The following is a 288,358-nucleotide window of genomic DNA, read 5'->3' as shown; positions in this document are numbered from 1 at the left end:
AGAAAGGAATTAATGGCACAACCATCAGATTTGCAGATGACAAAAAGCTGGGGAGAACAGCTAACATACTGAATGGCTGAGTCCATAAACATTTATCAAGCACCCACTATGTCCCAGGCACTGGACTAAGTATTAAGGTACAAAGAAAGGCAAAAGACAATCTCTGCTCTCAATGAATACTGGAGGAGACAACAAATATGCAAAAAAAAAGTACCCAAAAAACCCTTCCAAGCTATCTACAAGATAAATTGGAGCTAACTAATAAAAAGATGACAGTAGGGTAACGGGGACCAGGGAAGACTTCTCATAGAGGATGGATTTTAGCTGGGACTTGACGGAAGCCAGGAAGCAGAAATAGGGAGGAGAACATTCCAGCCAAGCATGGGGACTGTAAAAGAACCCAGAGTTATATCAGATTGCTTGCTGTCTTGGGGAAGAAGGAAGTAAGGAAGGGAGGGAGAAAAATTTAGAACACAAAGTCTTACAAAAATGAATGTTGAAAATTATCTTTACATATATTTGAAAGATAAAATACTATTATAAAGAAAGCACCAAAGTCTGAAGATGGAGTGGATTGTGTGAAGAACAGCAAGGAGGATATTGTAGTAATTGGAGTGGGGGAAAGGTGGTCATCTGTAAAAAGACAGGACTCTGAATGCCAAGTAGATGATTTTATATTTGATCCTGGAGGTATTGAGGAACCACTGAAGTTTATTGAATAGGGGAGTAATGTGCGCAAACTGTGCAGAGTCAGAAGTCAAAAGATTCTGACTGACTAGCACTAGGGACTGATTTTAAAACAATGAAATTTATAGAATCATAGCATTAGAACAAGAAGAGATCATCAAAATTGCTGGCACAGGGGCTAGACTTTTATAAAATAAATATATGAAATTATATTTATTTTTGAAACTGTATAAAATATGTACATACATAATATAAATAAAACAAGATATTTAATATTTCATAAAATAAAGTTCCATTATCGTTCTATAAAAAATGATCAGCAGGATGATTTCAAAGAGGCCTGGAGTGACTTACATGAACCGATGTTAAGTGGCGTGAATAGAACCAGGAGATCATTGTACACAGCAACAGCAAGATTATACAATGATCAATTCTGATAGATATAGCTCTTTTCAACAACGAGATGATTCAGGCCAATTCCAATGGGCTTGTGATGGAAAGAACCATCTGCACCCAGAGAGAGAACTGTGGGGACTGAGTATGGATGACAACATAGTATTTTCACTCTTTTTGTTGTTGTTTGCTTGCATTTTGTTTTTCTCATTTTTTTTCCTTTTTGATCTGATTTTTCTTGTGCAACATGATAATTATGGAAATATGTATAGAAAGAATTGCATATTTAACCTATATTGGATTACTTGCCATCTAGGAGAGGGGCACAGAGAAGGAAAAAAAATTGGAACACAAAGTTTTGCAAGGGTGAATGTTGAAAATTATCGATGTATAAGTTTTTAAAATAAAAAGCTTTAATAATAAAATAAAATAAAATTCCACAAAGCCCCCAAACAGTGCAGCTAGGAGGTCATGTACTTCAATTTATGTGTAAGGGGGAAAAGAGTTTTGGCTCAAAATTGTCACGTATCATGCTGCATTTTTTGTGGATGACCTCTTTTAATGAATAATAAAACTTCCAATGAACATTTACACGCACATACATATGCCTATGATTCAGGGTGTCCCAAAAGTGTTAATGCAGGCTAAAACTTCCATAGCAATAAAACTTCACTAAGACTTTTAGTCCACCCTGATTATCTAGACAGAAAGCTATTATGATTCATATTCTAGAGTAGAGAGAAATTTGCAAACTTAAGAGGGAGGAAAGAAAACAATAGCCTATTTATTCCAATCATGGAAGAAAAATAATTCATTTTTACAGCTAAGAACTTTATTTTGGAGAAGTTTGAAAGGATTGGAAATCACAAAAGTTTAACTGTTTTAAGTTTAATTGGATCACAGATCAAGCAAAAATTTTAAATGTGCATTTTTTGCAGCAACAAAAGGGTCTTTCTCACTAAGACACAAGTTGGCAATATCAATGGAAAGATGCAAGCCTTGTGTGCAACATAGGTTTAACCATACTTAGTTACTGGCACACTTTGAAAGTGACTATTCAAATAGTCATTAATTAGCAGTATAGAAAAGAAGCAGCATCTAGAATAATTTCCATCTACCATGGTTTCCAATTAAGAACACAACTTTCCTGTGGTTATAGACATATCTATCTGTGGTTTGGCCTTTTCCATTTATGTTTTTATTTTTACTTATAGAGCTGCAAGTAAAATGAGGAGAATGGGGCTTTGTCTGAGGGCACTGAATTTAGAGGGTATTGACAAGACTTGAGCATCCTTCAGCTCTATAGAAATAACAAAGCTTTTCCACTAGTTGTCAAGAAAAACAAGCAAAATAGGAAACTCCTATAACTTTAACCTCAGGTAATCTTTTCCCCCTCCCACATGACACCCCTAACAGTAACCACTGTCCCAAGTCTCTGTATCTGTCTGCCCTACAAGTGAGTGTTCGTCATATGAAAAGTTCCTATTTACAGTTTTGTCTACTTAAACATGGGAGATGATTGTAGGAGGTCTCTAAAATCTACAGGTATTGTTCACCAATAAAACAAATCTGCATTAAAGCATATGTGTATGCTTTAAAATGCTTCCCTTGTGGCAAAGTGTGTGATCCATTTACTGGGGCAAAGTCGAATAAAGATGTATAAGTATTCTCTTTTGCATTAGGCATCTGTTTCCAGAAATGCCAGAGTAAACTGAAAGCTAATAAGGTGATTTTGTACATTTGATTATAATAGTCAATTGCATGGAAAATATGTGTCTTATGTACCATGGAAAGATCTGACTGCACAAAATGGGAAAATAACTAATCAGAATTTCTCCCTGCCATATCCTCAGTTTACAATAAAACAGAATATGCTGAACATTTATGCTTCTTTTCCACATAAGCTATTTATTTAACTGAAAATTATTCACAGCTGTTCTTTCCAGATGAGCTTGCAACCAATGCTATTAGAGCCATTTTTACAGGTGATGAAGACCTCAAACAATAAAGTTTAATAGGACTTATATAAAATGCATCATCCTACTTCCAAGAGAACTTAGCATTTTTAGTATCCTCGAGAAAAAGTTTTACGTTTTCTGACTTTTCACTTGAGGGATATTTTTCAAAAGGAATTCATTTGAAGTAAAGGCCCTCTTCTCCACCACAAATAAATTGATATATAAAACAAAGATTAAAACAAGTGGCATCATTTTTTAGTCTTTTTAGAAGGCTTCTTCCTTCATATATTCTTGAACTGAAAATAACTGAGGACCAATAAGTTATAAAAAAGAAACTCTCTTGGAGATTTGAGACTTAGGAGAAATGACAAATCTTCTCATTAGAACATTCCTTTTTTATATTTAGACAGCGCACAGGTGTGAATTGAATAAGAAGGGATAATATCTTTTTTTAATGATGAAATTAAGAGGTAAGGGAAGAATATATTGAGAGAAAGGGAAAGAGAGAAATGGGATGGTGTAGTTCTCAAACTTTTGTTTTCAGTATCTTTATCCTATTAAAAATTATTGAGGATCTCTCCAAAGAGTTTTTGTTTATCTTGATTATATTTATAGACATTTACCATATTGGAAATAAAAACTATTTTTGAATTTGTAGACCCTCTAAAAGGGTTTCAGAGATCCCCAGAATTCTCTAGACCATACTTTGAGAATCATATGCTATTAAAAAGAAAAGAAAAGAAAAAGTTTTTTTATAATGGAGGAGAAGAGAGAGAGGAGAGGGGGGAAGTGAGTGAACCTTACTCTCATCGGATTGTCTCAAAGAGGAAATAATATACATACTCCTTAGGGGTACAGAAATCTATCTTACCCTGAAGGAAAATAGGAAGGGAATAAGATATGGGAAGGGAGGGAAGATGATAAAAGAGAAGGCATATTGGGAAAAGGAGTAGTCAATAGCAAAACATTTTTTGAAGAGGGACAAGGTGAAAGGAGAGAGAGAAATATGTGTGTGTGTGGGGGGGGGGATACAATTAGCAATAGTGATTGTTAAAAAAAAATTTCAAAATAAGCTTCTCTAATAAATCCTCATTTCTCAAACATGGAGTAAACTGAGTCAAACTTAAAAAAAAATATTAAGCCCCAATTGATAAATGATCAAATGATATTATCTGTGCCCAAATAGCTCTAAATTCATGTATATCATTTAATTTAACACTACTACTACTAAGTGTGAATACCAAAAGAGATTCAGAAACCCTCCCCCCCAAAGGGGAAAAAAACCTATGTGTACAAAAAAATATTCATAGCAGCTCTCTTTTCAGAGAAAAAAAATAGAAATTGAGGGGATGGTTCAATAAACTCATTCTCTGAGAAATGATGAGCAGGATGCTTTCAGGACAAAATAAAATACTTGAAAAGTCTTCTGTGAACAAGGTGAAATGTATTGTATACAAAATAATAGCAGTGTTTTGGGATGGCCAGCAGTAAATGACTTTGCTATTCTTAGTAATACAATCATCCAGGACTACTCTGAAGAACTTAAGAAAAATCCTGTTTATATCCAGAAAAGAAACTGAATGTGTCTGAAGAGAGATTGAAACATTCTCTCTTTCGTTCTCTCTATTTTTAACTTAATTTTTCTTGAGAATTTTTATTTTCATTAGGGTGGGAGATCTATGTTTCTTTTACAATTTGACTTCCATGGAAATGTTTTGCATAACTTCACATGTTTCTTAATCCCTTAATTAAGAGATAAGGGAGAGAACCTAGAACAAATACAAAAATTATTTTGAATATAACAGGGGGGGGAAAGGGGGGAGGAGAAGGGGAGAAATATTAAACAAAATAAAAAAGAAATGTTTTAAAAAAGAACGTTCCCTTTTATAAGACATTGGTGTTTTTATCCTTATATTGCATTGTTCTGGATTTCATCGTTTCTTTTCTTTTCTCTACCTCTACTTTAAAGAGAAACTTAATGTTTATGACCCATTAAGTAGAGATAATTGGGAAAAATGTGTAATGCTTTCACTGATCATAAGCTACTCCCTGACATAAAAATCAATTTAATTCCAATGTTCTCCTGATGATAGCCATATCTGATGAGTTTAGGTAAGGCAAACCTTTGACTTTAGGCATGTGTCATCAATTAAAAATGAATTGGTTGACTTTACATTGGCTTGTAAAAATAAAAAGAGGGTCACTTGAACTGTTGAGTTTCTGGAGAATTTTGTAATTCAACCTTTTAGAAAGAAAAGAAAGAGTTTCTGGGAAGCCTAGCCTTCAGGATTTCATTTAAAGGTTTGAGTATTCATTCTTCTAAAAAGATAAGAGGGAGTTCTTGGTTAACATGCCCTTCTTATAAAGGAAAGGATCATTTAAATGGCCCCTTCAACTAAAAGATGGGCAAAGGACTGAAGTCCAATAAAGGAGAGCAGAAGACATGGAATCTATTCTTTGTTCTTTCCAGAAATCTAATAAGAAGTGAGGTTGCTTTTTTAGTAATCCCAAGTTTGTACTAATTCCAGGAAAGCCCAAGTCCTCATGATAGTACATCAAGCCAGATGCTTATATGAGGTGAAAATGGGATTCCTTGCAAAGTTAGGGGCCTCCAGCAGTTATGAGTATGATTCTCAGTTGAGGGATTTTAAGCCTTTAGAGGTAATATTATAAGTATAGAGGTCTACATATAATTTTGGAGTGAAAAGTGAATTCATCAGAATGTCAGGTAGCTGCTTCTCTAGCAACCTCAAATTTATTTTCCTTTTTAAAAGAATCCAAACCACAAGATGGCATTATGAATCTGGGGGAATGGATTAGACCCTGGACAAAACAAACAAAAAACTCACTGGGGAGAGAGAATTGTATTATTTATGAACCACTCATTGTTGGTCACATAAGAAGATAAGACTCATTGGAAAAGGTCTTGAAAAGGAGACAGCAGAGGGGGAGATGGATAAATAGTATCATATAAACAATAAACATGAGCTTGAATAGACTTTGAGAGATAATAGAGGATAGAAGCGTCTGGCATGATATGGTCCATGGGATCACCAAGAATCAGACATATCTGAATGACTGAACAAGTGAATATTTTATGTACAGTATTTATACCAGATCTAAGGATTATATTGCCTACATCTGTGGATACCTAGATATGAATTATATTCTGATATATTTCCAGAAGGGCTCTGGTTAAATAAGCCAATGAGAATGTAATTTGGGGGACCACAAGTTTTTGTAATACTGGTGACTGGAAGGGTAAACCATGGACTTCAAAAACTTTTCCTAAAAGCCAAAATTGTAAGTGATTAAAGAACAAAGGAAATAATAGAAACTATAGAAAGTTCAACAATGACTTGTGCATAAAAAGTGCTTTGTAAGGTATCACCTACGACATTTATTGGAGGAGGCAGTAGACCAAACATACAGTAAAAAGTAAGAGACTGTTATTTCTAGCAATAGATAATAATAGATGTTCTGAAAGCTACCTTTTATCTATGGAGCATTATAAGATGTAGAGGAATATCTCTACATGTGAGGGAGATTCCCTATAGAGGACTGATAGAGGATGTGGATAAAGATCCTACAGGATGAGATGTGGACGGGTTATAATCTGCACCATTGGAGGGATTTCTTCATTGATGATATGACTGAATGGTCCATTAATATATCGACTCTGAGACCATTATTAATAGACCTAATTATTTGGATAAAATTTCTTCTTTATTTTGACCCATAATTTTTCTCTTATATTTCTACCAATCTATCCCAATTCTGTCTTTGAGAGAAAAGCTGAACATATCTAATACCTCTTATTTGTGGCAACTTTTAAAATATTTTGAAGACAATTATCACACCCCCACCTACTTTTTCCCTCCTTTTAGAGGCTAACAATAATTAAAATAAAAATAATAAGACCATTTCTATATGTTGTTAAGTTTGCACAGCATTTTCCCCATATCTCACTTTATTCTCACTGCTAAATCAGTATTAGTATTCTCCCACTTCTAGATGAGAAAAACTGAGAAAGGCAAAGATTAAGTAATTCCACAAGGTCACAGAACTAGTAAGTATCCAAGATAGTATTTGAACTCAGGTTTTATTGACTCCAAGTCCAGAGTCACCCAGATTTAAACAAACCTAGGATCTTCAACTAATCATTAAAAATGCTTGTTTTATATCCTCACTATCCTAGTTCTTCTCGTTTGAGCATATTCCAAATTATCATTGTCTCTCTTAAAACATAACATTTTAGGATATAATGTGATGTAAGACATATAAGTTATTGTTGCCAAAACAGCAACAGCAACAATAAAAATAAGAAACAAAAAGAAAATGGAAAAGTATCAGTTTGAATTCTTGCATTCTTACAAATTATGGTCTAAGTTTAAGCCTAGTCCTCTCATAGATGTTGTGTATATTTTTGAGAAGGACTGAACCAAGTTTTTAATTCTCTTAAAAATAATATGTTTTGAATAAACTATCTTTACCTCATGTTATCTATGGGTAGTAGTAGCTATCCTCTAGGGATCCAACCTAACAATTCAAGCAGAAACTGAGGAATGCTGATGTTGTTCATTATCATTAGTATCATCTCCTCCTCCTCCTCCTCCTCTACCTCCACCTTCTCCTCCTCTTCCTCCTTTTCTTCCTTTCTCCTTCTTTTCCTTTTTTCTCTTCCTCCTTCACTTTCTTCTTCTCTTTCTCTTCTCTTCTCCTTCTCCTCTTCCCTCCTCCTTTTTCATTTTTCTCTCACCACATATGGTTCCTCTCTCTACTTGGGGCCCCATATCCTTACATGTGAATGCTCTGCTATAGGAATTTAATCTTTGATCATTTATATTTGCTAAGATATTTGGGGGTTGGAGGCTAGGTTTTCTCTTTAATTTATTTATTTATTTCTCAAAAAGCTGGGACAATTTACTTTTTGTGCTGCAGTTTTCATATGTGACTTCTTGAAATATCTCTGAAAAAAGCCTTCAAAACTGTTTTGTGTTTCAAACGAAGCTACTTGATTAAACCCGGATCACTCTGGCTTTCATTGGACGGCCAATAATAGTCACCAGAGCAAACTTCTGTGACTCATTTTTTAAGTTTTGATGGCTTAGTACAGGTACAAATAACAATTGTTTTCTGATCTAGTCAGAAACTCTGAGAGTCTTCTCCTCCCAGATCAATACTTTTGTGATGATAAGCTGGGCCTTCTTTTGCCTCAATTCTTACCTAGCCCTTATTCATTTATTAGGTGTTTCCTCAAACAAATGAATCTTGGGAAAGACCTCCATTTAGAAATATCTAGGTGATCCACTGCATCCTGGGCCATCATTAGTAGTCTTGCCACTGGACTCTGATATCTCGGGAAGAGAGGCTGATGACTGATGACAGCTCTTAAATACAATTCATTTGAAAGTCAAGGCATAAATCTCATGATGTCATTGGTCCTCTTTCAGAATGAAGAGTAAACAGCAATAACAATAACAATGACATGTTCATAAAATGGTATGAGAATGTCAGAATGCAGGGGATAAACCACCTCCTTTGTTCTGGATATAATATTTCTACTATTTGCCTTCCAGGGGAGTTGTGAATAAAGCTTAAATCACCATATATTATTAATAATTTAATTATTAACTTGAACATTTATATTTGCTCCTTTTGACTGTCCTATGAGAACTGCTAACTTATAGGGAGCCTGAAATTCACTAAAAACAAGATGATTTCCTACTTTCCTCAAAGTGAATTGTTATTATTGTTGTTTGTCCTTCATTTTTGAAGAGGACCAATGACATCATGGTTGATGTCTTGACTCAGGTGAACTGGATTTAAATGAGGCAGATTTGCACAAAGTTCTCAGTCTCTCTCTCTCTTCCAGAATCACTGAAATTCAGTAGCAAGACAATGACAACTAGTGATGGCCCAGTATGCTGTGCATTAGCAGATAAGGAAAAAAAAAAGAGTTTATTTGTAATTGCTCAAAATTTTAGCTTAGCCACAGACATCATCTGGTTGTAAATTTGGGAAACCTGGATTCAAATTACTTCTCTCAAACTTGATACCTGGTAGATCAGTTTCCTTATCCACAAAATGAGAAGGTTAGAGGAGAAGGCCTTCTAGGTCTAGGTCTAAGGCCTTAAGATGTCCTGATTGGGAGGAATTTACCAGTCATCAATGATGTTTAACTTAACTCTTTACTTTTTAATCTTCTTATAAAAAGGTAGCAGAAAAATATTAGGAATAGATTTAGAAATAGAAGGGGCCTTAGAAGTCAACTCATTCAATCCTTTTGATTTTATAAATGAGGAAACTGAGGTCCACAGAGGTTCAACGACTAAGGTAATAAATACCCAAAATAGGATTCAAACCTGGGTCCTGTGACTCCAAATTCAGAAGCCTTCCCATTCAGTTGTCATTCTACCTTGGAAAAGATACACCAGACCTTATAAAATCCTTATAAAACTCTTGATGGTATTCTCCTATTTGCATCTTTCTTGGAACAGTTTTAAGCAATACACACCACCATAGTCTGGTAAGTTCTCCTCTCCTATTCCTTTGTACTCTGAAGTCCACAGTTGGGTTAAATTCCCCCTAAATTTCAGGATAAGGGTAATGAGCAAAGAAGGGGATAAATACATTGAAATTAATTCTTTCCTAACTTGGAAATATCAAAATTTAATTCATTCTTCATTTTTAGGACAGATGTTATGGTGTTCACTTCAACTTTTATAAGTCATAAGTCAAACATATGTTCATCCCCAGTTGACTGCTATGAGGAACAAAAATGACTTCATTATTTTATTATCTCACAAATAATAATAAAGAAGGAATTTCTTAAAGCTATTTTAATTTTTATACATACATACATACATACACACATATATGTATTTATGTATCTTAACGTCTAATGCTGAGAAATTTACAGTGTTTTGATCAGTTCTCCAAGTATTGTCCAAGCCACAAATTAATCTTCAGTTCAAAGACCAGACATGGGAAGTGCATCTCATAGACTAGTTAGAGAGACCTGAGTTCACATCTTGATTCATACAGTTATTATCTAGGAATGTCATTTAGACTCCTTGAATCTCAGTTTTCCCATCTGAAAATAAGAATAAGAATAATAGCACCTATTTCCCAAGGGAACACTTGTGTTCCCAAGGACATGAGATATTATGTCTAAAATACTTTGCAAATTGAAAGCTGTTATTATTATTCATCAATAAAGACAAATAATTGACTCTGAGCCTTAGCAGCCCCTCTCTGTTTCATTGATGGAGGTAATCGAGTAGTCAGAAATAGGGAAAGATGTATAAGAATTTCACGGTTTTCTAGACCTTTCCTCATTAACAATAACATAGTTGTTGGTATTCAAAAATGAGAGATCTTTGTCCAATGACCCAAATCATCATACTATTGGAAGAAATGAACCATATTATCATTTACATTCTTAAAGTAAATCAAACCAGAAGACAGAAGGAAACTGTGGTTAAATAGGATGGTTCACAGCGTTTTCCTTAGAGATTCAAACAAAAGAGTTGGCAAGGTTGCACTTGGGTAATTACAGCATGGCTTTTAAAAACCCCAAGCTGCTCCCTAACACGCATGCGCATCTTTTCAATGCCATTGTTTTCTTGTTGATGGTATGTAGGCATAATCCTTTGAATACCACAGTCTCCAAAAAATCAAAGACATGTCACCAAGCTCTAATTTGTAAAAAATAAATTTCCCCATAAACAAGTTACAGTATGCTGACAGACAGTATTGAGTTATAAGACGGGTGAGCATAGGACAACTGTAGGAATCCTGGATTCAAGTCCTAGATATGTCCATCTATCTATGCCAAGATATGTAACTTGGGCAAGACACTTTCCTAACTAAAACCTCAGATTTCCCATCTGTAGAATGAAAGACTTGGGCTAGATTACCCTCATCACCTGTAACTAGATTATTGCAGTAGTCTCCAAATTATTCTACTCTCAAAGCCCTTCCCATTTCAGTCCATTCTCCACACAGCTGCCAAAGTGATCTTCAGAAAGTACAAATATGGCCATGCCATTTCCCTACTCAATAAATTCTAGTGGTTCCCTAGTACCTCCAAGATCAAAAATAAATTCTTCTGTTTGACCTTTAAAGCCCTTCATGAACAGGCCCTAATCTACCTTTCCATCTTTATTGCCTATTATTATCCCTGATATTCCCTATAGTCCAGCCAAAATGGCCTTTTTGCAGTTCTTCATATATAGCACTCCATCTGCTTTTGAGTTAGCTGTCTCCCACGCCTAGAATATATTCCTTCCTCACCTCTGTTCTTTGGGAATTTCTAATTTCTGTCAAGGTTTAGCTCATGAGTTACTTTCTATAAAGCCTTCCCTGCTAATGCCTTCTCCAAATTTCTTTGTATCTAAGTACATACACCCATGCACATATACATATATATATTGCATATGCATATGTATATATGTCACATATATGTGTGTGTGTATTCTTCTCCCCCACCCCCTCCATGCTATCTACTACTTGAGGGAAAAAACCATTTTTCGCTTGTATATTTTTGCCTCAGAGTCTGGCACATTTCAAGCAATTAATAAATCCTTGTAGATTGATTGATAACCTTGAAAGTCTCTAATATACATGATGATCTTTCATATTTGTAAAGGACTTCATTGCCTGAAACTAGACATGTTACACATCACCCCCTCTCCCAGGGTTCTTGGGTATCCTTAAGGGGGTAACTAACTAAGCTCTCTGTCTAGCCTCTACCCATGTTGTTACTGCTTAATGATAAGAACATGATCCGAGAGAGATAGGCTGAACACTTCCATAGTGTCCTCAATAGACCATCATCAATCAATGTTGAAGCTATTGATTGTTTACCTGAAGTTGAAATCACTCATTCCCTAGCTAAAGTTCCAACTGAAGAAGAGGTTCTGAGTGTCATTAGGCAAATGGTGAAGTTTTGAAAGCTGTGGATAAGTTCTCTTACTTTGGTATTATACTTTCCAGGAATGTTCACATTGATAATGAGACTGACACACACATAGCCAGAGTTAATTCTGGGAGGATCCAAAGGAAAGTGTGGGAGAGGAAAGGTATTAGGCTGATTATTACCAAACTGAAGAATCCACAGAGCTGTTGTACTGACCTCATAATTGTACACCTGTAAAACCCAGCTCTATGCCAGAAAACGGAATCACTTCTATTTGAATTATATTAGGAAAATTCTGAAGATTACCTGTCAGGATAAGATACCAGACACTGAGATCCTTTCTCGAACTCAGCTGTCAAGCATTCCAACTCAACTTAGAGAGCACAATTCCACTAGACTGGATACATTATTCAAATGCCAAATGTACGTTTGTCACAAAGATTATTTTAGGGAGAACTCACACAGAGCAGTTGCTCACAATGTGGTCAGAAAAGGTGATACTCTCTCTCTCTTTAGAACTTTAGAATCAATTGGACCGCCCAGCACGGTGTGCCTTCATCAGAGAAGATACTGGGCTCTATGAGCAAAGCACGATTGAATTATCTCAGAAGAAACAATGAGATGTCCAAAGTCAGAAAATTCACCCCAAATGTTGATAGGGCTGTTTGTGTCTGACCTGTGGTAGAGTATTCTGAGTTCTTATTGATCTGATCAGCCACAGTTGGACATACTATAACTTGACTCTAATATAGTGATATCATTTTGGTCCTCTTTGAGAACAAAGGACAACAACCAACCAATTTATGTTGTTGCCTCAGTTATAGTTGCACTCCAGTTTCATTCAACTACTTAACAGCTAGGTTAGCTTTTTACAAAGAAATATTTACTTCAAAGTTACAATAACAAATATATAGATACTAGGTAAGTTTCTATATAGCACTATCCCAAATTCCAAGTCCAGAGCCTATGTTAGGTTGGAGGCTCAGTGCTTGGTTCAAATTCCGAATCTAGTGCAGATTACCACCTGTACCTAGAAACCAAGGACAATGAACCAGAACAAGACTAACACCCCAGGACTATTTCTTGGATCCATGAGGTAAAAAGAGAGGGCAGAAAGGTATCACTCTTTCCTACTCACCAGATTAGTTCGTGGTGCCTGAATTGAACTGTAATTTTTACCCTCTTAACACAATAGGAAAGGACAGGCAGGAAAAAGATTGATACTGACCCAGCCTGGCAGTTTTAAGAATGCAGCCTTTTCCAGGAATGCAAACTAATAACAAGGCTGTTACTTCATTCACATGGTAGGACAATATGAAGAAGCAGTTTGCCTCTGTTAGCTCATTTGGGCATGCTCCTTAACACAATCAACAGGTATTTATTGATATCTACAAGATGCCTATCAATTTATAGGTATCCTGAGTATAAATATGCTAAATAATAATAAAAATTAAATAAAGCATGCTACATTTGATGTCAAGAAAGATATCTGGCTTTATTTCCTGTCTCTGACATTCACTGGCTATTTGACTGTGGGCATATCCTTCAGCCTGAAACTCAGCTTCCTTACCTGTAAATGTGAGACTTTACACTCATCCCTATTGGATTTCTCTCATAAGATTCAGCCCAAATAAGGATAATAATGTGTCTCTCACAAATATTACAAAGATCAAGCCACAGAATGACAGGATTTAAGAGCTGGAAAGAATCTCCATAGACAATTAATTTAATTCATATTCAAAAAAATTAATTCCTTCTATAACATACCCAACAAATAGATGTCTAGCTTTTGCTTGAAAATTTCCAAGGAAGGGGAATCTAACACTTTCAAAGAAATCTATTCCACTTTGAGATAGCTCTTTAGGAAATTATTAGGAATGTTTAATTGATAATTAAGTCAAAATTAGCCTCTTTGTAACTTTTACTATTTTCCTGGTTCTGTCCAGTGGCACTAAACAGAATGATGCTCTGAATACTGTTGTTGTTCAGTCATTTTTTCAGCCATCTGACTCTCTTTGATTCCATTTGAGGTTTTCTTGGCAAAGGTTTTGGAGAAGTTTGTCATCCCTATCTCAACTCATTATACAGATAAGGAAACTGAAGCAAACAGGATTAAATGATACGCCAGAGTCACACAGCTGGTAAATGTCTGACACTGGATTTGAACTCAGGAAGATGAATCTTCTTGACTCAAACCCAGTGCTCTATCCACTGTGCCATCTAATGGCTTCATTACAACCAGACTACAACTCTTCAAATACTTGAAAACAGCTATCAAGTCCCCCATGCTTTTTCTTCTCCAGCTTAAATGTGCCCAGTTCTTTTTATCAATATTCATATGACATGAACTCAGAGACTTTCATAATCCTGGTTGCTCTCCTCTGATCACTCTATAATTTGTCAACATCTATCTCAAACAGTTGTATCCAGATGAAACAAAACTTTAGATGAGATCTGACAAAGGCAGAGCATAGTGTAACTATTATCTCCCTGTTTCAAAGAGCTGTGTCCCTTTTAATTCAGACTTAGATTAATAATAATAGCTAGCATTTATAGAGTGCTTTAAGGTTTTATTCTCAATTTTTTTGAAAATTGTCATTTTATTCTCAAATCAACCTTGGTAAATGGGTTGTGGTATTAGGCCCATTTAACAGATGAGGAAACTGAAACAGAGTTTAAATGATTTATTCAGGATCATAGAGTTGGAAAGTGTCTGAAGCTTGATTTGGAGTTGGACTTTCTTAATCTCAGATTCAACTCTTTTATTCCCTATGCCACCTCATTTCCTATATTATAATAGCTTTTTCAGCTTCTCCACCAATGTTTCTGTTCCACAAAACCCTCAGCTCTTTTCCACAACTGGTATCTCTTTATACTCCTCTACCTTATAATATTGAAACTGACTTTTTGTATCCTAATGTAAGATTTTATATCCATCCTTATTAATTTCTCTTATAAGATTTAGCCCCAAAGGCTAGCCTATAAAATCCTTTTGAATCCTGTCTATATCATTCAATGTTTTAACTATCCTGCTTCACGTCATCGGGAAATTTGAGTAGCATACCGTCTATGCCTTTATCCACAGCATTGATAAAAATGTTTAGCAGCCCTGAGCTAAACACAGATCCCTGAGAGGTTTTATGCAGTATGCTTTGTATTAGCTATTATTATCCTCTCATCTGGCCTTTTTACTTTCAACTTGAATAAAACAGTTGTGTCTATGAAAATGGGCCTGAAACAGGATCTCTATATCTTTCTTTCAATGTGCCTTGTCTTAAATTTCTCTAGTATCCCCTATGCTGCCTATAATTGCCCTGCCTGTGCACTTAGTAGGCACTCAGTCCTTGACCTATCAGTGTCCTCAATCTCAATTGCATTCTTCACTTTATTTATCAATACCAGTTCATTCTTGGCATTGTTTAGAAACTATTTCTTGAAAAGTTATTAAAAGGCTGCTTCCAAGATGGATTTCAAGGGCAGAATCTCCCAGGGCTTCTAGCGAAGTTCTGTAAGCCAGCTGGTGAATAGCAGTCTGGGGATGCTTCTGGTTGCCATAAGGCTGCTGCTTTACTTCCTAACCAAATTAGCCCTGTGAATACACAGATTACCCCCATCCCCCACCCCAATGTCCTAAAAAAAAGAACTGAGAGGCTACCAAGTCATTTGAGAAATGATGCAGAGTTTAGTAAAAAGGAAATATTGATAGCATTAATCAGTTGACTTTCAATAGAATTAATCTTGGATCTTTTCCTTCAGTGAGATATGTTTTTTGGTCTGGACCAAACATGGGCATTGCTATCACAACCTCTTATTTTCTTCCTAAGTAGCAAAAGAACATCCATGATTCCATTTTACCTACAGAATTCTGGACTTTTAAAACTTTGCTGTCTTTCCCTATCTAGCACACACATCTTTTTTTGCCCTCTAGGTGGTACTCATTTTTAGTTTTATAGAGGATGGACTCTTCTATGACTTAGAGCCATTTGACAAATGGACTAAAGGATATTATTTAAAAAGTATTTAAGTGAGGAGGAGGGGGAGAATGAGTCAGTCACATAGCAAGAGATAGGAATAATGAGCAAGCAACCCATGTACTCTACTGATATACTTATAATGCCAAGAAAAAGGAAAAGGAAGGGCTCTAGTGTATTAGGTGCACTCTTTGTGCAGATCTTATAAGAGGATATGGACCAGGGTAATACAGGATAGGTAGACATGGGTGACTTGAAATCTCCATCTTTAGAAAACTCATCCACATAGACGAGATACAGAGATATCTATCTGAATATCTGAAAGGAAGCAGAGCCTTAAAGTATATACCAAGCAAAAGTATCCAAATCCAAACCATTTGTGTATCAATTCAAGGGATAGCTACTATTTGATTTAAAAATGGAGAGAACACATTTATACTTCAACATAGTAACTATTAGCCCTCAGTACTGAGGACATCATAATAATCCCAGATCAAACAAAGGAGATCTAGGATGATAGAATATCAGTGAATTGTTTGGAGGGGAGTATTTAAATAAATATTTTATCCAAAATCAGCTAGGCTATCAGAAGTAGGTGTGGGATACCTGAAAACAGAACTAACTTCACCTTGTTTTGGTAAAAAACAAATGTTTATTGAGAGGATTTAAAACTAAATCAATGTGATGGCAAAGAATTAGAAACTAAAGGGATGCCTCTCAATTAGATTAGCTGAATGAATTATGAAGACGAATATATATATATATATATATATATATATATATATATATATATATACTACTGTGCTATAAGAAATGATGAAAGGGAAATTGCAGAGACCTGAGAAGACTTGCACTAGCTGATATAGAATAAGTAGATGTGATATGAGTAGAATCATATCTAAATGATCTAAACAATAAAATAATATTAAAAATATTGAACTCTTATAAATGTAATGACTAATTACAATTTTATAGGATTCTAAATGAAACATGCTATCCACACCTGAGAGAAAGAGAGAATGAAGGTTGCAGAATCTGACATATTTTGGTGACACAACCAAGGAAGGAATTTGTTCTGAACAACGGTGTATTTTCTACAAGAGTTTTGTTTTTCTTTTTATAATAGGGGAGGAGGAAAAAGAAAGAAATTAGACATTTTGTAAATTAAAAAAATAAATTAAAATTTGAAAATTAAAGTGATAGTGATTTGTAAACCACAAAATCCACTAAGTGTGATGTGTTTAAAGAAAACTAAGCCAATCACATTTTGGGAAGCCAATATAAAGATCACCAAGTCCAAATTACTGATTGATGAGGCGGCACGTTTAAGATATTTGGTCAATGTAGAATGTCAATTCCTAAAATACAATATTGTGGATCTCATAGCCAGTCTAAAAGAATGGTTCAAACTCATGTTATAAAAGCAAAGAACTTGAGTTTTATCAGATCAAAACAGAAAAAAAATCACATGGATATAAAATCCTAGAAAAGAAAGCCTGCTTGTCTCAACTTTTTATCCTGACTCCCTTCAAGTTGAATTCTGAAAGGGTTTAAGAATGATGAGTTACTGCATCTGGTCATTTGACATTTGTTGTCCTTGGATCATTTGACTCTTCTTTTCTCTTCCACAGAAGGAAAAGAGATCCTTCATTTAGAGGCTTCCTGGTACAATGGCATGAGATAAAAGAGCTGAATTCAAGTCTCTGTTCTACCTCTTACAATAAAACAAACATTTGCTAAATTTAAGTACTATGATAGGCCCTAGGAGACACAAAATACCCTCAAAGAGTTTACAAAAAGAATGTGACAATGTATGTAGGGGATAGAATTGGAAGTGTGCTGTTAATGATGGTAAGGGCAAGAATAAATTCAATATACATTTATTAATTGCCAACTATATTCAAGGGACTGGGGTTTCCAAGCTAAAACCGAAAAAAGTGCATGCCTTCAAATCTTGCATTGCATAACTTAAAAAAAAAACTTGAGAAGATCAATTATTTTCATCTGAAGTGCTCTGAGTTGGTTGGTTTCTTTGAGTATTATAAAATCATAATTTCTAGTCCAACTTCTTCATTGTACAGATAAGAAAACAGACTCAGGGAGTTTTAGTGACTTGCCTGAAGTCACACTGAGAAAAAACAGAAGAACAGGGATTGGTTGGTTGGTTTGTTTTTTAGTTTTAACCCTGGTCTAGGGATTCCAAATTCAGCCCTCCCCCTGTAGTACCTGCAGGACACCACTCACAGACACTTCAGCTAGGCCTTGAAGAAAGAAAAAGAGCCAGCTATGCAAAATTTTTCACAGTTACTTCATGTGTAAGATGGGGGTAGTTATTGTAATATTTACATACACAGAAAATATATATCCAGAGTTCTTGGGAGGAAAGCTTTTTTTAAAAAATGAAAGCATTAAATCCAAGGTCAACATGAAAAAAGAAAACTGGTTTAAAAAAATTTTAACAGCAATTTTCTCTGATAAAGGCCTTATTTCTCAAATATATAGGCATCTAAATCAAATTTACAAAAATAAGAGGCAGTCACCAATTGATAAATGGTCAAAGGATATGAACAGGCAATTTTCAGAAGAAGAAATAAAAGCTGTGTGTAATCATATTTTTTAAAAAATCTCCGAGATACTACTTCACAGCCATTATATTGGTTACTGTGACAGAAAAGGAAAATGACAGATGTTGGAGAAGATATAGGAAAATTGAGACACTGATGCTTTGTTGGTGGAGTTGTAAACTTATCCTACTATTCTGCAGAGAAGTTTGGAACTACGTCCAAAGGGCTATAAAACTGTGACTACTTTATTTTTTTATTTTTTTTATTTTTTTTTTATTTAATAGCCATTTATTTACAGGTTATATGCATGGGTAACTTTACAGCGCCAACAATTGCCAAACCTCTTGTTCCAATTTTTCACCTCTTACCCCCTCACCCCCTCCCCTAGATGGCAGGATGACCAGTAGATGTTAAATACATTAAAATATAAATTAGATACACAATAAGTATACCTGACCAAAACGTTATTTTGCTGTACAAAAAGAATCAGACTTTGAAATATTGTACAATTAGCTTGTGAAGGAAATAAAAAATGCAGGTGGGCATAAATATAGGGATTGGGAATTCAATGTAATGGTTTTTAGTCATCTCCCAGAGTTCTTTCTCTGGGCGTAGCTGGTTCAGTTCATTACTGCTCCATTGGAAATGATTTAGTTGATCTCGTTGCTGAGGATGGCCAGCTCCATCAGAACTGGTCATCATATAATATTGTTGTTGAAGTATATAATGATCTCCTGGTTCTGCTCATTTCACTCAGCATCAAACTGACTACTTTAACCTAGAAGTACTAAAACTAAGTACATATCCCAAAGAGATCAAAAAAGGGAAAAGAACCTATATGTACAAAAATGTTTATTGTACCTTTTTTTGGTGATAAAGAATTGGAAATAGAAGGGATGCTGGTCAACTGGGGAATGGCTGAATAAGCTATGATATATATGATTATGATGAAACACTTTGTGCTATAAGAAATGGTGAGGGGATTAGTTTCAGAAAAGGAGGAGACAGATGAATTTGTGTAAAGTGAAGTAAGCAAAAGCAAAAGATCATTGTACACAATTGACTGGCATATTTTAAGGATGATCAAGGGTGAAAGACTTAGCTACTCTGATCAATACAATGATCCAAGATCATTCCAAAAGACTCATGATGAAAAATCCTATCCACTTCTAAAGAGAGTACTGATGAACTCTGAGTATGTATCAAAGCATATTTTTTTCACTTTATTTTTCCTGGGGGTTTTGCAACATGGCTAATATGAAAATATATTTTGCATGATTTCACATGTATAATTGATATCATATTGCTTGACTTTTCAATGAATGGAAGAAGGGCTGGAGAGAGAATTGAGAACACAAAATAAATTTTTAAATGAATGTTAAAAATTTAAACAGCACAAATTTATTAAAGGGGGAAAATAAGTTAAGTGTGGAGATCCCTAGTGCCCAGAAAAGTTTTTTTTAATAAAAGTATTATGAAATTTTATTAATTCATGTGGATCCCCCCATCCTCTATAGACTAGAGATGCCTTTTAAAGACTTTAAAATTCTAGAATGAGCAACATTTGTATGAATGAAAGGTAACTGTCAAATTGACAATTGTAAAAGAAAAATTAAACAAGTATAACATAGACAAGACTTAGCATTCCACACAAGACAGGGGCTAAAGCGAAAGAAGCAGTGGAGTCTTCTGTTTACACAGGATTTAGACAGGGCTGGAGAAAGCATTATCTCTCTTGTGATGGGTACAGGAAGGATGTGTGTTTCCAGGCAAAGAGTGCATTTTAGGAGAAAGGTCAAAGTTGGGAGCAAGAGAATTCCTGTTAAACTTGTTAAACACACAGTTATATCTTGTTTACCTTTCACTTTTGGGTTGTCAGTCAAGGGTGTTTTCCATGGGATTCCTATATCCCTGTCTAGATTCTACATTTCTTCGAAAAGGCCCTTGAGGATAGGAGATAGTGTTGGAATTGCAATGAGGAAGACCTATTTGTGTTTGAACCCTGCCTCACATACTTACTAGCTTTGTGACTCTGGACAAATCATTTCACTTCTATTTGCTTCAGTTTCCTCATCTGTAAAATGGGGATAACCATAGCACCCACCATCCTCTCAGAGTTGTTATGAGGATCAAATGAGATACCATATGTAAAGTGCTTTGTAAATCTCAGAATGCTATCTAAATATTAGTGATTCTTATTGTCAGGGATGTATGTGTGCATGGACACGTGTGTGTGCAAAGACAGCCTTATGTTGTTGTGCATGTATATATGAGGAAGATTGCCTTCTGTTGTGTGTGTGCAAGTGAATATGTATGCACATATGCGTGCAGACTGCCTAATATTCTTCTGTGTATACATGTTGTGCAGAAGCTGCCTTATGTTCTTGCATGTGTATGTGCAGACTGCTTTTTTCTTTTAGTGTGCAAACTGCCTAATATTCTTGTGTATATGTGTGTGCAGAGACTATGTCCTTGTATGTGTGCAGGTGTGTGTGTGTGCAGATAGCCTATTATCTTATGTGTGTGCAGAGACTGTATTATGTTCTTGTATGTATGTGTGAAAGTGTGTGTGTGCAGACTGTCTAATGTTCTCGTGTGTGCATGTTTGTGCAAAGATTGCATTATGGTCTTGTGTGTGCATGGGTTTGTGGAGAGACTGTTTTATGTTCCTCTGTGTGTGTGAAAGTATGTGTAAGCAGACTGCCGAATATTCTTGTGTATGCACATGTTTGTGCAGAGATTCTCATGTTCTTTGTGCATGTGTGTGCACAAGTGTGTGTGTGCAGACTGCCTAATATTTGTGTGTGTGCAGATTGCTTTATGTTCTTGTACATGTGTGTGTGTGCAGACTGTGTTATGTTCTTGTGTGTGTGCATGTGTGTGTGAAGAGACTGCTTTATGTTCTTGTGTATGTGTACACATGTATGTGTGCAGACTGCATGCAAGTGTGTATGTGTGTGCAGATTGCCTAATATTCTTATGTGTGTACAAGTTTATGTGTGCAGACTGCCTAATATTCTTGTGTGTTTGTGCATGCATGTGTTTGTGCAAACTGCTTTATGCTCTTGTGTATATGCCAGTGTGTGTGTGTGTGTAGACTTTCTAATATTCTTGTGTGTGCATGAGTCTGTGCTGAGTGCGTTGTGTCTGTGTGTGCAGAGACTGCCTAATATTTGTATGTGTGTGTGCTGAGAGTGTATTATGTTCTTCTGTGTGTTTGTGCAGAGACCACTTTATGTTCTTTGTGTGCATGCAAGTGTGTGTACAGATTACCTAATATGCTTGTATGTGTGCGTGAGTTTGTCCTGAGAGTGCATTATGTTCTTGTGTGTGTGCAGAGACTGCCTTATGCTCTTAAGTATATGTGTGTACGTGAAGAGACCTCCACATTCAGTTACACAACCCCATATTGTGATCCACAGTTTGAGAAGGTTTGACCTAGACTACTAAAATCCTACAGTCAGTCTGTATCAGAGATGGCATTTGAATCCAGATCTTCCATCTCTCTATCTATATTGTAATAACTCTAAATTTATATGTACCCCTTAAATTTTAATTCTGATACTTGATTTTCAATAACTAACTTCACCACTTCAAGATAAAGGAAGAGTAAGTAGCTAGATAACTATTTATCTGAGAATTTAGTAGGCAATAAGCTCAACAGAATTCAACAATGTGAGAAGGCAGCCAAAAAGCTTGGATTAGCTTTCATTAAAGATTAGGCTTCATTAAAAGGGACAGAATGTTCAGAACTAGGAAAATAAGAATCCCACTAAATTGTGTCTTTGTCAGTCACATCTGGAGTGTTTCTTGGTGTCGTATTTTAGTAAGAACACTTTAATTGTACAGGGCAGGGCAACTGGTATGGTGAATGGCTTAGAGATTACATCACTTGAATACATCCAGTCATTCTGGAGAGCAATTTGGAACTATGCTCAAAAAGTTATCAAACTGTGCATACCCTTTGATCCAGCAGTGTTTCTCCTGGGCTTATACCCCAAAGAGATACTAAAGAAGGGAAAGGACCCTGTATGTGCCAAAACAGGGCAGCCCTGTTTGTAATGGCTAGAAAGTGGAAAATGAATGGATGCTCATCAATTGGAGAATGGCTGGGTAAATTGTGGCATATGAATGTTATGTAATATTATTGTTCTGCAAGAAATGACCAGCAGGATGATTTCAGAAAGGCCTGGAGAGACTTACTCGAACTGATGCTGAGTGAAATGAGCAGAACCAGGAGATCATTATATAATACTGTATGAGGATGTATTCTGATGGAAGTGGATCTCTTCGACAAAGAGAAGATCTAACTCAATTTCAATTGATCAATGATGGACAGAATCAGCTACACCCAGAGAAGGAACACTGGGAAATAAATGTGGACTACTTGCATTTTTGTTTTTCTTCCCAGGTTATTTTTACCTTCTGAATCCAATTCTTCCTGTGCAACAAGAGAACTGTTCGGTTCTGCACACATATATTCTATCTAGGATACACTGTGACATATTTAACATGTATAGGACTGCTTGCCATCTGAGGGAGGGGGTAAAGGGAGGAAGGGGAAAAGTCGGAACAGAAGTGAGTGCAAGGGATAATGTTGTGAAAAAAAAATCACCCAGACATGGGCTCTGTCAATAAAAAGTTATAATAAAAAAATTTTTAAAAAAAAGAAATTACATCACTTGAGAGAACCATAAGACCTCTTATTTGGTCCATTATAAGCTGAACTGCATTTGCCATACCTAAACCCTCACTGCTCCTCAATGAGAAGGTATGCTCAATCTGGAAAAGAGAAGACTTTGAAGGACATGATAGTTAAATTTAAATATATGAAGGACTACCATATGGAAAAGTTCATCTGCTTTGCCTCAAAGAACAGGACACAGAACAACATCTGGAAGGTTCCAAGAAGTAAACTTAAATTTGGCACAAGGAAGCTGACATAAGGAGCTATTCTAATGGAATGAGCCACTTTGGGAGAGACCAGTTTCCTCTTCACTAAAGATCTTCAAATGAAGGCTAGATGATCCAATTAACAAGTCATGCTAACAAGGATTTTTTTAAGTACCTTCTATCTATCAGATAGTGTACTAAGAACTGAGGACTCAAAGAAAAGTAATTGTTGGGCATGTTATAAACCAGATCCTTGTACAGATTAAACTAGCTGGCCTCTGAGATACCTTCCAGCTCTGAAATTGTGATTTTGTGGTTATCTTCCTCACCATCCATTTTTTCCTCACTGCCTCTTAATTTAGCTTTTATCCCTATCATTCTCCTGGAATTGCTCTCTCAAAAATGACTAACTGGTTTTCAATAGTCATGTACAGTGGTCTCTTTTCAGTTCTCATCTGACTTTATCCCAGAATTTTATGCTACCTACCACTTCTTCTTTCCAGATCAGAGGTTCTATCTAGAATCCTTGGGATATATTATAATTATAATATAGTATTTTATGCATATATACATATATAGCATTATAACAATAATCTCGTACATTTTGTTTTATGCATTTAAAATGCATAAGAAATTCACTGGATTTTCAAAGACCTCCATATAACATAAAAAATAGCTAAGAATCCTTGCTTGAGCTAGTACTTAATGCTGTCCTTCTGGTTTAGATTGTGGACTGGGGAAATAACTAAATGAGATAGAGGAACATCATCTGTGCCTTGTAAATATTCCTGAAAAAATGCAATACTAATGAATTCAGACAGTCAGTTGAAAAGCCCAGAAAACCAAGTCCAGGTGATGTCTTGACTTGTGCACGAATTGGATTTAAGTGAGGCAGAAGAAAGAATATGGGATCATATATTATACAAATGAGAAAACTGAGGCATACAGAGTTTAAATGTCTTGTCCACGACTGCACAATTAGTAAGTAACTAAGGGGTTTTTGAACAAAGGTATTTCTGATTGCAAACCCAGCGTTCTATACACTGAACCACATTACCTCTTTTTTAAAAAAACATACTGAAGATTCAACAAAATATTAGAAGAGTATTTGCTTTAAGTAAGTTGTTTCCTCTTGCTTTGGTTTTTTGGTTTTGTTTTGTTTTGCTTTAAAGTCTTAAGATACTTCTGTTTATAAACAGTTGTATAAATTCAGCATCTCATCTTAGCAGCAGATCTCCTGGGATACAGAGCTCAGAGGCCTTCCATATTTTGTCACTGGAAATTCAACTAGAAAAACAAATCCCTCACAGCTTTTTTTTCTTTTTGTGGTGGCTGTCTCATTCTTTGGCTGTCTCTGGTTCTGATTATAACTATCACCAGTTTCAAAAGAGGTACTTCTAGGTGCTAAAACATCCCCAAAGCTGCTGCTGGTGGCACTTTCATAGGCTACCCGACACCAATTTTTCCTCCTCAAAACAAGAATACCCTTCTCCTTCTACCTATTAATTGACCAGTGGAGAATGAAGACTTAGGTTAATTAGTATGGAATTGTTTCCATTAAAAGCTTAACGGAATTACTACCAGCTAAATTAACAGTAGAGGGAAACAGCCACAGTTAAATTGCATTCCACTGTTTCCAATTAAATAGGAAGTCATGGGTGCGGCCAGCCCCAGCATTACAAATTAGGAATCCTTGCCAAAGCTGAACGCCTTTGTTTCTAAGTTATCAACAATTCTATGTAGTATTTGTACATTGAAATATGGTTTTTAATAGAGCTAAAGTTCTTGCAAAACACAAGTGAGGTGAAAGAAGGCAAAGCTAAATGGCCAGAGAGAACAATTTCTTTCCTCTATAGTTTGCATTTCTATGCATTAAGAATTTTTCTCCATCAGGTTTTCTCCTCCCATCCACCCCACAATGAGAAAATTGGTCAACCACACTAGACTACGGCTCCTTAGTCAATCAACAAAGATGTATGCAATTTGTAGATGGAGGCTAGACAGGAAGTGTGAAGTTCAGAGAAGATATTTTTGTGTCCTCATAAAACTAATCACTGATCGTAGTTTGCAAATTACTGTGGTTTGGGAACAACCTAAGATACCAATATTTTCTGTGATTTATTGGAAAGTGTAAGAAGAGTGAGGGAGTCTAATTTTGAGATCTGACCTAAATATGTAGTACTTACTTGATTAGTTATGTCTCTGAGACTTGGTTCTACATACCTGTAAAATAGAGATTATAACACATTCATTAAAAGACAGACCTAATTTTCAATCCTTCCTCTGAAACATATTGGCTGTGTGATTTTGGAGAAGTCATTTTATCTCTTGGTGTAACTCTCTCACACAACTCTTAAAAAAATAATCTGCAAACTAGTTACCAATAATATAGTTGCATATAATAAAAAATAGTTGCAGTAATATAAGAAATTTCCTATACCAATGAAATCATAGGTATAATTTGTTTTTTAAGTCTAAATACTTGCATTGCCTTACTCCAAGGGATTGTTGTTAGTCCTTTGTTACTGAAGATAAATGAAGATATCAGGAAGGTGGTGACTTGTGTGTGAATTGGATTTGTGAGGCAGGACTGTGCAAAATCTGCCTCAATCTCTTCTCTAGAGTCACTAGAAGCCAATGACAAGACAGATCATAATGACTGGAGATGGCCTACTTTAAGGGATGCTGTAAGGCTCAAGAAGAATATATGAGAAAAGCTTTGTGAATTGTAATGTGCCTACAGAAATGTGATATTTTACAAGAAGTGGTTCATAAAATTATTACCATCTACCCCCTTTCTCTTTTTCTAAGTTCACTTTGCAGGGCTCACAAATTCACAGTCAAGTTTTAAGCTTTAAATAATAGAGTTTGAATCCTAATCCTAGCGTGTCCAGAACTGTGCTGGGCATCAGGCAAAGGCAATCATGAAATGGTCCTTACCCTGAAGGATGACAGCAACACATCTGCTATGGAAGGCAAAGGAACAAGAAATTCTACGAAGAATTTGAGAAGAGCCTCCAAAGCAAATCAATATAGATCACGAGAGATGCTCATTTCAAAACAAAATGGGAACAGGGCTGAAAGGGGAAAAAATATGTTTGAGATGAAAAAATAAAATGAGCTAAAGACCATAATCAAGTAACCCAGATGATTCAGACCTCATGAATGTATTCTTTTAGAAGTGTCAGAAAGTGTTAGATGTGTAAACCACAGACGTCGCCCAAACCAGAAAAATGATTAAATTGTAACAGAAAAAGAATGATTGGAGGACCAACTTGGGAACTGTTCCTGCATCATCTGTCATACAATCATATCGCCCATGAGGATTAAAATCATAACCAATTAGAAGAAAAGTTAAATAAGAAAACACTATATGCAAATATAGCCATTTTAACTCAGTCTGTTACTTGAGCTGTTGACTCCAGAAAATGACAAATGAAGAAAGGTAAAGTCATCCTTGAGGCACTGACTTCATTCTGCCACCAAAGTGATATTCCTAAAGCATAGTCCTGACTAGGTCACTCCTCTGCTCAATAACCTCCAGTAATTCCTTATTACTTCTAGGATGAAATGTTTTGATATTTTTTGTTCTGACTTTTAAAGCCTTTCACAGTCTGGCTCTAATCTTTCTCTGACACAACATTTCTTCTTCCTTCATCATGGAAGTTGCACAAGCTGCTTCCCATATCAAATATGTACTTTCTCCTTAGAATCTGCCTTTTTCCTTCAAAATTCAGTTTATATATTCCCTTCAAAGAGACCTTTAATCATCCTGCTATTTATAATAGCATGTATTTTTTTTAAACAGGGGCAGTTAGGTTCATAGAGGATAAAGTGCTGGGTTCATCTTCTTGAATTCAAATTTGACCTCAGACAAGCTAGCTGTGTAATCTTGGGTTAAATGACCCAATTTGTCTCAACTCCTCATCTATAAAATGAACTGGAGAAGGAAATGGCAAACCACTCGGGTATCTTTGCCAAGCAAACCCCAAATGAAATCATGAAGAGGCGACACAACAGAAATGACTGGGCAATAACAATATTTTAAACATATACATATTCACATGTGTAAATATTGTCTTATGGTATAAAATATAGGTCTTTGAGAGCAAAATCAGCTTCCATATTTATCTTTGTATTTGTTCCACCTGGCACACAGTAGGTACTTTAATAATTGATTAACCAACATAATTACTTAAAATACTTAAGCACTGCAATGTAGTCACCACAAAGAAGAGACAGATTTATGAAACTGCATCAGCAAGAAAAACATTTGGCCCTACAAGATAGACAAGCACAAGGCTAATTCAAAATACAAATTCATTTTCAAAATATTATGGAGAAGAGTGATATGGAGAAGTAATATTGCTTCACAGCATAAAAAGAGAAAGTGAAAAATAAAAAGCAGCAAAAAAAAAAAAAAAAAAAAAAAAGAGCTTTAAAGAGCTTGGCCTGAAGCCTAGTTAAGCCAGATCATCCCTAATGCATTTTTAGATGAAAATGGAAGGAGTATAACAAATAGACCTGAAAGGGAACAGATCTGCCAGTATTTAGGGTCAATTACAGTAGAACAACAGAACCTGGATTCTAGAACACCTGTACCTGACATATAATGTGAAAAAATGGCAAAGACATTAAAAAAATTTAAGAGTACAACTCAAACTGACCAAATACATACTTAAGAAATTTATACTAATGTACACAATGCAATTTTTAAAAAATAAAATTTTATTGATATTTTGGTTTTATGTGAAAAAATCACTGCCCCTCTCCCTTCAAGACAGCCATCTCTTATATAAAGAATAAAAAAGAGGAGGAAAAAAACAGTTCAGCAAAACCAACTGACATAAACAGAAAGTCTGATAAATTTAGTGTTCTACATTTATAGTCCTCTCACCATCTCATAGAAGTAGAGGAAGTTCCCTTCATAGTCTCTTCTTTAAAGCCACATTTGGTCATTATAATTTTGCACAATTCACTTTTTATTGTTTTATATTGTTTTTGTTGTTCTTTTCATTTTTGTAGTGATTATGTATATTTCATATACTATATATTAATTTGAAATGATTTTTCATTGTTGTAATAATTGCATATATTATTTGCCACGTCTGTATATTATTTTCCAGTTGCATATGTTAATCCACTTTACATCAGGTCATGTTAGTCTTTCTGTACTAACGTATACATTATTTTCATTATTTCTTATAGGACAACAATATATTCCATCACATTCCTATATCATAACTTACCTAATTATTCCCCAGTCCATGAGCACCCATACTGGACTGCTACAAAGAGTGCTTATGTAAATATTTTGAAGATATTTAAATTCTTATTACTAACTTCCTTGAGGTATATGCTCAGCAACAATCTCCGGGCCAAAGGGTATTTTAGTCAATTTCTTTGCAAAATTTAAAATTGTTTTACAGATTGATTACAGTAATTCATAATTCTAAGGTGATGAGATTTTTAAGGCATTTAAAGATTAATTTTAAAGAAAGAGTAAAGATCCCTCTTCTCTCCATGAAAAAAAATCAAGGCTATTTAAAAAAAAATTTTTAAGTTGATCAAGAAAAATATCAGTAACTTCTACCTTTTGTACCTATGGAATAATTAAAATTTTATTAAACAAAACATCATGTTATCTGTTAGGCATATTAATAGGAAGGTAAAATAGTCTCTTCTCTCAAAAAGTTCACATTGCTTGTGGAAGGTTTCAGCCAAATCAGATGAAAAGGCCCAATGGTGATGCAGCAGCAAAGTGGATGACAAAGCATATTCTTTAACATCATTTTCATTGATAGAATTTCATCTCTGATGTTATAACAAATACATTGGTGATGAGAACTTCTTTATTGGCTCTTCAGTTGCTTGGTTGTTGTCCTTTGTTCTCAAAAAGGACAAAAATGATATAACTCTGTTGGGATCAAGGTACAGTGTGTCTTACTGTGGCTGACCAGATCAATATTAGCTTGGAAAGCTGTACCATAGGTTGGGTACAAATAGTCTGTATAAACATTTAGAGTGGAGATGTCTCTAAATTTGTGCATCTCACATTTCTTTTGGGCTACTGCAATTCTGTTTTGCTCACAGAAGATAGCTCATTCTTTGATACAAGCAATACATACTGGATGATCCTGTCCCAGTGTCTCCCCTGTCTCAGTTAATTCCAAAGTTCTTCAGTGAGATCTTGAGAGTGGTCTCCTATCACTTCTTCTGACCTCCATGTGAATGCTTGCCTTGTGTAAGTTCTCTACAAAATGGTCTTTTAGGCAAATGTACTTTTGACTTTCAAAGAATGTGGCCAGCCTTTTGAAGTTGTGAATTCTGCAGAAGAATCTGAAAGCTCAGCAGTTCACCTCCAGAAAGGAAGTGGGGATAGTAGCACCTGCAGGAACATTTGAGAGGTTGCATCTCCACAATGGTTGTTCCCCGGACAATGGCTGTTGGACCCAGGCCAATAGCATGGTTGATGCTGTGGGTAGGACTGCTATTTCCTTGCCTGTCTTATGATGGGCTTATCTACCTGATGATAGCAGGAAATAAGCAAACTTTTATGACTCATTTCCTACCATAGATTACCTCCTCACAGGACTACAATTGACTGAAAGTTATAGAAGAGGCAACTGGGTAGTACAGTGGAAAGCATACTGGCCTTGCAGTTAGAAGAACCAGTATCAGCCACTTGATAGTTACTAGTTGTGTGACCCTGGACAAGTCACTTAATCTTGATTACCTTGCCAAAAGGAAAAAAAAAGAAAAAAGTTGTAGCAAACTTAAGATCGTACTTGTCAATGCTTATTATATACATTAAAAAGCATTTGATTCAGTAGAGCAAAAAGCAACCTTAATCATACCAGATTGGTAATGAATACAGGAATTGAAAAGACTTTGTTCAATGATCCACTCAGCACCAGCATCAAATGAAGCATAAAATAAGATATGCTCACTGACAGCATTCATCAGGGAGAAATTCATGCACAAAATCTAAGTAGATAAAATTGGTTTAAATTAAATTAGAAATCAATTTTAAAACATATTAAGATGACTAAAAATAGAAAAAATCAAAGATATAGCATTAAAAGTTGACCTTATGCCTATTTAAATGGATGAATAAATAAGTGGGAAAAACATTTAAATGCTTATTATGTGCAAGTAGAAAAGTTCTATAGATGCTGCTGGTTTTTAAGAAATTGTACTAATTACATCAAATCTCAGAGTGCTGCAGGGTCATTGACTTTAGGAGTAAATTAACTTAAAAGTAATTTGTTTAGCAATTCACTAGGGAAAATGAACAATAGATCAAAGAGCTTGATTTCAGCTCCTGGGGGATTCAAGAATAGATCATTAAAGAGATGACTAGAGAGCATTTTTTTAAAATAAAAGGAGGAGAGATCACAAAGAAACAGTTACATCAGGAAAAGGTCATATTAAACTAACTTTATTTCCTTTGTTGACAGGATTATTAAATGATAGATTAAATAAATTATAGATATACATATATATAACATTTATATAATTAAATTAAATATATATATATATAACAGACTTTAGCAAAGCCCTTGATAAAGTATTTCATACTTTTTTATACTTATGGAAAAGATGGGAAGATGCACGTAGTTGGATTCATAAGAACATCACTCTAGAAACCAAGGAATTTAAGAATTCATCCAGTCCTATTTTGTCATTTTATTTACTTATTCTTCCCACCTTATTTCCAAAATTGAAACACTGTGTTAGGACCAAGCTTTGTGAGCTTCTGGAGGGAATGCCTGGTCCTATTTTGTATTCTTTGGTATCCTTCTGTATCCTTTGTATCCTGTTGCTGCTTTCTATGGGTACTATTATGTTCTTCAAGGATCTCAGGAGCCGTGTGCAATTGTTCAGTACCCCAAATGATCTGATTTAGGGTGAAGTCTGATTATTGCCCTCCTTCTCTGAGTTTTGCAAATTCCTGGCTTAGGTGTGGGTCAACACAAAACAATTGTGAACTTACCTCCTGGTTGAAGATCCAATAGACTATTACAGAGCTAGAAGGCTTTGCAAGTTCAGTTTTATAACTGCAGGTTCCTCCTTGATCTGAGCTCCCTCCTTTGGTTACTCAGATGCAAGCTTCAGACTGGACTATGGCTGAATCTGTGACATTTATGCTGCTTGCTTCTGTTTCTCTTCCTTGGCCGGTATACCACTTCAGGTCTAGAAATGCTACTTAATCCTGCTCTACTACCCCTGGTCACTAGTCCCCTTATCAGACCCCAGTTCTGATATCAGAGACACCTGTTCCTGTTCTCCACACCATTGTTAGGTCCCTCTCTGGTGTATCCTAGAGCTTTTGTCACCATCGGGGGTCCATGGAGGCATCCTCTTGCCTAGACTCTGACCTCAGTATCCATATTCTATTTATCTTTCTGGGGGTGAAAGACAGAACTGGGATATATTGCTCCCTCTAACTCTACCATCTTAACTGTCATTTTACAAATGAAGAAATTGAGGTGCAGAAAAATCAAGACACAAATATTAAATTATAGAGCAAGAATCAAGTAATTTGACGACAAGCCCACTACTCTTTCCACTATACAATGCTGCTTCTTGAATGCTGAAGATTCAGAGACTAGTCATTACTAATTCATTATCATTGTGGCAAGAGGTTTTCGGTGGAGGATCCTGAGGGAGCGAGATGTATACTTGGCCCTCTGTTATTTAACACTTTTTTTTATAAATGATCTGAACAAAAGCATGCTCTTAAAATTTTAAGATGACATAAAGATTCGAGGAATAAGTAATACAGTAGATGACAGAGTCAAGATCTAAAAACATCTTAGAATTAAACAGGAGATAATCAGGCTGAATTACATTTGGATAATTCTGCTGCACTGTCAATAATCTCAATATGTTCACTTCTACAAAGCCCATCTTTTTCATTGTAATAGATATTTAGTTACAAATTATGGAATATAAGGATTACAATTTAAGGTAATTCAAAAGACTATAAAAAGTTACATCATGGGTTAGAGTTAGGCTACAACACAAGAGCAAATAGGTGACAGTATCAAGCGTGAAGTCAGGAAGACTCAGCTTCTGGCCTCAGATATTAACTTGCTATATTACCTCAGTCAATTCATGTAACCCTGTTTGCCTCAATTTCCTCATCTTTAAAATGATCTGGAGAAAGAAATGGCAGACCACTGTCGTATTTCTACCAAGAAAACCCCAGTTGGAGTCACAAAAAGCCAGACATGACAGAAAAACAAAAACAACAGCATCATGATAGCAATGATGGTGACGTGTTCTTAAGAAGTGACATTAAAGACATCATCAAAGACATATTGGCTGTCAAAGAAAATGAACTGATCATACAGTGAAAATGAGGAATCACCTGATAACAAATAGGCAGCCACAAAGGAAAGCCAGTAGCGCCTTGGATAGATCTTCTGAAGGTTCTGCAGACAAATATGGACAAGAAAAACTCAGGGATAGATGAACTGGATTTGCGATCTATACTGTTAGAGAAAAATCTATGATATCATGATCTTACAGAATTATTAAGGAAAGATGGTTGGAATCACCCTCCACCCAAATGGAAAACTTGTCCTGAGTTTTAGAGCAAGTCTTGCTTGAGAAGCAGAAAGACTGGGAAGAAAGTTTGAGAACAGTAAGTGCCTGGAGGACTGGAAAGAAGGCACCAATTCTTGGGGGGAAGGGGCTGATGGAAGAAGGCATTGAACAGAGAAGCTGAGAATTCTGGAAATAACTTTGCTTCCTGCTTTTGTCTAATGGGGAGTCTGTTTGAACAGATACATCCACTTCCATTTGTCAAGTATGATAAGATCTTTACCATTTTCTAAACATTTGTTAAGTCATTTCACAAAAGAAAGAGGAAAAATTAGTAAGGGAATTAAATTATGCAGTAAAACCTTTAAATTTAATATTATTCTTTCACAACACTTATATAGAGGAACAGCGAGGTAATATACTGGGTAGAGTATCAACCCTGGAGCTAAAAGGACCTGAGATCAAATGTTGTTTCAGACAGTTGTGTGACTCTGGGAAAGTCACTTAATCTTGTTTGCCTCAGCTCCATCATCTGTAAAGTGAGCTGGAGAAGGAAATAGCAAATCATTCTAGTATCCTTGTAAGAAAATCCCAAATGAGGTCACAAAGAGTCGAACATGACTAATAAAACCACATTCAGCATAATGAGAACAGATTCAGAGAAGTCCTATGGGACAAATTACCCCTCTTCACGATGTGTTACCTGGATTCATTCCATGGTGATACTTCAATTGTGGAAATTCTGTGATAAATTGAATTCTACTTTGTACTTACTCTTTGGATTTAGTGTTTGAATTAGTTAATCTAATAAGACTTTTGATTGGTTATTCTTCCTGGTCCCTATTTGACCCATGTCATAAAGCAAATACAAAATAATTCATTGGAAAGAAATGCCTACAATGTGGCGAGGATCAGGAAAGGTGTTTTATAGGAGATGCTGTTTAAGCTGTCTTGAAGGAAGCTCAAGATTCCAAGAAGTAATACTTTCTAGGTACATGGGACAACTTGGGCAAAGGCACAGAGATTGCAGAGAGCAAGTAGCCCAATTTAGTTGGAACATAGGGTAAAGAAGGAATAATCTGAAGAAAGTCTGAAAAGATGGACTGAGTCAAGCTGTGGAGAACTTGAAATATCATAAGATATTTAACTATTTGGAACTATGCCCAAAGGGTTATAAAACTGTTCAAACTCTTTGATCCAGCAAAATCCAAAGAGATTTTTTTAAAGGGAAAAGGACCTGTATGCACAAAAACATTTATAGCAATACTTTTTTTGAAGTAGCAAAGAATTGGAAATAGAAGGAATCCCCATCAATTGGAGAATGACTGAAAAATATTATGTTATATGATGTGGTAGAATATTAATGTGCTATAAGAAGTAATGAGCAAGATGCTTTCAGAAAAAAACTTGGGAAGCTTTATATGAACTGATGCAAAGTAAGGTGAGCAGAGCTAAGAGAATACTACATACAGTAATAGTAATATCACACAATGATCAACTATGAATGACTTAGCTATTCTCAGCAGTTCAATCATCCAAAATAATTTTCAAAGGATTTACAATGAAAAAATGCTATGCATCTCCAGAGAAAGAACTGATAAGAGTCTGAATGCAGACCAAAGCATACTTTTATTCTCCTGTGTTTTCTTTCACAAGATGGCTAATATTGAAATATGTTTTGCATCACTGTGCATATATAATCTATACCAAATTGCTTTAACTCTCAAGGAAATGAGAATAGAAAAAGGAAAAAAACTTTTGTATTATTAAGAAGCTCTTCCTGACAGCAGCTCTAAATTAGTCTTTCTTTTGTAACTATTATCCATTGAATCATGGGTTGGTATCATAACAAGTTAGAAATACAGAGTCAGTACTCTGAAGTTAGGGAACTTTAGAGGCTCCCTCCTCATTTTACATATGAGTAAATTGAGACTTAGAGAAGTTAAATGACATCCAGGGTTACACAAGGCTGGTGAATGATATAGGCAAGATTTAAACCGAGACTTCTTGATTGCAAAACAGACAAAAGAGAAGGATCATCTTCAGTCATTCTGATCCATATCTTGCCACTGGATCCAGATGACTCTGGAAGAGAAAGTGATGTTGGTGACAGCCCTCTTTCACTTGAATCCAATAGACTTGCATGTCATGACATCATTTACCTGATGCCATGGGCATCTTTGAGAACAAAGGAAAAACAAAACTACACAGACAAGATTAGTTCTCCTTCCACATTAAAGAGAGTGAGAGTGAGAAGAAAGGATGTTGAGGTATCAATTATAGATGGCCTTTTTAAACCATGAAAAAGGGGAGGGATATAGGGCAATAGTTAGCAGGGATGGACAGATCAAGGGAGATATTTGGATATCAAAGGAAACATAGACATGTATGTAGACATTAGGAAAGCAGCCAGTGGACAAGAAAAGATTAAGTATAAGGGAGAGTAGGGATGATAGAGGGAGCAATCTGTTGGATGAAATGGTCATGGTAACTAACATCAACTCACTTCCATGAGCATATATCCAAGGACCTACTTTGTCAATTCAAATCAAGTCAGTAAGTGTTTATTAAGTGCCTGTTATATGCCAGGAAGCACTGAAGGATACAAAGAAAAGCAAAAATTATTCCTGCTCCCAAGGTTCTTGCAGTTTAATAGGGAAAATAATGTGTGAACAGTTACATACAAACAAGATATATACAGGGTAAGTCAGAGATAATTTCACAGAAAATGTACTAGTATTAAGGCTTCTAGTTGAATGATGATTTTAGCTGGAATTCAAAGAAAGTCAAAGTTGAGAATGGAGAGAATTATAAGGAAGACCAGCAAAAATGTCCAGAGTGCAGAATGGTCAGACAGGTAGGAGAAGACGCAGAAGAAATCAGTGTCATAAGAACAGAGAAGAGTGCAAAAAATATGATAATGATTGATAGTGTCATTGGTTTCAAGGAGGTCAAGAAGGGTGAGGATTGAAAAAAAGCCATTAGATTTGGCCATTAAGAGATCATTTTAACTTTAGAGAGAGCAGATTCAGTTGAATGATAAAGTAGAAAGTCAGTCTGTATAGGATATAGAAAGGGAGAGAAAAGGAAGTGAAGGTATTGATTATAATAGATTGCCTTTTCATAGACTTTGGCCAGGGAAAAGATATGTGGAGGGAAAGCTAGTGAGGATGGAGGGATTAAGTGAAAGGTTTTTTTTTAGTATGTTGGAAAACAGGATATTTTTTGGACACTAAGTATGTTGTCAGTAGGCATATAGAGATTGAAGATAAATGAGAGTGTAGGGATTATAAATGGGGTAATGTACTGGAGAAGACAGGATGGAATGAGATCACTTGTGCATACAGAATGGTTTGCCTTGGCAAGAGAAATTCTTTGTTTTATATGATGAAGGGAGAGAGGAAACTGCAGTGAGAACAAGATTGTGGTAGATATAAATGTGTATAGATGGGGGGGGGAGAGTTCCTAATATGAAGGCAGGTGTTAGGGAAGAAATAAAAGCAATGAGCCAGGCACTGACCTCATTGAGAAAAGAAGAGAAGTATATCGGAAGTCAGTAGATAAGAGTTACTAGAATTTGGATTAGGCCATAGATGTGAATAGCATGAACTTCAAAGGAAGAGAAGCTACTGAATGATAATGGTAAAGGAAGAACGTGGAAATGGCAAAGAGATCCTGGAAGTATTCCCACTCTTTTACCTCAGCCAGTGAGTCAGGGGTTTGAATGAAAGTGAAACAAATACTGGAATGAAACAAATACTGGAAATGTTGGCCTAGGAGGCAGTAAGAACAAAAAAATGGAAGGGGTTAGAAAGGAAAATACTGAATCCAAAAGCAAATATATTATCTTAGAAGCAGGCATTACAGGAATACAGTGGAAAAGATGACTAGATCTGCAGTGTGATATATTGGATTAAGAAGGATGGAAATAAGGAAATGGGCAGATGAGACAGAAAAATGGTGTTTGAATAATGACAACCAGGCGTTCAAAATCCCTGGAATGAGAATATCAGGAGATGAGTAAATCATCAAGGAATGAGTTCAGGCAGGTTGTCAACATCCCTAGGAGTTCTACCTCAGGTGGAAGTCCACTAAAAACAAAGTGCTGTGCAAGGTGCTGGAGATAAAAAGAAAAAGTGAAAAACAAAATCATTCCTAGCAAGAAGAAGATGCAATCCTCTAGATTTCTTCATCATGCTCCGGGAACCCCTTCATTCTACAAGATCACTTCAGCCCTACAAGTCCCACTTTGTCATTGGCTTCTGCCCCTGAGCTCTCCCTCTATTATATACTCAGAGAGCTCCTCCCATAAGCTCCACTTAAGGAGGGCACTCAAGGTAGCCATCCAGATTCCTCCACCATATTCCTATATCATATCTTCCTTCCATCCCAACTCCTGTTTCTATTTCTTTGCTTCCTTTTGTCTTTTGTCTTCCCCCTTAGATTATAAGCTTCTTGAGGGCAGAGCAGAACTATCTTTTGCCTCTCTTTGTATCTCCAGGATTAGCACAGTACCTGACATTAAGCAGAACTTTAATAAATATTTATTGTTTGACTAAGATGAATACAAATAGTTCTTACCAAGGTGGTTTATTCCCCAACAATTGCTTAGATGGAGAGGAATCTAAAGCTCCCTTAAGTAAAGACCAGAAATTTCACACAAATCTTCTCCCCCATAGGAAACACAAATAAATAGCAGAAAATCATTTATTCTTTGCCAACCAGCTCAGACACAACATAAGGAGAAAAAGTTATTAGTGAAAGTTGAAGGAAAATTGGCACCAAATCATACCCTGAGGAATCTTTGTTCCTAAGGTGAATTGTACAACAAAGCTGCCCATGCTCTCTGGAATGATCCCTTCCTCTTTCCTGTACACACAGAAAACACTATAATCTTGATGTCTATTTCTTCACCAGACTTCAGTCACAGAATCATTCAATGAATAGAATTTTAAGGAGACATATGCCTCTCTTTTCAAGCAATGAAAGTTTAAACCAAAGTAGTTAATTGCTTTTTAAAACCTCTGAGCTTACAGATTCCAATCTCTCCCTCAAGCTTTAATAAGCTTTATGATTCTTGGTTGTGCCTAATCAAATTCCTCTCTAAGGAGAATGAGAACAACAGAATTGAGTCCTAAATTGAATAAACATTTGTTAAGCACTTACTATGTATCATTTTTTCCTTCTCAAAAGCTTCTTCAACCCTTCTTCCCTCTCTTTCCCCTTTCTCTCTCTTTCTCCTTTCTCCTCTTGTGAATACACAGAAGTATATACACAAAAAAGTGTGAATCAATGAAAGAGCCAGAAACCCATAGAATATTTGGGACCCAAAAGCAAATCAAAATGATCTGCCTGTAATTACCTTAAATTATCCTGAGTGAAAACAATCACACACATAAATAAGCTAATACAACAAAACAATAAATAACAAAGAAATTTTGACAGAATATTAATAACTGGAGAAGTGAAGAGATGTCTAACATAAAAGGTGGCAATTGTTCTGAGTCTGAAGGAGGAACTAAAGGTCTCAAAAGACAGAGAGAAGGAGAGAAGGAATTCCAGAAATATGGGGCAGCTTGTGCAAATGAAGAGAGAAAAACAAGGAGGTCCTTTTGGCTAGAATGGAGAGTATGTGGAAGTGAGTAATGTATAATCAACCTAGAAAGATAGTTTGGAATTAAATTTAAAAGGACTTTAAATATCATAGAAGACTGTATTTTATCCTAGAGGCAACAGAAAGTTACTAAAGCTTCCTGAGCAGAATGACACAATTCAGACCTGTACTTTGAGAGTATCAGTTTGGCAGTTACTTTTATGAAATCATACCCTAGCTTTAAAATTTTTCCTCAGGCTAAACAACCTCAAAATTCTTAATCTTTCCCACAAATCCCAATTATCCATCCTTTTAAACATTTGTGTTACTCTTCTATGGACTTATATTACAACTACTTCACAAAATGTGAGGACAAAAATGACACTATATTTTAGTAAGGGCTTGACTAATGCCAAGGATAGTTGAAGGATTATTTCCTGACTCTTGTATGTCATACTGTGAATACACATAGTATCATATTTATTTTTAAAATAACATCGTATACTTCTCTATTTGCTCAGTTTTCCTGACTCATGTCACATGTGTTCATTGCTCCTCAGAATGACCTCAAGAGACAAATGCCATGATAGAAAGTACTCACAAAAGGCAAGAAAGGTGGGAAAAGGAGGGGGCACCCAATCCCTTGCACTGCTTTTGCTCCCATTTGTGGTTCAGTGCATTTTGACCCTTTGTCCACACCCCTTCCTCTAGGCAGATTTTGAATCTTTCATTTCTCTGACCTACCCTCCCAGAAATTCTTGATATTTTAAGGACCACTCTGAAAGATACTCAATAAGCCAGTTCCAAATGATGATTCTCTTGACAGCAAAAAATTGGAAACTGAGGGAATGCCCATCAGTAGGGGGATAGGGGGATGGCTGAAAAAAAGGTGTGGTATATGAATATAATGGAATACTATTGTGCTAGAAGAAATGATAAGCAAGTGGATTTCAGAAAAACTTGGAAAGATTTACATGAAGTGATCCTGACTGAAGTGAACAGAACCAGAATACCATTGTACATAGTAACAGAAACATTGTGAGATGACCAAGATCGACTTTCTCAGTAAAATAGTAATCCAAGATAATTGCAAAAGGCTTGCAATGGAAAATGCCATCCATATTCAGAGAAAGGACTATGGAATTTGAATATAGTATTAGACTATAGGAATAGAAGAATGTATTTTCATTTTTTAAATTTGCTTTTTTTTCTTTCTTATATTTTTTGGTTTTATTTCCTCTTTCACAAGATGACTAATATGGAAATAAGATTAATGAGATTGTATACATATAGCCTATATTGGATTGCTTCCTGTCTTGAAGAGAGAGTGTGGGAGAAAAATTTGGAACTCAAAATCTTACAAAAATGAAAGTTGTAAACTGTCTTTATCTGTAATTGAAAAGAAAATACTATTAATTGCAAAAAAAACAAAAAAACAAAAACAAAAACAACTCCTTGAAAAAAAGAGGCCTTTTTCAGAAGCTCTGAAGCACTGAACTAAAATTTCCCTTGACATCAGGTTGGTGAAGGAGGAAAGTTTATACTGTATTTTCAGAACTGCAGGTCCACATGAGACACCCTCCCTTTCCTCCACTCCCACTTTTCTCCACCCATAGTGAAGAAGAGAGCCACAGCTGTCATAGAGCTAAAGATGGTATATTCAGCAGGGAAGGATGGGAATAGTCTCTAGTTTAAACAACAAACCTGACAATTATAGGACCTAACTAGATAAATATAGTTGCTGAATAATTTCTTTCCTCCCCTTTTGTTTATTTGAATCAACATATTACATTTTAGGTTAAAGGAGCCTATAGAACAAGTAGTATTTTCAACGTTGAATTTCAAAGTATTTCATAATCTTAATTAAAAAAAACTATTTGGATGCAAATGGAACACTGTATTATTATTTAAGATATTTATTGGGACACTGCCCCAAAAGAAGTCTAATAACAAAGAGATGGAAAATTTTCCTGTTTTAGGAAACAGACTTACCATGAATTCTCTGCGACACATCTGATTTCCCACTTAGTTCACTGATCCAAATAGTCACTAGGTAAGGATGGATGTGACACAGGCCTAGCTGTGTTCCAGTAGCACAAAAGGAAGTGTGAGCTACACAATACTGGGAATTGGAAATCCTGTCTTCATTACTCAATCAAAGGCTCTACTACAGCAGCAGCCAAGCTCTAGGACACCAACCATCATTTATATGAGCCTTCCATGTTTGGAAACACTTGCCTTTAGAAAATTTTCCACATTAAAATAAAAACAACCTTGAGTCTTAAATATCCACAGCTTTCCATTCTATAAAAGACTTAATTTATATCACAAAATGGGGCACTGAAATCTTCATGGAAGAGTTAGGGGACAAGTAGACCAAGTCAGCTATGGTTCAAATTCTAGCAGATAAATCACAGTCAAAAACCTAAAAGCAGCCTAACCTATCCCTCTGAATAGGCTTTTCCCTGTACCTTGTTGGAGGTATAGACTACTTTTCCCAATCCCATGCTTAATGCAAGAGAGATTCAGAGAGAAGTTTTACCTAAAAATTTCTTAGGTCAATATGATAGACTTGGCTAATGGCATGTAATTAATTTTCCTTTCTCCTATAAATCTCATTTTCTTTTTTTTTCTGAGGCAATTGGGGTTAAGTGAGTTGCCTAGAGTCACACAGCTGGGAAGTGTCTCATGTCTGAGGCTAGATTTGAATTCAGGTACTCCTGACTTCAGGGCTGGTGCTTTACCCACTGTGCCACCCAGCTATCCCTAAGTCTCGTCTTCTAACAAAAGATGAGACTCACTGTTACTTTGGCTACCTTGAGGTTATCCCCTTTTTCAAAAAATAGGTTACCCCTTTTTCAAAAAATAAATTTTTAGAGGTTTTTGAGTTTTTATCAACTCCTTGTCCCAGAAGGTTAAAAAATAGTTTAGTAAAACTTTAAAAATTTGACATTATTTGCAGAGTTCTTCACCCACAGTCCCCTATGTCAACAAAGACCTGGTATGGAAAGGTAGCCATGGTAGTACCTTTTCATAGGGATGACTCCTACTAGAAAAATATTCATTTTATGGATATCTTTGCCTTTTTATTGTTTTTATTTCCCAATCTTCTCCCAAATTATCCATACCTTGCAGCAAAGCTTTTAAAAACAAGAGTAAAACCAGTTTAGCAAAGCTAACCATATACTGAATAGTTTATATAATCTTCCACACTCATAGTCCCCCAGCTCTACATTGAGAGGAGGAAGATGCATTTTTCCTACTTCTTATCCTAGACCAAGCTCCTGTGATTCCTTTTCAGAAATGTAATGAGTAATCTGTGTGCTCAGTAGATAATAAGGATTTTTGCTACAGATTTAACGGCACATTTCCATTTGGAGTTAAAATCTTTTTATTTTAATTCATGCCAATTAAATTCTTCTTGCCACATAATCCAGAAATGAAATTTGTGGGCAGGGACTTTGCAGAAGTGGAAGACTATACCTAAAGTTGTATGATATTTTGGCTGGTAAATGTGTTTTTTTCCCCCTTTCCTTCAGCTTCTTATAAATAGTTTTCTCTCCACTAAAGTAGTTTTCTTCTTTCTTCAAGATTTTGTCTTAATTTTCTAGAATACTTCATTAAAAGATTCTTTATGATTCAATGGTTCCCTAAAGGAACACTCCCAAAGAAGTAATAACAATGTTCTATCCCTCCAGTACTGGGAAAGGGATATATGGAATAGGGAAGGTTTAAGTCCTTTATCAGAGAAACTTGCTGTAAAAATTTCCTCCCAATTTTCTATTTGTAATAGGAAGATCTTTGATACAGTAGATACAGAAAAAAATCTGCCTCTGTCACCTTCTATCTGTATGAGCTTAGTTAACTTATTAGCCTATTTTTGCTCTAGTCTTCATCTTTAAAATAAAGGGACTGGATTAGATGTACTTTGAGGTCCCTTCCAGTTCTTGATTCTTGATCCTGAGTAGATGTACTTAGGACTATATCAAGAAAGGAAAGTCTGGCACTGTGAATGAAACATATGTTGTCAAGGTCTTAGTGAAGTCTTAAGTTATAAGAGATAGGCTTCTTTATTATCTCTGTTTCTAGGGTGCTTACTGGTAAACAGTGGATATACATGTTTTTGTGCATTCAGAAGAAGTATTTGGGAGCCAAACTCTGAGGGAAGGCATAATTCAAAGGTGGGATCATCTATTTCTCACGGAGACTCTCAGGGGGATATTTAGTCCTGAACAAACAAATGAATCTGCAACCTTGGTTAGTGTTATCTTGTCTTGGCAGTCTCTGTCTTCATAAAAAAATCTTTTAATGTGAAAGTTTTATAGCTGAAAGGAACTATAAAATAGGTAGTATGGTACAATGGATAGGGACATGGCCTTAAAATCAGGGAAATTAGGGTTTAAGGCTTCTCTGTAATAACATGCTAGTTGTGAGAACCTTCACCTCTCAGAGCAGGGAGAAGTTCTCAAAGACTATAAAATTCTTTTTTTTTTTAATTTATTTAATAGCCTTTTATTTACAGGTTATATGCATGGGTAACTTTACAGCGTTAACAATTGCCAAACCTCTTGTTCCAATTTTTCACCTCTTACCCCCCACCCCCTCCCCTAGATGGCAGGATGACCAGTAGATGTTAAATACATTAAAATATAAATTAGATACACAATAAGTATACATGACCAAAACGTTATTTTGCTGTATAAAAAGAATCAGACTCTGAAATATTGTACAATTAGCTTGTGAAGGAAATCAAAAATGCAGGTGGGCATAAATATAGGGATTGGGAATTCAATGTAATGGTTTTTAGTCATCTCCCAGAGTTCTTTCTCTGGGCGTAGCTGGTTCAGTTCATTACTGCTCCATTGGAAATGATTTGGTTGATCTCGTTGCTGAGGATGGCCTGATCCATCAGAACTGGTCATCATCTAGTATTGTTGTTGAAGTATATAATGATCTCCTGGTCCTGCTCATTTCACTCAGCATCAGTTCGTGTAAGTCTCTCCAGGCCTTTCTGAAATCATCCTGTTGGTCATTTCTTACAGAACAGTAATATTCCATAATATTCATATACCACAATTTATTCAGCCATTCTCCAACTGATGGACATCCATTCAGTTTCCAGTTTCTAGCCACTACAAAAAGGGCTGCCACAAACATTCATGCACATACAGGTCCCTTTCCCTTCTTTATAATCTCTTTGGGATATAAGCCCAGTAGTAATACTGCTGGATCAAAGGGTATGCACAGTTTGATAACTTTTTGAGCATAATTCCAAACTACTCTCCAAAATGGTTGGATTCGTTCACAACTCCACCAACAATGCATCAATGTCCCAGTTTTCCGCATCCCCTCAACAATCATCATTATTTTTTCCTGTCATCTTAGCCAATCTGACAGGTGTGTAGTAGTATCTTAGAGTTGTCTTAATTTGCATTTCTCTGATTAATAATGACTTGGAGCATCTTTTCATATGACTAGAAATAGTTTCAATTTCTTCATCTGAGAATTGAAAGACTATAAAATTCAAAGTAATTGCCTAATCTATGTTGGTAAAGAGAAATTTCTCATTAGGAGCTCCCTACATTCATGAAACTTTAGGCCTAGTCTAAAAACAATGAAAAAATGGGCTAACTCCTAAATCGGGTCTTAATTCTATAGATTATGAGTCAGGAGACAACAGAGAAAAATAAATTTCATGCTTGCTGTTATATTTTGGCATTGTACAATAGAGATGAGTGTACTGGAAAAAACACAGGATTTGGAATTGGAGGATCCAAGTTTAAATTCTTGCTCAGTTGCAGGTAAGTCATCTCCCCCTTATGGGCCTAGCCTCCTCCTCTTCATGAATGAAAGGGCTGAACTTTCTAAGATTATTTCAAATTCTAAATATACCATCCTATGATCTACTTGTATGTTCAGTGAATGCTAAATGATAAAAACATCTCCCACCTGAGTATAAGCCCGTCATGGATGTTGTGGATAATGTGCAAAGTCTCTCAAACATCTGACATATTGGAAAATCCTCACCATCTCAAGTCCTTTCCCCATGATGTTTTCATGATGCATCTGGCCTTCTACTTAGGTTATCTCTTCTGACTATCAGAAGGTAGACATAGAGAGTGTTCTGTGGCATGAGTAACATAAGCAAAACATGTTCTAAGAAGTACTGGGAATTATTCCATTTCTCGCTCTGAAGCCAGATACAATTGCAGCCAAGATATGTTGACACTGGACATTTTGCTGCTCTTTCTCTATTTTGGAGCCACTTTGTTTTCTGCTGGGAATTTTCCATTCTAACATAAATCTCTTAATTTCATTGTATTAAAGAATATATTCATTTCCACATCAATTAAAATGAAAGACACATTTGGATGTTTCCATGGGTCTTGGCCAAGGTCTTGACTAATGAGAAGGAAGAGTCCTAGACTCTCTTCCTGCTATGCCAGCTAAGGACATCACTTTTTTGGCCCTCCTCATTCCTTGCAAAAGGACAAAAATTAATTTCTACTGTATCAAAGATCTTCCTATTACAAGTAGAAAATTGGGAGGAAATTTTTACAGCAAGTTTCTCTGATAAAGGACTTTTTCTCAAATAGAAAACAATAAAAGATTTAAGATTAAAAATTTATATGAAAGAATAGGCAGTTTTCAGGGGAAAAAAACTAGGTGGTACAGTGGATAGAGCACTAGGATTAGCATCAAGAAGACTTTTTCATGAGTTCAAATTTGGCTTCAGACACTAGCTGTGTGATACCAAACAAGTTGCTCAACTATATTCACCTGAGTTTTCTCATCTGTAAAATGAGCTAGAAAAGGAAATGGCAAATCACTTCAGTATCTCTGTCAAGAGAATCTCAAATGGATGATAAAGAGTGACTGAAATGACCCAGCAATACACCATTAGGTCCATATCCCAGAGAGATTTTTTTTAAAAAGGAAAAGGATCTATGTGAACAAAAATATTTCTAGTAGCTCTTTTTGTAGTAGCAAAGAATTGGAAATTGAGGAGATGCCCATCAATTGGGGAATGGCTGAACAAGTTGTAGTATATGAATGTAATGGAATATCATTGTGCTATGAGAAATTATGAGCAGGATGCTTTCAGAAAAATTTGGAAAAATTTATATGAACTGATGTAAAATGAAGTGAGCAGAATCAGGATACCATTATACACAATAATAGCAGTATTGTACAAAGATCAACTATGAATCAACTATTCCAATGATCCAAGATAATTCTGAATTTATTCATAATGAAAAATGCTATCTACTTTCAGAAAAAGAACTGAAGGAGTCTGAAGGCAGATTGAAGCATATTTTTCCCATATTTTCCCACTCTTTTATTTTTGTGGTTGGTTTGTGGGTTTGTTTGTTGTTATTATTTTTTGGTTTATATTTTTATTTACAATATGACTAATATAGAATACATTTTGCATGGCTATAGATGGATAATCTATACTAGGTTGCTTGTCTTCTCAAAGTTAAAGGGCGGGAGAGAATTTGGAATTGAAAATTATGAAAAATAAATATTAAAAATTGCTTTTACATGTAACTGGAAAGAAAATAAAATATAAAAATTAAATACATTTTTTAAAAAAGTCTTTCTTACTATTGTGCTGTAAGAAACGATGAGCAGGATGCTTTCAGAAAAACCTGGAAAGACTTACCTGAACTGAAATTTGAGTGAAGTGAGAACCAGGAAAGCATTATACACAGTAACAATAACAATGTGGGATGATCAATTATAATAAATTTAGCTCTTCTCAGCAATGCAATGACCCAAGAAAATTCCTTTAGGCAGAAAGGTAGATTTGGAGGTAGTCTTCACTCAGTAATAGCTTGACTACTAGGTAGTAGTTACCTAATAAAGGTTTTTGATTGATTACAGAAGTAGGGTTTTCCTGACATTCCCCTGCTAGTCAATCCCATGAAATTTACTTCATCTCTATACTTTTCCTTGAGCTACAATGATGTTTACTTCTATTATCTATCTTGGTTCTATTCTATGTCCAAAAATAGAATAACTTCAGTGCCAAGTAGGCCTATTTCCACTCAATCACACTTCTCTGAATCACTATTTTCCTGTGATTGTACGTAACATTAAAGGTCTTGAAATCCTGTCTCACCTTCCCTTCTTCCTCACACTAGTTTCCATGGAAGATTTAAAAGAATACAGAATGGATAAGGGTAATTCTAAATAGGACAAAATGTAAATAAAGTGAGTAAAAAACTTGGAGATAGGAAGAAAAAGAATAGAAAAAGAATTAAAAGAAGTGGGAACATAAACACCAAAAGAAATTCCTGACAGGTAAATGTCCTAGAAATACCAAGAGTAATTTTGGTGGGGTGGAGTGGTTTAAGAGAATTAGGATACATTGTGCATATTGATCTAAGGAGTTTTTTCATAAAACAAAAAAGTCAGTATCTTATTCTTCCCACTGAGTACTCACTCAATCTACTCTTCTACTCTTCCCCAGCCCCGTATGCCAAACTAAACTACCAACTTTCTTCTCTTCTTCAAGTATAACCAGAAGAAATAAAGAGAAGAGTGCTCCAGGATGGGACCAAAAATCTCCCAACCCACCTATAACAAAGAGAGCATACTTTGATTTTAAAAATTATAAGGTCAGAAAGGACATTTTTAGTCCAACTTTTAACCTTAGGTATAAAGCTCCTGTACAGACTCCCTAACAAGTGGTCATCTAGTCTTTTTAAGAAAACATCCAGTAATTAGAACTCACTGCATTTTGCAAGGTAGTCTATTCTACTGTTGACCAACTCTAACTGCTAGAAAGTTCTTTTGTTGTATTAAGTCAAAAATCTGTTTCCTAGAAACTTCTCTATTTCCTAGGGTAGTTGATATATGTCCTTGGCATCCTTATTCCATTGTCCACTACAAATGTGTCAGATCTCCAGAGCTTAACTATCTTTATCTCAAGGGTACCCTTAAGGAGGGGAGTGGGCAAGTAAAGGATTTTAGTTTGTTCATTCTGCCATGATTTATTAAATTATTATTACTCTACACTAGAACAAGATTCCCTAATGCCATCAGCTCAAGCTCCTATCAGTATTCTCCATTCTCCTCCCTTTCCCCGAGATTGATCAATAAAGAATCAATCTAATCAACTAAAATGGTAAAGTAAGAACAGCTGGTACAAAACAGCCTTCCTGAATGTGGCATAAGCACATACAGAGACCAGGGAGAAGTGGGCTCAAACTTAGAGATCACGTATGGCCAAAAAAAAAAAAAAAAGGTAACTAATAGATTCTGGTTGTTGTCTCTCTCTTTTTTTTTTATTTGTGAGACTCTTTGAAGTTTACAAAGTCCTCCTCTTGTCAAGAAGATGGGAAGAGGAAGAAATTGAACTGAAGTTTCTTATTCTCTCTTCAAGGATGTACTTGAAGGTTTAAAAAAATTCTAAATTTTGAAATTGTTTCTGAATTCTTCTTCAGATCACTAGGTAATTTCCAAATGATCTTTGGGGAATGATCAAGTTTCCTTGCCATAAGATACCTGTATACTGCCAAAGGTTTAGGGAATTTGTTTTTGTTATTAGCACTTAGTTGAATTCCAGTGACTGATTGGTTGAGATATCATCTCACCTAGTTAAGGTGTAAAAGCTAAAATGAGATGAGATAGTTTCAACCCTGCCTTTATACTCTATCCCTAGTTTTAATTTTTACTAGCATCAGTAAATCTATTGATTTATGCTTGATAAAAATCAAATCCTGACTAGCTCTTTAGTGACTTTGGAAGGCTATTTTCATTTTTGAATGCATTTTTCAGTGCCTTGTACTAAAAAGTCTTGGGGAAATCTATGTGGCTTAGTTCACCATCAAAAATGACAATTTACATTCTTCCATACTTTCAAATATGACGTGGTATAACTTAACAAACTTGATTTGGACAAAGTCCTAATATAGATTACCACCTGTTTTGTGGCAAAAAATGGTCTTCACCAAACCCCTCCCCCCAAAACAATCAAGAAAGAAAAAAAATCAAAACTTCTCAGTGGAAAAGTCTAGTGCCTTACAGAATTTTCTGAGAACTGTGGGGCCCCATGGACTATCCCATCTACTTAAAAAGAACAAATCTTGATTAACCAATCAATACAAATGTAGAGTAATTTGGATTGGAGTTTGTTAGACTTGGTTCAAATCCTGCCTTAACTCTTAGTAAGTCGCTTAACTTCTCAGGGTCTTATTTTTCTCATCTGTATAATGAAGGGGTTAGACTTGATGACCTCTGAGTCCCTTCCAAATCTAGATTTATGATCCTTTGCTCCCTCCATAGGAAACCATCACCCCCTACTATGTGAGGCTAAAACAGGATTCCTTAGATTTACAGGATGACTGGCACAAAGGAGGAGCTTAATAAATCCTCATTGACTGATTGTTAGTGTTTATAAATCTTCCTTCTTACTCTGCGGAACATGGAATACTGATTTGTTCAATCTGATTATATTTAATAAACATTTATTTTAGTGCCTGTAATATGCATGTGAAGAGGCAGTATGGATGGCAGATGTGGAGCCAGACTCAGAGTCAGCTAGGCTTGACTTCTGGTCTTGCATCTGACTTATCCTTATGCAATTAGGTGACAAAGTGGATAGAGCACTGAGCTATAGAAGTCAAGAAGACCCGAGTTTTCATCTCGATTTAGGTACTCCCTAGCTATGTGACCTTGAACAACTCAATCTCTCTCTGTATCAATTTTATCAATTGTAAATGGGGATAATAATATCTACTTCCCAGAGTAGTTGTGAGGATCAAATGTGAAAATATTTATAAGGCACTTAGAAAAGTTCCTGACATATAGAAAATGCTGCTACTATTGTTGCTACTATTGCTGCTCCTGCTACTACTACTACTATTACTTCAACTACTACTATTGGCACTAGCAGTAGTTAGTCAATAAACATTTAGTAAAAATCTACTATGTGCCAGACTCTAGGCTAATTAACTGTATTGATATTATGTAACCTAGAAAAATCACTTAACTTCTGAGAAACACAGCAGAAAACAGCTGCTGACCAAGTAGAGTGCTTTGTATGTTAATACATCAAACACATGTGGTTCCATCAGTTGACACAGGTCACAACCCATCTATCACTTTCTAAGTCCAAGACAGCTGACTCCCATCAAAGAAGTTAAATAATAATGTACATAATAAGTTTCTGTGATGAGTTTTGACTCCAGATCTTGATTCCAAGTCCAACCACACTTCTTTTTAATGTAGTCTTTTTTCTCAGACAAAGGAAAAGTCCTTAATCTAAAAAAGGTCAAGGTCACCCACTGCCTCCTGGGCCATCTCCAGTCATGTCACTGGACTCCAGTGCCTATGGAAGAGACAGTAAGGCTGGTAACTTTGAAAAGCTCATTTAAATTCAGTTCATGAAGAAATCAAGATATCATTCTCCTGATATCATTTGTCTTCTTTAGGAATGAAAAACAAACAACAACAATAATGTTGAGTTTATATACTAGGTGTTAAGTATATTGATGAAATAAGAGGTTGGAACCAAAATGTAACAATAATTATAACAATAACCATGATCATATTCAGGTACTAATTGTTTTAAAATTCTATAATTCAATCTCTATAGAAAGTACCTCATACATTTTATTTATCTCCAGTGGCTCCATGTTTTCTCTTTTCCTTCTTTTCAATATGGCATTTTTCTACTCACTAAAATCTTAAGACTGGTTTTAATTCTATCCCAACACCCCCAAAATGATCTTTTTTCCCTTACTTTTTTATTATTTTTTTCTGGCCTGAGTAGGAATCCTTCACCCCCAACAATAAGCAAAAGCAGAAAGATGCATTCTTAAACCTTTCACCTTCTCTTCAGCTAGCATTTATGGCACACATAATTTATAAGTGCCTCAGGCAGGAAGAAAAACATAGCACATACTCTGAGAGTCATTGGAATCATTCCTTCAGTTTCCATACCTCCCGGCTCTGAAATGGAACTAATGAGTAAGTTCTTGCCACTTTCTTTTGCTGCTTATTTTTTAAAGAGAAGCAAAATAGCCAGAGGCATTGAAATGTGCTATGCTGAGACCCCATAACACTTACATTTTACCTTTATTAAAGATAAAATTTCTTGAAAGGTATTTGCATTAGCTTCTTGTGTTTTTGTATCTTCCCTAGAGTCTAGCACAGAGCAAAAGGAGTCCAATAAATAGTGGCTGAATGAACTAAAGTTTTGTGTAGCTCCTTATGATAGTAGTCCCTGTAAACTACTTCCTATTTAAGTAGCACAGTGCTTGTTACATAGTAGGTGCTTAATAAATATTTGTTGACTGTCTGACTCTTCTAACCAGAACTTTTACTAGTGTAACTGTAGCCTACTTCCCATTTGACAGATCTATTTACTGCTAAGCTCCTAGTTACATGAAAGAATACCAATATTGAGCTTCTATTTCTTTACTTTTTTTCCTGAGGCAATTGGGGTTAAGTGACTTGCCCAGGGGCACACAGCTAGGAAGTGTTAAGTGTCTAAGACCAAATTTGAACTCAGGTCCTCCTGACTTCAGGGCTGTACTCTATCCACTGCGCCATCCAGCTGCCCCCTCTATTTCTTTTCAATAATTTATTCAACATGCAGTAAGAATTCACTGAATTCTTGTGGTTCAGTGTTTAGACTTGGCATCAAAATCTGAGATAAAAACTCACTACAGAAACTTATCTTTTTATGTGCATTATTTAACTTTTCTGACTGAAAGCAGCTCTTTTGAACTTAGAAAGTGATAAGTAGATAACCTGTGTCAGTGAAGAACTGTTGTAACCACAGATACTTCATGTATTAAGATAAAAAGCACTATCCTAGGTCCTGAAGGATATATACAGATAAATAAAATCTGGTCCCAGCTCTCAGGTGATTATCCTGGGTCACTCTCTTTGATGGAACCCCAGAAAGTCATGTATTTTGAGAGTTAAAATCTTCTTCAAAACATCATTCAAACCCCATCTATCACTCCCATTAATATGTTTAATTTTATTTGTCAGACAGAGGGCACACTGCACAAAAAAATAACATTTAATCAATAAAATTACAATAGACCATCCCCTCAAAAATAAAAATCATCCTCATGAGTTCAGATTTAATCTCAGACATATTTATTAGTTTTGTGACCCTGGGTAAGTCACTTAACTCTGCCTCAATTTCCTCATATGTAAAATGATATGAAAGAGGACATGGCAACTAACAAGTATCTTTGCCAGGAAAATTCCAAATGGGAACAAGAAAAATAACAGAAATTTGATGACTATTTCTTTCTGACTATCCTCATACCTACCTTTCTAACTATTCCTTGTTAGTCTTTTTTCTGCTGGAACTTCATTAAAGTCATGCCTAGGAAAAGTGCGTATCTTAACAAGTCTCTTTCTGGGACCACTTCTTCCTCTCTATTATTTCACTTTCCATAGATTCAATGATCATTTCTGTGCTGATGACTTTGCAATCTATTTGCACAACTTTAACCTCTTGGCTGGTCTCCATTCTAATATCTCTAACTATTGGACATAGCAAACTGGATATTCTGTAAACATTTTAAACTCACTGTGTCCAAAACAGAAATGATTCATTATCTTTCTCCCCAAACCTTCTCCTCTTCCAATATTTCTATTTCTATTACAGGCACTACTAATCTCACAGTCACACAGGCTTGTAACCTAAATACCATCCTTGACTTCTTTCTATCTCTCATTCCCTATATAAAATTTGTTGTCAAAGTCTTATCTTTGTAATATAACTTGTTTATGCCTCCTTCTTCCTCCTGATACTGCAACCACCTTACTTCAGGTCTTAAACTCCTCATGCCTGACCTATTGCAATAACCACTTTCCAAAAGTCTCTCCCTATTCCAGTCTATCCTCCACTCAGCTGTTAAAGTGGTCTTCCTAAAGTACAAATCTGACCATATCTCACCTCTGTAATCAGTTACTCCAGTGATCCCCATCACTTCCAAGATTAAATACAAAATCTCTGTTTAGTGTTCAAAGTTCCTTCCTACCTTTCCAATCTTCTTATACCTTATCCCACACGTGCTCCTTCCATGTATTCGCGCACTGGCTTCTTCCTGTTCCTCCAATAATGGTCTACCTTCGGATTCTGGGTATTTCTACTGGCTGCCCCCTATGCCTGAAATGGTCTCTCTCTTTCTCTATCTGTATATCCCTGGCACTTTAACAGAGTGCCTGGTATATAGTAGGTACTTAACTAATATTAATTGAATAACTAGCTGATCATTATCACCATTATGTTCCTTTGGTTTATGCAAATCACAAAGGATGGACTTGTTGGAGAAATTGGAAAAGATTGGCAAACTTTGGCCTCTATACCACCAGTAACAAATTACATCTTATTCTTTCTTTGTTTTTTATGCTTATAAAGTAGCAGAAGATTTAACACATGTGTATAAATAACCACAGTTCAAAGCAGAATATGATAAATGCATGAATAAGATATAATCAAAGTGTTCTGAGAGTTCCAGGGCATGAAAGTCATTTCTGAGCTTAGGAAGTAGTAAATTCTTTACATAAGAAGAGGCATTTGATCTGAATCAAAGAATAAGAAGGAAGTCAACAGACAGATAGAAGTCATTTGCTGATTAGTTAGGTGTAAATTCAGCCTCTTTAATAGTCACCAAAACAGAACCCTGAACTAAAATATTAGGAAACCTCTCACTCACCTCTTTCTCCCTCTTCTTGCTGATATTGTTTGCTGATAGACTTTTGGTGGATTTAAGGGATAATACCATTGAAAAGTTTCGAAAGAGAAACACCAATGTAATTTTTTATTCACTGTGGATTAGTTAAGACTATTCTTGTTATATTTTAATGCAGGTACCATATAATTAAAAAGAAAATCTGTGTTATCTAAATAGAAAACATAGTGTTTTCCATTGACCTATAAGCAGTCATAAATTGAGTAAAGTAACCAAGCTCTGTCCCTGGACTTTGATATTAGAGGGTGTAAAAATGATCCAGCAATAAAGACATTTTATTAACCAATTTCTGCTCTTACTCAACTGAATTTATCTTAACTATTTTTGTATTATTTTCACATCATGAATTACAAACTTGAAGGCAAACTTCTCTAGAGTATTCCATTCTGCTTACTTTTGTTAACTGGGAGAATGAACCCCAAAACCTGAAATAATTTTTGAAAGAAATATATTTGATCATTTAGTAGAGATCCAGAAGGTGTGGTTCCCTACTGAGTCTTTATGATATTTACATTAAATTAATTCAGACAAGGGATAAAGATTTGTCTGATTGGTCACACATAGCAAGTAGTCTCTAGAGAAGAATTATTAGATTTAAATCTATCTAATTTGGGGAATCCAAAACACAAGTTTTGTCTAGACTCAAAATAAAATCTGAGTGGATCCAAAACAAGCACTGGGTGGAATCTAAACATTCTTTATAGCCACCTGGTTTCCCTGGAGGTCTCTGGATTTATAGTAAGCTTTTGGGTTACACAAAACTTCATCACACAAAGTTAGGTTCAAACAATAATATAATCACAAGTATTTTTTCATACCCCCTGATGCCAAAATAGCTATTTACAACTCTTCTTAGAGGCAATTAAGAGTAGATCTCCAAGGTAGAGTAGGAGAAAAATAGTTTGAGGTCCAACCAAGAAGCAAAGATGTTAAGAATGGTCCTCTGGCATTGGAAGTGTGATCTGCCCTTATCTTTGTGCTAGTCATGTGTATGCCCTTCCATGTGATTCCTGTGTGTCCATCCTTCCCTTTAATGGTATGAATAGTTGTGGTATACTATGCCCTAGGTTTGTGGGAGGGAATATTCTACTGCTATTTAAAAAAAAAACTATACTATTTCATTATTTACCTTAAATTAATTGCAATTTCTGGTTAACGAGTAAAAAATAAACATACTGGAGAGGGTTTGGAGCTAAAGTTTTGAGTGAATAGAGGTCCACAAAATACCTTGAACCTGAGTTACCTTTTCTGGTACTGAGGTTCATGTGTGAGAGTTGGTGCCCTAGAAAATATAAATAAATGAATGAATAAAGAAACAGAGGGTCAGAGAATTTAAATGATCGCACAGCTAGCAAGTGTTAGAGGGAGAATCTGAACTCAGGTTATTTTGATCCTGAATTCTGCAGTCTTAAACACGATGTCATGCTGAACCACCAACTGAAAATTTTTTTGATATAATAGTGCAACCCTAAGAAGCTGTGTTCTCTTGATAGTTTTCCTTGGGCTGAGAGTCACTGTATCTGTCCCTCTGTGCTGTGCCTTTATGGGTCATGGGCACCTTTTGTAGGTTGGCAAATCCCACAGACCTCTTCTCAGAAAAAATTTTAAATGCATAAAATAAAATACGTAAGATCACAAAGGAAATCAATTAAAGTGAAAGAGTTATCAAACTAGATTTTAAAACAAATTCACAGACCGCTATTAAGAATCCCTATCCTAGAGAAAGTATTATGCATTGGACCATACTGTAACCTTTGGAAGTCTTAGGTACAGAATACAGCAAAAGATTGGTATATCCTGACTCTGGGCCAATCAAGCTTAGTAACAGCTGTCCCTTTGAAACTTATCTATTCACTTAGATGTATATATGACAGAGGCCCTGGGACACTGATAGTTTAACACATACAAATCTTTATTAATTTCCTACTTAAACTGAAAAGCCCACCCAAGCTAGTGGAGAGATACTATATGGAATGTATTGCAAGTAAGGAAGAGATCTTTTTATGGGTTATTTATTGTGCCATGGTCACTGAGGCAGCTAGTTAGAGCTAGGGCCAAGAGTCAGGAATATCTAAGTTAAAATCTGACCTCAGTCACTTCCTAGAAGTGCAAACTTGGACAAACCTCTGTTTGCCTCAGTTTCCTTATCTGTAAAATCCTTTATCTTTTAGGGTTGTTGTCAGGATCAAGTGATATAATATTTGTAAAGTGTTTAGCACAGCTTCTGATGCATTTTATAAATGCTTATTTCCTTCCCTCCTTTCCCTCCCCCTTCCCAGCCTATGACTATCACTTTTGTCCAGTTCTGCTAGATGACCAGGCACAGTCCTGGAGAGGGGCCATCTCGAGGAACCACATTCTAATCTTATTAAAAATGCTTGACAGAACTATTCTTCAGACTTGTTTGGCTTTTTAAAATGGCGATTTTATAGAAATAACTCTGTATCAATTGCTGTTCCCTTAGAGATAGGAATCTGGGGGCTCTTGCAAGAACATTATTGGAAGGGGGAAAGTGATCCTTCTTGCTTCAGTAAGCCACATTTCTTCCCTGCTTCCCATCTGTCCTCAGGACTAGGCCCCAGCCAAAACATTCTCGTTCAAGCTCTCACCTCACCAGAACTCTGGGAAGGCGAAGGCATTCTTTTGTTCTCCATGAATGAAACAAGATACCTTTCATTCTCTCCAGCCTGTGCCCCTTCCTGGTATTGCTGCTTTCATTTAAAGAATGTACCAGTTGCATTCCTGAGAACAAGAAACCAAATGTTGTCAGGGCCTATTGGTGATACTAAAAAATCCCTTACAGAAGTAAAGAAGAGAAAGGCTAGGGAAGAGTTTATTGGTGTGATTGGAATAAGTGGAGTAGAATTGGTTAGATCAAGAAACTGCTAATAAAATGCAATACCTTTGATCTTGAGATCACTAATTTATTTAGGGGGTTTCCTATAAAACCACCCAGACATTCCCTCCAAATATGCATCTGGAATCCTGCCAGATGCACTGAAAGGTTTCAAAGCCCCCCCTCCTTTATGCAGGTGGTCTTTGAATTATCACTGCCAATGGGCTATGAGAAGATTTCATAGAAATCATCATTGTTGGAGTAAGAGCTAAAATTCTATGGGAGTACGCTGACTTCTTCCTGAACATATTTGAAACATGTTTCACCCTAAGAAAATAAACTAGTTACATTATGAGAAAAAGAACTTTCATCCCAATTTTGGGTAAAATCACAAAGGGTCTTTTATACAAAGGTTTACCAAATTAGATCAGAGGGGTGCCTTAAGCATAGTTATCTAGATTTCAGCAATGTTTCAACAGATCATGTCATTCTTTGAATAAAATGAAGACTTCAGCTAGTGTATTTAAGTAGATTTGGAATCTGTTAAATCACTTAAACAAATGGCCTGTAGGTTCCTTTCATCTTGGGAGATATTTAGTGAAGTTATCCCAGGAATCTGTCTTTGCCTTTGTGCCGTTCAGGTGGCACAGTGGACAGAACACTGGACTTGGAATTAGGAAGACTCATTTTCATCAGTTCAAATCTGACCTCAGACATTTACTAGCTGTGTGATCCTGAAAAAGTCATTTAACCTTATGTGTGTGTATACACACATACATACATACATAAATATATATATATATATATATAGAGAGAGAGAGAGAGAGAGAGAAACATATACACAGTTATATATTATGTATATAACATAAATCAGGTATGAAATAGGTTGTTTATTCCCACATAGAAAATAGAATGGCTAAACAGTAGTCATAGAATGATTAGAACAAAATCCAGTAATGGATCACTAATAGTACAATTCAAGTCTCATTGGACCACAAATACTTTTGTTGAAAGTTTGCTACTTAGCCAAACATATTTCTTTTCCACTGAACAAAGTCCAGTTAAATACCAAGTATAATATTTCAAATAGTCTGGCTTTCTTTTTAATGGAAGTCACCTTTTATTTTAATGCTAATCTTCTTCTAATACTGTTAAACCTTTTAATGCTCTGATAGCCATTGTTACATCTCCCCAATGTACACTTTTTCTAGGAATTTTAGGACTTTTTGATACTTCTAGAAGCCTTTGAAATTCACAATGATAAATGGTGAAGTCACCATCATCCCGTTCATTCCTTATTTTTGGAATAAAGGGATCTCTTTTCTTGTTCAATATATTAATCCTTTCCCAATAGAAAATAGTGGGTCCTCACTTTCACAATAGAAAAGGCAATAATGTAAACAGAGTTACTTTTTATTAAAAGGTTGATTTCTCATCCTTTATTTCCTCAAGAAAAGCGTTTTTGTCCTTGACCTATCACCTGCCTTTCTAAGGGACTTATCCCAAGAGCCTAAAAAAGGCTTTAAAGAAAAACAGTCTTTCTTGATATTTAATTTTATTAAAACCAAAGTTTTTAATATGCTTTCCCAGAGGCAAAGGCAGTTGGTGATCTTGGTACAAACCAGGCAAGTCTCCAACTCATAATGGAGGGAGGAGGAGCAGTCCACAGTACCATTATGCCAAAATAGAGCAGAGACTCCTCTACCCCTGACTAAAATCATATCTCAACTTCTGGAATGTGGAAGCCAAGAGGACTGCTTCGTGGATGTCATCTCTACATTCTAATCTATGTGGTAATCCATAGCATTAGGGGTTTTCTGGCTCAGCAATGAATCAGGGGGACAGAAAGAACCCAGAAATGAATCATACATATCCAGAAGAAACAGAGGGTAACGGTACATGTTTAGTTTCTATGAAGCCCCTTGGGGTCAGGCACAGAACATCTGTGCTACCCGTCTTGCCCTGATTGAACATTTGCTTTCCTCAGAAAATTAGCTGGGATACATTTTAATTTGGTCAGATTCGCAATACAGAACAATTTTCTGTGGAGCCTTAATTCAAATACCTTCACCAGACGTTTGTACTAAAAAAAATTTTGAAAAGCCCATGTGGCACAAATCTTATAAGGAGAAATCACAATCAACTCTCCAAATTCAGAATTGTGCAATTTTAACAAAGAGCATTTTACAGATGTTTTTATTTGCTTTACTTAAAAGGAGCTTGCCACAACTCACAGATATAGAGCTAAAAATTGCCCAGAAAATCCAAACTGCAATAAACAAAGCTAGGAAAAGTGGGAAAAATAGAGAAAAGGAAAATTAAGCTTCCTTTCTCTGAGAAAGAAACTCTAATCCCATTCTAGCTTCCCAAACACATTGATGTCTCTCCCTATGGATTAGGGTTGGAGTCAACTGGAAGCAACTCAGTTATTCTTCAGATGAAAAACCACACTGCTTTGCCTGGAAAATTCCTTGGAGACTCTGCAGTCGGTTGCAAAATCAGCAGTGGCACACTTGGCATCTGGTACTAACAGTACAGAATCAAATACACCTCAGGACATACATAACAAGGATGATTAACTCGGCATCCCAGGGTATTACTTTACATCACCCCACATGGCAAAAACCCATCAACCACCTCATCAATGGACATAAGTATAATACAAAGCCTCTTGGCAGGTTGCTTCAGTTACTACAAGTCAAAATTACAAGCAGAACATTGCGTAACAAACTTGAGCAATTACAGAAAGTCTATAAAATAATAAGATAAGCAAACTACTAAAAAGTTATGTGTACAGAATTAACAGAAAAACTAGACAAAGTTAAACTAACGTAGCTACAATATAAGCATAAAATGAATATAAAGCAAATGAACCTAATCAGAAAATAAGATTAGAGCATACTTAAGGATGTGGTAATTAACACACCTATTGATATGAGCAATGTATAATAGATATTAGCATATAAACAAACCAGCAGAGGTTATCTCAAAAAAAACTGCTCTAGCTTGTAAAGAGAACTCACTGGAAAATGCTGTCCTGGTACATCATAGAAAAATGCAAAAATTTTCTTCAATGGATACCTTCAAATAAGGGCATCCAAGAAGAGTCCTAAGTGAAGAAGATCTCTAAAAGGTCCTTACAAAATCAAAGGTGAAGTCTACAAGCATTTATTATGCATCTATTCTGTGCTAGGTACTATGCTAAGCATGGCAGGTATAAAGAAAAGCAAAAGACAATTCCTGTTCTTGAAGAACTCACAATCTAATGGGAGATATAGCATGCAAATATATGCAAACAATATATACAGGATAAATTGGAGATAAACACAGAGGGAAGTCACAAAGATTAAATGAAATTTGGAGAGGTGTCTAGTAGAAGATGAAGTTTTTTAGCTGGAAGCTGAAAAAAGCTAAGGGAACCAGGAAGCAAAGATGAAAGAGAGAAGATTCCAACCATGGGGAAGAACCAGTGAAAATGCCCAAAGTATGAAGATGAAATAGCTTATATGAGGAACAGCAGGGTACAGCAAGGAAGCCAGTATCTCTGGACCTTTTCCTTTTCATCTATAATGCACTGTTAATTTATATATAAATACAAACACACACATACATAAAATTATTTTTGTCCTCCAATCACTCTTCCCCAAATTACTCTTCTCACTCTATAGAAGCTCTTAAGACAATGGTGAGTAGTTGAATAGTGCCTATTATTCTAGCTGTGGTTCTGGCACAATTCCAAAGATTCTTTAGAAGTATGGTATTTTTTTTTTTTGCCATGAATTCTCTTGATTACGTCTTCTTTTTTTCCTTCAGATAAAATGCTTACATTTTCTTGTCATTGTGAGGCAGCATGGATTAGTAGATTGGACCCTGAACTTGGAGGGAGGAATATATGGGGCCAAATCCTACTTCAGATATTTACTAGCTGTGTCACCCTAAATAAATCACTAACTTTCCTATAACTCATTTAACTGTACCTGTACCTTAATTCTCTCATTTTCAAAAGGAATAGGATAAGTCAAAGAAGAAACAAAATTACCAATTTTTGCAGATGATATGATGATGATTTACTTAGAGAACACAAGTCAAGTAAAGAATTAATGTCCAGCAAAGTTGTAAGATTTAAAATAAATCTACATAATTCATCAGTATTTCTGCATATTACAAAAAAAAAACCCTTGCAAGATATAGAAAGAAAAATTACAATGCAAGAACTCCAGTATATTTAAAACACTAGTGTCTACCTATTAAGACACACACAGGAACTGTATGCATACAATTACAAAGCATGTTACAGAATTATAGACATGCTTAAATAACTGAAAGAATACTAATTGCTAATAGGAAGGCCAAACTAATATTATAAAAATGACAATTAATTTACTTATTCAGTCATATCAATAAAACTACCAAAAGAATTACTTATAGAATTAGAAAAAATGAAATTCATATGGAACGAAAAATCAAGAATTTTGAAGGAAATTGTGAAAAAATGGGAAAGATGGAGCCTAGATGGAACAGATATCAAACTTTGCTACAAAGCAGTAATCATTTAAATGATTTGATACTGGTTAAAAAATAGAGATTGATCACTGGAACAGATCAGATACATATATAAGTACAAAAGAAAATGAACAAACTAGCCTCATACTTAATAAATCCAAAGACCCTAGATATGGAAGTAAGAATTAATTATCTGATGAAATTTTTTAGGAAAAATGGAAAGTAGTCTGGTGGATACTAGGTATAGAACTACATTTCATTGTAAATACTAAGATAAGTTCAAAATAGATCTATAAAGAGTAAAATTATAAACAAAATAGGAGACCAAGGAAGAAATTACATTTCCAGTCTAATACAAAATAAATTGATGTACAAAGGATCACATAAGATGGACAATTTTAACTTTGTAAAATTAAATTTTTGTATGTACAAAACCAATACGCTTAAAATTAGAAGGGAAGTTTATATTGCTGTTTGTCAGACACTTTGTGATCCCATTTGAAATTTTCTTGGCAGAGAAACTACTGAAGTCTGCTATTTCTCCAGTTCATTACAGGTGAGGAACTAAGGAAGAAGGTTAAGTGATTTGCCCAGGATCACATGGCTGATATCTGAAGCTGGATTTGAACCCAAGTCCTCCTGACACCAAGGCCAGCTTAGCTGCTCAGAAGACAAGTAATTCCTTCTGGAGAAGGGGCGGAGAGGGGAAACACAAAAACCTTTGCAGTGAATTTCTCTGCTAAGATGTATAAGATCCAAGATATATAAAGACTGATATAAATTTTAAGAACAAGTGAAAATTTCCAATTTTGACAAATGGTTAAAAATATGAATAAGGAAGAAACCTAAGCCATAGAGGAAAAATGTTCCAAATCAGGATTAATTAGAAAACTGCAAATTAAAGCAATTCTGAATTTCCATCCTTTGCCCATCTGATTGGCAAAGCTGACAAAAAAGGAAAATGATAAATGGAGCAGTTTCAGGAAAACAGGCACAATGACATACTCCTGGTAGATCTGCAAATTGATCTAGCCATTCTGGAAAAGCAATTTGGAACTATGACCAACAAGTTACTAAACTGTGAAATCCTTTGATCCAGTAATATTTGGCCTATAGCCCATAGTGACTAAAAAGAATTGGGGGAGGGAGAAGAGGGAGGTAAAGAAAGAAAGGACCCACATGTACAAAAGTATTTATGGTCAAGAACTAGAAATGGTGGGGGTGCCTGTCAATTGAGGAATGGATGAACAAATTATAGTATTTGAGTATGGTATGTTATATGAATAGACGGAATACTATTGTGCTATAAGAAATGAAGAGGGGAATGGTTTCATTGCAACCTCAGAAGACTTATGTGAATGCAGAAGAAAGTGAGGAAAAACCAGGAATAGTTTCCATAATAATATAATAACTATAAAGATAAACAGCTTTGAAAGACTTTAGGATTCTGACTAATCAACTGACCAACTGCAATTTAAGAAGAATCATGAACCATTTCTTGATAGAGAAGTGATGGAATCAGTGAAGACTAAGTTATATTCTAGTGGGGGAGAGGGAGAGACACATGGTCAATGAATTTGTTTTGCTTGCCTACAAAGGTTTGTAATATGGGGTTTATTTTTCTTTCTTTTTTTTCCAGTGGTAGAGAGGCAAGAGGGAAAGAAAATAGATTTTTGTTTATTGAAAAAATATTTTTTTCAAAAAGAAAAAAAATGAAAAGGGTAAACTTAGTAGCCTCCAATGTCTCTTCTAGCTATAAATCCATGATCCCAGGAAAGTGAGTCTGACATTAAGATTCATGTTTTTAAATTTTCCAAATGCTGTAGTTCAGTTTATTAAATCATATTTGTTTTTTGTTGAAAAAATATTTTGAAAAAATGAGTATTTTTCACTGTGATCTTTTTCTTCTTTATGCCTACTAAAAGTATTTTTTTTTCTTTTTCATCAGTTTTGAAATTTGAATCTGATGAACACTAGTTTAAGTTCATTGTGCCTCCATAATCTGACCAAACTATTCTTTCTCTCTATTTCATTGCCTCCAATCGAGTAATAAATAACCCCCCAAAAGGTCTTTTCACCTCCACTCTCTCCCGATTCCAATCCATCTTTCATATACCTGTCTGGATGTTTAATTTACACAAATCAAACATATCACTCACAAATCTTGTGTGACCTTATTTCTTAAAGATTAAAGTTCTAACTTCTTTGGCATTCAAGGCTCTCCACATTTTGGTGCCTTTCCAGACTTTATACCACCTACAACTATGTAGTCAGTACTTCACTCAAGTATTGACTGACTCCATTCCCTCATTCGCCATATTCATTTCTCCTGAAATATCTTCCTCAGAGACTCAGTGAATTCTTTTCTGATTCTCCTAACTACCATGACCTCTCATACCTAGGACTTTTAAAAGCTTACTACCACTCTATTATGGCTCTCATGTTATATTGTTTAATGCCTTTCTGCATAGGTATGGATCATCCCCCATTAAACTTAAGCTCCATGAGGCCGGAGAACATAGCTCGTTTAAACTTGAAGTTTAAACTATGCTAGCCTACTGATCTGAAGGGTATGTGGAGTGTTCAGGAAGAGGAGTATCTCTGCTTAAGAGGGCTTGCAAAGCCTTTTTTCAGAGTTGTTCATCCATCTTTGAGGTCCACCTTTCATCCAACCCTCACCTGTGGCACCAAGAAGCTGTACCATGCTCAGCAGACATACCTAGTAAACCATCTCAGTAGATGGGCTACACCAGGTTCAACCTACAGGCGTCAAACCTAGTGGAAACTTCTGGTGGAATGGATGAATGAGGACAATTTGTTCCAATGTCTGGGAAGGTTTCTGAAGCAGGCACTGTGGAACACTTAGAGGCTGATCAAACATGGAAATCATCCACTGCATCCTAGGCCATCTCTACTTATCTTGATTTTTGTCTTATCATTGGACTTTGATGACTCTGGAAGAGAAATTAAGACTGATGACCTTGTGCAACTCTGACTCTGACTCACTTAAATCCATTCCACGACCAAGACATGAGCCCATAATGTTATCTGTCCTCTTCTTTGAAACAAAGGATAAACAATAACTGTACACAGTGGGAACACCATTCCATGGTGTGATCTCCCTTTATCACTTTATTTTTTATGCAAAAATATGAAATACAACTGAGATGAATATCTATATAATGGGACAGAAACCAGTGTCATATTCAAGGACCACTGGAGACTGGGATTATGCCTGGAAAAGATATATTTATTCATAAGTGACTGTTTCCAAATCTTCAAACCATTAAGCATTTTATGTAGCTTTTTAAGATTCAAATGCAAATTATTCATATTTTTTAAGCTTCCCTTGTCTTGAAAGAAATATGGAGTGGAAGCCTAGAAAAAAAGAAGGAAGTAGCACATTTTCAGAGTTCCTCTGAGAAAAGAAGCAATTGAAGAAGAAGAAGATGGGAGAGCAATACTCTCCCAGCACTGCTGCTAGGGCAATAGTAATCATTGACTAGCCTATAAACTTGCAAAGAGGATGATGAGATAAAAAGTGAAGAGACTCCAGTTGTCACTTTATGTTAAGAACATTGATTAATCTCTTACCTCTCCATCTCTTAATTTGTTTTGGTTCTTGTTGATCCTATGTCCCATGTAAATTTTTTTCTTTCTTTTTCTTTTTTCTAGATTCATTTTTATGTTCTCAAAAGAAAACAATTTCTCAAAGAGTATATTTGAATGTCTGTGTGTCTGTGGGTGTATGGTGTGGTTTTTGGCCTTGGAGGGAAGGGGGGAGGATTAGGAGAAACAGAGCAGGAGCCAGTAGTCATCTGAAGACAGAGTCAGACAATCAATAAATATCTATTAAATATCTACTATGTTCCAGGCATTCTACTAGATGCTGGGAATTTTTTTAAAAAAATTAAAAAAGGCAAAATGTCCCTGCCTTCAAGGAGATCACAGTCTTATGGAGAAGGTAACAAGCAAAAAAATATGTACAAAGAAGTTACGTTAAATGAGGGCCATCTCCAGTTGACTTGCTCACTTTTGTTGACATTGCTTCCAAATCCTTCTCCAGTTTTTTAGGTTTCCATTTCTTGTTTTTAGTTTTTTTCTCCATTTTTTCCACTTTGAGTCCGTTACCTGATACTTTGTCTTCTACTCTATTAACCTTTAACAAAAGGGTTTCACACCATGATATAAGCTAGTACCTGGAAGTTACCAGTCAGGTAACTCCACTTTCTTTTCACAATGGTGCTTGATTTTGACTTCATTCACTTCACAGGATATCCTTTTTCAGCTTTCTTTTGTAAGTTGTCTTCACCCTTTGGACTGCAAGCTCCTAGAAAGAAGAACTAAATTCAAATTCAAGCTCTGATATAGTTGGGTGACCCTAGGATTCAATTACACCATCTCTAAAATTGTTAACTGTCATCTATTTTTTTAAAATGTTCCCAGTCCTGGAATCATCCTCAATTCATCTCTCTCCATCAGATCACATATGATATAAGCTCCCAACTCTTTTTTTAAATATAAAGCTTTTTTATTTTCAAAAGAATGCATAGTTTTCAACATTCACTCTTGCACAACCTTGTGTAGCAAATTTTTTCCCTCCCTTTCCCTCCCCCCTCCCCTAAATGGCAAGTAATCCAATATGTTAACCATGTACAATTCTTCTATCCTTATTCCCACAATTATGGTGCACAAGAAAAATCAGATCAAAGAGAGGAAAAATGAGAAAGAAAACAAAATGTAAGCAAACAACCAAAAAAAAAAAAAAGGTGAAAATTCCATGTTGTAATCCATAGATCCTCTCTCTGGGTGCAGATGGCTCTTTCTATCACACGACTATTGAAATTGGCCTGAATCACCTCATTGTTGAAAAGAGCTATGTTCATCAAAATTGATAATCATATAATCTTGCTATCGCTATGGGCAATGTTCTCCTGGTTCTATTCACTTCACTCAGCATCAGTTCATGTAGGTCTCTCCAGGCCTCTGTGAAATGATCCTGCTGATTGTTTTTTGTAGAATAATAATATTCTACAGCATTCGTATACCATAACTTATTTAGCCATTCTCTAACTGATGGGTATCCATCAGTTTCCAGTTTCTAGCCACTACAAAAAGGGCTGCTATAAACATTTTTGCACATGTGGATCCCTTTTTCTCCTTTATGATCTCTTTAGGGTATAAGCTTAGCAGAAACACTGCTGGATCAAAGGTATGCACAGTTTGATAGCCCTTTGGGAGTAGTTCCAAATTGCTCTCCAGAATGATTGGATTAGTTCACAATTCCACCAACAATGTATTGATGTCCCAGTTTTCACACATACTCGTCAATATTTATCATTATCTTTTCCTGTCATCTTAGTCAATCTGAGAGGTGTGTAGTGGTACCTAAGAGTTGTCTTAAGTTGCATTTCTCTGATCAATAATAATTAGCAGCTCTCAGCCCTTAAGTCTACCTCTAAACATCTTTCCCTATCTCTCTATTTATATGGCCATATTTTCAGGCCAACTTCCTTTCTCACCAGAACCATTGAAAGAGCCTCCCAATTGGCTTCCTTTCCTTGAGTTTCTCTCCAGAGAGCTGCCAAAGTTATAGCCCTAAAGCTAGATTTGACCATGTTACTTTCCTGCACAGTAAATTCTAATAATTCCCAAATATTTCTAGGATCTACTCTAAAATTCTCTCTTTGTAATTTAAAACCCTTTATTATCTGTTGCCAGTCTATATTTCTAGGTTTATTACTTATTACTTCCCTTCACATACTCTGTCGTCCCACCAAACTAGCCTTCTTACCTTTTTACTCATGATAATCCACTTCTGTATCTAGAATACAATCCCTCCTCAATTAATACTTCTGCCTCTCAGAATTCAGTCTTTTTCAAAGGTCTACTCAAAAACTACATCCTCCTCTAGACCTTTCCTGATTATCTACCCCCATGATACTATTTTCACTATGATACTATTTATACTTTGTATATACTGAATACATTCTTATATGCAGGCATATCATATTTTCTGATAGACTATAAGCTCCTTGAGGGCAGGGACTATTTCATTTCTATTTTTATATCCCTGATGCCTGATCTACATTAGTGGTTCTCAAAATGTGATCCAGAGTATCCTGGGAATCTCTAAAACTTGTTCAGAGGGTCTACAAATTCAAAATTAGTCTTTATGTCTAATATGGGAAATATCTATAAGTACAACCAGACAAAAACTCTTTGGATAGATCCTCAATAATTTTTAATAGTACAAAGATACCCAGAACAAAAGTTGGAGAATTACTGGTGTATTGACCTATACTCAGTGCTTGCTGAATACTTAAAGATTAATTGATTGATTAGTTGAAAGTATAACAACATTATTTTACCTATTTTGTGGAATTCTTGTGAGGAAAGTTCAGTGTGTAAAACTTTGCCATTTTTTAAAAGTCATGTTTGACTCTCCATGACTCCTTTTGGGAACTTTCTTGACAAAGATACTAGAGTGATTTGTCATTTCTTTCTCCAGATTATTTTGTGGATGAGGAAACTGAGGAAAACACAGTTAAGTGACTTGCCTAGGGTCACACAGTTTGTAAGTGTTTGAGGCTGGATTTGAATTCAGGAAGATGAGCCTTCCTGATCCCAGGTCTGGCACTCTATCTACTATGCCAGCTAGCTGTCAATATGTAAACCTTAAAGTTCTCTATAAAGGCAAATTGTCATCAATGAATGGCCTGCTTTTTGGCTAGCATTGAAAGCTTGTCCAGTTTGATAAGAACCACCAAATTTACCCTTCACTGGTCAAGCCTTTAAGAACTCTTTATCATCTCCAGGCTATGATGAGGGTTGAGTAAATCCATTATTACTGTAAGAAAAATAACTCAGAGTATAAAGGCTTGGGGTAGTCTTTATTACATAAAAGGAAAATTTCCTATTACATAAAGGAAAATATGGTATGTTACTTACTACCTATTTTTAGATTCTGAAATTCTGGCATCTTACTCCATCTTACTTAGTTCTGGCTAAGCAATTGTTAAGGCAAAATGAAATTGGATTTGATAGCTAGAGTTCTGTCCTCCCTCAACCGTGTTATAATATGTCATACAGACCAAATATAGGAAAGTAAGGACAATAATCTAGGAATGAGGAGACCAGGATCTAGTCCCAATCACATGACCACAAACAATCTATTTAGCATGCCCAGGATTTCTATAGTGCCTTCCATGTACAAAGCACTCTGCTGTTTTATAAAAATTACCTCATTTGATCCTTATAACAACCTGAAGAGGTGGATACTATTGTTGTCCCCATTTTACAGTTCAGGAAACAGAAGCAGAGGTTAAATAACTTGCCTGAAGTCACACAACTAGTGTCTGAGGCCAGATTTGAACTTAGGTCTCCCTGACTCCGAGGTCTAGTACTCTATGTATCACACCACCTGGTCCCCATTTCCTCCCAATGTGATGGGGACTTTCCTTCCTTGCTTTCACTTTACATGTGACAATGCCATTGAGGTACATGGACTATCCATCATTTAAACATTAGTTTTGCCACCTGGCTGGCCAGTCCATCTTCTTTTTCCTTTTATGCATTTCTTTGATGACATGTTTTATACCATTTCCTTGCATTTCCCTGACTGTATGTGTTATGACCTGCCCCTGATTACTCCACTGCTTTTTGGGTGACTGTGAATTTCAGTTTTTTTGCAGACAAGTGTCCCATGACACTGGTAGAATGTATGTGCATGTGTATGTGTGTTTAAGGTAGCCCCTTGTTTCTATAAGAAGTTTGAAATAATTAAATGAGCTGCCTACTTTCCCAAAGGCATCTGCTCTTCCCATTCAAGTCTGAGCCTACTTCATTGCCCCATTTGTAAAGCCTGTTCAACACACAAGCACAAATAGGTCATCCACCCAACTGTATTTCATAGCACAGCAGGCATTTGTAATATACTTTTTTCTATATGGATAATTAATTCCAGATTACCTATTTTTTTTAAAGCCCCCTTTTACACTTGAAAAGGTTGGTTTTTTTCAAGGTCATGGTGCTAAAAAAAAAAAAGTTATAGAATCAAAACCTGAACCAAGATTTTTCATGACAACATTCCATGATAGTGCTCCTCCTCCTCCTTTCATCTTCAAGCCTTCACATTGATTAAAATGTTTATTTCTACCTCTTGGAATCTACTTTCCTTCAAGACATAGTTCAATCAACATTTTCTACAAAAAAAAACCTTTCTTGATCTTCCCATTCCCAGTGCTTAGTAGTCTCCCTACCGAAATTACCTTTAGATAATTTATAATTTGAATAAAATTTTGTATATAATACTATTGTACATATTATCTCCCCTGAAGAACTATAAGCTCTTTGAGGGCACACAGTAAATGTTTGATAAATACTTGCTGACTAAATGATTATGTAGCTAGGTAGTAAATGGGATAGAACACTGGACTTGGAATCAGGAAGACTCATCTTTTTGAGTTCAAATCTGGCCTCAGAAATTTTTAATTGTGTGACTCTAGGCAAGTCATTAAATTTTATTACCTCAGTTTCCTCATCTATAAAATGAACTAGAGAAGGAAATTACAATGACTCCAGTATCTTTGCAAAGAAAACACCAAATGAAATCAAGAAAAGTTAGATATGACTGAAAAAAATAACAACAATAACAGATATTCATATTAAGAATTTCACAATTGGCTCTCAGGAGCAGTTTTGACCTGGCTCTAGCTAATCCTGCCTATAAGATGAACATATAAGATGAAGCAATGTAAACTAGGTGAAAAAACATTATCCTGACAGAAGTCAGGGGAATTCAGTCTGAATATTAGGAAATCTTTTAATTTACTGGATCTCAGTGTTCTCATTCATTGAATAAAATAGTATGCTTAGGAAAAAAGGGAAGAGAACAAGCACTTACTGATCAAGCAATCATATTTATTAAGCATCTATTATGTGCTGGGCAATGCCTTTAATAAAGATGATTTCATTTGGTCGGGCTTTTTAAATTTATTTTTGTATCATGAACCCCTTAGGCAGTCAGATGAAACCTATAGACCTCTTCTCATGATAATGTTCTTAAATGTATAAAACAAAATACATAAATTAGAAAGGAAACTAATAATAAAGAAGCCTATATATACATAGGTAGAGTTATTAAATATATGCACAGTTATCAAAATACAAATATCAATATAGTTCTCAGAAGAGCAGCTGGATGGCACAATGGATAGAGTACTGGTCCTGGAGTCAGGAATACCCAAGTTCAACTCTGGACTTAGACACTAACTGTGTAACCCTGGGCAAGTCACTTAATCCTGTTCTGCTCAGTTTCCTCACTGTAAATTTAGCTACAGAAGGATATAGCAAAGCACTCTGGTATCTCTGCCAAGAACATCTCAAATGGAGTCACAAAGAGTTGGACACTACTGAATAACAACATAATTGTGTGTTTGTGTGTGTGTGTGTGTGTGTGTGTGTATGTGTATCTTTTAAGAAGTTCACAAAGCCCAGGTTAAGAATTCCTGAACTCTAGAGGATCTCTAATCTCCCTTCCAAGCTCTACATCTCATTAGTTCATGTCCAGATTGAACTAGGAAAAGTAAAGCAGTTATTTCTACAGTTAACGCCTTAAAAATCATTAGCACAATTTATCTTTTGCCTTTTTCCTTCTGGCTACAAAAGATCTGCCACCAATTTAAACTTACTGCAGAAGAGCACTTTAATATCGGTTTTCTCCTTCAAGGCTCTTGGCTAGTTTTCCCCCTTCATAGATCATAATGCTGGTGTGGTGCCAAGAGATGCTGTAGTTGACTCACAGGTCACTGCAGTTTATGAGAAGTAGGAATAATAAAGAGGAAGGGAGCTCTGACATCATTGATGAGTGAAGGGGAAAAAACCCACCCTGGTGTGTGCTGAGCAGGCTAATTACCCAGCTCTGGATAATGTGAAAAGAGACAGGGCATTGTTCTCTCCACTAACTGAAGCAGAAAGCACAGTCATGGGAAATGCCATTAACAATGGCCAGGGTCTTCTGATACCCCAAATTCCACAGCCGGGTTTTATGATAGGAATTGCAGAGGGGCAGTAAGCAAGGAGAAAGCTGAAATCTACTGCAACCAATGATTCCAAAAACTAACCCTTGGAAAGTAGGGAGGCCCATGATGGCCAATCAAAGGATGCAGTTGGGAAAACCCCATACCTTTCTTAAATTAACTCTACCACATATGGCCCAGTGAAGGCTTAAACTACTTCTTTGTCCATTAACTTAATTCCATTAAGAAAAGAAAAATATCAAGATCAACTAAGTTTTTTAAGCTCCTTGCCTGGGGAAACCCCAACACAGCCCCAATTATGATTAGGCCTTGGTCTGTGAAGAACTTTCATGGTTAAAAGCAAACCAGAGCTACCTTTGACCCATAAGGGATTACTCTTTTATTAGTATAGCCCAGGGATTAGTAGAGATGTTTGGCTAATGAATGTTACTACTATATTTGAGCACATGCCTAAATAAGCTACTTGTCAATTGAAAGCTATCTATTTATAAGCACTTGTGTATGCTGTGAAAAATCCATCTGTGTTATCTTGCTGTGCCTTCCACCATTCCAGCAAAGGGTTCTTTGCCCTATTCACTTGAGGCCCCACTCAGTTAGGGAAACGAGGAAGTATGGATTTTATTCCTCACATTTGGCCAATAAACCAAGAGTTAAGTCCCTAAGCAGTGGTTCGAGGTCATTTGAACATTAAAAAACTCTAAAATAGGATGGAAAAAAATTGTTTTTTCCACAATACTAACTGCAGGCATTAACCCAGTAGTGTTTGTTTGGATAATTTCCCACAAATGCCACAAATCAGTCATTTGTATTTATGCTCTCAAATGTTCGAACTCCTTAAATGTATAAAGTAGCATATTTATTGCCTAGGTATAGAGTCTCCAGACCTAAGTTTGTTATCTTAGTTCCAGCATTTATTAGCTCTGTGACTCAGGTAGAAAGCATTTAACCTTTCCTTGCCTCAGTTTCCTTCCTCGGTAAGGGGAGAGGACAGTGCTTTCGGAGGGAAAAGGGCTGGATTTGGATTCAGAACCCTGCGTCCCAGTCTACGCTCTGCTGCTCATTCCCTGGTTGATGAACACCTTTACAACTTGGTCTCATCAGTAAAGGAGGAAGTTGGAGTGAATGACCTCAAGTTCCAGTTCTGCATCTACATAAGAGCTCCAGAAACATCATCATTATCATGGATTCTAGTTCTCATTTCTACTTTGAAAAGCTATTTTGGTATGCATCTTACACAGAGATCATCATGCTGTCAAAGTCTAAGTTTGACCCCTGTTATTCAATCACGCCCTCCTCAAAACCAAGGAAGATCCTCTCATCCATGGTCCTAAAACTTCCTTGTGCAAAAGCAGAGCCTTAAAGGACACATCCCATCCCATAAGGGATTCAATAATGAAGAATCTGGCAAGGACCTCTAGCTGCTCCATCTACCTCATCTGACCTCCTGCTAGGTCAGATCCATTCCCTATTTTCTCATTGGTTTGGCTGCAGACAAGACATTACTTCCTCTTTCAGAATAGAAACTCTGAAAATTGACTAAATTGGTAAAGCTGTCAGGATTTTCAAAAGAGTAACTAGGAATATATAGATTTTAAAAGCCCTAGAAAACATAGTAGAACAGAAGCTAAATGTTTATCAAGGGACATTGCCAAAATGGATAGGATTTAAATCAAATGATCTTTTATTGTTCAATCCACCTGTTGACAGATCCATAGAATTTAAATCTTTGTGCAATATTCATACTGTAAACATTCAATCCAATTCTGTTTGAAATCAGGTCTTCCTGATTCCAGGTCTGGCAGTATATCCACTAGATCACCTAGCTGCCTTTGTAACAAATACTTATTAAACATGTATAAGTCAGGCATCTTGGAGTCAGAAAGATTCATTTTCCTGAGTTCAAATCTGACTTCAGATACTTTGGGATCCTGGACAAGTCACTTAATCATGTTTGCCTCAGTTTCCTCATCTATAAAATGAGTTGGAGAAGAAAATGATAAACTATTCCAGTATCTTTACCAAAAAATATCCAAAATAGAATCACAAAGAGTCAGACATGATTGAAATATAGTTATACAGGAGCAGCTAGGTAGCCCAGTGGATAGAGCACCTGAAGTCAGGAGGACCTGAGTTCAAATCTGGTCTCAGACACTTAAAACTTCACACTTCCTGGCTGTGTAACCCTGGGCAAGTCACTTAACCACAATTGCCTCATCAAAGAAAGAAAGAAAGAAAGAAAGAAAGAAAGAAAGAAAGAAAGAAAGAAAGAAAGAAAGAAAAGAAAAAAAGAAATATAGTTATACAACAAAAATGTGTAAGATATTAGGATAGGTACATGGGCTAAATGGACAAATATAAAATATTTCTGCCTTTAAGAAGATTACATTCTATTGGGAACATAATGTGCACAGACAAGTAAATACAAAGCCTACAAATGATAATTTCAAGAGGGAGAAAGTGAACATATCTGAGGACATCAGGAAAGGTCTTTTATAGGTGATGGTACCTAAGATGATCTTTGAAAAAAGCCAGGGATTCTGAGGCAGAGGTAAGGAAGGAGGAGATTCTAATATGAAATCTGAGAAAAGACATGTCTAATAATAGCCATCTCTTTGAGGGAGGGAGGGGAAACAAAGGAAATTTATACAACTTTATTGTGTATTTAAAAGAAATAGCAAGTTATATATAATAGATTTGCAGTTCCACAAGCAATCATCTCATTATACTGTTACAAAAATGTTTGTTTTATTCCATAAATTAAAACTACATTTTTAAAAAAAAGACATGGAGATTGGAGATAGAAAGACGATTTTATAAATTAGCCTGGAAGTAAGACAAAGTCACTGGAGAGTTTTGAGTCAGGGGAAAAAATATGGTCAGATCTTTCTTTTAAGAATAATAATTGGGTAATTTCATGGATGATGGGACTAGAGAAGGGAAAGAGACCGGTTAAGAGGCTATTGTAATAATCCAGAACAAGAAATGATCCCAAAAAATTTGAATTAGAGTGATGTGGGTTGAGTGAACAGAGCAAATAGGGAAAGGGACATATCCAAGAAAGCTTGTGAGAAAAGACTCAGCAAGCCTTGGCAACAGATAGGATAAGTGGGATGAGAGACAGAGAAGACTCATCCAGCAACAGCTATAAAATGATGGCGATGAAGCTGTCTCTTAATCCCTTAGTGCCTTGGTTTCCCAACTGAGAAATTGTTCGTTTCTTCAGAGCTGTTTTTTAAACAAAACATTAGCACTGGAAAACTAGGATAAAACTTACAGGCACGCGGTGCTTGGAAATACCAAGTATTTAACCATGTCATTATTAGGCACCAAGGACTCAACACTAAATGAAATACAGCTGTTTGAGCAGACATTGTTAGCTGCACTGCACACAGCTGGTGTGAAAGGCCTCTCTGAGACAGGAAGGCCTCTGTGGAAGGTATTTGTTTTCAAAAGAAAGTATATGTATTTTACAGTGGGGGTAGGGAAACCCCCTTTTTTTTACTATAGGGGGCCCAGTTTCTCAGGAAGAAAAAAATGAAAGGGCTACACACAAGTTGAAAGCAAATTTTTTGGGATGGGGAGGAGAAAATTGAAACTATTTAATTTAATTGCTTTTAAAAATAGAATTATGGAACATAAACTTTTAAAAATGTTTCTTTTTATCAGCATTTCAATATGTATAGAACAAAGGGATTATGTAGGAAATCATGTAGTTTTTATGTACAATTTTGTTTAAGTGTATTAACACAGAAGTAACAAAGTTACAGCATTTACATCCCTTTCTGAATTTTTTTTGTTTGTTTTCTTCTGTGTACTTTTAATGCTTTGTTGATGTTCTTTCTTTTGATGATTCTATTACAACTCATTAACTCAGTTCCATCCAACTTCTCAAAACATCAGAAGAAGCTCTCTTTGTAGTAAATAAATGTAATCAAGCAAAACAAATTAACACATTGGTCATGTCTGAAAATGAGGGCTTCATTCTACACCTCAAGAATCTCTTAATTTACTCTGTTCAAGACAATCATGCAATTCATTTCCAAAGGACACATATTGAAAAATGCTATCCACCTCCAGAGAGGGAAATGAAGAACAATGAGTGCAGATTGAAGCATACTTTTTTAAACTTTGTTTTTTTTTTGGGGGGGGGGTTGTATATGTGTGTCTATGTTTTCTTTTGCAATACTGCTAATAAGAAAATATATTTTGTATGACTTCATATGAATAATCAATAACATATTGCTTGCCTTCTCAATGGGTAAGAGATGGGAAGAAGAAAGAGAATTTGGAACTCAAGATTTTTTTTAATGAATTATTATTTTTTTAACTTGTAATTGGGAAAAATTTTACAAAATACATTTTTAAAAATGTTAAAGTCCTAGCCAAGAAGTAGAAGGGATATTTCATCATCCCCTTTTAAATCCTGATTGGTCATTCCTTGAATCAGAGATCTCAAGTCTTTCAAAGCTATTTTCTTTTACATTATTGTGATCTTCAAATAAATCAAGAACATAAAACTTAGCAAATAAATGATATGGTAGACAGAGCAATAGATTTGGAGTCAAGAAGACCTATGTTCAAAATCTACCCTCATATACTTCTAGTTGTGTGATCCTGGGCCAGTGCCTCATTTTCCTCATCTGGGAATAATAATGGGTATAAATAGTACTTACCTCCCAAGGTTGTAAGTATCAAATGAGATAATATTTGTAAAGCACTTTGTAAAGTTTAAAAAAGAGCAATATATTATTATTATCGATCACTTTCTTATTATTGCAATTTACAGGAGAGAATTATTTACAAAGAAAAAAAACAGTGAGAAGGAAGAAAAAAAGAAAAAAGAGAGACTGGGAAAGAAAAAGGGAAGGTGAGAGAGAGATAAGGGTCAATATTCACTACCCATAGAGCTTTGGAATGCTGAATCTTGGATACTCTCAGGTGTACCTCTTTGTTCCATCTCCATCACTATTCCCTAGCAAGTTACGTTTCCTTTTCACAAACCAGCCAAGGGAAACTTAATCCCAGTAGTTATATTCAGAGGCTTGTCTTGGCTCAATTGCTCCTGTTTACATGAATCCTTTGTTGATCTTCTTAATTATTATGTTTACTTTGCTTGTATTTTTGATTTTCTAATCTGTGTGTGTTGTTTCTTCCTGGTAGAATGTCTGCTTTGGGGAGCAAAGTATCTTCATTTTGTATCCTCAGCACTTAAGATGGTGCCATGGCTTATTTTTCATGAAAAAATAAATACTTGTTGAATTGAACTAATTGAGATTACAAATAGGTGATTTTTCAAAAGCTGAACTTCCAAAATCACTTGGGATTCAGAATATATTTCCCCTCAGTAACATAGTCATAGATAGTGATTAGACTTTTAGCATAGCCTGTAAAAACATAATCCCATATATAACTGAATTCTTGTAGTATACTTAAACGGAATTACAGCTTAAATGGAAGCTTTTGGGGAGTTTTTGATTGAAAAACTTTAAATTGTTAATCTAGACTATCTCTGCTCTATTTTTGGCCTGGGTTTGGGATGGAGTCCTTGCATCACTCTCTGTTCACATATATTCTTTTAATATTTGAGCAAAAACTCTATATTCATAATACAGCCTTCATTAAATATACAACTAAGTCTTTAAAGTCTTCCTCTTATGATTTATGCTAAAATCTAAAGATATGATTCTTAGATTCCATACTATATATGGTCAAACCATAAAAAAGTGACATGTATTCATATTTCATTAAGATAGAGGAGTGACCTCCTCCAAAATGCTCCATAATTTTGAGATATTTCTTAGCAGAGACCAGAAGGCAAAGACCAAGGGAAGAGATCCTTCCTTAATGGAAAGGTAACTGTGATTGGAACAATTTATTGTGGCTATATTTAATGCTGGAAAAATGGGGGTTGTTCCATTGTTCCAGTATTGGCAGCGTGCCCCATCTTAAGAACCAGGATTGACTTAGTAGGTACTAGTAATAAACTTATGCTTGCTATGATTTCTAGGTTGTCTCCAGGATGTTCCCTGAAATATGTAAAATCAGACTCTGTGATATCATAAAACTCAGCCACAACTCTAACCACCATTTTAAACATTTTTTTTCCCTATGGGAAGATCTGTTATAATTCAGATTTCCCTGCAGTTTTTCTTTTTTGCTTCTTTTCTTTTATTTCCCTCATTGTCTCCATTTGGCTGTCTCTTTCTCTGAGGGTTACACTGAGATCCCCAATTATTATAGTTTTACTTTCAATTTCTTCCTATAAATCTATTAACTTTGCCTTTCACTATTTAGATATTATTCAGAATATTTCCTCATTTGTAAAATGAGTTGGAGAAGGAAATGGCAAAGTACTCGAGTATCCTTGCCAAGAAGACCCCAAACAGGTTATGAAGAGTCAAACATGACTGGAACAACTGAATGACACAGAGCAATCGAGTCAAGGATGAATATTAATTAATTATCTGTGATTCCCTTAAGCATATCATAATCCTTATTTACTTTTAATCAGCTCTATTTTTACCATTGCCTTCCCTGAAATCATAATTGTTGCCCCTGCTATTTTTAGTTTGGCCAAAGTGTTACAGATTTTAATTCAGATCCTTATTTCATCTCTGGGAATCTCTTCTGTTTCAAGGGTGTTTCTTTTAAACCACTATTTGTTTCAAAAGCTTCTGCTTTTTAATCCATTTTGCTGCCTTTCTCTGTTTAATGAGGTGAGTTTATTTCATTCATGTTCACAATTATGTTTGTTAATCATGTATTTTTCTCCTGTTCATCTTGTTTTTTCTTTCCTTTTCCTTCCACTTTTTCTTCCTCTCCTCAGAACTTATAAAGAAAAGATGATGAAAGAGGAGATTAAAGTTCTTATTCCTTTTTGCTTTCTTCTTCCTTTATCTCTGAATAATTAACCCTCCATAAATGGAGTTTGCTTTGCTTATGGTTAATTCCTTCCTGAATCTTTACTGCCCTTCCTTCTCCTTGTTCCCACCTATTTCCTTTTTGCATTTATTATATTTGTGCAACAAACTTCTTGTTTCTCTGCGTGTATGTGTCTGTTCAGTCCTCCTTTGTTCAGGTCAAATGAAAATGAGTTTCCTGTAAAGTCCACTTCTCCCACTCCCTTCCCCATGCTTGTATAGTCCATTGTTATTAGATGAAATGATAAATTCCATCCTATTCTTCCATTATATTCCTTTTTCATTCCCTTTTCTTTTTTCCCTTAACATCTTCAAAATGTAACAAAACCACAATTGAATGCCCGTTCTTATTTACTCCCTCTGTGATATTTGAAGACATTAGGGTTCTTTTTCTACCCCATTAAAATATAAATACTTCATTATCAAATATTCTCTTCTATTTGCTCAAGTGTATTTACCATCCCATATTTTTCTAGTCTCCTATGTTTACATTATAAGATACCTATTCATCCGTGGTCTTTTCAACAGGGATTCTAGGAAATCAAAGATACAGTTTCCCCGATAAGCATATGCTTATTATTTTTCCGGGTAAATTATCTTTGGTTATAATGTTTTATCAGTTTTCATCAATAACAATGAAAAAAAAAAAGAAAGAATTGATCAGTGAACTGGCATAAAACTAAAAAACACCTCCTTATCATTACCATCATCGCTAACATTTCTATAGAGCTTACTGTGTACCAAACGCTATACTAAGTACATTATGATTATTATTTCATTTAGTCCTCACAATAACCCTAGGAGTATTACCCCATTTCATAGCTGAGTTAACTGAGGTAAACAGCAGTTAAGAATCTTGCCTAAGGTCACACAGCTAGTAAATATCTGAGGCCAGATCTGAATTTAGATACTCCTGACTCCAGGCCCAGTGTTCTATCTATTGTACCACCAACTGTCTGCAATTTTACTCAATTATATGTCAACAGAACTGACAACTTATAAAATGGATCAATATGTGAAAAAAAAAAAATCCAGACTAACAGAATAAGAATTTGAGAATTCAAATAAACCAAGTCTCAGGAAAATAAACTGAATAAAGTTGGGGATAAGGGAAAAGGCAGGACTATATGTATTTATAAATTAATTCTTTTAAACACTCAAAGAACAATTACTTTCAGGGAATAAATTCTTAAATGTTTAACCACCAGATTTCTGGAAGGAGGGGAAGTATATGCATGATACACTCTTAAATTTGATCTGCATTATTAACATTTTCTCCATAACTTTCTAAGTTGTTCAGTCATTTTCAGTCATGTCCACTCTCCATGACCCCATTTGGGGTTTTCTTAGCAAAGATATTGGAGTGGTTTGCCATTTTATTCTTCAGCTCATTTTGATGAGGGGGGATCCTAAATCTCTCTAAAACTCTTTGAAGGACAGACTCTTCTTGAATTCTAGCCTCTATAAAAGACCCTGCCTGAGGGAAACAGGACAAACAGCTTTATTCTGTTATCCAGAGAGACAGGCATCACCCCCATTGATAACACTCACTACAGATTAAGCTTCCCATTGAATTAAAGATCAGCCTAAAAACACTCATTTAATTCCAAGATTTTCCGGGCTTGGACTGCACCCAGCCCCCATCAAGAACAATCCCGAGCTTGTAGCCGAGGATTTTATTATAAAAATGAGAGTTTTAAACTCAGTCCTTGCAGAGGACCTAATATGCTATCTCAGGCATACCAACAACTTCTGCCCTCTGAAATGATATTCTCTTTCAGCATTACCCTCTTTTAACTCTCTCACCTATTTCCCTAACAAGACTTTATACCTCTCTGTCAGAATTTCTCTACTAGAAACTTTATTTCTCTGTCATACCTTGTCACTAAGGATTTCAGTCTTTCTATTCATGCATAGCAAAGGCTGACTTCCCAATGCCAATAATAAACTTCTTTTTACCGAAGTTTTTCAGGTTCATAAATTTCTTTACAGAGGACCTCTGTGTTGCCAGAAGAGGGTTCCCACAACTCCCTACCCTGTGCTGAATGTAAGGAGATTTAGGGGAGCCAAACCTCTTCATTTGATTCCCTGAACCCCAAACCTGCTACTAACCTCATCATTTAACTCCCTAATCACCAGGAACCCTAATTTCATCATTAGATGAGACCTGACCGGGAACCCCGAAATCTAGATCTCATCAATTTGACAGGTGAACAAACTGAGGCAAAATGGGATTAAGTGATTTATCAGTCTGATATCAGGCTATGAAGTAAACTCATAGAAACCATCAATCTTTTTATATCATCTCACCAACAAAATACAACAAGGAGAGAAATGTCATTTACATTAACTAAAGAATGTACAAAGTATTTAGGAGTCTAAATATCAAAGCACATATAAGAACTACATGAATACAGTTATGAATCATTCTCTAGAGAAATAAATACAAATCTAAATACATGGAGACACAATAAGTACTCATGGATGAGTTGTGCCAATATAATAAAAATGACAACAAGGTCAAAAAATGTATTTATTCAACGTCATACTAATCAAACTATCAAATGATTTCTTTACAGAGCTAAAAACAAAAAAACAATACAAAATTAATCCAAACACTGGGAAGACATGGGGTCTATCAGTACCAGATCTTAAGCTATAAAACAAAGCAATTAATAGAACTGTGTGGTTCTAGTTAAAACAATAGAGAGATTCATCAATAAAACAGGTCAGTCAGCTGGTAAGGTATATATTATAGAGCTTAGTGCAATACCTGACACATTAACTGAATGACTACACATAGAAACAAATTAACAGAACAACACAGTATTGAATAAATCCAAAGTCCTCTAACTATTGGGAAAAAGACTCAATATTCAACAAAAAAATGCTAGAAAAATCAGAAAAGCAGAAAATTGGGTTTAGACCATACCATATACCAAGACAAGCTCCCATGGATATATGACTACAGTCTAAAAGATCATATCATAGATAAATTAGAGAAGCAAGAAAGGAAATAATGTTTTCAGACATGTGGGGATTTGTTTAGCTTAGCTATGCATATTTGTTACGAGGATTTTCTTTTTCTTTTCTTTCTTTTTCAATTGGGAGAAGTTGAGAGGAAGAGATAGGCTATAGATAGAATTGACAAAAAAAGGAAAAGGAAAAAAAAGAAAGAGGGTCATTGAAATATTTTTAAAGGCATTGAATTAAACAGAAAGTCCAGGTTAAAATACAGAAAAGCAGAACAGTTTTGAAAAGTACATGTTATAGCATTTCCACTCCTTCTGTTTTTATCCACTTGCATTTTTGTTTTCCTTCTCAGGTTATTTTTACCTTATTTCTAAATCCAATTTTTCCTGTGCAGCAAGATAACTATATCAATATATATATATATACATTTATTGTATATAATATATACTTTAACATATTTAACATGTATTGGTCTACCTGCCATATATGGGAGGGGGTGGGGAGAAGGAGGGGAAAAGTTGGAATAGAAGGTTTTGCAAGGGTCAATGCTGAAAAATTTCCCATGTATATATTTTGTAAATAAAAAGCTATAATAATAATAATAATAAAAAAGAAAAGCACATGTTAAATTTATCACATACTTAAAAGGAAAAGCAATTTGTATGTAATAGATTTGCCTTTTCATTGTACAATCTTTTTCTGTTCTACTTTGTATAAGAAATTCTCATTTTTTTCTAGAATTTAAGTTCGGAATAAAAAATAATTTTAAAATGTTACTCCTTATTTTACTTAATAATTAGGGAGAACTTGGGGTGTTATCTTAGATCTCCCACAAGAAAGGAGTCTCTTGGGTATCCTAGTGGTTAAAGGGAGGAAGGACATTAACTTTTGTCATCATTCTTTTTGAACCTGGAACTGGTGAAAGAGAAAAAAGATGCCTTATCTCTTTGTGAGCTTTTCAATGGCTAGAGGTCATCATATAAATGCCAATGGGGAATGGCATCCTTGGGAGCAAACCCTTAATCTGGTGCTTCATCACCAGAGCAAGAACACAGAACAACCAGAAAACAAGGAAATCCCTTGGGGATATTTACTTTCATGGGGACAGATATTCTACCAGAAAGTTGTTCCAGCCAAGGAGTTTTCACTCTGACCAAAAACAATGCTTGGACTGCTCATTATCATCAACAAAGAATTACAGGAGGAGCCCACAAGAGTCACAAGAGGAGCAGGAGCCCCTTGATTTGGCCACATCCATTGGAAGGACCAGAGAGAGAAACCTGCCTATTTGGGAGTGAAAGTGACTGATTTGGGGGAGTGGATTATTACTGGGGAACATTTGTTTTCTGTAATTTTAACTTTGTTTTCTTTGATTTTTCAATAAAACATTTCTTTTTTCATTCTTTTTTTAAAGGCTCTACAACTTTCTCAAATCTGTTTCCTTTTTTCCCTCATCCACCCTAATCTTTCTTGCCTATACTATTATAATAAATAGCCACTCACCTGGTCCGGTTGCTGTTTCTACCCATCTCCAATTCATTCTTCACAACATTGCCAAAGTAACCTGCCTAATACACACATTTGATTGTATTACTCTTCTCCTCAAAAACTTTCAGTGACTCCCCACCAATTATTACAAGATGAAATAAATTCCCTTTTCTGGCATTTAAGGCCCTCCATGAAATTTGGCTCAGTCTGTTCCACTTTATTCAGTTCTATATTCTGCCCCTTTCTCATCTTGCACTCAACATGCCAATCACATCAGATTGTTTCTCATTCCTTGATATTGTACAAACTTTATTGACTCGTTGCTCTCGGCCACACTAGCCAATCGTCTTCAGAAGACTTTTCTGCATCTTGAATGTCTTCCCCTTTTACAACCTATTCTAGTCACTGTAATCCTCTGTGAGTACTTCAATTCAACGAGTATTTAACAAGTAATTTTTTTAAAGTGCAACAACACAAAACTGCTTCAGAGTTTAGGAGGGCTGGTATATTTAGCTCTTCTCTCTAAGTTCTCAGATATCTATTAGCTATTAGACTCTGTTCAAGTTAATTTCTGTTTTCTTAAACTTCATCATCTTCATCTTCATCTTCAGCTACATCAAATAAGGATTATAATGGTACTTACTTTCCAGGGTTGTTGTGAAGATACAAGAAATTTGTAAAGCACACTGGAAACTTTAGAAGTGTTATAAACATGCAAAAGGAACAATAAGAAATTTGCAAGAGCATGATGACATTTAATATTTTAAAATTTAAAAAATAACATTAAAATAATTTTAATACACAGTAACAAAAGCAAAGTTGAGAACATTGGTTTCCTCTAAAAGTATTAACATCATGTCAAAAATCATCTGTGACAAAAAATATTCTGGATTTTTCACTGTTACACAGGCAATAATTAAGAAGTGGGTTTAGGGTTTGGAAGTATGGAGCAAAAAGCCAGAAATGAAAATCAGAGTCAAGCTGGAAGGAGCCAGATGGGGGCTAAACGTGAGTTAGCCTGTTGTAAAAGCCAGTGATGACAAGGGAGCTAGAGGCTGGAAGATAGTCCAAAATGGGAAAAACCAAGAAGTAGGTCAGGAGTTTAGGAAGGTGAGTGGTGGGGGTATTCGGGGGATAGGGGTGGAGGGGGAGGAGGAGTCAGAACCAATGAGACTAGACAAGGCACCAGCCTCAAAAAAGGAGTTTAGTTCTGCACTGAAAGCTATGATAGTTAGGTGTTCTTTCTATACCTTCTGCTATGGGCAGGAACTATATGTAGTCCAGTGAAAAGTTTGAGTCCAAGGATCAGGGCAAGTAGGTGAAGGGGCTTGAATAGGGAGTGGAGAGCTATGAAGTTCCTGACAGGAACTACTTATTGAATTTGCTTCCCTTTCCATTTTTTTAACACAAGAATAAAATGCTTGTGTAAGTAGAAATGTCAGTAAACACGTCTGTTAGAATAGTACATTATTACATAGATTCATAAAATCAGTTAGAATATATTATATTAGCCTGAGATCCATGAGCCCCCAAGGGATCTACAGTTAGACTTGGCAGATCCATGAACTTGGGGGGGGGAGGAAACTATATATTTATATTTTTACTGATCTCTAACTGAAATTTAGTAATTCAATAGCTTCAATTATTTTAAAACATTATTCTGAGAAAGAAGCTATAGGTACTACCAGATGACCAAAGGGACCATGACACATACAAAAAGGCTAGGAATCGCTGATCTAATCCAATCCTCTTTATTATCCTGTAGCAAATACACTATAGGGAAAATTAGGATTAGAGGTTAAGTCACACAGAGAATTAGTCACACAGCTGGGACTCACAATACCCAGGTCTTAGTCCTCCAAGACCAGAACTTTTTCCATTACTTCACACAATCTTTACTAGAGGTCAAACCACGTTCCACAAAAATGGAATAATGTATAGACAAAGCTTTACTATTCTAGACCACATAAGGGTATTAATTTGGTCCCACAATATTCAGGATCTCAACAAAATTTTATTTTAATGATTTAAGAAATCCACGTATTTTAAAAAGTAAAATTTTTTTCCATTTTTTTCCATTAATCTACATTTTTTTATTTTCGTTTATTTAGATGTGCAGCACTCCATCGTGCTGTGGCAGCAGCTTTTGGCCTGGGAAAGCAAGTGGGGAGATAGATTCTCACTGTAACAGAAGTGCCAACATTCGAGATTGGAAAGCAGACACGGCATGAAGGCACACTTGTGGTAGCAGGATGGCTGCCAAACCTATCCACCTTCTCCTGTGAGGAGATAGCAGCCATTATTAGTCAACCAGCACCAGTCCTCCTGAAATCTAGTTCATGCTGGCCTGGGGGAACCTTTTGCCTCCTGAGTCTATCCAGACCTTGTGTTCATCCCGATGCCAGATTTCTCTAGAGTTTCTGTATTGGCATCTAAAGATTGACTTTATTGGATATGGGTTGAGACTGAAGGGACATTCTTGCACATGAGGAAGTAACTCATCCTCCACATTTCCTAACACTTCAGGGTCAACATAGTTTCTGTATTTTTTTGGAAGGCTAGGGGCTTTCAAGTTTTAAGAAAATAGTGGGATCACAGCCCCTTTGTTTCTACTTTGCTTTATTATGCACTAATAGTTTTCTTATTGATTTGTATTGACTCCAAGTAAAAAGAACTGTATATAGTATCTAAGTGTGTCATTGGCTTCTGTTGAAATATTGGGCTTGCTAGTCAATGCACCCAATTTGGGGGTCTATAAGGAGAATTATGAGTCTTAAAAAACAACTTGAGACAATTAAGACAGAGCAGGTATTAATAAATTCATTACTCAGGGTTGGAATCAAGGAATCTAAGGACGGAAGGGACCTCAGATTATCATTTAATCAAAATCCCTTGTTTTGACAGACTGCTGCTGTTCACTTGCTTTCAGTCATGTCTGACTGGGACTCCATTTGCGATTTTCTTGGCAAAGATACCCTAGTGGTTTTCCATTTCCTTCAACTTATGAAGAAACTGATAAAAGCAAATTGTGTCCAAAGCCACACCACAAGATAGTGGCAGAGACTGGCCTCGATCCAAGGTCTCTGGTTGGCCTCTCAGTTCAGTATTTTTTTCTTTCCTTTTCCGTCCATTATGCTGAGGCTTTGTAATTACAAAACTCACTGAAATATAGTAAGGTCAAGGATTCAAAACCTATTGAAACAAGGGACTTTAACTAAATAATCTCTAAGGTCCCTTCCAGCCTTAGGATTTTCTGAGTCAAATGCTAAGAAACACATTTACTAATACCTGTTCCATCTCAAGAGACTCAAATTGTTTTCTGGAACTCACATAATTCCCTTATTATTGATTCATTTTCAGTCATGTTCAATTCTTCATGATCCCATTTGGAATTTTCTTGGCAAAGATACTGGAGTGGTTTGCCATCTCGGCTCATTTTACAGATGAGGAAATTGAGGCAAACAGGGTTAAGTGACTTGCCCAGAGTCACACAGCTAGTGTCTGAGGTCAAATTCAAACTCAAGGAGATGTCATCCATTACACCACCTAGCTGCTCTGAAATTCCCTTACAATCCCTGAACGTGACCTGACTCTATTGATTGTAAAGCCCAAGATCTTTGTTGTGTTTGTATGAAGTGGCCAAGAGAAATAGATGCATCAGTTAATCTGAACTGAGGTAAGGAAATGGTGGGAAGAGATCTGGATTAAATGCAGTTTAATTAATACTATTATAATTTTCATGTTATAATTTTCCTATTCTCCCTCTACTTTTTCCAGGAGTGAGGCAGCATTTGCAGGTGGAACTTCCTTACTGTTTCCCATATGCTGTGCCTTTGTCTCAGGCTGTCCCCTCATATCTGGATTACATGTCACCTACCACTCAGACCTAGGCCTTTCCTCATTTTTCTACCCAACATCTAAGAACTACATCATTTAAATTACTTGGTATTACTTTATGTGTTTTATACAAACTGTCTCTCTCCAATAGAATATAAACTTCTGGAAGGCAGGTACTGTTTTATTTTGTGTAGTAATCACTTAAATGTTTGTTGAATTAATTCCCCTGCAGGTATCTAATTTTAAAATTCAGAAATAGACAGATGTCAAAATGCCACCAATATCACTATGTTTTTTTTAGGATATAGTACATCTTTAAAGAATTTTTTGCTTTGGAGCAAATACTTTTCCATTTAGGCATTTCTGAAAAGAAAATATTTGTTAATTGCTACTTAAATAACCAGCGATGACTGGTATATGCCTGGAAATGAAATCAAAGCAAAGTCCAATATGAATAGTCGCACAGCTTGAGGATCATCGTGGTTTTCTTGAGATAGCCAAAGAACTTGAGGAAAGCCTTTAAGATACTGAGTGTATTCTCTGTGGGAAATTTGTGGAAGGTTAGACACAAATCCCAAAGGACTTGGGAAGGGCTTTCAACCTGTACCAATGAGATCACAGATCTATTCTTAACTGTGCCTCAGATCTATGCCTTCTACATCTCATACTTGTCAAGCTGATTTTTTTGAACCCAAGGGCAAGATTATTTTTGTCTCTATTAAATTATTAGATCCAGCCCAGTGCATTAGCCTGTCAAGATATTTTTGTATCCCAATATTAGCCTATGATGTGATAGTTTTTCCACCTAGATTTGTAGTTGAGAATTCTATAAACATGAGATTTGTACCTTTATCCATGTCATTGTCCCCCCATTTTTTCCCCCAAATACCACGGATCCCTGGAAATCTTCTATCAAGATGAAATCAAACTATTAATGACTATTTTGAGTCCAGCATCAAATCCAATTCCAAATCCATCTAACTGTAGTCATATAACTAATCTATCAATTCCACAAAAAAGCATTAAATCAAATGCTTAACACTAGAAGAACTAGAGCCAAGATTATGGATCAGAGGCAGTCACCCAGTTGAACTCTCTCACTATTCCCTTCCATACAATTTTAAAATAATGCCTTAAATCAAATTTTGGAACAGCAGAGCCAACAAAAAGTCAGGGTGAAATTTTTTCTGGCCTAAGAAAACTTAACAAGTTGGCAGGAAAAGTATGAGTGTTACTCAAGGTGGAGGTCTGGTGGGGGGTCACTCTGGAACCTACAGACTCAGCAACAAACACCCCACAAGCACCTCTTAAGAAGTTCTATGCCAAGAGAACATGAGGGGATTAGACAACTGCTCAGAAAAGATTATAGAGGATCCTTTTGCTGGGACTGGGTATAGCTGATTGGCAACACTACTGTCCACTGGGTCACAGTTCCAAGACAAGAGAGAAATGCTGGTGATCTCACAAGGGAGCACGGCTCTGGTCACCGTTCCAAAGCATGTGTAGCTGCAGAGGAGCAGGAGAACCTGCTCCAGGAGAATCTTCCAAAACCACATCACTTTGGAAACACCAACAACTTCTAGACCCCCATAATTAGCTCTAAAAATAGCAACACAAAAAAGCCTGAAGTTTGGAACATTGCCTCCCCACCCCCAAATGAAAAAAGCCCAACTTTAACATATAATTCAAAGTCAAGAAATAGGTTGGAAAAATGAGGAAAAACTATCAGTATGGCAGAAATCAGTACATAAACTCAGAACAAGGCATTAATGTGATTTTCTCCCTTCTTTCCCCCTTACTCCCCTCCCCAGTATTAAACTTGTGAGCACCACTTGCTTCTCACAACCCTCTCTTTTTAGTATCCCTCTCCCCTTCTTAGAGTTCCTCCCCCTATCTTACTCCTTTTCCTCCCAGTTTCCATATTCCCTTCCACTTAGCTTATTCCTTCCCTTTTCACTTTTCCCTTTCTTTTTCAATGAGATAGAAGTTTCACCATAAATTGAATATGCCTAAAATTTTTCTCTTAAAGCCAATTCTGATGGCAGTAAGATACCCACTACATTCATCCCCCTCCATTCTTTCTCTCAGATATAATAGGTTTCCTTTGCCTCTTCGTGAGATGTAGTACCCCCACTTTACCCTTTTTCTGGTACAATGTCCTTTCCACCTCTAGTTTCTAGAACAAGGTATACATGTATTCTTTATACATCTTTATAGCAGAAATATAGTTCCCAAAATTTCTTTTTACCTTTTTAGGTTTCTCTTGAGTTCTATATTTGAAGATCAAACTTTTTGTTAAGTTCTGGTTTTTTCATCAAAAATAGGTGAAATTTGCTTATTTCATTGAACATCCATCTTCTTACCTGGAAAAAGATGCTCATTCTGGCTGGGTAAGTTATTTTTGGTTGCATACCAAGTTCCTTAGCCTTTCGGAATATCATATTCCAGGCCCTTCAATCTTTTAATGTGGATGCTGCTAGATCCTGGGTGATCCTTATTGTGGCTCCTCTATATTTGAATTGGGTTTTTCTAGCCACTTGGAGTATTTTTTCCTTCGTTTGAGGGTTCTGGCATTTGGCCACTATATTTCTTGGTGTTTTGATTTTAGGATCCCTTTCAGTAGGTGATCGATGAATTCTTTCAATGTCTATTTTACCCTCTGTTTCTATGACTTCTGGGCAGTTCTCTTTGATAATTTCCTGGAAAAGTGTCCAGGCTCTTTTTTTCATCATATTTTTCTGGGAGTCCAATAATTCTCAGACTGTCTCTCCTAGATCTATTTTCCAGGTCTGTTGTTTTCCCAAGAAGGTATCTGACATTTTTTTCCATTGTTTGATTTTTTTGGTTTTGCCTGACTGATTCTTGTTGTCTCCTTGAGTCATTCAATTCCATTTGTTTGATTCTGATTTTCAATGAAGTATTTTCTTCACTCACTTTTTTTATATCTTTTTCTAATTATCCAATTGAGTTGTTTTGTTCTATGGAATTTTTTTCCATTTCGCTAATTTTATTTTTTAGAGAGCTATTTTCTGTTTCCAGTTCACTAATTCTCTTTTTCAACGATTTGATTTCTTTACTCACTCTGTCTTTAAATGAGTGGGATGACTTCTCCAGACTCTCTTGCCAAGCTTCCCTCTCCTTTTCCTGTGTTTCTTCTAGCTCTCTTGTGAGAAGGGCATTAATGTGAAAAAAAGCTACAGTCTCAAAGGAAAAAAAATGCTAATTAGACCTAAGTCCAGAAAGAATTACTAGTTAGTTCCTAGAGTTAAAGAAAGAAATCAGAATGAAAGAGGAAAAAAAAAATTGGGAAAAGAATTTAGAGTGATACAAGACAATTATGAAAAGAGAATTAACAGTTTAGTAAAAGAGGCACACACACACTCAAAACCTTTAGTACTGTGCATATCCTTTGACACAGCAATATCATTACTATTAGGTTTGTATCAACAAGAGATCAAAGAAAAAGCAAATGGAACCCATAAATACGCAAATATTTATGTCAGCTTTTTTTGTGGATGGCAAAGAATTAAAAATCTAGGGGATGCTCATCAATTGGAGAATGGAACAAGTTGTAGCATATGATTTGATAGAATATTATTTTAAGAAATGATAAAAGGAATGGTTTCAGAAAAACGTCAAGATCTATATGATCTAATGTAAAATGAAGTGGGAAGAATGGGGAGATCATTGTCAGTAATAGCAATATTGTAAGGATGAACACTGAGTGCAAATTAGACTATAATTTTCTCGTTTTCTTTTTCTTGCTTTTTTAAAAATATGACTAATGTGGATATATATTTTGCATGGTTTCACATGCATAGGTGAATATATTGTTTGCCTTTTTTATAAGGAGGGAAGAGAATAAGAGGAATTTGGAATTCAAAATTTAAAAATCAAAGAATGTGAAAAATGGTAAAGAATTTTTTAAAGTTGAAAAAAAAAAGAAAATGAGCTTTTATAAGAAAATATTGAGTAAGCAGTTTACTGGTAGAAAACTGTCCTTAAACTAAGAAATATCTGGGTTTAGCATTTGCTTTTGCAGTATATTGAGTTGCATGACCTTGTACAAATCCTTTAACCTCTTAATGTCCCAAGGTAATTCTCTCAGCCTATAAATTGCAGAGAAGATATTGATCCACATTAGTAGAGGAGTTTCTTCACTAACAGCTTCCCACAAAAATGAAATCATAGGTCAGAAAGGGGGGAAAAAAAGATTAAGACTAAGATGAGCAATATGACTACTGCTCCTTGCCAATGGAATAAAATATAAAATTCTTATTGTTTGTCCTTCATACTCAAAGAAGATTAAGGACATCAAAAGTGAAAATTAAAGTACAGTGTATCTGACAGTGGCTAGTCTGACCAATACAAGTAGGGATCTCTACCACAGACTGGACACAAATGATCTGTCTGAACATTTGGGATGGAGATGTCTCTAGATCTACACATCTAATATTTCCTTTGCAATACTGCAATTCTGCTTTGCTCACAGAGCACAGAACTTTCTTTGATGGTTCCAGAACCTGGAAATCTTCTGTCAAGATGAAATCAAACTATTAATGACTATTTTGTGTCTAGCACCAAATACAATTCCAAATCCATCTAACTGTAGTTATATAGCTAATCTCTATCAATTCCCCAAAAAAGCATTAAATTTGGGTGGTCCCCCAAAATTTAAGAGAACAAGAGAACAGACTTTAACAAATTGGATGGTTTTCCCAAGAAGGATGTATTGAAAAACAGAAGAAAGAATCATTCTATTTGTGAGAAAAGCAAGGGGATTATGAAAGTAATGACATTAGTCAATCTAGCACAGTATCAAATGGACCCATAATACAAGCAAAAGATCAGAGACTTAAATTTCACAAGATCTCAAATTTTTGTACATAGACTATCTGACTGTTCCTTACCATAGTATTTGCATACATTACTGTGAAACATTTTGCCCTGGCATTTTTACAAAGATTCATGATTTATAATCTTCACTCATAAAAACCTTATGAAATGGTCACTTTTAGGACAAGCAGTGTAGATGGATAAAGAGAGAACAGTGGATAGACAGGTTGATCAATTTTTCTATATATCTATCTCTCTATTTGTATACTGTCTGTCTGAAAAAATTATTTCATAAGGTTATTGAGTATACCATAAATCCTGCATCCTTGCAAAAATTCCAGGGTAAAATGTTTCATAGTAACATTTGTGCAAATAAAACTAAACACAGGCAACCAGGCTCCCACTTAGTTGCCAATGGTTTAGTTAGAATTCAAGTGAAACATGTTCTTCTTTTCATAAGTCAAACATGGACTTATTTTGCCAAATCTATGTTCTTATGACACAACTACATAATCTTTTGAAAGTATAAAGACTTCCATCTCCAGATCTTTTTTTTTAATCACTTGTGGACAACTCGAAGCCAATGTAATTACTCTACAATCTGGTAGTCATCTCTCACTCTGTCCCACTCTATCCCTCAATTTAGACCAATCTTTCCAAATAACAACTCAATTAATGTTCAGCTGAGACAACAAACTCCATACCACAAAGAGCTGTCATTTATTGCCTCATAATGCTCCAAAACTTCATGAATAATAAAACATATTTTATCCCACAGTGCCTAGATCCTTTAAAAAAAAAAAAAAACTCATTTCAAAAGCTTGAGGAGTCTAAGAAAATCTAATGGGGGTGAGGGCAAGAGGGAGAATATTCAACAATAACAACAACAAAATAGGACTTTTATTTAATGGTTGCTTTGTGATACAGAAACACAAGAGTGACTGCTGAAGAACAGATATCTTGTTGAATCATCTCTTTCCAGTGCTTGTCCCTTGACAGCTCAATACTGATTCCTCAGTTGGTTGCTCATATCTTGGAGTTCTGTTATCAAGATGTCCATTGTAGTCATTTCCTCAGCTAATTCAGGGGAAATCTCACCACTTGCCAAATCCACAAAAAGCTGCTGCAATGTTTGGAAAGAAAAAAAAAAAAAACATACACATACACACATAAGGGTTTTGTTTCATAAGCCACCTTGAACTACCACTTCCCACCCCCACTCCTTTCCAAAATAACTTTACCTTTATTTATACATATACCTGCAAGTGGTATGACTGAAATAAAGTGACAATATGGGCCATAGGAATTGAAAGCTTTGATACAATGGAAGGCTGGGATATCCATCAAGTTAAAGAATAAAGTACCCAAGCATGAGAGGAAGTCTGGAGACTGATGGGAAAAGTAAGTCAGGTTCTAAATTAGAAAGGGGAGTGACTCAGAAGTGGCTAAATAATGATAGCAACAAGGACCTAGACAAATGATACAGACAGGTACAGTGAAGTTCAAAGAAAAAATTAGTGAGACAGAGAGAAGGGCAGGAAATCGAAGCGGGGAACAAGGAATAGAGAGATTCCTTCTTCTAAGCTCCATGTGTTTTGGGGACACAATTCAATCCAACAAGCATTTATGTGCCTACTATGTGCCAGATCTATGTAGTGAGTGCTAGGAACACAAGACAAAATACACACACAGTTCAAGGGAAACAATATGTGCAAAAACAAATAAAAAATATAAAAAGTAAATTGCAGTGAGGAATAGGAAAGGAGAACTCTGGCAATTGGACATATCAGGAAAAGTTGGCATTTGAGCTTAGCCTTGAAGGAAGTTAGGAGTTTGTAAGAGGCATATTAATATTTAAATTCATCAAGCATTGAGTGAGGAACAATTAGATAATACTTGGCTCTCCTGTGTCTCTTTGACTTGATTTCCTGTATTTTCTCAAATGGCTGCTAGATTAAGTGTATTCAGTGGAGGTACATCCATGCAGCCATCCCAATTTCATTTCTATAAAATATACAAAAATGAGCTCTTTTTTTCAGGGTCCTCTAACTCCATATGTGAGTTTGACATCTCAATTTATATGGAAAGGGAAAAGAGGCATATGTCTATTATTAAGTCATATATAATTGGAAACCTCAAACTAAAATGCCAGGAAGAATTTTTTCCTCCCTTTTTCAGATGATCCAATGAGAACAAAAGAGAACAAAAATCTAACCCAGACAATTATTCCCGGCCTCCCATCCACTTTTTGGAAATTCTATCATCACAAAGCAAGACTATTCAACTAAATGTAAAAATTCATCATGAATATAGGGTTATGCTAAAATAGGTGCTCAAGACATTAGACTTATAAAGTAGAAGTTTTACAGAGTGAGGGAAGGCTTTTTCACTGGAAGGTAAACTACAAGTGAGAATTTTTATTTTTATTTTATTTTTTTTTTTTTTAGTTGTTTTTTTTTTTTTTAATTTTTATTTAATAGCCTTTTATTTACATGTTATATGCATGGCTAACTTTACAGCGCCAACAATTGCCAAACCTCTTGTTCCAATTTTTCACCTCTTACCCCCCACCCCCTCCCCTAGATGGCAGGATGACCAGTAGATGTTAAATACATTAAAATATAAATTAGATACACAATAAGTATACATGACCAAAACATTATTTTGCTGTATAAAAAAAATCAGACTCTGAAATATTGTACAATTAGCTTGTGAAGGAAATAAAAAATGCAGGTGGGCATAAATATAGGGATTGGGAATTCAATGTAATGGTTTTTAGTTATCTCCCAAAGTTCTTTCTCTGGGCATAGTTGGTTCAGTTCATTACTGCTCCATTGGAAATGATTTGGTTGATCAGTGAGAATTTTTAAATATACATACAAAAATACTGCTGCTTTCAAGTTCACTTGTTACTGTCAGTAATATTAATAATATTCACTGTCATTAAGACTAATATCAATTAACAAATGAATCTTGGGAGAACTCATACTGATTTTTTATTAAAAAATCAAAATTTCTTTTAATTATTCACGAACCTGTTCAGATTGTCTTAATGAAGGGGAAGGGGGAAGCAAATACTTTCAATTTTCAGACAGTGAAATTTTTTTTTTCAAAAGCCTAATTTCTTGTTTTTAAATTCAATAAACTTTCCAGTGCTAAACAGATATTAAATTTGTTTTTCCTACAACAGTAATAAATGTTTTCCACTTTGGAAATTAAATGCAATACCTTAATTCCTCAGAACAAAGAAAACTTTTATTAATTATTCATCATATGTTATGGTCTTAAAAAGAATATGCACATACCAGAGTTTTTCTTTACTATTTCAAAAATGCAGGACACATCACAGACATAGTTGCATGATCATATACTAAGGATGGTTTACATATATTTTGAATTCTTGTTTTTATTTTCCATTATTTTTTTAATGTAATATTCTTCATATGAACATAAGGAAGGATGAATACTATGACCTACCACAATATCTCCTCAGGTCAAACAATCAGATAACTAAGGAACTGAGGAAATGATGAGCAAAGATAATAGAACAAAGGGAAAATAACTAAGAGCTCTGGTTAAGCATAGTTATGCTTTTAATAAAAGATGAAGGCTTTGTTTAAAAATCGTTCCATTTCAAATTTTAAAAAAAATTTTCTATAAGAAAAGGATGAAATCTGTTAAGCAAAATTGCATGAAACCTTTTAGTAAAAGGTTCATGTTCATGTTACTAACTAACAGCAAAGCTAAGTGGTAAAATTCTAAAGACTCCAGATATTGCTGAGGAGAGTTATTAATGAATAATCCTTAGAATTATTTTTAAAAACAACACCAAACAAAAGCTACTTTCTACCCAAATAGTGACTTTCAAAGTAAAGTGAGGGTACGTCTAAAGGATGTTGCCTATAAAAACAAAACCTGATTGAAAGAATCAACTGCCAAATGGCTTCTGGCTTCCAAGTGTACCTAAGATAAACTAATCTTGATCAGGGAATCCTGAGGGGGCAAAAATTAGGTGCAGCTTTGAGCTCTGGATGAACAGGAAACAAAAGGCATATAATAGGGGATTAAATAGAGAAGGTAGGTAGAAAAAAAATGTCTTTTCTGTAAATATTTCAGGTATGAACTTCTGGGAAAGGTAAAGACAAGGTCCTAAGTAGAAAAGTTAAGTCAGCTATTTATCAATACTAAAGAGGGGGAAAAAAAGCTTCACTTTGACAAAGGGCAAAGAGAGCTAGTTAAAAGGCCCATCTGAAGTGGCTTTCTCCCAAACAAAGGAAGATGTATAGATACCTCCTCTCATGAGTATACCCTTAAAAACTATCTGATTCTAAAGGGGAGTCAAAGTCAGTTTGTGGCCCAAGATTAAGTGACTATTGATAACAAAAGAATAAAAAAACAACAAACATATGCTTAGATATTATATTTCTTTATATTTTGTCTCCAGTGTTATTTTAAGGTTAATCAACTCAGTTTATGTTTAATCAATACGGATTAATAAAATTTTCTTTTCTAGAAAAATTCATTAATTATTTTGAAGTCTGATTTCATTATGTGAACATGTTCTTTTAATAAATAATCATACTTTTATGGAAAAGCAAATAGGCTACATTGTGTGCCTTAGTTTCTGAGCCAACCATATTCATAGATAGTCTAACCCTTGAGTCTTTACTATAATAATGAATAGGCAAATGTTTCACAAATTGTGAAGCATTATTCTAGTGCAGGCAATCATCATCATAATCATCATTAATACCACCTACTTGGTGGCAATTATTCAATCTGTAGAATTGGGGCCCAAGAGTAACCAACTAGCATAAAAAAGGATGTTTTCTTAAAAATTCCAGTGTATTTCAATGATGGAAATTTCTCCTAGACTCCACAAAGATCCCTGATTTGGAAGAGAAGGAAGGGTTTAAAAGCAATCACAGCAGGGCAGCAAGATTAGCACAGTGGATACAGTAACAGCCCTGGAGTCAGAAGACCTGAGTTTAAATCCAGCCTTAGACACTTACTAGCTCTGTGACACTGGGCAAGTCATTTAATCCTATTTGCCTCCTCAAACCCCAAAATAAATGCAATCATGTAGATTTATAGACACTATTTATAGACTGTGTCTCTAAAAAAGAAATAATCCAGCCTCACCTTAGCTTTGGATGACAAGCCACGTAAGTTGAGTCGAGCCGATGAAAGAATCTGTACTGCTTCTTGAGGATCTGACTTGTTCTTACTGCAGTGCAATGCCACTGGATGTTATATGGGAGAAAGACAGACAATCAAAATCAAATAAGAAGCACATGGGCTATCAATGGTGATTTTTAATAATAACACTATATCTAATAGCCCTCAGAGAGTATTTCAACATGAAAGCACAACTGAAACTTTGGGGAAACTGCCATAATTGTCTACACAATTTTCATATTTTCAAAGAAAATCTACTCCTAGGACATGAATTTCAAAGAAATTCAATATTAGTGAGCTCCCATCCCCTTCCCAGGAAGCAGGTACAAACATAATTCACCCTACCAAACAGGAAGTTGTAGGATTATACATTAGGTGAAAGAGTCTTTAGAGACCATGTCATTGTAAAGATGAAAGACCTGAAGCTAAGGAAAGTAAGTAGTATATCCAAAGTCACCAAGCAATAGGTTAAAGAGCTAGGATTCAACACTAGGTGAACTGACTCCAAATGTAATGCTCTTTCTATAGTACCAAGTTGCCTGCAGGCATGAGAAAGTCCATATAAAAAGTTGTGGAAAAAAAGTAACCCTAGAAGTTTTTCTATGACTTTTTTTGTTTTCCTTTAAATATTATACCAGTAAGAACTCAACTAGGGCAAGAGACAAGTTTTTATCTTTTAAAAATATTTCTAGACAATGAACTATGCCTAGCACTCTGTAGTGTTGATCAGACTTCAACTGAAGGATTCTGAGTAAGGGACCAAGATTTTTTTTAATGTGATAGTCAAATGTAATAGAACAATAGAATGTATTTTACAGTGTAGTGCAAACCTATCCTATCTAAGGGCTAAAAAGCCCTGTCTTTGGGCTTTTTAAATCTCTATGAACTTTGTATCAAAAAGAAGTATGATTTTCATTGTTTATTTTCAGTCCTCCAAAATGAGAAAATCAAATCTTCTAAGGTAGAAGCAAAACTCAAAGGTATACTCTAGCTCTCTCATTTTTAAATTAGATCATAAATATACACATAGAAGCACTGAAAAAATTTTCCAAATATGACACTAGAGGAGATTTCAAGAATACTGCACTTTCCTATTGACTACTTTGAAAATATCCACCCATTGTGAAATAGCATGCAAAAATATGATGCAGTTTGAGATCTAACACCCCTTCCACCCAAAATTGTAAAGTAAAACTGAGAACAAAACAGATGAGTGAACAATGTCAGGCCCTTGTGCAAAAAAGCCCAAATCATCCAGGCGAGATTGCCCTTACCAAATCTTTTGACGATTAGAGCTGCCTGCTTAGGATGCCTTATGCACAAGAAAAACATGTTTATTTTCCCTTGTTAACATGCAATTAACTAGATAAATAGAAGGGTATTCAAGAAAAAACAGTCATAGAGTAACAATTCTTATTCTCTACTGGAAAATTAATTTGCATTGACCCAAGAAAATATTCACAAAAGAGATCATAAATCCAGATTTCTATAAATCTGAAGCGGTTCATTTGATGCTTCTTCAAAGATCATGTATCTTTTTTTTCACCACTAGGGCTGTTTAACATATACTGAAAATACACTAAAGCCTATAATGAAATCAAGAAAAGAAACCCTTGTTTTTTCCCAAGGTATTAAAACTCAGCTTGGAAAAATACTGAACTATTTGTAAATTATAACCAATATAAATAGCTGATAGAGTCTAAGGTTAGGAATTAGATCCATGATTTCTTTGGAGTAAGAGACTTCTAGATGAGGAAATGCTAACCAATACAGGTGAGTAATTTCTCTACAACTTAAGAGTTTTAGACAGATGTTTCACCAGGGTGAGAGAAAGAAAGTACATCAAAGTCTAGGCTTGAATCCAAGCATTCCAAACCCAAAGGCCAGATCTTTATCTACTATGCCATGGTGTCTCTCAACACTAAGCTGGAATTTTTTCTAGAATATTCATTAAACCTGTATGTTTATATCTATATGGCTTTAAAAGTCAATTGCCTGGTCATGACAAAGACATCCTGAGCCTTTGGCGTCAGGGATTTCCTGAAAGAATTTTCCTTTCTAGCTGAAAACTGCTGAAAAAAAAAAGAATATTTTGTAAAAGATGTCCCATTCATTGTGCAGAACTCTGCATTATATTATTTTCTCAAGAATTTGATAATAATCATATCCATTTGGATAGGTAGACAACTGTTTTGCAGGAAATGTTGGATGGATGTTGAACAAAGAATTTCATAGAAGATGCGCACAAGGTAAACAGGCTGAGATGGGCTGTGATTTGCATGGTGAAGGAAGTGCCTATATACGTAAGGACATATTTTAGCTATGTAATATGGTCACCTGAAAATTTTCTTAGTTGGTATTTCAGGAACTTCTGCCCTTTTTTGGAGTAATTAACTACATAGGCCTTCCATCTGCTTAATTACAAGGTTAAAGAGGTTTACACAAGTCATTAGATTTAGTTGAGAGGTCAACAAATACTTCATTATCTCCCTGGTTCAGGAAAAGTCTGAAAAAGAAATCTAATCCCAGGTGGAATGAACAGCAGGGAGGAGTTAGGCAAAATTCTAAAACAGGGCATCTGGACAGCTTCTTAATCCCCTGATTCAGGTCTTTAAAATGTGACTTCATTATATTTTTTGAAGCAGATTTCCAGGATATCAGATATACCCATGCCGAAATACAAGTAAAAATACTTATCACTAAACCCAAAGGACAGATTTTTGGAACATCCACTTTTCTGTACCCACCCATTAGTATAAATAATAAAAAGTTGCCATTTGGGATTCACTGAGAACATAGACATACTTGCAGCAAACAATGTAAGCTCTTAGGGAGTACATTTTCTTCTTTTAGATATAACAGTTTTAGAGCTGTCATGACTATAGTAGTCTGTAAATTCTCATAAAGTGAATACTCCTTTATAAATGAGTAAAAGAAGGCAGAAAGCAACAAAATTGTTGGCCTGATATTTCCATTTAAGTAAAATTGAGCCATAAAAATTGGTCTTCTATGTAAAAGGCCAAATTCAATGTAAAAATATGGCTATCTATGAAAACAAATGGCAATCGTAGTTTAATGTGCACAGCATCCTAGATTTAAAAAACATTTTTTTCATTTGATTCTTCTAGTGAATTCATAAGCAGACGAAGTATTACAGATGAGCAAATATGCTCAAAAGGAGTAAAATAATTTGCCCAAGAACATCTCGTTCATATGTTGGAAAACCAGATTTTGAAACAAGGATTTCTCTTTCTGAATCTAGTGTTCTTTTACCACAATAAATGTCTATAAAACAATAAATTCCAAGACTCTTTTACTTAGAAAAGTTTTCAATGCAGGAAAATTTCTGGCCACTAAATTACTTGACAACCAATTAGGTTCTAAAATTAACTAGTAAGTAAATAGCGTAACTTTGTTTTTAGCAGGTAGGTGGTACAGTGAGTAGATCAAAGGAGTTGAAATCAGAAAGACCCAAGTTGAAATCCTGCCTTAGACACTAAATATTGACCTTAATCTCTCTATGCTTTGGTTTCTTTACTGGCAATCTGGTAACAACAGCACCTACCTCCTAGAGTTGTTTGAGATAGATGAGTTAACACATATAAATTGCTTTGCAAAAAGTAAATCGCTATATAAAAGCTAGCTTTTATTATTATTAGTGAAGTTCATAAAAGTGAGAAATGATTATAAAATGTTGCAATATATGAAAAATATACCATGTGCAAGTTCTACAGCCCCTTTAACAATTTCCTTGAATGAAGCAATGTCTTTCTCCCAAGAATTGGAGTGTGTATCACATTTATAAGCCTTAGTGAGATACTGGAGGACCTAGAGAAAAGAAAAAATGCAATATTACCAGCAAAACAAAAATTTCTTCTTTAAACTTTGTATTGCCTGAAAATCACATGGAACTAATTCCAACCTGAAAAATTGGATTTGTGCAATAATTAGTTCTCTGTTACTCATCACAATGAAGAGCATAATAGCATATCGGACAGAAAATAGTTATTAACACACAGAACCATACATGCTTGCTTAGACAGACCCTCCTCTCCAGAACACAAAGGAACCGAGGCACCAAAAGCTTACATGATCAAATAAGAGTCAGGAATGGGACTCAGAGATAATTCTGAGTCTACTGATTGGGTTCTGGTCTCATAGATTTTGTATTACTCAACAGCAATCTCTCTCTCTGCCAGAGAATATAAATAAAATAGGTCAAAATTAAAGCACTTAAGAGGTCATCCAGACTAAGTCCCTTATTTCATACATGAAAAAACCAGGGCCTAAAAAATAAGCAAGAGAATTAGAGGTCTTAAGTTTGTATTCTGGCTTGGCCTTACTACTGTGTGGTCTTAGGAAAGTCATTTTACTGGTCTCAGTTTCCTCATTTGTAATATGGGGAGCACAAGACAAAAGATTCAGAGTTGAAGGAATCTCTGAGCTCCCCTAATCCAATCCCCTTATTTTAGAGATATGAAAAAGGAGTTCAAGAGAGGTGCAGACAACTGTCCCCAGGTGTGTAGGTAGGAAGAATTAGGATTTGATCATAAGGTCTCCCTAATTCTGGGTCTGGTCTTATCCCACCCTCTCATGCTGTACTTGGAAGTCACAGCTGATTGTCTACATCAGAAAGTTGGTGGAAGGATCCAAAAAGAGAATTTAAGAGCATTACTTATGTGCCTTAAAGAGCGATATAAATGACAGTTATTGTCGTTTATGAAGACATTTGTGATGATGGTGAATGCCCAAGGCCAGACATTTAGTGAGGAACAGAGAGAGATTTTGAATCCACTTCACTTATCTGTTTTAAAAAAGTCTATCACTACGTGATTGTGTGAGAGTGAGTGTTTGTGCCTGCATGTGTGTGTTTCGGTCTTCTGTGGACAGATAGGACAGGGAGAGAAATTATCTACATGTGTAGAGGGCCAAGACAGTGGGGGAACTCTGGGTAAGGTATAAGACCCTTCAGCCCAGAGGGCTGAATACAGGCAATACAAGTCTGCCATAGAAGATACATAAAAACTGAATTAAAATGCCTAAGCACAAAAGTCATTTCCCAATAAATCTCAAAAGAGATTAAAAGACAGTTTTCAAAAGGAAGAAACTCAACTTACCAATAACCAAAAGAAAAAAATACTCCAAATAACTATTAGAAAGATTCAAATTAAATCATTCCTGAGGTCTTCTTTTACAGATCAGCAAAAAAAGACAAAAAAGGAAAATGGCAAGTGCTGAAAAGACCATAGGAAAACAGGCACATTATCACACTTTTGGTACAGCTATGAATTGATCTAGTCATTCTGGAAAGGAATCTAGAACTATTTCCCATCAAAGTCACTGCACTGTGTCTAAGCTGTGAACTAGAGCTATCACTAGACTTATACTCCCCAAAAAAGAGGAAACAGTCTTCATGTGTACAAAAAATTCAGCAGCTCATATTGTTGTAGCAAAGAACTGGAAACAAAGAAGGTTCCCACCAACTGGGGAATGGCAAAAAAAAAAAAAAAAAAAAAAAAAAAAAAAAGGTATATGAAAGTAATAGAATAGTATTATGCCTTAAGAAATGATAAGAGATAGCTTCAGATAAATCTAGAAAACTTATATGAACCAATGCAGAGTGAAGTGAGCAGATCTAAAAGAATAAAACATATAATAACAACACTGTAAAGAAAAAGAACTTTAAAAAACTTAAGAACTGAGAGAGAGAGAGAGAGAGAGAGAGAGAGAGAGAGAGAGAGATCAAGACATAGAATATAGCAAATGTGTAGATTTGTTTTGGTTTAACACTTTTATTTGTCAGAAGAATATACTTTTACCTTTTTATTTATGGGAAGGGATGTTGGAAGATGAGATGAGTTAGTGTTGGCAATTTTTTTTTTTTAAAAGAGTCATTGAAGCACTTTAAAAATGTATAGAAAACTAAGGACAAGCAGGACAACTTTAAAACTTGCAGGTTGATTTATTATATACTTCTTTATATAGCAAGTTGCATATACTAGAATTTTGTAATTTCTCTCTCTCTCTCTCTCTCTCTCTCTCTCTCTCTTTATGCATTTTTTCATAAGGTTCTAAAGATTCTGGTCAGGGCAGTCACTGATGGAATGACTATATATATATATATATATATATATATTCATATTCTTCCCTGCCCCATTCTAATTTGTAAATAAAAATACTATTTTGGGGGGTTCGGTAAGTTTTTTAAAAACTGTAATAAAAAGAAGATAGATGTTGGGATAAATGGCTTCAAAGATACTTTCCAGTTATACATCAATATTAATAAGATTTTAATTTTCAAACAAATTCTCCCTCTGTCCAACTAAGAAAACAGATCAATGCATGACTAATTTATTACATCATAGATTGTGAAAAAGCATCCAAAAGAATGTTAAAAGTTACCTTTTCATTTTCATCAGGATTATCACTCTGACCATTCCCATATATTTGTGCATACAACCTCCAGATCTCTCCATCATTTGTTACTCTTGAAGTCACTCTGCCAAACAATTCCTGTAATTTCCCTTTTAGGCCAGTTGCAATATCTCCACTACGATCAGTCATTCCATCAGTGACTGCCCTGACCAGAATCTTTAGAACCTTATGAAAAAATGCATATTAGTAAATTACAAAAACATCATGTAATTAGGTTTACTTTCAAAAGTTCTTTTCTAGAATATATATGTACTAAGATCAGAAATTAAACCTATATTCAAAAGACTATTACATGCAAAGTATTAAATCAGCTTTTGTAGAGGATATTTATTTACCTATTTAGTATGTATACATATATATATATACACAAAAGGCCAGTGATTGCTTCTTCATGTGGGTGGGATGCCAAAGATCTGTCCCCAAGTTTTAGCATTATGTGGGCCTAAGAAGAGCAAAGGAATACCCATGTATGCCTTGATACAGTATAAATTTTCTCTATCTTGAATCTTGGGTGGAGGCTGATGGGAGGAGGTAGAAAAACCATGTTTTTACAGTCCCACAGAAGGGCAGAATCAGCATTAGCAATGCCAGAGAGTAGCAAGAAGATATGTGGCTACAGACAAGTCAGATATATCATCTATAAAATGGGAATTACAACATTTGCAGTAACTACCTCATAGGGATACCAAAATGAATGAGATAATATATGTAAAATATGTGGCAAGCTTTAAAATGTTATTGTAGTGTCAGTTGCTGTGTATTTTCTCCATTAAAATGTAAGCTCCTTGAGGGCAGGGGATAATTGGGGGTTGTTTTTTTTTTGTTTGTTTGTTTTTTAGTCACTGTATCTCTATGGCCTAATACAATGCCTGACACATAGTAGGCATTTAATAGTACTGAATAGAATTAAAGAAACCCTTTTAAAACCCTAAAATGCTATAGAAATATGAGCTATTATTATATCAAATTCCTACTCTGTAATATTTAGGGACAAAATTGTTCAGATACTCAGTCTCTCTGAAATGGACAGCAAGTGTTATGGATCATAGGATTTAAAATTGGGAAAGACCTCAGAGATCATGTAGTCTGATCTCCCCATTATATCTGAGGTTAAGTGAAGGCCACACAACTGGCAATGGCATGCTATTAAAGCCCTGTGATTTGATAGCCAGTCACTAGAGTCACTAAAATAACTTTGTTAGAAAAAAATATTAGATGTTGGGCAAACGACACATTCCTAATTAAGACAGCAAAGTGGTGCTAGATTTGGTGCTTTATAGTTAGAAATGGAATTAACTCATATTTTATCTATACTTCTTATTTCTCAATTTAATGTGATTCAGCAAGAATCTGTCAAGGTCCTTGTTTGGCCTTTAAATAAAAATCAATTACTGGGAGAAATGCAACAGGATTTTTGCAAAAAGAAATAATGTTTGATTTGCAAATGAGGAGAAGATCACTTGTAAGGAGCCAATTAATGCAATATATTTAAATTTTCCCAGAGTCTCACAAAGATTCACACCAAAAGCTATTAAATTAATGTAGCTTTCTTGGTATTGAAAGTACTCCTTTGTCAAAAAGAAGGAAGGAACTTGCTTAAACAAGTTTTCTTGGAGATTGTGTTAGGATCTGTCAATTGACATTTAGAAATCAGAAGGAATGAAAAGCGAAATTTCCAAGTTTGAAGATTACATGGGATTCTTATAGGTAGTAAAGATGAAACTCAGCGTAAATATCCATTTGTTGCTCTTGTTCCTTGAGGCCAACCATCCATGGATGCCCATTTATCACTTGCCATTAAACTCTTGACACTTTACCCAGATATTTAATCATCCTCATATTCCACATGGCTTTGCCCATCTCAGCACATCTGCTTGCTTGGTCTGAGTCTTTACTCTGACTTATCTCACTGTTCTTCCAAACCTTAACACTAAGAGAAAAACAGAATTACAGATTTGATGCTAAAGGACAAGGAAACTGAAACCCAGAAATGTTTAAATGTATCCAAAAAGCAACTGTGTCATGTTTAATTCTCTGATTTTGGTAATGTGAGTATTATAAAAAAAAAATTATTATATATATAATATAATATTTTATATTATAAAATATATTATATATAAAATATTTATTTTTTAAAATTTTTACCTTTTAATCTAAGATTCCAAAAGCAATTGTGAGCAATCCTCACAAAAACTGAAAACCTTGGGAGGAAGTCATCATTCCAAGAGCTTATGATAAGTTAGAAGAACAAAGGCAGAATCTGATATACAGCCTAGCTATTCAGAGACTAGATTTCAAAAATTAACATGCTTATATTTATATAGTTTGCAAAGTACTCTGAGGTAAGTAGAAGTACAGAGCGACGGATAAGCCCTAGACATGGAAACTAAAAAAGGCATGTCTGAATCCTCCCCCCTTTGGCTTTTACTGTCTGTATTACCTACTACCTCAGAGTCAAAAGTTTCTTTCTCTATACATGAAGGAGTTGGATTTGATAGCCTTTGCAACTCCGTATCTTTGATCCTCATTTGACCCTTACAGCACCCTTACAGCTCTCCCATAATTTAACCTGTGATTACTTCTGCAGAGAAAATTCCCTCTCCCAAATGTTTTCAGTGACTTACAATGTTAAAGAACTGCCTGGGATACTTAAATAGTTAAGCAATGTGTCTAGGACCATAGAACTTGTGAGAGGAGAGGCAGGACCTGAGCCAAGGTTGTTCTAATTCCAAAGTGAATCTTCTATGCCTTGTTGCCTCTCTCTTACTATTTTACTATCTCTATTTTACATGAATTCTGAAAGGCTAAATGGCTTGTCCATTGCCACATAGGTCTCTCCTGAGTTCAAATCCAATGCATTCTACCACGATGACAATTTGAAAATTTGAGAAGTAATGGATAGGTAGGACACTCCTACCTCTTAAAAATTTGATAAGGGAGTTGGTCCAAGGGAAGTGGCAACTGCCCAAAACAAATATTCTGACAACACAAGAACTAATGATTCCAATGAGGAAGAAAAAGAAGAAGGCACATCAAGCCATCAAAGGGGATTTCACAGGGAACTTGTGGCCAAATTAAAGATTTAAAAAATACACAAAAGAAGCCAGGGCGTGGGACTGAGGATGAACACAAATGATAAATAGGCAGGGTCCCATAAAAACAATATTAGAGGAGGATTCTGGAGAGAAGATTGAGCAGGTCAGAATTCCAAGCTCTCCAGATTTCCCCCCCAAACAAGACAAAATAGTGCCTTAGGGCAAACAGAGAGTGGTTAAAAACAAACAGAACTTGGGGCAGAATAGAGTCTTCCTGGGATGGAGAAGATTCAAGAAAGAGTCTAAGGTTTGGCCCCAAACCTCCAGGCTATTTCTGCTGAAACAAACAAGCAGGGAGCCCTGGGGTAAGCAGGATTGGGAGGTAGCCTCAGGCCCACCACAGGAACTCTCACTTTCCAGACTGTGAGGGAGTCCCAAGTCTGCTGATAAGGAATGCCAGGCCCACTCGTGCTGTGGAGATTCAGACACCCTGGGCGAGAAGGAATTAGCACATGGCAGATGGTGCAGAAGCAATGGGGCAAGAACGCTGATGGCTGTGGGTTCCTACAGGTGAGTGTTCTTAATGTGAGGTTCCAGGCTAGAGGAGACAAATGAAGCAGGAACTGAAAGCGGAGGCACTACCCTCCTACCCACCACAGGGCTAGAGGTCATTACATTGATAAAATCTTATTTAAAAAACAAAACCAAAAACAGGCTAAAGAGAAAGAACAATTACATTGGGGATAGGGAACTGGGAAGACCAGGGTTCATCTTTAGAGAATATTCTGCTGTCTCAAGGAGTAAAGTCCAATGGTCACCTACCTCAAAAGAATTCACAGATGAATGCAAAAAAGAATTTAAAAATCAAAAGAGAGGGGCAGCTAGGTGGCCTAGTGGATAGAGCACCAGCCCAGAAATCAGAAGGACCTGAATTCAAATGTGGCCTCAGACACTTAATACTTCCTAGCTGTGTGACCCTGGGCAAGTCACTTAACCCCGATTGCCTCAGCAAAAAGAGAGACAGACAATCAGACAGACAGAGACAGAAAAAGACAGACACACAGATTGAGAAAAAGAAACAACAACAACAAAAACCTAAGAAGTTATTAAAAGAAAGTCAACCAACTAGAAAAGGAGATCCAAAATCTTAAGGAAGAAAGTGACTCTTTGAAAATTAGAATTGGGCAAGAAGAAGCAGCCAGCAAAATCATGAGAATAGAATATAAAATATAAAGAATGAAAAAGCAGAAGACAATGTGAAATATCTCATTAAGAAAAACAACAAATCTGGAGAATAGATCATGAGAAAATTTAATAATTGTAGTACCTGAAGGCTATGATTTTAAAAAATAATCTAAAAATAATCTTGACATAATAATACATAAAATAATGAAAGCAAATTGTGTTGAAGTAAAAGAATAAGATAGGAAAAATACAAATAGGAAAAAAAAAAAATCCACTGATCACCACCTGAAACAGATCCTACAAGGAAAACATAGATGAATTTCATTGCTAAATTTTCAAAATCTACAGGTCAAAGAAAAAATTTTATAAGCAACAACAAAATTCAAATATGCTGGGGCCACAATTAGAATCATACAAGACCTATTAACAGTTACAATAAAAGATCACAGGTCTTGGAATATTATATATCAAAGATCTAAAGTAATAGGGTTATGGCTGAAAATATCATATCCAGCAAAAATAACTATAATCCTTAAGAGGGAGTGTGTGTGTGAGAAGGACATTCAATGACTTGCCAGACTTTCAGGATTTTGTTGCCAAAAAAAAATCTGAACCTAATAGAAAATCTGACACATAAGAAATAGAAAGTAAACATCAAAGATTAATTTCAAGGGACATAGTAAGGACAAACTGTTTATGTTTTATATGTGGAAATGTAAACCATATGTCTAAGATTGTCATTAGTAATTGGGTAGTTCAAAAGAAAGATTGGGTTAGAGCTGAGTATGATGTGAGTCTAAAAAAGCCAAATGCAGGAAAAGGTAAAAAGCAGTAATTATATCATAAGAATGAGGTGTGAGAGCAAGAACTGACACAGATGAGGGAAGAGGGCTAGTAGTTCTGAAATCACTTCTTTGGCCCTCACCTTTTTTTCTTCTAGATTCTCTTGAATTTCACCCCATTTTCTTGGCCCTGAAATATGGCATGGTCCAGGCCCTCTTCTGTCACTGTGCTACATCTAGCAGACTAAAGGACCACATGTCCTTCTTGGTCAGATCCAGGGTAGACTCGTCTCCTTACTATGAACTTTTGTGATTCTATAAAACTAGAAACATTACTCCAGTTTGTAGTGAACTTTTGAAACACATTGTTTATCCTGTGAGATGACCTACACTCAGAACTGGTGAGCACCCAGTGGTTCAAAAACAATATTCCGTTACATCAGCATTGCTCTACTCTCTCTTTCATGGTATGGAAGAACTTATCCTGACACAAAACAATCATGTAAAGGTTACTTTTCACCAGGGATGTCAGAAAACCATCTTTTTGACTTGTACTAGCTGTGCTACTGTATTGTTGGTCTGCACGTGACATTTAGAGTCCCTGCTGTGTGGAGTCCGGGGGAAACGACTGCAGAGAATAATGCACAAGCTGTGGGTACTGGCTCTCCTCACTCAATATGTCCAGATAAGGAACTATCCCCATGCGGCAAACAAAGGTTTCCCAGACCTTTCTTTAGGAGACAGTCTTTAGTTGAGGAGTAACCTGAACTCCAATCTTCAGAGTTAGTCATCCAGGGTACACTCCAGCACAGATCTTCATCACCTCACATCTGGACTACTGGTTGGTTTCCTTGATCTCAAGTCTCTTCCCCACTCTAATTCATCCTTCATTCAGCTTTCTAAAACACAGGTCTGACCATAAGTGGCTCCCTCTGACTTCAAGAACTAATGCAAAATCTCCTATCTTTTAAAAAATCCTTCATAACCTGGCCTGCTCCTACCTTTATCTTTCCAATCTTCTTATATTATATTTTAGCTCTTCCCCCAACTCCCACCTTACTTTCTGATCCAATGATATCAGACTTCCACTGTTTCCTGCAGGGAATCTGCTGGTTCCATTTTTTTTTCCACTGGCTTTCTCCCATGCCTGAAATTCCTCCTCCATTTCCTTTTCCTGACTGCTCTAGTTTTCCTTCAAGTATTAGCTCAAATTCTACCTTCTTTTCCTATCTTTTTCTGACCCATCTCAATTCTAGTATCTTCCCTTTATTGATTACCTCCAATTTATCCTGCATATATCTTATTTATATATAGTTGTGTTCATATTGTCTCTCCCATTAAATTGTGGCCTCCTTTATATCAAAGATTGTCTTTTATTCTTCTCCTTATCTCTAGTGATTAGCATAGTGCCAAGAATATAATATGCACTTAGTAAATGTGCTTATTGATTTGACTTGGTCTCCAACCCAGGCGCAACCCTTCAAGAAGGAAGTGAGTGGAGGGAAGAAGAATGTCGGTCTGGAATCCCTCTACTTCCTCAGGTCCAGGAAAAACATCCTTTTTTCTTTATACTACCCTCAGATCTAATCACTGGAGATAAGATAGGCTCAAAAAAGGTTCATATATGCAAGGGTTGGAAAAGAAGTAAAAACAAAAACAAACCAAAAAATAAGATTATACAAGGTTTAAGTGCAAAGTTAAAAACACAATAGGATTCCAGTTCATTCTTGACCTTCCATTTATTTTAACTTTTGATAACTTTTTAATTTAATTAAGGCTAACTCAGCAAACTTTATTAAGTACCTACTATAAGTTGGGCATCCTAGAATTCTGCTCTTCCCAATGTATCACACCTCTTCATTTTAAAGATCAAGAAACTGAAATCTTAAGAGAGATATTAAGCTGAACACGGTTATACACACCAATAATTTCTGCAGTTGGGGAAATTGAGACTAAGGTGATAATTGACAAAACTATTAATAGAAGGAATTTAAGCACAGGCATCCCTTAACATCCCCTAACATCCCCAAATGCATACTTGTGACATAGTAAGCGCTGACATTGCTACACAACTTTAAAACTTACAACACATTTTAACTATTATTATTTCATTTGATCTTTATGTCTACCCTATTTATCCCATGAGATAGGTGCTAAATTACTTCTCTCCCTTTTTGTTTGGGATCTATGATTTCAACAATACTGGGAAATCCTTATGTATAAACTTATTCTATCAGTACAACTCAGCAATTAGTCTATAATTTGTAGTCTGAAAGGGTCCTTTGATCACTGAGAGATTGAATCATTTGCTCATGTTCACAGAGCTAAAATGTGAGAAGTAAAACTTGAATCTAGATCTTTCTGACTGCAAGATTAGCCCCATAGTCCTGATAGCATGTGTCCATTCATATTTCCATTTTATGGGACACTGAGGTTCAGAAAGTTTATTTGACTGCTCAAGATCATATGGCTAGTAAATATCAGAGGTGGTATGTGAACCGACATCTCTCAACTTCATGTCTAGCAAAGCAATTGGGAGAAAAAGAAGTTTAAGATATTGGGGCCATTTTATAGTAGCCTAGAAAAGAATTCTATAGAATTGAGACTTCATGCTATGGACAATAAATTTTGTCTGAAAGTTCCTGAGGTTGTTTAACTTGGAGAAGAGAGGACAGAGGGAACATGGTAGCTTGACTTTGAATACTTAAAAAAATATCCTGCAGAAGAGAGAAAACACTTTATCTGTTTGGCCCCAAAGGGACAACTAAAAAAATCACTAGGTGAAAATTACAAAGAAGTACATTTAGGATGTTTTCCCCCAATGCTACTACCATTTATTAGAGGTTTTCAAGCAATGGCCAAATGACTACCTGTGAGGAATACAAGAGAGATTGTTGGGGAAAGACTGAAAAAATGGTTACTGCTCAGACACTTGGAAAAACCAATTCTTACTAGGGAACTTATAGTCTTAACAGCTGAGATCTAGTAAATAATAGCTCAGTGATTGGGATTTTTCTCCAAATGCTGATGTTCCAGAGCATCTAGCACATAGTATAATCTCTTCTAGATGCCTTTCTATACAAACAAAGTATAGGTGCAAACAGTGAAATTGTGAGATCAATTTGGAAGAAAATTAAAAAAAGAAATGAGTTACAACACTGCCAATGGTAAGAATGTCACAAAGATTGAAAAGGAGAGTGTTGCTGTACTTGCCCTATTTCAATAAATCAAAAATTTTTAACAAAAGTCTTCCAGATAATTCGATATTCCAACATGTAAAAGTTTTTATGTCTAAGGAACAAAGATGAATACAAGAAAGGAATCTATTGATGTACTAGTAGATAATTTCCTAATTAAGAAAGAATATAACTCTGGGAAGCTATATAAAAGTGTGATTTAATAATAATTGAATAATGAAATGTATAAATCATTTAATCTTTAAAATTACTTACTTTAACAAAAGTTTAATTATAATTACTTATCAAATGATAATGTAGTCAACATTTCCATCATATTTTAAGCTTTGAAAAATATACATTATTTAATTTGATCTTCACCAAAATCCTATGAAGTAGGTGCTATTATTATATCTACTTTGCAATGAGAAAACTGACTCAGAGGCTAAATGACTAAACATCTAAGGGAAGATTCAAACCCAGGTCTTGCTACTTCCAACTTTAGCATTTTGTCTACCTACTTTGCTTGCTGCCTGTCTAGTCACTAAGGCATCTGAGACAAACTACCACCAATGCTCATAACCAATTCCATACAGTTATTGACAGAACTTCTGCCAGGAGAGCTCTTTATGGTAGGCTTACAAGAAAATGTCTAATTGACTTTCTCTGTATTCCAGTGCCTGAAAGCGGCTCTAAGGTGAAAAGCATTATAAATTTGTTATTAGTTAACTTGCCCAAGACTTCAGAGTTAATGTGTATAGCAAGCAGGGCTGGACTCCACATCTTCCTGACTCCAAAGTTGGGCCTCTATCTACAATACCAAGCTACTTCCCAGTCATCTATCAAGCTCCCATCTGGAGAGAGAGTTTCCAAAAATGTCACACTGACAAAAGACTACTCCTTTATCAGAATCCTTACAAAAATGTCACCTTTTCTTCCTTTGAATGCTATTTACTTATCACAGTCTAGTTTATTCTTAGAATTCTTTGGAAATGTTACTCCCAAATGAAATAAAAATTCCAACTTGAAAAATAAAGCTAGTCCCATGTTATTAACTGGAGAGGAAGTAGAGGATAAAGGAAATGTAACTGACTGAGGATTTAATATAGAGCCTGGCTTCTTTAGATATTCGCAAAATTTCTTCTAATTACTGACCAAGTTACAAGCTATGCTATGTTAGATGGGGTATAGAAATAAAAAATAATAAAAATGATAAAAATCAGCATCTCTAAGAGGTCATTTAAAGTTTGCAAAAACACTTTACATGCATTAGGTCATCTGGAACTCACAATAACCCTTACTACAAATGCCATGAGACTGGGAACTTAAATTCCTTGTGATTTGCATTCTAAGTTTGTCCTAAAATAGAGCTAGAATGAAATTTAACAAAATCAGGCATTTATCTGACATCAGGAAGAAATCATATGAAAAGAACAAAAACAACACATCATATCCTGGCTAAAAAATGCTTTAATATCTCTCATGTACACTCAGGACAGGCATGCCAGAGCATAATGAGCTCCTCTACAAGGTGCTCTTTACCTTTGTTCAGCAGCACCGCTTCCTCTCCCCTAACTCAAATCCAATGTGGAAAGAAATACTTATTCTTCTCTTCAAAATGATTTCATTCATTCTCCCCTTGCCTTTCTGAAGGTATGTGCACAGAGTAAGCAATTGTGCACCAAAAAAAGAGTCCTGGGCTTCGGGCTTCCAAAAGATTTCTAAGGACTGGTTCTTAGAGGGCCATTGAAGTTCAGACAGTATTCAACATGACTAAGCCACAATTGAAGTTGGATCTTTAGTTGTCTCTTGGAGACTGACAATCACAGGCTGTTCCTGCCAATTCCTGAGGGAATGAAGAGATTCTGCTGCCACCTCTTCTCACACATCTGACAGTCCTTGAACACAGTTCAATTTTCTACAGCTTTCAAAGAATGTTTCCATCCTGATTAGAGTTTATTTCAGTTTTGAAGAGGCTCAGTAATGGGACCTTTAGGAAGAGTCCACAAAAGATGTAATAACTGGAGTTATGCATCCATTCAAAAGGATTTGGGTCTTACCTATAATATTCTAATCATTATCGCTCATATATTTATGCTGATTTTTTTTTTTTTTGGTCTTGGCATATAAACCTCCCAGTTGTAAGAAACCAAACAGATTTGATGTTTAGAGTGCTGTAGTTTGAAAGATTAACAAATTAATCCCAATTAATAGATGACAATATTAAGGATTTCAAACTGGCTCGCAATATTGGGGAGATTGCTAGCCCCTAAATTATAGAATGTAGTCCTTTGTCCTAAGGAATGTGTAATTGGAGTAACAAATCCTTCTGAAGAAAAATAGATGTAGATAAGAGAAATAGAAGTGGAACTGGATAGAGTACTGGGCCTAGAGTCAAGAAGACCTGAGTTTAAATGTGGCCTTAGACACATACAATTTGTGTGACTCTGGCCAAGTCACTTAACTTGTTTGCCTCAGTTTCCTTATCTGTAAAATGAGCTGGAGAAGAAAATGGCCAACCACGCCAGTATCTTTGCCAAGAAAACCCCAAATGGCATCAGGAAGAGTTGGATACAAGTGACACAACTGAGCAAAATTACAAAAATGAAAAATAGATTTAGATAGCACTTAAACAGATGAGTGCTATAAACTTAAAAAGAAAACCTGAGTATGAAAACAGTATATGAGGATTTTCTTGTTCTCCCTATTGGCATACCTCCCACTCCCAAGTTATTAACGCTTCCCTCTTCTTAAAATGAATGAAAAAGTATTTATTGAGAAACTACCATGTATCATGTATCATGTATCATGACATGTAGCAAGACACTGGGCATATAAATACCAAAGTAGTCAATCCCCTCAAGAGCTTGCATTCTAATAAGAGGACATTATAAATAAAGCACTAAGAAAGGGAATTTTGGTTTGGAGAGTTTCTGAATGGAGCCATATATATTGTTATACTCTTTTCTAATTACAATAATCATAATGATTTGATTACTGTTTCACAGCAAGACTTGGAAGCAAGGGTAGGGAATGAGAGAGAGGGCAATGCAATATGAAGGAGGGTTTGGGGTTTTCTAGATAGGAAGCTCAGTAAGTTTGTATTCACTCACTAATCAGAACACCTCATTTCCAGGGCAAAGATCCAGATTTCCAAAATTGAGTAAATTAACTCTCCCAATGTCTCAGCAAGTCTGGTCCAGAAGATGCTATTACAGGTGAGGATATATAGGATAATAAATTATAGCAAAGAAAAGATGTTTGAGGTGAATAGAAATTGCAGTACATTACTTCATAAATACTTTATATTCACTTGCTTCATATCTCCCCCTTTCTATCCTCTACAATACAAGCTCTATTAAAGTAAGAGCTATTTTAGTTTTGTCTTTATAAATCACAATACTTTGCATATAGCAGATGCTTAATATATGTTGATGGAATAGAATTCTTGAATAGAAAATTAAATTGTTCTATATGAACCCAGTTCTTTGCAAGTTTTTCAAAGATATGTTTGAACAACAATAAAACTATTATATAATATCATTAATTGGATGGTTCAATGACTTCAATGATGTGGGTCCTTCCCTCTTCAGAGCATTTCACATCCCTCTAACATCAGTGCATATCACATCACTCTAATATCAATATTCTCCCAGAAGTTTCCCATAAGGGACATACTCAATGCACTAGAGTGAAGACTTGACTTCGGATCTTTTAATATTTTATGGACACCAATACAAGTTTATGGATTTCCATTAGTTATGTCTTTCTCACTCAATGTGAGTAACCTTTTTCTCACTGCACATGTCCTTGGATGATGGCTTTTATACTACCTGCTGAACACAAGTGAGGGTATTTTTCTCCTCCATTATTTTATGGATCACTTCATATAAGTTCGGATTCCACAATGTACCAAGATTTGTAGCCACAAAAAGACTGGTGTTTAAACGATTAAGCTTTTCAACAGTGAACAACTTGGGATTACTTAATGAATTCTTTTATTTCCTAAATGCACACAATCCAATTTCCTCTCAATTCATTTTGGAAACTGGCCAAGCTCATTTTCAATCACTTGTCAAAGACTCATAGACTAAGGCAAAGCCTATCTAATTGCATGTTATACTCTGGCCAATATGCACTTTTTACCCATTAGGTTTTTCCTCTCTAGATAACTACACTGATCTTATTTGAGGATCTCCCTCAGAAATCCTTACGAGGTTGATACAATCAGCAAAACATTTGTGAATAGAGCATGTGGGGAACTTCATTATTAATTAGAAATCCCTCTGCCTTTGGATACCATTTAAGGATTTCTATAAGATACTGGTAAGTAACTCTGCCAAACTGTCACTCTGTTTTATATCTTGCTTAATACTGATTAAGTTCTTCAAATAAAAATAATTTCCACGACTGACATTTATACAAGCTTATTATATATGGTAAGTGCTTACAATTATTATTTCATTTGATCTCACAACAATCATGGGAGGTAGGGGCTATTATTATCCCCATTCTGCAAATGAGGAAACTGTGGGAAATAGAGGTTAACTGACTTGCCTAGGCTCACACAGCTACAAAGTGTCTGAGATTAGGTTTGACTAGCTCTCTTTCCATTTTTCTACCTAATTGTTCCATAATTCACAATATTTAACAAAATTATCTCCATGGCTAAAACTTCTGAGATATATAAGATGTTCTGTTATAGAGAGATTTAGAGATAAATCTATTACATTCTGTTATAGAGAGAGAGATATAAAGTAAATAAAAATTCATATCTGTCGGATAATGTTAATGTACAAGAGGTACAAAGGAGAAGGGTATGCTGGATAGGAATGAATAATTGAAAAAATGCATCAGAGATGAATGGAAAGGTCTATCTTTATCTCACTTTCTTTGCCTCCTAATTTCTTTCCTCCCTTTCATTTTCTTTTTTTTCTAAATTCTCTTTTTTAAAATAACAAGTATTTGTTAAATGCTTATTATACACCATCCTCTATGTTAAATGCTGGGGATTTGGGGGTTCTAAGAAAGACAAAGTACATACAATCATTCCCTTCTTGACCTAGGAATTTTAAACATCAATTAAGCCATACCTCAAACTCTGACCTGCTTCATGTGTTCTTTGCTACATGAGCTCTGGGAGAAGACAGAATTAAGGAATATATCAAATACACCTGTTTAGAAACTGGGGAGGGGGGGGGTGGAATTTGATAAAGACCTCACTTCTCAAACATAGGGAACTGAGCCAGACTCATACAAATAAGAGCCTTTCTCCAACTGTTAAATGGTCAAAGGATATGAACAAGCAGTTTTCAGAAGAAGAAACTATCAATAGCTACATGAAAAAAATGCTCTAAATCACTACAGATTAGAGAAATGCAAATTAAAACAATTTTGGGGTACCACCTCACAGCTATCAGATTGGCTAACACAACAGAAAAAGGAAATGATAACTTTGGGGGAGGAAAGATATTGAAAAACAAATATACTAATGCATTGTTGATAGAATTGTGAATTGATCCAATCATTCTGAAGAACAATTTGGAACTATGTCCAAAGAGCTACAAAATTATCCATACCCTTTAATCTGGCAATACCACTACTAGGGATCAAAGAAAAAGGGAAAAGACCTATATATATACAAAAATATTTATAGCATTTCTTTTTGTGGTGATAAAGAATTGAAAATTGACAGGATGCCCATCAATTGGGGAATGGCTGAACAAATTATAGCATATGATTGTGATGAATATTATTGTTCTATTAGAAATGATGAGCAAGCTGACTTCAGAAAAGCATAGAATGACTAATATGCATTGATGCTTAATGAAGTGAGCAGCATTGGGAAAACATTATACACAATAACAACAGCAAGATTATGTGATGATTAACTATGACAGACTTAGTTCTCAGCAATGTGTGATCTAAGACATTTCCAAAAGATATGAGATGGAATATGCCATTTGCATCCAGAGAAAGAACTATGGAGAAGTTATCCTCAGCTGACTTAGCAGAGACTATAGGGGGTAGTTTTAAGTGCCATCTCTGACAATGAGTAGATAACTCCAGAAGAGCTACAGACTTTAAAGGAAGCTTTGAAACTTCTAAGAGCCAAAGCAGTTCCATCTATTACAGGTAAAGCTACTACTAGCTTTAAAGGATAAATTGTGAGAAAGTCACAGTTATGGTTGTGAGACAAGCCGAGTTAAACCCAACTTTAGTAATAATGAAGTACACATAATTGATTTAAAAAAAGAAATATTATCACAACTAACAATGCAGAGCATTTTTTCAAAAATTTATATTCTTTTAATATTTCTGAGTTCAAATTTTTTAAACACAATTGAAGTAAATTGAAGTAAAAAATACTTCAATATAATGCTAACAAAAATTTTTTAAATTTTTTAAAATAAGTGATTGAATTATTAGTTAACTGTTAGCCTATTTAGATATCCATATTAGACATAGCTTTCCATAACTTGACAAAGCGACCAACTCAAATTGTAGACAATGTCCCCAGATGGTGCTTTTGTTTGGACTTGACCTATGACTTTACTGGTGTAAAAAAAACTCTCAGGAGATACTCTCTACCAATAGAGATTGGCACACAAAAGGGAGGAAAATTTAAAAGGGTATTCCAGACACTATTCAACTGGTTAGGAGTATAATTTAAAACACACACACACACACACACACATAAACACACACACACACACACACACACACACACACAACAACAACAACAACTTTTTTTTTTTTTTTTTTTTTTTTTTTTTTTTTTTTTTTTTTTTTTTTTTTTTTAACAGCAATGGAATATAAATCAGGAACTATGGCCTCCCGTTTTGGCTCTGTCATTTACTCACTATGTGATAACAGCCAAATCACTTCATCACCAGACTTAAGCTTCCTCACTGTAAAATGAAGGAATTCAACATCGTTGTCTTTCAGGTGGCTTTAAGCTATATTCCTTCTAGGATTCAGTTTGGTTATGACAATAACTCACAAAACCATTTCACATTTATTTCAGGTTTTCTCACAACAAATCTGGAAGGTAAGCAATGCTGCTGTTGCTTAGTCATGTTTCTGTGACTCCTTTTATTTTTGGTTTTCTGAACAAAGATACCAGAGAAGTTTGCCCTTTCCTTCTCTAGCTCATTTTACAAATGAAATTGAGGCAAACATGGTTAAAGTAACTTGTCCAGGGTCACAAATTAATAAGTATCTGAAGGCAGATTTGAACTCAGGAACATGAGTCTTCTTGACTCAGCCCAGCACTCTATGCATTATGGCACATCTATCTGACCAAGCTAAGCAATACAGACATCACGATCTTGATTTTACAGATTTAGAAACTGAATGATGAAGAAGTAATTTATCATATTAAGAGCTTGGATTAGTGCTGACTAACCAGGTCTGCATTCTTTTTGCTCACAGATTCATCTCCAGTAGTCCCATTAGGAATCACCAATGTAATAACACCAAGTGTATCATTCTGTGTAGGGTCTGTATCTTGCGTGAATGCATATTAATTTTCAAGTCATTGATTCAGAGGTTTGAATAAAATAGAGATAAAATTCCTGATTTATTATTGCTTTAAAAATCTGGCATTATAGCACCAAGGAAAAGAGAGCCAAGCCTTCTAATTTGGGGGATGTTTCAATATGGAAAATTATACTTTTTCCTTTGTGAAATATAACAATTTTCATTTTAATTAACTTTGAAAGAATTACATATTATTACATTATAATTTGATAGGGATAGTATATTAAAATGTTATATTCCATTCCCTTATATTATTTTAAGTATTATATATTTTATTATATTATATATTTAAGGATTAATTTCAAGTGCAAAATTGAATGAATCTCCCTTACCTGAACATCTTTGTATTTATCTCGTAAATCCATAAGTCGATGATAAGCTTTAATGGCTTCTGAAAATTCGCCAACATCAGTGCTGGTGAGAATATAGTTTTCCCAGATCTGCCAATGTTCATAATTACATTTAAGAGCTTCCTGCAGTGTTCGAAAAGCTTTGATTCTGTGGAAGGTGAAATTAGGAAAGTGATATACACAAACATTAGAAAATATAAACTTATAAGTATTATATGTAATATCCTAGTTAAAATGAGTAAAATATTCAAGATTCAAAATATCTTTTTTCTTGCTAATGCATATTTGTTTCAAGAGGGGTTGTTTTTGGTTTGTTTTTGTTTTGCTTTGCTTTGTTTTTGTTTTTTCAGTTGGGGGGTAGAAAACAAAGGGGGATAGTGAAGGGATAGTCGAAAAGAAAGACAAAGAACTGAAAAAAGAGGGAAAGTATTTTTAAATGCACAAAAGAAAATAACAAAAATCCCACAAGGACTCCTCAAACTGTTATATATATTTGTTTTTAAAATGAAAAAAAATTAATAAATTCAGCTTCAGTTTAAACTAGCCCCTAGTCTTTAATTTGGTTAAATTATTTCTCAATTTAAAAAACTGAGGTCATTTCAGGTGTTAGCAAGTTAATGGAATTCACTACAAAATTGGTTCAATTTGATTTAAAGATCTAGTTATGATAAAACTACCTTGAATGTGTTCAGAAAATCCCATGTTTATATTTTCTTTAGATGGCTGCAAGAAAAAGTTCTATCTATCAAAAAAACAACATTTTTAAAAACCTGAAAAAGTTATAACTATTGCTAGGAAATCACATTTAATGGGTACTAACACTACATAATTGACATTACCAAAATGTCTGTTGGAAAGAAAGTTGTTTTTCTCTTTAAAGAAGTTTACTCTTGATCACTGGGAAGATAAAAGAAGAGGTGGAGCACTGGGGCATTTGTGCTTTCCATGCAAAGATACCTTATACTGTTCTTCTGTGGTCCTTCTTAGTTTGCATGGCAGAGAAGAACAAATACTAGGGGATTTGCCTCAATGGCTATGAAGAAGCCTGAGATCAGTCGAAATAACCTTTTAGTTCTATTATAGTCAGGTGGCTCTGAAAAGTTGGAAGAGGTACTTTGAAGCTGTATAACAGAACACTTCAGGACAAATCACTGGAAAAGGCTTTTGATGCTTAGCTGAAGTGTCCAATTCCAAATCAGTCGTGAGTACAAAATTACTCAGTGAATTAGAATGAGCATTCTAATCAAAGCCCAAGGAAAGGAGAAATTGTGACTCAGTCAAAGATAAGCAAAAAAGGTAAACGATTTCTTTAAAAATCTGTCCAACGTAATATTAGCTTCATGTATATTGGCTAACATTGCTATGTTAATAGAATTCTACTTTTATAAACAAATAAATGAATGACTGCTATCAAAAACCTTAGAAGAAAAAACCACTTGTAGTTCAGACTGTGGCTTCACAGAAAATCACATAAGTATCATCATTATCAGCACCATACTCCTGAGGAAAAAAATAACAGCTGACAATTATATATGACTTTAACATCTGCAGGATATTTTACATATCCTCAGAATCCTATGGGGTAGATTTTACAGCTAATCTGAGGACAAAGAAAATTGGGTTTACAGAAATCTATAGGCCTGTCTGGGCATAGTCAAGGCTAAAAGCCAAGGGACCTTGACTCCTCAGATATGTGTCTCCCATTACAAATGATAATTTGTAATGTAAGGTAAGGGGGACATAAATAAAGAAGTGAAATCATTTCTTCTCTCAGAGAGAATACATAATACAGGGTTAAATTCATGGCAGATGGAAAAGGTCAGGAAGAACTTAGCAGGGGAAATGGCAAAGTCAGAAGGAAGGGAGCTCTGAGCTGCCTCTAGCAGAGATGAGCATTAGAAGTGGGGCATAAGGGAAACAGCAATCAGCTGAGAGTTGGATGAGGAGGAGCAGGGGATGGCCTGTGTTTTACTGTGTCCAGAAGTACCAGTATTTGGTAACTGGCCTGCCCATTGGCAGGTTGGCATGGGGAAGGAAAAAGTCCTTATGATTCCTTCTCACGTATTGAAGAAATCTAGAATACTACCTTCCTGTGCTCAGTCACTGGTAAAACAAGATGAGGGTAGGGGGTTGGAGGGGAGTCAATGTTTTGATGTCTATCTTGTTTTTCTGTATTAGGAATATGCCAAGGTAAAACACAGATGTTTTCAACATAAAATGAAATCATCCTTGGTACAAGTGAAATTGTGACCTACTTAATTAACTTCCTCATAGTTTGGGACTTTGCCTCAGTCTACTGACTTAAATGTTAATCCCAGGTCAACAGACACTCCATCACAATCACCTAGAAGCTCTCAAGTGAAAATTCCTTTTCATGTGGAAAATTAGTAAGAATGGCAGGCGCCATCATCTGCTGACCAACTCAGCGAAGCCCAGATTTGCAGTGGAGGGCCGCTATCCCCCAACCCCCACGCAGCCTTGTACCTTACAGCTTACAAGGCTGCTTTCTACACCTTGGCGTTTCAAATTCCCAAAGTGCAAAAATAGGAAGGAGGATAAGACAGTTACTTTTGTCTGCTCTGAAACACATACAACACACCCATCTTTTAAATCCATTTCCCCTTTTCCCTTCTCTCTGACACCATTATTGTACTAAATTATGGGCCTAAAATAGATCAAGTAGCCTTCTAACTTATTTTCTTGACTTCAGTCTCTTGAATCTTTCTTACTCAACACTACCATAGTAGGAATGATGATTGTGTCTCTGTCCTCCTCAAAAACCATCAATAGCTCCCCAATGTCAACTATTTTAAGTTCAAACTCCTTAACTTTGCATTCAATTTTTTTTTTCTGTAATGTGGCTTCCTTTTCAAAGTAGCTAACTCACTGCTCCCAGGAGTTGTTCCACTCTTTCCAATTCCTGATAATCTCTTACATCCGAGAGGCCCCCACAGGGACATATTTGCTGGTAATCTCCAATACTATCTCTTGGACATTCCATCTATCCTTCAAAGCCCTTGCCAAATACTGTGTACTCTATGTGTACTCCTACCTAGAAGTAACTTTTTTTCTGTTCAGATCTCTCCCAGTAAGCTGTTCTCTCTCCTATTACCTATATATCATTATACTCTTTCATCTGCCAGATTCTCAACTTGCAGAGGACAGGAGCTGGGTCATATTCCCATTTGTAACTCCATCAGTATAACACCATGCTGTACACACAGTAAGTACAAAATGCTTACAAAATACCATATAAACTCTCTGGAATAAAATACAAATTCCTCAGTTTGGCATTTAAAGTCATTCACAATCTGATCCCAAATTGCCTTTCCTGTCCTTCACGCACTTTCTGTTACAGCCAAATTGACTTCATTTCCTTCAAGGCTCAGTTTAAGTGCTATCCGTACAAATCTTTCCTGGTACCTCCCTTTGTTAAACTTTTCCCCCTCCTCAAGCTTCCTTAAATTGACCATTCTGTTTATGTGTTATATTTCCCAGTGAAATATAAGTTTTTTGAAGGTAGACCTTTTTCCCCCTAGTCTTTGTATTCCCAGTGTCTCACATAGAGAAAGTATAGTGCTCAATGAATGGATTAAATGAAGTGAATCACAACTTTGAAAGACCTGAGGACTCTGATCAAAGCAATGACCAATTAAGTAAGAGTCAGTGAAAAAAGATGTTACCCATCTCCTGACAGAGAGGTCATAAATAGACTCAGACTGTAGAAGGAGAAAGATGTTTTTGGATATGATCAGCATGGGAATTTGTTTTCTTGAGAGGCAGACGTGTTAGAAAGGTTTTGTTTTGTTTTATTATTTTTTTTCCCTTGAAGGTGGGATGATGTGGGAGCAAGAGGAAAATAAATTTAATTTTAAACAAAGAAATGAAGTAAATTACTATAAGAAGGTTGACTACTCCTATGGTAGACTTTGTAAATACATTGCTGAAGTTAAAAAAAAAAAAGTTAAATAATTGTAATCGAGATTATGAAAGTATATCGGCCCTAGAGAAAATTAGAATTAGTAAACAATGGAATAAAATACAAACATTCTCTGGAACTAGACAAGATAAAATATAAAGCCAATTTTCTTTCAATGAATTTCTCTTCAAACCTTTGGGGACAATATTGTAAAAATCTTTACTCTAACCTGAATTTTAATTCTACAATATGAGTATGCTTTCCAGCTGCTCAATGTTTCTACTATGTCTATGATTTTCTTTTCTTTTTTCCACAAGCAGAGAGCCAGAAAAATATTTGTATTGTCAAATTTAAAAACATCTAAAAAATAAGGGTCAATTTCAAGGGTAATTATCACTCCAAATTAAGCACCGTGCTTAGCCATGATTGATGTCAGTAAAAGAGAATTAAAGCTTAAAGGAGAAGCAAGGAGAAGGGAAGAAATAGAATAACACATTGTCTGGGTGACTAAACAAGCATTAGAATACTTGAGAAGGAATCAAAAGAGTTATTGATCCCTAAACAGCAATGAAGGAAGACCCAACAGACTTTCAATGAAGAGTAAACTCATAAAAACTGAATGAAGATCTTTCCAAACATTCAGGCAACTTTAGGAGTTATTTTAGAACTCTGCATTTTAGAGACTATTATTAATTATTGTTAATGATAAGAAAGCACTTATATATTTACATGGTGCTTTAAGATTTTTAAAATTTTTTACATACATTATTTAATTTGATCTTTCCAACAACTCTATAAGGTCAATACTACAATTATTATAACTTCCATTTTAGGGGTAAGGAATTAACTACAGAGAAGTGAATTGACTTGGTCAGAGAGTCCATACAACTACTAAAGTATCTGAAGTGAAATTCAAACCTGAAACTTCCTATTGTCAGGTTCACACTCAAACTACTCAGCCAAGTTCTCTCTCCAAATTCCACAAGGAATCATTATAAAAATAAAAAACATGATTAAAAAAAAAAAATAGAGGTGAAGATTCCCAACAGTTAGGGAATCCAACTTCCAAAAGCTAACAAAACTTTTATTTATTACAATATTTATCCACATCATTCTAAGCTTTATGGATATAAAGAAAAACGAGAAACAAGAGACATATATACACACCTTGTAAATATGTAAGGTCTCCTTCTGTTACTTAGATTTTAACCATCCAAAGAACAAAGGGGGAAGTAAGCTATATGGCCATTTCTGATAGCAATCTTCATGGTAAATCCTTTTGTATATGTCAATGGATCTATAATTTGCTTTATGAAGAAGCTACCTCTGTAGGATTTCAGTCCACAAGGCAGATAAAGACAATTGACTATACTGTGGAAAGAGCAGCATTGGAAAGAACTTGATATATAACTTTGGACAGATTACTGATCCATTCTTTCAAATAAGGAGTGTTTCCTAGTCTTGGGATTCTACCAAATCTCAGCTAAAGTCACCTTCTACAAGAAACCTGTACCTGTCCTTAATTTTAGTGCCTTCCTCTGAGACTTCTCCAATTTGTTCTCGTTCTTGGGCAAAACTGTTTTTCTGTTGTCACCTTTATTTACTTTGTGAACTCCTCAAAACAGGGATTTTATTTATTTATTCTTTTTTTTTTTTTTTTTTTTGGCTTTCTTTCCCCAACTTTCTTCACAGCACTGGGCAAACAGTAGCACTTAATAAATGCTACCAGACTGACTTTCCCCCTAGGGCATACATTAGAATGTGTCTAATTAATGAACAAACTGCCCAAAGACTGAATCAAGAAATTCAATACAAGATGGGCCTAAATGACTCATACTTCTCACTGTAAACTCCTTGCATATTTTAATTGAGAAGCAATTTTAAAAAATAAAAAGTAACTCATCAAGTTTTATAAGCTGTGTGTTTTGTTTAGAATTATAAAAGAAACTCTTGGTATAACTGTCCTTTTTCCTCTCAAAAGAAGCTGTCTCCTCTTATCACAGACCTAACAATTTAAAAACCACAGGGAGCAGGAGATATTTTAGTCCCATGTTTTTTCCAAATACTGAAGTTATTATCTTTATGAAAACAAGTTTAGAAATACTAGACTACATACACATACATATTACACACATACACATATCCTTCCTTGAACAGATTTATAAAAATGTCAAAAGCTCTAGAGGCCCAATAATTTGTTTACAACCTTTTCTGAAATACTATTTCCATAGTGCTCTTACTGTTAGAACACCAAATTATACCAGTTTGAAATAACCACCCACAGGAGAGTATTTTGAGGAGGGCAAAAGTGGCTCTATTGAAATTTTTTGTTTTACTTAGTTATTTTAAAATTGTTCTCAATGACTTCAACAGAGGCATAAATGATATACTAATCAGAACTGCAGATGACATAAAATAAGAAGGAAAACTACCACATAGATGTCAGATTCAGAACTCAAAAACAATACAGGGTTGAATCTACTATTAATTCAATTAAAGGTAAATATAAAGGAATCCAAAAGCACCAAAGTGCCTATCCTCAATGAAAAAATTAAATGGTTTTATATTTAATTAGATAAGAGAACCTTTTAATTGTACTGTAATTTACATATTATTTGTAAAGTTTCCACCAAGAGTATTTTTTAAGTGTATTATCTATTTCTAAAGAAAAAATTCCTAGGAAATATATACATATAATAGCAGCCCTCAATTGCAATGACCAAAAGTGATATGCTAATATCCCACACCCCTCTACCTTGCCCATCAAGACCATAAAAGTTAAGTTATTCCTCTGCATAAAATACAAATAAACCATCCCCACAGACTTGATTGGCCCAGGGGATTAAGGCAAGCCACCTAGCAGTTGACTCATCTGCCTGATGGTCTCAATTGACTTGGCTCCTGTTCATCTAAGGACAGAAAAAAATTCCCCTTTGAGCAATTTGGGTCCTTCAAACTTTGTATCATGAGTCATAGTAACCTGTCCTATGTTAAGTTTCCATATGGAGGTATGCGTATTTAAAATGAATGCTGTATTTTTGTTCAGTATCATTTCTAAGCAATGACTAAGTAAACCTCCTTTGGCTCACTGCTGAATGACTTATGAATGTTTCATTTCATTCCAGGACTAGACATAAACTACCAGGAGACCTTACTGAGTCAGGCTTAGTCCACTATATCTAATAACTTTTCCCAATTTTCTGATGACATCATTATCATCATTTATAAATATTTTCTAAACATAAGCTAAAGTATAGGATATTATGGTAAAGCACTGAGGTAAAAAGTCACATGTAAAGTCCCTATCTGAAAGAGGTTTATAATCTGGATGTGTTTTTTTTTTTAAAGGGGCTGTTGGATGTATATATGTATACTTATATTGTTATTAAGTCAAGTTATTTAGGTTATTAAGGTTAAGTTATTTGTCCAGGGTCACACAGCTAGTAGGCGACCAAGGCTAGCATTAAACACGGAAAGATGAGTCTTCTTGACTTCAGGTCTGGTACTCCATCTATGGAGCCAACTAGCTGCCCAAATATAAGGCACTGGGTTTTAAATATAAGTTTTAGATGTAACCTCCTTCAGCCAGGGAGTTTTTTTATCTTTTTTTACTTTTTTTGCGGGGGCTATTGACCACTTTGGAACAATCTGGGGAAATCTATAGATCTCTTACCAAAATGTTGCTTTCTGTTTTTTGTTTTTTTTAATGCATAAAGCAAAATGGATTACAAAAGGAATCAATTATATTGAATTACTAAACTATTTTAAAAATAAATTCAAGGATCCCAAATTAACAACTCCTACCCAAGAACTGGGTCATTTATTATGGTAACTTCAAACTATAGTTATCCCTTCTCTTTCACAAGGGTTAAGAGCATAGCATTCCCACTATCTGGAAAATCTGCATGAAATTTTTTGGCCTTCCTTTCATACCAGATAAGAAGTCTAAATTATTATGCTCTTAAAAGATAAAATATGTTGATATTATACAATACTAAACACATATTCTGTGCATTACTGACTTTCTAAGCTTTTTCTGTATTTGCTAATCTTTGTGTCATCTATAGTTTCCGCAAGACTCCAAAAATTCCTACTTAATTTTTTATGCCAACCTACAATATATCAAAGCCTTGATGGGGAAATTTGCAAATTGGAAGGGATAACTGTAGACCTTTAGTTTTGTCAATAATACTCCTGAGTCAAAACAAAAAGATCATAATGTTGAAAGAATCAGAGTTGTGACTTCTATAAAAGCAGTTCACTTATCATAAAGAACTTTGTTAGTAGCTAAACAAAGTATGCACCTAACATTGCTAATTTATCTTGTAAATTTGTGCTGTTAGTTAATACTTTTTGTAAGAGTAAAAGTAAGACAAGAAAAAGATTACTCTCCCTCTCTCCAATTCATTCCTTCCTACTGACTCCCAAGTATAAGATCCAAAACCTCTCCTGCCATTTGTCGATTAAAACTACCTTATATGCATGCAGTCCACTAAATCCTTACTATTAATTGCAGTTAATCAAGAACATGTACCTCTGCCTCACTTAAATTCAATTCATGCACAAGTTTGGTTCTCTTTGAAAATAAAGGACGATGCATTTTTGATTTCCTTCACAGGCTAATAGTACACTATTTCAAAGTCCGATTCTTTTTGTATAGCAAAATAACTGTTAGGACATGTATACTTATATTGTATTTAATTTATACTTTAACATATTTAACATGTATTGGTCAACCTGCCATCAGGGGGAAGGGATGGTGAGAAGGAGGGGAAAAATTGGAACAAAAGGTTTGGCAATTGTCAATGCTGTAAAATTACCCATGCACATAACTTGTAAATAAAAAGCTATAATAAAAAAAAAGAAAGAAAATGAAGTATGAACAATATTAACTGTTGTAAATCTTTGTAAAACTAGGAAAAGGAAGAAAGTATAGTTTTAAAAAAAGGCCTGATCATAGGATACTTGGATTCTAGTTTTATGTCTGCCACTAACTGGTTAAACCTGGCCTAATTTATTTCTCTGAGCCTTATTTTTCTCTTCTAAAATCTGAGAGTCAGATTAGATGACTCCTCAGTTTTCTTATTGTTCTAAAGGTTTTATGATTCACTGCAGTGCAATTTTCATTGTGACACATTATGATAATCATAACATCTTCAAGACAAAAATGATTTCTTAATGGCCCTATTATTTCAAACAGTACTTGTTATAACAGTCAGAAAGCTCTGTTCCCAACACATACTAGATGCAAGAAAGTCACTTATCCTCAAATTGTACCAAGTGACTCTTTATAAAGTTGTCTATTTGCATTAGTGGAAGGAATTCCCCACACTTATGAATTCACAAGTATGACTAATTTTCACCTCTTACCCTCCCCCTGTAATTATGACATTAATTCCCATTTGGATAGTTGATTGAGTTCAGTATAACTGTATATAACCATCATAATCTTTCCTTAAAGAGATAAAAAAAGAAAAGTTGAACAATTAAGCAAAATAAAACTGCAGTGACATTGGCAAAAATGGGGAAAGAATCTCTATTTAATATTCAGATTCAGACTCTTTTTTGCTATAAGCCATATTTCATTCTTGCCACAGTGGTCTGAATTAGTTTTGACTAAGGCTTCTGATTAAATCACAAGAAGACAAATTATTATTGCTGCTGTTGTTACAAACTGTTTCAAAGAGAAAAGGGGATTCTAAGATTATTGATTTGGAGCTGACCTCAGAGGTCATTTGGTCCAATTCCCTCATTTTACAGATGAGGATACCATGAACCAAAGAGTTGGAAAAGTTTATTCACACAGGAAGGAAGTAGCAGGACCAAAATTTGGACACAAGCCCACTGTCTCCAAGTCCAGCATTTTTCCCAAAAAGTATAAATCTAAACCAAACTGTGTAACCAATAAATAGACAGTTTTATTCTTGGCAGAAAAAGAAATTACTTAATTACTCTTAAGTTATTATTTCTATTTATTGGTTTTCAAATGTATTTACACTAATTACTTTCCTGAACTATAATAAACAGAATAAACATCATTATTTTGCTATATCTACCATATTTTTATTTAATTTTATAAGTTAACTTGGACTAATTCTATGTTACAAAGAAAACTCTGGAACAACTATATAAATTTCAGCATCATATTTTTAAAGTTCAATTTTTTTTTTTTTTTTTTGCTGAGGCAATTGGAGTTAAGTAACTTGCCCAGAATCACACAACTAGGAAATATTAAGTGTCTGAGACTGGATTTGAACTCAGGTCCTCCTGACTTCAAGGCCAGTGCTCTATCTACTGTGCCATCTAGCTACTCCTAAAGTTCAATTCTTTTTAGTAAAAATTAAACTTTTAGAAGCCAAATATAGGTCCATATTTTCTATATTATATACTAATCTCACCGGTTTCCCTTCTTCCCCCCTCTCCCCTACTATGGCGCCTTCACCATGATCACCACTTTATTTAATTCACTCATCTTTGCAACTCTCACCCTGGAGTCAAGCTTTCTTAATCTTTAAATGTATGAACACAAATTCACATAGCATATTATATCTGGCTGGCCCTGATCCAAACCTTCCAGACTAGTGTTTCTCAAAGTGTGGTCCAGGGTCCCTTGAGGATCCCTAAGACTCTTCCCAGGGGTCCACAAGGTCAAAACTATTTTCATAAAACTTAAGATGTTTTAACTTCTAATATATTAAAGACTAAAATAATATCAGCCACATAAATAAAAGTTCTTAGGGTGGTCCTCAATTATTTTTAAGAGTATAAAGAAATCCTGAGACCAAAAAGTTTGAGAACCTCTACTCTAAAACATGTTTCATAACCTTTCTAGCAGTAACCAATCAGTATTACTATTATTTCTGGAAGAGATAAATCAGACGATTGCCTTATGGCTTTCTACTCACCATTTCTGTGGTCAACAAATTGTACCTCCTTAGCTGCCAGTCCTCTATCAATGTCATTTCCCCTTTTGAAAATGTAAATATTTTGAGGGAAGTCCAGTTTTTATATTTCTAATCTCCCATCATTTAATAAAATAGTAAAGGCTTAATAAATGTTTTTTATTCACTTATTTGTTTGATAATGAGACTGTTCTGTTCTCTCCCATCATTCTCCCTGGCTGCAATATTATAGTTTCATGTTCCTAGCTTTCAATGACTTTTCTTAGAAAAGAAGGAAAAAAGGAAGGATGGAAGGGAAAAAAATCAATCTTTAGAAACACATAATATATAAAACACTTACATAACAAAAACATAAAGAAGCAATCATTCTAAAGAAAAAGAAGAAGAAAAAAGCAATCATTCTGAAACTAAGTAACACAAAAAATGAAAAAATTTCTGAGTGTATCTAAATATTACAGAACATAAAAAAATAAAATCATTCAGCTAGGTATACAATATGCCGAAGTACTATCGAACTACATCACTATAGCATTTTTCAGAAGCTTTTTCATATAGATTAGTTCATTTAATTCTCATAATAGCCTTGTAAGGTAGTGAGTATAAGAAGCATTTTACAGATGACAGAATTCATTTTCAGAGAGGTTGAAAAAGTCTTGTCTAAGATCAAACAGCATGGCCACTACAACCCAGGATGAAGCTCAGAACTTCCTGATTTCATCTTTCCAATCTTTTTCTCTGTCTAGGTTTCCAAGGCTCAACAAATGGTGAAACTTCTTTAGAAACAAAACAAAACAAAAAATCACAACCACAACTGACTTCTTCAAAAAGGAAGTTTCATTTCCAGAAGATTCATTAATCAAGGTATTCCTTAATGGTGAAGCCTAATGGGTAAAATTAACAAGACAGGGAAAATTTCCTAAGGGAATTTTGGAAACCATCAGCAAAGATATTTCATGTTGTACTAAAAAGAGCAGTTGGAAAATACTACATAGTAAAGAATGCTGCAGTGGTGGGGAAAACAAGATGATTTAAGTGACCATAGTCATCTCTAGCATTTTTTTTTTTGAAAGAGGCAATAATGATTTACCCCTGGTATCACAATCTCAGAAATCAAAGATGAGCTATGTCTGATGCAAGAAGAGAGAAGAAGGAATGGAAGGAAGGCTTCCCTCTGATGTTATAACTACTTCAACACAATGAGCTAATTCAGAAAAGCTGCTAAAAGGCAAGGGGGGGAAGGGAGTTGTGTGTAGGAACTCGTAGAAAAGAGCTGTGCTCACAAGATTGATGGGCTGAAAGACAAGGAGCACCAAGAGTCTAGTAACTCAAAATTATCAGAGTAACTAGAAAATATAGCTGAGATCATACTGCAAATATGCCAAGCCCCCCTCCCCTTCAAGTCCCCTTACCCACTTTTAAAACTTACTTGAGCTGTCTTTTGATTTAATACAATCAGCTGCTATCAGAAACCTAATATTAATGATTTACTGAAAGAGTGAAAAAAGAACAAGCCATGTGTTATTCACAGACCCAGAGGAAGCATTTCAGGATTTCAAAGAGATAGGAAAAAAATATTTCCTTCCCTTTAAGCCACTGCAGACTAACCCAAGGGAAATGAAATAAGTAGATATGGCACAAAGGGCCCCTGCTCCAGCATCTACTCCCTCTTCATCATTACTGGAACTTAATAATGTGGTGTACCAAATCCAGTTTAACTCAAGGGCTGATGTTTAGAGATCTCTTACCCCAGAATCCACAATATATGAAGGCTGTACCTAATCTACTGTACACTATACCATCTGAAAAAAGAATGGCTCAGTTTCCATGACAACAGGAATGCTGTTGTCATTCAAGGGCCTATCCTGTACTCATTCTTTACAACTAGTGAACCTGGATATATGGGGCAAATGAGTCCAAGATGATTCCTAAGCTGAAAACCAGTATAGTATCCTCAAAAGAAAGAAGTTTGGAAGACAGCTGGATTACGGAAAGATAATGAGTTCTACCTGGAGCATGATGAATTTGAGACTATGGGAAATCCAATTCAAATAGCCCAATAGTTAGTTATTGATTATAACATCATAGAATCCTAATTCTAGAACTGAAAGAAACCACAGAAGTCATACAGTCTAATCCCTCTCATTTTACATATAACAGAACTAGGGTCTATGGAATTAATGTGATTTTTTTTCCAAGGTCACACAGATACTAAGTTCCATAAGAAAAATATGAATCCAGGTCTTCTAAATTCACAGCATACTTCTTCATGTAGGACTAGAGCTTGGGCACTTAAAGCTCTGGAGATAGAAAGATAGATGGATTGGATGTATACAACATACAAATGCATATATAAATATATGAATGTGCATATCTACTTTAATGATGATAAATTAAACACATAGGAGCTGGTGAGGTCAGTAAGATAATGTAGAAAGAAAAGAGAAGGCTGTGACTAATTCTTGGATATAAACCACAAATGAGAAAGTACAACATGGATGACGATCCAGCAAAGGAGACTGGAAAGATGTCAGAAAGTTAAAAGGAGAATCAAGAGAGAGCAATATCATGAAAAGCCAAAGTTATTCATAGAGGAGTTGGTAGACAAAAAGGGATGTATCTTCTTCATCAGAAACCATCAAAGGAGAAAAAAGGAGACAGTGTTAAGGAATTATAAGATAAAGAGGAGGAAAAAAGATAGATTTATGGCAAATGGTCTCAATAGTCTGAGTCACCTATTAAGTGAGTTCCTCAGTTATAGTATGTGAGATAAAGGATCAATTAGGCATCAAAGAACTGAAAAACAGCTAAACAAAGTGTGGAACTTGAACATTACTGTTCTATGAGAACAATGATCATGATAAAGAAAACCAAAGAAAGTCTGAGGGGAACCGATGTCAAGTGAAGTAAACAGACCAAAGCAAACAATATACGCAATGACTAGAACAACTTAAATTAAAAGAATAATGAACCAAAACAATAAAAAAAAAAAAAACACAACACTACAAAATTACCAAGAACAAGCTTGACTTCAGAAAAGATATAGGAGAATAAATCTTCCCACTCCTTTGCAGAGATGATGTATACACAGGAATAGAACATATTGTCAGATTTTTTTTTTTTTGATGTACTAATTATCACAATTTTTTATTTTTTGTCTTTTTGCTTTAAAAAATACTTTGTTCTAAGAGACAGATCTTTGGAAGGGGGAAGAATGAGAGACACAAGGGAAAGAAAAATATATTTTTTAAAGAAACAATTATGGAGGCCTAGAAGGATTGTCTTGATAAAATCAGGATCCAGTTGAGGCTAAATAACAAATTTGTCATCAACTCAGTCAGCAGGGTTGCAGGACTTTCTCCAATTTCATTCCGTAGCACATGAAATGAAATGGCAATTAGTATTCCAAGTAAGCAAAAAACAAACCAGCAATCCCGCTAACAAATGAGCACCCAGGTACCAGGTCTTTTTCTGCTCCAAATGCATCCCACATGATCTTCAGGCCAGGTTTGATGGAAAAGAGAGCATATGGTCTGCATACAAGTAACTTCTGAGTGGGTCTCATCACTCACCATTGTGGTAAGGAATCAGACTCACACATGTGAGCTCATTCAGAAGCCAGGGTAACCAATAACCAAATATTTGTATATTTGTCAATCTAGGTACTTGAATTGATCTTCCTTCTGTTTTCATATCCTCTCCCTGTTATTTGAAAAAGAATAAGCATAGGCAAACTTCCTTTGCTTCATCCCAGGACCTTAGAGGATGAGGGGTTCTGTTTAACTGATATCTCTTCTATAACTAAAAAACTCCTTTTCCTTCCTCTCCTTATTCCTATGACTCAGAATCACTGTAGGCCATGATTTAAAAAAAAAAAAAAAAAAAAAAAAGCCCGTTACTCTTCCCTGCTCTTTTATTTACATCTTGTTCAGTCCTGCTCCAGTATAGCACCAACCCCCTTCTTTCCTTCTCTCTAAAATCCTCCATTCTACCATTGCAAACTCCTTTTCAAACTGGACTCCCTCCTGTAACATTCTCTCCTCCTTATTTTTACAGAAACCTGGTTTCTTCCGGAAAACATTGTCTCCCTGGCCATCCTCTCCAGTATTATATAATCCTTCTCTTGTAACCCTAATACACTAGGTGCACAATGCATGATATTCACTGTCACTTATAAACCCTCCCTTTGCTGCCATCAATACTGCTTAAATGAAATCTTTTTGTTTGCCTTGACTTTAATATTCAACACTTTCCATCCCAGTTTACCTAACCATACTTCTGTACAACTTCTTTACAAGTCTTTTTAAAATCTGAGTTAGTGGGTGAGTGATCAATTGACAATTCCTCCTCCTTTTCTTTCGCTGAGAGGTTTTTCTTAAGTACTTCATAAGTTCATTCTGTTGAGTTTCCTATATGTCTTGGGTAGATTTACAATGCAGAACTTAAGGCCATGAAATGCTAACCTATCCTTGAACTCGATGAAATATGCTTCCTGACATGAAAGTAGGATCTCCCTCCCAGTGTTTACAAATACCCTGGGGCATTTCTACCTTGTAAGCAAGAATCAGATCAGATTTATCTATGAGAGAGATGGAGAGGAAGAACTCAGAAGTGAAGAGTTCCTATCTCTAAGGGACCAAGGCCAGCATAGGGCTTGTCACTAGGAAAGCACAAGTAGTAAGAGCTATCTTCTTTGAAGGAAGGTAGCAGGACCAGGCTTGGGTAGAGACATGTGCATAAGCCTATGGGGAAGTTGTTGCTAATGGTAGACCAGTGACCCTGAAGCCCTGTGTGTAGCACTACAGCCAGATTATAGGTCACATTTAGAAAAGTTTCAGTAAATTTAATAAAATACTCATAGTTAACATCAGTAGGCATACTATCACTAGAAATAAGACCATAATACTATATGAAATTTTATTCCAGTGCAGAGCAGGGGGAAAACAGACATCTATTTTTAAGAGACTCTATTGGAGGAGAGAGGAAAGGGGCTCATATTCAGTGAAATTGAATATCTATATGTTAAGTAATACAAATAATTTAAATTTACTGCCTTGCCCTTGAATTTAATATTCAAAAATAAAAGACTAAAATTTTTATTAAACAACTGATATTTTTCAGAAATAAAACTCAAAAGGTTATATAAGTATGTATATATACATACATATAAACTTGCAAGCACACACACATGCATATATAGATACACATGCACATATATGTGTGTGTAGTATGTGTGTGTATATATATATATATATTACATTAAAAATCAACCCTGGACCAAACTACTCTGTGAGCAAACTTAAAATAGCAGAATGGAAAAAAGTCAAAGAGTAATAAAACTGTGGGAGTGATAAGTTCATTGCTAAGATAGAAGGAAATATGATTTGTTGACTTTGGAAGTAATGTTCTTGTTTGTTTCAAGTACTTACTTTTGTTTTAATCTGATATAAGCAGTAGATAAATTGTTCCAGGCCTCAGCATTCTATAATGATAAAAAGAAAATATAATTAATAAAATCAAATATTTCAAATTTGGAGGGAAAAAATCATTATCTAAAATATGGCATTTTTAATATCTTTTTATATTTCTCATTCAAGGTAATAACAAGAAAATAAACTTAATTTTTATAATGATACATTTTAAGTTGCATTCTTCAAAATGCCATAAGTATAATTAATTTTAAAAAGCACTATTATGTCTTATACACAGTAGGAAATTAATAAGTGATTGTTGCATTAGACTGAGCTACTTAAGATTTATTTTCCATAGGAAACTGAGGGGATACTGTTATTATGCCTTAACACGGTATTTTTGAGAGGGCCAATAATGAGGTTTTTTTAAATTTTTCATCAAAGAAGAATTTCAGTAACTGACTTAAACTTTATTTTAGTGCAATGGATAGATAAAATGGAGATTTCAAATTAACAAGTTATTATTTCAGTTGATCCTCACAACATACCTAGTGATATACTATAATTTTATATATAAATATATATATTATTCTCTCTCTCTACACACACACACACACACACACACACACACACACACACACACTATAATTACTCAGAATTTTTTCCTTGGTAAAATAGCAAGGCAGTTTGCTTAATCCCTAGATTTCAGGGTAACTCTGATTGGTTGTACTATACTTCTTTCTATCCCTGTCTCCCTTAGGAGGAGATTTCCTCCTGCTATCACAACTCTCTGTTGAATTGTTACACAGCCTAAATGAGTGAATAGAGAAAATCATTTGTAGTTGTGACAGAAAGAAAATCAATAAAATCAAACATACATCAGGCTCCAATGTCACACAGCGCTGAAAGGCCTTTGCTGAACCTCCCCAGTCCTCCAGTGCTATATAAGCACAGCCTAGGGAAAACCATACTCCCAACTGAAAAGAAAAAAAAAAAAAATCAAAGTTACTCTAGCATAAGAACAAAATTAAACATTTCAGGGGACAATACTGAACAATATTTATAAAACCATAAACAAGTCTTACTCCAAATGTTGATTTAAGTAGATGATGTAGAAATACTAGCTTGTCTTAATTTTTACTTTGCAATTTGGTGTCTCTGAAACATAATAAGGTCAATATCTGAACAGTGGAAAGAACACTAACTTCGGATTCAAACAGGTTAAAATCTTACATGACTGAGAGGGCAAGACTTTCTTCTGGACTTCAGTTTTCTCCTCTGAAAAACTGAGGCTCCTAAACAGCTTCTAGAGCTATGACTCTATGAAATGAGTTTTATATGTCTTTTACTATTTTCATAGCAGAAAAAGACTGAAAGAGACCCAAAGATGCCCAAATACACAAATGTCAATATTTTAAAACCAAATTTTTTTTTAAAAAATTTCTAGTCAATTTATTATTCTCAGTAGTACAATTATATACACCTACTCTGAAGAACTTATAATGAAGAATCCTTTCCATACCCAAAGATGAAACTAATCAAGTCTGAATACAGATTGAAGCATTCTCTATTGCTCTATTTTTAACTTAATTTTTCTTTTTTTCTTTTTTTCCCCTGAGGCAATTGGGGTTAAGTAATTTGCACAAGGTCACACAGCTAGGAAGTGTAAAGTGTCCAAGTTTAGATTTGAACTCAGGTCCTCCTGACTTCAGGTCTGGTGCTCTATCTATTGTGCCACCTAACTACTAACGTAATTTTTCTTGATATTTTTATTTTCATTAGGGTGGGAAATCAATATTTCTTTCACAACTTGACTTTTATGGAAATGTTTTGCATTAACTTCATATGTGGTTTCTTAATTGTGGATGGGGATAAGGGAGAGAGCCTAGAATTCAAAAATCTTCAAAACAAATATAAAGAAAATTATTTTGAATGTACCTAGGGAAAAAATTAAATAAATAAATTTTTGCAAAATTCCTAGCCAAAGTATCAAACTTTTTTAGTATTTTAAAATTACCACAAGGCATTGGAGAATCAAGTCAAATCATTTTAAATTTACAGATAAGGAAACTGAGGCTGAAAAAAGTAAGACTTTCCTAAGAATACTCCTTGAGTCAGCAGCAGAGCTGAAAGTAATTCTTTTATCTTTGTCTTTTCTTCTTTTTCCTTTTCTTTTTCCCATTTTTCATCTTCCCCTTTTCTTTTTCCTTTCTATAGTATTTTTTAATTCTTTAAAACACGTTATGAATTGATCTTGCTTATGTAATAAAACTTGTTATCCTTTCATTAAGACATACCAATCTCTCTTGAAACCACCATTAACGTTACTATGTAGAAAGCCAAATGTACAAGAAATAAAACGTCAACTCATTTTAAGCAGTCTTCATTAGTCCAGTATAGATATTTACAAATATTTCCACTAATCTTTCCTATAACAAATCAAGTCAGCATGTCTATAAATAAATATATATGAATGCATACAAACATATGTATGTATAAGAATAGTCAATTCAAAAAAGCACTATTATAATGAGTGTGGCACATAGCAAGGGACTAATAAATGACTGTTGGACTGGACTGATCTATTTAGGATTTATTTTCCATACAAAGAGGAGAGGGAAGTTAGTAATGCAGTACTTTGAAGGAACAGTCACTTCTTAAAAAAGAAAAAGTGTCAATATATTCAAAAGTGTATCCTGAAGCTGAATAGGAAGTAGTTCTACAGTTTAACCAAGAAATAAACTATGCCAGGGACATTCTGTCATTTGCCAAAGAAAGACTTAACTTAAGGATGAGCTCTTACATGAAGCCTCTCCTGATCTTCCCAATTGTTACTGCCCTCCCACAAATACTCCCATATTACTTTGTATGTGTATTGTCTTTAATTTTCTAAACATGTTGTTTCTCCAAAACAAAAAGCAAGCTCAAGAGAAGGCATTTTCTTTTTGCCTATTTCATCTCTGCTTACCTAGCATAGTAATATGCACCTAGAAAGCATTTAACAAATGCTGAACGAATGAAGGGGCTCAAGCTGGGAATTATACCCATATTCTAATATAGATAGCTCTTACAAAAAATTATAAAAGCACCCTTTCTTAAAAAAAAGATGAAGAAAACCAAATATATTAAAACTTTCACATGAAATATTTTAAGGCTTTCAAGTTAATATAAATAAAGGAGATACACTATTCCCTTGACTTATTATAAATAGAAACATTTTCTACTGGAGGGAAAATATCTCCCATTTGGGAGCAACATTTAGCTGAGAGATAAGGAAAGGTAGTGACCAATGCCATGTACTGGTACGTCCTGGCAGATACACCTGTTGCACTCTATTTGCATTTTAACTTTGGACTCTAATTGTGGAATGGAAGGGTTCATTCTTTGTTCAAGAAATTTCAGGCAGACCTTCTTCTAGTACCAAAATAAAAATGACAGGAATTATCCTCAAGGGACTCAAATCCACCAAGTGCTCTATTTGCTATTTTGGTGGCAGCAAAGGACAAAGTATTCCCACAATAACATGGGCACGTAGTGGTATAACACACCAGTGAATGTAAGCTCATACTATAAATAAAAGTGATCTGTTTCAGGTTCAATTAAAAAAAGACCTAACAATAGTCATAAATGACTAAAATTTTTCCCCTGTCTTATGACTTCTGCTATCTTTTTTTTTTCCTTTTCACTTGAGGGATAGGTTCAACTTGGTCCAGGATAACAAATTTTATTACATAGGCAATATCAGCCCCTATAACTAGTGCTTTATGAAATCCAAAAGTAATATAGAAAGGAAAAGGGAAGATGAAAAATGAGGAAGAGAAAAGAATTAGGCAAATAACCTAATACGCACACACACACACACACACACACACACACACACACACACACATTTTAAACTACTATTATTGCCATGATGATCTTGAGAATTTTGGTCTATGTGCTATGACTATTTAGGTTACCTTCATTTATGGATAAAGTAAAACTATTGACAGTAAAAAGGCTATGGAAATGATACATAGATTATACTCTATGTCAGAGATTCTATGAAATCATATGACAGATCTTTTATAACACTTTTAACACAAAATGTCTAATATCTATTTGGAAGCTAATTATGCATGCCTAAACCACTATGTAAAAATGACAAATTCTAAAGTTTGTGAATAATCACATTCCCCCAAAATAAGTACTAAATAGGGAAAAAATGAAATAGGAAATATGAAATCAAATTCAAACAAATCCAATTATCTCACCATATGACAAAACACAGTATGTAGTACAATGTCAAATATTAAATGCAGGGAATAAGGTAATACTTTACAAGAAGGCATGAGCAGATGAAAGAAGAAAAACAGATTGGAAAAAAAATGAAAAAATGACTCCCAGATACTTCCTTGAAAAAATCAGGAAATACCAACAACACTCTTAATCACATAAATACACACATACACAATTACACATCAAAGGAATAACAAACAAAAGCCCACCAGATAGCCTATTGTTGCTCCTATATCTTAAAATGTATGGTAATAGCACTTTTAGTGCAATAAAATCAAGGAATAGACATTGATTTGACATTTAAGCAAAAATGACTTTTTTTTAAAAAAAAGTAAATTAATGATAACAATTGCTCAAAAACACAACTTAGTATCAAATTGGGTATGTGAGAAAAGGAAGAAAGTAACTTGCTTTTATTTCAGTTTTCTCATGAGATGTCTCATGTGTAAAAGAGCCCATCATATGATATTTCAATCCATCAAAAAACACAATATGCTAAGCATCAGGAATACGAAGGCAAAAAAGCAAAACATAACCATCTTCAAAGAGTTTCCATTCTAACAAGGGAGGTAATATGTACCTATAGTAGGTATGTACAAACTATATACAAATCAAATGCCAAATGATTTTGGAAGGGAAGGCAAAGGAAGAAGTTGGAGTGAGGGGGTAGGGTGTGGTACAGATCAGGAAAAGCTTTCTTCACCAGGTGGTACTTCGAGTTAAATCTTTTTGAAAAAGGGATTATGATGTAGATGGAGGTGAATAGAAAGCATTTCAGGGGTTGAGAGGATAGTGCAAAGACACAGAGATAGGAGGGGAGAAATGTGAAAGACTGGGAGTCCATGTTAGGAAGAGTTTTAAATTGTAAAACATAAATGTAAAAATTTACATTGGATCCTAGAGACAACTAGATTTTAATCTACTAGATTTTAACTGGTAGAGGAATGACTTGGTAAGACCTGATAAATTTTAAGAAAATCCCTGGCTAGGTGGAAGATGAACGGGAAGAGGGGAGTTGAGGCAAGGAAACCAATATAGAATGATATTGCAATAGTACAGGCAAAAGGTAATGAAATCCTCAACTAGAGTAGCGGTTGTGTGAACAAAAGAAGAGGACATACATGAGATATTGTGAAGATAAAAATGAAAAGACTTGGTGTTTGAATGTATATATGTGTGGATGTAAGAATGAAGAGCTGAAGAAGACAGCAAGGGTTCCAACCTGAGCAATTGAAAGTACAGTGAAGTCAATAATAGCGAAGTTCAGAGAAGGGATGGATTTGGTGGGAAAGAAGGTGCTGAGACACACTGAGTTTGAGACACATTTAGGACATCCACAAAAATGTCTAAAAGATAGTTTGTGTTATGGAATTGGAACTTAAGAGAAACATAAAGGATGTATATTCTTATAATTGATAGTTTTGATAAATCAGTGATAGTTAGAAACCTCAGTTCTATTGCATAAGAAAAAGCACAGCTAAAGTATATCCTGAGCAAACCTAGGAAATCAAGGTTTTAGAATTTTTGCTTAAAACCTCTCCTGTTTTGATAGACTGCTCAGGCAAAAATAAAAAAGGAATCAAGGGAACAATTTTACTTTATATTTAGCAAAGAGCCCCAAAAGACAGATAATCTGACCTCATCTTCCAGGCTGAGTAAAAGCAGCCAAGTTAGATGAACAAGAACTAATAAGAAGAAAGAGTGCTTATGCTACAATTTATGAAGAACTTATCTTCAGAGAAAGATAAGAAATGCAGAGCACAGCATCTGAACTGGAAAATCTGAAAAACAGAGGTCCCCTCATTTCAAAGGAACATTAGAAAATTTGAGAGTCTTGACCAGAGGTTCTTAACTTGGCAGTGCATAGATAAATTTCAGGGAATCCATAAATTTAGATTGAGGGGGAAGGGGGGATGGACGGGAAAGAATTACATCTTTTCCTTTTACTAGTCTTTGGTTCCCTTTATAATCCTATGTATTTTAGTTTCTTTATTTAAAAACATTATTCTAAGAAGGGGTTCATGACACAAAAAAGATTAAGAACCTCTAGACTATATGGAAAAGTTTTTATTAAGCCTTTAATTCCTTTGATTATTATTTTATATGTATACTATAATGGTTACAAAATTAAATTTTTAATGAAGCACACAACTTCAAGAGACATCATGATAGAGAGCAGGCCTCAGAACTAGGAAGATTTGGCTTTATGTCCTGGCTCTGACATCTTCTAGTTATGTATGCCTGGAGAAGTCAATGAACCTCCAGGCTACTCTCTAAGACTTTAAGTTTTAGAAAAACGTACTAAGCTGTATTACAGAGTTTCTTCATCTTGAAATTCACTGTGTCAATGAAATTACTCATTCCTATTTATCTATATCTATATCTATATCTATATCTATATATATGATTGTATTTTTAATGGAAGAATCTGACTAGATGCCTCTCTGGAGTGCTCTCACTTAAAATGTTCTTTGAAAGTGGGTACTGCAAGCATCTTTGTTGATTGATGATTGATTGACTGATAGAACCTGAAGTGTCACTAATTTTTAAAAGGGCACAAGTGCCCCCTAGTGACAAAATAAGCATATTGCAGGTGGAATACACCTCAGAGTAGTCTAACACAGATAAAAAAGACTGTAACTAGGACCTCACACAGAGCCTGACAATTAATATTGGTGTCCCACTTTATAAGGAGATGTTCACTAACACTGGGTGGTTTGCATTTCTTTGTAATCTCGGAAGTGAGATCTCCAAGTAAGCTCAGAAGGCACTAATATCCATTATGAACACCTGGAAGGAGATGTCTCTAAATCTATACGTCGCTCCTAGAGCATGTTGTCTTCTTCAGCGCAGGCAGGCACACCAATCTGGACAGTCCTGTGCCAGTGTCTCCCATGTCTCATAATCAATTCCAAAATTCTTCAAAGAGACCTTGAACGTGTCCTTGTAACACTTCTGACCTCCATATAAACAAACTGCTTTGTGCAAGTTCTCTGTGAAATGGCTTTTATGACAAACGTACATTTGGCAACAGAACAATATGGCCAGTCTACCCAGAATTACAAGCTTGCCCTCTTTGGCACATTGATGATGAAGGACTCCAGGACTTCATAAAGTTTTTCTTTGACCTCATCAGTGTTCATCATGGTGGAAGCAAAGGCACTGATGATGATGAAGATGTGGCACTTTCCTGCAAGTATCAACTGCATTGTCATGAACCTACCACTTACTCCTTTTAGCAGACATACAAGCTTGTTGACTAAATTAAATCTGATTGCAAAATCCACATCAGCTCCACTGTGCTCCTCATCATAATGACTCCTTCAAAAAATGTGTCTGTAGCTCACACTTCAGTAAGTTGGTCTTCATTTGCCAGCCTTATTTCATTCAAGGCTGCTATTTGGATAGAATACTTGCTAAATTGTCCCGCAAGAAGAGCTGCTTGTTTTTCAGGTCTAGTGGATTTTGCGTTGTGCATCCAGTGTGGGCACATTCCATGTACCAATGATGAGTAGAATAATCTTAGCAAAAATTTTTTTCTTTTTTTGTTTTCAGCCGCAGTGATCCCCACCTGCTCTGGTAAGCAGGCCGGTCAGGTTTGATGAAGCAGATGATTTTAGGGCATCTTCCTCAGGCCAGGAGGTGAACAATGTGATTCCTCAAAAGCTCTGCTCAGAACCCAGGGGGCTGCTGAATCTCGCTGCTGCTTCTTCAGTCCAAGTGAGAAGACAGCCCCGTGGCCTGTACCACTTGTGTGCACGGTTATGGTTATAGGCTCCACCTATTGTTTCATCATTTGTCCATCGCAGGACTCTGAGGTAGGTAAAATAGTATGGAAAATGTCTTTTGACTCATAAATAAATTGTGACAGTGAAGGAAGTGAGACAAAAGAAAGAATGCATGAAGTTGTCAGCTTCTCTTCCAGAATCATCAGATAAGGGACAAAAGTCAAGATGACTGGCAAAGCTTGGGATGCAGTGGATGACCTTAGTATCTTCAATGTCTGACCGAGCCCTAAGTGCTCCACAGCATCTGCTTCTGCCATCTGCATGACCTGTTAGGTCAAATTATTCACATCCTCCTCTTCCCAGAAGGAAGTTTTCAACATGCTTGAGATGGACATTCCCCTAACTCACTGAGGGGGGATGTATCCTCAATCTGTTTTACCCCATCTACAAACAGTTTTAACAGGGTATGGCCACTGTGCATACCGCAGTTTCTTGGGGTCACAGGTGAGATTTGGGTGGCAGATCAGCATTAAAGGTAGAAAGCAGTCCTAAAGGATATGTGCATCTCATATACCAGAGATACAAGTCTTCCCATAATACTTCATATCACCCTTAGGGACATGAAATGACTCACAAAGACCAAGAATCATTAGAAATACAGAGAGAGTAATTTATTTGTAAAGCAGCTGTCTCTCTTTTCTATCTTTTGAGTTCAACATGCAACCTTTCTTCATTTCAACAGCTGTCATCACATTTCACAAAGTTTACAAAAGATGAACAATCAGGAGCACTCATTTTACTCACTTCTCTTGATGAATCACTCAAAAAAAATACATAAACATACTCCAGGGAACAATTGCCTAGAACTTTTATTTTCGAAATGAGGAAAGAATGGGTTTTTAACATTTAGTCAAATGCAGTGAAATTAAAAAATTAAAAAATTAAATAAATAAATAAATAAATAAATAATGTGGTGAAATTTAAAATGTTACATCTTATCTTGACCTATTATATTCCATCCTAATCCAACAAGGCCAAAATATTGGCGATTTCAACAAAAGAAAAAAACAAAAACAAAAATCCAATGTCAAATCATACAATGAGATTAACATTATTTAAAAACAAGTAAACCAAAAAAAAAAAAAAAATCAAATAGTATACACACACCTTTTGAAGAGGAAGAATCCATCAACTATGAAATATTCTTTTACCTTCCTAAAGAAGCAGAAGTCTCACACCACTTAAGCATGCTCTTCTCCAAAGGATTTTTCTCTATTTTAAATGGTTTCCATATGTATTTGCTTCACTTGGCACTTGGTTTTGGTTTCCTTTTCCCTGGTCATTCATTATTAAATGTCTTTCTTTTACTTTCTTGACCTAGACATAATCAACCATTTCCTCAACCTGGAAATCCTATGCTGTCTTACACTATAGGGTTGGTTCTGCCATTATTCTATTCCAACATTTTCAGTGGCTCCCCTTTCTTTAGAGAGTAAAGCCGAAATACCTTTTCTTTGTATTCTCACCTACTTCCTACTTTTTCAGCCTTAATCTATGTTACTCCCCTTTATGGGTCTGGCTCTATCTATACTAGACGATTCTCTTTCTCCCAGATAGATTTCATTTCTCCATTGCTAAGTCTTTGCTCACACTTTTCTATGCTTGGAATGTCCTTCTAATTCTCTCCTTTAACTGCTGAATTCCTACACAAAACCCTACTCAAATGCCACTTTTTCTATGGATTGACTATTAAGAAACAATATAGCCTGATGTTAAAAGCTTTGGAATTGGAGACCAGAGATAGTAAGGCTTCAATCTAGTCCTGATACATAGCTTACCAACTATATGAGTTGGACAAATAGAGTTTTCTCTGAGGTTCTTTCCTCCTATGTGAAACAGGGATATTACCTGCATCACTTATTAGTTCATGGGACTTTATAATTTGCAACACCATACAAAACATGAACTACTACATAAAATTTTCCATGATTACTTTAATGGACAATACTTCATTAAAAAAAATTTTCTCTAAAGTAACAATTATAGAATATTACCTATTATAATTATCTGCATTTGGGTCTTAGCTATCCCCTTTCTCCTTACCCCTGACTCCCAGATTCTAAGATTCATGAGGTTAAACAACATGTGTTAACTACCCTTTGTAATCATCAGTGTAGATATTAAACTCTATAGTACCTTTTAAAAAAGAGAAAAATGAAAATGAATCGGAAGAACAATACAAAATGAACATCATAGTGTGACTGGGGAAAAAAATGAAGCCAAAAGTCAAGTGATTATGATGATCTATCATATCTCAAGAGGAAGAGATGAAGAAGCACCTTTATAATACTATTTTATTTCTTAAAAATAATTTACATCAGGGAATGGTTCAATAAGTTATGGTACATGAATGTAATGGAATATTATTGTTCTGTAAGAAATCAACAGACTGATTTAAAAAAGCCTAGGAGAGACCTACATGAACTGATGTTAAATGAAGTGAGTAGAGCCAAGAGAACACTGTACACAACAACAAGATTATAGGATGATCAATTCTGATGGAGTTGGCTCTTTTCAACATTAAAGTGATTCAGGTCAATTCCAATAGACTTGTGATGGAAAGAAACCTCTACATCCAGAGAGAGGATTATGGAGACTCAATGTGGATCACAGCATAGTATTTTCACTTTTGCTGTTAACTGATTTTTTTTTTCCCTTTCTCATTTTTCATCTGACTTTTCTTATGCAACATAATCAATGTAGAAATATGTTTAGAAGAATTGCACATGTTTAACCTATATTAAAATATCTGCTGTCTGGGAGAAGGGAGGAAGGAAGAAAATTTTGGAACACAAGGTTTTGCAAGGGTAAATGTTGAAAACTATTTTTTCATGTATTTTGAAAAATAAAAATATTATTTAAAAAATTAAAAGTACACTAATAGCAAGGCAAGTGAATAAGATGCTAGTGACAAATGTATTGACACAGGCATAAAACCTTAGAGTTAGCTTAAGAACAAGCTGAATAGTCTGTCCTTCATTTCCCTAATATACCATCATCCTTTAAATGGAAAGGTGTAGGACTTCACTGGTATACACAATCACTTGAGTGGCTGGTTTTGCTTGGCTGTGGTTTTTATTTTTTCCCCTTGTTTTCTTTGCTCATTTTTGCATGGGGTGGTAGAAATGGTTATGATGTAAAAGTACATAAAAGATATAAATAAAACTTTTTTAAAAAATGAATTATTTACCTAATTTCTATCAAAGGTACCATGTAAAACTATTCTGGGCCTGTGCCATGCATTTATAAAATAGCAAGAAGCTAAGGAGAGGATTAAGGGAAAAATAAGTAAAGAGAAAAAGCACTTACCCTTGCAAAAATCACAGGAGGAAAAGGTTTGACTTGGATATTCATCATAACAATTTGTTGTTATACATATATTTGTTGAGGTTATTGGTATAAATATAGTATGGCTCACATGTTTTTCTTGGAGAAGTAAATAAAAAAAATGATGAAAGTTTATTTAATCAGGTGTTCAAAGTTAATAAGAAACATAAATGGGATTGCTGGTTATTTAATCCTGCAACCTCATGATGAGCAAAAGCAAAAACACTACCAACCATCAACAAGCATTTATTGTTTATGATTTGTCAGGTACCATACTAAAATTTGGGGATATAAACAAAAGGTAAAAAATTCCTAACTTCAGGGGATTTGTATTCTAATGGAAGAGATAACATGTAAAAAAATAACATAAATAACATATATACAAGATATACATAGAGTAAATGTCAAGTTAGTAGGGGAGGTTCTAGAAGTTGGGACAACCAGGATATTTACAGTCAATGTGTGAACAACTGTTGGAAATGATGAAAAGGTTAAAAATTCTATGAAGAAATGAAAATTATGTCAAGATATAAATTTACACTTGGATATTTCAATGTGTCAGTATGAAGAAAACAGCAAAAACTGTGGAAAATATAGCTCAGGATTAGGAAAAGATAAATGTTTGTGTACTCTTCAAAAGCTGTACACTTATATATCATGAATACTTTCTTCCAGAAAAAGAGTCAGAAGGTCCCAGACATTACAGGCACTGGAAAACATCAGAAAATGAAATTTAGAGTATTTTAAAAGACAGAAAATGAGTAGTTACTAAGATAGAAATTGCTTCTGGCTTGGCTATCAGTAGATAGTCAACCCATGAACGAGTTTGGACAATGGTCAAAATCAACACCAAACTAGAAGAAAGAAATATGGGAAGACAGCATTCAGGCAATTATAACAACTAAAGTCTGATCTATTCAAACAAAATACCAAAGAATGGAAAACAGATAAAAGAAAAAAGTGACTTTATCATATTTTCCTACAAAAGTTTAAATCATGCAAAGGAATCAATACCATATTGGGCTAAAATATTTCAGAAATTGTACTGAACAACAAACATTTGAACTTCTTGAGGAATGACAGAATGCAAGCCTTTCCTTCTTCATTGGATCTTCCATAACTACATCAAATTCATATAAGATTCCCTGATTGACATAGAGAGATAACTTTGTCCAGCAACTCTCTGATTATTAATACTGAGGATTTTATGTTCACTAGTGTTTGTTACCAACACAAAAAATGTACTTAAGCAAAATCCAAAGTTAAAGGTAACATACAATCTCACCTTGGAGAAATCTAGTCAAGCCTTCTCATGTTACAGATGGGAAAATGAGACCCAGAGTGGCAAAGTGATTTGCTTAAGATCACACAAGTAGCACATGGCAGTGTTGAAATCCAAACCTAGATCTGGCTCAAAATGCAGGATATAACATCATACCATCTCTTGAGGTAGGAGAAAGGTATTCTGTAGTATTCTGATGCTTGTTGCTCTTATTACAATATTGCCTAAACAAGAGGCAACTGGACTAGAATATTATCGAGGTCCTTTCCAGTTCTAAAAGTACAATCTTGGAACCACTCAAAAGAGGCTGACTTAATAATCTATACAGGAACAAAAAAAGAAGATGAATTCATCCAGACTGCATCATGCAGCTGGACTAGCCACTCATCTTGGATAAGAATTTAAGTTAGAGACAATGAACTGAGTCCAGAATGAAACAGCAAGAAGAGGATAAGCCTGGATTGCATCTGAGAAACTGTGCAATGTTTTCAATGACTCCAAGCTGCTCTATGTTAAAAAATTAATTGACTGTCTCAAAAGAATCAGAATTATTGGGGGTGACTCAAAAAACAATGGTGATACACACTGCAGAGGTATACAGGATACAGTATATGGTTTGAGCACAAGAAATAGCATGAAAGATGTCCAGGAAATGTATAATTGGGGGGGGGGGGGGGGGAAAGTAGACTGTAGAACATAAGCAAGTAATAACAGATGGATATATGAAGTACTGCCCTGGTACCCACATAACACTTTAAAAATCTAAAAGAAAAGACTATAGCATATTGGGCAGATTTTCCATGGAGGATTCCTCCTATGATGGATTCATAGGCTGGCATTGATACTTTATGATCTATATAACCGGAGAAAAGACCCACATTCCTGAAAACATGAAGGTTTTTAAGTATAAGGAATATATATATATATATATATATATATATATATATATATATATATATCTTTTTTCCCCCCTTTCTGAGGCAGTTGGGGTTAAGTGGTTCACCCAAGGTCACACATCTAGGACTTGTTAAGTGTATGAGACCAGATTTGAACTCAGGTCCTGGTGCTCTATCCACTTACCCCAAGGAATGTTTTCATAGCGAGATATAGATAATAGAGATTCAATGATTACATAAGACTAGGCGGCAAAGTACAAAGATTTTAGTTCTTGTAAAAAGCCTAGTATGGAGAAAACTCATAATAACTTACCAAACACTTTCTCAAATGTATTTCTTCATACTAATAATAAAAAACAGGGAAACCTTGGCAGTAGTGACTTTGAAAGTTGCAATTTGTGGACAGGGAGATAATATGAAAGAATGAGAATTAATGGGTAAAAAAGAGTGGACAATTTCTAGTATGAAAATGTAAGAGATATATCTTATGGCTCTCAAACTTCAGAAGGGAAACTTAATGCAACTTGTTGCTACACACCTTTGTAATGGATCTAACTATCCTTATTTTGATCTTTTATGAGAGTAACAAGGAGGTAGTATTATGAACAGAGACTCTAAATGTCATTTGAATATAAATAGGAAAAGTCTTGTATCTATTATTAATGCATGCTACTTACCAGCACCATAAACAAACAAGAGGTTAAAACCACAAGAATTATTCAAATAGCACTTTCTTTTGCCTTAATTTTATTTTCTAAAGAGTATAGCATGGTACCAAGTAAGCTGGAAATACTTGAAATTTACAACAGTATGATCACTGAAATACAGATTTTTCTATTTTGATTTTAATTTCCCGTCTTTCCTCTTTCCTGAGATTTGAAAAAGATTTTTAAAAAAAAATCCTATACTCTGTATTAACACTTTATCTCTAGGGAAAGTTTAAAAATAGTTTAAATTTGAATCAAAAATATATTTCCATTGTTGTCTTGTGTTAGTACCATACATCCTCTGAACTGCCTGCTTTGACATGATGTAGAGTCTGCCTGAATTGTATTCACATGTGGTGATGCAGAAACATCTTCTAAAACATCTGCTTACATTGTGTCTGGTTTTTAACAATTATCATTCCCTTTGTTTCCCTGGAATAATTAGTTCCTAATTATATTACTCCACTATAACATCTCTCACATTTGTACCTACCTTCCTTTCCATTCCTGCTGCCACCAGCCTTAACATATTGACTGGATTATTTTATGACAACAACCTCCTATCTAGTTATTTTTTCCTACTTCATACTTTAAGTCTCTCTATCCGAGTCAAAGTGAGAACTAGATTATTGTACCTAAACGCTTCCTTTGCACATACTGCCTCTTTATCTTCTCAAAACTAACATTTTCCATGATTATCTGCAGAATAAAATCCAAACATCTTTAATTTGGCACTTTACAGCAATTTACTCTCTGTTCCTAATTGTTATTTCTTGTTTTTTCTCTAATTTCAATCCTATATAAAGTCTTTGTCTTGACCAAACTGATTTAGTCATTCACTTGGCATCTTCCCATCTCCCCTGCACACTCCTCTTCCCACGTTTGACCTCTCTCCCACTTCAAAAAAAAAGAAAAAAAAAGAAAGGCTTTACCCTCTCTTCTTTCTAAAACTTGTAGAAAAAATCAAGTCATACAGAAATGATTGGAATTTATCAGAAAACAATTCTATGATAATGTAGTAAACACAAATTCCATCTCCTCTATAATTCTTTATGGGTACATGATTCCTTCTTTATTCCTTTCCTATGTACTTTTTAATTTATTAAGCAAAGATAAAAAAAAAAAAAAGGTAAAACATGAAATGAATAAAAATCAACTCCTAACATGAATCAAATATTTCTAGTGTTAAATTCAATTGTCACTAAATTCTTCTATAGAATGTTTTTTATATTGTTATTCTCATTTGTGGTCTTGGGACTTTTTCATCATTCTTTCCTCTTTGTTCCAGCCAAATTTTAAAGGCTGTTTATCATTTCTTTGTATTCACTTTATACATAATTTTCATTTACTCATCATTATAGATCTTTTTCCAGTAAATGTACATTTTTTTACCTTGAACACTAGTTCGCAGCAACTATTTTCAGGGCCATTTGTGTTTCTGGCTCTAGTTCATGATTCTCATTCTGCCAAAAATCTTTGCTTTTAAAAGCCATTCCCACTCTCTTTACCACAGTTCAAAGTGCCTGGGATGGTATAAATGAGGTTCAGAGAGAAACACTGATGTGGGAAACAGAATAATTTGTAGTACCCAAAGAAAACACATATTACCTCTGCACTATGTATGTTAAAAGATAAGGGATGTGGTCTGTGTCCAGTTACTTAAAGAATAATCCCCATTTAGCCATTTAGTCATAGGAAAAAAAAAAAAGAGTATTGATTCACTAAAAGTAAATGGGGGGTTAGGGAGTAGAAGACAGGGGGAATGAGCATAAAACCACCAAAAAAGCAGGTGGGATTCTGTTTTCTGACCTGCATGGGATTAATCTTCACAGAACGTTCAAAGCACTCCACACATTCTTTAAACTCTTTGTTGCGAAGATGAAGGAGCCCCTTGGAACGCTGGGCACGAGCACTCCGATGATTGGACAGCTCCCAGGCCTTGTCATAGTAATGGTGGTCTCGAAGCACATCCCCAAGCAAACAGTATAAAGATGGTGTTTCTTTCTTCTCTAATTCTTGCCTTAAGATTTCTTCTGCCTGATGGTAACAGAAATAAATCGGTTCCTTAATAAAGAAAACTAATGGCCAATCTAAAGCATGCAATACATTACTCAATCACAGAGGAATTCCATATGTTCCCAAACATTTATTGTTTTCTTAAAAATACCTATCCAACAGAATAAAACATCTTGGACACAGACTGAATTAGAGATGAACAACAGAAATAAACTATCCTTGCAAGTATACTTGAGGTTAAGTGACAAAGAAGAAATAAGTCAACTTCTTTGTTTGTTTTACCTGCTTTGACCCTAAACTGTAATTCCAAAAATGCAACTTCACAGCCAGATTGAAGAGATGTGTGAAATATGTAGAGGGCCACAGACAATGGGGGAACTCTGGGAAGGTACAAGACCCTTCAGCCTCGAGGGAACCTGCTGACAATGTCTGATTCGGCTCCCCACCGCCCCTAAGGCCTCTCAGCCTTCTTGAGAAGTCTCAGTGACTTCTGTGGGCATTGTGGGGCAGTGACAATCTGTGTTGGGATTAAAGCAGAGTGATAGCAGATGGAAAAGTGATACCAGGTGGCAAACTTACATACAATAACAAGTTGTTTATGTGGTCCCACATGCGCAGTATATACTTAGCGCGTGCCCAGTATTGTGTTTGTTACATAAGGATATGAGGGTGTATAAGGGGGAAAGAGCTTGGAATAAACAGACTCCATATTTCCACCATCTTCATGGGTCTCCTGCCTTTTTCACTCCTATATTAAGATGGTATATTCTGGATCCCCAACTTAGGGGCTCTAGAAAGCAGGACAACCTGCTGACCTATCATAAAGGGAACCACAGAATCTCATCATACATGAGGACCTCAAAGGCTATGTACAAGGCAGCGAGGTACTGCAGAGTGCTGAACCTTAAGTCAGGAAGAAACAAATTCAAATCTAGCCTCAGACACTTATCTATGTGTCACTTAACTTCTATTTGCCTCAGTTTTCTCAACCATAAAATGGGGATAACACCTACTTTGAAAGGCTGATATGAGATTCAAATGAGATAATATATGTAACACTCTTAGCATAACACCTGGCACATACTAAGTACTATATAAATGATGTTGTTCTATTCCAACTGCAACTGAACAGGATTTTTCTTTAGATCATTTTTACTATCATCAAATAGTCCTCTAGCCTCTGCTGGAACATTTCTAGTAAAGTTACAATAATAATAATAAATAATAAATAGCCTACACTTTTAGGGTAAAGGTAGAGTTTGCCTACAACAGTTCATTGAGGTAGTTAGTACAAGCTTGTCCCACTACTGGAGGTCTTCAGGGAGAGGATAGAAGCCTCCTTGTCAAGATAGTTGGTATGAGATGGAAGGAGAAATTCTAGAATTCCTTGAATAGAACAATGGCTCCTTTTGATACTATTATAATCCATGGCATGTGATGTATTGACAAATGACATATGATTATATTACATGATGTAAATGTATTTAAAATATTTATAGATTATCATTTATATATTTATTTTAAGACAATTTTTATCATAATATTTTATACTTTTCTATATTTAATATGTGTATTTATTTAGGGATATATATTTTATATATACATATACACAATACACAAATAGATCATCTTTAAAAGGAATTCTATTCAATAAGCATTCATTAAGCACCTACTATCTGCAAAGCATAATGACAAAAATGAATCACTCTTTGCCCGCACTCCTCTTCTCTCCCTCCCCCACCAAGGAGCTAATATTCTGTTGGGTTAATACAACATAAATATAGAATAATTGGAGAAGGACCAAAGACTAATAACTGAGGCCAGCAGGAAAGTCTTCATGGAGGCAGAAAGCATCTGATATAAGCCTTGAAAAAAAACAAAGATTCAGAGGGGTAAAGAGGTGGAGTACCACCTCTTTCATCACAAAATTGTACATTCATTACAAATGTAACATTTCATTACAAAAATGTAAGGATAGCTTGTAAGAATGCACAAAGGACACCGAAGAGAGATCTATATTATGGCTTATGTTGCACTTTGTTGTGTATGGTCTTGTATATTATGGTATAATGTTGTGCTATGCTAAATTATGTTGTGTCTCATTTCAAATTTCTCATTTTCCTAATTCCTGCCACCATTATGGACTCTTGCTGTCTAGTGCCAATTGAATGTTATGGGCCACAGCAACTCTTTCAAATCAGTTTTATCTATCTTCATTGAAAAGTATTATTTTGTGAAAGAGTTGGAAATCCCCCCCAATTCTATGATTTTATGGATTAAATTTTCAGTATTAATCTCTATAGAGGCCTAGATACCAGAACCTGTTTTGGCTCAAAAAAAAAAACCAAACAAACAACAACAACAACAAAAAAACTGGCTGTCTTCTATTATTTGGAGACAAATTCACTCTGTGTTAGTACAAACAGTCTACTATGTAAAAAGGCAGATTCTGGCCACATAAGGGCCAAGTTGTTTTTTCAAAAGATCTTTCAGGCTAAAGAGATGATTTCATTTAGTTCTAGAGAACAAAGCTATGTTCTGTCAACCAATAAGTTGTTGGAAACCATCATTTAAAGATTAAGGTACTTTGCTATTGTGACATATTACATGCCTCAATGTTAAGCAGTCTTATTCACTTAAAAAAAAAAAAAAAAGCAACAATGGGAATTGGTATGAATATGAACAACAGTTTGCACAACTAATTTAGTTGGTGAGATGCTTGCAAGAATCTGAAATCCTGCTTTTTCTTTCCTCTGTTCAATGCATCATGTAGGGTCGAATGTAGGCATACATATAGACAAATATATTAATTACATTTTTAAAACACTATACAGAAATTTCACATGGGTACAAAGTTTCTGAGAATCCTTTCTAGTACTTGAACCTCTGCAGGACTAGAAGCTGTATTTCTCTCGGAAAAGAGCCTTAATCCTGGCATTATGTATAATGGATAAGAAAATCATGAAAAGAAATATCATTTCCCCCATATTAGAAAGTAATCTATTACTGGTTATTTCCTGCCTTATTTCCTCTTTATACATATATATATATATATATATATATATATATATATTAGACTTAACTGTGCTCTGCTTCTACAATTCAGCTGTATTTCTGATTCTATTCCTGTTCTAAATGGTTTTCTTTAGGCTGGCCCATATAATTTCCTACCAGATACATATTTCCCCCTCCAAAACTTTGCCATTTTTCCTCTAATTACTTCCTTCTTCTTTATGCTTTTGCAGGTGTGAGTCTTTCTGGATCACATCAGACCATCTCTTCTCATTGTTGGCCTACTCAGCAATCTCCAATAAACTTCACAGGGTGAAGATTTCAAAAAAAAAAAAAAAAAGTATAATTTTGAAAACCTGAAAATGTTAGGATACAGATAAGAAGGAAATAAGGAGAGAGCGAAGGAAGGCGGAAGGGAAAAAGGGAGGGAGGAAGGGAAAAAGGGAGAGAGGAAAGAAAAGAGGGAGGAAGAAAGGGAAGTAGGGAGGAAGGGAAGAAGGGAAAAAAAGAAGAAAAGGAGGGAGGAAGAAAGGGAAGAAGGGAGGAAGAAAAGAGGGAGGGAGGAAGAAAAGAAGAGAGGAAGGGAGGAAGAGAAGGCAAAGAGGGAGAAGAGGAAGAAATGAAAATAAAATAATAGTGTCATCCAAAAAAAGCCTTTCCACAAAACAGTAGCTCCTCTCCCAAACATGTATTGAATCTGACCACACTTTGAAGCCTCCCTAGCTCCTATTCCACATAACTCCACTCATTTTGAGAAATAAAGGCCAAAATGTAATCATAGGTATAGATACAGATTTTTAAAGTTAACTTGCCCAAGAAGGTTTTGACATGTCAATAATTTAGGGCTAACTCATGATCCAAACCCATATTACCTGCCCCAATGCACTTTTCCCCTAGAATCCAACAATTCCTCTTTGAAAACTCTTACCCACAAAAGGGCAGCATGACCCCAGAGCCTTATGGTGACCAGGGCCAATCCAGGGATCATTTTAACTCTCAGCTGGGCTGGACACCAGAATTAGAACACACACAGTACCTGTCCCTCCAGAGGCTAACCCTTTATTTATAGAAAGAGAACATTTTCATATCAAAAATTAATTTAGGAAATTTGCATAGTTTCAAATTAAATCAGAGTACAAGACACATTTTCTCCTTGACTATTTTACTTTGCTGGGGTGTAAAGGAGGAGCAGCAATAAATCACATGCTAAGGTAAAGAAGAAGTATTGATGTTTTACAGTTATATGCTATTAACCAATGCCGAGTCAAGGTATTACACTCTGTCACACAAGCTGTGGGATGTTAAGAATGCTGAACTTGGGGAGCGTGGGGAGAGTGGAAGGAGGTAACTGATAGAAAGCAAAAAAGTACAAGAAGTCCCCTCCTTAGGGTAAAATGTCCTATTTTTAATTTTTTTCAGTGCTCCTAAAGCCAAATTTATGTGTTGTATAAATTAATTTGTTCTCCTTCAAATACTAACACCTTTCTCTCTCTTGACAAAGGAATGATATTGCAGAATTTATATGCAATATGTTTCCTTCATTCCCTAATCACATTTCACTCCTCAATCTATGCCATCTCCTTTCCAAAAGGTTTTCTTCTCTCTTCTTACGCATTCATTTTCAATTAGCAGCCTTTAAAGAGCACATCTTTTATAATCCAGTGTTCTTCCCTTATTGGGAATATTATCCAAAAATGTGCCTTCTGCATTGGCTGACTGCACTAAAGTAGAGTAATGGCATGATAAAAAGCTATGTTGAGATTCTGCCAAATCTCAGGTGTGGATGGGATATCTCCAGGGCATGCAAAAAATTATCACTACTAACTGTAGGCTACCACATGAGCAATGAACAAATAGAAAAGTATATTTTTGAGTTTGCAAGAGGTTATTCAGGTAGAACACTATTCAATAAGGTAAAAAAGCTGAATAAAACATGCAAAAAATTTAATAAAGAACTTCTGGCAAAGTCTCTGGAGTACATCTGCAAAAAATTTATCAGGTTTTTCAGCCTTCGAAGTACTGCCACCACCCCAAAATGGACTATTTTTGCAATATATTTGTTCCAACTTGTCCCAACTCTAATTTTTGTTCTTAGTTCACTTTTAGGGAAATGAGTAAACCCTAATGATGGATCTCAATTAATTACATTAAAAGCCTCAAGGAGGACCTACAGACACCAGTGGAAGATACACAGGGTTTGGACTGGTATATGACTAAGAGAATCTCATTCAATACTTGGCAAGGTCTATGATTTCAATTGTGTGGTTACTCCCTCCAACAAAAAGCACAAAGCCACCTCATTTCATAAGTTTGCTATGAAGCTTAGACTCAGAGAAGAAAAAAAGACGAAGGACCTTCTTTATTTAAAGAAGTGAGTTTCCACAAGTTGGAACATCTGCATATAGTCAGACTCTACTGATGTGCTGGCTACTTTTGCTAGAACTGCTTTTTCCCCTTTTTTTATTCTTGGTGACAAGGGAAGGTTCAATGGGTATAGAAGGGAAAGAGACATATCTTAAAATGAAGGTGATATAAAAACATAAGGTATTGATAAATATTTAATAAAAAACATGCTGAATAAAAAATTCATCAGTGGGGTACCAAACCTTGTGAGTTCTTTGTACTTAACTACGCTATTCTTCTGATGATAACCACATGGTCCATTGTCAGGTTTCTAGCATAGAATCATAAAATCATTGATTTAGAACTCTTGAAGAGACTTGAGAGGTCAGCTCTTCACAGAATAGATGCAGAACCAAAACCCAGAGACAGAAAAATAACTTATTGAAGGTTAACTCAGACAGAAAAAGTAATTTGTTGAAGCTTAATACAGGTAATAAATGGTAGAGTCAAATGCTGAATCCAGGACCCCTGACTCCAGGTGCAGAATTCATTCCACTTTACCACACTGCTTGACAGGAGCTCCTGGAACTTGTGTTCTAAGGCTATATAATTCAGGAACCCAGGTTTACATGCATACAACAAAAAAGCAGCAAATTAGAATGTAGTGGGGGCTGCTGCTTACTAATTTCTTCAAAGACATATCATCTTCTTGGGGAAATGAGTCCCTAGCACTCCCTTATTCTATTAAGGCAGAAAAGGAGCAGCAGGAGACCACTACAGTCTTTCTGATCTTGCTTGAGGACCAAAAAGTCAATCAAAATGGAAGAGAATGACTTGGTTGAAATTTCTTTCCCAAAGAGACAGGGTGGACTCAATAGTTTCTTTGGGGGAAAAAATCTTGGAAACTAACTGGAGTTTCTCAAAGTAAAAAAAAAAAAAAAAATTAGCTGTTCTTATCAACAGACACAAAAAAGTGATTATGTAGCTGGAAGACCAGAGGTGAGTCAAGATTAGAACTATAAGAATTAAATGAAATTCTTGGCAAGAAGCTAGGTCCAAAATACATCTGTGACTCTTACTTAAAGAAGTGGAAGACTATGGGCACAGAATATTGCAAGGGCTGTCAGATGAGATCTCTATGTCACTTTTGCTTAATTGTTTTTCCTTGTTACATCACAAGGAGAAATTCAGTGAGAGCACAGGAAAGATATTTAAGAATATCTTAAAATGAATGATACAAACATACCAATAAAGTTTGTTTCTGTTTGTTTTTGTTTGTTTTTAAGGAGGCTAGATTTAAGCAATGGTGGTTTTAGGGTTTGTTTTGTTTTGAATACACTTGAGCATGAAGAACACAACAGATGCTTTACAGACCTCTGAGTTGGAAGAAAATCCTTCAAAACTATAGTTAAAATTGCCCTGCCCACAAATAAATAGGTCATAACTTTAAGGAAGCAGGAAGACGCCTAGCTTCTTTTAACAGAAGGAAACAGAATCTGCTGGCCAGATGGAAAGGGTTCCTTTGTAAAGATGATTGTTCCATAAAGTCAATGCCAAAGGAAGCAAGAAAAATTGTTGGTGTTATCTGATCTTAAGATTTCTAGGTGAAAACAAAGCTCTCCTCACAGTTAGAACACAGAATTAGACCTCTGTTAAGGGATGATTTTTTGACTGATGCAGAATTAGACATGTGACTTAAAGATGAAGTTTGGAAAAAAGGATAAAGAGAAATAGCTTTTTCCCTGGACTATTCTAATTTAGCAAAGAAAGTGTGTCTCTGAGTCTCTAGTTTGATGCCTATTCCAGTCATAATGACCACTACTAGAGAAAGAGTCTTAAGAGAAAGCACTACTAAAGTTAGGGTCACATTAATGATTCCAGGTTAAGAAGGTTCAATAGTCATTATAAAGAATAAGAAATTGAAGATTACTTATAACTGAAAGAGTTGCCTGCTCTGGCTACATTTATTTTTATTTTTTTTTTTAAATTTAATAGCCTTTTATTTACAGGATATATATATATATGGGTAACTTTACAGCATTAACAATTGTCTGGCTACATTTAAAAATAAATTGTCAAACCTTAAGATCAGATGGTACAAGGATGGTGTATACCTGAGGACATTATCTTCTCTGGCTATAATAGCTCTAGCATCCTTTAACACACTAGACTGTGAATTCTTTCTATTTATAGGGAGAGAACTTTCTGATCACCTCTTTGACCTTAGAATGTCAACAAGGGGGCAGAGATGAAGTTCTCAGGCTGAACAATGGAAATTTAAAACACCGAACAGAGAATCAAAAGTTTTAGAGATGCAAAGGAACTTAGAAGTCATCTACTCTTCCACCCCTTGATTATAGTATTGGAAACTGAGGCCTTGGAGTGATATGACTTAACTTAAGGTCACAATCAAAAGATAGGAGAACCAGCAGATATAAACCTTGAAACTACAAGGTTCTGTCCATTCCATCACTTTAACTGCTCATGCCAGAATGGAATGTCTCTTAATTTGGAGGTAGAATATTTCAGTGCAGAGACCACTAGTTCTAGAGTTCCAGGCCTAGATTCAATTCCTGGCTCTGCTACTTGCTAGCTATGACACTAGGTACTCTCTTCCCTAGGCTTGCTTTTCTCCCCTACAAAATGAGTTTTACTATATGACTTTTGAGGTCCTTTCCATATATACAAATCTGCAATATACTTAACACTAGCATTTTGATGGAGAAAGAGGGAAGTCTCAGAACATGAGACTGTCACTGACAACTTCTATAACTCTAGTCAGTCTGCTTCTCCAGATCCCTAGGTAGGTCCCTTCCAAGCTTAGTTCAAGCATCACCTCCTACAAGAAACCATACCTGATCCCTCTAGCCTCCCCTGCCTTCAAAATTACTTTACCGGTACTTTGTATATATTTTGTCTAGACTTAACCCCTATACATGTTTCCTTCCCTGCCATAGTGAAATGTAAGTTCCTTGAGGGTAAGGATTGTATCCAAAAAAAAAAAAAAAAAAAAAAAAAGAAAGACAAAAGTTCCTGCATCCCCATCAGAAAAGACAATAATAGCTTGATGCATGAAAGGAGGATAAACTGTGATTGTCAAGACTCAATCTGCCCATTAAGGAGGAGTGTGTTGTAGAAAACTGCTCTCTTAGAAGAAAGAAGCGTATAGCTTGCAGCTGGCTTACAAGTGCAGGGATTCTTCCACTTTTGGCAACTGTTATTTCCAGGAGATACTATTGTATGGTCACGGACCATTCAATGAATATCGAGTTGCAGTACAAGAGACTTGCTACATTGCTGGATCTCTGATAAGGGAAATCACTAATTGATGCCTCAGTGTCAGTTCTCTATGACCTAAATAAAGAGAGGGAAACACACGGGTGTCTTCTTGCTTGTTGATATAGACAGAGACGAGGAAACACTAGAAGCCACATGTGGATGTCCCTAACATAAACAGAGAGGCAGGACACATATCCTCCCCAGAGAGTCACTAGATCAGGGACACTCCAATGAAGCTAAAAGCCTTGGAAAGACTCCAAGCAATGAGAGAACGGCTCTCTCTCCTAACAGCTGCCAGACACAATCCTTTCATCTTTGAAAAAGAAAGAGGCAGGCTCTTCCTGGGCTGAATTCTTGCTGTATGAGCAACAACTGAGAGGTGAAAAGTGCAAGGCAAAAGGCCCTTTCACCTCACCCCACATAGTCACTCACAATCACAGCTCTTTCTGTGTGGTAGTTCCTAGCACTAATCTTTGTTGCAGTATGTAAAACATCCTCTCACAGCATTCTACATTATTAGGTGCCTCCAGGAGTATGCTCTGGCCTGGTTTTAAGAAGACAAATGGCCAACACAAATATCCCAATATTTCAATATCCAAAATATATTCGAATAATTAGAATTGCTGTTTTGGGCAGTCTGTTCATTTGATCAACTAACTAATCACTTCCTGGTTTTGCATTATAAAGTAATATAATATTTCCCATTTGGGGCCTATTTTTCCCACTTGAAAGAAACACAATTAGTTTAAATTTATTGATTTAATTCATGTTTTAAAAACTATTAAGCATTGTCCACCATGAGAAAGAAATTTTCCCCAATGCTTTCAGCACTCACTGTTCTAGATTTTTAAATCTGATTGCTCATTTTCCTTCCATGAGGAGAGAAAAGATTTGAAGAGAGAATATAACATCTCCAATATGTTGTCTTCTCTGTCAGTATGAGTATACAACAAGGACTAGTGAGATGTTTCACTCCTTGTCATTCAATTTTTGGTAAGCACTAGCAGACAGGCATGAAGATGATACCTCCAAAATCACATGAAATGATAAGTGAAAAAAACAAAAAGGGAAAAAAAAAAAGGAAAGAAAAAGTCCAAATACAATCTATATAGAAATCTTCTTTATGAAGTATTTTAAAAACCTCCTAGACCTTTGTCTAGATAGCATACATTTTTCAGCAAGAATCTTCCCCTAACTCAGAAATGATAGCACACACTTACCCTTCAGAATAGGGCCAAATTTGTTTTACAAAATGAGAGGAAAACAGAATGTTGTGAGTCAAATGAGTTCTAAGGAATACTGCTGGCAAATGAGAAACAGTTCTGGCATCTACTTTGTCAGTCTGTATTCAAACATGTGATGGCCCCCTTCTGTTGTCTGTGCCTGACTAAAAGAAGCTGAGAGAAATCTAAAAAATGAGCGGATACTCACACAAATGTCTATAGATCATAAAAATTGTGCTTCTCTGAATCTTCCATTTAAAAAAATATTATTCTATCAACTAGATTAAAATTTCACAAAACCCAGGATTCAATCAAAATATAGTATCAACTAATGGATGAGATTTGCTCAATTATAAGGGGGTGCCATTTTAGGAATAAAACATGTGCTAACCTCTTAAGGAAGAGGAAATAATGCATATTGGATAGAAAGCCATAATTAAAGGCAACAAAGTTTGAATTCTATTTCTTGACACATACTGGTTGTATGACTTTGGTCAAGCCACTTAAGTAACTGTTCTGGGTAATTCTCTCCAATTATAAATTGCATTATAGTTGCGGGCCATCACTGGTACAGGAAGTTCCTTCACTTTGAGGTTCCTTGTATCAATGAAATGACCAGTTGATTTTCAATTTTTTCCCAAGAAAAAACTTTAGGCTATTTTTAAACTTTTCTGTAAATGTAATATAACAAAAAATGGGTGGCATAAGTATTTGTGTTTGATAAATCTTGAAAGAAATTCATAGGATCTAAATGATCTCTGATGTGTTGCTGTAATTCACAAAAGATATGTCATAGCAAATCTCACCTTCTCAACTGATTTTTCCTCTTTTCACCAGAAAAAATTGAGACCATTCAGATTCAGTTTCTTTTCCTCCCGTTTCTCATCTCACATCTTCATCACAGAAGATGCCTCCTATCACTACCTTCACTTTCACTCCATCTTACATGAGACAGTTTTTCTCCTTGCCAAGGCAAACTTGTCTAAATACACAAGTGATCCTATTCTATATCACCTTCTACAGAAGATTGCTCCTTACTAATCTTCCATCTCTCCCTATTGGCTACATCTCCTTATGTTTCTATGTTTTTGTGACACTGATCACTCTTGAGTCTCCTCTTCTCAATCTTCATTCAAATCATGCCCACTAATCATAAGTATCCCTAGGGCTCTATCATGGTCCCTCTTCTCTTCTCACTCTATATTATAATTTCACTTGGTGATCTCATCTGCTCTCATGATTTCAATTATCAATTCTATACTGCTACTTCTCAAGTCTACTTATCCTGTAGACCTCTGATGGCTTTAAATGGATGTATACATGCCTTGGTAACTAGTTGGATATGGACATGTGAAAGCGTAAGGTATTGTAGGCATGACTGCTTCAGAGGTATGTACCCTCAACAATAACAGGAAAGTTAAGAAAAATGGAGGGTTTATGGAGAAAGATAATTTAGTTTTGTACATGTTGAATTTGTTTGAGATGCCTAAGGAAAGACTAGGAAAATTAGATTCATCTCAATTCAACAAACATTTTTAAAGTATTTACTATGTCAAGGAGATATACAAAGATGAATATTCAAAATTTGCTGCTTCAGTTTCAAATGAATATACAGAGGGTCCAGGAAGGAACCTATACTATATTTCTAAGTCAATGATTCCAGATTTTTTTTAAAAATTCATACTCTTACATTATTTATCTAAAATGTTAATTGAAACTTTTACATAGTTAACTCTTGATTAACCAAGGCAAATGGTCTACTTAGGGGGAAAAGGCAGTGTGGTCTAGTGAAAAAAAATATCTAGTTAGAAATCATGAGATTCCCCAGACATTTGACAAGTCATTTAGCCTCTCTGAAATTCAATTTCTTCCTTATAAAATGAGAAGGTAGACTAGAAAGGATTATCATGTCCCTTTTTAAAAATCTAAAATTATATGAGTCTGCAGTACCCCGGAGTAATTTTTTAAGTCTAAATTGGCTTCACCTCATGAATACACCATTCATTTTAATCAGCTGCCCTAAAGAAAATCAATTGGTATACCCATGTTATAGAAATGAATTTTGTTATTAAGCTAAACAAAACACACTAAAGGAAATATGAATATGTACCCATTTTATAAACAAATTATTTTTTATTATCAACTATCTTAGGCCTCTTATGCTATTACTTTCTTGCTTTTATGTACCCAAAGCCATAAGGTATATGTAAATGGTTAAATAAGTGGACTTTCTCCAAATTCTCTGCCAAAATTCTTGTCTCATATTTCACTTAAAAAAAAAGAGATCATTCACAAACAATTTCATTTTCTTTCCTGTTCCTCATCTCACATCTCCTAGATAACTTCTGTCATTACTGCCACCTTTATACCATCTCACTTAATGAAATAGTTCTTCTCCTTGCCAAGGCAAACTCTTCTATATATACAGGTGATCTAATTCTATCTCATTTTCTCCAGAAGACTGTTCTCTCATCCCTACTTTCAACTCCATAGCTCCCTGTCTATAAATTGTTTCCCTATTGCCTATAAACATGTCCATGTCTCCCTCATCCTTTAAAAAAAAAAAAAAAAAAAAAAAATTCTCATTTGATGTACCCATCCCCATTTGCTATCATCCTATATCTTTCCTTCTTTTTGCGAATAAATATATTGGGAAGGCCATTTATAATCCATTGCCTTTACTCTCAATATATTCTCCACTCTTCACATTCTATTTTCTGACTTCATTATTCAATTGAAACTACTCTCTCCAAAGCTAACAATGATCCCTTAATTGCCAAATGTCATGTCTTTTCTTAATCCTTATCCATCTTGATTTCTCTGCAGCCTTTAATGCTGTCATTCACTCTCTTCTACTTATCATTCTCTGCTTTCTAAGTGTTCCTAGACAATGCTCTGTCCTGGTTCTCCTCTTAGTTGTCTCACTGCTTCTGTTTTCCTTGCTAAATGTTCACCTACATCAGGTCAGTCAAGAATTCTGTCCTGGGACCTCTCCTCTTCTCCATCCATCTTACTTAACATGGTGATCTCAACACCTCCCAGCATTTCAATTGTCATCCCTATGCATGTGTCTATTCCCATTTACCTTTTCAGTCCTAATTTTTCCTAATCTCTACTGCTATATCTCCAACATCCATTAGACATCTTGAATCGAGTTTCCCATTGACATCTTAAACTGATCTCATTCTTTTCCCCCCAAAGCCTCTCCTTTTCCAAATTTCTCTATTACTGTCCAAAGTACTGCTCTCCATGTTTACAACTCAAGTGTTATCCTGAATCCTTCTCTCTTATTTTTCATCTCTAAGATATTTCTAGGGCCTGACATTTCTACTTTCATACATGTTCCCTTTTCTCCTCTGACATTGCCACTAGTGAGTGCACGCCCTCGTAACCTCATGCCTGGAGTAATGCAACAGTTAACTGGTTCACCTGCCTTGAGTTTCTCTGCACTCCAATCCATCCTCCATTCGGCTGCTGAAGTGATCTTCTTAAAATTCAGGTTTGACCATGTCATCCCTCCATTCAATCAACTCCAGTGGTACCCTATTGTCTCCAGGATTAAATATGAAATCTTGTTTGCCTTTTAAAGCCCTTCAAAATCAGGCCCTTTCCTAGCTTTCCAGATTTCTTGTCCCTTACTCACCTCCACCCCAGCTCATGCAGTGATACCAGCCTGCTTGTTTCCCACATAAGACATTCCATCTCTCAACTTGGTACATTTTCATGCCTGGAACTCTTCCTCCTCATTCCCAACTTCTAGCTTTCCTAGCTTCTTTCAAGTCTCAGCTAAAGCCCCATCTTCTGCAAAAAGCTTTTTCTAGTTTCCCTCCCTTTGCTATCTCCAATTTATCCAATCAGTATATGATTTGTATATTGTTGTTTCTGTTCTTCTCAATATAATATTTGTATATTGTAGTAAGTTCCTTAAAAGCAGGGGCTGGCTTTTGCTTTATTTGTATCCCTAACACTTAGTATAGTGCCTGGCATAAAATAAGAGCTTAGTAAATGCTAGAGATTTACTTTTTTATACTATGTTTTCTAGATTTACAAACCATATTTTATCTACTTTAGATTTCAGTTCACAATGGCATTTGATTTCAATATGTGCACTTATTTAGATAGTTATATTTTTACACTCATTGATATTCTTTTAAGTTATGTTCATTTGGTCAGAGGGAGAACCAAGAACACTAGCAACAAATAGGAATATTGCAATATTTTCCTTATTACACAATATAAGGGTGGAATCAAATATGCATTACATATTTGACAATTTGTCCTCCCCAAGAGGGACTCTCAGACCCTTTGGTCTTTCCTGAATAGGGTTTGCCAGCTGTTCTCCCTCTTAGTTACCTCCCTTTTCTGTCTCACAGCTGACTACACTGCAGGGAACCTAGAGACATCAAGAAGGAATTTTCTAATTTTTTGCTTCAAATTTTCTGTAAACATTTTGGAGTTTCTGTTTCCTGATCTATATAAAACTGATGGAAGAACAGTTAGAAAGGAAAATAAAATAAAATGTAACATGTTCTAATTGCTCATTCTTCTTCCTGAAACTTTCAGTACTTATTATATACATACAATATGAATGGAATGAAGCAGAACATCAAACTAAAAAAAAAAGTCTGGAAGAGCATTTTAAATAAAGCACTTTGTGATGGTAATTCAGAAGATCTTAAACAGACATACCAGAGTGAAAAAAAAAATTCTTTAGAAGATATACAATAACTGTAGTGTCACATCAGTATAGATGATTTTTAGTTACATACCTTCCCGTGATGTCCAGCTCGCTCGTGACAGATGACAACATCTTCCCACATTTCTAGTTTCTCAAAAATCTGAAGGGCTGAACTAGTGCATCCCAATTCAAAAAGCAAAGTTGCAAGCTGGCGCTAGGAAAAGCAAGTTAACATTTCTTAATAGAGACAGGAAGACATATACATGGAATGCCATGCATGGAACATTATATATATTTAGAATACAATGCAAATGCACATGCACACACACACACACATACACACACACACACCATAATGGTTTGAGGGAAACATAATCAATATTGCTCAAGTTAATAATAATTAAAATTTCCAGACACATAGTTATATCGATGTACAAGTAAGTATATGTACATATAGATACACATATATATGTGCACATATATGAATGTGTATATGCACAATGGTCAAATAATAGTCCATTTGAGAGACATATATCAAGTATTTATAACCTGTTAGTATTTGTATATAACACTTCAAAGTCTATGAAGTACTTTACAAATATCTATTTTATCATCACAACTACCTGGGGTATTCTATTCCCCAGATTTACAAATGAGGAGACAGGCAAATACAAGTGATTTGCCCAGGATCACATTTGCCCAGGATCACACAGGAAGCTTCCGATGCTAAATTTAAACTCGTGTCTTCTTAATTCCAGGCTGACACTCCTTTTCCTTTCAGAGATCCCATTTTAGGGGGAAGGTCTACACTGAGACAAACAGTTATCATAATCACTCTCTTTAGAGAAGTTGATCAGCTCATAAACTGAAAGCCTCTTTATTAGAATCCTGTGGAATTTGACGTTTGCTTACCAAGATCTTACTCCATCAAGAATGAAGATAGATGCATATGAGAAAACTAGAGGGAGGAAGGAGGATGAGTTGTCTTTTAAAATATTTAAGAGAACAGAGGAGTTTCAAATGTCCATAAGCACTTATATTCATAGTTCTCCAAAAGTCTTAATGGAATTTTAATTATATAATTGATATGCATTGTTGCTAAGTGGTAATACTCTACTCATTGCTAATCACTCTTCAAGTCAATTCAAATTAGAACTCTAGTCAAGAAGTCAGCAAGAAAGGACCTCTGGGAAGTCAGAAATGCCACATCCATAGATGGCAAGAACAAAATTGCTTAAGTACTTTATTCACATTATAGGAGGGCTGCCAACCAGCCTATTTCTATCACAAAAGCCAGTTGCATCTTACTAATGTGGCATGTTAGGGATAATTTTTTAAAGATGTGATTTTGGAATGAGGTGCTGATTAGTTTTTCCGAACTGCCTTGCTTTTTAAAATTTTGTTATAAGGAAAGGCTCTATGGGGTAAGAATATATTAGGAAATGAAAATCCAAAATCAAAAAACACCAATAAAAATTAATTTTTAAAAAGGTTGTGATTTTGATAACTTCATATGTAAACTATAGAGGCTCTCATTCAGAACCTATTTACTCTTACTTAACTTAGATACAATCCTAAAAAACTTAGTTAGCTCATGAACTCAATCCTAGCAAGTTAGAAAGGGTTAAATCATAATATGCAATGAGAAGGAATAGAGTCCAAAAGAAAGAAAAAAAAATAGGAAGTTATATAAAAATAAAAGAAATTCAAAAAGGAAAGCTCTTTGGAGGCAGTTAACATAAATCTGTAATGTGATACGTCTTATGACATTTTCATCTCCAGTGGTGAAAATAAATATGTTTTAATATTTTAGGGCACAGTCTACATGAAAATGTAGGGTAAATGAACTATTACATTTCCTCAAGATGCTAGATAGCTCGTACCCTAGCAAGGACAAATTGATAGTATCCACACATTTAATAAAACAAACTGCCCCAAATATTGGTACATTCACAATGAACTTGGTTCATTTGGAAAATGACAAATATTTAATTTTAAATAATAATAATCAAGGCTCAATTCTTTTACTCACTTCAGCCTAACCATTAAAACCTCAAATCAGTGAGGTTCTAATACATTATTACCACAATATTTTAAATTTACCCAATTAGCAGTATTTTTACAGATATGCATCATAAACAACTTGAAAGAAATATTTTTTACAACATATTTTCAAATATATACCAGAGATATTCCTGGAGAAGATCAACTTACTTAATGTAACTCGTTCCCATGATGGGGAACTAACTTTTAAATTTTGGCAGCTAATAACTCTAAAAATGAAGGCAGAAAAAAGACAAGAAAGTAGATAAGGTTCCTGAACAAGACACTCCATCTTCATGAGATCAGGATGTTAATTGGCAATTCTATTCATCACCATACTCTTCTGAAACCAAAAATGTGATACCCTACAAGTATTGTAACATCTCAATTTGAATGAAACCCTACACTCTTCCACTTAAAGCCCCTCAATCATTATGATGAGGAAAACAATTGGAGATTTTCAAAGACCTGATTACTACACCACAAACTTAGGTATTACAGCAAGCAAAAAAGTCTTAGAGTGGCCTGCACCAACAAGGTCTGATGATGGACTATACCTCGGTTTTGCAAAACTTGTTAAGACCTTCCAGCTAAATATTGAGCAATTCATTGCCACGTTGGCTGGAGAAGGACCAATTTTTCAGCCACAGTAACTTTTGAAATCCATCTAAAAGGATAGAAGGCTTGCAATCTGTCTCATTATACATGTTGATGGCTACATTCCTGAAGTTCTAAAATTTTATTAAATTCTTACATAGATTAGTATGAGGAAAAATTTTAAAAATTTTATAACATATTTTTAATAGCTTTTTTATTTTTCAAAATACATGCAGATGGATAATTTTCAACATTCACCCTTGCAAAACCTTGTTATAAATTTTTCTCCCACTCTGCCCACCTACCCCCTCTGTTGGACAGCAAGTAATCCAATATAGGTTAAACATATAGTTCTTCTTATCATGCAGCACAAGAAAATCAGATCAAAAAGGAAAAAAATGAGAAAAAAAACCGATGAAAAAAGGTGAAAATACTATATTGTGATCCACTTTCAGTCCCCATAGTCCTCTCTCTGGATGTGGATGGATCTCTCCATCACAAGTCTATTGGAAAGGGCCTGAATCACTTCATTGTGTAACAAATACTTAATAAGGAGAAGCCATTGAAGGTTTTTTTATATGTTCCCAGAATGACAAAATAATAAAAAGAAAGAAACCTGAAAGGGGTACCCTTAAGATTAAAAAAAAAAAATTACTCTGTATAAATATATATAGATTGTTTATGTGTGATACACACACATAAAGGCTTTAAATTGCACTAAGATTTTTGAGACATTTTGTATATTACTATATCCCTGTTGCTTTCTCTCTCTTTTTCATACACACACAAACTGGCAAGTACCACATGCACATATATATAATACATATTGATCAGCTAATTGTACAATATTTCAGAGTCTGATTCTTTCTCTACAGCAAAATAACGTTTTGGTCAGGTATACTTATTGTGTATCTAATTTATATTTTAATATATTTAACATCTAATGGTCATCCTGCCATCTAGGGGAGGGGGTGGGGGGGGGATAAGAGGTGAAAAATTGGAACAAGAGGTTTGGCAATTGTTAATGCTGTAAAGTTACCCATGTATATATCCTGTAAATAAAAGGCTATTAAATAAAAAAAAAAAATACATATTGATCATATATAAAATTGTGTACATATACATATATTCACACACAAATGAAATATACACACATGATTGCGGGAATGTGTAGGTGACACCTCAACTGAGAATTATACACACACACGCCCACACACACTATTGATGTAATTAATATTTAATAATATTAACATAATTAATGTTTATATAATATATGATATATATTAGAGAATTATCTTAGGAAAGAATTATCTTGGGGTGGTCATATAGCTTCCAGTCTCTTAAACTGTGACTCATGACCCTAAATGGGATCTTATAACTGAATGAGGTCATGAAATTATGATTTATTATCAGGAAATGTTTGATATTCCTACTTTATAAACCTCTATACTCGGGGCCATATAAAAATGTCTCAGACTAAAAGGGGTCACAAAAGGAAAAGGTTTAACAAGCCCTGCTACAGCTGGCATGTATCCAAAGCCAAATTTGAACTCTGATTTTTCTAGTTTTAGGCCAGCTTTCCATTAATTTCATCATGGTGCCTCTCAAAAGTAAATATGGACAATCAAATACAATGCATCATTTGGAATGGGCAGAAGAAACAATAAATTATCCTTATATGTAACTTGAAGATGAAATATTGGAGAGCATCACAGTATTTTAAGAAGGTATTTTCAAAACCTGAATAGTGAAAACAGAGAACTAAAGTATTTATATGGGAATGTGTTCTAAGCAAATGACACAAATGGGTCTGAGTAAAAAGGGATAGTTATTGTTTACTATGAGATCATATCAAAAAAAAGCATCAGCAATCTCTCCCAAATGACGCTATAGCTTTCTCTTGAAGCAGAGTAGCCCAAGCCATGAAGGTGAGAATAACAACAACTTGGAGCAATGCTTGATTATTTCTGACAGATTCCAAAGGCAAGATGGACATTCAACAGACATAAACTTTACAGAGTTTAATATTTTTATCCTACAAGCCACATGGTCCAAAGCATTTAACAAATTACGTAGTTCAGAATCATAAAGATGCCAAAAATCTTTCAGCTGCTAACTTAACACCTTCCCGATGAAAAGGCTATTACTTTGGGAATGATGTATTAAAGTCTTTTACTTTCCAATATTTTTTGCAGACTAGCTCAAAATATAAAAAGATCTCCAGCAAGCAAGCACCCAGACCTACAAATGTGTCAGTGGACATTAAGAATATAATTCATATTATGAATTTATATTAAACATATAGTGGTTTCATCCCAAAGAAGCTACTGCCTGAAATCTGATGTATCTCTTTTTTTTTTCCTAGGATAGCAGTGGTTTTAAATTATTATTCTTGATAATACTTAGATTAGAACTGTAGAATCACCTTGGACATTTTTAGACTGCCCCTGCAGAGGTTGGAAAATATATCATTCCATTTTGGGGGAAGAAGGGAGGAACTCACATTATTTAACCCAGGAAAGTGACAAATGGGAAGAAAACAGGATTAGTATAGAAAAAAACTGAAGTTCCTATCCTAGCTTCTTTACTAGCTAATGTGTTCTTGGAAAAGTCAACTTACTTCTCTAGACCCAAGATTTCTCAGGGGGATACTAAGGAGCCTGGACTAAATGATCACCAAAGACCTTTTCAGTTCTATCATTCTATTACATCAAATTAATATATCTATACCACTGAAAAACTATGGGTGGTGGGAACCAAGAACTGCTAATCTCATTCATGGTTTCTCAAACTATGCCAGGCACTCATAGAAATCTACATGCGCAATTCATGCCAGGATTATCTTCCTACTGAACTTTGCAACAAGTATCATGCACAAAAGCCTCATTCTCTTTTTTTCCTAGTTATCTCTCATGCTCATTTGCATCAATGGTTTATCATTAATATTATGGCACACATTTAATATGCTATGATCTAACAAATAAATTTCCCTTCTTTCTATAAAGAAAAAAAATCCTTTTTGATCCCTTGGAAATAATATAACTGAAATGTAACTATATCAGCAGAATTAAGCCTTAAAAATATGAAGTTATTTGGAAAACAAATGCTTGCACCAAAACAGCTGTATAATTTTTAAGGTTAATATAATATTTTTTTAAAATTCTCATTTCACCAAATTTTGCAGATTCTGATTTTTAAACAACCTATCAATTGGGAATAACAGTTATTCTATTCTGCAGGCCAGATGTCTAATTGCTTTAATTAAAACTTTAAAAATTCAAACATGGTCAATGCTAACTAGTGGTTTGAATTAATAATTCATAGCTTCTGAGACCAGTGATTTCTAGTGCAATTTAAGAAACCTTTTAAAATAATGTCATCATAAGAGGTAAAGTTGAAATTAACCTGGATAGCCCAGCGTGTTGGCACCTGGCAGCAATAGAAAATCTTCAGACGTTCCAATATAGAAGTATTCTTATCTTCAAACTGATCTGCAAGAGCCTGAAAACAGAATAATCAATTTTCAAATTTAAGAAACCTGTACATTGGGAAGATGGTTCTAATAACCACGTGACTTAAAAGTTTAAAAGCTATTTAAACCAAATCACAAATAAAAAACTGAGTAGGAAAAAAATAGTTTTATTTAACCACAAAAATTCAGGTTCCCAAAGGCATAATTAAGATATCTAAAGAACATTTATTTTCATCTTTGTTAATGTAAATAAATTGTAATTAGCATTTCCATTCCAATTCTAATGAGTATTTTCCAGAATAAGTATTAAAGACATTTTCTTAAGAATATTTTCCTGTTTACTGATCATAAACAAAAACAGAATTATCCTGACTATAAAGTTTTCTTTATATTACTGAAATATAGCTTTGATTAAAACAGTTATGATATGTCTATGAAGTGGAAAAACTGGATGACAGATGAGCTGAGGACTCGTGTGTAACATACTATAGAATAACAAATGGCCATGGAACATTAGGAAATTATACCAACAAACAGAGCAGCATGGCACAGAAAAAAGCCTTCTTTGAAAAAGCACAACAAACCTCTACAATGCCCTAAGGGGTAATAAGTAATGCAAACAGTGAACAATTATCTAAACAGCAACTACAGGTGTAGTGGTTTTCACATAATCTATTATTAAAATTAATATAGCAACCATCTTTCACAAACATATCACTATAGAACAATATTAAGAGAATCTTAAGGGTGCTTGGATCCAGCTTCACCAAGATATTGGAAAATTAGTATGTTGGGTTTTTTTTCACTCCCAAATTCCTTTAGATCTTTACTCAACTCGGAATTATCATGACCTTCTTTGCATAAATCACATCTTTTTGTATGATTTGATTAGTTTAATTTGCTGCATAGCTACAAGTTTGTAGTCTCAAGGACTGTAGTCTCAGATGAATTGAAGTTATTTAAAGAGCAAAGGAGATGTACTTGGTGGATTATAAAGACTGTGACTCATTATCCCCATTTCAACCTCCCCAAAATGGGATTTGTAAAAAGAAAGTAAAGGATGTCAGCAAAGAAATGTGTAAGTGAAAAAAACAGATAACCATCCTAGTCACATGGCAAGAAGTAGGGATAACTTTTAGACAGTCAACATATTCCACTGGTATTCCTACAGTGTCAAAAAACAGAAGATCCTGAATATGTTGATTGAACCAACCTGCACAAATTTATGGGAGGGCATAGACAGGGGGTAGCCACTGTTAGATTATAATCTGTACTACAGGAGGCAACATATTAGTTTCACTGGATTACTGAAGATTATAGGTCATGGATTTAGAGCTTAAAGAAACCTTCAAGGTCATTAAGCCAAATTTTTTTATTTATTTCATTTTTTCATTTTATAAATGAGGAAAAAGAAGCTAATTTGAGTAGTACTCTCTCAAAAGAATTGAATTGAGCTCTGACAAAAGTCTGAAGTGACATATTCATCAACACATCTCTAAGACACTTGTTAAAAAAATGTATTTGATACTAAATTTAAAAAATAAGAAAATGTTGAATAGAAAAAGAAAGACACAAAAAGGAAAAACAAAACAAAACATTGTCTTGTGCCCAGCACGATAAATTTCCATTTCAAGAAAACAAATATAATAGAACAATTTTCTCCTTTCATCTCACACCACCACGCCCAAGGAGGCTATAGTTAAGCACAAATATATGTATACATGTATATATAATATATTTTCACACCTATACATATCCACACACACATATGTAGACATGTATCTAAAACAATATGGCTGAGATATAATATAGATTACTCTCTTGATTACAACTTTAAGTTTGACTTTGAGATCAATGATTACTAGCCTTACTCTTTTTTAATAAATTCTATTTTTGATCCTTTTTATTTGTGTATATCTCTTATTTCTTATCCCTGCTGTGGGACAAGACCATTGGCCGAAATAAATTAAGGAGATTTCTCAAGGCAAAAGCAGAAAGGAATTTTTTAAGGGTATCTCCTTCCCCACATAAGCAGAGAGGCAAGAGGCAAGGTCCAGTTAACCAACAAGAATTATATAGGCGCCTGGGCAAACACTCTAAATTGACTGGATTTTTACCCTGATTAGCCAGGACAAATGACCTCACATTCTAAGAAATAAATGAGGAAAACTTTCAACCCAACCACATCTTCAGGATTACTAAATTACCTTATATGAGAGTTTCAATGCAAAGGTGGCCCCAACTTAGTCTCACAAAGAAAAGGTACCACTCCTTGTAAACCATATGATTTCTGGAAAAAGAAACTGGGGCACAATTGACCCTCATTCAATCTTTAGAACACAATCTCCATCTTGTGAGACGGCTTTCAGAGTTCACTTCATTCAATTCCCCCCTCTCTTTCATCAATTGAAAGCTTCTCACTCCCAAGTTTATACATGTCTTCAACTCATTTCACTCAGCATCAGTTTGTGTAAGTCTCTCCAGGCCTTTCTGAAATCATCTTGCTGGTCATTTTTTATCTACCCATATTTCTTAAGGAAATTGGTTTATTGTTTTCTTTGTTTATGCTCTCCGTTTTAGATATCAAAACTAGATTGGTGTCAAAAAAGGAAATGGGTAAGACTTTTCTTTACTTATAATTACATACAATTTTGGAATCAGAATTCCATTGTAAAACCATAACCCCAAAATTTAAGGTAGCAAAAAACTGCCCTTTCAAATCCGATCACAGGACTTTAAAAAACTGACAGATTCTAAGACCCAGGGGAAGAGGGTCGGAGAAATTTGGATTTAGGTGTCCGGCTGCAGGTCTATGGCCCAGTGACTGTCTCACTCTCCATGCCAGAAATGCTGGGGAGGGCCCATGTCAAAGATGTTGGGGGCACCAGTGCAAACCCCAGAATAATTTAGGTCAGTCAGTGACACCTCCCTAGCCAAGATAGATTCCAAAAACCTGAAAAGCTAGGAAAACACAGAGAGGGAGTAGTTTTTTCTTTTTCCCCTTGGGCAGTTTCCCACCAAAGACTTTTAATTATGTAAATTAGGCCTACTTAAAAACACAATAGGCCAATTCAATTTAGCTAATAGAGCCAAGTAACTTAAAACATTCTCAAAAATCCCAGAATCGGGTAAAAATTTTGTTTTGTTTTGTTTTTTTTACAATTCTACAACAATTATTTCTGCAGACTCAAATTGGCCAGTTCTGGGTACACAGAAATGTCACTTCATTTCATTAATAATTTTTTTAAGTGGTAGCACACTGCTTTTCCATTTTTCCCAAAAGTTCTCAAACTTTTTAATCCCTTTCAGTCTAGGCTCTTCTCATTCATACATACTTAAGCTTTCTCACTAACCTTTCCATATACAGTTAAAGAGCTTATCTTTCCAATTTAGCAACCAGCAACAGAGGCTGACTCCTTAAATTTCACTCAGCTTTTAACACAGCACACACAGAGAGAAATCTATTTTACATACAGATTTGGACATACTCAATTAGCCCTGGGAAAGTCCTCCCATACAGAGTAATCATTTTGGGGCAGTGGGAGACTTTTGGCTGAGCTCTCCCATTTTGCATATTTGAGGAGATTTTTCAGAGCACCCCTCCAGAGTCTGTAAGTACTCCTCCAGAATCTGTCAATTCAAGGGTGGATATTCAAGGGTCTCACAAGTTAATCTCATGGCTGAGTTACCTCAAAAGCCCCAGTCACCCAAAAGGCCTATCCTGTCCAGAGTACCCCTCCAGAGTCTGTGGACTCAAGGGTCTTACATGTAGGTACTTACCCTTTTGGTGTTCCGTGCAGGAAAGTTGCCTGCCACTTGGGATTTACCACAGAATTTACCAATTTACTGACTTTCATACTTTCATTTTGCCTTGAGCCTCTCCTCACTGGGCCATTTGCCCTTAGAAGCAGGGAAAAGTCCCAGAAGTTCACAGGCTGCCTACAGCAAGGCAGGGCGGCCATCCTGCTACCTCTGGAAACCTCGCCCACTCACCAGGTCACATGATCCCGGAGAGCCCCCATAAACTGTGTGGGACAAAATCACCAAATAAATTAAGGCGATTTCTCAAGGCAAAAGCAGAAAGGAATTTTATTATGATTTCACGAAAAAGAGTATCTCCCTCCCCACAAGCAGTTGGGACAAGGAGAAGCAAGGCCCAATTAACAGACAAGAATTATATAGGAGCCCGGACTAACACTCCCTATAGGCTGGATCTTTGCCCTGATTAGGCAGGACAAATGACCTCACATTCTAAATCATAAATGAGGAAAAACTTTCAACCCAACCACATCTTCAGGATTACTAAATTACCTTATATGAGAGTTTCAATGCAAAGGTGGCCCCAACTTAGTCTCACAAAGAAAAGGTACCACTCCTTGTAAACCACAAGATTTCTGGAAAAAGAAACCTGGTCCTGGGGCACAGCCGACTCTCACTCACTCTTTAGAACACTGTCTCCATCTTGTGAGACAGCTTTCACAATTCACTTCATTCACTGCTAAATCTTCTACTTTAGTTCTACTCCTTGACTAGCTATAGCTTAACTCTACCATGACACCCATGATTCCTTCCCTTATCTTTCCCCCCACCTTTTCCCTTCCTTTAATCTACACACCTTGTCAGACTCCCATTAAACCACACACCATCCTATATCCTACCTTACTTACCCTATTCCCTCCCCTCATTTCTTTATAGATTTTGAAACATGCTATACCACATGTTATCTACACATAAAACACACACACACACACCCAAACACACACACATATTGTTCCCTATATAAATGTTGTTCTCTATTTAACTCATTCCTGATAGGATAAAGTTTTTAGAATTGCCAGCTCTCCTCCCCCATCTAATGCCTCGGTATCATTTCTTCCTCTGTACCTCACAGTCACTTTTAGACATTATTTACATTTCCATAAATACTGTCCTTGTTAAGTCCCTTGAAATTAATCTTTGATGTTGGCTCTTATACATTAAATTTTCTGTTTAATTCAGGTTTGGTTGAGACAAAATCCTAAGAATCTGTAAGTGCCACTGAATATTCGTTTTTGTAGTTATTGTTATTGTTCATTATCACAGTTAGTTTTGCAGCATGTGATATTTTTGGCCACAGGCTGAGTTTTTTGCTTGACAACACATAATATACCAGTACCTGTGGTCTTTTATTATAGCTACTGATAAATCCTGTGCAATTCTAATTATAACTCCAGCATATCTGAATTGTTTTTTGCTTGTCTGTTTCTTGTAGAAATTTCTTTTTTTAAAATCTGTATTTTTTTCCTTTTTCTTAAGTAATAATGTTCTTATATGTATTTTTCTTGTAGGATCCCTTTGATGTGGTGATTAATAGGTTTTTCTTATTTCTACTTTCCCCTCATAATCTATCACTCCAGGACAATTTTCTTTGATTATTTCTTGCATTATTGTGTCAAGATTCTTCTTCTTTTTTTTTTTTTTTTTTGGGCAGAGCTTTCTGACAGTTCAATTATTTTTATGTTTTCTCTTCTTGAGCTGTTCTACAGATCTGCTGTTTTTCTTAGGTTTCACATTCTCTTCTGTTTTTTTCTTTCTTTATATTTTGGTTTATCATTTCTTGGTCTCATATCTCCACTGGCTTCCCCTTATTCAAAGAATTATTTTCTTCTTCAAGATTCTGTATCTTCTTTTCTACGTGGTTATCTTTCTTTTCATAATCTTGTTTTTCTTGGATAGTTCTTAATATATTTTTAAAAATTTTTTCATCAATCTTTTCAAAAAGATTTTAAAAGTCTTTTTTATCCTTCTACAAACTTTCTGGGCAGGTGGCCATTTAACATTACTGTTTGGAGTAGGAGATACTTGTTTTACTTGACTATTCTCCTCTGAAGATGATCTCTAGTCTTCTCTATTCCCATAATAAATTTCTAGGGCTGGATTCTCTTTTGCCTGTTCATTTTTTTTAAAATAAGAAATTATTAGTATAACTATCTCTATTCTTGAGGTGGAAGAGGATGATGCCTTTAGCTTCCCTTCAGCTCTCTCCTCTGACCAGGAACCTCAAACCAAAGGCTCCCCCCTTGAGCAAGTGCCCACAGCCAGCAGCATCCCTGCCCTACTGCCTCTGCACTCATAGGTGCTGGTTCCTTCTCCCCCGGGGCCACATTTCTGCAGTATAATTGGGCCTGGGTTCCTAATAAGCAGAGGCTGCCACAGTCCTCCAGGCCTCAAACCCTTGGAGGTGAAAGTTCCTGGGCTTTAGGATAAGGCTACCTCTCCCAGCTTTCTCCAGGGTTTCCTACTTATTATTTCTGAGAGATAGCCTGGAGGTGTTTGTACTTCAAAGGGGTTAAACATTTGTCCTGGGGTTGGTCCTCTGGTCTTTTCAGACAGTCCCAAAAGGACCCCTCTTCTGTCCCAAGTCTTATTTGTTTTTCACCAGTCTATTTTCTTAATGGGGGAAATCTGAAGAGCTCGGAATTTTCTGACCTACTCAGCCATCTTTTCCTCTGAGATATTTTTAAAACAAGAGTAAATAAATTAATAAATGCTTCTTGGATTGAATATTCACAATAATTTATAATTCTGAAGAACCCCAAAGGGATAGCTAGGTGATGCAGTATTTCCAGTTATTTCTAGTTCCTTGCCACTAAAAAAAAAAAGGGCTGCTACAAACATTTTTGTATATATGGCTCCTTTTCCCTTTTTTATGATCTCCTTGGAATACAGGCCCAGTAGAGGCACTGCTGAGTCAAAGGATATGCACAGTGTGACAGCCCTTAGGGCATCGCAGCTAGGTGGTTCTATCCATAAAGTACCAAGCCTGAAATGAAGAAAAGCTGAGTTCAAATCTGTCCTTAGACTCTCACTACAAGTCATTTAACCTCTTTTTGCTTTAATCACTTGAAAAGGAAACAGCAAACATTCTAGTATGTTTGCCAAGAAAAAACCATTACATAAGAGTGGGACATAACTGAATAACCGAAAAAGGACCACTAGATCTTCTAATTCTTACACACATTTTAAAGCTGAAGAAGCTTCTTCTACAAGCCCCCTTCTCTCATTCTTCCTCTCATACTTTCCTGTACAGTAAAAGGTATATTCTCTACCCAACTGAGTATATATGTTATTCCCTCTTTGAGCCAGTTCTGATGAGAGTAAGATTCAAACATTCTACCCTTGTAAAAGCTCTCCATTACAAAAAGCTCTTTTGTGCTTCTTTTATGTAAGGTAGTTTACCCTACCCTATTCCCTTTCCATTTTTCCTAGTGTAGTCCTCTTTTTCACCTGCTAATTTTATTTTTTTAGATATTGGCCCATCGTATTCAGCTCACATGTCTAAATAAAAATGTTTTTAGGAGTTACAAGTATCATCTTCTCATATAGGATTGTAAATAGTTTAACCTGATTGAATCCTTATGATTTCTCTTTCCTCTTTAGCTATAGGTTTCTCTTGAATATTTCAAAGTAAAATTTCCTATTCAGCTCTGGTTTCTTCGTCAGGAATGCTTGAATGTTCTCTTTTTCATTAAACAACCATTTTATTACCTGAAGGATTATATTCAGTTTTGCTGAATAAATCATTTCTGTTTATAATCCAAGTGTCTTTTCCCTTTGGAGTACCATACTTAAAACCCTTTGATCCTTTCATATGGAAGCTGCTAAAGTTTGTTTTGTCCTGATTGTAACTCTACTATATTTGAACTGTTCCTTTTCTTTTTCTTCCTTTTTTTGCATTAATATCTTTTAATTTTTTAAAAATATGCAAAGATAGTTTTTAATATTTGCTCTCATAAAACCTTGTGTTCTAAATTTTTCTTCCTCCTCCCCCTCCCCCCCCTTCTAGATATGAATTGCTTCTTTCTTGCTGATTGCAATATTTTCTCTTTGATTTGAGAGCTCCAGAATTTTGCTATACTACTCCTGGGATTTTTCATTTGGGGGGATTTCCAAGTAATTGGTGAATTCTTTCATTTTCTATTCTACCTTCTGGTTCTAAAATAGCATAACAGTTTTCCTTGATAATTTCTTGAAGAATGATGTCTAAGCTCTTTTTTATTTTTCAGGTAGTTCAATAAATCTTAAATCATCTCCCACTGATCTATTTTCAGGTCAATTCTTTTTTCTTTTCCCCCACAATTAGAAGTTTCAGATTTTCCTTTATTTTTCATTCTTTTGAGTTTGTTTTATTGTTTCTTGATGTCTCATAGAGTCATTAGCTTCTACTTGCCCAATTCTAGTTTTTAGGAATTATTTTCTTCAGTGAGTCTTTGTACCTCTTTTTCCATTTGGCCAATTCTACTTTTTAATGAGTTCTCGTCAGCAAATTTTTGGGCTTCCTTTTCCATTGGGCTATTTCTGCTCTTTTAAGTGTTCTTCTCTTTAGTGGATTTTTGTGCCTCTTTTACCATCTGGCTTATTCTGGATTTCAGTGTATAATTTCCTTCATTATTTTTTGTTCCTCTTTTACCAAGCTGTTGATTCCTTTTTCATGATTTTTTTTTTTTTTTTTTTTTTGGCATCACTATCATGTTCTTTCCCAATTTTTCTTCTACCTCTCTTATTTGATTTTTAAAAATCCTTTTTGAGATCTTCCATGGCCTGAGAGCAATTCACATTTTTCTTTGGGGTTTTAGATATAGCAATTTTGACTTTGTTATCTTCTTCTGAGTATATTTTGATCTTTTCTGTTACCACAGTAACTTTCTATGGTCAAGATCTTTTTCTGTAAGTTGCTTATTTTCCCAATCTATTTCTTGACTTTTAACTTTATATATTAAAGTTGGGTTCTGCTCCCAACAGGTAGGAATAAGCTTCAGAATTTTTGTGAAGCTGTTTTCAGAGCTAGTTTTTGGATTCTGTCAGTTTTCAGTTTTTCCCAGGTGTTGTTATGATTTAAGGAGAAGTATGTTTACTATTCTTCTAACCCATGCTCTGGTAAACAAGCATTCTTTTCCATCCTGGAACCAGGATCCCCACTTCCATCCACCAAAAGCAAAGAAGAGAAAGAATTCCAGAAGCTGATCAAGAGAGATGAGAACCTAACCAAGATTCATACTTAAATGACATTTGTTAGGGGTTTGGAAGTCTGCCTCTATCATACTTAATTGAATTTATATACTAACCTTCACCATGAAATATTGCCTACAATTCTTATGGTGAGACAACACTGATTACATCATTCTTTTTTCCATCCAAGAAGACTTTTGGTCCTTTGGTCAAATACATTCAGAATAAATTAAGACATAATGAGACTTTTAAACCGTCTTGGTCAAAATACTTTGATAGTTTTTTGGCTTGCTTTCTTAGAAATTAAACATCAATAGGGTTGAATAGTTCTTTCCAGTATTCTTTAGTAGAAAGTTAGAAAGGTTAGAGGAATGAGGAAAAAAAAAGAGAGAATGACTTCTAGTTTCAAACATATGGTTAAAATACTCAAATAAAGAACTCACTGAATTATTTCATGAAAAAAAAAATCTCCTCCCTTCCAATATAAGGGATCAGAAAGAGAATTCTGTTTACTACTTAGTCCTTACTACCTCCCACACTCTCTCCATCCACCACCATCAGACAGCAATCTCTATTCTTGAAGTTCATGCCTTTGGTTATATAAGAACAAGAAGACTCTTTCTGCTATTATCTCCCCCCATCTACAGGTCATTCTCTCTTATTCCACAATGACTTCAGTATTTGTCTTACAGTAGTCTTGCTCATAACATCTTTAATAATTTCAGTAGGCCCACTGATGCCTCCTCTCATATCCTAGCTTGCTAGGTCAATTTCCTCTTTGTTCAACCACCAACAGCAGCACACCTCAAGCCATCAATTAAAATGACTATTGCCTAGCTGATTAAAATCTCTTATCTTTTTGGTTTTCTCAGCTCAATCAAATAAGCACTTATAAAGTGCCTTCCATATACAGGACATTTTGTTAGGCCCTAGGGATACAAAGAAAAGAGGAAAAATAATCTCACCTTCAGGGAGCCTTCTGCTAGAAGTACAATCTACTGAAATCAAGCTATTCCCCTTGCCAACCACCTAAACTGTGTTTTAGCCCTCAATTTCTAGTTTCCAAATATGTACTGCTTCTAATCCATCACTCCCTTTTGTTTTCAGTTTCTTTCCTTCAAAGGACCTAATCCTATAGTGATCCACTTCACCAAAACACCATCTTTCGCCTTTGAATCCCTAATCTTCTTTGTCCTCAAGCTGCATGTCTGCTGCTCAAATCCTTTTTTTCCAATTCGGGTCTGGTGCTTCCTCAGCTTCTGTTCACTTCTGTCTGCTGCTGAAAGCATTCGCACCTTCCTCAAATTTTTCTAGAGTAGTTTATGTATATCTCTCCTTTCTCTCCATCTTCATCTTCAAAACATATATATACTTATTTGTGTACATATACTTTTCTAGGATCTCATCCAATAGTGGATATGATCCTGGGCTATCAAAGAATAATGACCCAGGAAAAAACCATCCCTGCTGCTTAATGACATCCCAAGCTAAGGAAAAAGATACTTTATATCACCAGAAGAATGGCCATTAGGTGATAAATTCTCTGGTTCTGAAAATTCATGAAACAGAATGAATATAAAACATCCATCCCTCAGGCCTGTATAGTCTCCTGTAATTTCCAGTTACAACTGGAAGAATGAACAAATGTAAAAACAGGAAAGAAAGGAAGCTGAGAGTAACAATAATTTCTTTGATTTTAGACCATCTACAAGAAATATAGTAGCACCTAGAGGAGCCTAGATCTCCCATGAACACCCTAGCAACTCTAAAACTTTACCAATAAGAACAATGAAGAGAATAGGGTACAAACTCTTTTATTCAAACCAGGACTACACAAAAAAAAACTGCCAAAACCTAAAAGAATTTCAGGACAAGACAAACTAGAGTAGGGAGAAGGAGAAATAAAACAGCTCAATCTCGGGACAGGAGATGGTCAGAGCAGCATGCCCAGTGCAAACAAACCAAAGAGCTCTTCAGCTGCAACACCCAGATTGGCCTGCTGACCAATGTGGCAGATTGAGCTTTTGCTCCAGACCAGTAACTGGGGCAGGATCACAGAAGGGCCCAATCTTCCTCAAGAAACAGCCAGATCAGCACCAAGGGGAAGATCTCCATTTCCACTGATAGCAAGTGACAAGGACAGATCAAAAGCCATCACTGGTAAACCAAAGGTTCATCAACAGCAACAGACCACCCCAGCCAGGGTTAGCATTTGATGTAGAAGACAAGGCCAAATGATTCTTGTAGAAAGAGAGACCTTAGCCAAGTCTTGGACTTAGCCAAGTAGTACCTTTCTAAGAATCTGGTAGTATTTTTCTACTTCACCTAGGAATAGCAGAATGAAGTCTGAGGCACAAGCTTCTGAAGCCTGCAATCCAAAGCTTGAGGCTAGAGATATGAATGAAGAGGGGAAATACTATACACAATGAAGAAATATCATGACCTGAGAAGGTCAAGAGGTAAATGAAGAACAGAATAATAACATAACTTGTCCAAGAAAAGTCTCAGAGAAAAGAATGTCCTGGACACAAAGACTAAAGATATAACTTGAAGAAATGAAATAGAGAAAGCTAGTAAAATGGCAAGGTCAATTAATACTTTAGAAAAGATGGTAGAAAACCTTTCTCAAGAATATGACTGTTAATATGAAATCATCTAATAAAAAAAGTCTACTAAAAGAAATGAACTGCTTGTTTCTCAATATATATTCTCATTTTAAATGAAACCCTGTAACATTATGAATTTATATATAATATACACACATACACATACAAATTTGTATATATATGTAAATATGTGTTGTAGATAACACTTCAATACCTCTCTAGTCCAGTCTATACTTAAAAATGAATCCCAATCATTGATCAATAACAGCTCTGACCTGAAGACCTTAATGAAGGAAAAATCATAAATTGTCAATATACCCTACCATTCCTCTCTGGAATACCTTTTTTTAAAAAATAAAGTTTTCTATTTTCAAAATGTATGCAAAGATAATTTTCAACATTCACCTTTGCAAAACCTAGTATTCCAACTTTTTTGTCCTCTCTACCCCTGACCCACTCCCCTAGATGGCAAATAATCTAATATGTATTAAAGATGTTCAATTCCATATATATTTGCACATTTATCATGCTACATAGGAAAAATTATGTCAAAAAGGAAAAAATTAGAAGAAAAACAAAAAGCAAACACAACAACAACAAAAAGTAAAAATACTATGTTGTAATCTGTACTCGGTCCCCACAGTGCTCTCTCTAGGTGCAGATTTATCCCTCCTCACAAGTTTATTGTAAATGGCCTAAATCACCTCCCTATTGAAAAGAGCCATGTCCATATCTTCATATAATCTTGCTGTTGCTGTGTGCAATGTTTTCCTGATTCTACTCACTTCACTTAGCATCAGTTCAGGTAAGTCTTTCCAGGACTTTCTGAAATTATCCTGCTGAGCTTTTCTTATACAACAATTATATTCTATAATATTTACATACCATAACTTATCCAGCCATTTTCCCACTAATGGGCATCCACTCAGTTTCCAGTTCCTTGCTACTAGAAAAAGGGCTGTTACAAACATTTTTGCACATATGGATTCTTTTCCCTCCTTTAAGATCTCTTTGGGATACTGGCCCAGTAGAAACAGTGCTGGATGTGGGTATGCACAGTTTCATAGTCCTTTGGGCAAAGTTCCAAATTGCTCTCCAGAATGGTTGGATCAGTTCACACAATTCCATCAACAAGGGTTAGTATCTCAGTTTTCCCACATCCCCTCAAACATTTTTTCATTTGACTATAAATGGTTTTAATTTCTTCATCTGAAAATTGTCTGTTCATATCTTTTGTCCACTTATCAACTGAAGAATGGCTTGAATTCTTATAAATTTAAGTCAATTCTTTATGTATTTTAGAAATGAGGCCTTTATCAGAACCCTTGGATATAAAAACTTTTTCTCAGTTTATTGCTTTCCTTTTGATCTTGTCTGCATTGGTTTTGTTTGTATAAAAACTTTAACTTAATATAATCAAAATTATCCATTTTGCATTCCATAATGTACTCTAGCTCTTCTTTGGCCACAAATTACTGGAATAGCTTCTTAATTGTTAAGAATTTTTGCTGATAGCACCCTAATTTGCCTCTTTGCAACTCAGAACCACTCCTACAGGTTTTGGTTTATGCAACCAAGTGGAACACATATCAGCCCTCTTCCACATGGCAAAACTTAAAATATTTTAACATTGCTACAATCCTCCATCCCCACGAGTCACCTCTTCATCAAAATAAAAACATTCCCAATTTCTTCAATGGTCTTTATATATTAGAGGGCATGAACTCAGAGACTTTTCCTATCCTACCTGCCTACTCCATATGCTTCCCAGATTTTTTATGCATACCTTTTTTTTTTGGGGGGGCTGAGGCAATTGGGGTTAAGTGATTTGCCCAGGGTCAGATAGTTAGGAAGTGTTAGGTATCTGAGGTCACATTTGAACTCAGGTCCTCCTGACTTCAGGGCTAGAGCTCTATGCCCTGCACCACCTAGCTACCCCTACCAATTTTTTTTTTTTAATGCATACATACATGTGTGTATATTACACACCAAATCCCACATGATTTAGAAAGGTAAAACACAAATGTCTCTGGTCAATTGTGTGTGTGTGTGTATTTGGGGGGAACAGAGGGAGAGTAAAAGGGGGTGTAGGCACAAAGAATGAGAGAGAGAGAAGAGAGAGAGGGGGGGGAGGAGAAAGAAGAAGAAGGGAAGAAGGAAGGAAGGGAGAAATGGAGGGAGGAAGGGAAGGAGAGATGGAAGGAGGGAGGGAGGGAGGGAGAGAGTCAGTCCTTCCTGACCTGTAGCACTTAGATCTGAATATAATATTCCTGAGATGATCTGAATAGTCAATGTCTTCCTTATTCCTAGAATTTATGTCCCTCTTACTGCAGCACCAGCACATAATAACTGTTTTAGCCACCAATTCGCGCTTGAAGTGTAATTTTCAAACAAACTATTATCTAAGTATGCCTCCTCCATCTTGTACTTAGCCAAACTGATTTTTTTTTTGGAACCCAAGTGCAAGATTATGTTTATTTCTATTGAATTTTATCTTATTAGATTCAGGCCAATGCACTAGCCTGTCAAAATAACCTCACTTTGGCAAATAGTGTGTACTTTTCCCCTCCTAGCATTATATTAATTGAAAATTCAATGACCATGAGATTTGTTCCTTTATCCACATCATCCCTCCCACCAAAAGAAAAAATCTTTAAGTAATCACAGATCACTGGAGATCTTCTGCCAAAATAAAATCAAACTGTTAATGACTACTCTGACCAACACCAAATACAGGTCCAAATCCATCTAATTGCCCTGTCATTAGCCATGTAGCTATTCCACACACACAAAAAGTGAAATATCTGATCAAATGCTTTAACACTAGAAGAACTGGAGCCAAGATGGTGGATTAGAAGTACCATCCAGCTGAATTCTCTCAATATTTCTCTCCAAATAACTTTAAAACAATGCTTCAAATCAAATTTTGGGTGGCAGTCTCAATCATTTGTTGTTAGATATTTTTCCAATCTAAGACAAGTTAGGAGAGGGACAGGAGAACCAGGGAGGGCTGTGGACCTTGGAGGTAACCATAACAGTAGTAGCAATAGCACTTTGGGGAGCTTACAGCCTTGAGACTGTAAAGAGATTAAATAAAGACCAGACTGCAGACCAGAAAAGCAATGGTCATACCTCTCCCAGGATCACACCATCTTAGAAGCCCTGAAAACTTATAGATTCTTAGGACTAGCTCTGAAAATAACAGGATGAAAAAACCTTAAGTTTAGAACACTGCTTTTCCATCCACAAAGGAACAGAACCCAATTTTAACATAAAATAAGGCTGTTTTTTTCTGGTGGTTTTTGCCTTTTGTTATTATTTTTCTCTCCCAACATAATTCATATGGAAATACATAAAAAATGAATATACATGTATAACCAAAAAAATTGCTTTTACATGTAACTGAGGAAAATAAAAACAATAAATTGTTTACAATTAAAAAGACAAAAGTATTCTAAGTAAGGTCAGAAAAATGAGCAAGTAATAACAAAAACAATAAATTTGACCATAAAAAGCTTCTCTGATGGCAGGGAAGACCAAAATATAAATTCAGAAGAAGACAAGAATGTTAAAAATAGCTACAAACAAATCCTCAAAGAAAAATGCTAATTGGACCCAAGCCCAACAAGAATCCTTGAAAGGTTTAAAGAAAGGGATAATATTGGAAGAGAAAATTTGAAAAAAGAAATGACAATGATACAAAAAAGTATGAAAAAAGAACAGTTTAGTAAAAAAAAATATTAAAAATATGGAACAGATGTAATGATAATAGAGGCACAAAAAGAAGAAAAGAACTCATTAAAAAGCAGAATAAGGTAAATGGAAAAGAGGTCCAAAATTTCAATGAAGACATAATTTATTAAAACTTAGAATTGGGCAAGTGAAAGCTAATAACTCCATGAGACATCAACAAAAAATAAACAATGTTGAAAGAATGAAAAAATAAAGAAAATGTGAACACTCACTGGAAAAATAGATGACCTGGAAAACAGATCATGGAAAAATAATTCAAGGATAACTGAGCTACCTGAAAGCCACAATCAAGCAAAGAGCTGAGACATCATATTTCAAGAAATTTTCAAGAACTGCCTTGAAATCTAAGTTTCAATATTCTAAGATCCAGAAATGGAAAGAATCTGTTCATCACTTCCTAACAGAAATCTCAAAATAAAAACTCCCAAATATATTATAGTTAAATTCCAAAGCTCTCTAGTCAAAGAAAAAATATTTCAAGAAGTCAGAAAGAAACAATTAAAATATCATGAAGCCACTGTCAGAATCATACCAGATTTAGTGAGCTGAATACTTGGAATATGATATTCTAGGAGTCAAAGAAGCTAAGATTATAAGCAAAAATAATATGATCAGTAAAACTGACTATAATTCTTCAAGGGAAAAAATAGATATTTAACAAAATAAAGGACTTTCAAGCATTTGTGATGAAAAGACTAGGTCTGACTAGAAAATTTGACATTCAAACAGAAAATGCAAGAGAGCCATAAAAAGTAAAAATGTCAAGAGTGATAATATGGGACACAAAGTTAAACCATTTACAATCTTACATGAGGAAATGATACATATAATTTCTAAAAACTTTATAATTATCAGGGCAAATAAAAGGAGCTTACATAGACGGAAGACATGGGTATGAGTCAATTATGTTTGATCTCAAAAAAAAAAAAATCAAGTGATAAAAAGAATGCACTGGGTATAATGCCGGAGAAACTGAGCAAGATAGAGATTAGAGAGTATTTAATAGTTAATTAAATGGAGAGATCTACTGGGATCAAATGGATCCATGGTTTGATCCCAGGGCTGGAATAAGACTATTGTCTCCAAGAATCCAGCAAACAATCAGAGCTCTCAATGATATATATACACATGGCTCAGATGCAGAGGGTAGACTGAGGCAGGGGCAGAGTCAGGGTACTGAGAGCAGGAATAGAACTCTTGACAGGGTGGGGTGAGCCACCAGAGATGGGGATGACCTGATGGGGTATCCCTCTCCTGCTAGTATCCCAGACAAGGGAAAAGGCATCTTGATAAGACAGTATCTGATATTCTAATAGCTTGGGATGGGGAGAGACATTCTGATGTTCTATCAAGTATTCTGATAAAGAGGGAGGGGAGGTTTTGCAGAACTAAGAAGCAGGGAAACAGAGGCAGGACTGAGTCAGGATAATTAGGGAAAATAACTCAGGACAATAAAAGAGAACTGTGTCTTGTTATGGGCCAGAACTTGAAACAAGGTACTAAGTGGAAAAGAGGAAAAAAAGAGAGAATGGAAAACATTTTCTCAAATAAAAAAGGCTTGCAATGAATAGCTTTAACAGTAGAGGCAAAATGGGGGGAGAAGATAATGTTTTTACCTCACTCTCACTGGAATTGGTTCAAAGTAGGGGAAGGAATATACATATGGGAGGGCGCGCGCGCACACACACACACACACACACACACATACACACACACACACACAAAGTTAGATATAGAAATGTAACTTCTATGACAACAGTGAGGGAGGATTAAGGGAGGAAAGATTAGAAGTAAAATAGACAGTTGAGGAGGAGGTAGAGGATAAAAAGAGTCTGGAAAGAAGAAGAAACAGAATGGGAAATAAATATACAATAATTATAATCATGAATGTCAATGGGATGAACTCAAACATAAAATTTCAGCAGACAGAAAAACAGATTAGAAATCAGAATTCGACAATATATTATTTGCAAAAGACATTCTTAAAACAGAAAGACACACAAATAAAGTTAAAATAAAGGACTGGAGGAAAATATAACATTCTTTAAGTTAAAGTAAAAAAAAAGGCAGGGATGGCAATCATAATTTCAGGCAAACAAAAGCAAAAATATACCTAATTAAAAGGAATAACTTTTTTTCATTAATTCCCTTTAAATTCTTGACCTTTTGTTCTTCCAGACAGATTTTTTATTATTTTTTCTAGCTCTATAAAGTAAGAATATCGGGAATTTAAAAATACTTCAGAAGACCAAGCTGTATCAGTTGATACAGTGCATTTTTTATACTTGTATGTATATTTACACTTATATGCATTGTATATTGTACATATATACTTAAGAATGCCATGGATGAAAGTATGAAAAAAGGACGAAAAGCATTTTGAAAAAAAAAAAAAAAAAAAAAAATTGTAGCAGATCTTCACATTTATGGCCATGAAAATAAAATTTACTGTAGAGACTCAGTGGTGTGTTTGTTACTGTTTGGTTACATAAAAGCATTTGACTTGATAATGCAAAATTTTGACTCTTCTCCCAAAATTAATATTAATATCAAAAGACATTCTTTGTAAGATAAACAATCCCAAATCAATGCCAATCAGGAATAGTAATGTAGTCTTTTAGCAACTAGTGAAGGCAAAATCCCTTGACTCCAGAGACAGCCCATACCATTTTTGGATTAGCTCAACTTGTTAGGAAAATTTCCATAACAGCAACCTTAGAATTTTTACCTACAGCGCCTAGTTTTGCCCTCTCGAACCAACAAGAATAAATTTATTCTTTTTTTTTTTTCCTTGAGAAAGCTCTTTAAATACTTGAAGATAACTATCAAAGACTCTTATTCTCTGAGCTAATTATCCCTAAATTCTTCAGCCATAACTCAATGAGAACTTTGACCAAGCTAAAGAATGCCACTTCATGCCATTCACAAACTCACAAAAAGAATAAACTGAACAAATCATGAATATTGGTTGAATGGGAAAACACTGGGCTGGTATATTTATACACAGTAGCATATGTATGTACATACCAGTTTAACAGTATTTTGAAAAAGGAATGCAAACAGTTCTAGAAGTCTAAAATTGAACAGTAGGGGAAGAGTGGAATGCAAGATCACAGGTGACCTCAGATACCAAGAGTCAACATTACAGCACCTAGTCAGGCTGAAGAGGGAACCCTTCAACTCTGCCTCAATGAGGGGACTCTACCCCAAATACAAAGAGTTTCATCTTTGTTACCTGGGTGAGGTCAGCTCAGTCCCGAAACCCATGGAATTCAATTCAAATTCTAGCCCTAGCTGAAGCCCAGTAAAAAGCCAACCTGGAACTCTACCCACGAGCCCCCTTCAGCTTATAGCCAAAGCCTCCTATTATAAAAGAGCCAAACTAAAACCCTCTCTTTGCAGAGGGTCCAAACATGCCAGCCCCATGCTTGGCATGCTAAGGGTCTCTGCCTACTGGAATACTGTTTCCAGTGCCCTCTTTTCTATACCCTAACCTATTTCTTTATTTCCAATCTCCATAATAAACCTCTTTCATCAATGTAGGTTTTCGGGTCTGTAAATTCCTTTACAGAGAACTGCTTGCGCTGCTAGAAGGGAGTTTCCCCAGAACTCCCAACCCTTGCGCCGAATCCCAAGAGATGCAGGGGAGCCAAACCTACCCTGTACCTCGAACCTGCCACTAGACCTCATTTAACTCCCTGACCACCAGAAACCCTCATTTCATTTGGGTACCCCAAATCTAAACCTTATCAAGGCTATGTAAATGAATTATGTGAAATGCCGACCTTTAAAGAAACATAATTGTAGATGACTCCGAGGGCAATGTTGAGTTATTGTAAGCAAACAGCACAATTACCAAAGCTAGCACACACACACTGAGGGCAAGAAAAAGGAGATAGACAAGTAGTAGGAACAGAGGATAAAAAATGGATAACCCATGCATACAATAATATCTGGGAAATATTAAAATATTCCCAACAAGGCAAGGCTTCTATTTTGTAGATTCAATCTGGAGGAATTACTGAAGGACATTAGCAAGAATAACAGGATTATTTTTTTTTCTCCATAACCAATTTTCAATAGCACTCTCTACAACTGTTCCAAACCTCATCATTTGAAGATCAAATAGTTGGAGTATACAGAAACTATTTCTCAACCTCAAGTTTAGAAACCTTAGATTAAAGGACCAGGATAGAAGAGAAGAATCATTGAGAAACTGGTTTATCTCACATTAGATCATAAGTCTGAGTGTCTACTAGAACTAAAAGCCTAAAAATTCAAGGCAGTGTGAGGGCACCATCTACTATAATAGTTAGCAGGGAAGAGTTATTTCAATGTCATAAAAACAATAAATCACCTTTATATGGTGCTTTAAGGTTTGAAGAATTAAAGAAAATTACTTTCAACCCCAGACTAAAAATTTATACTTCAGTGAGCATTTGTTGATAATTATGAATATGATGTAGGATCATAGATTTATAGCCATAATGAATCCTGATATCCATTTCCTTCATTTTACAGATAAAATTGAGACCCAGAGAAGTGAAGTGATTCATCAAGATCACACAGATCTAAAGTGTCAGAATCAGACTCGGAATCCAGGTCTTTTGACCCTTGAACTCTTTAAACTGAGATTCCATATCTCTATTTTTAAATGTCTAATTCATTTTCATTTTTATAGATAATTATAGCTATTTTAAAGTAGTATTTTAATAGTCTAAAAGCAGCTTTAAATGAATAAAGCCTATGAAATTAATTGATTTTCGTTTCCATCTTGCAGATGAGGAAACTAAAAAAATGGAGACGTTAAGTGGTTTAATGAACACAGCTATAGTAAGCAAAATAGACAGACCCTAAATTCAACTCTTCTATAATTTTCCCATTACCTTAAGCTATTTCTCATAGCTGACATTTTCAACTTTTGAGGGATGAAAACCAAACATCAAAATATCTCTTTTTGAAACAAAACAGCAGCAAGATTTTGTTTTGTTTTTTTAAAGTTTAGAGTGGGCAACCATCAAACAAACATAAACTCAACTTTTATGGACTCCAAAAAACAGAAACGACTAATAAAAGTATTTCAAATGAACAAAACTGTGCCTTTCATTTAAATGCCCTCTGATGTTATTTAATTTAAAAAAAAAAAAAAAACTTAAATTTTCATATCCTCCCAAAATCCTTTCCCTTTTCTCTGGAGCTAGCACTTAATCTCTTATGCTAAAAAGTGCAAGACTGGAACAACCAGCATGTTTAATTAATAAGATATTCAAACTCCATAAATTTTAGTGAAGCTTAACAGCACTACCAATGTCTCCATTCCTCTGGGATGTGCAGTCATCCCACTGGTGAAAATAATAATTCCCCTTTCAAATTCCTTGCTCTGAGGCACAGAAGGCTAATTAAAGTACATTTTCCCCTTCACATGTGCTGTTCTGAAAGAAAAAGAACATACTGTTGCCTGTATTAGAGGAAGCAAAGGGAAATGACACAATGGCTGAATGACTTTCCTGCTCATTCTTTTGGGTAAACAATTCAAATAATGTATATTTCAACGACAAAACAAAGGGAATCAGATCAATCTATACTGGCTTACATCCAATGTCAAGAAGCAGACAAAAAATACCTACCAGGTTATAATAGCAACATCTCCCAATCTAATACAAATTGAGAAAATGCCTAGTTTGGAAGTTTTTTTGAAGGGGAATGAGATACTACTTTAGAGAAATAACTCCTCAGCAACAAATCACTGCTACTCCTGCAGTACCTAAAATTACTGAATAATATTCCAAAAGCGAGCCTCTCCTTGGAGTTAGTGGGAATCACTAGAAAAACTATAAATTCTTTGGAATTTTGATAGCAGACTTCACTTATGTAGCCATAATACATTTAAGGGCATAGAAAAGCTGCCAGAATTTGACATCAATTGAGAGAACTTGGATTCAATCTAAGCTTTTGCTAGAAATCTCTTTGGACATCTATGAATTCACAAAGCAAAAGAGAAATGCACAGGCTTACTCACTTTGATCTGTGGACTGAGAGACATGTTTCCCTTTTAAGTAGAAAATTCAGTATGTGTTCACAATTGTTCTCAACAAACAATTGTTCCATTCTATCATTTTGTAATGGACTCAGGAAGGATACCTAATGAAACAGACAATTTTAGTCATCCTCATACTCAACTGAAATAAGCAAAAGTATTTAATGAAGCATTTACTTAGCCTAGGCTAATCATTTAGCTAACTACTAGGGATACAAAGACAAAAAAAAAAAAAAAAAAAACAGTCCTGTCACAAAACAAACAAACAAACCAAACACACACACACACACACACCCCCAAACCCTTATATTCTTTTGGGGAAAATCAGGCATACAAATAATCCACACAACATGAACAATTATTTCCAATAGTCAGGAGATGATGACAACAGTGATGGCCAAAAGACTATAATTTGAAATAGCAGTGGAAAAATGCATTGTTGGTGGAATTATGAATGCATCCAACAATTCTAGAGAGCAATTTGGAACTATACTCAAAAAGTTATCAAACTGTGCATACCCTTTGATCCAGCAGTGTTACTACTGGGCTTATATCCCAAAGAGATCTTAAAGAAGGGTAAGGGACCTGTATGGGCAAGAATGTTTGTGGCAACCCTCTTTGTAGTGGCTAGAAACTGGAAATTGAATGGATGCCCATCAACTGAAGAATGGCTGAATAAATTGTGGTATATGAATATTATGGAATATTATTGTTCGGTAAGAAATGACCAACAGGATGATTTCAGAAAGGCCTAGAGAGACTTACATGAACTGATGCTAAGTAAAATGAGCAGAACCAGGAGATCATTATATACTTCAACAACAATACTATATGATGATCAACTCTGATGGACGTGGCCATCTTCAACAATAAGATGAACCAAATCAGCTCCAATAGAGCAATAATGAATTGAACCAGCTTCACCCAGCAAAAGAACTCTGGGAGATGACTATGAACCACAACATAGCATTTCCACTCCCTCTGTTTTTATCCACCTGCATTTTTTATTTCCTCCTCAGGTTATTTTTACCTTATTTCTAAGTCCAATTTTTCTTGTGCAGCAAAACAGCTATATGGATATGTATATATGTATTGTATTTAACATATACTTCAACATATTTAACTTGTATTGCCATCTAGGGGAGGGAATGGGGGGAAAGGAGGGGGAAAGTTGGAATAGAAGGTTTTGCAAGAGTCAATGCTGAAAAATTACCCATGCATATATCTTGTAAATAAAAATCTATAATAAAAAGAAATAAAGAAATAAAAGAAATAGCAATGGAGATTCTATTTCAGAGGTTGGGTCTATGATAATGGGGATATTGCTTTACAGTCTGGCTTCTAACTTCATCATTCAGCTGAACTGCATTCCAAAGTAACCAATGATAATAAATTGATCCTAAAAATATCCTATCACCAAAACATACATACACACACACACCTCTTCCAAATTTCTCTATTCCTGTAGAGGGAACCACCATATAGGTTTTATATCAACATCATCATCATCAAATCCTCATTGTCACCGGCCTCACAAATACAATTAACTGACAAAGATTGTCATTTCTAATTCTACAACATCTCTTGAATATGCCCATTTCTCTCCACCCACACAATTACCATTCTAATTTACAATGTCATTACTTGTAGCAAAGATTTCTCAATAGCTTCTTAATTAGTTTCCCTGCCTTAAGTATCTCTACACAGCAGCCAAATTGATTTCCCTAAAGGGTGGATCTGACCATATCATTCCCATATGCAATAAACTAAAAGCAAATAGATTTTCTTCTAGTTTAGCATTTAGCACCTACCTTTCTAGTCTTATTACACATTATTCTCAATCAGGTATTACAATCCAGCTAAAATAGCCTTCTTGCAGTTGCTCATATGAGTACTTATTTCCAATCTTCATGCTTTTTTCACTGGATGTTCTCATGCCTGGAATATAGCCCATCCTCAATTCTATCCTTAAAAATTCCTTTCCTTCAAGATTCAATTAATCACCTTCTACATGAAGTCTGCCTGAATCTCTTCACTGCTCCCCTGTTATCTAACTAGTATATATTTAGAATTATAGATCTATTTCTTAAGTTGGAAGAAACATCAGAGGCATCTATTCCATATCACTCCTGTTTTTCCACAGAGGACAAAAGTGAAGTTTCAAAAAGTTAAATGACTTCATCAAAATCACATGAGTAGTCTATTAGCCGACTTGAACCCAGGTCCTTTGAATTTAGAGTTAATGCTTTTTCCACATATATCTAAGAAAGCATAAGTTCTTTGAGGTCTGACACTATTTCACTTTGTCCTCAGTATCTAGCCCCCTGACTGGCATATAGTTAAAAATTTATAAATGCTTAATGATTGATTGTCAGGTTGAAAGAATCATAGGTCCAAAAAGAGAAGAGGTGATATCTAAAGTTTGGAAGATATTTTAGTAGATATACTAATCAGATATCCTTAACAACTTAATTTAAATGTATTCATCTTTCTTTTTTTCAAATATTGCCATACAAGAAGAGAACAGAAAATCCTAGAGATGGTTTTATAAAATAGAAAGACAGCAAAAGAGTAGAAAATTATTTTATTAACTTAGTCTGTAACTCTAGGCCTTGTTTTTCTGGATTGTAAAATATACAGATTCTAGTGCTAAAATTTTCTAATTTTATAACTCAAGTACAAGAATTACTTAGGCACATTAAAAGTAATACATGATCTCTTCAGTATGGGAATTATCTCTTTCTGACAGTGTTGATGATGACCCTTTTATCTTGACAAAATCAAATGGATATTGCCTCCATGCTTCCATTTTTCTAATTGATTCTATTTTGGGTTTGTTTTTTTTTATTCTGTATCACTGCTGACATTTTGGGACATGTTTCATTTATCTCAGTGTTAAGTTTGGAAATTCCATTTTTCCATAAATTATTCATGATCTTGTAGTTAACTTTAAAGTTCAGGTTTCCTGCTAATCTATTTTTGCCTCAAAGAAATTAGTTATCCTTGAAAGATACAAAATATATTCAGAGAGTATGTTCTGTTACTTGTTCCACTAACCTGTTCTTGCAGGTAGACTCAATGAACATTTCGTAGGATGGAAGGAGGGGTTGCTGGAAGCCCCTCATTTCCAGTTTGTAGCCAATCATATTGTTCTCACACCAATGAGGCTGCAAGATTCTTATCAATTATATTACTTTCCCCATCTATGATGCTATCTTCAATTTTGGAGAATACTCCTTTTCTCTGTAAAAATGATTTGCCCTGATTGAGAGACTTATGGCTTGCTAAGGAGCTGAGAGACCCCATTTATTGGTAACTGTTAACTTTACCAATAAACTACATGTGCTCAAACTGGAACTCAGTTTGTCTTAATTTGAATTATGAAAATCTCCTTGTTACCCATGGATTTTTATTCATTTGTTCTATAAATACTCCATAAAGAATTTAATTAAGGTACCAGAGGGTTGTCCCTTGGTTTCAGCATCATATGAATCCATTGGTCATTAGATAAAAATTACAAATTAAGAGAAGTCACAGTTAATTTATAGATCCTGGACAGTCTAAGAACTTTGTGTATTTCATAGGCTCTTTAATTACTCTACCATTATCAATACAAAAGAGAAAGGGTCCCAAGACTTAGAGCTATTTTTGATTCATATTCATTTTGTGGATACTCATCATCAAAAAATTTAAAAATTAAAAAAAAAATTGTCTAATCCTTCTGGTGAATCAGCTCCATATTTAACTGGTCACCCTAGTGCTTTCCTGAAAAACCTTTCTAGGTTGGAAGAAGTTTTCAAAGCTTGTGCTAGATGGACACAGTCTTTGAGAACAGGTTTTCTCTGTAACACAATGATTTCTATAGAGAACAAAAGAATTTATATGGATAAAATAAAGAATGTGCCTTAAATAAATAGTATGGAAGAGTGTAGAAAACTCCAACCAGTCAACTGTGGACTATAATTACCACCTACATTAAATGCCATTTAACCATTTCAGTTGTGTACAATTCTTCGTGACTCCATTTGGGGGATTTTTTTGGCAGACACTGGAATGGTTTGCCATTTCCTTCTCTTGATCATTTTACAGATGAGGAACTGAGGCAAACAGAGTTAAATGACTTTTCCAGTGTCACACAGCTAGTAAATGTCTGAACCCAAATCTGAACTGAGGAAGATGAGTCTTCTTGACTCTAAGCTCAGCATTCTATCAACTGCATTATGTAACATTCTGCCTCCTAAACTACTTGTGACAATTGATTAGAAAAGTCATTCAGTGTTATGGAATACTACTGTTCTGTAAGAAACAACTATCAGGATGATTTCAGAGAGGCTTGGAGAGACCTACATGAACTGATGCTAAGTGAAATAAGCAGAACCAGGAGATCATCATACACAGCAACAACAAGATGATACGACAATCAATTCTGATGGACATGGCTCTCTTCAACAATGAGATGATTCAAACCAGTTCCACTTGTTCAGTGATGAAAAGAGCCATCTATTCCCAGAAAGAGGACTGTGGGAACAGAGTGTGGAACACAACATAGAATTCTCGCTTTCTCTATTGTTATTTGCTTGCATTTTCTTTTCTTTCTCAGTTTTTCTTTCTTCTTGATCTAATTTTTCTTGTGCAGCAAGATAACTGTATAAATATGTATACATATATTGGATTTAACATGTATTTCAACATATTTAACATATATTGGACTACCTGCCAGCTAGGGGAGAGAGTAGGGGGAAGAGAGAAAAATTTGGAACAAAAGGTTTTGCAAGGGTCAATATTGGAAAAATTATTCATGCATATACTTTGTAAATAAAAAGCTTTAATTAAAAAAAATCATTCAAAAAAAGAATCAGGCCATGAAATTATTCTAAGTCATTACTGTATTTTTCTTTAAAAAAAAAAAAAAGCTTCTGAGGCTATTAACTTTGGATTATGCCCAACTGTTACATAAAATTTTAGCAGCACATAACTTAATAAATGAAAGATATGTAAAATAATATTCTTTACATTTTCTCAGACATAAGTACAAGCTTAATGTAGCGATTTCAATATTCTGGAATCAATCTAACACTGACATTTCTACCTGTAAGACCACTTTTTCTTAGCTAAATTGCATTTTTGTTATAGCAGGACGTTAGCCATTATCAACATCTAAAACCCTATACTGGAACAGGACTCCTTTCTAAGATGGGTTTTTTAGATAGACCACACAGAAACCAGTCCTACAATGTTAACAGCAATCCTGGTCAAAACCCTGCTACCTCTACCTCTGCTTTCTGAGACATAAACCATGAACACACCATATCCTCTACTGGAAAGCTGTAAAATATTAACACAATCAAAAAAGGATACGCTATGCTGAATGGGCTGTGGAAGATTTATGGAAGGACATAGACAAATACTACAGAGGACACAAAGGAAAAGAGAAAGCTGTCATCCAAAGCTCATAACTATTAAAAATCAGAGAGAGATCAAAGGATTTGAACAAAATGACAAAAAAAAACCACCCTATATTTTTATTTCTTACTATGATGGCATAAAAACAGAAAATCCTTGGCATTTCCTAAAACTATAGAAAAAGGAAAATGCTCAATAAGGGAAAAAAATGGGTGTGGGGAAAAATCCTTTCATAATTTGTACAGTTATCTAGTCATTTTTTTTTTCTTTCACTCTTTAGAAGAAACAACATGATATATTACCTAGAGAGCTAGTCTAAGAGCCACAACGATCTGGATTAAAGTCCCACCTCTTATACATTTTGGCTGCATGATTCTGGACTTATTACTTATTCCCTAATTGCCTCCTGGTGCTTCTCCCTAACCTGTATACCAGTGCCAAACTAGTATAGTAGAGGGATTTTTGTTTGGTAGTGTGTATATATATATATATATATATATATATATATATATATATATATATATATATATATGACAGACAGGAGAAAGAGAGAGAAAGAAAGAGAGAGACAGAGACAGAGAGGGAGAGAGAGAGACAGAGAGAGAGAGAACCAAAACAATCATGGGTCCAATTAAAAAAAAAAAATTCACCAAAAATTTTCTTCAGCTGAAGAGGTGATGAACTTTTTAGTCACATAATTTCAAGAGAGATGGAAAAGACACAAGGATCTTTATAGTACAATCACTACCTGAAACAGAATCCTTTCCACAACCCAGCATTGAGTCTTTATTTAAAAATCTTGAGTCAGGGGAAATTTAGGAATATCTCCGGAATCAGCACATTCTACATGTGGATAACTTTGCCTATTGCTAAGTTTTTCCTTTCTCCAAGCTGAAATCTCCCTCTCTGCAACTCCTTCACCAATCAGCAAGAACTTGATAACTGCCACATACAATACCTGGTGAATACTAGGCACCAAATAAATGCTAGTTGATTACTACAGAGGTTGGGGCAAAGTTGGAAAGGGCTTTACAACAGAGATAATAGGTAGACATTGGAATCTTAAAACTAAGTAAGAGTGTCATAAGGTCAGATCTGAGCTTAAGAATAATCACTTTGGCAGCAATGTGTAGAACAAACTCAAATTGGGGGAGATTTGAGACATGGAGACCAATAAATTAGTTAGCTCAATGATCTGGTCAAGAGGTGATATGGTCATGAACTAATGTGGTAGCTTTGTGACTAAAAAAAAGAACTCTTATGAGAGTAGAAATGGCAACATAAGGTAACTGACTAGACAAATAGGGTAAGAGAGAGTGAGGGGCGCAGAATAATACTATGGCAACAAACATACAAGATTGAAAAGGGATAGTACCTGTAACCAAAATAAGGAAATTTAGGGGAAGAGAGATTTTGGAGAAGAAGATGAATTCAGTTTAGGACACTGAGTTTGAAGTGTTTGTAGGAAATATAGCTTGAAATCTCAAATGGGCAATGAATAAATAATGTACAACTATACGTCTAAGGAAAGAATGTGACTAGAAACATAAATCTGGGAGTCATCACCATAATATGACATTTGAATCTTTGGGAGCTAGTGACATCGAGAAAGTAGAATAAGGAGAAGGAGGATAAGATGAGAATTTCAGGAAACATCTATAGTTAGAGTACCTATGCATGTGTTGAGGTGTGTTGAGGGGATCCTTGATGAAACTATGAGAAAGAAACAGGCAAAGTTTTCTAAATTACTTTCCATAGCAATCCACATCTTTACACACACACACACACACACACACACACACAGATGTAGAGTTGGGGGGGGGGGTCTATTTTAATTGACTCTTCTTTAAAAAGCATTTCATTCAGTAAAACAAAGCACAGCCTTGATACTTCTTTTCAAAATATCACTCATGTATATATTAAGACTATACAATGTTCTTCCGTAAAATGCAAATAGGGAGACCTGACAATAATTTACAATGATTTTAGTCCTTTATAAGATTTTCATAACAGTTCCTATGAGGAAAGTAATATAAACATCATAATCCCCTTTTGTAGTTGGGGGAAAATGAGGCTCCAAGAGTTAGTAATTTGCCCAGAATAACCAGTACTTGAGCCAAATATTTCTAACTCAAAGAGCAATGCTTTAGCCTCAGTAGCTTCTTACTCTGTTTGCCAAAGGCTTTTACCAATGTCATGGATAATGTCCTGCATAATGTTCTAGTAAGAGAAGGAATCCAAATAGATGGCAAATTTATTCAGATGATCTTATTTATGGATAATATTGTGCATGATACAGTAAATCCTGGAATATTTTTAAGTCCTTCTTAATGAACTATTCAGTCAGAAATAAGGCATCTTCTGAACAGACTGCTGAAGAAAAAGTATAAAGAGAAAGATTTTTTTGTTAGATAGCCAAACACAAACTATGCAAAACACAGATTACAAAAGGTATTTGGACATATTACTAATTCAGTTTTAGTCCATTTCACAAATAAATGGAAAACATGGAAATACTAGATGAAAAATAACTTGGGCCCAGAAATGTAAAGGAGGAACACTCTCATTTCAGAAATTGCAGTGTTTCCCATAATCACAGATGTTGAAACTCTTATTAATAGCCACCTAACTGATCTCCCTGCCTTAAATCTCTCCCCACTTCAATTCAACCTCTTCACAATAGCCAAAATGATTTTTCTAAAAGATAGATCTGAATTTTCAGATGATGAAATTGAAATTATTACCACTCATATGCAAGTGTTCCAAATCATGATCAGAGAAATGCAAACTAAGACAACTCTGAGATACCACTACATACCTGTCAGATTGGCTAAGATGACAGGAAAGAATAATGATCAGATCAATGTTGGAGGGGATGCGGGAAAACTGGGACACTGATGCATTGTTGGTGGAGTTGTGAACGAATCCAACCATTCTGGAGAGCAATCTGAAATTATGCCCAAAAAGTTATCAAACTGTGCATACCCTTTGATCCAGCAGTGTTACTACGGGGCTTATACCCCAGAGAGATACTAAAGAAGGGAAAAGGACTTGTATGTGCCAAAATGTTTGTGGCAGCCCTGTTTATAGTGGCTAGAAACTGGAAAATGAATGGATGCCCATCAATTGGAGAATGGTTGGGTAAATTGTGGTATATGAATGTTATGGAATATTATTGTTCTGTAAGAAATGACCAGCTGGATGAATACAGAGAGGATTGGCGAGACTTACATGAACTGATGCTGAGTGAAACGAGCAGAACCAGGAGATCATTATATACTTCAACAATGATACTGTATGAGGATGTATTCTGATGGAAGTGGACTTCTTTGACAAGAGAAGATCTAATTCAGTTCCAGTTGATCAATGATGGACAGAAGCAACTACACCAAGAGAAAGAACACTGGGAAATGAATGTAAACTGTTTGCATTTTTGTTTTTCTTCCCAGGTTATTTTTACCTTCTGAATCCAATTCTCTCTGTGCAACGAGAACTGTTCAGTTCTGCACACATATATTGTATCCAGGATATACTGTGACATATTCAACATGTATAGGACTGCTTGCCATCTAGGGGAGGGAGTGGAGGGAAAGAGGGGAAAAATCGGAACAGAAGTGAATGCAAGGGATAATGTTATAAAAAATTACCCTGCCATGGGTTCTGTCAATAAAAAGTTATTATAATAAAAATAAATAAATAAATGAAATGAAATGAAAGCATGTCCTTCATCTACTCAAATAACTCCATTGAAGGGATGTGGGAAAACTGGGACACTAATATAATGTTGTTGGAACGTTGAATACAAACGTTCTGAAGAGCAATTTGGAACTATACCCAAAGAGCTAGAAATCTCTGCATACTCTTTGACTCAATAATATGACTACCAGGTCTACATCGTATAAAAAAATTTTTTAATGGGAAAAAAGACTTGTTTTTACAAAAAGATTTATAGCCACTCTTTTTTTGGTGGTAAAGAACTGGAGAATGAGGAGATGACCATCAATTGGGGAATGGCTGAACAAGGTGTTGTATATGACTCTAATGGAATACTATTGTGCTGCAAGAAATGACAAACAGAATGCCTTCAGAAAAACCTGAAAAAACTTACATGAACTGATGCAAAATGAAAGGAACAGAATCAGGAGAACACTGCACATATTAAGACATGTACAATGATTAATTAAGAATGACTTAGCTATTCTCAAGAATAAAATGCTCTAGGACAATTTCAAAAGACTCATGATGAAAAATACTATCTACCACTAAAAAAAAAAGTGAACTCTGAATGAAGATTGAAGCATGCAATTTTTCAATTTTATTATTTTCATGTTTTTGTTTTTGGTCTCTGTTTTCTTTCACAATGTGACTAATATGGAAATATGTTTTGTATGATTGTACATGTAAAATCTGTACCAACTTGCTTACCATCTCAGAGCAGGGAGGAGAAAAGGACAGAGGAAGAAAAAGAATTTGGAACTCAAAATTTCCAGAAATAAATGTTAAAAATTGTATTTTTTTGAGCAATTGGAAAAATAATTATTTAAAAATTATCTCCCCTGGCTCTTTATTTACTCTAGGATCAAAAATGATTTTATCTTCATCTTATTCTTTTTTATTTATATTGCATTATTTTTCAGGATAATTAGTATAGTTGTACATTTATAAATTATTAAATTAGGGGCAGCCCACCTGCATTTTTTATTTCCTTCACAAGCTAATAGTACAATATTTCAGAGTCTGATTCTTTTTGTACAGCAAAATAACGGTTTGGTCATGTATATTTATTGTGTATCTAATTTATATTTTAATATATTTAACATCTACTGGTCATCCTGCCATCTGAGGGAGGGCGTGGGGGGTAAGAGGTGAAAAATTGGAACAAGAGGTTTGGCAATTGTTAATGCTGTAAAGTTACCCATACATATAACCTGTAAATAAAAGGCTATTAAATAAAAAATAAATAAATAAATAAATAAATAAATTAGGGGCAGCTAGGTAGTGCAATAGACACCAGCCCTGAAATCAGGAGGACCTGAGTTCAAATTTGGTCTCAGACACTTAACACTTCCTAACTGTGTGGCCTTGGATAAGTCACTTAACCCCAATTGCCTCAGCAAAAAAATAAATAATTAAGTTAACATACAGATGGTGTACTTTTAAAAATTTACCAATAGTAATGAGAGATGAAAAAAGTTTGGCAAGTACTGACAAAGAAGATGTGTATGACCAAAAAAGTATGTGAGACAATCACATTTTACATATGAAAAGGTTAAAAAAAAAAACTGAATACTAGGCCTAAGTGTGGCCTTCGTACATATGAATAGTAAAAAATCTGAGAAAACCCACCAATGCATGGGATCAATTTTCTGTGATGAACTACTGATAGAAGGCTAAGAATAGAAATGAAAGGATAATAACGCATCAATGGGATGGAAAGAGCACATAAATGAAATCACAGAACTTTTCAAATTTTTGAGGTAAAGTTTTAAATGTGAAATGTATTTTTATTTTGTTTTATACTTTAAATAAAAACTAAAGACTATAGTTTTAGTTCAAAAAGAGATCAAAAGGAGAAAATTATAAAAGCTAGTTTATGCATACAATTCCAAGTTCCCTTGCCTTTATTCAGAAAAAGAAACACATATGAGTTTCCCTGCTTCTTAAAATTGGCTCAAAAGAAAAACCTGCATTTTAGAAAGAATCAGTTTGTCTTTTAATAAATAAGTGGTCAGAGAAAATAAAACAAGAAAAGCTATTGTTGGAATACATAGAAGCCAGCCACCTGACAGTGACTTCTGGAGAGCCAACCCAAACCTGCAGAATGGATCTCATCGTGTAAGAGGATGATACAAGGAGACTGAGAGGCAATGGTTGTTCTCTGACCACTCTGACTGAGAAGCTGTTGCGTTGTCTGACCCTTCTCTTCTTCCCACTGCCTAGAATTTATCTCATTCCCTGTCCACAATAACTGTGTCAGCAAAGGCTGCCCTGCAATTCCTTCAGATGTTATTATTCACAGCTATGGAGGCTCTAAGAATTGACCTGCCCCTTAACAATTCCCCCAGGTAGGTCAATTCTCCACAGCTGTGGATCACAGGTGTTGGGATGTAGGAATGAAATAAATTAGAGGCAGAGGGAAGAGGAGAGGGGTCAGACACACAACAGCCTCTCAGGCAGAGAACAACCATTGCCTCTCAGTCTCCTTGTATCATCGTCTCACACGAGGAGATCCATTCTGCAGGTCTGAGTTGGATCTCCAGCAGCCACTGTCAGGTGGCTCCCATGTATTCCAACAAGCTACAATTAATAACACTTTTGAAATGCTTCAAATTACAATTAAGAGTCATGCAAATCAAAACCAAATTAAGCCAAAGCCTCATATGCTACAAATAGCAAAGGGAGTAGAAGAGAAAAATAGTCACTGTTGGAAATTTTTATTAAATGACTATGCTGCTGTGAATAGATATGACCTTTCTGGAAAACAATTACAAATTAGAATGAAAAATTTCTAAACTGCTAAAATGCTCCTATACTCAGGTTTATACCCAAAGGTCACTGATAGGTTACATTTAAACACACACATATTCAAAGCAGCACCATTTGTAGCAGCAAAAAACTAAAAGCACTGATTATAGAATGATTTAATAAACTGTAGTATACAATAGAATATCAGTATATTTTAAGGAATGATAGATATAAAGAATTTACTAAAATATTAAAGGAAAAGAACAAGCACTGTACTGACTTCATTGCTGTATGCCTGTGAAACCTAGATAGTAAACCAGTACCACACCAAGTAAACCAGAAAACTGAACTGCCTCCATCTGAATCATCTTAGGAAGATTCTGAAGATTAAGTACCTGGAAAGATCAGGTACTGGACAATGAAATCTTTTCTTGAGCTGAACAGTCTGCCCAGATGGGCAGGCTACATATCTTAAATGTCAAATCCATGTTAACCTAAAAGATTATTTTATGGAGAACTCATATCAGGTAAATGTTCACATGGAGGTCAAAAAAAAAAGAGGTACAAGGTCAAGGTCTTTGTGAAGAATTTTAATATTGATTGTGACACATGGAAGACACGAGCATAGAACCACCAGCATGGTGCACCCATTAGAAGGACTAATGGTGCAGAGCCATCCACGCTTGTATTGGACTGATGAGTTAGTCAAACACATTGTACCCTGACCCCAGCATCATATCATTGGTCCTCTTCAAATAAGGAGAAACAACAATGTGCTAAGCTCTTTACAAATGTGATTTCAACAACCATGGGAGGCAGATGCTGTTGTCTTCCCTATTTTACAAGCAAGGATATAGAAGTAGACAGAAGGGAAATGACTTGCCCATGGTCACATAGCTCCTAAGTGCCTGGGGCCTGACTTTCCAGTTCCAGAGGCAGTGCTTTATCTTCTGTGACACTGGGTGCCTACTATAGTGGGTGCTAGAGACAGAAAGACAAAAAAATGAAGCAGCCCCTGCCCTCAAGAAGTCTACATTCTTCTGAATGGGAAATAATAAGAATATAAAAAAATTCAAAATATAGACAAACTAAGTTAGATAGTACTGTAAGAAATGCAACATATAAATCAAGGACCAAAGTCCTGCCTCAGAAAGCCCAATGATTTCAGAGAAGTGGTTGGTCACTATAAATAAGAACAATGAGGCTTCCTGGAAGAAGCATTAACTAGGTCTTTGATATAGTAAGGAAAGAGTGAGAGAAGGCATTCACATAAAGCTAAAAACATGAAATAATGTATGATGTTAGTTCTTATCCTTTAGCTATGGGACTGAAGAAGTCACTTTAAATTCTCTGGCGAAACTCCTCATCTGTAAATGACTGGGCCACACAAAATAATTCCAACTGTCACTTTATTCCCTAACATTATATAATTTATTATCAACATCGTTAAAAAAAAAAAGTGGAATAAAAGATTTCTAATGTATTATCAGCACATATTACTCTATATTGGCCTCCCAATGATAAGAATGCCTGAAAGAAGGCAAAGAATTAAGAAATCACAGAATATCAGTGTTGGCTAAGACCTTCAAGATCATCTAGTCTAGAGGTTCTTAATTTGGGGATTATAGACTTATTTCTTCACTGTTTCAATAACTTTATTTCACTATAACTGGTTTCTTGTGTAATCCTGTGTATTTTATTTTATGAGTTAGAAAACATTATTCAGAGGTGTCCACTGACTTCATCAGACTGCCAAAGGGATCCATAAAGGGAAGAGGAATAAATATTTACATAGTCCTATTATTTACCAGGCACTGTGCTAAGTGTTTTACAAATATTATCTCATTTGATCCTCACAATAACCTTGTGAGGTAAGTGCTGTTATTATCTTCATTTTATAATTGAGGAACCTGAGGCAGAGGTTAAGTGAGTGAAGCTAAATTTGAACTCAGGTTTCTTCTTCTTTCCAAGCCCACTCTATTCACTAAGCCACCTATTTCCCCTTTTTGTCAGTGTAAGGAGCTTCCACTAAGGAAGTCATTAGAGGAGTGCAGATTGGTACCTTTTTTTGCAACTTTGAGAATTGCCCAAAGCATTGAAAAGTTAACTAAGTCACTCAGGAACAAAGAGCCAGTAGGTATATCAGAGGCAAGATGTGAAAGCGAGGTCTTCCCAACTCTTCACTACAATATACTGCCTGCAACCTAAGAATCAGAACTGTCTAAACATGAAATAGGTTGCCTCAGAATGTGGTGGGATCTTCATTACCAAAGATCTTTCAAATAGAAATGCAATAACCACTTGCCAGGATTACCAAGTAAAAACTAGACTTTGGGACCTTATAACTCCCATCCAGCTCTGAAAGTCCATGATTCTGAATCAAAAAATTAATAACCTTGCCTCATTCACTGAACACTAATAATTCATAGCTTTTATACTAAAAAATGGCTTTACTTTGTAAAATGACTTTAAAGGGGGCTGAGTGCTTCAATTCTATGACCCTTTACAATCCAGAATAGTGTTTTATTATTAGTTTAAAATTGGAGCAGAACTAAATTAATCTATAAATCAAACTTATGACTCACTCCAAGAAATCAACACACATATAAATGCCATAAATTTAAAAACATCTGAATCAACACACACTGAGGTTTAGATGGTAGCTCAAGGATTACATAATAAGCCTGATCAGCTCAGTTCTTAAGTTATTCCCTTGAGATAATTAGTTACATTTGGAAAGTGAATTTTTCAGGTAATTATAATACCAGACACAGAGTAGTGCCACACTGATAAAACTATAAAGGACTGTTATTCACCATCACCACCCCAAAAAAAAAGAAACCCACCCAATTCTTTAACTACTATAAGGCTTATAATTTGTTTCTCAGTTAATATCTGAAACCATGGTGAGTCCCAAAGAGATTCTACCTCAAGTACATTTCAAATTAAAAATCACTAGTAATCACTATATATAAAACTTTTGAACTTTGTAACGACTTGTGAGGTAAATACCATGGGTATCACTGACCCCTTAAAGATGAAGAAACTGACATTCATAGATATTATGTGAATTATCCATGGCCACATAGTTTATCACTGTTAGTGAGGCAAAATATGGAACTCAGTTTTTTCTAACTCCAAATAAATACAACATATCATCCATTATGCCAAGATGACTAGCAAAATATTTTCCATGAACCAGATGGTACAGCTTACCTCAATTCCTATAGTGAGTTACAGAGTTCATGTGAAATTTTAAAAGAAAGGTTTTTAAAAACTTGATATTTATGAATGACATAAAACTAATGAAAAACATTTCAGTTGAAATTCAATTCTTTACTGGAATAAACATACACAAGGATTGTAACAATCTCAACAAAGAGAACATACAAAAAGGAAAACCAAATGCTGGTAAAATGACAATGACCAAATCTAGTCTGGAACATTACATATAATGTTAAACCCAGCTGTAGTGGTAGTTTTGAACTGCTTTATCCCTCACTACCATCTTTGTTTTTTTCTTTGTTAAAAGGCATAACCCTTGACAGGGTAAGGGAAAAGATATATTTCATCATAAAAATGATGTAAAAGCTAAATATAACAATAAAGACACAAAATTTAAAAAAACTTTAAAGTTTGAATAAAATATAAAAAAAAAATCAAACAATTTAAAAATCTGTTTAATAAAAAAATCTATTCATATGACAGTGAAGAGGAATTGTTTTTAAACAGAGTCACTTTAAATTCTAGAAAGTAATAAAAGACTAAGAGATGGAACATTAACATTTTTCTTTGAAATCAAACTAAATAAGAAATGTACATAAAAAATAATACTGATAACAATCAGTATTTAAAGAAGGGTTATATGATTAACATAAATATTAAATAAAGGGATGAGAACAATGAAGGGAAAAGAAGAGAATATGAGAAGTATACAAAGTCACAGCATCCCCACCTGTGTCTGCATCATTGCCCGTTCCACTCGGCGAGTGCTCCCTTTTTCCAATTTTGTTCGGAGGATCAAAGCTGTTGTCTGAATGGCCCAAAACTTGGGTTGTGAAAGTAAACACTGGAAAAACAAAAGCATAAAAGAGATATAGCATAAGTTTTGTGATGAAAGTTGCACATTCCACTTTTGCATGGACCAAAATATCTTCCCTAACATTGCATTTCATTTTAAATAACTCCAAGGTTATTTAAAGATTATTTGAAGTTTTGGTTATATTTATTTGTATTAAAGATTTTGATAGCATGAAACTACAAAAATTTTGGCATGAACAAAATTGGTGCAACTAGGAATAGAAAAGGGAAGGGATCAAGTGAGAAAAAAAAATTTGTCAACTATAAAGGTTGACATAAAATCTTGATATCCAATATATTTAAACATTTAATAGAAATATTAAGTTTAAAAGCCATTTCCCAATGGTCAAAGAAAATTAAATAGTTGTCAAAACAACTGGTGAGTTAACAACCTTGTAAAAGAATATTCCAAATCACAAATAAGAGAAATGCAAAATAAAACCACTCTGAGGTTTCATCTCATACTCAGTAAATTGGCAAAGATGACAAAAGATGAAAACAGTCAGTGTTGGAGGGGTTATAAAAAGACCAGCATACCAATGAATTGTTGATAAAGTTGTGAATTGTTTCAAACATTTTGTAATGTAATCTAGAATCATGTAAACAAATTGAATTGGCCCAATCATCCTCAAATTTATGGAATCATACAAAAAAGCTGATTAAAATGTCCCTAGCCTTTGACCTAGAAAATTCTTTAACCAAGAAATTCAAAGACAAGAAGAAAGGCCTCATAAAAATAAAACTAATTAGAGTAGTTGTTTTCTTTTTTGTAACTAACAAATTTAAACCAAGTAAATGCCCATCAACTAGTGAATGGCTAACCAAACTATTATACATAATATAACTGAATGTTACTTTACAATAGAAATATGGATATGATGAATATAGAGAAACATGGGAAGAAATACATGAAATAATATAAACTGAGGAAGGACTCTGGCTATGAAAAACATACAATATCAGTCTTTTCTAATATATTAACTTTGGTGGGTTGCTCTCCCCTGTGCTTTAATAAGGAATTACTTTGGGAATGGGCAAGAGAAAATGGAGTATACTTCCCTTCCTAATTATCATTTATATATGTTTTGGGTGTTGTTGGGTTTGGGTTTTTTTTTTGGTTGTTGTTATTTATTTTCAACCAATATAATAAAATGGAAGGTGGGGTTTTCACATATCTTGAAAATTCATTAAAAAATCCAAATTTTCCTTTAAATGTTTTTACATGCTATAGAAGAGCATTTATGCTTATGGGAATTCCTGAATTAAATAAATTTAAACTTTGTGATTTTTGAATATGGCCTGTATTTTGAATTCAATTTAATTCACTAAGCATTTATGTGCCAAACAAAATACAGTTCAAAATCATTATATAAAATATTTGCTATTCTGCAAACACATTTATATTATGGATCAATTTATATCTTTCCTGTATGTGATAATGTAATTAAACAGAGGGACACAAATACCAAGAGCAGTACCATAATGGAATCCTACAAGACCTCTGTCAACTCTAACTTACCTACATTTTCCCTTCACTCAAAAGCACAGAATTCTAATCTCCAAAACCTCACCCACACATATCAAGTTAGAAACTATCATATAACTGTGCTAACCAAAAATAAGATAAAAGTAATCAGTATTTTAAAACACCTCTTTCAGTTCTCCTAAGCTATTACGTTTTTCCAATTTAATTACTGCTAATTTAAATTTTCTATTAAAACTAGATCACCAACATCAAGTCTTGCTTTCATGCTATACTATATAGCACTATACTAGATACCAAATAAAAAAAGACTTCATAAATGGATCTATGGTCTTATCTAATGAAGAGTTCCACCATGGATCAAAACCCATCCTATGCAATTCTTGTCTGTCATATGCCATAATATTACAAGGAACTTCTCCAGCCATACGATAAAAGAAAAACAGCAAATCAAAAAAATATAATTCCTAAAACTAAAGGGAAAACTTTTTTTTTAATTAAATTGAATTAATAAAACTAAGAGAGGCTTTTTAAAATAAGACCAATTTGGTCTATTTTTTTAGAGGAAAAACAAATTGACAAAATCAAATGTAAAAAAAAAAGAAGAAATCACAACAAATAAGGAGATTTTTTAAATTATTAGAAATTATTTAGACCAAATAAACCAAATACACCAAAAAAGTCAAATTAATTGAAATGAATATTTATAAAAGTATAAAATACTCATAACAGCATAAAAATAAAAAACATAAATAACTCAATCATAGAAAAAAGATATTAATAAGGCACAAATGGACTACCAAAAGAAAAGCATCCTGGATTAGATAGATTTAATTCTATCAAATTGTCAAAGAACAATCAATTCCAATATATTAAATGTTTGCAAAAAATAATAAAGGGTTTTCCCCAAATTCCTTTTATCATATAAACATACTCTCTATGGCTAAAGCAGAGAGCAACAAAATGAAGAATAGACCAATATCTCTAATGAGCAATGATGCAAAAAATGTTTAATAAAATATATGCAAAGAAGCTATTATACTACATGTATAACATATATAATTATATGGATATATACACATATATGAGTGCATGTGCATACATGTGCACACACACACATTATGATCAGCCTGAATTTATATCAAGAAAGTAGAATTCATTTAATATTGGAAAAACTATAAACATATAAATAATGTTTATATTATTAGCCCATATTAAAAGAAAACAAAAAAATCGTATGGCTATCCAAACAGATGCATTGGAAGCTTTCAATAAATAAAAACAATCACCTCTGTTAAAGAGACTAAGATTAGGAATAAAAGGATCTTAGATTTAATTTTATCAGATTTCAAATTACATTACAAAGCAGTAATCATCAAAATTATTTTGGTACTAGTTAAAAAAACACAAAAGTTGATTAATAGAACAAATTAAGAACATAGTTACCGTGCTTTATAATTCCAAAGATCAGCACTTTGGCCAGCTGATTTAAGGATTTGATGTATAGTAGCTTGCCAAGTACTACCAAAGACCTCCAGCTAATGGAAAAAAGACTTGCTATCTAACAAACACAGCTAAGCAAAATCAAAAGTAATCTGGCAAAAATTAAGCTCAGACCACCATCTCATATGGTATTATCAAGATAAGCTCCATATAAATATATCATGTAAATATAAAAAGTCAAATCATAAAACAAATTATAAGAACAAGTAAAGAAATACTTTTCAGAATCAAAGCCAGGAAGATTTCATGACCATGCAAGGAATAGAAAAAAATTAGAAAATATAAAATGGATTACAGGGGCTTAAATTAGAAAATGGAACATACCATATCATCTAATCCAAGGTAGAGGGGAACCTCTTTTCAGGCAAGGGCCATTTGGATATTTAAAACATCAGTCACAAGTCATACAAAATTATCCATTTATAGAACTCAACAAGTAGAAAGTTATTGTACCTAATTTTTAGCTCATCATTACTTGTGGTCACCTTACCAAATGATTTCATGGACCTTAAAAAACCCACAGACTGGATGTACCCTACCCCTGACCTTATCAAATCCTTTTTTTTTAATAGATGAAGATAATATGTCCTCAGAAAAATTAAGTAACTTGGCCAAGTTTAAATAGAAAGTGAGAGTGCTGGAATTTAAATTAAGAACCTAAGACCCCCAATGTAATGCATCCCAATGCCCCAAAATAGACAACTTTAATTATATAGCATTGATAAACAAAATGATGCAGTTAAAACTACAAAGAAAATAATTAACTTGGAAAATAATATTTGTAATAAGTTTCTCTGAGAATTACTCAATAGTAAATATTCATAAAGAACTGATTCAAATTCCTAAGAACAAGAATCATCTCCAAATAACTAAATGGTCAAAAGATAACAATGAGTAGCTCTTAAAGGAAGAAGTCCAAACTATAAACAATTATATTAAAAAAAATTATCCAAATAATATTTTAAAATGCAAATTACAAGAATTCTGAGCTTCTATCTCAAACCTATTCAAATGGCAAAGATGACAAAAATGAAAAATAAGAATTGCTGAAAGGTCCAGGAGAGAACAGGCATATTATTAGTACACTGCTAAGGCGGTGAATCACTATATCTATTACATAGAGCAATTTGTAACTGTGGCCAAAAAAATCACTAAATTATATATATACCTTTTGGCCCATCAACATCACTACTATCAAAGAGATTAAAGAAAGAGGAAAAGAACTTATATGTACCAAAAAAAAATCTCTTGTACCTCTTTTTGTTTTTGACAAATAAATGGATAGAAAGATGATTCCTACTAACTAGGAAATGCCTAAACGATAATTTTTTTCAATTTTAAAAATATTTTTATTTAAAGCTTTTGAGTTCCAAATTCTATTCCTCCCTCTCTTTCCCCCTTTCCTATACCTGAGACAATAAGCAATCAGATAAAAGTTATACATGTGTAATGATATAAAATATTTCAATATTAGTCAATATATATAAAATCTCAAAAAAAAAATGAAAAATAGCATGTTTCAATCTGTATTCAAATAATATCCGTTCTTTCTCTGGAGGCAGATAGTATGCTTCATCATTAACCCTTTGGAATTGTTTTAGATCATTGTATTGCTCAAAATAGCTAAGTAATTCAGAGTTCTTCATCTAATAATATCAGTTACTAAGTACAATGTTCTCCTGTGTGACGACTGCGCTAGCACCCAGGATACCCCAGAATCATCCAGAGTTAGGATAAGCAAAAGTCCTTAGTCTTTATTCTTGGTCTTTGAAAAGGATGGAATTAGAACCTCTACAACCACCTTCTCCCTTGTCCGCCAAAGGGTGACTCTGGCTCCTCTTACTCCACCCCCTAATTCCTCCTACAATCCTCTGTATATACCAATCATTGAGCCAGCACAGGATAGTGGGAAAGATCATTTTCCAAGCATATGCCCAAAGAGTATTGTCCAATTGGTAGTTAGCCTCAAGTAAGTGCTTGGTAGTCCTGACCTCAGTGCATCGACTCAATAGTTTCAGCCCTCTACACTCCTGGTTCTCCTCCCTTCACTCTTTCAGTAGTTCATGTAATATTCCTTTACAATCATATCACAACTTGTTTGGCCACTGCCCAACTGATATTCTTTCAATTTCCTATGCTTTGCCATCACAAAAAGTCTTAATAAATATTTTTATACAACTATATATTTGCCTACTAGATCCAGCAGACAAATTTTGAGCATCCATCTAAATGCATGTTAAAATCTGGGCAACAGATATTCTTCATCCATTTGGTCTTTCATCTATAGATGATAATAATACCTAACATTTAATTGTTTTTTAGTTAAATGAGAGGTGATATGTGGTTCATTATAGAATATCATTTGCAAAGTTCTACTTGCTCCCTTCTAATGCCTTCATTAAGTATGCCCTGGATTTGGGTATAATATGTCTCTCACAAAAACATTGTGGAGTTAGGAGAATAAACATTTGAGATCAGATTTATTGATATACGTTTAGTAACTTTTCTTGGACAGAATAAGATTCAAAATTTATTCCATACCTTTGGTAAATTTTTTGGCTTCAATCACTCTGTTCATACTCTCAAAATTTTACTGCTTCCAACATGCATCCTCTCTTTTTCTGTGTGTGTGCATGTGTGTGTGTGTGTGTAGACTGTATGTACAGTACAACCTGAGAGCTTTTTCCATCTTAGTTTCCTTTCATCCTATTTCTATTTCCTGTAGATGCACCCCAACCCCCACCCAGATATACATATAATATATCAAGGCTTAAGTCTGATGTATTCACTTACTTGATGGAAAAAAAGTTTGTTAAAAACAGTTTTTATAAGTCTTTTCTCCATTTTTCTTCATACTACCATTTTTTATTTTCTTTCTTTCTTTTTTTAATTTCCAAACAGTATTTTTTTTCTAATGATACTTCAAAATGATTCTCTATTACATTCACCACATTAGCTTTCCAAAACTTTTTTCTTTCATTTTCATCCTTGAATATCCTTATGCTAACTCTGCTTAGCTGGTTATCTTACTAAGCTTTTAATAAACAGTTTTACCTTGCAATGCTTCTTTCTACTATTTATAAGAGTATAGAAATTATAATCATCCCTCATTCCTACTAAGATATTATGTACAAATAAAAAACAAAAGATAAAAGTATCAACTGTTCAAAATGCATAATATATAATGTTTGTCAAAGATTAGAAGAGAAGCAATAAAATGGGAAAACATTTTTACATCCAAAGGATCTGAGAAAGGCTTCATTTCTAAAATATATAGAGAAATGACTCAAATTTGTAAGAGTTCAAGCCATTCTCTAGTTGATAAATGGTTAAAGGATATGAACAGACAATTTTCCAATGAAGAAATTTAAACTATTTGTAGTCACATAAAAAGGTACTCCAAATCACTATTGATCAGAAAAATGCAAATTAAGACAACTTTGAGATACACTACATACCTGTCAGATTGGCTAAGATGACCGGAAACGATAATGACAAATGTTGGAGGGGATGTGGGAAAACTGGGGACACTGAAGCATTATTGGTGGAATTGTGAACAAATTGTGAACAACCATTCTGGAGAGTAATTTGGAACTAGGCTCAAAAAGTTATCAAACTGTGCATATCCTTTGATTAAGCAGTGTTACTACTAGGATTATATCCTAAAGAGATCTTAAAGGAGGGAAATGACCCCACATATGCAAAAATGTTTGTGGCAGCCCTCTTTGTAGTGGCAAGAAACTGGAAACTGAGTGGATGCCCATCAATTGGAGAATGGCTGAATAAATTATGGTATGTTAATGCTATAGAATACTGTTGTTCTGTAAGAAACAACCAGCAGGATGATTTCAGAGAGGTCTGGAGAGATTTACATGAACTAATGCTAAGTGAAATGAACAGAACCAGGAGATCATTATACATGACAATAACAAGGATATATGATGATCAATTCTGATGGACATGACTCTTTTCAACAATGAGATGATTCAAACCAGTTCCATTTGTGCAGTAATGAAGAGAGCCATCTACATCCAGAGAGAGTCCTATGAGAATTGAGTGTGGAACACAACATAACATTTTCACTCTTTCTGTTATTTGCTTGCATTTTGTTTTCTTTCTCCGTTTTTCTTTTTCTTCCTTCTTGATCCAATTTTTCTTATGCAGCAAGATAACTGTATATATATATATATATATATATATATATATATATACATGTTAAATACAATATATGTATACATATGTATATATATGTATACATATATTGTATTTAACATGTATTTCAATATATTTAACATGTATAAGACTACCTGCCAGCTAGGGGAGGGAGTGGGGAGAAGGAGGAAAAAAATTTGGAATAAAAGATCAATATTGAAAAAATTATCCATGCATATGCTTTGTAAATAAAAAGTTTTAATTTAAAAAAAAAAAGTGCTTGTCAAGATGGGATGTATCTAAACAAGAACCAGATTCAGGAAAAGAAGATGACTAACATGGAGATGAGAATCCTTAAATGATACATGATAACTGTATATCTAAACTTCTGACACAAAGAAAGACTATTTAGATTCATATTGTGTGATTCCAAAAAAGAGGAAAAGAAACAATGAATGAAAGTCATAGTGAGACAAGTTTCAGCTTAATATAAAGCAGAACTTTCTCACATGAACAACTGTTTAAAAGTGGAATGAACCAACTGACTAAAGTCAAGTCAATAAACATTTATTAAGCACCTTTTGCCCAGAGCTATAATAAGCACTAAAGATTAAAAAAAAAAAAAAAGGCAAAAACAGTCCCTCGGCTCAAAGAGTCCACGGTTTAATCAGGAAGACAACACAAAAATAATAATGCACATATAAGAAATATAAAGGGTAGATTTACAAATAACCTCAAAAAAAAAAAAAAGCCACCACAATTAAGAAGATAAGAGAAAAACTTTTTGCAGAAGTTAGGATTTTAACTGAGATTTAGAGAAGCCAAAAGGAGATGAAAAGGAAAGGCACTGAAAGCATGTGGCACAGTGAAGGTGCCTAGAGTCAGGAGATGGAAGACCTTATTCAAAGGAGCAAATAAGGAAGTCAGTATCACTGGATTTTCTGGATCTTAAACAGTAAATAGAGGGAACTAAGGTATAAGAAGGCTGGAAAGGGGCCAGGTTATGAAGAATTTTTTAAAATTACACAGGATTTTTATATATGATCCTGCAGGTAACAGGGAGTTTAATTAATAGGGTATAAGGGGGTAACATGGTCAGACTTTTAGGTAGATCAGTTAAACTGTTAAACGTAGTTAACAGTTGAATGTAGAATGGACTGGAGTGAGATGAGACTGAAGGCAGACAGATCTAACAGCAGATAATTGCAATAATCCAGACAGTGATGAGGATTTGTACCAGAATGGCAGCAGTGAAGAGGAGAGAAGGAGGTAGGTGCGAAAGGTGCTAGGAAGGTAAAATAGCAACAGGATACTGTAGAGAGGGAGGGGATGCCTGAGAAGAAAAGGACAAGATGACACCTGGCTTACAAGTCTGGGCAACTGGGAGATTCATTAAAACATTAAGAAAAACACTGACTCTCCTGATATTGGTGTTATTTAGGCAGAGACTGGGCAATTAATTATGGGGAACTTTGCAGAGATGATTTATCCACAATGGGTGAGGTGAAACTAGATGACTACTAAGGTCTCAGGTAGCTGTAGGATTTTTGATGAGAAATAAGATTTGACTACAAAGCTTTAATGTAAGAATTTTTTTCATGGGAATAATTTTATTTGTATTCTGTAAAAGTACAGATTGACTATATCAAATACAATGCAGGAGGTCCTCATTACATCATCTAATAAAAAGAGGATTACTCATTTAAAACCTTGTGCCAAAATCATGAGACTGATCTGGAGAAGGTCCTCTGTATATAAATCAATAGATTTTAAACAATGTTTGAAAGACATAATCTTTCTGATATTTATATAAATTGAACCATTTTAAGTGTAAAAGGAAATTTCCTGAAACTTACAGTTGAAAACTATACATTTTTCTTTTCAACTTGTCTTTTCTTTATAGTATTTATAATGTTACATCTTATACTTAGCAGAAAATGATCAGAAGCCATTTTTTAATCTGCTTTGCTTACTGACTTTGCTAACTAACCAGGCCAAACTCAGTAAATGCAAGACTTTTTTTTTTTATTATTATTAATATCAGAATCATAGAGTAACACTTCAGGCTTTTCATGTTAAGTCAAAATCAAATATAGTTCTCTTAAAGGTTCACATAAAAGGGAGTAAATATTTTCACCAAAAACACTACAAAAGCAGTTTTTTTTCTACCCTAGCAAGACGAAAGCACTGTGTACATGGTAAGCAAAACATCTCACTGAAAGTTAAAAGTAAAATGCAATCTGACAAAAAAAAAGACCTTTGAAAAAAGACCAAAGAAAAAGTCTGGGAAATGATATCACTAAAGAATGCAATTCTCTTTGATCATTCTAGTTAGGAAAAACATTTAACAAAATCTTTTTTCTGTAAGGGGTCAACTTTAGATAGGGCATGTTTAAAATAAATGCTTTCCAAGTGCCGCCATCAGTGATAACATTGATGGGGCACTAATGGAGAAAAAATAAAAATATTCTAGAGCCACAATGTTATACTGCGTCTGGGGTCCACGTAGGGAGCAGTATTATAAACAAGGTTATATTTTAATTTTGGACATTTTAATACTCTGGAAACAAAGCCCACTGGACAATGTCCAATTCAGAATGCCATGTTCAATGTGTCTCCAATTTACAGACCCTTCATTTGTCTGAAGAGGGAGAAAATAAAGTCAAAACCATCCTCCCCATCCTTTGTCCTCCAATTCAAAAATGATCTCCTCAATTAATTCAATTAATCAGAAAACAGATGTCTTTTTTATGCAGATATAGAAACGAAGTATCCTTCCACTACAATGAGGGTAGAGACAAGGAAAAAAACTTGACTATCAGGAATATCTACTTATTTCCTCTCCCAAAAGAAAGACATCCTTGTCCCAAGTGCTATGAAGGAAGGAAAATACTGGGTAGCTGAAAGTAGAAACTGATTTTCCAAGAAAAACAATGATAAAAAATACTAGAGCAGTACTATACTTGAAATACACAATGTAGGATAAACAGGCTTTTGTAAGCAGTCCCAAAGAATCTTAGCCCCCTTTTATAAGATTGTTTCAATGGGAAAATACATCAAAATTTTGTTTTTAATTCCAGGAAATGCAAAGGAATTTTTTATAAAGCCTTTGGCAACATGATTTGATCACAGGTTGGGGATCAGTTATATTAAATTACATTCTACATCTGGTATTATTAGAATAATTTTCTAATGCAATTCTATACAACAATTCTTTTTATAGTGTAAAAAGAAAAGAGAGGGAGGAAGGGGAAAAGGGAAAGAGAGAGAGAGGGAGGGAAGGAAGGAGGATGTTATTCTCATCTTTAAGACCCCAAGATCCCAGGGGAAGAGTCCAAGTTCCAGTAGGAGAAGGATGAGGAAGATGGGAAAAATGCAAGAATTGGAGAAATTTGATCATATCAAAAGATTTTCATCTTTTCATCTTCAGAATTTCTACAGTGAAGTCACATCTGTCCTGATTGGTGATACTTTACCGAGTCTCTGATTTCACACATATCTCAGCAACAATTCTATTCACTCCTTACTTCCCAACTGTCTCTGTCCCAGTTGCCTTACTGCTACATTTTCCTACTTCTTGTTCCAGAATCATGATGAAATCAACTCAGCCATTGTTCCTAGAATGGTTGCATAAATCTATTCTCCAGTGACACAATCCCTATAGCTTTTAGGACTAATATATCTCTCCTAGGACCACCACTTTTCTTTGTGTTGCTTCCCTTTATTAGAATTGTAATCATTATATTATGGAATATTACTGTTCTGTAAGAAATGACCAACAGGATGATTTCAGAAAGGCCTGGAGAGACTTACACAAACTGATGCTGAGTGAAATGAGCAGGACCAGGAGATCATTATATACTTCAATAACAATACTATATGATGACCAGTTCTGATGGACCTGGCCATCCTCAGCAACGAGATCAACCAAATCATTTCCAATGGAGCAATAATGAACTGAACCAACTACGCCCAGAGAAAGAACTTTGGGAGATGACTAAAAACCATTACATTGAATTCCCAATCCCTATATTTATGCCCACCTGCATTTTTGATTTCCTTCACAAGCTAATTGTACAATATTTCAGAGTCTGATTCTTTTTGTACAGCAAAATAACGTTTTGGTCATGTATACTTATTGTGTATCTAATTTATATTTTAATATATTTAACATCTACTGGTCATCCTGCCATCTAGGGGAGGGGGTGGGGGGTAAGAGGTGAAAAATTGGAACAAGAGGTTTGGCAATTGTTAATGCTGTAAAGTTATCCATGCATATAACCTGTAAATAAAAGGCTATTAAATTAAAAAACAAACAAACAAAAAAAAAGAATTGTAATCATTTTGAGAGCCAAGGGCTGTCTCTAGCTTTATGTTGGTATTCTCAATTCCTGGCATTATTTCTTGACACATAAGCATTTCATTCATTCATTCCAGAGAACAACATTTGCAATATTTAAATTTCAAAGTTAATTTCAAACTCTGAGATATTATTACAAAGTCTCTTGATCCACAGTAAAAACCCAAAGAAAAAGGGGGAAAAAAATCTAATGGAGTCATTTGACTAAGTCACACCAGACAATGGCTTCCACTTTCCCTTGCAATAAAGACTTCTCCCAAATGTACCATTTGCTGTTAGTTTTCTAAAGATGTATGCTCATTTACTTTGCCACTGCCAACTTGGTAATAATGTAATTATCTCTACTTTTTTAAGATGTAGATTTTATCCCATGACACTGGAAGAACAGACTTTTAGAGCATACATCACAGTATATAATCATGTTCTATGGTTCCAAAAAAAAAAAAAAGGCTCTCCAATTCAAATGGAAAAATATAAACAACTACCCATCAATAAGATGTGGCACCTTAAACTTCTCAAGTAAAAGACTCAAAGTACAATGAAATATTAGCTAAATAAGTCAAACCTTGGAAATTATTATTTGTGCAAAGTATTTAGCAAAAATCAAATAAGGATAGCAGGAAAATTATATATCTTAATAATAAAATTTAATAAGAAGGTAAAAATGAAATTAAATATTACCAAAAACACTGGACCTCTAGTAAGGCCTAGTCATACTACAGAATGATAATGACAAATACAGAATGCCCAAAATAACAAAAAGGAGTCTTTTTTAAAAGAACAATTGAATTTGTATTCCTTCTGACCATGTAACATATTAGCCTCAATCTTTCTCTGGGATTTTCTTCTGTGTCATCAATATCAAGCCTCCTTTATCTGTCGTAACAGTTATTTTTAAAGAGTCATATTAAATATTAGGCATTTCTACTTAGCCCATAATAATTTTTTTCTTATAAACCTCATTTACAGATGCCTCTACTTATTTCACAAATAACCTTATTATGCTTTCCTCTTCCTTGGTACCTGATACTGACAGCCCCTCCCCCCCCAAAAAAAAGATTTCAAAACCTTCTAATTGATGAAACACATTTTTATCCTCTTGGTAAGATGGTAGAGTACCAAAGCTGCAGAATGCTGCATATGCAGTCAGACTTGGTTTCCTAACCAGTTGTTTTTATTTAACAGTTTTTCTTTGGTGAAAGGCAGGGTTCAATGGTAGTACGAGGAAAATAAAATATATCAGTACAACTTAAAAAAAAAAAAAAAAAAAGTAACCTCCAAAATATGTGGAGGTAAAGTATAGGTATAGTAACTTGCAAGTACAGTTGGATGAGCTAATATATTAACTTAATCAATTAGAGAATGGGAAAATTAGAAATTCCATACTAGGTTACTCATACCCCCATCATACAGGTCACTCACATCATCGGTCCCTAACACCAACTTCAAAAGAAAGGGATGTATCTCAGGCTAAATACTATAGTTATCTACTATGAATCTATTTTCAATCAATTCTTCTAAACTCTTTTAGAAGAAAAAAAAAAAAATAAACTCTTTTAGAAGTTTATTTTTAGCCTCCTCTTTGAGATAAGTTTCATATGTTTATTATCCAATGTGTAAAATAGTACTAGAATTCCTCTAATTTTGGCCCTCATAACCACCTCTTTTAAGCTTCAAAGGCCTCTCTTGTTCTAATCTTCTGAAATTTGGTGACTCCATATTATACATTAAAATAGTAGTTTTTCAAAAGTACTGCAAGTGCTTATTTTGTTCTTTAATTTAAGCTACAAATATGAGCAGCATGTGATTTTTTAAAATATGGTCAATTTCTGTTCAGTAGAAAGAGCACTTTAAAGAATATTTTTTATCCATATTCCCTTCCCCTCAGCCTCCATTCCCCACAAAATATTAATCCAAAAAAGAAAAGTCCATCAATCAGCAAACAAAACATACCATTTATTGCTGAAGCTCTATTCTAAGTTCTCTTGCAAAACAGCTTTTGACAAATAAACTAGATCAAAAGTCTAATCAGATCAAATAAAAGACTAATATCCACTAACAGAAAATAATACAACAAAGAAAAACATAAGTTCAAAAAATAATTTGTCCTTTTAAAATCTTTTAAAGTTAATTAATAAAAATGTACTGCTCTTTTCTCCCCCTTAAGGCTTAAAAACAATCAAGCAAAACTTTTTTTTTTTTACTATATATATATACAAATATATACATTTGCTATTATTTAATTTTACTTAATTAGGGCAAATCTAAATTCAACAAACAAATTAAACAAATCAGATACCTAATATGTACAAGGTACTTTACAAAAATAAATAAGGGATGCTATTTTTAACTGTCTTGCTGATAGTTGGCAAGATTATCATGGGATTTGATCTTCTTTAGCATTTGTAAATCATTTTTTGATTTGCTATTTCCAGCTTCTTCAAGTTTTTAAAAGAACCACAAATTCCTTTTTATAGCTCTCGTCCCTCATCATGATATGGTGGACTACTGTCATCACCAAGAAAAAGCACTCAAGTGTCTTCTACATACACATTTGTAAAAAGTATTACTTGTAATAAAATAAATAACAGTCCCTTTTCAAAATTCAGCACTCTAAATATAAAGCTATTCATTATCAACTTTTTCATTCAAAATTGCAAATGTACCCTCTAGATACAATATTCAAATGAGCTTCTATTCTTTGTCTCCCACCCCCCTCCTTTTTTGACAAGCATAATAATGAGCACAGAGGTGGTTTGTTTTTTGTTTTTGGCAACAATGTCAAATTAAATGTTTCTGTGCTAATTTTTATAGCTGTATGCTTATTTATGGGGAAGTTAGGTACCACAGTGGATCAAGCTCTAGACCTTCATTCAAATCTGATCTCTGACATTTACTAGCTGTGTGACCCTGGGCAAATCACTTAACCCTATTTGCCTCAGCTCTTTATCTGAAAAAATGAGGAGAGAAGAAAATTTCCTGGAGAAGGAAAATAGCAAACCATTCTAGTATCTTTGCCAAAAAAAATCCAAATGGGGTCAGAAAGAGACAAAACACAACTGGAACAACTCAAAAACAACAATCATCCTTGTTTTTCAGTGTTTATGGATGGAACAACGAACACCCCACTAAACTCACATTATCTTTATCAGTGATAACAAAAAATTTGAATTGTCTATTTAAAGTAATTTTTCAAATTAATTTTAATCTTATTTTAAAAGTTAATGTCAACAAATTATAGCTTAAGATTATAATGAACACTGTTACACTGTAAAAATGATAAAGATGTTTTCAGATTACATGGGAAGAATTGTATGAACTGTATAACTGTAAGAATTATATAACCAGAAGTGAATAGAACCAGAACAATTTATACTACACAGCACTATAAAAAAAATTTCGATAGCAATAATAGTCTAACTATACAGGAGAGTATTTTACATTGAACACTAATTCCTAGCCCTAGTTTAGTGACATCTGAAATGTCTTCTGTTATCTCAAGTTACTGCACAAAATTGTCAGAGGCCAGATGTGAATGAAGGGAAAATAAATCTTCCTGACCCCAGGTCCAGAGCTTCATCCAGCTGCCCCAGAAACAAATATATAGTCATAAGTCCTCAAAAGGACTGATTATGTATTTGTTTTAACAATTAAAATTAATTTTGTATTGAAAACAATTTTTCACAATCACTTGAGATCAGAGAAGACATTCTTAGATGTCTCCAAACTAGGGTTAGGAATCAGTGTTCAAGGGAAAATAATTTTCAGATTAATTACAGATAAGCTAGTCTGGGGGTACAGAACTCTTTCTAGTACACCATGCAGCAAGCTGTTGTTCATAAAGCTAAAAAATTTACTGACACTGGCAAACTGGAGGAGAAGGGTCTCAAGAAATTTGCAAACTGTTTATAAATGGGTTACTGAAAGAACTTTCCCCTTTCAAACTGAGCATACCCATTACCATAATATTTTGATTCTATAGACATAGGCATTTCCCACTAAGGAAAGATGTTCACACATACACAAACTAGTTTGGATCCTCCCTAAGACAAGTCCCTAACTCAATTGATTATCTCCCATTTTTATATATCTTCTTTGTACATAATTGTTGGCAGATTATCTCTCCCATTTAGACTATGAGCTACTACTGGAAGGCAAAGACTGACTTTCCCTTACTTTATTAAACCCAGCATTTAACCCAGAGTCTAGCATATAGCAGATCCTTAATAAGTGTTTACTAACTGACTGCTCTTCTGAGACAAGTGCTTTACTGGGGAAAAAGAGACTTGGGACCAATAATTTTATCACTTTAGGGTAACTCCTGATAGGGGAATTCTTACTGAAAGGGGAGTCTAAAATATGGGCCTTTATCAAATCTCCAAAGAATACTCAAAATAAAGTTTATAAGATAATAGTGAAAACTTAAGATATGGAGAATATATATTATATATTATTAGAAATTAGATTTTAGAAATTTGGAAATTGGAAATTAGAAATTAGAAATACACACACACACACACACACACACACACAAATATATATATATATATATTTTAAAGGTATAGCATTTTCCAAAATCTATAAAGAAATAAGGGGAAAGAATGGGCAGACAGGGAAGTAAGGTGGAGAGAGGAAGCCAAGGGAATGATCCATGGGTTGGAGGAGGTTAAGTAATAGCAAGGCAAATTGTGGAGCAGAATTTAATTAAAGAGTCAGCAGGGATAGGAAAGACTTGTATATGTGGAGTGTATATGTATGTGTATGTATGTGTGTGTGTATAAACATAAATATATCTTTTCTTGAAAAACTGTAGCTTGCTTGGGAGTGGGATGGGGGATGAAAGGGGAAGAAAAGAATAACAAATAATGTGCACAGCAGAGAACCAAAGAACAATTTACAAGGAAGTAAAGAAAAAGTGGACATTCATAAATATAATTTCTTCTATTAATATAGATATTTTCTTGATCTGGCAATTTGTTGTTATATTTTGAATCCTCCTTGATGTTCTGCTGGGCACATGACAATGTTCTCTTTTGTTTTGTTTCATTCTGTTTTGTATTTCTTTTCTGTTTTTCTTTTTGTCTTACTCTATTTTTTCAAATAAAATAAATTTTAAATAATTTTTTTTAAAAAAAGGAAAAAAAATAAGCAAAGGAGTTTGGATCTGTTACCTTTACTTCACCAAACTATCCTTCAAGAGTGTCTGATTTGCTATCCAAAAATCTGGGACACTATTTCACACCTGTATTCAAAGAGCACTTCTTAGTCTCATGAGAAAAGAAGGGGGAAAAGGCCTGGAGAGACTTGCATGAACTGACGCTGAGTGAAATGAGCAGAAACAGAAGATCATTATATACTTCAACAACAATACTATATGATGATCAATTTTGATGGACATGGCTCTCTTCAAAAATGAAATGAACCAAATCAGTTCCATTTGTTCAATAATGAATAGAACCAGCTACACCCAGTGAAAGAACTCTGGGAAATGAGTGTGAACCACTACATAGCATTTCCAATCCTTCTGTTTTTGTCCACTTGCATTTTTTATTTCCTTCACAAGTTAATTGTACATTATTTCAAAGTCCAGTTCTTCTTGTGCAGCAAAATAACCGTATGGATATGTATACATATATTGTATTTAACATATACTTTAACATATTTAACATGTATTGGTCTACTTGTCATCTGGGGGAGGGAGAAGGGGAAGGAGGGGAAAAATTGGAACAAAAGGTTTTGCAAGGGTCAACGCTGAAAAATTACCCATGCATATCTCTTGTAAATAAAAAGCTATGATTAAAATAAATAAATAATGATTATGGTAACAAAAATTCTTTTCAAGTTTTCAATCACTGTAATGATTGAGGCATTGAGAGCTAGCCGTTGTCAAGTCATATCATCTTAAGAATTGATTCTGGAAAAACGGCTCCAAAGGCTGGTCAGGAAAGAGTACTGATGGTTTGAGGGTCAGGATGCTATTTTGTCTTTAACCTTATTAAACTCCTTGAAGAACTGTTACTTTTGTTTTCATATTCTCTTGGCTGGTCATGGTGTCTGACACATAATAGGAACTGTAGAAATTCTTATTGATTAACTGTGAAAAAAGAATGAAAATTCTACTTTTGCATGTCCCAAAGAATAAATTAACAAATGAATACTTTATTGAAATATGGGAAAAGGAATCTGCACAAAAGTGATTTTAAAATCTAAGGCTTATTTATGTACTATATATTTCATAACGTGGAGCATCTGGTCACCATCATATGCTAACACAAACTACTAAAGCATAATAAGTATCTCATACAAAATTACCATTACTTTATATTTCTACTTACTAAGAAATTTTAAAAAAGAAAAATATAAAAATACATACACACACACACACAAACATAAAGGAAAGATAATCCAAATTCTCCAGAAGAAAAATAAAGGACAATCATGATTTTCTGAAATGGTGGGTAACATGTAATTATTTTATGAGACATGTATGCTATTCATGGAATACATTTGGAATTCAAAGTAGAAAGACTTCTTTTCCATCTCTTTAACTATAGAAAAACAGAAAAACTTTGGAATTTCAAGCAAAGACACACACACACACACACACACACACAAAAAAGGGTAGACTGCCAGTATTAATCCACACCTAAGCAAAAGTTTTGCCAATGAAAACTAAAACACCTGTATGTACAAACTAGATTATTCATGTTTTCAACAATGAAAGGAAATTAAAAACACCAATCAATGTCCCTGGACTTGGCTCATCTATAAGGAAATGACATAATGTAGCTATTTATAAATTATCTACTCAATATAATGCAATTGGCCCACTAGCACAATATAAGTTATTTTTGTTATGACTCATTCTGTTTCCTGAAATGTGTAATTGAAAGATTTGGGGCACTGCCTATCATAATGATAGTCTAAGAAAAGCAAAAGTATTTGAGAAAAATCTTTTGACACATTTGAATTGAAACACTAATAATGCTCAGCACCCTACGCCAGTATTTCAGTACTATTCAAAAGTGCCCCTTTAAAAGGATAGTTAAGCTGTTCAAAAAAGAAAATTACCAAGAACAAGCATGGGGGGACAGCTAGTTGGTGCAGTGGATAGAGCACTACCCTGAAGTCAGGAGCACCTGAGTTCAAATTTGGTCTCAGTCTTCCTATCTATGTGACTCTGCAAATCACTTAACCCCAACTGCCGGAGGGGTGGGGGGAGAGGTGGGGGGGAGGGGACAGGAAAAGGGGGGGGGGGAGAGACAAAAAGAACAAGCATGGCTTGAAAAAAAAAACAGTTATGAGAGATCACTGCCAACTCACCCCTTCAAAAAGGTGGGAGATTTACAAATATAAGCATTGGACACATTTTTGGATTTTTTCAGTTTATTGTTCAACTGTGTTGATCTGTTTATTGTTATTTATATTTTCTGTCTTGAAAATTTTTTTTATTTCTTATATAAGATAGCTTTCTTGGAGAAGGAAGGAGGAGCATACTGGAGAAAACTATAGTGATATAGAAAACAAAAGGCATCAAAATTTTTATTTAAAAGAAGAATCAAGTATGTTATACTAATTGATAGAAGTCAAGATTATCAAGTCATACATACTTTCAACTAACAAATGTTTACTGGGCACCATCATGTGCAAGCACTCTGCTAGACCCAGTCAGACAAATAAAAATGAATAAGAGTTAGGGGTGAGTGGGAATAAGCATTTTTTTAAACACTTACTATCACCAAGCACTGTGCTAAAGTTTGATCCTCACAACAATACTTTGAGAAAGGTGCTAATAAAAAGACAGGCTCTCTGCTTTTGAAACTAGTGATGGAGAAAGGAGAACAAATGAAATCAGTAGCTACCACCTTAGAGACTAGGAAGAATCCCGAAGAAAAATTTTCATCTTAAAAGTATCTTAGAAAAAAAAAATCAAGACACACATGAGGCCCAAGTTAACCAGGGCTTTTAAAGTTGAAGTCTATCTTCAAGAAAGAAAATGTTCAAGAGAGTCAGTCAATGCCTTTCTCTTTGTATGAACATGGAAAGCAGAATCAGTGAGATACACACAACAAAACAATTTGCCAACTGAAGCCAAATTGCTTCAATGGCAACCAATCTAGTATAGACAAGAAAGTAAAGAATGAAAAGAGAAATGTACAACTCAGATTAGATTGCCAGTAGCTTCTATTTCTGGAACCTAAAATTCCAAAACTTTGGGATCTATGACTCTGCTCTATTATCCTTTGGACCTGTGGTCTCTAAGAATAGGAGTCCTGTTCTGTAATTGGTTCAGTGGACCAAGAGCTGGGCCTGAAGTCAGGAAAACCTGAACTCAAATATATAGTCTTTGACACAAGCTGTATGACCTCTGTTTGCCACAGTTTCCTCATCTATAAAATGGGACTGTTGTGAGGATTAATAATTGTAAAGTACTTACTACAGTGCCTGACACATAAGCTCTATATCAGTGTTAATGATGATGATGATAAAAATGACAATTATGATACTCAAATGGTTCAAAGTCAAATGAAGGAGGAGACTGACTTGCTCTTCCAGGGCACTGCAATTATAAAACCTGATGACTAAACAGCTACATAACTTTGATGTAAATTCCGCGCTAGCTCCCTGAAGACCTTCAGGATCAGCCAGAGTCAGGATAAGCAAAATTCCTTGGTCTTTAGGGGAAGAAGTGAAGGAGATGGACAAAACTGCCACAAGCTCTCCACCAACCTCCATTCTCCTGGTCCTGCTGCAAAGTGAGTCTGGCTTGTCTCACTCCACCCTCTAATCCCTCCTAAGAGTATCTGTATACACCAAAAGATCGAGCCAGCACGAACTAGTGAGAAGGGCCATTTTTCCAAACATATGCTAATAGAGTTATGGTGAGGTAATTAGCTTTAAGTGCTTGGTTGTCTGATTCAAGCACACCTTTTAAGAGTTTCAGCCCTTTACACTTTGATTGAACATGACCTCTCTAGGTTTCAGTCTCTCATTGGGACTTTAATCAAGGGGGTTAGAAACTAAAAAGATACCCTTTAAACTCCATGCTCACTTCACTTGAAAGTAAAAAGGAAGTACTCTCCTTACCATCTGAAATGAGACAAGAAAAATAGTCTGTACTCCACAAAGAAAAACAAAAGACAAAACAAAACAAAATGCTGCTAGCTTCCTCTTCTTCTCTGCTTCCTCTGTTGCTTCTCCCCACTCCAGAATCTGTGTGGCAACAAAGACTCATATGAACTCCTTCAGAGAGGCCTAGAGAGACTTATATGAACTGATGCAAAGTGAAATGAGCAGAACAGGGGATCATTATATACAGCAACAACAAGACAATATGATGATCAATTCTGATGGTCGTGGCTCTCTTCAACAATGAGATGATTCAAACCAGTTCTATCTGTTCAGTGATGAAGAGAGCCAGCTACCCAGAGATTTCTGCACAGGGAACTGAGTGTGGATCACAGCATAGCATTCTCACTCTGTTACTTGCTTGCATTTTGTTTTCTTTCTCAGTTTTTCTTTTTCTTACTTTTTGATCTGATTTTTCTTGTGCAACAAGATAACTGTATAAATATGTAAACATATATTGGATTTAACATGTATTTCAACATATTTAACATGTATTGGACTACCTGCCAGTTAGGAGAGGGGGTGGGGAAAGGGGGAGGGAAAAGTTGGAACAGAAGGTTTTGTAAGCATCAATGTTGGAAAAATTACCCATGCATATGCTTTGTAAATAAAAAGCTTTAATAAAAAAAAAAATATCAATTACATTGCCAAAAAAAGTATCTTTCATCTCCTGGAGTGAGAAGACCTAGGATGCAGATTTGGCTTTTCAACTTATAAGCTGTGTGACCTCCTCCAAATCATTTCATATCTCAGATTCAGTTTCTATAGAATCAAGGTAATATTTACACTCAATATCTCATAAAATTGTTATATTTTACAGATATGCTTGACTCATTACACAGTCATTTATCTGGTGAAATATTAGTCACCAAACAATGGAACTACAATGGGGAAACAAAGCTGAACAAGATCTCATCCTCAGCTTCCTTGAATATCAAGAATGTTCCTTCTTCAATTCTATCAACGAGGGCCCAATGTATACTATCTAACAATATTCCCTATACTCCCTTGGTCAGTGCTCATAGTTCCCTTGTTTATTCTTTATTATCTTCTGCTATACTCCATTTTCCTGAGGGGCTAACCCTGAATTGTCCTTAGAATTCCTCCAACTTAAAAACTAATAAGATGGTATGTTAATCATCTTAAGGCTCTATATAAGCCAAACCAATACTGTCATTTCAATTTGTTTAAAGTTTATGTGAGGCCTATCACCAATCACTATCACTGGCTACCTTTCTGGGAAGATACTTAAGCTTATCAATGTACGTCACCAAATGTGGCACTCAAAATGGAACACAGTCTTCTGGATGTGGTCTGACCAAAATAGTACAGATGGATTACCATATCCCTTGATGTGGACAATATAACATTTTTTTAATTATTATTATTATAAGTAGTAAAGAATTTTCTTTATTTTCTGCAATACTGAAAAATTCATTTTATTATTTATAGGAGATTGTTTAGAAATTGTCCTAGTGTTGTCATTTTATTTTTGATTGGTATGTAGAGACAGGTAAATATATGAACACTATATATAAGTATTGCTTATAATATTATAAGACAATTTACATCTTATATAATAATAACTGATCGGTCCATGACCCTTTAGTTAGTTGGGTTTTTTAATTTTTTTTCTGGATTTGTTAAATATCAAATAAAATTAGTATTGAATATAAATTAAAACAGAAAGAGGATCCTACATGAAAATGTGGATAATATATATAACTTCCTTCCCTCTTAACTATATAATAAATTCAATATGTAATTTTCAAAGCTATTCTTTCTGACACGAGTACTTTCTTAAAGCAAGAAAAAACTATTAGTTTTTCTGAGTACTACATTACACTAATAAGTATTGAACATATAGTCTTTTAAAACTTCCAGATCCTTCTCAGATGAACTAACCAACCCCCATCCACAACCTACTTATTTGTGAGGTTTTTCAGAACCTACTTCTAAGGTTTTACATTTAATCACATTAAATGCCATCTTTCTAAAATTTTATAACCTTTCATGGGCTTCTGAGATTCTGGTTGCCATCATCTATTTTATTATTCACTTATGGTTTTAAATTTAACAAATATGTTAGTTCTCAGCCAGTGAAGCATAGTTCCAATTTGAGATGGAACCAACAGTGACTATTCTATGGGTCTGGTCACCAGAAGTCTCCAATCCAAATTATAGTATCTACCCCATTTCTCTCTCTTTTCAGTAACAAATAACATGACAAATTTAACAAAATGCTTTGCAAAAATCTAGATGAACAACATCCATGGCATTCCCTAATCCACCTATATAGTACCAGTACCAGTATAAGGTTAAAGTGACATGACCTGTTCTTGAAAAAAGCTATACCAGCTCTTAAAAATCAATCGCTACTTAACTGTTCAATTGTATCCAATTTCATGAGACCTCATGGACTTTGTCCTTGGGGTTTTGATAATTCTGGAATAATTTTCCATTTTCTTCTCCAATATGCCCTCATTTTAATGATGAGGAAATCAGGCAAATAGGAGTTCAGTAACTTGTCCAGGGTCACATAGCTAGTCAGTGTGGTTTGGACAGGCCTGAAGGTCTTTCTACTGTCTACTGTCTACTCAGCTGTTCCTTAAAGATTAGTTGCTGCTGTTGTTATTTTCTTCTCATTTTACAGATGAGAAAACCGAGGTAAACAGGCAAATGACTTGACCAGGCTGACACAGAGTGTGTTTCTGAGACTGAATTTGAACTCATGATGATGAGTCTTCCCAGCATTTCACTCTATCCACTGCACCCCTTAGCTTCCCTAGAAATTAGTACTAATCTCAAAGTTAAACAACCATTCACCTTAATGTTGTATTATTTAGATTTCACAAGGAACCAATGTCCAATTCATTGGCCTTTGGTTTGCAGAATTCCCTCTCATTACTTTTTTTGGAAATTAGGATATTTGCCCTGCTCCTTTGACGTCTCTCCTATTCTTCACAATCTTTAAAACATCAATGAAAGGGACTCAGCAATTAATTGATAAATTTTCTGGTATTTAATAAGTGCTTACTACATGCCAGGCACAATAGTAGATACTAGAGATACAAGTATAAAGAATGAAATAAATTCTACTCCCAAGGAACTTCCATTATTGAACAGTTCTTTTCATTTTATAGGATAGTGGAAAGGCCATAGTTTCTTACATGATCATGAGAAAATCACTCTGACCATCTAAGTTCCTTTATCTGTTAAACAAGGAGGTTGCACAAGTTGACTTATAAGGAATCTTAAATTAAAAATAATTCCATTGTTGATGAAACTCATCAAAGCCTACCATATGTTTTCTACCTCACTACTTATCTTGTATTTCCATGTCTATAAAATCCATGATAAATACAAATTCTTCTTATCAAAGAATCAATTAGCAAAAATTAAATTCTGACTTCTTTCCATCTTTGGTTATCATTTTGATACATCTCAAATACTTCTTTCCCTTCCTGATTTCTTCCTTTTCCTCAGCTCATTAAAGCTCTAGTATTCTTAACATGGTTTTTACAGGATCATCCCATACTTTTGCACTCTTCGTCCATTATTTGTTATTGTTTTCATCTTCTACATATGCTTTTCTGGGCAGTTTTCTATGCAATCTACATTGCTCCCTTTAGCCAACCTTCATTTGCTCATCAAAATTACTTGTCTTTATATCTTTAGAATTTCATTTTTGATTGCTGTTCATGCCTTTCTAGGCTGAATTCCCCTGTAAAATATTAGTAAAATGGTAAATTATTTTATAAAGCCTTTGAAATCTTTTATCCTAAAACCTAGAATGTATTTCAAACTACAGCTGGTTTTTCTCTCTCTCTCTCTCTGTATTAAAAACTGTAAGTTGAAGTGGTCACTTTCCTCCAAAGCTAATTTTCATTTCAATTATCAGTAAACCCGGGGGTTCTTGCTATTGAAAATGAAAACAAATGAAAATGAAATAGAGAACAGTTGTCTTCATTGCTTTAATGAACTTTTCAACAATGAAATTATTAAGGTAACATTAAGGTAAGCTAAAAAATTATTAACTGCTCTACTGAAGGCCCCGAAAAAGAAATTCAGAAAATGACTAATTGAGCAAAATCTTCCATCACTTCTATAGTGCACCTTTGGACCAGACTGGGAGCTGTTCCTAGAACACCTCATTTATTTTATCCTTCTCTCAGGGTGATCTGTAGTATGCCTAGATGTCAACTGTGCTTCTATTTCTAATTACCTCCATTCCTGATGTGCTCTGACCATGGAAGAATGTCTCAAAGAAGGGACAAACAATCGACAAAAGAAAAAAAAATTTAGAGAAAAGACTACATACTGATGTAAATGCCAACAACTCCTCTTCAGTTAACTTATGTACTGGGTTGGTCTTCTGGAAATTTGTACTGTTAAAAAAAAAAGTATATTGAGTTCAAAAATTCTAATTTACAAAACTGGTTTGATCCAAATACAAATGATCAGAATGTTACAGCAATTTGTGCATAAGTGTGTATATAACAAGGAGGATGAAACAAGCAATTATTAATGGCCTACTATGTACCAAGCACTGGGCTTAGAATTTTACAAATATAATAGCATTTGATTATGTGTGTGTGCATACATGTGTGAGTATATGCATGTTTATAAATACATACATGTGTGTATATGTACATATTTATAGCTATCTATCTATATATATATGTATGTGGATATAGGTGTATTATGAATATATACAGAAAAACAAATTTATTTCTCTCTGAAATAACTGAATGCTTTGAACTAAAGAAAGCCTGGTAATGACTCCAATTTCAGCACAACTTTGTAACAACATCAAGCATAGGTAAAAGGACAACACACCTGAGAATCTACTCTGAAGGAGTTGCCTCATGAATTTACACATTTGTTCTTAAGGAGACTTAAAAAACAAAAATCTTTATTTAAAAAAATAAAATGTAACTTGAAGCTTCTTAATATGTGAGTGCTCCAATTATCTTTGGTTCATTTCCAACACAAAAATTAAGACAATAAAACCCCATTAACCAGAATACCAGGGAATGACTATCCTGTTTAACTGATTAAAAAAAATAATAATAAAACCACTTAAAAATGAACTAGATTTTTTTTATTTAAACTTGGTTGTTACAAATTTTTCTAAGATGTAATTTTCCTAAAATATATTAAGAGTACTTTCTTATCTAATAATTATGAATTTCACACAGCCTCAAACAAGTCAGGACATCACTAAGGTATATTATTAGGAGAGGTGATTGCATATATAATGACCTGAGGATATAGGATAGAGGAATGTTTTTTATTTTATTTTTAAATAGTAATTACTGATAGTTTTCTTGTAATTTGATTTAGTCACCTAAAAGCCAACTATAGTAATCCAGTTAATTGAGTTTTCTAGTTAGTTGGGGTTCAATATTATTGTCAGTAATGGAGGGGAGTAAAAGTGATCACAAAAATGAAGCAGTATATACAGCTATATATATCTATTGTATATATGTAGTGTATACAGCTAACATTGTACACTTCTAATTTCATAGAATTTGTTCTTTAGTAGACTAATCTCTGTGGAGTATATTCAGTATCCTGGAGTAAATCAAGAAAGACAAACAAATCCATGCCTCCTCAAACCTGAAGGTGGAAGCAAAATTGGACTCAAAAGAAAGGACTGAGAATAATGAGTGGGAATTTTATAAAGGTAAATACAAATATAATATAAAAACTTCTAAGCAATTAGAGCAATACAAATATGGAGTAAGCAAAGTTAAAAGGTAATGAATGAATTGCCCATTACTCTTTTTTTCTCTCTTCCTACTTCCATACACCCAATTAAAAAAAAAAAGGAAAAAGAAAAACAATAAACTCTTATAACAGAAGCATATGTTCAGGCAAAACAAATTTCATGTCCAAAAATGTATGCTTCATTTTACATCCTGAATCCATCGCTTCTCTATCAAGTGTAGGGAACATGCTTCGTCATTGTCTAGAATTGTGGTTGGTTCTAAAGTCTTTTAAAGATGTTTGTTTTTACAGTGTTGTTGTTATCATATAGCATTCTCCTAGTTTTACTACTTCATTCTGCATCAGCTCACGCAAGGTTTCCAAGTTTTACTAAAACCATCCCTTTCATCATTTCTAAGGGAACAAGGACAGTCCATTATATTAATAGACCATAATTTGTCTAGCCATTTCCCAAGTGATGGGCCCTCTTAGTTTCCACTTGTTTGCCACCACAAAAAAAGAACTGCTATAAATATTTTGTGTCCACCTTGGTTCTTTTTTCTCTTTCTGTAATCTATTTTATCCACTCAGATACCAGCAAATAGACACCTGAGTTAAGGAGCATTTCTTGGTAATTGGGGGATGGAGGACTAAGGATACTCAGTCATTTACTTTAATCAAATATTCCCTTGGCTACTTGACTTGTTTTTTGACTTGGCTCTTTTTGTTTTTTTAAATAAGACTTCCTCTATTCATAAGGCTCACAAAATACCCCAAATGCCAAATTTCCCATAAAACCACCAATATATGATCTATTTGAAGTACAAAGGTTACCAAGTAACTTACCAGACTCCGAGGACCACAGCAAGCTCTTCAGCACACAAGTCAGGCATCTGATATTGTTCACAATCTGCTAACTTTATCTCATTCAACACTGTATCATCATTTAGCTCAAGATTCTATTATTGGGAAAAAATGAGAGAGGAAAAGAGATCATTTAATCCATTGATTAAATGCTTTCTGGGTGTTTCATATTATCTTTAATCTCCTAAACTGACAATAATATCTTGCTCCAGCTTCATCCTGCCCCTCATTTCTCTTCCCTATCCCTATCCCTATCTCTGCCCATCTAGACATAATTCTTCTTCCATCTATCTTTTTTTAATAACTTTTTATTTACAAGTTATATGCAGGTAATTTTGCAGCATTGACAATTGCCAAACCTTTTGTTCCAATTTTTCTCCTCCTCCTCCCCTTCCACTCCCCCCAATGGCAAGTTGACCAATACATGTTAAGTACGTTAAAGCATATATATCCTAACAGTTACAAAACTGTTGTACAAAAAGAATCGGAGTTTGAAATAGTGTACTATTAGCCTGTGAAGGAAATCAAAAATGCAGGTGGACAAAAAATAGAGGGATTGGGAATTCTATGTAATGGTTCATAGTCATCTCCCAGAGTTCTTTCGCTGGGTGTAGTTGGTTCAGTTCATTACTGCTCTATTGGAACTGATTTGGTTCATCTCATTACTGAAGATGGCCATGACTATCAGAATTGATCATCATATAGTATTGTCGTTGAAGTAAATAATGATCTTCTGGTCCTCTTCCATCTATCTTACCAAATTAGGATGCCATCTGGTATGGGTGCAGGAGGCCTGTGGCACTTAATCTGAGCCATGCAAAGCATTGGATGCTGCCTTCTCTTCTTATTATCATAGAAACATGGACTGCCTTCAATGGCAGATATTCCATTCTACCATTAGCCCATGCTAGTTCTGAATAGTCACAGTAAGGACCTCTACAGAACACTTCGAGGATCATTACAAAAGTGAAGACTAACATTGTCAAGTAATTAAAAGGGCTGGGTAGTACTGGCTTATAACACTAGGAATCAACAAAAAATGACCTATAATGTTGGCTTTGTAACTCTAGGATAAATAAAGCCTACACAAATACCTTTGGTAGGGTAGTGGTGTTCTATGGGAAAGTACATGGGACTTGGAGATAAAGGAACTAAACTTCAGTCCTGGCTCTGGCCTTTCTTACCTTATGGCCTTAGATAAATAACTTAGCATCTCTGGGCCACATTTTCCTTATGCTTGAAATAAAGAGGTTGGATTGGACTCATTAAGGTATTTTTTTTTAATTTAAGTATGATGATGATGATGTCCTTGATTATTTTTAATTTAAATTCAATTTTGTGCTATACTTTAAAATTTTAAGGAATATTTGCCTAAAGATACACTCTGTGAGATAGGTATAATAAGTATTATTTCCAGATTTGATAGTTGTTTTAACCTTCAATGATGCTGTGTTTATGCTTACAAGTTGTTCTATGAATTCTAGTTCATATTTATAGACAATTACTGTCACCTAAAAAATAAAAAAGAAAAAAAAGAAATAAAGAGGTTGGAATAGATGATTTCCATATTCCCTTCCAGTTCAAAATCTGTAATTCTATGAAATGGGGGACTGGTGAAAAATAGAAGGCTGAATGGAGAGAGCGAGAGAAATGCTTTTTTGGAAGATAAATGCTGAAAACCAATGAATTGACTGCATGTACAGAAGGATAAGTGACAAGTGAGTCTAGAGATGGCATCCTTAGCAATCCACCCACTGATGACTCAGAGGAATGTGACCCAAATTATAAAACCAGTAAAAGGGCCCATAAATGCTTCATGAAAACAATTTAAGTCCAAGTTTTTAGATATTATAACAAGTACAAGGGAGGAAAAAGCAACACAAACACTATTTTGTTTTGTTTATTTCTGCCTGGAAGAAAGTATCCAGCTAGATTAGTAATACTATGTTAATTAGAAATCACAAATTAATAAAACACCACAATATACATTCTGTCTCAAAGAGAGTATGCCATACCCTTTGATCCAGCAGTGTTACTACTGGGCTTATATAAACCCAAAGAAATACTAAAGAAGGGAAAGGAACCTGTATGTGCCAAAATGTTTGTGGCAGCCCTGTTTGTAGTGGCTAGAAACTGGAAAATGAATGGATGCCCATCAATTGGAGAATAGTTGGGTAAATTGTGATACATGAATATTATGGACTATTGTTCTATTATTGTTCTATTGGCAACAAATCTATTGTTATTGTTCCTGTTCCAGCAGGAAGAACACAGAGAGGATTGGAGAGACTTACATGAACTGATGCTGAGTGAAATGAGCAGAACCAGGAGATCATTATATACCTCAACAATGATACTGTATGAGGATGTATTCTGATGGAAGTGGATTTCTTTGACAAAGAGAAGATCTAACTCGGTTTCAATTGATCAATGATGGACAGAATCAGCTACACCCAGAGAAGGAACACTGGGAAATGAGTGTGAACTGTTTGCATTTTTGTTTTTCTTCCTGGGTTATTTTTACCTTCTGAATCCAATTCTTCTTGTGCAACAAAAGAACTGTATGGTTCTGCACACATATATTTCTATCTAGGATATACTATAATATTTAACATGTATAAGACTACCTGCCATCTAGGGGAAGGGGTAGAGGGAAGGAAGGGAAAAGCTGGAACAGAAGTGAGTGCAAGGGATACTGTTGTAAAAAATTACCCATACATATGTTCTGTCAATAAAAAGTTATAATAATAATTAAAAAGAAGTATGCCAAAGAAATTTTTTTTAAATCTTATTTTTCTTCTGCAGAATAATAAATTTGGAAATAAGTTTGGAAGAATTGCACATGTTTAACCTATATGGGATTACTTGCTGTCTAGGGAAAGGGGAAAGGAAACGGGAGAGAGGGAGAAAAATTTGGAACACAGGGTTTTGCGAGGGTGAATGCTGAAAACTATCTTAGCATGTACTTTACAAAATAAAAGGCTACTAATATTTTTTTAAAGATATTTTGAAAGTCTTAGACAAAGTAAAAGCAAAGTCTACATCTCTTGTTACCAAACTCAATGTTGTTCTTCACTGGTCTTCTGTGTTAATAAGCCTGCTTACCTTTGTTAAATTCTCCAGAGGAGTAGGTGCTGGGCTAAGTTCATTATGTGGAAAGTTGTCCTCTCCTCTTTGTACATCTAGAATAAGTTGTGCCACATAATTTTCCTGAAACCGAGTCCTTTTCCCCAAAGCTCCTATTTAAAAAAAAAAAAAAATCCAATAGTTTAGTTGTTGCTGAAGCATACTACCTAATTATCAAAAGATCATCAAAAATTTTTTGCTTCATATGACTATAAAAATATCTTTTAGGTTAATAATTCTCAAACTTTACTCAATAAACATTTCTATGGGGCAGCAGATCCAAAAGACCATCAAACCTATCGCATCCACTTACTGCTGTAATATAATCTTATGAAACATTTAAATGATGCAAGAAAACAAAAGATGCAGAATCTAATGATCATATATCGATGAAAAAACTAAGACCTACAGAGTTTAAGTGATTTTGCTCAAGTTAAAACCGGTAGGAAGTAGCAAAATCAGGACATAAATCCACGTCCTCTGACTCCAATTCCAGGTTTTTTTCTTTTTCCTACTGTGGAACTGTTTCTTCTTTGTGCCAATCAGAGACTGAATAGAAAGGGAAAGAGGAAAAAAGGAAGAAAAGTTCTCCACTCATTCTAAAAGCTTTTTAGTTTGTCCTTCATAATCTGTTTTGACTATAGTCATATCAATGCTAAAGTAAATGAAGCAGAGGTAAGAAGGGAAGAAGAGTGAAGGGAAACAAAGGGAAGTCAGGAAGAAAGTGAGACTCCTTTTTTTTCAAGGGCAACACCTCATTTCAGGCTTTCATTTTCAAATTTATTGTTTTTTAAACGTTCTTTTCTTTTTAAATTTCGAGTTCTAAATTTATTCCGTTAACCCTTCCCTTCCCCAATATGGAGGCCAGCAAAATGATATCAATTATAAATATGAAATCATGTAAAACATTTTTCTATGTTAGCCATATCACCAAAAAAAAAAAAAAAAAGAAAGAAAGAAAGAAAAGAAAAAGAAAAAGAAAAAAAGGAAGAAAGGAAATTATACTTCAATTTGTACTCAGAGTTCATCAGTTTTCTCTCTGTAGGTAAATAGTGTTTTTTTCATAAGTCTTTTGGAATTGTCTTAGATCATTATATTGATCTGAGTAGCCAAGTTTTTCATAGTTGGATCATCATTACAACATTACTGTAACTGCACAAGATGATCTCCTGATTCTTCTCATTTCTCTTTGCAACAGTTCATACTGGAGCTCACACATGTTAAGCACTCACTACACCAATAGCATCATGCTAAGATCTTTTGAACAACTATAAGCACTAGTTAAAAAAACAAATAAACAAACAAACAAACAAAAAATTTGTAATGGGGCCATCTTATGAAAAGAATCACATTAAGTACTCACCATTTGGCAAAAATTGCTGGAAAAACTGGAAAATAATATGGTAGAAACTAGGCACTGACCAATACTTAATACCCTATACCAAGATAAGGTTGCAATGGTTTCATAAGTTATCCATAAAGGATGATACTATAAGAAAATTAGGAGAACAAAGGATAGTCTATCTCTGAGATCTGTGAAGAAAGAAGAAATTTATAGCCAAAGAGGAACTAGACAACAGTATGAAATACAAAATGAATAATTTTGATTATATTAAATTAAAAAGGTTTTATACAAATAAAACAAACACAGCCAAGATTAGAAGAGAAGCCCTTTGATTCAGCCATCTCTCTACTGGGTCTATATCCCAAACAGATCATAAAAAAAGGAAAAGGACACATATGTGCAAAAAAACAAGCTACTCTTTTTGTAGAGGCAAGGAACTAAATAAGTGGATGTCCATCAGCTGGGGAATGGCTGAATAAACTGTGGTACAAGAGTGTAATGGAATATTATTCTTTTATAAAAAATGATGAGCAGGCTGATTTCAGAAAAGCCTGGAAAGACTTGCATGAATTGATGCCAAAGGGGTGAATAGAACCAAGAAAACACAGCACAAGTACACAGCAACAAGAAGATTATGTGATGATCAACTGTGATGGCCTTGGCTCTATTCAACAAAGAGTTGCTTCGAAGCAATTCCAATAGACTTATGATGGAAACAACCATCCACATCCAGAGAGAAGACTATGGATCCTGAATGAGGATCACAACATAGTATTTTCACCTTTTTTATTATTGTTTGTTTGCTTGTTTTCTTTTTTCTTTCTCATTTTTCCCCTTTTGATCTAATTTTTCTTGTGCAGCATGATAAAGGTGGAAATATGACTAGAAGAACTTAACATGTTGGATGTGCAATATTGGATTACTAGCTGTCCAGGGGAGGAGAGGGTTAGAGACAAGGGAAAAAATTTGGAACACAAGATTTTGCAGGATGAATGTTGAAAATTATCTTTACATGCATTTTCAAAAATAAAACTTTTTTTTAAAAAAAATAAAGAGAATACATAGATATCCTTTAGTTCTAAAGACAAATCTGCCTCTAAATTTTCTTCTAGGGAAAATTTATAAAGAAACTCTTCAGGAGACTTTCAGTAATTCATATCCAAACAAAGTTAGTTTCAGGAAGAATAGACTAGTAAGGAAGAAAAAAAAAAAAGAAGAAGAAAAATAATTCACATGTCCTTATTTGAATATTCAAATTTTTCTCAGTTTAATAAATTTTTATTAATTGCCAACAAATTGTTAAATCTTTTTTATAGGTACTGGGAATACAAAAATAAAAACAAAAAAGTCCCTTCTTCCAAACTACTTACATTCTAGAGAGGTAGAATTAGGAAATCAAGAGTGATCATCAAGAAGGTACTTGCAATAGAATAAAGTGGAGGAGAAGTAGTCATATTGCAAAGTGGTTTTCAAAAGAAATTAACTCCCAATCTTCCCATTTCTCCTTATATCTCACCCATCCTAAATCTCTTCACCTTCATAGTGATCTCTTCTCACTTCAGTACTTTCACAGGTCACCATGTGCTGCTTGGACTTCAGTATAAATCTAACTTTCCAATTGATTTATGTCTAGATTGTCATCTATTTCCACTCATTTCAATCATCCATTTCCTTTACTTCCTTTTATTCCTATCCATATGCAACAGAAGGAAATTGAAAGTTAGCAAGGTAACCTAGATCTCCCAGCAGCAAAACCATCCTTTTATTCCTCCTTAATCACTTCCTATAATCATTGTTCCAAACCTTCGAGCTTCCCAGATCTGCCCCTCCCCTCTCCTGCTGACACTTAGTTTACAAAGAAAATTGAAGCTATATGCTGTGAACTGCTTTTAATCCTCTTGCTTTCACCTCAAGACCACTAGATTGCATCTCTCACACTCTGTTCCTAGTCTCTAGTGTCCTTGATGCCATTTCTTTCTATCTTTTCAAGCAAACTCTTCAAACTATCTTCTTCTTACCTTCAATATTCACTCATTCCCTATTTACTGGATCTTTGCCTGATATCTTCCAATATGGCCAAGTCCGCCCTATCTTGAAAAAAATCCTCATTAAACCTACCATCCCCTGAAGCCAAACAAAGTTGTCTTCATTCCTTGCTTCAATTTCCTTTCCACAAAGTTCAGCAAACAGTTTGTGGCTCCAAGTTGTAATACACATAGTAGTCACACATAATGAATCATTTGGTAGAGGGATTAACTTGGTTGAGAGTGATTGACAGGGCTCAAACTCATCAATGGGTTAACGTGACATCTACTCCAATAAAGTAGACTTTCCTGGGTAGGATGAGTAGATGACAACAATTTATTACAATGGCCATGAAAGTGTTGGAGCAAGTGCAGTGGTCAGAACTCAGTCAGACATTGAAATGCCAAAGTCATCCACTGCATCTGGACCATTTCCAGGAGGCTTGACTTTTGTATTGTCATTAGATTTTGAAGACTCTGGAAGATAGAGCTAGGCTGACTGACAGCTTTGTACAATTCTGCCTCACTTAAATCTGACTCATGTGCAAGTCAAGATGTATTCAATAATGTCACTTGTTCTCTTCAAAAATGAAAGACAAAAAACACAGACAAGAGAACAAAAGGAAATACAGACAAGCAGGACAGTTTTGAAAATAGCATGTTGAATTTATCATAGACTTTCAAGGAAAAGCAAGATGTATGTTATAGAGATTTGCAATTTCATGAATGATCATCTTTAATGTTCAATTTTGTATAAGGAAATATTCATCTTACTTGTTGCTTATTAAAAATCAAAATGTTATTAACTATCAAATAAAATCTTACAATTTGACACCCAAACTATCTTTCCAGGCTCATAGTATGCTTCTCCCTTTCTGGCACTGTTCATTCCTAAAAATTAACTCTCTCCACTCTTCATCTATAACATTCTTATCTCCCCTTCTAGCTATCCTCTATATCTGAAATGTATCTTTTTCACTTTCACCTCAAAGAATTACCCTTTCCTTCAAGTCATTCAACTGTCACCTCGTATATATGAAGTCTTTCATGATATCAAAGTGTTAACTACCTTCCTAACAACCTTCTCTTTGTATTTATTTTCATTTTTCCTGAATATATCTATATATGTACTTGTCACCCCCATCAAAATATAAGCTCTTCAAGAGCAGAAATTGCTTCAATCTCTTTGTATTCCAAGCAACTAGAACAAAGCCTAGAACATAAAATGCCCTTAAAAATGCTTGTTAGCTGATTTATTGATTAAATATAGAGCTTATGGAAAGTTTCAGAGTTGGCAAAAACAGGTATCACAATGTAAATAAGGAGAATTCAAAGCACTCAAGAGTGAAGAAATCCTAAATATCAAATTTCAAAGGCATTTAATAGTTAAATTACAAAGTATAATGTTAAGTGCCTCTGCTGAGGGAAAAAAGAGATTAAGTGACTAAATGAATTAAGTAGGAAAATAAAGTCAGTAGAAAAAAATAAAAAAAAAATAACAGGCTAAAGTAAAAAGATAGCTATGCCAAAAGAAATAGACAATAAAAAGATGAATAAAACTAAAAGTTCTTCATGGAAAAGACCCATAAAAGTAGCAAACCACTAGTAACAAAACAAACAAAAAGAGAGACTCTTAAGTTCAACAACATTAAATGTGAAAAAATAAGAATAATGAATATCAAAGAATTAATTTATATTTATAAATTATTACAAGTATTATACACATCTATACATTAACAAATTGGGCCCCTAAGTAAAATGGATTACTATCTACAAAAATACAAATTTAACAAAATAGTAAATAAATAACAAATATAACAAATTTTGACAAAGAAAAAAAGTTATCAAAAAAACCCTCTAATAATTTTTAAATACACATAGTTCAGACATAATAATTGCTGCATTATAGAAATCATTCACTAGATCATAGTGATATAAGAGGTCACAAGTCCAACTTCCTCACTTCAGAGACATCAACTGAGGCACAGAGATAAGTGACTTTTTCAGAGTCACATAGCCAATAAATGTCTGAAGCAAGATTTGAACTGAGGTCATCCTGACTGAATGCTTAAAACTTAATCCACTTACACCATTTAGTTATCCAATAAACAGAGAAAAATGGAAAGTGACTTAATACTTTTTATGAGACAGATAGGGTACTGCTTAGAAGAACTAAAAATAACAAAACTGAAAAAGAAATCATAGACTAATCCCCCTAATGAAAACAATAAATAAAAATAATAGCTAATATAATGGAAATATTAAAAATGATCATTCATCATGACCAAAAAGGAAAACAACATTATAAGAAAAAAGTGTCATTTATGTTAACAAAAAACTTATCAATGTTGCAATGAATTGACTCATGATCTCACTGGTACAGTGATCCAATCCCATTTTTAAATCACAACTCTTTGGGGCACCTAGATGGCTTAGTGGATAAAGCATCAGCCTTTAAGTCAGGAGGACCCGAGTTGTGTGACCGTGGGGAAGTCACTTAACCCCAATTGCCTCAGCAAAATAAATAAGTAAATAAGTAAATGAATAAATAAATAAATAAGATAAGCCACAATTTTTCCATACATTACTATCCTTTATGATTGTTGTCCATTTTCCCCAGAAGGTAGATATTCAATAACAAATTTTTATAATATAAAGACATTCTTCCAAATAAGGAATTCTTAACTGGTTGAAATTGAAAGAAGAAATTGATGTACATGAAATTGAAGAGATGCCCATCAATTGGTCAATGGCTTAATAAGTTGTAGAATATGAATGTGATGTAATACTATTTTGCTTTTAGAAATTATAAATAAGCATATTTCAGAAAAACCTGAAAACACATGCAAGAATCAATGCTGAGTGAAATAACCAGTACCAGAATAACATTGTACACACTAATGGCAATATTGTGTGAAGATCAACTATGACTGACTTAGTTCTTCTCAGCAATACAATAATCTAAGACAATTCCAAAAGATTCATGATGGAAAATGCTGACCACATCCATAGAAAACTGATGGAGTCTGAATGCAGATCAAAGCATACTATTTTTTATTTTCTTTATTTTTTTAATAGCTTTTTCTTTTTGTTCCATTTCTTCTCTCACAACATGACTAATATGGAAATATGTTTTAGATGATTATATTATATATAACCAATATCAAATTGCTTGACTGACTTAAGGAGAGAAGGAAGAGGAAGGAGAAAGGGAAAAAATGTAGAACTCAAAATGAATGTTAAAAATTATTTTTATGTGTCACTTCTGGGTCTATATCCCAAAGAGATCATAACAGGGAAAATGACAAATGGGCAAAAATGTTGTAGCAGCCCTTTTTGTAGTGGTAAGGAACTGAGTCCACTGAGTGAATACTCATCAGTTGAGGAGTGGCTGAATAATTTTGGTATATGAATTAACAAAATATTTTTGTTCCATAAAAAATGATGAGCAAGCTAATTTCAGAAAAGCCTGAAAAGATTTACATGAACTGATGCTGAGTGAAGTGAACAGAACCAAGAAAACATTGTACACAGCAACAACAAAATAATGTAATGATTATGATGCACTTGGGTCTTCTCAACAATATGGTGATTCAAGGCAATTCCAATAGACTTGGGATGGAAAAAGTTATCTGCATCCATGGAAACTGAATATAGATTGAAGCACTGTATTTTCACTTTTCATTTGTATGTTTGTTTTTTTTCCTCTCATGTTTTTCTCTCTTTTGGTCTGTTTTTTCTTGTACTACATGACAAATATGGAAATATATATTTTTTTAAATTGCACATATTTAACCTATATCAGATTATTTGCTGTCCTGGGGAGAGAGGAAATAAGGAAGAGAGAGAAAAATTTGGAACACAAAGTCTTACAAAAACTAATGTTGAAAAGTATTTTTACATGTATTTGGAAAATAAAACACTATTGAAAAAATTCTAAATTATTTTTACATAACACTATTTAAAAAAAATGTGTATAAATGACCAGAGAGAAGAACAGACCAAAAAAACCAGAAAAAAAACAATTCCACATCATACAAAAGTATAAAGATCAAGTAGGAACCAAATGAAGAAATATAAGAAGATATCCTAACTCTTCCCTTCGTAAAGTTGAGAGGTCCACAAATATTCTAAAAAATACATTTTTAAAAAACTTTTTCAATGTATCAATTGTGCTGATTTTTTTCTTCCTCTCTTAAATATTTTTTATATGAGATGGCTCTCTGGGAAGAGAAAGGGGAGACATATATGGGTACTATGTGATATAAAAAACAAAATATCAACAAAAACTTATTAAAATTTTTAAAAATGCATGTTCTTTAAATAGAAAGTTTTTCATTTTTGACTTTATAATCCGCAAGTTTAAGCATACACAAACAAAACTGAATAATGAAACCATCTTATTAACATTAACAGGTTGAGTGCATATGTTTAAATTTAGCAGAATTTAAATAACATTTTAAATCCTTCTTATAGAAAAGGACAATAGAAGAAAAATTGAAAAGCATGGCAAAGAAGATATGACAAAGTGTTCAACATCCATAAAAAATATACCTATTAACCTTAATTTTGCAATTTGAATACATGAGTTGGCCATAAATTTTCTAAAAGGAAAAGTAGATGTTTACCTGTTAAATCAATTTTCAATTTGGTTATGTCTTTAGCAATGTTGAATTGGTCTTTTGCTTTTGCATATTCATAATAATACAAATATGTATGTGCACACTCAAGATGGAACTGAACATTCAGGTATCCACATGTCTCCTTGGTCAACAGATTTTCTAGTTTCATCACTGTAAGATAAGAGAAGATATTAAGAATTTGTCTCCTTCCAAGACAATTCCAATAGACTTTGGATAAAAAAATGCTATCTGCATCCAGAAAAAGAACTATGGAGAGTAAATGTAAATCAACATATGCTATGTTCACTTCTTTTATCTTTTTTTTTTCCTCTTCCATGGTTTTTCCCTTTTCTTCCGATTTTCTTCTCCCAACATGATTCATAAAGCAATGTGTTTTAAAATAAACAAATTTTTTTAAAATTTATAACCTGAAAAGATATTATTGTACTTACAAAGCAAGAAAACCTATCATCAACTGCCAATAAAAACTGTATCTCTATGGTCAAAATGAGGGAAAAACAATGAATAGAACTGAAAAGAAGGGATCCAGATGCTGCTCCAGCTACCAATCAATAATAATTTATTATGCTCCTATTATGTGCCAGGCTTTGATAAAACAAAAAAAAGAGAAAGAAAGAGACAGAGAGAGACTGACACTCTGATCTCTGTACTTATTTTACTACTGGTGTCAATAATGATACCAGTAGTGACTGATTGTTATCTAGAACTCACCACAGATCAGGGGCATGGTTACCCCAATCAGGAGCACAAGATCTTCCTCCACTTCCAGGACTACGATAGAAAATTCTGCAGGGGCAAAGTATCATCTTACATTCATGAGCAAATGTGAAGAGGAGAAAATTAAAGTAATTGAAGATTTGAGATCCATTATAATGTAGGAAAAGATGGTAGGATGAATGATGAGTATAACTTGAACCTTACACTCATTAATTTTGGCTCAAAGAGAAAATAACATACACAATAGTTGAATATAGAAACCTAGCTTAAAGTAGAGGAGAAGGAGATGGTAAAGGAGGAAGGGGAGAGAAACACTGACAGAAGAGTGAACAGATCAGAGGAAGTGGCAGACTGAAGAACAAAAGGAAGGAAGGGTAAAAGAAGAGAGGACAAACACAAAGAAAAATAGCAATCATAACTGTAAATATTAATAGGATGAACTCTCCCAAAAAACAGAAGTAGATTAGAAAAATGGATTAAAAATCAGAATTCTACAATATATTGTTTACAAGAAACATACTTGAAGCAGAAAGATATACAGAGAATAAAGGTAAGAAAATGAAACAGAATCTATCATGCTTCAATTGAAGTTAAAAAAAAAAAAAAAAGCAAGGCTAGGAATTTTGATCTCAGACAAAACAAAAGCAAAAACAGACCCAATTACAAAGGATAAGGAAGGAAACAATATCTTGCTAAGAGGTACCAAAAACAATAAAATAATATCACCATTAGATATATATGCATCAAATGATAAAGCATCCAAAATCTTAAAGGAAAAGTTAAGAGAGTTATAGGAAGAAAAAGAGAACAAAACTATACTCGTGGGGGACCTTAACTGTCCTCTCTCAGAATTTAATAAAGCCAACCAAAAGATAAACAAGAAAGAAACCTAAGGAGGCAAACAAAATATTTTAAAAATTAGATATGAGTTTGGAGAAAACTAAATGAAAACAGAAAGGAATATACCTTTTTCTTTTTTGGCTTTGAGTAAGGTTTGTTTGTTTGTTTTAATTCTCAATAGTATTTTGTTTTTTTCCAAATATATGTAAAAATAGTTTTCAACATTCATTTTTGTAAGATTTTATGTTCCAAATTCTCTCTCCCTTACATCCCCTTTCCCCAAGAGAGCAAGCAATCTGAGAAATACACCTTTTCCTCAACAGCACATGGCACCTACACAAAACCTGTCCCTGTATTAAAGGATAAAAATCTCAAATTCAAATGTAGAAAGGCCAAAATATTAAATGTATCTTTTTCAGATCATAATGTAATAAAAATAAAAATTATATTTTAAAAAAAAGGCAGCAGAAACACAGATTAAAAATTAACTGGAAACAATAATCTAATCCTAAAGAATAAGTGGCTCAAAGTAGCAATCATAGAAACAATAATTTCACTTAAAGAGAATGACAACAATGAGACAGCATACTAATGGGTTGCAGCCAAAGCAGTATTTAGGGGAAATTTTATTTCTCTAAATTCTTACATCAACAAATAGAGAAAGAGCACATTTTTAAAATTGGGCATACAAGTTAAAAAATAAACAAAGAACAAGTTAAAAACCCCAATTGAGCACCAAATTTGGAAATCTGAAAACCAAAGATGAGATTAATAAAACTGAAAATAAGAAATGTACTGAGCTAATACATAAAACTAGGAACTAGTTTTTTGGGGGGAAAAAAAACAACAACAATAAAACAGATAAGGCATTGGTTAATTTTGATATTGGATTTTTGAAGTTCAAAAATCCAATATCTAAATTAAAAGGTGAAATCATCATCAATGAAGAAATTAAATCAATCATTAAAAAATATTTTGCCCAATTATAAGCTAATTGGCCCAACAATCTGAGTGAAATCAATGAACATTTTTAAAAATATAAATTACCCAGATTAACAGATAAGGAAATAGATGGTGTAAAAATCCCATTTTAGAAAAAGAAACTGAATAAGCCATTAATGAACTCCTTTAAGAAGAAAAGTGAAACCCACAGAAATTAGAGGATTTGTCTCATCACAGTAAATAGCAGAGTCAAGATTTAAACCTAGTTCCTCTGACTCCAAATCCAGTGGTTTGAGTTTCAGTTTTCCTACTGTCCTATGCTTGCTTTTCTCCATGCTTTCTTTTGAAAAACTTTTTGAAAGAGTTTGTTGTTGGATGTTTCTGCTTCAGTATTAGATAGGAAAAAGGAGAACTGGTGAAAAGAACTTATGACAACCATCATTAACAAACCAAAAAACTTTTTTAAAAGGACCTCATAAAGACATATCTACTTTATATCAAATTTTCCTTTGCAACTAATCACATATACTAAGACAAATACATAATTGGGTTCTAAAATTTGAGCCTGTCATTAAAAGACCAAAATTTTCACCATAATGGAAAGAGTCCTTTCCTTTCTGATAAAATGATTGCCAAATGGAATTGTGCATAAGTGCAATAAAATGTAGATCATTTCAAAACATAAGCCTTACAGGTAGCAAAATTCAAGTGATAAAAGCAATAAATAGTTTCCTAAAAAAAAAAAAAGGATGAAATTACATACTATTTGAAAAACACTGTAGCTGACAAATTCTTCACAACACTCAATGGTACTAAACTATGAAAAGTTTTTCACAGCAAATTCCTTTGCATTAGATGAAATCTTATTTGGCTATGACTTTTAGTTAATAAAGAAAAAATAATTTAATAAGGAGTTTGGTAGATGTTTGTTTAAAATATTCAACTAAACTTTTTATTTTCTTTTGTCTTAAAAAAAATTTTTTTTAACCAACCCACATTCCTAATATTCAATGATGAAATGAATGCTAGCCAAATTAATTAGATTCTGGCAGGAGGCCAGGCTATAGGCTATATAGAGGCCGAGTCTGAAAATAAGATAAGTACATGAAATATTAACACCACTTGGATGTGTAAATGAATTATCTCTACCTAAATCAACCAACATATTTATAACATCAAAATTCCATTTCAGCACTTCTATTTTGAAAGAAGAAGAGTAAACTTATATCCCAATAATCCTGACATGATTTTGTTAAGAAACAACTTTTTGGCACTAATTAAATTAGTTTCTCTGTTGAATGGAAAACAAATTAATTACATTATTCAGCTTCATACCCAAGCTGAAAACTTGGTCTTATTCAACTAAGTGTAAATACCAATATGAGTATTAAATATGCAAAGTTACAAAAAGCAGGAAATACAAAGCAATCTTTCTTCATTCATATAAATGTTTTATAGCAGGCCAAGTGTTTTTGATTTGGGGTAGCAAGACAATACCATGGAAAGAGTCCTCAATTTGGAAACATAAGCTCTCTGTTCCAATCCCAGCTACAAAATTTTTAGATTAGGTTAATTTAGGCAAATCACTTGAACTTTTCCAACTCTTATCTATAAAATAGGAATAATAAATATATGAACTACCTTCCTACCTCACTAAAAAAATGTGAAAATACTTTATAAAGTGCTATTTAAATTTTATAGTTACTATTTATGCACGAGACTCATCAATAGTCCAATATTATGGATGAATATTATAATTTGAAAGGAGTTAAATAATCCGAGCAAGATTCCAGAGTAAATTGGGGCATTAACAAAACTACATATTTGAAACTGATACCCAGAAATTAATCATGAAAAGCAGTGCTCATTTAAAAATAGCTTACAGGATTTATACATGAAGGTTGATACTATAAGCACATTAGGAGAGCAAGGGAGAGTCTATTTCTCAGATCTGTGAAGAAGTGAGGAATTTATAGCCAAAGAAAATGCAAAATAGATAATTTTGATTATATTAAATTTAAAACATTTTCTATAAACAAAACTAATACAGTCAAGATTAGGAGAGAAGTAGAAAGCTGGAGAAAAACTTTTATAGCCAGTGTTTCTTACAAAGTCTCGTTTATAAAATATATAGAGAATTGATTCAAAGTTATAAAAATACAAGCCATTTCCCAATTAATAAATAGTGAAAGGATATAAATTGCCAATTTTCAGATGAAGAAATTAAAGCCATTTCTAATTATATGAAAAAAATGCTCTAAATCACTATTGATTAGAGAAATGCAAATTAAGACAACTCTGAGGCACCACTTCACACCTCTCAGATTGGTTATGACAGGAAAAAATAATGATAAATGTTGGAGAGGATGTGGGAAAATTGGGACACTAATACATTGTGGTGGAGTTGTGAATTGATCCAACCATTTTGGAGAGCAATTTGGAACTATGCCCAAAGGGCTATAAAATTGTGGATACCCTTTGATCCAGCAGTGTGTACCAGATCTGTATCCCAAAGAGATCATAAAAAAGGGAAAAGATGCCACATATGCAAAAATATTTCTAACAACCCTTTGCATAGTGGCAAGGAACTGGAAAATGAATGGATACATATCAGCTGAACAATGGCTTAATAAGTTATGGTATATGAATCTAATGGATATTTCTGTTCTATAAAAAATGATGAGTCGGCTGATTTCAGAAATGCCTGGTAAGACTTACATGAATTGATGCTAAGAGAGAAGAGGACAATCAAGAGAACATTGTTCACAGCAACAACAAGATTTTGTAATGATCAGTTGTGATGGACTAGACTCTTAAACAATAAGATGATTCAAGGCAGTTTCCAATACTTATGATGGAAAGAGCCAGCTACATTCAGAGAGAAAACCATAGACTCTGAATGTGGATCAAAGCATAGTATTTTCAGCTTTTTTGGTGATGGTGGGATTTGTTTGCTTGGGTTTTTTTTTCTCTCATTTTTTTTTCTTTTTGATCATATTTTTCTTGTACAGTATAATGAATATAGAAATATTTTTGGAAAAATTGACAAGTTTAACCTATATTGGATTGATTGCTGTCTAGGGGAGGGGAGAATAGGGGAGAAAAAAATTACAACACAAGGTTTTGCAAAGATGAATGTTGAAAACTATTTTTGCATCTATTTGGAAAAACAAAGAGCTGTTATAAGAAAAAAATTAAAAATAGTAGCTTAGCTAACAATAAAAATAATACTAATTTTTCTCTCCTCTTCAAAACAAGCATAAATTGTTAGGAGAAGATAATACCTAATTTGTATTATTTCATAAGCTCATTAATACACAGATTGAGACAAGAATGGTCTATAGAGATCTCTGCATTCAATGCTTTTCAGAATTCTCCATCTCCACCCCAGTGGATTTCTCCCCCAAAAAAAGTGCCTCTAACCTCTCTAACAACTAGCAAATTCTTCTCTGAAATCTCCATTTGTGGAAGGGCTCAAAGCAGCTTATACTCTTCTCCTGGCTATACAGATGACTCCTTGCCCTCATGCAAGAACATTCTATCACTTTAGAGGACACTATGTGTTCTTACCCATTATAATGTACTCTCTTTAGGGCAGAAATAGTATTTTTTTTTTTGCTTCTATTAACACTCCAGTACTTAATGTAGTGACTAGGATATAATAACTAGTTTTAAAAAATGTTTTATTTGTCTATAAAATAAAAATTCCTTATTTTCCATATAAGGAAACCAAGGTGAAGAGCCTAAGCATTTGCTCAAAGTCAAACAGGTACTAATTGGAAAAACAGTAGTCAAAAACTAGGACTTGACTCAAAATCTTTACTACACAACAACACTTCAAATAAGTTTAATAGGTAAATAAACTAAAGATTTTTTGAAATCGGTTATTGAAATATCATTATTAGGGCTAACTAAAAATTTTATCATCAACTATTAAACTATAACTCAGTGTCTCATACTAACTGAAAGTTTTATTTTTTTTATTTTTTTGGGGGGATATAAAATAGAACCTTTATTCATATATGGAAAAGAAAATGCCAAGAATAAAAAAATCACTAATTGAAAGTTTTAAAAATAGAAATACTTTAATACTTCATGTGTCTGGGATTTCAAACAAATATATGTAAAATATATACATACCTATGATAATTTTTGCAGGAGAGGAAAGCATTGGCAGGGGGAGGAAAATCAAGAAAGGATTCATGTAAGAAGCAGCATTTGACCTGGTAATTCTAAGAGGAAGCAGGTGATTCTAAGAAGAAGTGAAATTAAAGAATATATCCAGGTCTATTTAAGTCACTCTCATCAAAACACTCTACAATCCTTAAAAGCTCAGCCTATGGTGTATCAGTCTCTATCTCCAATGGCAAGTGCAGTGTCTTGCATGAAGCACATTTTTAACCAATGTTTCTTGGTCAAGTGAGCTATACAAGGGGAATACCTACATTTAGAATGAAGTTCTTTGATCACAGGAATTGTCTTTCTTTTTTAATATCTGTATCCCCAGCAGTTATGTTTAGTACATAAGTTTTTATGACTAACTGACCTGCACTGGAAATAATTCTCATATTTCTACTAGAAATTATTTAAAAAATTAAACGGAAAAAATGTTTTAAACTTTTAAGTAATGACATATAAGTACTTTACATCATTACTTGAATAATTCTAGAAAGCCACATATAATAAGGAATATTCCACAAGGAAAAATATTTTTAGAATATTCTGAGCCCTTTCTAGGCAAAATGACTTCTCAAAAAGCAAAGAATGTAAAGATAGAATAACAACATCTATATTGTGGTCTAATTATATAGCACACTAAATATAGTGCAAAATGTTGTACTTAAGTTTTCTTGTTTGATGTTGGATCACTGAACTGGGAATAAGGAGTCTCCCCCTTGAATGCCTAACTGTCCCTTATTTTCTTATGCTTATGGGATATACAGCAGATCAATGTGCAAAATCTAGTTTAACATGGACACAATCTTATTATTTAAAGTAAGGAGATTTACTATCACTCTGGGATCTTGGGAAAGTCATCCTGTGCTTCAAATTTCTTATTTGTAAAATGAGTGTTGAACCAGAAAATAAGATCCCAGGATTTACAACTAGCAGGGATCTTAGAGAGATCATCTAATCTATTCATCTTAGAGTAGAAGAGATGTTAAGTACTGTGCCATGATCCCTTCTAATTATAAAATTCTGATCTTTCATTGGAGAATGTGTTTTTCCCTTCTTTTTCTCGTCTTTCCCCTTTTTCTTACCATACTATTGAGACTTTAAAAACCTCCTAATATAGAACAAAATTTCCTTTAATGTAAACCCAACAAATTTATTCATATCTTTGAAGCTCTAAATATTTTTCCTAATCTTTTTTCTAATTTAATGACTAGCTTCTTTTTTCTTTGTTTTTTTTTCTTTTGCTGAGGCAATTAGGGTTAAGTGACTTGCCCAGGGTCACACAGCTAGGACTTGTTAAATGTCTGAGACAGATTTGAATTCAAGTTGTCCTGTCAGGGGCTGGTGCTCTATTCACTGTACCATCTAGCTTCTTTCTTCTTCATTGTTGTATAGCATACATATTATAATTTTTAATATCTGGTTTCTCAGCTTTAGCTAAGAAATTCTTTCTCAAATTTTAGCTTCACACTTTTTGATTTAGTCTTTTGCCAGTAGTGTTTGTTTTGCCCATTGCTTCTCCTTTTCCTTTCTTCCCCCCCCCCGCCCCCAAATGACATAATCCTAAGAGTCCCTTTGAGTTAGGTTATCAGAAAATATCATAAAAATTTAATAATATAAATAGATACATATCACTTACTGGGCTTTGGAACTTCATCTTATTTAATTATCACTAATATCTTTGACAGTGAACCATTCAATATTATTTAATATTTGTACTGCTACAATTGTATTTACATAGCTAGTTAATTATTGCAAAGTACTTCCTTCCAGCACTTTCCTTCTTTTCTTTTGAAACGCTCTATTCCATTCAGATTCTCCAATTTCAATGAATACTGCTGGAAAAACTTAAAAAGGAGTCTGGCAAAGAAAGAGTTAATATCATCTTACACAATAAATTCCAAATGGACATGACAGGGATGAGGAGTAAAACTATGATTCCATTAATATAGGAAATTCCTAGGTAAGGAATCAATTCAATTCTCATTGCAGATCAGATCCTTTTCTTCAATTTACAGTATTAAAGTTGCCTAACACACTGAGACATTAAGGGATTTACCTAATGTCACAGCCAGTATGTGTCAATGTGGAAACTCCAACCCCCATCTTCCTGAGTTATCCTAGAGGAAATAGAAAAATCTTGAGCAGAAAGTAAGACCCGTGCTTTAAAAATAATAATTTGACTGGAAAAGCAAGAGATCTGGGGAGGTAAACTAGCTAGAAGGATGTTGCTCTATACAGGTGAAAGCTTGATAAATGCTTAGTACTTACATTCTTGTTTCAGCCAGGGTAGAATTAAGCTATGAGCACAAAAAGGCAAAGTGTTCTTCCCATAAGAAAAAAAATTAAACAAGTTGGAAGAATCCCTATTTACTTTTCTTTTAAAGAATAAATAAATGAATTGTGAGGACAGAATACTAATAAATGCTTTAAAATGAAAACAAAGAAAAAATAAATGGCAAGTTTGGAAAGTGAACAATTCAGGTTAACATAACCACATCTAAAAACTCATTTGGATTTCTGGAACACACCTTAAAATTTAGAAATGACAGTTTTCAGGCCAGAAATGTGGTACACAAAGATTGATAATAGTTTTTTGTCTAGATTCTTGAAAACAAAATAGAAAAGATTTGAAACTAGAAAGGGAAAGAAAATTAAATATATCAACATATATAGATTTGCATGGTGTATATATGTATAAATATGTTAGATTTCATAAAGAATAACTATAAAATAAGAAAAATCACAGCATCTTACTTGGAAGACAATTCACAAGCCAAAATGGATGAATAGTCATGTCTTAAATAAGAATCCACTCTACATTCGACCTGAAAAGTGATTGTTTAGCCTTTATTTAAAGAGTTCCAGTGAGAACCCACCAATAACAAAAGCAATAACAGCTAACATTTATAGGACACCTTATGATTTGCAAAGCACTTTACACATATTACATCATTTGATGTTCACAGAAATTCTGTAAAATAGATGCTATTTATTCTCAGCCTCATTTTACATATGAAGAAACTGAGGCTGACAAAAGTTAAGTAATTTGCCCAAAGACATATAGCCAACCAGCATCTGAGGCAAGATTCATACTTGTATCTTTCTGACTCCAAGTTCAATATTGATTTTTTTTTTTTTTTTTTTTTTTTTGTAACTGCACGTTCAGGTCATTAATCCTTTCTTTTTCTCTTTGTTAATTTTCTCAGGGATATAATTTTTCTCCTGAAGGTCACTTTACCCACATTCCAGAAATGTTGTTATGTTGTCTCATTTTCATTCTTTCATAGTTACTGTTTCTATATTTTGTTCTTCAATCAACTCATTATTCTGTTTTTCAATCAACTCATTATTCAGGTTGTCATTACTAAGGCTCTTTTTTGTCTCTCTCTTTTGCTTGTACTCCCTGTAGTCATTCTACTTTTGAATATGTAATCATCAGAAGGCTTTTTCCCCCTCACTAGAGGTCTTCAATCACAATTTTTCCCCCCTTTTTAACCCAAATCCTTGGTTCCTCCCTTCACTGAAGATATTCTTACAATTCATCTTTGCATCCTTTCAAAATTCTATCACCTCCCAAACATTTCTGTGTATATTTAGTCTATGGTCAGTTGTTACTTCTCAACTTCCTTAACTACTATTTCCATTCTTTGGCCATATTTGTGTCCAACAGTAAATTATAGCTCCCCACCTCCAAAGAACATTTTAAGTTTGCTATAGTTTATAATCTAATCAACAGAACACATGGAGAAGTGAAACAACATTTCTTCCTCTGGACTTTCTCTAGATTCCCTCTAAGCTACAAATGCTATCCTTATATCAAAGATTCGGCAACACTTTGCTATATTAGTACAATCAGAAAGAGTGATAACAATGTTGCAGGTCACCTGTGATACAACAACCATACATTGAACAAATAGCTGGAAAGAGGTTCCCTCCCCAAATTAAAATACATTCATTCTTTTTTCATATATGTAACAACTTTTTCTTAATAGCAGTAAGGGGGGAGGGGGGGAGAGGGGGAGAGGAGGGAAGGAAGGGAAGAATCCCTAAGGAATTACGGTAAAAAAAAAAAAAAAAAAAAAAAATTCCACAAACTTTGATATTTAGAAATTCTTTACAGCTGTTTGTTTCACCCAGACACTGACAAAGGCCACAGCTGCTATGAGAACAAGCATGAGTGACAAAGGGGAAAAGAAAGACTTCCCACATTTTAAGAAACAAAATTTCTGATCAAAAAAATATTCCATCATACTTGCTAAGAAAGGCAAGAGTCTAATTTCTGCAGTGGGCTTTCTAAAACATGTTCCAAAAGCAAAACAACAATCAATCTACCAAGTTATCAATCTGGCTACTCCTTTCAACAATACAAATCACAGCTACTTAGCTACCTATGCCTAACAATGTGCATAAAATCAATGAAACAAAGCTCTAGAGAGCTTCAGTGTTCTTACTTGTAAAATGAAGTTCAGAGTATAGGAGAGAGAAAATTGTTATCATTGTTAACAGTTATAGAATTGGATATCAAGAAAAGAGTACCATCCTTCTATTAAATCTCTGTATTGCTACAGTAATCATTAGAAACAATAATAATAACCAACATGGATTTAATGCCTACTATGCACCAGGATTTTACAAGTGACAAAACTGTGGTAGGCAGTTAAGTGACTTGCCCAGAGTCACACAGCTAATGTTTGAGGACATATTTGAATCCAGTTCTTACAGACAGCAGGCTCTCGACTCTTAATACTGTTACATCTAGTTAGAATTAATACTGCACTCTGCCCCAGGGAGAATAAATCTATAATACTATGATTAAGTTCAAGATAACACACATTGGAAATTTTACTACTAAAATTATAACACACATCTGTGCCACAGATCCTTAAGTAATTTAGTGAAGCCTATGGACCTCCTTCTAAGAATAATATTTTTAAATAATAAAGGAAACTGTAAACTTCAGTCAAAGATTAAAAATAAAAGATAAAAATTTTTTCCCATACACATTTATGGACCTGTAGAAATCTATCCATTTTTGTGGATTTCAGGGTAAGAATCCATGAACAAGTGTCCAGAGGAAAAGAACCAAAATGTTTAAGAGAGTCTCTAGTGCATGCCTTATAAAGCTCAAGTGAAGGAATTAGGGATGTTTAGTCTGGAGAAGGAGAGATTTGGGGGAAATATTTGTCTTTAAATAGTTGGAAGGCTACCATGGGGAGCATGGATTAGATTGCCTCTATGAGGGGATGGGAGAAAGAACTAACAGACAAATTAGAAAAATGAATAAAAGAAACCTCTTAACATGAAGAAAAAAATACTGCACAGTAAGACAAACCCAAGGAAAAAAAAAAGAATAGGATCAAAAATCCTATAAATGGCATTTAAAACTCTGAAATCTTAGGATCTTTCAAATCATACCTAATCCAGCACCATCATTTTGTGTATGAGAAAACTAATGCCATAGAGGTTAAGTGATTTGTCCTTTTAATGCTAGCACCTTCTGTCTATTAATTTTTCCATATTTATTCTGTATATAACTTATTAATGCATATTTATTTGCATATGTAATTTCCCCCATTAGACTGTGAGATCCTTAAAGGAAGGGAAGAGTTTTTGCTAAGTTTCATATCTTCAGAACTTAGAACTGTGCCTAACACATAGGAGGCACTTAAATGTTAACTGACTAATTAACATCATGAAGTTAACAGAGCTGAGTTCTGAAACCAACTAGTCGGACTCCAAAACCAGTGCTCTTTCCACAGGTACACTGGAAAATTGACTGCCAACCAATAATGAACGTGGTCAGAAGGTCTAATAAAAGAACTGAATAATCCTAACAATAAAAATTACAACATTTAAAATCATTGTAGGTTTTACAAAACACTTCATATACTATTACCTCACCTAATCCTCTTATTAACCCGGTATGATAAATGACATAAATCTTATTGTCCTCATTTTTAAAATGAAGAAATTGAGACAGAGAGTTTAAATGATATGCTCAAACTCAGCATAAGCTGAGTTGGGACTGAAATTCAAGACTTTTTGGCAGAGTTCAACACAACTAACTCGAAATTAGAACTTATAATAAAAAACTGAAAAGGAGAATTAATGGCTTAGAATAAAAAAGGAGTGACCACTTAGCAAAAAGAAAACTGAATAAAGACAACTCAAAAGTTAAATGATTCAATAATTATAATTCAAATGTGTAAAACTGAAAGAATGTGTAAGATATTTGTAATCAGAAACAAATAACTTATACAACAGCATTTTTAAAAATCTAATGACGGTTGTCCTTCCAGGAAAAAACACAATGAAACAACAAAAAAAAAATGTATCTCAAAGCAGGGAGATAGTCAAGGGAGTCAATATTCAGCTTTGAGGGGAAACCCTCTGCAAAAAGCCCATTGGGATAGCAACAGCCCACAGAAGAGTCCTTAAATATCTAGAAAGAACTATTCACAATACCAGACCAGCTATCATTTCCTCCATGATATTCCCATAAAATATCAAAAACAGAATCCTAGCTATCACTTCTCAATCAGACTGGTAGTTCCTCTTAAACAGAATGTTATCTAACTACTTTTCAGTAAACAAGAAAACATTTCCACTTAAACCATAGTAAATTAAAATGTTCGTTGATAATTTATGAATAAATTTTAAAAATGAAGTTTTCAAATATTAAAAAAACAAACAAGTTGAATCAGTAATAAAGCCAATAAAACAAATACCAAAAGATAAAATGAACTATACTTATAAACATATTAAAGCAACCAAAGGAATATTTAAATTTAGCCCAAAAAACAGCAAGGGAAAACTTAAAGAAAATGCAATATAGCACCAAAAAAATTAAAATACCAATGGAAGAAATAAAAAAAAGAATATAATACAACTAAATAATGATCAATGGATAAGAAAAATAAAAGCAGAGAATAAATAGTCACATAATTTGAAAAACAATGACAATAGGTAATAAAATATAGTCTTAGAAGATAAATTGAGAAGTTCAAACATTAAATTAATTGAGATTTCCAAGAATAAAAGGAAAAAAATCTTGGCATCATATTAAAAGAAATCAGAAACTATTCCTTGAATGAACAAATGAACAATAGAAATCACTTATAAGTAGAAAAAAGTCAAATACTGAATGGTTTTCAGTGAGGAATCATTATTCCACGAAAAAAAATAAGGAAAATTAATCAAAACTATACATATTGAAAGGAGCAGTAGTTACATAAACTTCAAATTTGAACATTTTATTTGAGGCCAGAAAAAAATACCAAAACTTTTAATAATTTTTTTTAAAGTCTACATACATCAAAGATTCCTATAATCAAAGGAGAATTTCATTTCTAAGGACAAAATACCACCAAGGAAGAGTCTATTACAATAAGTTTGTCATTATTTTTGCTTAGAGATATAAAATATTTACATAGTAAACAAATTAATTCATATAAAAGTATACATTGTAATTAAGGAAAAATAAGAAGGTCAAATATATACAGGGTTACAAATAAGGTGTTTAAAAACGGAAAGAAATAAATACAAAAGTCCTACCCTCCAAAAAACAAAAGTCCAAAATAATAAAAAGAGTCAATATCTTAAAATGAAACAAAACAAACAAACAAACAAAAAAAACCGAAAACAGAAAAAAGTTTTGGAATTGAAATGGCATATAACAATGTTAAATTTATGTATAACAAGTCAACAATTAGATTAAAAGTTAACAGAGCAAGAAAAAAATAAAGAAAACTATCATGATAATTGACGTCATCAATATGACAAATCTACTAAAAGGAGTAACAAAGAAATAACAGATATGAATTGATGAATTATAATTTATCATTAAAATGCAAAACCACAAATCATTCAAAAAGTATAAAAATATGAGGAGTATAAATAATTTTGAAAAGAATTAATGAAGTAAAGCAATTTAAAGAAAGCAAAACTGGACATAATATATATTCACAATGACTATCATTACATAAAAATTAAAACGTATATATGAACATAAAAATTAATGAACATGAGATGGAGATATACAAAGAGCTAGTCAGACTAGCATGTGTTAAAATTCATTATCCATTTTTAAATGTAAACAGCAGGTACCTTCCCTATCCTTCTCCACAGAGGTAGGAGATGCTAGGTGTGAAAAATTGCACATACAATCAGATTTTTGATATGCTAGATTTTTCTAACAGTTAGGAAATGTTGGTAACATAATAACAAAACATGTCAAGAAAACAAATTTTAAATAAAGAAAATTCTAGGTGAGACCTATAAAATATGTAAAGAGCTATAAATGTATTAAGTATTTGGTCTTATCATTCAGATTATTATTCAGACCTACTACTTTTTTTTTTCCAAGTCCCAAAGTATCAACTTGATTTTGGGTTATTTGCCTTTCTCAGAAACATCTGGCAAATTTAGTACATGCAATTGTATAATTATAAAAAGTTATTAAAAAAAAAAAAAAGGTGTTAAGTCAAAAGTTACAACTTGACAAATAACTGAATACAAATCATTTCAACTGAAATGACTTAAATTTTATATTAACACACATGTGAAAATTTCAGCATATACCTTGCTCAATACTGGTCTGTGCAAGACTGAAAAGCTCAGGTGAGCGCTCCTCTAACAACTGTTGGTGAATGTTCACACATCTTAAGGTCCACCATGGTAAGGTCTAAAAAAGAAAAATAAAGTCAAAAAGTTGAAATAAATTTACAATTTTGAAAAACTATATCCCATAAACTGTTTAGTTTTTAAAATAACAATATATTTATTATATTTATAAACCCAATTAAATATAACTTTTAATTTGATTTAAACTCACTAAGCAATTTTGTTAAAGTCACAGAGGACTGAAAGGATGCTCACAAGTCATAAAGTCCAAATCATATGTGCATAAAAATCCATAATAAGTGGTCTTGAAGACTTTTTTTCTAATGACCTTCAGAATGTGGAATCTACTATCTCTTGAGATTCTTGAGACTATTCCACCAACAGAAAGTAATGACAGAGTTTTTCTTCCATCAAGCTTAAATCTAATTCATATCTTTCTCCAGGCTATCTTCAGATTAAACAAGTCCAACTTCTTTATCAGATGATTCCAGCAGATATAATTCTCAAATCTCTCTGCACTGCCATGGTTTCTAACATGTACTTCATTTCTGTTTGTCTATGGGCCAGCTCCACTTGATTGTTACATCACTAACATAAATTAAACACTGAAACAAATGCAAATGCTAGTGCAACAGTCCCATTGGGGGATTAGGAGGGATAGAGGATGTGTGAGTAGACATAAGAGAATAGACATCAAAGAAGTTCTGGAGTTAGAAATGGCAAAACTGATGACTAACTGATATAGAAAAAGTGGAGAATGATGCTTGCTTTGGCAGCACATACAGTAAAACTGGAACCATACAGAAAAAAAATTAAAATGGACTCTAGGCAAGGATGATAAGCAAATTAATAAAGCATTCCAGATTTTCTTTTCTTAAAGATAGAGGAATAAATAAAACATTTAAAAAAATAAAAAAAAAAACCAAAAGATCCTCAAAACAAATGGTACTAATATGATATTTTCATGATAAATTAACTACACTTTTTTGAAAAACTTAATAGGAATACAGTTTCATCTGAATTTTGAAAATTCATGTTTGTTAATATTAAGTTCATGATAAAAAAAAGTTTGATGTCAAATTATATACTAGGATGAACATTTCCTACAAATCCTACATTGTCTAAACTGGAGCTTAGACAATGTTTAAATGTTTAAACTGTGGTTTGTGATTCTCTATGGGATCTTGTAACTGAAGTGGAGTTCACAAAATTATGATTTATTATCAATAAATGTTTGATTTGTATACCTATTTTATATACCTATATACCTGAGGTTTTTTAAAATTTCTCGGGCAAAAAAGGGTTAGAGTCAAAAAGTCAAAAAGTTGGTCTAAGTTCTATGGTTAAGAAATATCTATCCAAAGTCATATTCCATGATTCTCTAGTACCTATGAGATCAGACTTGCTTCCTTCCATTAAAATACATGGTTTAGCCTATGTATTACATATACTTTGTAAATTTGTATGTAAACAATGGGGTCATGTAAATGCTAATTGCTTTTTTTGGATTTTTATATATTATGAATTTCTTACATATCTACAGTTTTTCTTCTTCCTACACTGTGTATACTCTTGACAATATCCAACAGAGAATGTTTTCAAATAATAGGACAAATAATGTGACATGGCTTATCAATTGTCCTATCCAGAGAACCACAACAAAATTAATCCTATTTTAGTAAAGGAAATAGAAAAATCCATGAATGTAAGTCCTAAGAAATGTTGTGTATGAACTAAAAAGGCCACTTTTCATTTAAAAGGAAAAGCTGAATAAAGAATAATATCTACATAAAAAGTCACAAAATTTTAAGAGAGGACTTTAAGCCAAAGTGAAAAGAAGTTTGGCAATGGCAAGGAAATTGAGATAGCTTTTTTCTTAAAACCCACAAAGAGTTGGATGGCTGACATGTTTATTTATTCCAGTGTACTGATGATAGTGAATAGTATCTTCTTTCAAATAATGCTTACCATACTTAACAATGAAAGGTTTATGACTGACAGAATTTAAGATTGTATTGCTCACTCGTTACTGCCCCATTAATCTCACTTGGAATAAAAAAAATGTCATACGGCAGCCTTATGCTTTCACATTATATTTTTTGAAGCTCACAGCTAAGTGAGTCTCCAGTGGAGAAACATTGCCTCCAAGGTACCTCTGCCTCCAATGACATTTTAATTAAGATCAACATGAGAGAAGAATTTTCTATTCAGAGTAATATCATTAAAATCTACATGACAAGAAATCACTGTTTAGCTACAAAATACAAATTCTAAGTATGGGTGGCATTTTTTTCTTCAGGCACCACTGCTGTTATTCACATTTTCAAAGATCTTCTTTGTGAAACTGTATTGAATGCAGATGTGAGTAGGTAAAAACTGTTAGAGACTATCACTAGCACTCTTTCTAAGCCTTTCCTTGGAAAGCCAAGGACTGTGTTTATCAATATAGGATACTAGTCTTTTAAATCTGTACTCCATATTCTACACAGAATAATCCTTTAATCCCTAAAACATAGCCTAAGTCTAGATCCAAGACTGTCTTGTCTCAAATTAATATAAAATGATTCAGAAGCCTCCAAATTTGAAAGGACCAAAGAGGATGCAGCAAAACCTCCTGGAACTCAAAAACAAAGCTCAAAGCAATTGTTCTTTAATATAATAAATGGGCCATGATCCAAGATTACTGACCAATTGTTGACATCATATTTCAATTACATTATTATTTCATGCATTCAAGAAATTAATTCAGAGACCAAGATGAAAAATGAAATATCTGAGCACTCAATTTATTAATCAACAATAAGCATCTACTATGTGCCAGGCACTGAATTACTGTGCAAGAAAATAAACATAGCAAAAGATCCAATCTTGACTATCATAGAGTTTACATTTACTGAAAAGTTCATTAAAATAAAACTCTCATGAATGAATGAATGAAAAACATCTATTAAGTGTTTGGTATATATCAAATGCTGGGCATACAAATACAAATGTCTTTAAAGGGCTTATGTTATAATAGGGAGAAATAAAACAAATAAGGGAGAAGTAGTCATGGAAGAGTCTTTTGGTCTGTCACAGGAATGGTTAGAGAACTATAGGGATAAATGACATGCCTATTGAAGAATCAACAACAGTATGATTTGGTCACATCACAAACATATAACAAAGCAAGACTAAGGTCACTGAAAGCTTTAGAGTATCAATACACATGTTTAAACAAATCTGCTACATAGACTTTTTTAACAAAATTTTTAAAATGTATACTACACTCTTAGTAGTTAAGAAATAAATGTTATCTAATAGAATGACTCAAAGGACTACTAGGAAGAGATTCTGTCAAAAGGTCAAGCCCACATATTTCATCACTTTGTTGTACAACACAGAGACAATATAAATAAGATTTTTCAAAATTAAGTGGTTTGGGAAATAAATCCCAGAAAACCCTAAATGTTGCAATTAGAGATTATTTAGGGGAAGATATTCATTCAATGATGAGAATTTTTTTCTAAAGCCTCTGTGTTTTTGCTGTGGTTACTTGGCAAATTCTCATCCCAGAAGTACTCTGGAAAAGAACCAGGAGAACACATCAATTGGATTTTATTCAAAAACATTCCAAATATAATGCTTCTATCTTCTTTCTTTTGAAAATTTGAAAATATAATTTTCATCTTTTTAAAAACATGTACTTTCTTCAATTTTTTTTACCCTTAAACAATAATTTTACTATCACAGAATCATGATTTAGAGATGAAAAATCTCAGAGGGCATCTAATTTAAACATCTCATTTTATAGTTTAAAGAAATGAGACTCAGGAAGGTTAACAGGATATAACAGAGAAGGGGTGCATCGCAGGTCCCTGAATCCAAGTTCAGTATTCTTTACACTGTATTATACTCCCCTTAAGAATAATAGCAACAAGGATAGAGACAGAGATGGCCCTTTAAAGCTGTCTCCTATAGAGGAAATCAATTAATCTTTGCAACAATGCTGCAAAGATACAGATAATTTATTATTTCCCTACCTTGCAGAGTACTGCAAAAATTTTGGAATGATACTAACTGCAATGGATCTATCCTTTACAACACCAAGTATACACAGCATATTTTGATACAAAATGGAGATGAGGATATAAAGTTCAGCCAACAAAAAACATACATACATACATACATACATACACACACGCAATTTGACTAAAAGATTTAGGACAATGTCAGTTCTGCCTGAAATTAACCTAGCCTGCCACCTGCTGGCAAGGATTAGGAAGGGGAACAGTAGGAGTATGTTCACTCAATAAGCAAAATGTTGCCAGTCTTTTATAGTTATGTGGCAACAATATAGTCAGAAGGAAAACAAAAATAATGTGGAAAAAATGAGTTAATGTGTATAATCTACAAATTACCATTTTTAGACTTTTTTTTTTTGTATTTGAGAAACCACTGTTTTAGAGGCTTCTGTTAGACTTGGATTAAGTCCCATTTCTAGGATTTTCCTCAGTGAAATAAAGTCCATTTTAAGAAACTCTGCAGCAGTCAAGGCACTGGTACTTCTTCAGGGAGAGGCAGTATAGGAATTAGGAAATAAATATCTATTCAAGTCCTGCCACACACACATATTGACTATGTGAATGATCATGAGCAAAGTCATTGAAGCCCTCAATCTATCTCCCAATGGACCTATGTACCTCACTAAGACTGAGCTAGAAACGAATCAAACTATGCTGGTGGAGGAAGTTTCTACACAAGCATCTTCCTGAATCACAGATCTGATTCTTCCCCCTCAAATTTTATAAACACAGAGACAGAAATATGCATACATGCACATACATGCATGCATGCATGCATATACAAATATATGAACAGGATTTGTAGTGAGGAAACCACATTAATACATGACAGAAACATGAGTTGTTTGTTATTCATCTAATGCCGAGGCATAAAAACGAATCAAGATGGGGGAAGAATGAATTTAAATTCCCTGCATTTACAGAATCTACTTCTTCAGGTTGTTGTGAGCAATAACCTAAAAAGGGCTAAAGGTAATTGTAAAGGGTAATATATATAATGTCTCTAACTCAGACATTGTGAAAAGCTAAAATTTTGTTTCCACAGAGTCTAGATTCTATCTATGTTATTATACCTATATAGATATTAGATAGATAGATTGTATCAACCAGAGGTAAGTTGCTTAAGGTGTCTTTTGACTCTTTGTTTTCCCAGCACTTAGCACAGGGTCTGGCACATACTAGACACTTGATAAATGGTTACTGACTTATTGTGTGATATAAACCTACCCTGGAATAACATTTAAAGACCCATTTCCTTAAGTATTTCATCAATCAAAAGAAACAAATTTTACCCAGTAGAGTTCTCATTAACATCCCAATTTGTTTTCAAGATGTCTGCTTGCTTGCTATGGAAGTTTCAGGGGTTCCCTAGTGTCTCTAGGCTAGCATAAAAATTTCTTTATGTAACATTTAAATCCCTTGACAATCTGGTTACAGCCTATCCTTCCAATGATTCCACACCACTGCCCCTCACACATTCCTACTTAGTGTTCATTTATACATCATTCTGTGGTGGTCCATGATTTTGTTTGACTGTCCCCATACCTCTTCTCATCTCTGCCTCTTAGAATCCAGTACTCAGTTTTCAAGGCCCAGCTTGAATGCTGCTTCCTACAAGTGGCCTTTCAGGACTCCCCCATTAAATAGTACTTATTTATTAATGTACATAATGTACCTCCCACTCCAGTTAAAAATAAGCTATTCTGAGGACAGTTTGTCTCCTTTTTGTCTTTGCACCTAACCTAATACCTGGCAAAGGCAGAATCAATAAACATTGGTTGGATAGACTAAACAACATTTCACATTTTTATAACACTTTAAGTTTACCCACAAGAACACTATGAGGCAGGAAATATAAGTATTATTATTATTACCATTTAAATTGTCTAATGTTGATAGTTATCAAATGCCACCAGGGAAGTAATTTTTTTTTCTTACCTGAATACTGGGGAATTTGTGTCTTAAGTTCACTAGTATTATTCGAGCTAACAATAGCAATACAGGATGAGAAGTCAAACTGTAGATTGATTCACCATCTAGAACCAACAGACTCAAAACAATTGTGCATAATTCTTTGGTCTGAAAGAAAAAAATTATTTGTAGAATGATAGCATATACACTGATGAAACATCTTTCGTTAAAAAATAAAGTATGAATACAGAAATTCTGCTATATTATACAATCATCTCTTCATTAACTAACAAAGTATTCAAATCCTGATCTAGAGCAACCAGCATCCTGAAGATTAGAAAGCATCACAGAAATATGATTTATAGGTTCATAGATTTAAAGGTAGAAATTCTTCTCTCTTCTAGACTAAACATCACCAATTGCTTCAACTTTTTCTCATTGGACATGGTTTCCTAACTTGGCACTTTAGCTGCCTTCCCATGCTTCCTCTGGGATACGTGTCATCACAATGGGGGGCGGGGGGGAGGGGAGGGGCGGAATGCTCTGTGGGCCACAAAGGTGAAAGAGAAGGAAGCCAGTATCTCATGCTGCCACATAAAAGATTTTTTTCCTTCAATGTCAGGGTCACAAAAAACAGCTGCAGTGAACATCACACTTATAAACATCATACTCCAGCTACTCTCCTCTCTCCAGAATCTCTTTAATACGACTAATTTTCTTCTTCTGTGTCATGATGACTAATTTTCTTCTTCTGTGTTATGAACATGCTAAGGTCTCTATCTATTTTTTAAAATGTTTTCTTCTAATACTCAACTGCAGGAAAATTACTTATCAGGGAGGAAAGTAATCTAAGAGGAGGTTAAGAGAGTACATATTACATAGTAGACATTTAATAAATGTTATGGAATCAATAGATGAATGCATGAATAAAAGTTACAGGAAAGGAGCATACGATCCTAACATTTGGAACAGATTTTAGAGATTTAGTTTAACCTATTTATTTTACAAATATAGAAACTGAGGCCCAGAGGAAGGAAATGATTACTCAAAGTCACAAATTCTCAAACTAAGCAAGAATTCTCAAACTCCAAGATCCAATGTTTATTTTATGAATTATTTTTAGGGAAAAAAATCATTTTAAAAGCAAAGGAAGGTACTGAAGATGCTTCTTGTATTCACTTAAGCCCAAAGGTGTAGGATTAACAAAGAGGGTTCTATCCCAACTATGAAACTGCTAAGAAAATAACATGTGAATGCAATGGAATATTATTTCACAGAAAAACTGATAACATAAAATTCAGAGAAACAAGGGGAAATCTGTATGAACTTATGTTGAGCAAAATATGCAAAACTAAGAAAACATATGTTCCTAAAATATACATAAAAAGATGGTTCAAAAGATGTCAAAGTCCAAGTAATGAGAAAACCAATGAAGGTCCTAGAGAATAGATAATAAAATGGATCTTTCTCCGTATGATAGAATAAAAAGGGAACAAGAAGAAAGTATATTATATACACTGTCAGATAAGATCATTATATTAGATATTTTTGCTTAATTGCTTTTCCTTGTCCCAAAGAAGACTTCATTCGGGAGAGGAGGATTTAAATGGACTGTAATGTAAAAACAAGAGGCATCAATAAAATGTGTTTTTAAAAAAATAAAGGATATCCCTTATACTTTATTTTTATTAAAGAAGGGCAAAGAAGCAGGATAGTGGAGCCATTACATTTTCTTTCCTATCAACAACCACAACTTTGATAAAAAGCTATAACAGGGCCAAGTATCTGTCTCTAATCCACACATACTATAACATAGTGGAATTTACAAGCTTTATCCCCTAATATTCAAATTAGAGTAACTTGGAAGAAAGAAAAAAAGCTAAGTTAAACTGACACCATGAAAAATGACAGGAGGAGAGTCAACATTGGCAAATCTTACCCTTATCTCACTTGACTTGACTTGATGTCAAAGCTTATCTGCTCAAAGCATAAATTTTAGAGCATTTTCTTGAAAGCAGAATCATTGGCCATAAACAGCATCAGAAAGAGTTGCATTACAAATTTACAAGACATGTAGTTTAGACAAAAGCATGGCATTATTTATTCAGATCATATTTCATTTTCTGATGACTAACTTGGAAATTATTTTGATTCAGCTTGATGTCCAATAAAAGACTGATTTCTTATTCAATTCTCATCTCAAACGCCTTGAAATATGGTACTAATTAAATAATTTTTTTCTAAAAGAAAATAGAGAATCTAAGTATTTCATCTATACCTCTGATTTATTTGATTTAAGATCTAAATATGCTCCCAAAGGGTTTGGGTAACAATTCAGTTTTAAAACAAAATAGTTTGTATTTATAATTTTTTTACAAGACTAGCTTCACCCAAGTTGGAAGTACAGGAGCTATTCAAGAGGTCTACTTCCACTAATGATCAGCACAAGATCTTTGACCTGTTCCTTTTTTCAATCTGAGCCAGCTTTCCCCTTCTTAAACAACCTAGTAAGTCCCTGATCCAAGAGGTTCTCCATATGAATGCCAAATATAGTGCAGACATCTGACTGGTACAACTCATTGCACCTTAGAACTTCTAATCAAGAAATCTGATCTACTTTTTTCTAGCTTCTTAATTTGGAGTTTGACTCCTCCATTGCTATGAGGATCTTCCTGTAAAACCCCCACAAATTCTAGCTTAACAATTCCCCTCTGCTAGTGGGCTGAACCCAAACAACTAAGATTGTTAGAATTACATCTAAAGAGAGATCATATAATTCAGTGGATGCTTTATCTATGGACATTATAACATCTTATGTGACTGCTCTGAAGTCTTTCTCTTTGTGGGGAAGAGTCAGTATATTTCCTGTTTCTTGGCTCTTGAATTTTATTTTAATCATTCTCAGTGGCTAGCACAGTCCTATGTATAGCATAAGTACTTGACATGATGAATGGTTAACTGACCATCAGTCTTATATATTATCTGTGACACTTTCAATATATCACTTCAATCCTCTATGTCTCAATTTCCTCATCTATAAAATATATAAGGGGGAAGTTAGGTGACACAGAGCACCAGCCCTGAAGTCAGGAGGACCTGAGTTCAAATCTGACCTCAGACAGTTAACACTTCCTAACTGTGTGACTGTGGGCAAGTCATTTAACCCCAATTGCCTCAGAGAGGAAAAAAAATTATAAGGGCTGAACACAGACACCTAAAATGCCTTCTGCATCCAAAGCTTAGGATCCCATGGAAAACCTGTCAGTTGCTATTCTTAAACATAATTGTATTTTCTTTAATTTCCTGGACTACATTTCTCACAAATAGTCATTCTCATCTAGTAACATATTTTTCTAACTATTTTTATACATTCCAGACACAACTACAACTAAGAAGCATAGGTGCCTGCAATATTATGAGAAACACAACCAAATGTATAACAAATTAGGTTATCATTATTTGAATAGAAATTGAAAAAGCAGCAGAATTGGAATTTTTTCAAAATATCCAGAAATCTAATAAAGAAACAAGCATCCATATAGTTTCTTACATGGTGAAATGTTATATATGCATATTTACTAATGCTCTAGGTCTAAATTCTATATGTATTCTTACCTTTTCTCAGAGAAGGTAAATATAATAAGAACCCAAAGGGAAGCTTGAGTCAACATACCTCAGTAAATTGCTGTAATAAAACAGGTGGCAAAAAGTCCTGGGGTTGTAAGTCAACAGGAGGGCCAGTCCAGTTGCTCTGAACAAAGAGTTGTAAGCTGCTCACTCCAAGCAGAAATATCATTTGTTGTCTGCAAAGGAGAGAGTGAAAAACAAACACGAAGCCCTTTTAAGAGCAAAGCCACAGGTATGTATGGTCTGATCTTGACTTCAGAAAGACTGAGCATATATAAGATTCAAAACAGTTTTGAAGCAAACTAATCCATCTCATTGATGAAGTACCACAGTATGTTAGAAAGAACACTGAACTTGAAATAGTGAAACCAAAAAAAAATCATAGAATTAGAGTTCAAATCCTAACTCTTCAGATTATACCTATGTGACTGTCACTTAATTTCTATGAACCTCAGTTTCCTCTTCTGCAAAATCAGGAGTCTAGACCAGATGACTTTCAAGGGCTATTACAGTTCTAGAGTATGATCTTGAGAACCTATGTCCTTTTCTAGTTTCATCAGTTCTCACATTTTCTGAAGATAGATGAATAAGAATCTAAACCCAAAAAGAAAACCTTAGATAAAAGATTTTATTGAGATCATTTTCCTAAGGAATACTGCATTCATTCTCTCTGCTATGTCATTCATATAAATATTTGTGAGGAATAAAAAAAAAAATACTGCCCTCTAAAATATGCTTGAACTAAGAGGCTGGAAAGAAGGTAACCTTTCTCTCTAGAACTACAAAGTCCAAATCAGTAAGGCTTTCTAAACATTTTAACAAACATTTACTACGTGCACATTATGTGCAAGGCATTATGTTGGGGATACAAAGGCAAACCCAAAACAATACCAGCCTTCAAAAAAAACTTCATTTTAAAGGAAATAAGCTATAGGGGGAGGAAGATGTACATAAATAAATAATCACTAAATAAATTTAAGATGGTGAGAACAAGGAAATCACATAAGTCTCCAAAAAAGAGGTGGCTGGCAATTGAAAAGAACCTTGTAGAAAGCTAGAGTCTAAGAAGAGGAAACTAAGGAGAAAACAGACCAAGCTTGGAAGAGAAGTGCATGGAAGTGGCAGAGAGAATGTTAAAGCCTAGGAAACAGTCAATAATTTAATTTGGAATGCATGCCAGGAGGTAACATGAAGTAATTTAAGAATTAGGAAGCTGGAGCTTGATTATGAATCCTATATTGGTTAGAAACATAATTTATCCATTGCAGACTAGTTTATTCTAACTCCTGGTAAAAGTAATCTACATTTAATTATAGCAAAATGAGTCAAAAGCTGTATTCTCATTACCAGAACAGCAGCTGCCCATATTGGGAAAATCCAAGGGACAAGAAATAACAATCTGGATATAGGACATTTATGGGAAAAAATACCTAGTGTAGCAACAATATAACATCTGAGCATGGAGGAAAAAACTTCAAGAGAATATCATGGGTGAAATATATCTTTGTTCAGAAGAAAGAAGAGGACTATGGAGAGTAGGAGTAACAGCAGATCTTGGTATATACGTCAAAGAAGTGAGCTAGAAAATGAGGAAGTCTCTGGTGGAAAACTGATCTCTGGGAACAGCTACCCTCCATCAATTGGCTCTAAAAATAATTACTTTTGATTTATAAAAAATCATTAAGAAAACTAGGTACAGGATAATAGAGCACCAACATGAGCAATTTTTTAAAATCCAACCAAAGGAACCAAAGCCTTTCCTTAATGTGTTATAGAATCTATTTCACAGTACAAAGAAAGGAAAAACAAAGCTGACATCAAAAACCATATACCTGAAGGCTTGGTTCTAGGACACCAAAAAATCTTATACTGAACCAATGTAGCAAAACAAAACAAAATCTAGTTCAGATGCTGCAGAAATTTCAAAGTCAGATTATTAGGCAAAACTCAGTTACTCAAGTAAAATAATGAAGAATGGGATTAATGTTAATTTTCTAAAAAGATTAACTACAACTCTGTTTCCACTATGACACCTTCAGTTAAAAAAAAAAAAAAAAGTCCTACCTTTCAGTTTCATACAAATCTGAACAGTCCAGGAATGAAAGAATCTGCTTTTCCAAATAGCTGTCAATCTTCTCCTCTTTCAATATAGATGCAGTAAAAATGTTTTGGATAACTGTATTTAGAAAAATAGCTTCATAGTTCCCTTCTAACATCAACTGTAAAAAGGATCCACTCTCTGTAATTAAAAAAAAAAATTAAATAAGCTAAAACAAATACTGTGGTAATCTGACATTTTTTTAAAAATCAGAAAAACAAAGAAGCTGTATTACATGTGGGCTCATTAGTCATAAAATAATGGGTAAATTCATATCATCCTGTGCTATATTTTCTGGAGCAACAAAACCACTGCTACTGCCACCATACCACATCATAGCTACCATGAACTGCCAATTAGGAATTAAAGTCTAAATATTTTTTATTACATTAAAGAAAAGGGACAATTTTCATGTAATTTTTCTTTAAGTCTACCTCAAAATCATAAACTTTGCAAATAAACACAGTACTTCACAGTGTCTTCTTCAGCTACCTTCATGGCCACTGGACCAACCTAGTCTCATCTGCTCACTTCTGGCAGGGGAAAGTCTTCATATTCTTGGGTAGACATCTCCGATGTCTTTTGATGGCTTTTGAGATCTGTGGGTTACCCCCTCAGTCTAGGTGAGCCCATCTGCCAAGACGGTTTTACCAGGGTGTGGTTACTGCACAAGCTACAGCTTCATGGAGTCAGAGTTGGGTGACTTGTGGATACCAAAAGTAAATGAGCAGCCCTTAAAAAAAAAGACTTGACATCAGAGAAGACTCCAGAGGAGGCACCTGAGCTGAACCTTTAAAGAATACAAGAATTTTTCAAGAAAGAGATGGACAATATATTCCAAGCATGGAAGACATTTACATAGAAACACCTACTCAGTTCAGAAAAAAAAAAAAAAAAAAAAAAGTACTATGATTTTGCTGGAACAATTAACCAGGAGAGTAATATGGAACAAATATGGAAAGTCAGAGCAAAGTCAGATTAGGGAATCAGATTATTAAAAGTCAGATTAACTATCAAACTAAGAAAACATAATTTGAACCTGGGTCCTTGCTAACTCCAAATCCAGCATTTTTCAACAACATACTAACCTAATTGTGAGTGGACCCATACATATATACAGTTATTTAAGAAAACCATGATGAACACAAGAGCTATGTTCTACTCTGATGACAAAGAAGTAACATCCTATGTTTAACCTCTAACTTTTTTTTTCCCTCCAGATACTGGTCAATGGCAATAGTTTGAGAATATGCTTTCAAAATTCAAAACAGTATCATTCAGTTATGATAACTGTGGATTAAGAAATAGGACATTCCATGTATACTTATTGTGTATCTAATTTACGCTTTAATATATTTAATATCTACTGGTCATCCTGCCATCTAGGGGAGGGGGTGGGGAGAAGGAGGGGAAAAATTGGAACAAAAGGTTTGGCAGTTGTCAGTGCTGTAAAATTACCCATACAGATAACTTGTAAATAAAAAGCTATTTAAAAAAAAAAAAAGTGGTACTATATTATTTTATAAAAAGTTCAAATTGTTTATCTCAGGGGCAACTTGCTTTATAAAAATTTCCTTCTTCTATAGAGGTCACATAATAAATTCTCATACCATACACACACACACACACACACACACACACACAAAGAAATAGGACATTCAATGGATATCACAGGTATCTGCTATGTAATTCTTGAATTATCTTTAGATCTGTAACTATTTTCCTATCTGAAAGTGAAGTTAATCTTAATAATATTCTTCTAAAGTTTAAGTACCATAATTTTATCCAACAGCAACAACAACAACAACAACAAAAAATTATGCAAGTTTGTAATTTATATCATTCCTACTTCTAAAGAAATAGACTTGGAAGTAGTAGGACCTAAACTCAAATATTCATTTTGATACCATCTAGCTCTGGCTAAAGTCAGATACTTCCTAACTGTGTGACCCAGGACAAGTCACTTAACCCTTTTAGCCTCAGTTATTTCATCTGTAAAATGACCTGGGGAAGGAAAGGAAGAAGGAAGGAAAAGAGAGAGAGAGAGAAAGAGAGAGAAAGAGAGAGAGACAGACCCCGACCCTTTTGGTCTGATTTTCCTTGTACAACATGACAAATAAGGAAATACATTTAAAAAAATTACACATTTTCAACCTACATCAGATTGCTTGCTGTCTTGGGGAAGTAAAGAAGGGAGAAAAATTTGTAACAAAGCTTACAAAAAATAAATGTTGAAAACTATCTTTATATATATTTGGAAAAATAAAATACTATTGAAAAGAAAAAATACATAAACATTGAGTAAACACACACACACACACACACACATAGTAAATTCTGAGTTGTCAGAGAAATAACCTCTCCTTGATGGAGAGGGAAAAGCCAGATTTTAACCAAGGTGAACAGGCGGGAAAAGTACTTGTAGAAAAGTTAAAGAGCATGGAGAAATTTATTCCCAATTTAATGAGGTCCATTAAAAGGCTTTGTAAAGAAGTAGACTGAAGCACAAACCCACAAAAAATTAGAGTCCAGCTAGAAAGGAGTATAGGGACAAGAGAAGCTAGCAGGGAAAAGAGAAGGTAATAATAATAATGAATAACAGATAAAGGAAATAGGATCCTGAGAGGCAATATTAAGTGATTTGACGAGGAATGGGAACATAGGGTTCAGTAGGCTGAGTTTTATTAGAAAACTAATTAGTAAACTCATTAGCCCCAAAGATCTATTTAGAATGCAAATGCAGGATCTTGCAAAAATTACTTCTTAGGAATCGATAAGTTCACAAAAACTTGAAATAGATCTCTGTCAAGAAAGTGGCTTGATCCATGTCACACAATCATAAAGATCAGAAATGAAATTAAGGAAAGTCATGAACATAAGTTCATATAGTTAAAGGCCATTAAGAAAGCATGTGAATTATAAAATGCCACATAAATGTTAGTATTGTTGTTTAAGATTTGCAAAGAGATTCATATGAATTATCCTTTTTCATCCTTATTAAAACCCACAGAAATAGGAACCATAGCTCTTAATGTTCCAATTTTAAAAATAAGTAAACTGAGGCTCAAGAACGTTAAGTGACATCTATAATCACAGCTAATGATCACAGGAAGAATTTGATCCCCCTGACTCCCCCCATACCATTCTTTTTCTGTCACTGTAGGAGACACATAAGTAAAATATAACCTCTAAACTCAAAGATTTTATAAAATACTAGAGAGAATAAGGCAAGTTCATAAATTAATAATAATAAAATTAGCACTTATGCAATGCTTTAAGATTTGCAAAGTACTTCACATATGCAGATTGTTGGAAAACACAGGAGCCACCTGATAGTGGCTGCTGGAGATCCAACCCAGAATGGATCTCCTCTTGTGAGAGGATGATACAAGAAGACTGAGAGGCAGTTGCTGTTCTCTGACCTCTCTCCTCTTCCCTCTGTCTCCAACTTATCTCATTCCCAGTCCGCAATACCTGTGTCAGCAAAGGCTACCCTGCAATTCCTTCAGATATTATTATCCACAGCTCTGGAGGCTCTTGGAGAATTGACCTGTCCCTCAGACAGATGATCTATATAAATTGTCTATATAACATGCTTATAAAAATTTCCTTCTTCTACAGAGGTCACATAATAAATTCTCATATCACACACACACACACACACACACACACACACACACACACACAAAGAAATAGGACATTCAATGTGACTTGGGGAGAAAATATTGTAACATATGATCTTTGATAGCAGGAAGGCTATGGTAAATAGAGGTACAAACACTCTTAGAACAGCTCTGAGGAAAGGGATATATCTATTATTCCTAGCTAAGAACCTCAAGGTGCTAATTCATAGAAACACAGATTGTTACAAATGGAATTTCAGTACTGGAAGGGATCTCAAGGACTACATAGTCTGACATCTCTATCTAACCAGAATGCACTCTACCACCTACTCTCAAAGTGGCCATCTTTCCTCACATAAACCCCCCTCTTTCCCAGACAATAACACTTCATTTTTGGATAACTCATATTCTTGTCATTACATCAAAATTGGCTTCTTCGAATCCAACCATTTTGGAGAGTAGTTTGGAACTATGCTCAAAAAGTTATCAAACTGTGCATACCCTTTGATCCAGCAGTGTTACTACTGGGATTATATCCCAAAGAGATTATAAAGAAGGGAAAGGGACCTGTATGTGCACGAATGTTTGTGGCAGCCCTTTCTGTAGTGGCTAGAAACTGGAAACTGAATGGATGTCCATCAGTTGGAGAATGGCTGAATAAATTGTGGTATATGAAAATTATGGAATATTACTGTTCTGTAAGAAATGACCAACAGGATGATTTCAGAAAGGCCTGGAGAGACTTACACGAACTGATGCTGAGTGAAATGAGCAGGACCAGGAGATCATTATATACTTCAACAACAATACTAGATGATGACCAGTCCTGATGGACCAGGCCATCCTCAGCAACGAGATCAACCAAATCATTTCTAATGGAGCAGTAATGAACTGAACTAGCTATGCCCAGAAAAAGAACTCTGGGAGATGACTAAAAACCATTACATTGAATTCCCAATCCCTATATTTATGCACACCTGCATTTTTGATTTCCTTCACAAGCTAATTGTACAATAATTCAGAGTCTGATTCTTTTTGTACAGCAAAATAATGTTTTGGTCATGTATACTTATTGTGTATCTAAGTTATATTTTAATATATTTAACATCTACTGGTCATCCTGCCATTTAGGGGAGGGGGTGGGGGGGGGGGTAAGAGGTGAAAAATTGGAACAAGAGGTTTGGCAATTGTTAATGCTGTAAAGTTACCCATGTATATATATCCTGTAAATTAAAGGCTATTAAATAAAAAAAAAAATAAATAAATAAATAAATAAAAAATAAAAATAAAAATTTTAAAAATTCAAAAAAAAAAAAAAAAAAAATTGGCTTCTTAATAACTTTCACTTATTGTTCCTAGTCCTGTCCTTTGAAGTAAAACAGAACAAATCTACTCCTTGCTGATAAAGAGTTTTCCAATTCACAAAGAAAACTACCATATATCTCTACTTTCCCCCTCAAAACTCTCTCACATGCCACACCAACACATACTCTTCTCTTTTCCAGACTAAACAATTTCATCAATCTATATAGACCACATTCCAGGTCCTACAATAACTTTGTTGCCTTACTATGGATACTCTGCAAAGCTTTTAAGAACCTTAAGGATATCTATTACAATCTTCCTACATTATGGATGAGAGAGACCTTGAAGGAAGAATAGGATTTTCAGGGAAAGATTATTGGAAGGGAATTTCTGAAACAGGAAATAAACATGAACAAAATCTTGGAAGAAAGGAAGAAGAAAAATCAAGCATAATAAGGATGCCATGGGTAGTGCAGTTCCCCTCAAACAGATGCTCTGTGTATAAGACTGAGAAATAAGAATTAGGAAGATAAGTTGAGGTTTATACCAATGGGATCCTTGAATACCACTCTAAGGACTACAAAATTTAAATTAAGCAATGAGTCTTTGAATGCTTTTGAACAAATGTGCATTATGGAGATTAATTTCACAATGTGTGCAGGGGACTAGAACAAAGAACACAGGATTTAGAGCTGAAAGAGATTTTACTAGTTATTTAGTCCAACCTTATAGCTTTATACACCAGGGGAAATAACTTGTGTAAAGTAAAAAAGTGAGTCTGCCTAAGTCATTCAGGCTTGAAACCTAGGTGTCAACCTCAACTCCTTACTTTCCTTACTTACTCAACTCCTTAAATGCCGCTGAGATTATGGATTTTACCTTTAATATATCTTTCTCATGTGCCTCATTCTCTCCTCTGACACTGTCACCACTGCAGTACAGGTCCTCATTTCCTCATATCTAGATTACTGCAATAACCCATTGGCTGGTCTTGCTCCAGAAATCTCTCCCTGCTCCCATCCATCTTTTACTCAGCAGCCAAAGTGATCTTTTTAAAGTAGCACAATTTTGTTTAACTGTAGGAAGGAAGGAGGGAAGAAGGGAGGGAAGGAAGGAGAGAAGGAGGAAGCGAAGGAGAGAGGAAAAGAGGGAGAGAGGAAGAGAAAAAAGGAAGGAGGGAAGGAGGAAGGAAGGAAGGAAGGAAGGAAGGAAGGAAGGAAGGGAGGAAGGGAGGGAGGAGAGAGGGAGGGAGGAGAGAGGAGGGAGGGAGGGAGGGAGGAAGGGAGGAAGGGAGAGAGGGAGGAAGGGAGAAAGGGAGGGAGGGAGGAAGGGAGAAAGGAGGGAGGGAGGAAGGGAAGGGAGGAAGGGAGGGAGGAGGGAGGAGGAAGGGAGGAAGGGAGGAAGGGAGGAAGGGAGGAAGGGAGGGAGGAAGGAAGGAAGGAAGGAAGGAGGAAGGGAGGAAGGGAGGGAGGAAGGAAGGAAGGAAGGAAGGAAGGAAGGAAGGTAGGTTTTATTAAGTACCTATTATGTGTCAAGCACTAGGTTAAGCCCTTTACAAATATTATGTTATTTGATCCTCACAACAACCCTAGAAATTTCCTGGTCTTATTGTCCCCATTTTTCAGTTGAGATAAGATGCACATAAAAGGTAGAGTCAGAGGCCACATGTGAACTACAGTCTTCCTGATTGCAGGCCCAGCATTTTAACTAGATGACTCAGTAAACTGTATGTAATGTCTCCTTATAATCTCTGATATCAAATAAAATCCTCTGATATTCCAAGTCCTTCCTAATCTGCCCCATTCCACACATATCCATTTTTCTCATGTTTTTTACGCCCCAGCCTGCCTCTATTGCCTCCAGCCAAGTACTCTCTATCCAATGATAGGTGTTGCTCAAACATAATACTCCACACATTTTCACTGAAATGCATTTCCTTTTAATCTCCATCTACTTTCTCAGCATCCAAGTTCCAGCTAGAATCACACTTTTCTTGGTCCCCTTAATTCTACTGCCTTATCCCACAAAAAGCTTATTTTGCCTTTGTAGCCCCAGTGTTTAGCACATATCTACAATATAGTAGGCACTTAATATATGCTTAATTACTGATATCAAATGAAAGTGCATATTTTAAAAATATGTCACAGACAGGACTTAAGTCCTAACTTCAAGTCTATGAAATAATTTTCCTAATCCTAAATCCTCCCCTTGATCCTTTTACCTTTTAAAACTATCTTTTTCACTCCACACTCAGCGCTAATTTTCTTGAAAGTTGGATATCTCTGAGTAGCTTAACAATCATTACACAATCATCATTTCAAACCCATCATTCTATTGAAGCTGTTCTAAGTCACTAATGACCTCCTAGTCATCCAATCCAATTATCTTTTGTTTTTGTCTATATTTCTCAATAACTTTTGAAACTACTGCTTCTCAAATTTTGGATATCTTCCTATTGCAAAAAAAAATTAAAAACCCACTTGTTTTTCTCCCAAAATTTGGTATCTCTGAACTTCACCATTACTACCCATGACACTACCATTTACTCTGCCTCTTATATCAGTGTTATTTTCAATGTCAATCTTCAATATGAAAGTTGAGGAATTGGAAAAAGAATCCCATTAGCAAATTCCATAAATTCCATCTCTGTAACACCCATTATATCAGTCCTCTCTATTGTCACAAAAATCACTCTAGTTTAAGTTCTCCTTACCACTCACTTGGATTATTTCAATAGACTCCTGAGCCAAAAACTATTTATCAAGTGTTTAATAAGAGTCAAGCACTATGCTAAAAACTAGAAAGAGCAAAAACAGAGTCCTTGCCCTCAAGAAACTCACATTCTACTGGGAGAGACAATATACAAACAACTATATATGGGAATCTCAAAGAGAAGGCTCTAGGAGTTGGTGGTGAGGAGGGAGTGTACCAACAAAGGACTCTTAGAGAAGGTTGGAATAAGGCTGAGTCTTAAAGGAAGCCAGATGGAAGAAGTAAGGAGGAAGAATATTTCAGACAAGGAGTGAAAAGCGACAGTGGAAAAGGATAAAATTCAGAGAACATATTGTCCTTATTGACTCCTAAAAAAAATTCCCATCCCATCTAAGTAAAGCTCAATCCCTTAAACCTAGCATTGAGACATCCCAAAATCTAATACCAGCCTTCCACATATTACCACCCTCCATGGTCCACGCAATATGGACCACCCAAACCCTGAAACATTATTCATGTTCCCCAAACCTAAAAGGTCCCTTCTTTTGCTCTTTACCTGCTAAATTCCTCTTCCTTTAAACCCAAACTCAAATGACACCATCTCCATGAAGCCTTCCCTATACTCAAAACTAGTAACTGATCTCTCTTAACCTTCACAAAGCGGTTTTGCGACTCATTAAGCATTGTTACATTTTTCTTTGCTTATTTATCTATTTTTAAATTTCATTAAAGCAGCAAGTGTCTCTGATCTTAACTTTCTATCTTCCCAAGTACCTACCACACAGCTCTGCCCTCCGTAGCTGCTTGATTAATGCCGGATGAATGAATGAAAAATGACTGAAGACACTTTGAAAATAGAATATAGTATTTCTGCATAGAAATAATGCAGAATACTGCAACCAATTAACAAGTACCAGAAGGAACATGTAAGAAGTCCCAGGTAACATGTAAGTATATGTTAGAAGTTCTGCTGGGCAGTGTGGATACCTAACAGCACCTAGTATACATAATCTACCTTTAAAATGCTGATTAATTCAATCAAAACAAACCCATTCCTTCAATCAATATTTAAAGAGACAATCAGTACTCAATTTCGGTAATCCATGCAGGAAAAATATGAAATGCACAGATTCTGATTGCTCTCTTGCCTGAAATCTGTATTTCAATATCCTCTTACTTTGATTCGCTGTCAAAGTCTTTTCACTCTCTAATCCAACCTCAATGTAGTTACCAAAACGATATTCCCAATGCTGAGCATGTCCCTTCCTTGTTCAAAGGGTTTCAGTGGCTCCCCACTATCTCTAGATTCAAATAAAAACTCCAGGTCATGTATGTGCCAAAATGTTTGTGGCAGCCCTGTTTGTAGTGGCCAGAAACTGGAAACTGAGTGGCTGCCCATCAATTGGAGAATGGTTGGGTAAATTGTGGTATATGAATATTATGGAATATTACTGTTCTGTAAGAAATGACCAACAGGATGATTTCAGAGAGGCCTGGAGAGACTTACATGAACTGATACTGAGTGAAATGAGTAGAATTAGGAGATCATTATATACGTCAATAACGATACAGTATGAGGATGTATTCTGAGGGAAGTGGATTTCTTTGACAAAGAGAAGATCTAACTTAGTTTCAATTGATCAAGGATGGACAGAAGCAGCTACACCCAAAGAAAGAACACTAGGAAATGAATGTAAACTGTTTGCATTTTTGTTTTTCTTCCCGGGTTATTTCTACCTCCTGAATCCAATTCTCCCTGTGCAACAAGAAAACTGTTTGGATCTGCACACATACATTGTATCTAGGATATACTAGGACATATTCAACATATATAGGACTGCTTGCCATTTAGGGGAGGGGGCGGAGGATGGGAGAGGAAAAATCGGAACAGAAGGGAGTGCAAGGGATAATGTAAAAAACATTACCCTGGCATGGGTGCTGTCAATAAAAAGTTATTTAAAAAAATAATAAAAGTGAAAAAAAAACCCAAACTCCAGGTCACTAGAACTCACTAAGTAGCGGGAGTGACACGGTTAGAGCCTGGCTTCGGGAAAATCAGTTTGGCAGGTGAAGCCCGGCTTCGCGTCAGGGAGATCAGTGCCTGGTCCATAAATGGGAGATGCATAAATGTTTGTCAGCAACGGCTGGGACGAGAGCAAAGGAAGCCGGCCCCGGCGGGAATGGAGGAGGGGGTCTCCGCTAGGCACGTGGTGTCCGCGACGTCGGGGCTGGTCGCCCCCGGGCCGCCTGCGCATCCGACCCCGGGACAGGAGAGCAAGGCGTCCCCGGGGCCAGCGCGCCCTGCCTCTCACCTGCGCCGGCTTCCTCCACCTGTTTCCACCGCTGTTGCTCCACGTGGGTGGGGAAGCCCCTCAGCAGCGCCAGCTCCGGGGGCCACATGGCAACGCCCGAGCCAGGCACCGACCAGGGGCTCCGCGGGGGCTGCTCCGGGGGGCTGACCCAAGGGCGCCCGGACTCCAATTCAGCCGGCGAGCTACTATTCCATGTGCTAAATCTGGTCCCAGGAAGCATCCATGACAGTGCCGCGCAGCACTCTGGGAAAAATAAAATGACTAAAGGAGCAGTTCCCCTTCCGCCTCGGAGGCGGTGGCTTCAATCTGTCTACGGAGCATGCCCAGAACGTGGCCCCGCCTCCTCAGGGATAAAACTAGGGATTCTCCCTCCCTCGGAGGGGGAGGGGATAGAACGTGAAGTTAGATGGTGGGGGCTCCTGGTGGGGACGCTAGAAGGGAAAGGGAAAGGAGATGATGGACAGGACTTGTGCGCGCTCACACAGCCTGTTCCTTGTACACTACAGTGTAGTCACCAGCGTGGAGGACTCTACACCAAATGCCTCCTCCAGTTCATTTGGGTCCAATTCTTCATGATTCCCTTGGGGAGGTTCTCTTGGCAAAGATAGCGGAGTCCTTTACTATTTCCTTCTCCAATTCATTTCACAGATGGAGCAACTGAGACAAATAGGGTTAAGTGACTAGCCCAGGGTCCCACAGATAGTAACGTCTGAGGATGTATTTCAACTCAGATCTTCCCGACTCCAGGTGGTTCGGGCACTTGGGCCTCGTGGGAGATTGTGGGTGTTCTTTTTCCAAAACACAGCCAGGTGGTAAAAGAGTTCAGATCTTTTATTGTGTCCTTCAATATAGCCCGGTTAGCGCAGGCCTATCTCTCTGCTTGGTTCCAAGAGATCTTGCAGCTTTGTCCTTTGCCTCTGCTTTCTTCAGCCTCCAGCCAGCACCAAGTTGGAAGATGCAATGAATCTCTCTTGCCTCGAAGAGAGGGCTTGTGGGCTTCCTCCCAGAGTGCTCCTCTCCGACTCCAGTCAATGTTCCCAAGAAAAAATCTCTCAAGCTCTAAGAGCTTCCTGTATATATATGATCTCCCAAAGGTTAACTCCTCCTTCTGGAGAGAGAGGGATTCTGGGTTATCTCCCAGAGTGCTCTCTGGCCCTAAGGGAGGTGTAAATTAGGATATCTCATACTAAGCCATACTAAGCCCTGAAATCTCCCAAACATGTGAACTCCATTGAGAATTTAGATACTTATGAGCTCTCTAAAGGTGTGAACACAAGCATTGTTTCCATCAGTTGTACTTAGCACCTTGTTTCAAGTTCTGGCCCAAAATATCTCCTTCTAAGATCAAATCAATCATATTGAACCATGACAAATTAGATAATTATTGTCTCTATCAACTCCAATGTCTTAACACTTTGTAAAGATTCCAACAGGATATCAACAAAAATACTTAATATTTATTTATATTTATACTTATAGAATTGCTTTGATTTTAGCACTAAGACTGTGAGATAGGTGTGTCAACCTGAACTCAAGAGAAAATTTAGCAATTTAGCAAAATGGAGCTCTTTAATTGGAGGAAATGAGTCCCAGATTAGAGTGCCACTTACTAAGTCTTTCTGTATCCGAGGAGTGGGCTGGGAACAGGGTTTAAATTAAGTACTAAGGCAGAGGGAATGGCCAAACTACCATTAGGAGATTTACAAAATAATTAGAGACTGGCAAGGGTACTGTCTGGTCCAGCCCCAAGCAATTCATTGGCCTGGAAACTGAAAAAGGTCAACTTCAATCAGTTTGTAGTCAATTGTGTCAGGTACAATTATTATTTCCATTTTGCAATCCTTTGCTAGGAGCCTTTCAAAGATTGGGGCAAAATGTAGGTGGTCTTACTTCTGAAATACTTTAAAACAAAATAGCTATGTTAAAATTACCCTGTAATAGGTAAACAGACCAATGGAACAGAATAGAGTCAGAAAAAGAACCCACCATAAACAAAATGCTCTTTGAATAATCTGTGGGGAGAAATAAGGAAAGATTAATCAATATTCTTGGAGAAACTTCCTGGGAATGTCATGAAAAATAAATTCAAATCCTCATTTCAGTACCTGATTTCCCCAGTTTCCTCATCTATAAAATGAGCTGGAGAAGGAAAAGAAAACCACAAATGGAGTAAGAGTCATACAACTGAAAATTGACATATTTAAGCATTTTTAAAAGCTATATGAAAAAAAGAAAAAATTGGTCTTGAAGAAGGGACCCTGAAATTCTGAAAATCCTTAAAGGAGAAAATCTCCTTCAACTCTGCCTCAATAAGGGATCTTGCCCCAAGTCCTTTTTCCCTTAAATGAATTTAAGTTTTGACTGCTTGAGAAGAGAATGAAGAAAGGATCCAGAAACTCTGAAAATCCTTAAAGGAGAAAAATTTCCTTCAACTATCAACAAAATTTCCTATTAACAGATAACTTTGTTATCTGGGTAGGGTCAGCTCTGTCCTGAAACTCATTGAATTCAATTCACATTCCAGCTCAAGCTGAAATCCAGCTAGGAGTCAACTTGGACTCCACCTACAGGCCCCCTTCAATTTATAGGCAAAGCTCTCATTATAAAAAGAGCCAAACTAAAACCCCCTCTTTGCAGAGGTTCCAAATATGCCAGCTCCATGCTTGGCATGTCAAGGGCCTTTGTCCACTGGAATACTCTTTCTAGTGCCATCCTCTCTTTATCCTCTCCTATTTCCCTAACCAGATTTTATGCCTCTCTATCAGAATTTCTAACCTTACTTCCAATCCCCATAATAAACCCTTTTATCAATCTAGGTTTTCAGGTCTGTAAATTCCTTTACAGAGAACCTCTGCACCACCAGAAGGGAGTCCCCAAAACTCCCTACCTTTGCGCCAAATCCCAAGGGGTGCAGGGGAGCCAAACCTCTCCATTTGGTTCCCTGAACCCCGAATCTGCCACTAGACCTTATTATTTAACCCCTGACCACCAGAAACCCTAATCTCATTTTAGTTCCCTAAATCTAAATCTCATCAGTCTCAATTATGAAGGAAAGATAAATATTGAATAAAGAGAAGAAATTGCTTAAAAATTAGAGATTTGTTAGGCTACATAAAAATAAAGAATGCAAAATAAACAACTTAAAATAAGATTAGAAAATGTACTTGTAGCAATTTTTATTAGGTTTTTAACTCAATATTAAAAAGTAACAGGAATTAATAAAACTATTCAAGGGAAACTATCCATCCCTATTGTAATTCCTGTTGAGACAGCTTCCCTATTGCAACAGAGGATTTGCAGATGACAAATAATTACTCAAAAAATTGTTCAATCCCTCAAACAAAAAAATACAAATGAAAACAACCTTGAGGTACTATCTCTCATGCACCAAGTTGATAAAAATAAAAATAAAGCAACAAAACAGTGAAAATTTGTGAAGAATCAAATGCTAGTCTACATTTCTTGTGGAACTAGAATTTGACAGATTCTTTTTGGAGGACAGTTTAGAATTGCATTCTGAGTCAAAATTAATTATTTTCTTTATTTCAATAATCACATTTTGGGGAATATACAAAAAGATAGTGAAAAATAAGAAAAGATCTCCCTATTCAAGCATTACCCATAGGAATGTTTAATGATAAAGGGAGGAGAAAATCTAGAATAATCTATAACATCTTATAGGTGGAAAATGTACAAATAAACATAGATGTAGTAGAATATTAAAATGCAATTATTATTATCCTTTATTGTCTTTGTGGGGATGGGGGATGGTTGTTAGGGTTGGAATCATCTGGATAAAGATAATGATTAAATCAATCAGAGGCAATGAAGTCACTGAGAGAGAGCCAGAGACAGAGAAAGAGAGAGAGAGAGACAGAGACAGAGACAGAGACAGAGATGAGAGAGTCCAGGACAGAGATTGAATTATTATCCAGATTGTCCTTTAACTGTGAATGGACTGTGCATGTTGCTGAGCCTATGCTGTGGCCAATTTCAAAAAGATATGTATTTTCACCATTTCATAAATAAATTGTGCACCAATAGGTTGTTTCCCATATGGTCTATCTACCCCTACTCTCTTTAGAGTAGGGAAGACAATTGACTGAGCCAAAAGAGCAAAGAAGGCTTTAAAAGGAGACATCCTTGCTTCTTATTTGAGGCTCTATTCTGGTTTGAAACTT

At 34.8% G+C, this 288,358-nt stretch overlaps 1 protein-coding gene and 1 non-coding gene across 5 annotated transcripts; one reads left to right on the top strand and one right to left on the bottom strand.

Annotated features, from left to right (window-relative positions):
* Positions 1–91,577: 91,577 nt before the first annotated feature.
* On the bottom strand, positions 91,578–284,458 carry TTC27 (tetratricopeptide repeat domain 27). 4 transcript variants are annotated; one of them, XM_023494608.2, is made up of 20 exons: positions 284,178–284,450; positions 274,192–274,366; positions 272,174–272,303; positions 268,528–268,668; positions 262,484–262,586; positions 247,211–247,375; positions 239,193–239,326; positions 236,070–236,182; positions 233,833–233,899; positions 208,760–208,873; positions 171,486–171,581; positions 165,532–165,654; positions 150,699–150,926; positions 135,490–135,588; positions 134,630–134,682; positions 118,365–118,530; positions 102,280–102,477; positions 99,594–99,705; positions 95,842–95,942; positions 91,578–91,819 (listed from the first exon to the last, which is right to left on the bottom strand). In XM_023494608.2, exons 1-20 carry the CDS (start codon positions 284,395–284,397, stop codon positions 91,700–91,702), a joined length of 2,658 nt encoding a protein of 885 aa, XP_023350376.1. In that variant the 5' UTR covers positions 284,398–284,450; the 3' UTR covers positions 91,578–91,699. The 4 variants fall into 4 exon arrangements, 3 of the variants coding, with proteins under 3 accessions (XP_023350376.1, XP_003757879.2, XP_023350377.1); XM_003757831.4 differs by having other exon boundaries at positions 91,578–91,822; positions 284,178–284,449; XM_023494609.2 differs by lacking the exon at positions 284,178–284,450 and adding an exon at positions 283,878–284,017 and having other exon boundaries at positions 91,578–91,822.
* LOC111718613 lies at positions 263,290–263,394 on the top strand. Its single transcript, XR_002769133.1, has one exon. It is a non-coding gene; the product is annotated as a U6 spliceosomal RNA (small nuclear RNA).
* Positions 284,459–288,358: the final 3,900 nt, after the last annotated feature.

Source organism: Sarcophilus harrisii, chromosome 2 (assembly GCF_902635505.1).
Source record: "Sarcophilus harrisii chromosome 2, mSarHar1.11, whole genome shotgun sequence".
Classification (NCBI taxonomy): domain Eukaryota; kingdom Metazoa; phylum Chordata; class Mammalia; order Dasyuromorphia; family Dasyuridae; genus Sarcophilus; species Sarcophilus harrisii.
Note: the sequence above shows the minus strand (reverse complement) of the source record. Positions and strands in the feature narration are given on the sequence as shown.

Bases quoted from the DNA above. Each gene is read 5' to 3' on its own strand.
- TTC27 (XM_003757831.4), bottom strand. From the start codon at position 284,397: ATGCTTCCTGGGACCAGATTTAGCACATGGAATAGTAGCTCGCCGGCT. The intron at 118,531-134,629 runs GTAAGTACTTGA...CACCTTCCACAG, and splicing joins TATATCAGATTAAAACAAAA to AATCAAAGCTTTTCGAACAC. The intron at 99,706-102,279 runs GTAACTTTTAAC...TCTTTTCTCTAG, and splicing joins ATCCTGATGAAAATGAAAAG to GTCCTCCAGTATCTCACTAA.